Source organism: Carcharhinus amblyrhynchos, chromosome 15 (genome assembly GCF_965287045.1).
Source record: "Carcharhinus amblyrhynchos chromosome 15, sCarAmb.v2.hapA, whole genome shotgun sequence".
NCBI lineage: Eukaryota > Metazoa > Chordata > Chondrichthyes > Carcharhiniformes > Carcharhinidae > Carcharhinus > Carcharhinus amblyrhynchos.
In genome coordinates, this window is record NC_137338.1 from 30,696,339 (window position 1) to 30,984,696 (window position 288,358).

Below are 288,358 nucleotides of genomic sequence, written 5' to 3' on the forward strand. Positions count from 1 at the left end.
TCCCTGCCTTGTGGGGCAATGGACTCAATGGGCTGAAATTTACAGAGCCCTAAGTGACAGAAACAATGGGGCCACTCTCCCATCCAGACGCTCACGTTTTTTGCTGCTTCAGGATGGGAAAAATCACATGTCGGCCATTTTGCAGGATTTGTACACATGTTTCCAATGCATGCGCATCCAGACTGAGAACAGGCACAGTCAGGACCGTGCTGGGAACTGGCAGGGAGGTAAGTTACTTACATCTTTTTAAATGTCATTATCAGGTCCGGCACAGAATTCTCCAGGATCAACGGCATCTCCCACCCACCAAGAACATTTCTCTCCGGCAGGATTTAGAGTAGCTCCCTACTTGTGGGGAACTAGCAGCAGACCCCGCCGGAGTGAAGGGGGGGCCAAGGGGTTGGGTGGTGGAGGGGTGGTGCCCCCTGGACATGGGCACCCTGACACTGAACAAGGGGTAAATTGCCCATGCCCAGGGTTCACTTTGGCACTTCCCACTGGGCATCGGGCAGTACCAAGAGGGCAGGTTCAAGGAGCGGCACCTAGGGGACAAGGGGATGGGGATATGGGGACAAGGGCAGGGATAAGGGGGCAGGGCCTAAGGGGTGGGACCTGGAGAAGGGTGGGGTCAAGGGGTGGGACCTATTATGAGCAGGGTCATGGGTGGGTATGTTGTGGGCAGGACCATGGGGACCATTAGTGGGGGTGGGGGATCCTGCTGTCACTCTGCATTGGCATCGGTCTGAGCTGGAGGGAGGCTAGCGATCATAAGAACATAAGAACATAAGAAATAGGAGCAGGAGTAGGCCATCTAGCCCTTCGAGCCTGCCCCGCCATTCAATAAGATCATGGCTGATCTGTCATGGCTCAGTTCCACTTTCCCGCCCTCTCCCCATAACCCTTAATCCCCTCTCTTATCAAGAACCCATCAACCCGCGTCTTAAAAATATTTAGCGAGGCAGCCTCCACCACTTCAACGGGCAGAGAATTCCAGAGATTCACCACCCTTTGAGTGAAGAAGTTCCTCCTCAACTCCGTTCTAAACCGCCCCCCCTTTATCTTGAGGCTGTGCCCCCTAGTCCTACTGTCCTTTCTGAGCGGGAAGAGTCTCTCCACCTCTATCCTATCCATCCCATTCATCATCTTATATGTCTCAATGAGATCTCCCCTCATTCTTCTAAACTCTAACGAGTACAAGCCTAATCTATTCAGCCTCTCCTCATAGCTCAATCCCCTCAACTCCGGTATCAGCCTAGTAAACCTCCTCTGCACTCCCTCCAGGGCCAAAATATCCTTGCGCAGGTGCGGCGCCCAAAACTGCACACAGTACTCCAGCTGCGGCCTCACCAATGCCCTATACAGCTGCAGCAAGACCTCCCTACTTTTATATTCAATCCCCCTCGCTATGAAGGCCAGCATCCCATTCGCCTTCCTGACCACCTGCTGCACCTGCAAGCTGGGTTTTTGCGACTCATGCACAAGGACCCCGAGGTCCCTCTGCACCGTCGCCTGCTGCAGTTTTTCGCCACGTAAGTAATAGTCCTTCCTACCATTCTTCCTACCAAAGTGGACCACCTCACACTTGCCAACATTAAATTCCATTTGCCATTTCCTGGCCCATTCGCCCAGCCTATCTAGATCCTTCTGCAGACTCTCCACACCCTCCGCACAATTTGCCTTTCCCCCAATCTTGGTGTCATCAGCAAATTTCGACACCCTGCACTCGGTTCCCTCCTCCAGATCATCTATATAAATGGTAAACAGCTGAGGCCCCAGCACCGACCCCTGGGGCACCCCACTAGTCACCAACCGCCAATCCGAATAGCACCCATTGACCCCCACTCTCTGCCTCCTATTTGACAACCAATCCTCTATCCACGCTAACACCCTACCCCCAACTCCATGTCCCCTGACCTTCTGCAATAACCTCTTGTGAGGTACCTTGGCTGGGGGTGAGTGGTCTGCTGGGGGTGTCTGCCACCTGGGGAGCGTGGTCTACCGCGGCATCTGCCTCCCAGGGGAGCCAGCAGGGGGGTCTGCCAGAATGGGGTGTTGGGGATCACACTGCTGGAGGGTGTTGGAGATTGTGGCACTCTCGGGCGGGGGGGGAGGGGTCATGGTTGGCCCGGGAATGCATGTGGGTGCCGCGATTGGACCATTTGGGGGGCGCTGGAGAGGCCACAGCACCAGTGTCCTGGGCTGGTCAATGATTCAGCAGAGTTCCAGAACTGTGGGTGCAACTAGGCCCCACTCCCCCCGGGTTTTTCATGAGAGTCACGACTGGGAACTATGAGTTGCACAGAGTGTGGGGGGATTCAGGTCTGAAATTGAACTGAACAAACAGTCATGATTTACATCGGTTTTCTTGCCAATTCAGTACTTTCGGGAGAACCACCCCCAATGTTTCTGAGGGTGGGAATAGGTGTTGGGGGCAGAATGTTGGGGGGGTGCCAGTATTTCAGTCTTTTAGGTCACCTTTATAGTGGGACACACCATTTACCACACTGTTCTCCACTCATATCATCTGAGAACTTAAAAGGTAAACCTTTTATCAAAATTGTATTTTGAATAGCAGGGATAGAAGTCATCTGAATAAACAGAAAAAAGTACAGAACAGGAAAATGGGTAGCTGTGAGAATTATTTAAAATTATTCAATGTGAGAAGCTAGTTAATTAGTACAGTGAGTACAGGACACAGAGAGAAATTCTGTTGGAGTTGGTTGGTGAGAGTATGCTGGTGGTTACTGGGTTACTGTAGTTGCCAAGCTATCCATCAGATCATGAATTCAAACCTACACTGGCCAATAGTGAGTGAATTTGTGAGTTAGCAGCAGGCAACAACTTGACAGCTCGAGTTAGTTATAAATACCTAATTGGTTCACTAATGCCATTCAAGGAAACAACGCGTCATCGCTGGCCGACACGTAAGTCTTGTTCCACACTACGTGGATGACTTTTATTGCCTTCCAGGCACCTAAGAATAGCTTCACTGAGAATGAACATCTGCTGTGGGATATTTTATTTTGGCCCAAATAGACTGACAGTGTATTAATTAGCAACCCAAAGAATGGCCCTATGATAAAGACAAAATACTGCAGCTGTTGGAATCCAAAACAAAAACATAAAATGCTGGAGAAACTCGGCAGGTCTGACAACATCTGTGGAGGCAGAATAGAGCCATCATTTCGAGTCTGGATGACTCTTCCTTAGAGCTGAATCATAAAGTCCTACTGTGCAGGAAGGAGGCCATTCAGCCCATTGAGTCTGCACCGACCACAATCCCATCCAGGCCTATCCCCATAAGCCCATGCATTCACCCTTGCTAGTCCCCCCACATTAAGTGGCAATTTAGCATGGCCAATCTACCTAACCTGCACATCTTTGGACTGTGGATGGAAACCAGAGCACCTGGAGGAAACCCACGCAGACACAGGTCGAATGTGCAAACTCCACACAGACAGTGACCCAAACCAGGACTCAAACCCAGGTCCCTGATGCTGTGAGGCAGCAGTGCCAGCTACTGTGCCACTGTGCCATCCTACTGAGATGGCTTGCCTAACAGTACAGTAGCCCCCTACTCAGTACTGTTCAGCTGGGACCGGGGCAGAATCTTACCACTTTGGTCCCTGTTACATAGGTGGGATCATTTTAGGGTTTAGAAGCAGTTTGCCTGAACAACATTGTTCTTTCTCTGTGCAAACCGATTGCCATCTCTTCCAGAGTGTCTGACCAACTTGGGTGGGAGGACTGATGAGTCCAGCCAGTCAAAGAAAGGGGTTTAATTAAAAGGACAATTGAGCGCTCACTGACACTTAGCTCTTCAGGCAAGTACAGAAGTGGAGAGGAAGCTGGGAAGGCTACCACACTAACCCGAACCCCTCCCCAATTCCTCATTTTTACCATGAGGCCTGGCTGCAGTTGCGGAGGAACTACACTGAGTGGAGCTCTCTCAGGAACATGGGATTAAGAAACAGTTCAAGGTACCAGGTACTGAAAAAGCTATTGGCCCTGGCAGCATCTTGACAGCAGCACTGAAGACTTGAACTCTGGAACTTGCTTTGTCCCCAAGAAACTGTTTCCAATACAGCTACAACACTAGTATCTAACTGCCATGTAGAAAATTGACCAGGTATATCCTGTCTACAAAAAGTAGCATAAATCCAACCTGGCTAATTACTGCCCCATCAGTTTACTCTCAATCATCAGTAAAGCGACAGAAGATGTTGTTGACAGTGCTGTTGAGCAACACTCACACAGAAAAGCTCTTCTTACAGACCCTCAGTTAGGGTTTTGCCGGGGTCTGTAATGAGGTCCTGACCTTATTACAGCCTTGATTCAAACATGGACAAAAGAGCTGAACTGCAGAAGTGAGGTGAGAGCGACTGCCCTTGATATCAAGGCCACATTTGGCAGAATGTGGAGCCTTAACAAAACTTCAATCAATGTGATTCACAAAAACACAAGAAATAGAAGCAGGAGTGGGTCACCCGACCCTTCACGCCTGCCCTGCCGCTATCAGATAGGAGACAGAGGGTGGTGGTGGATGGTAAATATTCATCATGGAGTGCAGTTACGAGTGGTGTGCCTCAGGGATCTGTTTTGGGGCCACTGTTGTTTGTAATTTTTATTAATGATCTGGATGAGGGTATAGTTGGGTGGATTAGTAAATTTGCTGATGACACCAAAGTTGGAGGTGTGGTAGATTGTGAGGAAGGGTGTCATAGTCTGCAGGGAGACTTAGATAGGTTGCAGAGCTGGGCCGAGAGGTGGCGGATGGAATTTAATGCGGAGAAGTGTGAGGTAATTCACTTTGGTAGGAGCAACAGATGTGTCGAGTATAGGGCTAACGGGAGGACTTTGAATAGTGTGGATGAACAGAGGGATCTAGGTGTGTGTGTACATAGATCCCTGAAAGTTGGGAATCAAGTAGATAAGGTTGTCAAGAAGGCATACGGTGTCTTGGCGTTTATTGGTAGGGGGATTGAATTTAGGAGTCGCAGTGTAATGTTGCAACTGTACACTACTCTAGTGCGGCCGCACTTGGAGTACTGTGTGCAGTTCTGGTCCCCGCATTACAAGAAGGATGTGGAGGCGTTGGAGAGGGTGCAGAGGAGGTTTACTAGGATGTTGCCTGGTATGGTGGGGAGGTCCTATGAGGAGAGACTGAGGGATCTAGGGTTGTTTTCGTTGGAAAGAAGGCGGCTAAGAGGGGATCTTATTGAAACATATAAGATGATTAGAGGTTTAGATAGGGTGGATAGTGATAGCCTTTTTCCTCGGATGGAGAAAGCTAGCACGAGGGGGCATGGCTTTAAATTAAGGGGGGGTAGCTACAGGACGGATGTCAGGGGTAGGTTCTTTACCCAGCGGGTGGTGAGGGATTGGAATGCCCTGCCTGCTGCAGTTGTAAATGCGTCTAGTTTGGGGGCGTTTAAGAGATCTCTGGATAGGTTTATGGACGAAAAGGGATTGGTATAGGCTAGTGGGTCATTGTTTTTGTAACTGGTCGGCGCAACATCGTGGGCCGAAGGGCCTGTTCTGCGCTGTAATGTTCTATGTTCTATGTTCTATGTTCTATATGATTATGGCTGATCTATTCCGGCCTCAGTTTATTTTCTGTGCTGTTTTCCCATGACCCTCTAATCCCCGATCTACCAATTATTTATCCACCCCCATTTTAAAGACTTCTACTGATCCAGTCTCCATGACACTTTGGGGTAAAGAGTTCCAGAGATTCACCACCCTTTGTGAGAAGAAATTTCTATGCATCTCAGTTTTAAATGACTGGTCCTCAGGGGACTCGGGGGAAAACTCTCCACTGCTTAGAGTCACACTTAACAGAAAGGAAAATTATTTAATGTCAATCATCTTAGCTTCTGGGCATCACTGCAGGAGTTTCTCAAAATAGTGTCCAAGTCCCAGACATCGTCAGTTGTTGTATCAATGATCCCTCTATCATAAGGTCATAAGGGGGGATAGTCACTTTCGATTGCCTGGCGTTCAGTGCCATTTGCAACTCCTCTGATACTGAAACAATTCATGTTAATATGCAACAAGACCAGGACAATATTCAGGCTGGGCCTGATAAGTGGCAAGTAACAGTCACATCACACAGGTATCAAGCAAAGACCATCTCCAACAAAATGGAATCTAACCATCTCCCTTAACATGAGACAGCATTATCATTATTCCTTCCTCCATCAACATCCCAGGGGTTACCATTGACCAGAAACTTAATTGGAGCAATCATATAAAGGCTGTGGCTACAAGAGCAGGTCAGAGGCTGGGAACTCTGTGGTGAATCCTGACACCTCAAAGCCAGTCCACCATCAAAAGGCAAAAGTCAGCAGCGTGGTGTAATACTCTCCATTTGCCTGGATTTGACACTTAACAAATCAACAGTTGCACATAAGCTCCATTTTCTGCAAAGCATTGGCTCTGATTGGATAACTATTGTTCAATAAAAGATTAAAATCGATTGGTGCACTCAGATACGGTTGTTACGATCAAGCTGGCACTGTCTGGAAAGATGGTGGGCACAGTAAGAAGGTAGTGGAATTCTTACTGTGCCCACCACAGTCCTATGCCAGCATCTCCACCTCATAGAAAGATGATGGAACCAGATTGAATAATAGCTTTCAAGAAGGAATTATTTACATACTTGAAAATGAGAACTTTTAGCAGCAGGGATCCGGCACTAATCAGATCATTCCTTCACAGAGCCAGTGCCAACATGATGGGCCAAAAGGCCTCCTTCTGTGCTGTATGTTTCTATGGTGCATAGGTTGGCAAACTTGACTTTTATCTTCAATCAGAAACGTACAATGACCACCAACCAAGCATGGGATTGTTCTTGCAAACCCATTAAGAAATCCAGAGCAAAGGGAGGAAACCCTTCAATCAGAGTGAGGCCATTCAGAGGTGACATCAAGAAGGTAATGAATTTTGGGAACTCTCACCAACACCCTCCGACCACCCACCCAAAAAAGAGCTCTTGAGGTTGAATGTTGAGTTGAAATTTTCTAAACTGAGGCTGATAGGTTTTTTATTCATGTGGGCAGGTAGATGGAATTGAACTATAGCTCAATCATGATCTAATTGAAAGACAGATTAGACAGGAAGACTGGAATGGTCTACTCCCGTATATGAAACCTGTTTTGTTTAGTTACCCATTTTATGCGATGTGGGCATCTCTGGCGAGGCTAACATTTATTGCCCATCTCTAACTGATGTTGAGAAGGTGGTGGTGTGCAACCTTCTTGAGCCACTGAAGTGCACCCAGGTACACCCACAGTGCTGTTAGGGACTACAGTGCAGAAGGAGGCCATACAGCCCATTGGTTTTGACTCAGGGACAATGAAGGAATGGCAATATATTCCCAAGTCAAGGATGGTTGGGTGACTTTATGTGAACACTAGGCTACAGTTTTTTATTTATTTTGTTGGCCAGCATTTATTGCCCATTCCTAGTTGTCTGAGAGCAGTTAATAGTCAACAACATTGCTGTGACTCTGGAGTCACATGTAGGCTAGGCCAAGTTAGGATGGCAGATTTCCTTCCCTAAAGGACATTAGTGAACCAGTTGGGTTTTTCTGGCAATCAGCAATGGTTTCATGGTCACCAGTGGACTCTTAAATCCAGATCTTTAAAAAATTCAAATTCCACCATCTGTTATGTGGGATTTGAACCCAGGCCCTCAGAACATTAGTTGAGTTTCTGGATCAATAGCGATAATACTGCGAGGTCATTGCCTCCCTACTTATAGAATGTGCACGTTCCAGAATAGGCTAGCATTTACTGCCCATCCCAAGATACCCTTAAGAAAGTGATGATGAATTGTGCTTTTCTGCTCTTATTGAATTTAAATTCCACCACGCGCAGTGGTACACATCCTAGGGGATTTTCACACGGTAACTTCATTGCGGTGTTAATTTGTGTCACTAATAAATAAACTTTCAACTTTTAATACGATTGGGCCATCTCCTCCCCTCTCCTTTAAAAGTCATTCCCCTTCTGGAAATGTCAGCCAGCCTAATAAGATGTCTTTCCCCCTTTAAGAAAGCTGACATAACAACATTGAAACTCCATCTGCCGCTCTCTTTCAATGTGGGGGATCCGTTTCCCTGTCGCTCCAGCACAGGGCGCTGTGCTTCAGTCATTTGTGCGCAGGTTGCTTCGCTCGCTGGGATTCTGCCCAGATCCAACTCCCCAAGAATTCATTCCATCCGCGGCTCTGGCTGACGTTTCCTTTACGTGGACATTCTGGATGCGTTGCAGTTTTCCTTTTCCTCGCTGTTTGCTTTTCCGTTTGATGTTGGATCCCCCCACCACCCACTCTCCCCCCAACTCTCTCTCTCTCTCCTTGTGCAAATACATCGATTCCTTCCACCTCCCCCACCGCCCCCCCCCCCCCCCCCCCATTCCTCTTTCGTTCCAACTCTTGTGGCTGCCAATGATGTAAAGAAGTCCTCGGATCTGTCACTGAACAACCCTGGGCTGTGATGTGAATCTTCCCCCATCTCGGTGAGTCGTTAACGTTTCTCGAACTCCGACGTTGTGTGGGATTGGGTAAAACGCTCTCTGAGATTTCTATGTGTATTTTTTTTTTGCATTGCACTACAGATAGTTTACCTGCGGTGTCTTGGCAATGTTTTACCGTTGTGGGGGGCGGGGGGGTGGAATCTGGATGAACAAGGAACATAGAAGATCGATAAATTGTAAAATGTCAGGGAGTGGGAAAATAAGTTCCATAATTTGTAACGTGCACTATTTGGATGAGGAGGTCCCTGATAAATTAAAGTGTTGATTCCTGATAGAAGTTGGGGGAGAAGAGGGGGAAGGGGGAAACATTTCTGATGTGATATCAAAAGGCTGAGGCTATTCATTTTTTTTCTCCTATAAAATGTTAATTGGATTCTTGTCAGTTACCAATCTTAAGTACAGTCTGGAGTATCTAGGGTAAACCGAGGTTATAGATGGGGATAGTGGGGGGCTAGTTATTAATTATAATGTATGTACATTACCGTGTGGAGTTTAATGTATGCAGACAGAGCCCGATAGAAGTATTGTCAGATCATACAGCCCACTGGAGAGCTTCCCATTTCTGGTCAGACTGCCTAGTGTCTCCATGGCTACAGTGTCAGCATCAGCACCAAGGAGAGCGCCTTCTGATCAGCAATGAGCGGCTGGATGGCGAGGCGGGAGGTGGGGAGGTGGTGGTGAAACTGAACGGGTTGGTTTCTGTCCAGAGAGGGTGAAAATGAACTGGTCAATTTCTGTCTGGGGGGGAGGGGGTGATGAAACTTAACGGATCAGTTTCAATCTGGGGGGTGTGAAACAGAACGGATCAGTTTCAGTCGGGGGGGTGGGGGTGAAATTGAACGGGTCAGTTTCAGTCTGGGGGGGGTGAAGATGAATGGGTCAGTTTCAGTCTGGGGAGGGTGAAGATGAATGGGTCAGTTTCAGTCCGGGGGTGGGGGTGAAACAGAACGGGTCAGTTTCAGTCTGGAGGGGGTGAAGATGAATGGGTCAGTTTCAGTCTGGGGAGGGTGAAGATGAATGGGTCAGTTTCAGTCTGGGGGTGGGGGTGAAATTGAACGGGTCAGTTTCAGTCCGGGGGTGGGGGTGAAATTGAACGGGTCAGTTTCAGTCCGGGGGTGGGGGTGAAATTGAACGGGTCAGTTTCAGTCTGGGGGTGGGGGTGAAATTGAACGGGTCAGTTTCAGTCCGGGGGTGGGGGTGAAATTGAACGGGTCAGTTTCAGTCTGGGGGTGGCGTGAAGATGAACGGGTCAGTTTCAGACTGGAGGGGTGGGAGAGAGCTATACATTTCGGCTGGAGTGCTGCCAAGAATTCGATAAAGCAATTGTTACCCAAACATTGAAAGTTCCTCTGATCCCTTTCCCCGACGTCTTTAAATATGAACTTCATCGAAAATCCCAAAACTGCCACGAGCCGTGCTTTCAACATTAACCCCAAAACCCGAAAACACATCGCATACCCAAATAGATTGCCATTTTGCAAAGGAAGATGTGAGATTTGGATTAATTTTTTCACAATGGCTTTTCTGTTTTGCTGACAATTTCAAAGCTGTGTTACAGCAAGCGTGGCTCGCAATGACATTAGTTTTACAATTACAAAGTGTGTGTGTGTATGTCAGTCTATGTCAAATTGGTGGATAGCTGTTCCTTCGAGACGGTGCGTGGAAGTGGATGTAGGAAAAGCATGGATAATGCACAATATTTTTCAATAATTCATGCAACTTGCAATTGCTCCTTGCCTGAGAAAGAAAGGAACCCCGCGCAGAATGACTCGCCCCCGTCAATTTTCCAAAGGCTGACTGGTGATTCGTTCATGACGGATAGCCGAGTTAGTGTGTGACTGTTCCTGGAATGGACATGGCTCTGCTGTCTTCCCCAGAATAACCAAAGCGCGCTGTGACAGGTGAGTAAAGATGCAGAGAGTGGCGGGTGGAAGTAACTCAAGTCGATAGAAATCAAACCCCTGTGAGGAATTATATAACAAAAAGACGAGAAACATGGTGGTGTGTTTGGACAACGCCCACTCACTGTAGAAATTAAAGCGGTACTGCTCCTCCATCGCTAGCTTCGTTCCAAAGACTTCATTCGCCTGTCCCAATCTGCCTCACAGGCAGATTTTATTTTAAATCAAATCTAGGAGAAAATAACTTTTGGTCGATATTTGAATGGTTAGAAATGTTTCCAGTTACGTACTACAAGAAAGGGCATTATTTATTGACCGTAATTGATAGTTTTAGGGTTTGATTTAAGCCAGCATATAGCCTGCATGTAGACTGGTGACAGGGAATGTAGCTAAGAATGTAAAGAAGAATAAAATAGAATAATATGTAGAAAGAGTTCAGCAAGCTCAAACCGCTAATGAACCGGAGTTCGCTCCGCTATTTTGGCCCCCTTCCCGTGCTATTTTGATCCCTCAGGTGCCAGCCCATATCTTGTTCTCATGTTTTTGCGTTCAAACACCACTGACCCTTTTTCTGCTGTTGATACATTCTGCTATTTTGCTTGCAGACAGGGCTAACCTTTAATCCACTATTAACATGCATTTCAAGGAGTGGTGATGGCCAAGTGGTATTATCGCTAGTTTACTAATCCAGAAACTCAGTTAATGTTAGATCATAGAACCCTACAGTGCAGAAAGAGGCCCTTCGGCCCATCGAGTCTGCACCAAACACAATCCCACCCAGGCCCTACCCCCATATCCCTACATATTATACCTACTAATCCCTCTAACTTATGCATCCCTGAAAACTAAGGGGCAATTTCTTTACATGGCCAATCAGCCTAACCTGCACATCTTTAGACTGTGGGAGGAAACCAGAGCACCCGGAGGAAACCCACGCAGACACGAGGAGAATGTGCAAACTCCACACAGGCAGTGACCCGAGCTGGGAATCGAACCCAGGACCCTGGAGCTGTGAAGCAGCAGTGCTAACCACTGTGCTACCATTCTGGGGACCTAGGTTCAAATCGTACCATGGTAGGCAGTGGAATTTGAATTCAATTTTTAAAAATCTGGAATTAAGAATCTACTGATGATCAGGAACCACTGTCAGGAAAAACCCATCTGGTTCATGAATGTCTTTTAGGGAAGGAAATCTGCCACCCTTACCCAGCCTGGCCTACATGTGACTCCAGAGCCACAGCAATGTGGTTGACTCTCAACTGCCCTCTGAACAAGGTCAACTAGGGATGGGCAATAAATGCTAGCCGGTCAGTGACATCCATCTCCCATGAATGAATTTAAAAATCTTTAATGCTACCATTACCACTCCCTCTGTTTCGTTTTCCATGACATCTTTGTTATTTACCCTCTCCCCATCTCCAACCTTCCATTTTGCTTCCACCTGCCCCTCTCCCCCTTTTCATCAGCATAAAACCCAACACATTGCTACCTTTCCCCAGATCTGATGAAGGGTCAAACTGGGCTCAAAACATGAACTCTGTTTCTCATTCCACTGATGCTACCACACCGGCTGGGTTTTTCCAGTATTTTTTCTTTGTTTCTTTTTTAAATGAGAAAGGTTGGGAGGAAACTCTTGTGAAGCATAAACATTAGCATCTGTTCTGTAAAGTCAGTGTAATTTGATGATGAATTCATGCAGATGTTTTCACTGAGGAGGAGCTTCAATGAACTTAAAAGCACTCATTAAGCTTTTATTCAAAATCAATCAAGTAGACCTACACTATCAATCTGAAACTTGGAATGTCTGCTCAAAACCTGCAGATTTGAGTGTGTGAGAGCCCTTTACTCCCAAAAGCATCCCCAGCTCTACACTTCTTACTCAGTCATACAAAGGAAATTTAACTCAAATGTTGCACCAATTCTCTTTAAGGAAGGTTAGCAGTTTCAATTTGGATTTACATTTCTTGATTTCACCTTTGGAATTTTTGCAGTTCTGAAAACTCAAATTGTTTTTTTTATTGGTACAGTCTTTTCGGATAAATCTGGCTTCCAGCTCCTCATCAGCTTCCTCTTTGTCAAAGCCCCAATTGCATGACTGCCAGAACAATGCCACAAATATGTTCTCAGAAACATCTGCATCTTTTTGGATGAGTGCTCTTGTCTAAACTCCAAGTGGTATGGATCCAGAGCAGAGAAATGCTAATTAACTGGCCGTAATATGTCAATTTACTATTACAGCAGAGGGTGCTATTCTGGCAGTTGAGGACTAAGGCAATGTAAATGCAAATTACACTCCATCTGACTTCACATGGTCTGGGAGCAGCCAATGAATATAAAAAGTGAGCAGATCTTCCATCTCTCATCAAACCTAGCACACACAAATTCACCAAAAATAACTGTTGTATGTCGAAAATGTGAAAGAACCAGATCCGGTGAGGTAACCACTCCCATTTTCAAAGTCAACACCTGGAACAGTGGCACAATGGTTAATAGTGTGTCAAGGACTCGGGTTCGATTCCCAGCTTTGGTCACTATCTGTGTGGAGTTTGCACATTCTCCCACTGTCTGCATGGGTTTCCTCCAGGTGCTCTCGTTTCCTCCCATATTCCAAAGGTATGCGGGTTAGGTCGATTGGCCATGCTAAATTGACCTTAGTTTCAGGGGAATTAACAGGGTAAATATATGGGGGTTATGGAGATAGGGTGGGATTGTTGTCGTTGCAGTCTTGATGGGCCGAATCACACCTTCTATATTGTAGGGATTCTCTGATTCGATGACTGTCTAGATCCACATTGGGTATATAGACTAAATCCTGAAGAGCTGGTAGCACCAATGGAGCTTTACTCCAGCTGTAAAAAGCACCTTAGGACTGGAAATGAGGAAACAGGAGAGACAAGATCCAGAAATGGATCTGATATAGCAATTTAAAAAGCATACCTCCACTAGGTTCAAAGCTTTAATGCTTTAAACTTTGGATTCATAGCATTTTCCTTTGAGAAAGGGCATCAGGTATAATAGGATATCTGCCCTTTTAATTGTGGTAAATTCTGCTAGTTTAGAGAGGCCTGTCCATCATTGACTGGGACATTGAGGGGCTGCTGTTGAAGTGACATAGTGGACTCAAAAATGTTGTTTTTGGAAAAGTTGGCCTAATGCTATAATTTTGCTTCTTTTGCCTCTACTTAATGTCATCTTCACTCATCATTACATATAGAGATTTCCAGTATGGATTGGAACCTCAAGCATTCAGCAGAGCCAGATGTTTATATTGGGCAGTGTTCATACTGTACAACAATGTATTATAAAGAGCCACCGACTGAAGGATTCATCTCTGTTCAACAATATGGACAGACGACGGCAAAACATTTTTCAGCACAGCTGTTTTGTAAAAAGCTGTGTTGTCAAATGGAGTAATTCAACTAACTTTATTTCTGACATCTTACACAATCCCAAATTTTACAAGCTTCAGCTTACCTCGGAGGCAGTTCATTCATCTATGAGTCAGAGGGGCTGTGGGCTCAAGTCCCATTGCAGATCTTTGAGCAAATAACCTACGTTAACAGTCCAGTGCAGTACTGAGGGAGGGATGCACAGTTGAAGGAGCCATCCTTTTAAAATAAGATGACACTATGCCAGCATCTGCCCATGGGCAACATGCTGGTACAGTGGTTAGCACCACTGAGTCACAGCGCCAGATACCCGGCTTTGATTCCTGGCTTGGATTACTGTCTGAGCGGAATCTGCGCGTTCTCCCCCATCTATGTGTGTTTCCTCTCTGAGTGCTCTGATTTTCTCCCATGGTCTGAAAGATGTGCTGGTTCGGTGCATTAGCCATGCTAAATTCTTCCTCTGTGAAGCTGAGCAGGCACTCGAGTGTGGCGACTAGGGGATTTTCACAGTAGCTTCATTGCAGTGTTAATGTAAGCGTACCTATGACACTAATAAATAAACTTGAATCTTTCAGAGGGACATGAACGACTCCACAACGTTGTTTTGAGGAAGAGTAGGAGAGTTCTCCGGGTGTCCTGGCTAATATTTACCCTTCAACGAATATCATTACATTAGGTTACATGGTCATTGTCAAATTGCTGTTTGTGGGAGCTTGCTGTGCACAAAGCAATTATTGCATTTCCAAAAGCTTAACAGTGCCTACTTTTCAGAAAGCACATTATTAGGTCTGAACCAGAGGGCACAAATTCAGGCTAACGGGGTGATCCTTTAAAACAGAGATGAGGAGGAATTTCTTCAGCCAGAGAGTGGTGAATCTGTGGAACCCTTTATCACAGAAGGTTGTGGAGGCCATGTCAATGAGTGTCTTTAAGACAGAGATTGATAGGTTCTTGCTTAATAAGGGGATCAGGTGTTATGGGGAAAAGGCAGCAGAGCAGGGACGAGAAAAATATCAGCCATGCTTGAATGGTGGAACAGACAAAATGGGCCAAATAGCCTAATTCTGCTCCTATGTCCTATGGAAGCACACTGAGGTGTCTTGAGGTTACAAAAAGATGCCATATAAATGCAAGCCTTCATTTTTATTTATTCTTTCATGGGACGTGGACATCACTGGTTAGGCCAACATTTATTGACTATCTCTAACTGCCCTTGAAAACGTAACAATGAGCCACCTTATAGAACCACCACTGTCCATTTGTGTAAGTATAATCATAGTGCTGTTAGGAAGGGAATTGCAGGATCTTGACCCAAAGCTGGTGCTTCAGGTTTAAGTCTAACATTTGCTGTACTTTCAGTGGCACTGTTAAGCTGAGCTTTGCATCAGATCATTTTATGACCTTATTTGAAGAACAGGGAATTCTCTTGATCACCTGGCCAATGTTGCCCCAAATAACACCACCAAAATATATTAACAAGCCATTTGCTTCATTGTTATTTATGGAGTGTAGTGGGAATAGAATGGATGGCAGGTTTCACTACATAATAGTTACTGTGCTTAAAAAGTAATGTACAGTATGAACCACTGTAAATGTTTCCACGACAGAATAAGGCACTATTTAAATGCAAGGAATTTTGTTCTTGTTCTAGTTTTAAATCAATTTTTCACTAGATTGTCATTACATTTCATACTGCTCCTATTATTTAGTTTCTTGCTCTAAGATATGAATGGATAATATCAATGAACCTCATACCTGAGAATGCAGAGCACGATTTCTATCTAAACATTTTCTCAGTATTCAAAAGTATTGTCTAAATTTATTCTGTGAAATGACCATTGAAGTCGCCTACAAAGCATCAGTCACTTTTTCCAATGTAATTCATTGCATTTGAGGTGTTTTCAGAAATTTCCTTTCAGTGGAGTGCTAAATATAGCAAGTGGTCCTTTTGTTTTGTACTGTGTTGCTTTCTATCCCTTCTCTCAAAGTCTAACAATAGTGTTATTAGCCACCTAATGAAAACACTTCATAAGTGGTGCTGCTTTCATCTCGATTACAATTTTACCTCCACCACCATTTTCATGAAGAGTACAATACATGGAAAGAGCAATTCATACCTGTTTTATTTTAAACATTGGTCTGGTCAGTATTAGGCAAAAAGGCAATACAGGACAGTAACTGAATCGACAATTCTAATGAGCTTTGGGAAACACTCGTCTTTCAACCTTGAAGCTCACCAAAATCTGTCTGATAAATTACTCAGAATGAAACAGTCATTAATTTATTATTAATATTGCTATTAATTATTTATTAAAAATGTTGTTACGTAGCATTAAGATCATGTTTATGATGCTACCCAGAAATGCCATGGTGACAGGGTTATCTCGCAGCTCCCTCCCTTGACAACAAATAGTGTAGCTCGTGCCTCGTACTTCCAGTTTACAGAACAGAATGATTGATTTGTGTAATAAGTGAAGGTAAGTGCCTATATTGGAACAGTCATTGCTCAAGGAATTACCCATGAGCATGAAATAGAAAATATGTGCACACTTTCAGCGCTGCAATGTGATCATAAGGATGTGGTAGCACTAGAAGTAATCCACACAGAGGAAATTCACCAAGATGTTGCCTGACATGGAGCATTTGAGCTTTTAGGAGAGACTAGATAGGCTTGGATTGTTTTCTTTAGAGCAGAGAAGACTAAGGGGGGACATGATTGAAGTGCATACGATTATGAGGGGCATGAACAGGTTGAGTAGAGAGCGACCGTTCCCCTTGGTTGAGGGGTCAATCATGTTTTAGGGTAAGGGGCAGGAAATTCAGACCGGATTTGAGAGAAAAGAAATTCACTCAGAGGGTTGTAGGAATCTGGAATACGCTGCTTGGGAAGGTAGTGGAGACCGGGCATTTTACAACCTTTAAGAAATATTTGGATGAGCACTTGAAATATCATAATGCTCAAGTGTATGGGACAAGTGCATGAAAATGGGATTAGATAGTAGATATTGTCAGTACAGACTCGATGGGCCAAAGAGCCTTTTCTGCACTGTATGACTCTAAATTGAATGAGATTTAATAAACAGTTTAGATCTCATTCAATTCAGAAGGCTAAAATGGATATTTTGGAATTTTATAACTACAACATCAGTAACTTGCATCTGTAAAGCATCTTCAACATAGTAAAACATCCTAACACTCTTCACAGGAGCATTCATATACCAGCATTGGAGCTGGTGATTCACTGAGTTGATTCTGGAGTTGAGAGGGTTGGCTTATGAGGAGAGACTGAGTAGACTCTGGCTATACTCATTGGAATTCAGAAGAATGGGGGGGATGTTACAGAAACATAAAATTACGAAGGGAATAGATAAGATAGAAGCAGAGAAGTTGTTTCCACTGGTGGGTGACACCAGAACTAGGGGAAATAGCCTCAGAATGTAGGGGAGTAGATTTAGGACTGAGTTAAGGAGGAACTTCTTCACACAAAGAGTTGTGAAGCTGTTGAACTCTCTATCACTGAAGTAGTTGAGGCTCTCTCATTGAACGCTTTTAAGGCAAGAATAGATAATTTTTTTGAACAGTAAAAGAATTAAGGGTTATGGTGAGCGGGTGGGTAATATTATTGAATGGCAGAGCAGGTTCAAGGGGCCAAGCAGCCTAGTCCTGCATCTAGATCTTATGTTCATATGTTTTTATTATCAAAAATATTGAACACTGAGCCTCAAGAGGAGATATTAGAACAGTTTGGTCAAAGGTACTGGTTTTTAAAACATTTGACTGACCAACACTGAAGGAATGGGTATATTTCTAAGTCAGTGTGGTGTGCGGTTTAGAGAGGAACTTGCCGGTGTTCCCATCTGCTGCCCTTGTACTTGTAGGTGGTAGAGGTCATGGATTTATAAGGTGCCATCAAAGGAACCTTGGTAAGTTGCTGAGGTGCATCTTGGAGATTTATCTTCAAAACATCTTGAGCCTCTATAGTCAGAATTGAAGAGTCCATTTCCCTTCCCCAATCAGACCATTGCCCTTCCAATTCACCATTTCTCCAACCAATCGTAGTTCTTCCATAAACATCTGCCCAGAAGCAGGAACCAATCTAATCATTGAGCACAATCCCACTGACAAATGAGATCTAAAATTAAACTGTTTAGTAAATCTCATTCAATCAGTCACATAAGTCACCAATAATATTCAATGGAAAGAAGATTCTGTAGAGTACAGCCATTCTGACAGTTCCTCACCCACGTCACTGAATATATATAATAATAAACATCAGCACATAATGATCATATGAAGAATTGGATAATTCACAAAAAGAAAATGCCAGCTTTCTATCATACCAACATCACTATCCTACACAGAGTCAAGAATGTTGGCTTGTTCCAGCTCTTGTTTCAGGCAAGGCAACACACAATCCTTAGCTCAACCCAGAACAAAGATGCTAAGGACTGCTGGGATTAATCTCTGAGAAAAGTCATCTTTTTCCACATTTTGTTTCCTTTCTTTATTCATCCACAGGATGAAAGAGTGGTTAAGGAAGCTGCCATTTATTGACCACATTTAATTCTTGAGCTGCTTTTACTTCATTCATGGCATGTCACTGGTGAGGCAGGCATTTATTTTGCCCATACCTAATTGCCCTTGAGAAGGCGGTGGTGAGCCACCTCCTTGAACCACCACAGTCCATGTGGTGTCGGTATGCCCACTGTGCTGTTAGGGAGGGAGTTCCAGCACTTTGACCCAGTGACAGTGAAGAAACAATGAAAATATAATTCCAAGTCAGGATAGTGCGTGGCTTTGAAGAGAATTTGTTACTGGTGGTGGTCCCATGCATCTGCTGCCTTGACCTTTTAGGTGACAGAGACCATGAATCATAGAATCCCGAGAGTGCAGAAGAGGCTATTTGGCCCATTGAGTCTGCACCAACTCTCTGACCAAGTATCTCACCCAGGCCTCCACTCTATCCCTGTAACCCCACACATTTACCATGGCTAATTCATCTAATTTACATATCTTGGGACACTGAAGGGCAATGTAGCATGGCTACCCACCTAATCTGCACATCTTTGGAAGAGTCTGTCATCTGTGAGACAGCTCTCCCAATTTTGGCATAAATCCCCAGATGATAGTAATTAGAACTCTGCAGGGCCAACAGTGCTGGGTCTGCCTTTGGCATTTCTGATGCATGGGTCAATGTCAGGTGATTCGTCCAGTTTCATTCCTTTGAAACTTCCTTGGACTTTGATACAACTGTGTGACTTGCTCCACAGGCAAGCAGTGGAGGCTAGGTCATTGAATATATTCAAAGCTGAGTGATTGATTGACAAGGGAGTCAAAGATTATGGGGAGCAGACAGGAATTAATTCATTCCACTGAGTTAAGGCCATAATCAGATCAGCCATTATCTTACCAAACAGAAAAGTAGGCCCAAGGGGCTGAGTGACCTACTCCTGCTCCTATTTCAGATCTTGTTTACATGGCTCTTCACTCTAGGCTTGAATTCGACCAATATTATCAGGTCCAAGTGTTGTCCTCAGCTCACAATGCTCCACTCCTGGACCAGTGCTCTAGGATCTGAGGTAAAAAGGGGAAAACCCAGCCCAAGAAGGTCAAAATTCTAAAAAGGAGAGAATGAATGAAACTTCAGAAGTGTGAACAGATTCAAACTCACTGTTAAAAGCCTCGTAGTATCAGAGTTCAAGGGTTGCTAATTGGTCTTTTTATTTAACTTAATAGAGGTAAAGTTGGTTTCACCAATACTGAGGGCAGGATTTTCCAGTCCCAGGAGAGGAGAGAAGGAAAGAGAAGAAGAGTAAAAACAATAGAAGATAAAGAAATAGATGGAGAGAAAGGGAGATAGAATTAGGGAGAATGTTTCAAGAGAGGCAGGGAAATATTTTTTTGTCAGTTGGTGATACCATAGGAGATTATGTCACATGTTTTAAAATGTCAAAGCATGAAGAATAGAACCATAGAATCATACAGTGCAGAAGGAGGCCATTCGGCCCATCATGTACTGTGTCATGCTGTAGCTGCTGTAATCATGGGCAAGTTAATAGTTGCTAAACTGAAAGCTTCAGTGAATTATTTTTGTTATTTAATCGTTTACATTACTGAAGGCTGTTCTAGAATTTTCCAAACAAAATTTAACTTATTTGAAGCTTTGGGTTCCGATCTTGCATAATATTATCAGTGACGCCTCCTGCGCAGCTGATTTTCTTTTATTATTTTTCCAGGGAAGTGTGAATTGGAAGCTCAGGGCAGAGGAGGTATAAATCTTTCTTGCTGTGGCTGCAGAAGTGCTCCTGCTCTCTCCTGGCCCCATGTGGCATTACAGAGCAGAAAGAAGCTATTCGGCCCATCGAATCCATGAGGAAAATCAATAAAAGAAAGTGAGGATGATGTACTATAAATGGCACAAATTTGAAAAATGGGGATAAGCAGAGAAACCTTGCTGCCCATTTACACAAATCCTTAAAGGAGAGATAAGTGGATAAAGTAGTTATGAATCATCTGAATTACTTGAGTTTATAAATAGACAGTTAGAATATAAGCGCAACATTATAACTCACTGATTAGACATTAGCGAAATCCACACTCCAAGGAAAATGTGAAGATCTTAGAAAGAACACAGCATATTATTGGGAATGCAGTTATGGAGAGACGTTGGAAAAGTTAAGACTGTTCTCCTTGGAACAGGTCAGCTTAAGAAGTAACTTAGAAGAGATTTTCAAAATGAGAAGAGGTTTTGATAGAGCGGAAAACTATTCCCCCTGGTGACTGGGTCAAAAACCTGGAGGTCACAGATTTAAAAGTATTGACAATAGATGTAGAAGAGAGATGAGGAGAACCTTGTACACGCAGAGTGGATGGGATTTGTGATGGCCTATCTGAAGGGGTGATGGAAACTCATTCCATATATAATTTTAAAAGGGACCATGCAGAATTTCCAGGGTTCTGACAAAAAAAATTGGATTTGGGGAATGACTGCATTTTTGAAGAGCTGGAATTGATCTGATGAGCTGAATGGTTTTGTTCTGTGCTGTAAGTTCCTATGGTTCTGTGGATATTTTTTGGGCTTCTTCTGGCTTCAGCTTTTCCCATGAGGTTAACCTGACACAAAAGACCTGTCTTTCCCATTTAGGCTTCAGGTTAAGAAAGCATTTGGTCCCGATGACTCCGGCTGAGCTCGTCTGCATTGTGAAAGAAGGACCCCAGAGTTAGAGCTTAAAATCAGCGCCTGTGGAATCGGCATAGAGAGGGTGGGCACAAGGAGCAACTTTAATTTACCACTTGAATGGGGTTGGTTAAAATCGCCCCTCCTGTATTTACAGAAAGCGGCTGTAAAATAAAGCAAAGTTAGGATGAATTAATTCAACACAGATTTCCATACAGGCAATCATACACACACAGAAAAAGGTGCATGATTTTACACATACATAGCACATAAGAACCAGAAGCAGGAGTAAGCCATCTAGCCCCTCGAGCCTGCTCTGCCATTCAATAAGATCATGGCTGATCTTCTCGTGGACTCAGCTCCACTTACCCGCCTGCTCACCAAGCCTTTAATTCCTTTACTGTTCAAAAATTTGTCTATCCCTGCCTTAAAAACATTCAGTGAGGTAGCCTCAACAACTTCACTGGGTAAGGAATTCCACAGATGAAGAAGTTCCTCCTCAACACAGTTATAAATTTGCTCCCCCTTATTTTGAGTCTATGCCCCCTATTCTAGTTTCACCCACCAGTGGAAACAACTTCCCTGTTTCTATCTTTTCTATTCCCTTCATAATCTTATATGTTTCTATAAGATCTCCCTCTCATTCTTCCAAATTCCAATGAGTATAGCCCCAGTCTCCTCAGTCCGACCTCATAAGGCAACCCTCTCAACTCCGGAATCAACCTCAGAACAGTGAGGAAAATCTTTCTTGATTGTCTGGTTGACGGGCCTGCCTTCTGCTGCAGTCCTGCGTTCTTTCAGATAAATTTACATGGACCAGGAGCACAATGTACAAATCAATATTTATTCACATTGTTTGCTGTGTTTATATTCTCAGCATGTTTACCACAGCGTTTCCTATTTGTGCTTGAGTTTTGTTTGCAACCTACAATATCAAGTCTATATTACACCAGTTACATTTAATAATATTGCAAGAGCCAATTGCACTTTCTGGTCAACCCACTTTGGAATCTGATAATTTGTGATTACAGAATCCCTACAGTGCTGAAGAGGCTGTTCTGCCCATCAAGCCTGCACCAACTTTCTGACAGAGTATCTTACCCAGGCCCCTCTCTCCTGCCCTATTCCTGTAGCTCCACGCATTTATCATGGCTGATCCATCTAACCTACACATCTTGGGACATTAAGGAGCAATTTAGCATGACAAACAGACATGTTGGCTGGCATTTTATGGCCTCGCTCGAATGAGGCTTATAAAATCCGGCCCGAGGCCAATGGAGAATCCTGTTCTGTGAGCTGTGCCCATCCCGATTCCGATAAAATTCCAGCCGATGTGTTGAATGACCTCCTTCTGTTCACCATGATGTAATAGTTTTATGTGGCTTTGTATGTTAATGTCACTCATTTTCATCCATCACTAGTCATTTCCCTCAACCACACCCCTGATTTGTGCAAAAGCAGCAATGAGTCTACAAATCTCTGCCTCGGTGCTCACTATATTTGATCTCCCAGCATGTGGTAGCCAGAGCAGAAAGCATCTTTAAAATCTGAGTGAAAGAAAGCTTTTGGAAGCAGTGGCAGCACTCACGAGTGGTGCTCCCACTGTGCCTATGATCAGCCTCATTAAGGGTTCCACTGCAGAGGCCAGTGAAGTAGTCATCTATTCCATGGCTAACTGCAGTGCAGAAAATTGTTCACCCATGAGCATACAGACACTGGTCACAGGCTGCTTCATACATCTCACAAGCCCCTGCAGCATATCTCTCAGGAATGGAGTAGGGGCCAAGGTGGAGTGTTAAACTGAAATGCCAGTGTAACCTGCATTTAACAGAAGACGCAATTTTGTGACAAGAATTAAAACCTGCGCTAGGAGCGGTCACCCTGAGCATCATGATGTGGCTGATTGATATGAATTCCAAGTGCTACTTCAAGGGTTACTCAACACTTAAGGGGATATTGGATAAAAGCAAATTACTGCGGATTCTGGAATCTGAAACCAGAAGAGAAAACGTTGGAAAATCTCAGTAGGTCTGGTAGCATCTGTAAGGAGAGAAAAGAGCTGACGTTTCGAGTCCAGATGACCTTCGTCACAGCTTTGATAAAGGGTCACAGACACTGACAGCTCACCACCATTTTGAATAATTAATTGTAATCAAGCCAATTGACATATACATTATGATTCCCGTGCCCTAATATGGGTTGGCCTTGGCAGCTGGGCAGGAGTGGGCAAGTCTCTTTTTAATTCACATGTTTGGAAAGCAAGGGAAGGGAAGGGGGTATCCTTTGAGTGGGGGAAGGGTGGCGTGCCTGTTCTCTTTGTTTCTCCCCATCTCTTACGAACCCAGCTGATACTAATGCTGGACAAATCAGATCCCAAGGTGAAACCTGGCTTGATAGATCCTCGGAGCCACGGAGGAAAGTGACTGAACAAATTCGCTGGATCTACCGCTGAAATTTAAAATGGAGAGTAAAATATTTATTAAACAAGGAAAATATTACACCAAGTAAAAAGGTTGGAAAGAGCTCAATGCAAATATGAGAACATGATACAAACTGACACTATTCCGTTTACCCCAGCAATCCCCTTACAAAACCCCAATGAAGATTTACCCCTCTCTTTACATCAAGGCTTCTTGTTTGAGCTGATCCAGTTGCAAATGGGTTTCTGAGCATTCAGTAGATACTTTCTCCAGTTGGTATCCCTTCCCGAGATACTCAAAACCATGCTCCAATTTCACTATTAGTTCAACTACAGAGAAAACACATAATTCCCTAAACCCAGCCCACCAGAAACTTTGCAAAATCTCTAATCAGAGAGCTTAGAACTTCTGCCTTCTCTCTGACGTGCAGACTCTGAACTTTCTTTCTGTCTTTCCTTGGTATCTGTGTGTCCCTCGATCCCATCGCTAGGCAATAGCGCAGTTTTTTTTAACTTTGTATTTATTTTCCCCATACTACTAAACTCTTTGTAACCCATCTCCTCATTTCAAGGGTTGTAAACCTCATGAAAAATGCATATTATACAAACAAATCAATAAAACATGACCTTTTTACTTGGAGGCCTTACAGATATCTTGGTGACGGAGGTGATGGTCTAATGGAATTATCATTGGGCTTTTAAACCAGAAGTTCAGTTAATGTTCTGGGGGCTTGGGTTCAAATCCCACCATGGCAGATGGTGCAATTTGAATTCATTAAAAATATCTGGGATTAAGAATCTACTAGTGACCCTGTAGCCATTGTTTTTGATAAACAGTTATGGGGAGAAGGCAATAAAATGGGGATAGGGAACATATCAGCCATGATTGAATGGCAGAACAGTCTTGATGGGCCAAATGGCCTAATTCTATTCCTATATTTTGTAAGCTCACAAAAAAAATCCAGATAAAACTGTAACAATGGTCACAATTCTCCCAGAAGCGCTGAGTTGGTGGGAAAGCTATTCTAAATCCCAACTGTTTTGTCAGTTCAGCTTCTCACCTGAATCTCCGCATTCTGTGCACTGAAGAGGTCCCTGTCGTGAATATCATTAAAAACCCAAGGAGTGGTGTGGGGTCTGTTTGCGCCGGAGTTTGACAGATCTGGAATTCTGCACATGCGCAGTGGTCCCAATCTGTCACACTCCCAGTTTGCTGGCCAGCTCAATTGCTGACTAACTCAGGACCTCACAGTCCTGCCTCTCCAGCAACCAGCCCCCCCATGATCCATTTGCAGCCCCCACAGCTATTCTGGGGCCAGCCCTGACACCCCCCTGTCCCAGAATGCCCCAATGTCCAGCCCACAACCCCCAGCAGTGACATTTCTCCCACCCCACTGACCCCCTGGGGTCAGACCCCACCTGGGAGGCAGGCTCCCCCCTGTAAACTAACCCCCCACCCAAATCGCTGCCCTCCCTCCAGCCTAGACTGATCCCCATGCAGAGTGACAGCAGGACCCCCACCCCCAATGATTGCCCCTAAGCTCCTCCAACAACGGAGCTGCTTGGGTATGAGCTCGTCTGACATACGGATGACATGACCTGCCCACTGGATCTGTGCGCTCATCAGCAGTGTGTGGACTGATGGTAGACTTGTGCTAGAGACAACTTCAGTGTCTGGTACTTTGTCTTGCCATCTGATGCGTAATATTCTGCAAAGACAAGTCATGTAGAAATGATTGTGCTGTCTTGCATGCCTTCGATACACAGTCCACGTTTCACAGGCATACCGGAGGGTAATGAGTACCATGGTGCTGTAGACCTTCAGTATGCCCCATCTCCTTGGCACTGCCCAATGCCCAGTGTGCCTCTTGGGCAGTACCGGGGGCACAGGCTGGCATTGCCACTGTGCCCATGTTCAGGGGCAACACCATCACCTGACCCCCTGGGGAGCCCCCGATTGCCCCCTTCATTTTGGCGGGGTCTCCCGCTAGTTCCCTGAATGTGTCTGCTCTAAACCCCGCTAGAATGAAGTACTCCTGGCGGGGTAGGAGATTTGATCGAGACCTGAAAGGCCCCAATAATTAACTGCTAAACGCATTTAAACACATTAAAAAAGATTCAAATCACTTACTTGCCTTCCCGCCGGTTTCCAGCATGGTCTGACTGGTGCCTGCTTACTGGCTCTGGGAGATGCGCATGCATTCCCGCCACATGTGCAAATCCCAGTCTAAGGCTGCAACCCGCCAGCAAAGTTGCAGGATGGGAGAATGGCAGCCCATGTTCCACCTTTCTTAACACACAAATATAAATTAATCTTAAAATTATGCATTTTCCTAACACCGCCAATCTTCCAAAATTCCTCCCCCCCTCCCCCTGCCGCTAACAATCTCCCACCTCACCCATTCTCTTAAGTTGCCTGATCTCTTCCTGCCCTAAAAACCCAGGACTTAAGTCATTCTGGACACTGTTGCCCTTCTGCATGGCCAATCAGCAGTCTCCAACAGCACCCATTGGCACTGCTGGGGCTCCTGCCCAGTTAGATTGACTGGTGGCTCTTGTTGGCAGAATTTTCTCCCACTGGGGGGGGGGGGGGGGGGGTGTGAAGTGCCACTTGCTGCCAGTTTAGCCTGATGGCACTGTGTAACGGCTGTGGGATGGGAGGGGCAGGTGGGTGTTTTTAGGGGTGTTGGCTGACGGCAAACTCAAACATGGGGGAGTTGGGTGGTTGGGGTATTGAACAAAACACTACCCTATCAAATCCAGCTCAGTGGGTGTGAAGAGCCCACATGTCCTGCGCCATAACCCTGTGGGTGTCTTGCTAAGAGACTCCAGGAAAGTTTGAATAATGGTAATCTGTAATTGGGAGCAAAATGATGTGTTAACTTTAAGTTTTCCAACAGGCACATCCCAATGATGTGACGCTCACTCAGTGTCTCTTTTCATCCTTTGGCCAAAATAATCCCCAGTGGATCATGTCAGCAGTTGGATTCAAATCCACTAAGTAAAGAAGCCTTCGAAACCTGAGCTCATTGGTGCAACAGCAGAACTTTCATAGGAGCTAGGAGCAGGAGGAAGCCAGTTGGCCCTTCAAGCCTGCTCCACCATTCATCACGACTATGGTTGATTGGTTAATCCTGCTTTCTCCCCATTCACTCCAATGAGATCTGACCTTCAGCAGTCACCCACCACTTGTCGCTCTTCCCTCCAAGCCCTGTCACTCAGAGACAGCTACTTCCTCAAACATGATGTCTAAATTGTCCAGGTTTCTAGAAAGTAATCAAAAAGGTAATAGCTTGTAGAGCTATGAACGAAACACCCTCCCTTGATATACTGCCTTGGCAACCAGAAAACATTCCAAAGTGCCTAACTGCCCGTAAAGCACTTTTTGAAATAACCCTGGGAGTGAGATGACTTCAGTGTGGAGTTTGCACATTCTCCCCATTTATGCATAGGTTTTCTCTGGGTGCTCCAGCTTTCACCCGCACTCCAAAAATGTGCAGGTTAGTGGATTGGCCATGCTAAACTGCCCCTTAGTGTCAGAGGGATTAGCATGTGGGGGATAGGGGCAGGGTAGTTTGTTGAAGGTGCAGGCTCAATGGGCCGAATGGTCTCCTTCTATACCGTAGGGATTCTAGTTGCTGGTGTTTGATGTCGCCCAGTGTCAAGGACAATGACGGCGACAGCAGCCATCCACTTCAAGTGAAATCGAAGAGCGATAAATGTTAACACTTTACTTCAAACAATCACCTCCACTGATTATTCACGGTGAATGATACTCCCTGGGAGGTTATTGAAGTTGTGAGATGTGCCTGTGTGATAGTATCTCAGTGGGATATAACATTACAAGGATAACATGATCCAAACCATTTAGCCAGGAGAAGGCTCCAGTTTCACTGTCCCTGACTTGCTTGGCACTGTCTCAGTTTACATTTTCCAGCCTCTCTTTTCGAGAGCCCGGGGAGCGAGTCTGCATCCTTCGATCATCCACCACCTTGTCCTTCAGGCAGAAGGGTGTTGCAGAGCTAATGAAAAAATGCAGACAAGTGGGAGTGTAACACAGCTTCAGAGGCATCCCGAATGCTGGAATTAGAACTTTACAATGCACAGATTGAATTTTGCGGCTGTCTGCTCCCAGCTTGGAGCCTTGCTCAAATTAAGTGCAGATCAGAGAGTCAGGGACATAGGTTAATACAAGCAAATTGCTGTGGATTCTGGAAATCTGAAATAAAAATAGAAAATGCTGGATAAACTCAGCAGGTCTGTCAGCATCTGTGAAGAGAGAAACTGTTCCTCCCAACAATAAGGCAATTGAGGTTGGCCTGTCATAATTGCCCATCCAATCAGGGAGTGTCACCTGAATATAAAAACTTGGGGAGTGATGGCCTATGGTATTATCACTAAACTATTGATCCAGAAACTCAGTTAATTCCCCATCACACAAACCAGCCTCCCATTTATTAACTCTGTCTACACTTCCCGCTGCCTCGGAAAAGCAGCCAGCATAATCAAGGACGCCATGCACCCCGGACATTCTCTCTTCCACTTTCTTCCATCGGAAAAAGATAGAAAGGTCTGAGGTCACGTACCAACTCAAGAACAGCTTCTTCCTTGCTACCGTCAGACTTTTGAACGGACCGACCTCACATTAAGTTGATCTTACTCAACACTCTAGCTATGACTGTAACACTACATTCTGCATTACCTTGTTTCCTTCTCTATGAACGGTATGCTCTGTCTGTATAGTGTGCAAGAAACAATACTTTTCACTGTATGCTAATACATGTGACAATAATAAATCAAATCACATCAAATGCTCTGGGGACCTGGGTTCAAATCCTGCCACAGCAGATGGTGGAATTTGAATGCAATTAAAAAAAAACTATTTGGAATTATAAGAACATAAGAACATAAGAAATAGGAGCAGGAGTAGGCCATCTGGCCCTTCGAGCCTGCCCCGCCATTCAATAAGATCATGGCTGATCTGTCGTGGCTCAGTTCCACTTTCCCGCCCTCTCCCCATAACCCTTAATCCCCTCTCTTATCAAAAACCCATCAACCCACTTCTTAAAAATATTTAGCGAGGCAGCCTCCACCACTTCAACGGGCAGAGAATTCCAGAGATTCACCACCCTTTGAGTGAAGAAGTTCCTCCTCAACTCCGTTCTGAACTGCCCCCCCTTTATCTTGAGGCTGTGCCCCCTAGTCCTACTGTCTTTTTTGAGCGGGAAGAGTCTTTCCACCTCTATCCTATCCATCCCATTCATCATCTTATACGTCTCAATGAGATCTCCCCTCATTCTTCTAAACTCTAACGAGTACAAGCCTAGTTTATTCAGCCTCTCCTCATAGCTCAACCCCCTCAACTCCGGTATCAGCCTAGTAAACCTCCTCTGCACTCCCTCCAAGGCCAAAATATCCTTGCGCAGGTGCGGCGCCCAAAACTGCACACAGTACTCCAGCTGCGGCCTCACCAATGCCCTATACAGCTGCAGCAAGACCTCCCTACTTTTATATTCAATCCCCCTCGCTATGAAGGCCAGCATCCCATTCGCCTTCCTGACCACCTGCTGCACCTGCAGGCTGGGTTTTTGCGACTCATGCACAAGGACCCCGAGGTCCCTCTGCACCGTCGCCTGCTGCAGTTTTTCGCCACGTAAGTAATAGTCCTTCCTACCATTCTTCCTACCAAAGTGGACCACCTCACACTTGCCAACATTAAATTCCATTTGCCATTTCCTGGCCCATTCACCCAGCCTATCTAGATCCTTCTGCAGACTCTCCACACCCTCCGCACAATTTGCCTTTCCCCCAAGCTTGGTGTCATCAGCAAATTTCGACACCCTACACTCGGTTCCCTCCTCCAGATCATCTATATAAATGGTAAATAGCTGAGGCCCCAGCACCGACCCCTGGGGCACCCCACTAGTCACCAACCGCCAATCCGAATAGCACCCATTGACCCCCACTCTCTGCCTCCTATTTGACAACCAATCCTCTATCCACGCTAACACCCTACCCCCAACTCCATGTCCTCTGACCTTCTGCAGTAACCTCTTGTGAGGTACCTTATCAAACGCCTTCTGAAAATCCAGAAAGACCACATCCACCGGCTCTCCTCTATCCACCGCCCTAGACACATCCTCATAGAACTCCAGTAAATTTGTCAGACACGACTTCCCTTTAATGAAACCGTGCTGCGTCTGCCCTATCAAGCAATTCCCTTCAAGATGCCTCGCAATTTCCTCCTTAATGACGGATTCTAACATTTTACCTACCACAGACGTTAAACTAACCGGCCTGTAATTCCCCGCCTTTTGCCTGGCACCCTTCTTAAACAACGGCGTAACATTAGCCGTTTTCCAATCCTCCGGCACTTCCCCGGAATCCAGCGACGTCTGGAAAATAACCACCAAGGCATCCACTATCACCTCCGCCATTTCTTTCAGAACCCTCGGATGCATTCCATCCGGTCCTGGGGACTTGTCCACAATCAGCCCCTCCAGTCTGTCGCGCACCACCTCTCTAGTAACAGTAATGTCATTAAGACCCTCCAGTCCTACCACCTTTCCATCGCTAACACCCGGCAAATTATTCACGTCCTCGACAGTAGGAAGAGAGGTAATAAGCCGTGGATAACGAAGGAGGTGAAGGAAAGTGTTAAATTAAAAGCGGAGGAATTTAGAGTAGCTAAGAGCAGTGGGCGAGAAGAGGATTGGGAAAGGTTTAAATGTCAACAAAGATTGACAAAAAAGTTGAATTATGAATCTATTAATGACTAAGAAACCATTATCAATTGTCAGAAAAATCCATCTGATTCACTAATATCCTTTAGGGAAGGAAATCTGCCGATCTTACCTGGTCTGGCCTACATGTGACTCCAGAACCATGGCAATGTGGTTGACTCTCAACTGCCCTTGGGCAACTAGGGATGGGCAATAAATGCTGGCCAGCCAGTGATGCCCCTGTCCCATGATGAAATAATAAAAAATGGGAGTGTCAGGTCCACTGGCACTCTGGATTCTGACTGTGTAGCTGAAGCACTCCTAGGAGTGGACAAGAGTTTGGAAATTGAGGGAATCTGGTGAAAGGACACTGGCCTCTGAGAAGTTACTTCATCCACAGATGCTGCCAGGCCTGCTGTGTTTATCCAGCATTTTCTGATTTTCTCACAAGAGATTTTATCACAAGAGGTTAATAAAATTGATTCTTGGTGCTTCCAGATTTCCAAGCAATTAGAATTCCTTGGGGATAATCTTGATTTGTTGAGACTAGGCAGCATGTGTAATAATGAGTTGGCAGCTCTGTTTATATCATTCCCGATTGACGCTGTGAAGTGGGAAGCTGACTCACTTGCGCTATCTTACAAAGTCTAGATCGACCTCCTTGGCTGGCATCCCCTTTAAGGATTGCTGCTGCACGCATAAGCCGCAATAAGCACTTGCTGATTGTAAGTAGCTTGGGCCCAATGGGCTCACCAGGTCATATAGTAATTTACCCACCCCTTAGATAGTTTCTGTTTTGGCAAGTCTGAACCTGAATAGCATTCTGATACTGTTTTCTATGCTATGCCAGGTAATTGTGGAGAAGATAGCTGACAGGACCGTATGGCATGTCTACATGTGACCAATGCTTGCCCTGCAGGATGACATTGTTATATTATAACAATTTTCATTTATATAGCACACTTTAATGTCGCAAAACATGTGCGGTGATTGTCCCTTTAAGAGCAGCACAGCTGAGTAAGGGTCATCTGGGCTGGATGACCAATTGGGATTGGAATCACTGCAGGGGGAGGAGTTCTCTGAAACATCAGTATTTGAGAGCGAGCTGCAAACATGCTGCTGTTCTTAAAGATCACAAAATAAATCCCTTTTTTGTTCATTAATGAATTCTGTGAAAATGAATCATTAAAACATCCCAACATACTTCACAATAGTGTCATCAAATTTGACATCGAGCCACATTAAGAGATGTTAGTGTTGATGACCAAAAGCTTAGTCAAAGGGTAGGAGTGTCTTGAAGGAACAAAGTGAGATCAAGAGAAGTAGAGATAAAGAGACAGTAATTCACAGTTTAGGATCTAGGCAGCTGAAGGCATGGCCATCAGTTACAAACTTAAAGATACACAAAAGGTCAGAATCGGAGGAGCTCAGAGATCTGAGATATGAAGGGCTAGTTGAGGTTACACAGATCACTGTGTAACCTCAACCAGCCCGTAATTACATTCCTAGGGGGCATTGGTTTAAGTTGCAAGGGATAAGGTTTAAAGGAGATGTACGAGGCAAGCTTTCTACACAGAGGTTGGCAGGTGCGTGGAACTCGCTGCCAGGGGAGATAGTGGAAGCAGATATGATAGTGACTTTTAAGGGTTATCTGGACAAACACATGAATAGAATGGGCATTGAGGGAAATGGTCCCTGGAAGGGTAGGAGATTTTAGTTCAGATGGGCAGCATGGTCGGTGCAAGCTTTGAGAGCCAAAGAGCCTGTTCCAGTGCTGTAATTTTCTTTGTTCTTTGTTTTGAGATCCAGAAGGGCAAGGCCCTGGGAGGGATTTGAACACGGGGTGAGAATTTGAAACGTGAGGCATTGCCAGGCTGTGAGTTAATGCAGATCAGCTAGCACAGTGGCTTATGGATTGGTGAACAGGTTGTGGTGCAAGTTACCACATGAGCAGCATTGTCAGCTCACCAGAGTAGATTTTAAGTCTGAGATCTTCCTGAAAGTTGTCTATGACCTGAGGGTTCAGAGGGAGCTTTCTCTGCTATTTGTTTCCATGCTTGTTATACAAGATGCTGCTGCAGGCTGTGTCTACCTGTCCCATCGAACATCATTTGCCTCTTCTCCATTCCTTCAAGTCAGGCCTCATCTGCAAACTAGACTTTCTATGTCTGGATGGCTGCATTCTTCAACAAGATCACTATAGTAACAGCTGGTCTGATTTCCCCTGTACTATTTCAGCATTTTAACTGCCTCATCAGTGATCCACTGCATTGCTATTTCCCATAGAGTAGGCAATGAACTGTATTTGCTCGAATCAGTGTTAGGCACTTTTCATTGTAACCTTCAGAGTAACACTCAGTTAACCCTTGATTCGTGCACCAAAAGTTACTGATATTTCACCAATTGATATCAACAGTGGATAAATAGTTGGGGGAAACTTAAAACTTATCTGTCCTTTGAGAAAATGATAGGATTGGGTTAAATGCTGATTTTAAATCTCCTGAACTTATTCTTCATTATTATTTGTAGCAAATAATATTGAGTAGGGTGTACAAAAAGCATCCCACCTGATCCCCTTGGAATCCAGCCTGTGAGTTAGGTTAGAATTAGTCCTTTTTGTTGTATGGGCCTTAAGTATGGGCAGCATGGTAGTACAGTGGTCAGCACTGCTACTTCACAGCTCCAGGGACCTGGGTTCGATGCCTGTCTTGGGTCACTGTCTGTGTGGAGTTTGCACATTCTCCTCATGTCTGCGTAGGTTTCCTCCAGATACTCTGGTTTCCTCCCACAATCTAAAGATATGCGGGTTAGGTGGATTGACCATGCTAAAATTGCCCCTTAGCGTCCTACGATGCTTAGGTTAAAGGGATTAGTGGGTAAATATGTAGGGATATGGGGGTAGGGCCTGGGTGGGATTGTGGTTGGTGCAAACTCGATGGGCCAAATGGCCTCTTTCTGTACTGTAAGGTTCCTATGATTTCTATGAAGTTGGACAACAAGCAGGTGTACTGTGATTGGTTTCAGGACACAATCTAAGGAGTGACAAAATGAGCCAGACACTCCATTCCTGATCTGAATCCAAGGAATCCTTCAGGCAACTACACAGTGGGAAGGTCAGGATGGACTCTGGCCCCTCCAACAGTCAAAACAACCTGCCATTGCTTTTTCTTTCTGCTCACACACAAAAGAAATAAGTTTGCAGAGGCAGTAAACACTCTTTGTATGAAGGAACATGCAGATAGCTTTGTCCCAGAGAATGATTCAATGAAATTTCCACAATGCTGAACAAAATAGATTAAAAAGTGGCCTCCTTTTATATTCGTTCTGGAATGTGGGCATCGCTGACAAGGCTAGCATTTATTGCCCATCCCTAATTGCCCCTGAGGCTATCTATGAAATATAATTGGGTGGCTGCAATCCACAAATGAAGATAACAAACTTATTATTTCACACATGGCAGGATATTGTCATGAGACCTGAACAATAGGGTAGCACAGTGACACAGTGGTTAGTACTGCTGCCTCACAGTGCCAGAAATCTGGGTTCAATTCCCAGCTTGGGTCACCGTCTGTGTGGAGCTTACACATTCTCCTGGTGTCTGCATGGGTTTTCTCCAGGTGCTCCGGTTTCCTCCCACAGTCCAAAGACTTGTTGGTTAGGTGCATTGGCCATGTTAAACTCTCTCTCAGTGTATCTTAACAGATGCCGAAGGGTGACGACTAGGGGATTTTCACAGTAAGTTCCTTGCAGTGTTAATGTAAGCCTACTTGTGACTAATAAATAAACTTTTAACTTTAACTGTTTCTATGGTTCCACTGTAAGCAATAACTCCATAGCATAAATCTTCAGACTAAGTTAGCACAAAACAAACATTTAGGCTCACATGGTCACACCACCAACAACAGAGACTTTAGCTATGATGGACCCACAATCTGGAGATTTCTCCTTAAACCCCTCCATCTTTCTACACTCCTCCCTTCTTTAAAATCTTCTTCAAGTCCATCTTTTCAGCCAGATTTTCAGTCATTTCTTCCAAACCTACTTCTTAATTCTCAGGACTTCCTTCACCTCTATGAAGCAATTCTAGCCTTCAACACCAAGAGGCGGCTCAGTGGCACAGTGGTTAGCACTATTGTCTCACAAAAATGATTTACAAACAGAAGACATGTTAATACAACGCTGTTGTTTTGGACCCGTCTCCTTTACAATTTGTTGCCATTTTGCTAACTTTGTTAATTTAACCTCTTTGATTAGGGGCTATAGTCTATTTCTATGAGTAAGAAAATAAAGTAAAGTTTATTTATTAGTCACAAGAAAGGCTTACATTAACACCGCAATGAAATTACTGTGAAATTCTATGACTTTGATGAAAACGGGAGGTTTTCCCACCTGCTTTTTGGGGAAGCTGAGTTTCATGAACTTACAGCACTCTGTGTGATACAGAGACCATTGGGTGATTCATGCCAGTGGGAGGGAGTGGAGCCTGAACCCACAGCAGAGGCTGGCAGCAGAGCATTCAGGGGACCATCGGGTATGCACCGATTTCCCAGTGTGCTTACATTCTCCATACCTCCCCCCCTCACCACCACCGCCCACCCCCCAAATGCTGTCCTCCTGATTGCTGGCCTCAATCCTTCCCCTCGAGTTTCCCAATGTAAAAGTAATGTTTTTTAATCACAAGTAAGACTTACATTAACACTGCAATGAAGTTACTATGAAATTCCCCTAGTTGGCACAGTCTGATGCCTGTTCGGGTCAATGCACCTAACCAGCACATCTTTCAGAATGTGGGAGGAAACTGGAGCACCCAGAGAAAACCCACGCAGACATGGGGAGAATGTGCAAACTCCATACAGAGCCAGCCCAGATTCCCCTGCACCCCACCCCAACACAGCAGGGGAGTTGTTGCCATTAGCCTCAATGAAGTATTAGCATCATATGGGTACGCATTTGAAGAATGCCATTTGGCCAAGGAATGAGAAAGTAATTGGTGTTATATTCCAACATGAGACAATTACATCATGACAAGAAGGAAGAAACCTTAATGGGGAATTATTGAGGGATGCATGAAGCGGAAAAGAATAAAATACTGTGTGCTACCAGTCTCAAACTCAACCATAAAAGGCTTCAAACTCAACACAGCAAAGCTTGCTGTTGTGAGCTCAAAGAGTACAGTGCTGACCATATTCTGTCTTTATTAGAACTGAATGTAAACATGGCTGCTTTCAACCAGTGCCTTGTGGCATGATTAAGGCAAGCCAGCTCAGATTTTTAGTGCCTGATTGTGTTTCAATCCAAATATTTACTCATGACTAGACATGTTTACCAGGGTCACCAGTTTCAGTGCTGGAAATTATTTGCAGTCTATAATCTGCTGGGACACACAATCCATGTCCAGATGCAACAAAACCTGGACAATATCCAGGCTTGGGCTGACAAGTGGCAAGTAACATTCATGCCACCTGTGCCAGGCAATAACCATGCCCAACAAGAGAAAATCTTGCCATCGTCCCTTGACATTCAATAGCATTACCATCACTGAATCCCCTACTGTCACCACTGGCCAGAAACTAAACTGGATTATCTATATAAATACTGTGGCTACAAATACAGGTAAAAGGCTATGAATTCTGCAGCAAGTAACTCACCCCTTGACTCCCCACACCAGTTCCCAATCTGCAAGGTACAAGTCAGGAGTGTGATGGAATACTCCCAATTGTCTAGGTGATTGCAGCTCCAACAACACTCAAGAAAATTGACACCATTCAGGACAAAGTAACCCAATTGATTGGCACCACATCTACAAACATTCACACCCTTCGCCACCGATGCACATAGCAGTGGTGTGTACTATCTACATGATGCACTGCAGGAACTCACCAAGGGCTCCTTAGGCAGTACCTTCCAAACCCACAGACATCACCATCTGTAAAGACAAGGGCAGTAGACACATGGGAACATCACCACCTGGAAATTCCCCTCCAAGCCACACACCATCCAACCTGGAAATGTATCGCCGTTCTTCCACTGTCATTGATTCAAAATCCTGAAACTCCCTCTGTAATAGCACTGTGGTTGGATCTACATCACATTGACTACAGCAATTCAAGAAGGCAGCTTATCACTACTTTCTCAAGGGCAATTAGGGATGGGCAATGAATGCTGGTCTAGCCAGTGACACCAGCATCCCATGAATTAATAATTTAGTAACATCTTCATTGAAACTTAACATGAAATGGCTAGACTTTACCATTGCAGGACAGTAATGTTAGGGTGAGAAATGGACCCTAAACCCATACCTGTCGGCCATGGGACCGGCTCAGTGATGTTTCCAGGTCCTAATTAGCCTCCTGCTGACCAGCTACTCAATTAAGAATGGCACTGCTGATATTGTTGGCCCAATCAGAGGGCCAGCTACTCTGAAAAGACTGTGCTGCCACTGGGCAGTGTGGGCATTGCCAAGGAGGATAGGCCACTCAGGGTCACCCGTGGGCATGTGAATTTTAAAAAAATAAAACAAATTCAGTGAGTCAGTTGTTGGAGGGGAACCCTCCCCTCTGGCAGGGGTGAGCTTGGGGCCACAGGCTTGCCTTCCCTGTTCAATGACCCACTCTTCGGGCAAAATGCCGCAGGCTCCATAAAATAACCTTTAATAGAGCCTTTAATTATGCATATCTCCTTGGATTGGTCTCCATTTCCACCATCCAGAGTGGTAAAAATTGTGCCCAAAGAAAAATGGTGAAGACCATTGGGATAAGAAATTAAGCTTCACTCAAACGCATAACACTCAAAATTACACACTTAAGATATAATGTAGTGGCAAAACTAATTTATTTGGAAGCATGCTGTGCTATATTAAAGGCTGTTTTTACTAATATGCATAATTGTATTAATTACTCGCCTCCAACTCATTCATCAGATGTTTAATTCAATGGCATTTCAAATGTCAAAGGAAATGTGGTAAATACTGTTATAACTGTTTTCAAAATGATTAAAGTGAGAGTGTGACAGTCCATGGGAAGTGTGGGTGGACAGAACATTTCTACACTTTTCCTCTGTTCTGCCTGCGAGATGATAGGGATGGCATGGCGGCACAGTGGTTAGCATTGCTCCCTCACAGTGCCAGAGACTTGGGTTTAACTCTGGCCTTGGGTGTCTGTCTATGTGGTGTTTGCACGTTCTCCCCGTCTGTTTGGTCTTCCTCTGGGTGCTCTGGTTTTTTCCCTCGGTCCAAAGGTGTGCGGGTTAGGTGAATTGACCATACTAAATGGTCCCTTAGTGTCCAAAGATGTGTAGGTTAAGGGGATTACCCAGGGGCTGGTGGGCCAGGGTAAGATACTCTGTCAGAGAGTCGGTGTGGATTCAATGGGCCGAATGGTCTCCTTCTGCACTGTAGGGATTTTAGGATTCAATGATGAATGAATTCTTGGTGGAAAGGATTCTCTGATTTCTGTGAGAGTGGAGAATTTGGCACCAAAGCCAAAACTCTATTCACTTTCAGCGACACCAGAGAATCCTAGCCGTGGATGATGGAGGTATTTGGTGATATAGTAGGATCTGGAACAAACTGAAAGGTTGTTGCACTGTGGAAGTTGTTCTGTTTTACACTCCCCACAGAGGGGAATTTGTATTGCCTGAAGTTTCAAAGTGAAAGCCCAAGTCCATGTTAAAATTGTGTGTGAAACGGGAAGACATATTGCCGAGCACAAAAAAATCCCTCATGGGCAACAGCTATTAGCATATCTGTTGCATCAAAGTTACAAGAACATCTGAAGACTTAAGGAGGGGCAACAATAGCCCACTGTGATAAGCTGCACTGAAACAAAGTTCAAGAGGGGAAAGACAAACTAGTCCATCCCCTTCAACCTTGGCTAGAACATCCGTCATATAGGACCTAGATGAACACAATCAAGCGTATTCTTGTCTTAAAAGCTGCATTTTTTTCACAGGGAATGGAATAGCAATGTGTCTTTACAATGTTGAAGGAAGGGGGAAAGATCGGTGGTGGTAGTGGTGGTGGTGGTGGAGGGGTGCGGGGGGTGGGGGGGAGCGAGGGTGCCGGGGGAGGGGGAATGCTATGAGGAACATAGCATAACTCAGGAAAGAACACTCACAAGTCCAGGCAGTGTAAGGGTCAGGATATTGAGGTATAAATCCCTTTTAATTAAGAAAAACTCCAAGGTCCGAATTTTTTTTATCTTCTAACACTAGGGTCCTTAGTTGTGCTTGATCTAAGAGGTACAAACGACTAGTATTTATGAATTGAACAGAATTAATTAAGGAAAATGTAAATATACTTAACAAAAAGCAGTGAAGACAGCTTGAAGAATCTAACCTCAAGGGAACAGGATTCCTTGAATGCTATTCGCACAGCTGAAGTCTGCATTCTTCTGTCTCAGAAGTAATGATGAATTATGTCTCTGAAGAATTATAGCATTGAAGTGATGTTTAAACTGTAAGAACAAGAACACTAATACTCAAACTTTTATCCCCACAACTCACTTTAGATTGCTAAAGTCTAACAGTCCAAATTCACTCCTTCTATTGGACATAGGATGCAACTCAAATTGTATCACTCTTTCTTGGCAAACTTTGCTTTATGGATCATGGACAGTGAAGAAGGTTATCTAGGATTGCAGATGATCTTATCAATTGGGCCAGTGGGCTGATGAATGGCAGATGGAGTTTAATTTAGGTAAATGCGAGGTGATGCATTTTTGTAGATCAAACCAGGGCAGGACTTACTCAGTTAATGGTAGGGCACTGGGGAGAGTTATAGAACAAAGAGATTTAGAGAAACAGGTTCATAGGTCCCTGAAAGTGGAATCACAGGTGGACAGAGTTGTGAAGAAGGCATTCAGCATGCTTGGTTTCATTGGTCAGAACATTGAATACAGGAGTTGGGACATCTTGTTGAAGTTGTACAAGACATTGGTAAGGCCACATTTGGAATACTGTGTACAGTTCTGGTCACCCTATAGTAGAAAGGATATGATTAAACTAGAAAGAGTGCAGGAAAGACTTACTAGGATGCTATCGGGACTTGATGTTTTGAATTATAAGAAGAGGCTGAATAGATTGGGACTTTTTTCTACGGAGCGTAGCAGGCTTAGGGGTGATCTTATAGAGGTCTATAAAATAGTGAGGGGCGTAGATCAGCTAGATACTCAATATCTTTCCCAAAGGTAGGTGCACCTAAACCTAGTGGGGATAGGTTTGAGGTGAGAGGGAAGAGATGCAAAAGTGTCCAGAGGGGCAATTTTTTCACACAGAGGGTGGTGAGTGTCTGGAACAAGCTGCCAGAGGTAGTAGTAGAGGCGGGTACAATTTTGTCTTTTAAAAAGCATTTAGATAGTTACATGGGTAAGAAGTGTATAGAGGTATATGGGCCAAAAGTGGGCAATTGGGACTAGCTGAGGGGTTAAAAAAAGAGGTGGTATGGACAAGTTGGGCCGACGGACATGTTTCCATGCTGTAAACTTCTATGATTCTATAACTAAGACACAGCCCCATCAGTTACTTGCACAGGCCTCAGAAGATTTTTAATTCCATTACAAAGAAGTGACATGTTTCCTTTTGATACAGTCATAAATAAAAGCACATTCTCCTGTCAATATGAGCAGTATGGGTAGCACAGTGGTTAGCACTGCTGCCTCACAGTGCTAGGGACCCAGCTTCAATTCCCAGCTTGGGTCACTGTCTGTACAGAGTCTGTACCTTCTCCCTATATCTGCGTGGGTTTCCTCTGGTTTCCACCCACAGTCCGAAAGAAAGGTGCATTAACCATGATAAATTCTCCCTCAGTGTATCCAAACAGGCGCTGGAGTGTGGCAGCTGGGGGATTTTCACAGTAACTTGATTGCAGTGTTAATGTAATGGAATACTGCATTAAACAAAAACAAACGGTAAAGAAAAGTTTAATAAACAACAAATCGGAATATGATGGAAGGGTCAGTAAAACACCCCAATGCCTGCAGTGGCCATCAAGATTAGGAGGTCTCAATAGTCTGGGTAAACACCCCGCTCCAAGGACACCCAGCCATCAATATTGCCAAAGTACAGGGGTAGACAATCCGATTGTCTGCTGCCTGAAGCTGTTATGGACAAAGTTTGGCCAGGTCCAGGGGCAGCTTTGCACGGAGGTTCCTCTCTTTCCCCACCCTTCTCCACTCTGGGTATATTGGAGTGGCAGAGAGGTAAAATCCTTAATTGGGCATCAATTGCCCACTTAAGTGCCTTAATTAGAACACAGGCTGGTGGGCCACCAGCTACCTCCCCCACCCAGCTCATCAAATTGCAGAAAGAGCCAGGCAGGCTGGCAATTGGAACACTGTGATGGCATGGAGCCATCAGTTATACTTGCTCTGCTGCCCATGGGTGGCCCATTACCTCACCCCCACATTTTCCACTGACATGTATTCCTTGATTCATACATAGTATTTTCACATGTAAAATAACAATTACTGAATTAACTTTATTTACTGGACATTCATACATATTTCAAGTGTATTAGCTACTGATGTTAATAAATGATTTCTAAATCTATCTCCGCTCTTTAATTATATCTTCTCTTTAATTGTAATAATAGCTTATTCCCATACTTCTTTATTTCGTGTCTTTTATTAATTGCAATTATTTCTTTATTGCACAATTTTGTCATACCTCCACATTTCACCCAAAAGCTGCAAGCAAGTCCTGACCTGGTAATAGAAAAATTTGACATACAGTTTGCAAAAATCAACTATATTTCCCCTGTCTTTTCCATAGGCCCTCTTCATTTATATTGAGTGGTTTTGCTTCATAATCACGTGTTCGTTATTTGACATAACCATCCATTTTAATCGATACATTTTTCAACGCTGCTGTTTCCATGTAATGCACAAATTATTTATGTGAAACTTTTGCATATTCAGTCACATGTTTATTTTATTGCCATTAGTATATCCATATTATTCAGTGACATCACATTGCAGGCTATGAGTTTGAACTTCACTTCAGGATTCAAGCACTGGGCTGACCACAAAGTTCAGCATTGAGGGATTCCTGCAGTGTCGGAAGTGCCAGACAGTAGGAGCAGAATTCTCCAGCCACACTAGTTTAAAAGGCAGAAATTCCCACCCGACTATCAGTGAGGTTTCGTATTCTTCGCAACCCGCCCAGTAATGTTCCAGTTGCAGGCAGAATGGCAGAATTCCAGCCTAGATGTGGCATTAAACTGAAGTTGTGGCTCCCAGAGTGAGGAGATAGAATTAATGATCCATCTAAAGAAGAACTTGGGTTTCTTTTGGTGGCCTGTTTAAATTTTGATCACTGTAAAACACATTAATTGGACATTTGCTGTTGGTGCGCAAAATGACTGCTCCCGAACAACATTCGGCACATGCAGCAGAGGTCATTGGACAGAATTGTAATTGCAGGTTCAAGTACAAGTGGGGAGTTGACATGGTGGGGGGAGGGTGAAAGATTTGTAAAGTAGCATAGGATCAAAAACATTGCAGGATCTTACCCATTTCCAGAATTAGCAGGGATGTATTTAGAAGTAAGCAGGACTCCCCAGTGGAGCTGTCAGCTAAATAACTTCAGTGTTCAAATAGTCAATTAATTATGGACTTAAACCAGCAATCTCATTTTACACAACCAGCACATAGGTTCCCAAGGGCTGCAAAACTTGTCTGGGTCAACCAAGAGAAGAACACAAGAGTCATTGATCAATAAGTCTAGCAGATTTGAAAGGCTTTAAATCGTTAAGCTGTAAAGATGCTGGCCTGCCTGTTCTCACAGGACAAGTTCAAAGATCCTGGTCTTATTGTTTCACAGTTGATTTCCAACTTTTTGGAAGCCATTCCAGGGGAGGCGATGGCCTAGTGTTTTATGAATAGACTTTTAATTCAAAAGCTTAGCAAATGTTCTGGGGACGCAGGTTCAAATTCCACCATGGCAGATGGTGAAATTTGAATTCAATAAAAAATACCTGGAATTAAGAATCTATTGATGACCTTGAAAACATTGTCGATTGTCGTAAAAACCCATCTGGTTCACTAATATCCTTTCGGGAAGGAAATCTGCTGTCCGTACCCGGTCTGGCCCACATGTAATTCCAGAGTCACAGCAATGTAGTTGATTCTCAACTGCACTCCAAGGGCAACTAGTGATAAGTACTGGCCAGCCAGCGATGCTCATCTTCCGTGAATCAATTGAAAAAAACTTGAATAATCCTCATCGTGGTCAGATGTTGCCTGCTGTTAGCCTTCACTATGTGTTGGGAGCAGCCTCTGAAGCTCTTCCTTGGATCTCTGATGAGGAATAGGAGGAACAGCAACCGCCCCAGTAGCGTCAGGACCAAATCTAGCCTCAGCATCAGCTGTCCCCTCCACTGTTACCTGCCTCTACAAAGGACAGAGGCTGTTGGCAGAAAGAAGGTGAGACCTCCCCCACAAGGCATCTGTGGGTGGAGAGGATCAACCTTCTCAACATGTTTAAAGTCTAAAGTTTATTTATTAGTTACAAGCAGGCTTATATTAACACTGCAATGAAGCTACTGTGAAATTCCCCTGGTCACCACATTCCGGCACATGTTCGAGATCACGAAGGAAGAATTTAGCATACCCAATGCGCCTAACCAGCGCGTTTTTCAGACTGTGGGAGGAAACCAGAGCATCCGGAGAAAACCCACGCAGACATGGGGAGGAAGTGCAGACTCTGCACAGACAGTGATCCAAGCCAAGAATCAAACTCGGGTCCCTGGCGCTGTGAGGCAGCAGTGTTAACCGTTGTGCCCCTGCGCCACCTCATGTCTGAACACCAGGGGCTCAGGCAGTCATGATGGAGAACTGCTGACATTTTCAGCTTCCTGGAACAAGGCTTCCTTTCCACTGAAGCATGTGGGCACATAGTGCCAGTGGCTGTCAAAGTGGCGATCATTGGAGGGCCACCCTCTCGTTCTCTACCACACCCCAGAGCTCTGTGCTCTCTTCTGCAAGTTGAAAAAGTAAGAGTGTAAGGAATAGATTATGTGTGGAAGAAGGAATAAGGACATTAGTAGAGGGTAACTGTCAGGGATGGGTGGAGGGTATCAATACAATGAGAGTGAACGTAGGCTGTTCAGATAGGGATGTGAGGAGCTGTTTGGAGTTACAAGGTGTGTTCTGAGGAGTACTCTCCATGTGGATGGTTGGCAAGTTAGGGTGTGGCATTGACACCTGAAAGTGGGACACCACTTGCCATTCCTGCCCCCTTAAAGTCAGTGAACCTGTGGGCTATTGTATCAAGGCTCAAGGTACTTCATTCCGACTGCTCTGTTCCTCAGCTAGTCCCATTCATGCCTGCTTAGCTTGAGAGGCAGCATAAAGAAACATTCTTAACATTTCATCTTGCAATAGGCAGCATGGTGGCACTATGGTTAGCACAGCTGCCTCGCGGTGCCAGATACTTGGGGCAATTCCAGCTTCCATGGAGGGCAATGGAGAGTCAACAACATTGCTGTGGCTCTGAAGTCTAAAATAGGCCAGACCAGGTAAGGACAGCAGATTTCCTCCCCTAAAGGACATTAATGAGCCAAATGGCTTTTCCAACAATCGACAATGGTTTCATGGTCACCAGTAGATTCTTAATTCCAGATATTATTGATTGAATTTAAATTCCACTGTCTGTCATGACAGGATTTGAACCCAGGTCCCCAGAGCATTAGCAGAGATTCTGGATTAATACTCAAGCGATAATACCACTAGATCATCGCCCCCTAAGTTCAGTAGATTGGCCATGATCAATGGGCAGGGTTATGGAGGTAGGACAGGGGAGTGGGCCCAGGTAGAGTCCTCTTTCGGAGGGTTGGTGCAGACTCAATGGGCCAAATGGATTCCTTCTGCACTGTAGAGTTCCTATGGTTAAAATTATAAGATTAATTTAGAAAGATTTAAATATCCTTTAATCTACTTGTGATGTTCAAGAATAAAATTAAGACATGGGGTGTCACCTCACGAACAAGTAAAAAACAATTATACTGTAAAAATGTTGTTCTATGCAAGTATTTATAAAATATTTTATTTTAGATAGTGAGTGCTAATGACACAATCAGGAGTCCTGAATTGAAGGAGTGGAATTATTATTAGTAATGAAACAGTCATGAATCCAGGAATAATTCAGCCTGTTATGTTCCCTCTCCAATGCTATGAGGTTATTCCTTCCTAACATTATCACAAAATGACAGTATCAGCACAAGTCAGAGTGTGGCATTGACACCTGAAAGTGGGACACCACTTGCCATTCCTGCCCCCTTAAAGTCAGTGAACCTGTGGGCTCTTGTATCAAGGCTCAAGGTAGTTCATTCCTACTGCTCTGTTCCTCAGCCAGTCCCATTCATGCCTGCTTAGCTTGAGAGGCAGCATAAAGAAACATTCTTAACATTTCATCTTGCAATAGGCGGCATGGTGGCACAATGGTTAGCACTGCCGTGCAGTGCCAGAGACATGGTCAATTCCAGCTTTGGGTGACTGTCTGCGTAGAGTTTGCATGTTCTCCCTGTGTCTGTGTGGGTTGCCTCTGGGTGCTCTTCTTTCCTTCCACACTCCAAAGATGTGCTTTTTTTTGTAAAATCATACATGTGACATGGGCATCACTGGCTGGCCAGCATTTATTGCCCATCCCTATTGCCCATGGAGAGTCAATCGCATTGCTGTGGCTCTGGAGTCACATGCAGGCCAGACCAGGTGAGAATGGCAGATTTCTGTCCTGCAAGGACATTAGTGAACCAGATGAGTTTCTCCAACAATTGGCAATGGTTTCATGGTCACCAGTAGATTCTTAATTCCAGATTTTTGTTTATTGAATTCCAATTCCACCATCTGCCATGGCGGGATTTGAACCCAGGTCCCCAGACCATTAGCTGAGATTCTGGATTAATAGTCTAGCAATAATACCCCTAGGCCATTGCCTCCCCTAGGTTCAGTAGATTGGTCATGATCAATGTGCACGGTTATGGAGGTAGGACAGGGGAGTGGGTCTAGATAGAGTGCTCTTTTGGAGGGTCGGCGCAGACTTGATGGGCCAAATGGCCTCCTTCTATACTGTAAGATTTCTATGGTTAATATTATGAGATTAATTTAGTAGTGATTTTAATGTCTTTTAACTTGCTTGTGATGTTCAGGAATAAAATTAAGACGGCGTGGCATCTCACAAGGAAATAGAAAAAAATTATACTGTAAAAATGTTGTTCTACGCAAATATTTATAAAATATTTTACTTTAGACAGTGAGTGCTAATGACACAATCGGGAGTCCTGAATTGAAAGAGTGGAATTATTATTAGTAATGAAACAGTCATAAATCCAGAAATAATTCAGCCTATTATGTTCCCACTCCAATGCTACAAGGCTATTCCTTCCTACCTTCCAGTATAATTTGTTTTCTATTCATTCGTGAGATGTGGGCAACACTGACTAGGCCAGTATTTATTGCCCACCCTTAATTTAACAGTCAATCACATTGCTGTGGATCTTTGACCACAGGTAGGCCAGACCAGGTAAGTACGGTAGACGTCCTTCCTGCAAGGACATTAGTGAACCAGAGGGTCTTTATGACAGTTTTTTTATAGGATTCAGATTTCACCATCTGCCAGGGTGGGATTTGAACTTGAACATTTGGATTCAATTGGGAGCAGTGAGATTCAAACCTGAGCATGACCTTAGCTTTCTGGATTACTTGTCCAGTAAAAATATCACTATGCCTCTCTAACATACTTCATAATTCTTCGTAATTGTGTAATTTTGAAAAGGATACCTGACAGTGAGACTCACTCAGTAGTATTATAACACTATCACCAACATAATAGGGTGACAATTGCCTGATTTATCTTCCTAAAATTCTGGGCACATTCTGTTGGATGTTACACAGAAATAGAACTAAATAAAAGATAAAGTTGCCATAGTCTCAGATGACCATTGGCTGCTCTCTCCTTTCAGGGGCAGAGCTGACTGGTGGTGATTTAACCTGGCAATCACCAAACCTGAGGCAAGGGGCAAGATTGAGATCACGAATAACCTCAGCTGGTATGGGAGTTGAACCCTTGCTGTTGGCGTCATGCTGCATCACAAATCAGCAGCCCAACCAACTGAGTTAAACCAACCCCCATAGAACAGCAATCCACCTAATGTATCACCATAAGCCCTTCTTCAAATCATGATGGTTCAGGGAGTTTGTTATCATTTGAGAATGTCCTCCCCATCACCATGTCCTCCCACAGCCACAGCCATGCTATTGCATAAGCATGAGCTATGCTGAGGAGATTTAGACCCAATTTCAACACTACCCACATGATTGGAGCACGGGATGTTGACATGGCAACCACATACTGCTGCATTCAAGACTTGTTCACATCCTGATACCATTCTAACCGAGCGGTTGTCAGTTTGGTACAGGAAGGAGCCTCATGAATCTATTAAATTCAGGATTTAATAACTCAATGAGGACCTCTACACCATTTTAATCAACAACAGTGGAAGTGACTCCCAGTGCCTGGTCCCTTAGTGAAACCTGGCCAGGTTTGTGCCTCAGGACTATTGAAGTTATATTTAGAAGTGCTCTTTGGATCATAAATTATTGACAATTTACCAACAAAGTTCCAGCTTCAAGATCACTCCGCTTGTCACCTTTAGGAGGATTTCAGTAATAGGAGGTTTTATTCCTAGTTTCACTGGGATAGGGGTACGCATTGCTGAGTGAGGAGTAGCAAGAGCAACCTTATTTACCTGCAACTACAGTATCTTGTCCCTATCAGAAGCAACCAGAGAGTGAAGCTCGTGGACCCACACCCAATCCATACGATGTACAAACCAAGAGGCACTATCTTCCATCCATGAGACCATTAAATATTGGAGAAGAAATAGGCCATTCAGCCCAGCTCTGCCATTCATTGAGATCATGGCTGATCTGATATGGTAATCCTCTCAGCTCCACCTATTTTAAAGTTTATTTGTTAGTGTCACAGTAAGCTTACATTCACACTGCAATGAAGTCACTGTGAAAATCCCCTAGTCGCCACAGTTCAGCGCTGTTTGGGTACACTGATGGAGAGTTTAGCATGGCCAATGCCGGAGGAGACCGGAGCACCTGGAGAAAACCCACGCAGACATGGGAAGAACATGCAGACTCCACACAGACAATGACCTATGCTGGAAATCAAACTCAACAAGGCACTTTGATTTCGCGCCTTATCCCCAACCCTTGATTCCTTCACTGATTATAAGTTTGTCTACCTCACCCTTCAACTTACTTAACAACGCAGTCTCCAGAGCTCTCTGCGGTAAAGAATTCCACAGATTCACTACCCTCTGAGAGAAAAAAAATTCCTTCTCATCTCTGCCTTAAATAGACAAGCAATTATTCTGAGATTATACCCTCTGGTTCTAGATTCTTCGACAAGGGGAAAGAACCTCTCAGTGTCTTCCCTGTCAAACCCCCGAGAACCCTATGTGTCTCAGTAAGATCTCATCTCATTTTCATAAACTCCAATCTGTCTGAGGAGACAATTCAGGAGGAGGCTGACATTCCTCAGGCAAGCTGTCACCACCCTTTCAGATCCTTGGGACTGACTGTTTCCCAGGGTCAGCACTGACTGAACACATTGGTTTGAGGGAATATGTTGCTCTGGGCAGACTCCTGGAAGCTTGTCAATGAGCAGCAGAAGAAAGGATCAAGGAACAGAAAAAATGGAAGAGGACAAATTCACCTCATAAAATAAATTTAATTAAAAAAAAGGAACTGGTTTGAACCCATCGTTGCTACGATACCACTAGGATGTTGCTAAGCAACATAACTCACAGTAGTTGCTACTAAGACTGTGCATTCCATTTTTTTGAGAAATTGGTCAATGTAACATCATGATTTGTGAAGGATAATGGGGGGGATTTATTATTATTTTAAAAATGTGAAGTGTGAAAAAGAGGGCAGAGAATTGTAAAAGGACGGAGTTGGATTAATCAAGTGATGGAACAATTGCAAATGCAGTTTAATACATAAGGTGTTTTTTTTAGATATAAGAAACACACGAGAGGAAACCGTGCCACCCAGTGGTTAGCACTGCTGCTTCACAGTGCCAGGGAGCCAGGTTCAATTCCGGCCTCGAGTGTTCATCCAGCAGTAGGGATAAAGCATGCAATCAAAGAACTAATTTCAGAAAGTAAATCAGAGAAAAATGTTTAATAAAGAAACTTAATTACTCCTACACTTGAGGCCACACCCTGGGACATGCCAGCTCCCCATAATTCCCATCTGCTTTTCATTTATACCAGTCATCTGGTCAGCTGACCACCACACCATTTAAACATTGGTCACATTATACTGAATCCAATGTTATCATTTGTTACATTATAACACTGGGTGATTGGGAAGAGTCTGCATGTTCTCCCTGTGTCTGCGTGGGTTTCCTCCGAGTGCTCCGGTTTCCTCCCACAATCCGAAAAATCTGCTGGTTATGTGCATTGGCCATGCTAAGTTCTCCCTCAGTGTGCCAAAACAGGTGCCAGAGTGTGGCGATTAGGGATTTTCACAGTAACTTCATTGCAGTTTTAATGTAAACCTACTTGTGTCTAATAAATAAACTTTAATTTTAGATTGAGCTTTCCTTGTTATCCAGATCTCGCCTTCTGTCTTCTCTCCCCTATGATCTTCCTGAGGGCCTCACAGCCTGACTTCCCTCCTCTTCAAAAGCTATGCTTAGACCACCACCCTCCTCTCCCCTACCCACTAGTCAACTACCACCTTCCCTTCCACGGACAGCTATGCCACAACCTCGACCTTCCAGCACTGTCACAGTTCAGCCTTCCTTTCTGGTCCATCAACATTCCCCATAGAAGGAAAGCAGCTCAGGGTCATTCCAAATGAACAAGGAAGGCTATCTCGCCTGTTGCATGCCACCAGCTGTCAATCTGAAGGTATGCTTTTCTCGTTTCTTAAGCACAAACATACAATTTAATCCAGATACATGTGTTTTAGTGAATAAATTTGACATGCTAAGGTGTTAAAAACAGATTCCCACCACTTGCTGCCAGGCATCATGATTTCATCTTTAATCTGCTGTTAATTTACTCTGAAACTTTCATCCCGCCATCAGGAAGTAGTCATTTTACCTCTTGCACAATTAGGTTCCCCACGCACCTTGTTTCCTGCTCCCAGGAGCATCACTAGATTGTGCCTTTTGTCTTTGTCATTTTGAGCATTGCCCCACCATCCCTCTCCTCCTACCTCCACCTCCCCACCTTCCCCCCCGCCCCCGACTCCACCAAACCTGTAACCCTTCAGCCCACCATTAGCACCGATGCCTTTAATTGTGGTAGCTCCACAACTTGAACCTTACTGTCTGTAATGACTTCAATGAGGCTCAATGACGTGGGCCTCTTAGAGTATGAGTTCCCTGCTCAGTCAGGGAGCCTCACGTGTATATAAATACGAAAGTGTCAGGTCCATTATCACTCCAGATTCTTACTGTGTACCTGAAGCACTCTAGGAGTGGAATAGAGTTTGTAAATAAAAGGAATTTGATGAAGGGACACTGTCTTCTGAGGAGCTACTTCACCATCCAGTTCTGGCTACCACACATTACAAAAAAAAGTGAAGTTAGCACCAGCGACCCGGGTTCAATTCTGGCATCAGGTGACTGTGCGGAGTTTGCATGAAATTCCCATCTGGCCGCCAGGGTGGCACAGTGGTTAGCACTGATTGTCTCATAGCATTAGGGACCCTGGTTTGATTCCCAGCTTGGGTCACTGTGTAGAACCATAGAAACCCTACAGTGCAGAAAGAGGCCATTTGGCCCATCGAATCTTCACTGACCACAATCCCACCCAGGCCCTACCCCCATATCCCTAGATATTTACCCACTAATCCTTCTAACCTACGCATCTCGGGACACTAAGAGGCAATTTTAGCATGGCTCATCAACCTAACCTGCACATCTTTGGACTATGGGAGGAAACTGGAGCACCCGGAGGAAACCCACACAGACACGAAGAGAATGTGCAAACTCCACTAGACAGTGATCCAAGCTGGGAATCGAACCCAGATCCCTGGAGCTGTGAAGCAGCAGTGCTAACCACTATGCTCCGGTGCCACCCATAGTTTGCACATTCTCCACGCATCTGCGTGGGTTTCCTCCGGGTGGTCCAGTTTCTTCCCTCAGTCCAAAGATGTGTGGGATAGATGGATTGGCCATGCTAAATTGCCCCTTAGTGTCAGGGGAATTAGCTGGGGTAAATACAAGGGGTTATGGGGAAAGGGCCTGGGTGGAATTGTGGTCTGTGCTGATTTGATGGGCCAAATGGCCTCTTTCTGCACTGTAGGGAGTTTATGGTTCTATGAAATGAGCTGCAATCTTAGAGAAGCTGGGATTGTTCTCCTTGGAGCAAAGAAGCATGAGGGGAGATCTACTAGAATTCTACAAGATTATAACAGGTTCACAGAGGACAGACAGAGGAATGCTGTTCCCATAGCTGATGGTACAATGACTTAGTGATGCAGGTTTTGGCCAAGGGAGATGATGGTGCTGTGAGGAGGATCTTTTATGTGCAATAAGTGGCAATAACCTGGGATGTTGAGAGTGGAGGATGTGGAGATAATCAGTGATTTTGAAAGGAAATTAGATTGACACTTGAAGGAAATAGATTAGCAGTACGATGAGGACAGAGCAAGCAAATGGGAGTGGTTGGATTGTTGCACAGAGAGCTGGCCTGGTCTCAATAGACTGAATGGCCTCCTATTGTATTGTAATGACTCTGTAAGTCCATCTCCATCCAGATTCTCATTCCCTCATAATGTAAATAAGGCCTTATAGGATTAATTACCTAGTGCCAGGTAATTTATTTCAATAGCTATCCAGAGAACCCTTTCCATCCATGTGATATGTCTATGACTGTCTTTTTAAGTATACTCAGTACCATCCCCAACTGTGCCCTGGTGACATGCCATTTAATCTACCACTTGCAAAGTATCCTACATGACACACAAATCTAAGAGTGCTCCATGATTACACCAGTAGTTGCAGTGTCTGGTATCCTACATGGCTAAATACAAATGTATAACAGTTCTGTGACTCAGCAACTGTCACGCAAACAAGGAGGATTTAATCCCAGTTTCAGAATATATCTTATTATACGCACAACAGAATAATTCCACTGAAAGAGCCTTTTAGAGAAGTGTATGCATGCTGCAGATATCTATCTGAGGCAGTGCATGCTGCAATATATTCATCAAAGTACATACTGTACCACAAAAAAAGGAACGCCCACCAAAACAAAATACAATGAGTCACACTACTGACATATTGAAAAAACAGAGTTAATGATTTAATTCGCTCTTCCCATTTTCTTGTTATTTGTCGGGGCTAAGGGAGGGAGGGGAGTGAATTTTGAGATCTCTAAGGAGAGGGGGATAAACCAGGAATGGAATTCATTCAATTCCATGTGTACAGTTTAGCATCATTGTCTTGAAGGCCAAAGGTCATGCATCCAAGCTTCACTCCTAAGACTTTGGGCAAGATCGTCGCTCAGATATCCATAGAATCCCTACAATGCAGAAGGAGGCCGATCAGCCCATCGAGTCTGCATCAACTATATAATGCTATCCAGGCCCTGTTCCCACATATTTACCTTGTTAGTACCCCTGACACTAAAGGGCAATTTAGCATGGCCAATCCTCCCAACCTGCACATCTTTGGATTGTGGGAGGAAACCAGAGCAGCCGGAGGAAACCCACGCAGACACAGGAGTAATGTGCAAACTTCACACAGACAGTGAACCGAGGCCAGAATTGAATCCGGGTCCCTGGCTCTGTGAGGCAGCAATGCTAACCACTGTGCCACCATGCCACCCCAAAGGGGCAGAAGTAGGCGGGCGTGAAATATTGTGCCACCAGTCGGCATTCCAGCCTACTGGCATCAACATGCCTCTGAACCAATCTTGTGTTTGGACCGGTGTTGGAAAGCTGTCCATCCATAAACAGTGGTGAGCTTGCTAAGATCATTCAAAAGTCAATGAAGGCCTATCTGAGGACCGACTGTAGCATTGGACAGACAGTTACTGCCTAGAGATAATCTCCTAGTTGTAGATCTGATGATCAGTGTTCCAGGGCGGCATGGTGGCATAATTGTTCGCACTGCTGCCTCACAGTCCCAGGGACTCTGGTTCGATTCCTGGCTTGGGTCACTGATTGTGCACATTCTTCCCATGTCTGCATGAGTTTCCTCTGGGTGCTCCGGTTTCCTCCCACAATTCAAAAGATACGCTGGTTAGGTGCATTGGCCATGCTAAATTCCCACTCAATGTACCCGAACAGGCGCCGGAGTGTGACAGCTTGGGCGTTTACCACAGTAACTTCATTGTAGCGTTAATGTAAGCCTATTTGTGATACTAATAAAATAAATAATAAACCAGCTGGTCTTTAGGGCCATTCTGGCTACAGCTGTAGCCATTTTATACTTCAAAAGTTTTTTTTTTAAATGTTGAGGGACACCTCAGGATGGGACTGTCTTCTATCTCTCCCTGACCTGGGGCTGCAGCCGGAAGGCTTCCATTGGTTCTCCAACATGAGAGCCTGCTGCCATCTTTAATTGGTTGGTGAGCATGCCCTCTGGTCACTGCTTGACCAATCCAGGCCAAATCCCTATCGGCTCACTGCTCCCAACACAGTGCCTGGGCACTTCTCACATCTTACCCTGATTTCAAAGTCCCAAAACACGACATAAAATCCTTCCCTCAATTACAAAGTACAGAGGGAGTGCTGCAATGTCACCAATCTTGTTTTTTTTGGACGAGGTGTGGGCACCTCTCAGATGGCAGATCCCAAGACACTTTTCACAGAAGACTGGGGGTGAGTTACCTCAATATTGAGCCAATATCTATCTTTCAACCAGCTTTACTGAAAAAAAAGTTATTTAGTCACCATCGTATTGCTATTAACCCTATTGCCTGCATATTTCCCACAGTACAGAAGTAACCACACTTTAAAAAGTACTTAATTACTGCTGTAAAGCATGATAGAAAAAGTTAAAATTAAAGTTTATTTATCAGTCACAAATAAAGCTTACATTAACACTGCAATAAAGTTACTGTGAAACTCCCCTAGTTGCCACAGTCCAGGTCAATGCATCTAACCAGCATATCTTTCAGAATGTGGAAGGAAACCGGAGCACCCGGAGAAACCCATGCAGACACGGGGAGAACGTGCAAACTCCATACAGACGGTGACCCAAGCTGGGAATCAATCCCGGATCCCTGGCTCCATGAAGCAGCAGTGGTAACCACTGTGCCACTGTGCCGCAACATTCATGAAAGATACTTTATAAAAGAAAGTTTTGCTTCTTCTGTTGCCCTATCATTACAGCATGATTCAACACAGAGTAAACTTGCCCTAGCATTATGCTGTGACCTCACAGGAATACTCTCTGTGCATCAGGAGATACTCTTCTCAGTTCCTTATAATGTGGCCTGTGTGAGCCAGATTGACATCATAGTACATCAAGCTGTGAGCCAACACCCACTAGGAAAAGAATTGATGTTCAGAATCAAAGGCTATTGTTTATATGTTTATATTTTATCTCCAATGGAATTAAGTAGCGCAGTAATCATTGACTTCATATTATTAATTAATGTCACACAGACTACTCGGAAATCATGAAGAAAACAGAAGCTTGATTAGAATAGTATATCGCTTTTAACCCTTATGCACAGGGAGTGTTTGGCTTGTGAGCCAGTGTGAGGAGGGGGGGCTGGATGGACTTTGGGCAGAATTTTCCCGATTTCCTTGGCGGGTGGGACATGGGTCATACAAAGATCCATTGACCTCGGGTGGGATTTTCAGGTCCTGGGGTGATCTCGGCCGGAAAATCCCGCCCTTTATCCTTTTATTTTAATCGGAACAAAATCTTACAGCACCAAAGAGGGCTTTTCAACAGCCGCCTCCACACCTGGCAGCCCCTGTGGCTGCCTCTGCACCTCTTCCTGGAGAAAGCTTACATCTGCCCTCAGCAATGAAGGTCCCGTCTTTGAAGACACTTTCTCCTGAGGAGTGAGGGCTGAATTGGAAATTTTCCCATGTCCCCCCACCTGTCACAAGGATGAAAATTCAGGCCACTTTCACTGTGCCAAATGTTTTTGCTTAGAGGCAGACAACTTGGCCCATCAAGCCTACACTGAGAACAACCCCCCTATCCCTGTAAGCCCATGTTGGTCATTGCTATGACGCGAAGGGGCAATTTTAGCATGGCCAGTTCACCAAACTCACATATCTTTGGACTGTGGGAGGAACCAGAGCATCTAAAGGAAACCCATGCAGACATGGGGAGAATGTGCAAACTCCACACAGACACTGACCCAAGGCTAGAATTGGTCCCTGGCACTATAAGACTGTGTTAATTTCTGTGTCATCATTCAAGCCACTACTTATTCCATCAAAACATTTAATTATTTTATAGAGCTCTATCAGATTACACATCAATCTTTCCTCTTTAAGATAAAAAGAGGAAGCCAGGCTCTTCAGTCATTCTGAGTAGATAAAACCTTGCATCTCTGGTAGCATCCTTTTAAATACTGTTGTAACATCTCCTTGTTCTTTTTCATGTATTGTGTACACACACACATGTTGGTACACATCAGGTTTGATACACATTCAGCATAATTTCTCTATTTTTCAATTTGACCCTTCTCAAATTAACCTTAGTGTCTAGGTTGCTTTATTTTTATGACCTTAATAATCTGTTGACTTTTATTGATGAATGTATTCGTGTTCCACAATCCCTTTGCTCTGCCACCCCATTTGGATTCCCATTTTCCAAATAATATGTGACCCATACTCATTTGGTAGTGCAGAACTTGATACTCAAATATTGCTAAAAAAAGACACATGTTGAAGCTTTTCAACTTGCACTCATCAGGACACGCCGCCAGTGTGAGAAAACAACAATCTATCGTGTGCGAGAAGAGAATGCTGATTAATTGACGAGGTAAAGGCATTGCATGGACAATGCACCAATTGATGGTCTTGTTGAAATAAGGCGTATCAAAGGCATCCTGTGGTATAATGGCTGCCCTGATTAAATTTTAAAGGTTTTAAACTTATTTATTCATGTCACAAATAGGCTTACATTTTCATTGCAACAAAGTTACTGTGAAAATCCCCCAGCTGCCACACTCCGGCACCTGTTTGGGCACACTGAGGGGGAGTTTAGTATGGCCAATGCACCAAACCAGCATGTCTTTCTGTGGGAGGAATCCCGGAGCGCACAAAGGAAGCCCACACAGACACGAGGGGAATGTGCAGACTCTGCGCAGACATTCACCCAAGCCGGGAATGGAACCTGGGTTCCTGGCATTGTGAGGCAGCAGTGCTAATCACTGTGCCGCCCATGAAATAGCATTGGTTCCACCAAGGCTCGAATCCAGGAACTTCTGTGTCTAAAGCAGTTATGATAATCATCACACTGTGGAATCCAATGCTATAACTTCACGCTGGATATCATGCAACACATGAACAGGCCCAAGGCCATCACCTTTGACCCTCCACCATTGGGAATATGCTCCCTGCATCCACCCTATCTAGTTCTGTTAGAATTTTTTAAGTCTCTATGAGGTTCCCTGTCATTTGTCTGAACTCCAGTGAAAATAATCAATCTCTCCTCATACGTCAGTCCCACCATCTCCGGAATCAGCCTGGTAATCCTTCGCTGCACTCCCTTGGGAGCAAAAAAATCCTTCCTCAGAAAAGGAGGTCAAAACTGCACACACTCCAAGTGTGGCCTCATCAAGACCCTGTATAATTACAACAACACATCTCCGCTCCCATACTCAAAATCTCTCACAATGATCCAGGTCCAGGGTGTCTCTGAAAGAGCAGAAACATTCTGGGAGAGAGGGCGAACAGCTAGGGGTCACAGTAGATATTGGTACTAATGACATGGGTAGGAAGAATGATGAGATCGTGCAGCAGCAGTTTAGGGAGTTAGATAGAAAATTAAAAAGCAGGACCTCTAGGGTTATAATCTCAGGATTACTCCCTGTGCCACGTGCCAGCAAGGCTAGAAATAGGAAAATACAACCTAACATGTGGCTAAATAGCTGTTGTAGGAGGGAGGATTTCAGATATCTGGACCATTGGGATCTCTCCTGGGGCACGTGAGACCTGTACAACAAGGACGGTTGCATCTAAACATGAGAGATATGAGTATTCTGGCCAGGAGGTTTGCTGCTATCACACAGGAGGATTTAAACTAACTTGGCAGGGGGGGTGGGAATCAAAGCAAAGGTGAATTAACTGAAGGGGAACTAGAGAGTAGTCCAAATAAGTTTCAGAGGAAGAGCAGGCAGGGTATGTTTGCAAATCAAAGAGGGTCTGGTGGACTGAAGCGCATTTATTGCAATGCAAGAAGTGTAAGGCAGATGAACTTAGAACTTAGATTAGTACTTAGAACTATGACGTTATTGCCACTTCAGTGGGAATTTTAAGAGTTAACTAGATTGTTGTAAATCTGGAGCCACATGTAGGCCAGATCAGTCAAGGATGGCAGATTTCTTTTCCCTAAAGAATATGTAAATACTTTGCACCTGTTTCAGCTAAACAAAATAAATGGCTGTCATTTGCTGATCTATTCACCAGGGCAATGCTTTGAGCAATCAGGGGTGAGCTGCCTGGATTAAATTTGAAACAATGCTTGGCAGTTAACTACCAGTCACCATCAACTGGTGCATTCTCAATGGCAATGCTTCTGTGAATCAAAGTCCACTTGTCAACAAACCAGCATTCTCTTCTCATACAGTACTCATACTGCTACTCATGTGAAATGTTCTGATGAGTGTAAGACAGAAAGCTTCAATAAGTCTCTTTATTTCCGCTTTACTCAATATGTGACCTCTATTTCTCGTACCAATATGTAATGCTTCACACTTATCTGTGTTGAAATTTATTTGCCAATTATATGAAATTAGTGAAGTGAGTGTTGTTTATAGAGTGTTACTCTGCCTGTTCATCTGCTATCTGGTAAAATAAAGCTGCGTAATGACTTGTCTCATTAATGTGTTTTCAGAGTGCCTACTGACAGATGGCAGAGGTGCACATAAGGGACTTAACACCTGGTGGGGTTAAGGGACATTTTTCCCTCTGTACCTAATTTGGAAGTAAAATATTCACATTTGTGGTGGACCAATATGAGGACATAACCTCCACTGGAATTGCCAACTTGGAAGCTGCCTAGTTTCAAGGGCACTTGCCTGAATTAGGCATTTTTGAATTCAATCGAGGAACATGGGCACCGCTGGCTGGCCAGCATTTATTGCCCATCCTTAGCTGCCCTTGAGAAGGCGGGGTGAGCAGCCTTCTTGAATCACTGCAGTCCACATGCTGTGGGTTGACCCACAATGCCATAAGGGAGGGAATTCCAGGATTTTGACCCAACGATTGCAAATGAATGTTGATATATTTTCCAAGTCAGGATGGTGAGTGGCTTGGAGGAGAACTTGCAGGTGGTGGTGTTCCCAAGTATCTGTTGCCCTTGTCCTTCTAGAAGGAAGTGGTTGTGGGACCGCAATCCAATCCAATGTGAAGCCCCTCAAACTCGAGGAGGGAATGAATCCTGCAGAGCAGGAAGTGTTGGTTAAGAGAGTTCCTTGGGGAAGAGTCTTGTAGATGGTTAACCAGCACTTCCAGGCTGCTACCCATCATTGCTGCCTTTTCTTCCCTTCATAATATTGTCAATATAAAATACTGAGCAGGTATCAGAATCAATGAGTCAAATCCCTCAGAAAAGAAAATTATGATCCAGATTTTGTAGCAATAACAACAAGATTCCTTTGAAATTGGCATACCTTCTATGTTTGTACATGTGCAGTTAAATACTGAAATTCAGAAGTTGCTGACAAAATTTCAACGCTTCTGTCACATCTGACAGCTTTAAAGGAACTGGTTGCTTAGAGGTTCAAGGCAGTCTAATTATTATCGCCATGGGTTTTCTGCCACAATCAAGCACTAACTTTAGAGACCTGTTAGGTGTCAGCAAAATGAGGACACCGGCCTCTTCTTTCAGGTGCAGTCCCAGCAGTGACCACCACTCTCAGTGGTGCTGTAGGCTTGGCATCTGATTGGCAGGCCAACTCCAGGAGAGGGGGATGTGGTGCTTGGTGAGAGTGAGGACAGTCACCCTGGCCGCAACCACTTAATAGACTGTCGCTGGCAAGATGTAGCCTTGTGTCCCACAGATCGTAGAAGCAGGATAAGCCACACTCCACATTGCATTGCACTCCTCACCACCACTGCTTCCAAGCCCATTGGTGGGATCCCCATTATAATGTCTAGATCCTGGTCTTATATTTCTTGTTATCTTCAAAGCTGTTTTCAGCATACATCTACCTGAACTTTCAGAATCCACGTTCTAAAAATAGGCCATGTTCCTGGGTCATCTTGGTGGTCCCACACTGCCTCCAATTCAATACCTCATCACACACACACACACACACACACACACACACACACGTGCATGCATGCACACACACACACACCCCAAGAGCACGCCAAAGCAGAACAATCTCCTTTTAAATTATCGCTATGGGGAAAGATGCAATGCCAAGATGGACCAGTTAAAAATCAATAATCAGAAGGGTTGGCAGGGAGGCACTGACATATTGGTATTGTTATTGGACTAATAATCCAGAGATCCAGGTATTGCTTGAGGGACCCCAGTTTCAAATCCCACCAAGGCAGATGGTGAAATTTGAATTCAATAAAAAATTGAAATTAAATTAAAAGCCTAATGATTAACATGAAATGATTCTCAATTGTTGTAAAAGCCTATCTGGTTCACTAATGTCCTTTAGGGGAGGAAATCTGCCATCCTTACCTGGTCTGGCCAACATGCGACTTCAGATCCACATCAATACGGTTGACTCTCAACTGCCCTCTGAAATGGAGGGCAGTTAATGTTGGGCAATAAATGCTGGCCCAGCCAGTGACACCCACATCCTATAAAATGAACAAATAACTGTCAGGAATCGGCATGGCCAATGGCTGATAATATTGCTGAATAAAAAATCAGTCTGGTCTATGAATTAGAGAACATGAAAAGGGTCAAAGGAGCAACTGGGGATTTAATTTCCTCTGTCAGTGTATTCATAAGCGTGCTTGCTTGGAACCACCGCTATTTTGTCGCTAACCTGTTTATTTTACGTCAGTGAGCAGACTGCAAAACAAAACAAAAGATATTGATGCAAATGTATCAACCAAAGGAAATTAAACCTTTCTCCAGGTTTCTATGGAGAATATGAATTGAGATATATAGATAGATTGGACCAGCTGGCCTTTGATCACACCTCCTGTTAATCTCAAATGAACTGCACCAAGTCTCTGAATCAGAAAGGCAGTTTAAAATGTGTTCCTCTGACAGAATGTTGCATTAATGTATCCCAATGGAATCCTGTTGAATAAATTTACGATAACATTCATTAAGAAATCTTTGGCTCTAATACAAGAAAATAATTATTTTGTATAAGAATGCCATTAGCTAAATAAAATTATACTTTCAAATCAGAGTAAAAGATCATTTATCTCCTTGTAAAGCTGTTTAAGGGACATTGAATAAAGTGGAGAAAGAAATTCAGAGCCAATGTCATTTATTTCAGTAAATAAGATTTAGTTTCTGCTAATACCTTGGAATATTCCTGGTTTGACTGCAAGAACAGTAATAAAATTAGATTTTTTTTATTGAGATGTACAAATTTACAGACAATTATTTTCAATGTTTTGCACTCTGCACCATGAATCCAAAGTACACTAGAGTACAATGTAGTCAATTTAAAATTCCTTCTAGGTAAAATAATTTTCAGGTATAATATTGTGCATTCATACGCCATAATCTCACAGTGTAGGTACAAGACCAATATCTCAAGGACTTCCTGCACAGTATGTTATGAAGAGGTGGCAGGGTGGCACAGTGGTAAGCATTGCTGCCTCACAGCACTAGGGATTTAGGTTCGATTCCAGCCTTGGGTGACAGAGTTTATACACTCTACCCATGTCTGTGTGAGTTTCCTCTGGGGTGTGCTCTGGTTTTCTGCCACATCCCAAAATTGTGCAGATTGGGTGGATGTGGCATGGTAAATGCACAGGGTTACGGGGATGTGGCAGGAAGGTGTGGGACTAAGTAAGATGCTCCTTTGGAGAGCCAGTGAGCTGAATGGCCTCCTTCTACACTATAGAGATTCTATGGTTTATTTATGGCACTTCAGTGGGTGAGAAAGAAAAAAGAACAGTCCTACGTATTGCGCATTTCATAAGCCCAGGATTGAAAGGGTTAGTTATTGAGAAGGACATCATATTTGTGAAGGATAATGAGGGGGGAATCTCACAAAAGCTTATAAAATTTTAACAACATCATACAAGGTAGATGGCAAGAAGGATGTTTCTGATGGTGGGGGTGTCCACAACCAGGGGTCACAGTCTGAGAATACAGGGTAGACCATTAAGGACAGAAATAGGAGAAGTTTCTTCATCCAGAGAGTGATCAGTTGGTGAAATTCACTACCACAGAAAGTAGTTGAGGCCAAAACATTAAATGCACTTGACGCAAAGGGGATCAAAACATATGAGGGGAAGGTGGGATTAGGCTATTGAACTGGATAATCAGCCATGATCATAATGGATGCCTTGAAAGGCCAAAGGGCCTTCTCCTGCTCCTATTTTCTATGTTTCTATGAGGGGGATGTCAGAGCCAAGTCATTGCTCTCACAGCCCTCCCAGTAAACCATTACAAAACACAGGCAAATTGTCTACCGATCTCCAATCAGTTAATTCAACAAGGTATGGGGAAGCTAAAGTGAAGATTATGGGGTAAACATTAGTCAGGTGTGGTGGCACAAAACAAGTTATATTAACTTAGCTGCATGTTATATACAGTACCTGCTGCTCAGTTTAAATGCAGTCAGTGGAGCTTACTGAGCTGCTGATCCAATACCCTTGTTTTACCCTTCTGTTTTAAAATGTGAAACGTTATTACTTTCTGGTGTTTAAATTCAACACTATTTTTTGAAAATTTAATTAAAATCAAAATCCACTGTCATTTGAACTTTATCAGAATTGGCCACACTTACAAGTTTCATTCCTTTTAAAGAACTACCTTGATGTTTTAATTTTAAAACCTTACAGTAGACTTGACAAACGTCACTGTTGCTGAGTCAATGGGTGGGATTTTCCACCGCTGTCAATGGGTGGGATTTTCCACCACTGTCAATAGGTGGGATTTTCTACCATTGTCAATAGGTGGGATTTTCCACCATTGTCAATAGGTGGGACTTTCCACCACTGTCAATAGGTGGGATTTTCCACCACTGTCAATAGGTGGGACTTTCCACCATTGTCAATAGGTGGGATTTTCCACCACCGTCAATAGCTGGGATTTTCCGCCACTGTCAATAGGTGGGATTTTCCACCACTGTCAATGGGTGGGATTTTCTGCCATTGTCAATAGGTGGGATTTTCCACCACTGTCAATAGGTGGGATTTTCCACCACTGTCAATGGGTGGGATTTTCTACCATTGTCAATAGGTGGGATTTTCCACCATTGTCAATAGGTGGGATTTTCTACCATTGTCAATAGGTGGGATTTTCCACCACTGTCAATAGGTGGGATTTTCTACCATTGTCAATAGGTGGGATTTTCCACCACTGTCAATAGGTGGGATTTTCCACCACTGTCAATAGGTGGGATTTTCTACCACTGTCAATAGGTGGGACTTTCCACCACTGTCAATAGGTGGGATTTTCCACCATTGTCTATAGGTGGGATTTTCCACCACTGTCAATAGGTGGGACTTTCCACCATTGTCAATAGGTGGGATTTTCCACCACTGTCAATAAGTGGGATTTACCACCATTGTCAATAGGTGGGATTTTCTACCATTGTCAATAGGTGGGATTTTCTACATTGTCAATAGGTGGGATTTTCTACATTGTCAATAGGTGGGATTTTCTACATTGCCAATAGGTGGGATTTTCTACCATTGTCAATAGGTGGGATTTTCTACATTGTCAATAGGTGGGATTTTCCACCACTGTCAATAGGTGGTATTTTCTACCATTGTCAATGGGTGGGATTTTCCACGACTGTCAATGGGTGGGATTTTCCACCGCTGTCAATGGGTGGGATTTTCCACCACTGTCAATAGGTGGGATTTTCTACCATTGTCAATAGGTGGGATTTTCCACCATTGTCAATAGGTGGGACTTTCCACCACTGTCAATAGGTGGGATTTTCCACCACTGTCAATAGGTGGGACTTTCCACAATTGTCAATAGGTGGGATTTTCCACCACCGTCAATAGCTGGGATTTTCCGCCACTGTCAATAGGTGGGATTTTCCACCACTGTCAATGGGTGGGATTTTCTGCCATTGTCAATAGGTGGGATTTTCCACCACTGTCAATAGGTGGGATTTTCCACCACTGTCAATGGGTGGGATTTTCTACCATTGTCAATAGGTGGGATTTTCCACCATTGTCAATAGGTGGGATTTTCTACCATTGTCAATAGGTGGGATTTTCCACCACTGTCAATAGGTGGGATTTTCTACCATTGTCAATAGGTGGGATTTTCCACCACTGTCAATAGGTGGGATTTTCCACCACTGTCAATAGGTGGGATTTTCTACCACTGTCAATAGGTGGGACTTTCCACCACTGTCAATAGGTGGGATTTTCCACCATTGTCTATAGGTGGGATTTTCCACCACTGTCAATAGGTGGGACTTTCCACCATTGTCAATAGGTGGGATTTTCCACCACTGTCAATAAGTGGGATTTACCACCATTGTCAATAGGTGGGATTTTCTACCATTGTCAATAGGTGGGATTTTCTACATTGTCAATAGGTGGGATTTTCTACATTGTCAATAGGTGGGATTTTCTACATTGCCAATAGGTGGGATTTTCTACCATTGTCAATAGGTGGGATTTTCTACATTGTCAATAGGTGGGATTTTCCACCACTGTCAATAGGTGGTATTTTCTACCATTGTCAATGGGTGGGATTTTCCACGACTGTCAATGGGTGGGATTTTCCACCACTGTCAATAGGTGGGATTTTCCACCACTGTCAATAGGTGGGATTTTCTACCATTGTCAATAGGTGGGATTTTCTACCATTGTCAATAGGTGGGATTTTCCACCACTGTCAATAGGTGGGATTTTCCACCACTGTCAGTAGGTGGGATTTTCTACCATTGTCAATAGGTGGGATTTTCTACCATTGTCAATGGGTGGGGATTTTCCACCACTGTCAATAGGTGGGATTTTCTACCATTGTCAATAGGTGGGATTTTCCACCACTGTCAATAGGTGGGATTTTCCACCATTGTCAATAGGTGGGATTTTCCACCACTGTCAATAGGTGGGATTTTCTACATTGTCAATAGCTGGGATTTTCCGCCACTGTCAATAGGTGGGATTTTCCACCACTGTCAATGGGTGGGATTTTCCACCATTGTCAATAGGTGGGATTTTCCGCCACTGTCAATAGGTGGGATTTTCCACCACTGTCAATGGGTGGGATTTTCCACCATTGTCAATAGGTGGGATTTTCCGCCACTGTCAATGGGTGGGATTTTCCACCACTGTCAATGGGTGGGATTTTCCACCATTGTCAATAGGTGGGATTTTCCACCACTGTCAATGGGTGGGATTTTCCACCATTGTCAATAGGTGGGGTTTTCTACCATTGCCAATAGGTGGGATTTTCCACCACTGTCAATAGAACATAGAACATAGAACATAGAACATTACAGCGCAGAACAGGCCCTTCGGCCCACGATGTTGCGCCGACCAGTTACAAAACAATGACCCACTAACCTAAACCAATCCCTTCTCGTCCATAAACCTATCCACGGATCTCTTAAACGCCCCCAAACTAGGCGCATTTACAACTGCAGCAGGCAGGGCATTCCAATCCCTCACCACCCTCTGGGTAAAGAACCTACCCCTGACATCTATCCTACAACTACCACCCCTTAATTTAAAGCCATGCCCCCTCGTGCTAGATTTCTCCATCAGAGGAAAAAGGCTATTACTATCCACCCTATCGAAACCTCTAATCATCTTATATGTTTCAATAAGATCCCCTCTTAGCCTCCTTCTTTCCAGCGAAAACAACCCCAAATCCCTCAGCCTCTCCTCATAGGACCTCCCCTCCATACCAGGCAACATCCTGGTAAACCTCCTCTGCACCCTCTCCAAAGCCTCCACATCCTTCCTGTAATGTGGGGACCAGAACTGCACACAGTACTCCAAGTGCGGCCGCACCAGAGTTGTGTACAGTTGCAACATGACGCTGCGACTCCTAAATTCAATCCCCCTACCAATAAACGCCAAGACACCGTATGCCTTCTTAACAACCTTATCTACTTGACTCCCAACTTTCAGGGATCTATGTACACATACACCTAGATCCCTCTGCTCATCCACACTATTCAAAGTCCTCCCGTTAGCCCTATACTCGACACATCTGTTATTCCTACCAAAGTGAATTACCTCACACTTCTCCGCATTAAACTCCATCCGCCACCTCTCGGCCCAGCTCTGCAACCTGTCTAAGTCTTCCTGCAAACTATGACACCCTTCATCACTATCTACCACACCTCCGACTTTGGTGTCATCAGCAAACTTACTAATCCACCCAACTATACCCTCATCCAGATCATTAATAAAAATTACAAACAGCAGTGGCCCCAAAACAGATCCCTGAGGCACACCACTCGAAACCGAACTCCATGATGAATATTTACCATCAACCACCACCCTCTGTCTCCTATCCGCTAGCCAATTCCTGATCCAATTCCCTAGATCACCCCCAATCCCATACATCTGCATTTTCTGCAGAAGCCTACCATGGTGAACCTTATCAAACGCCTTACTAAAATCCATATACACCACGTCCACTGCCTTACCCCCATCCACCTCTTTGGTCACTTTCTCAAAAAACTCAATAGGTGGTATTTTCTACCATTGTCAATGGGTGGGATTTTCCACGACTGTCAATGGGTGGGATTTTCCGCCATTGTCAATGGGTGGGATTTTCTACCATTGTCAATAGGTGGGATTTTCCACCACTGTCAATAGGTGGGATTTTCTACCATTGTCAATAGGTGGGATTTTCCACCACTGTCAATAGGTGGGATTTTCTACCATTGTCAATAGGTGGGATTTTCCACCACTGTCAATAGGTGGGATTTCCACCACTGTCAATGGGCGGGATTTTCCGTCTGCGCCCCATCCCAATGCCAGAAAGTCCCGCCCAAGATCAATGGACCTTTGTATGGTTCTGTCCCCGGTTCCGCACACTACGATTCATGTGGGCGGACAGGATGAGAAAGTTCCACCAAATGGATTTTCCCATAGTGGGGGATGGGAGGGTGGGGCGTGGGGAAGGGGTTCACCATTATTGGTACCAGAAGATCAAGTGGAAAGCAGTGGCAACCACTGGAAAATTTCAGCCAATATCACAATTAGCCTGTGGCTAATGTAGAAAAGGGGCCATTTTCCAACCTTGTGCATGGAGTAGGTAGCTTCACACAGCAGCCAATCATTTTTTTTTATTCGTTAACTATCCCTGAAGACATTTAAGTCAACAACATTGCTGTAGATCTGGAGTTACATGTAGGCCAGACTAGGTAAGGACAGCAGATTTCCTTCCCTAAAGAACATTTGTGAGCCATATGGTTTTTACAACAGCGGATAATGGTTTCATGGTCACCATTAGATTTTTAATTCCATATTTTTATTGAACTCTAATTTCACCATTGTTTATATTTGCCTTATTAGCCATGGAAAGCCATGGGATAAGGTCAGATCATTTAATATGGTATGAGGCATCCAATGCTGTTTAAAGTGATATCTCAGAATGATTTTAAGGTGCAGAATCTCTGGATTAGTGATTTTTCAGGAGTAATTGTTAATTCAGGGCCTTGTAGCAATGGAGGCGCAGAGATTGGCTTGAGCCCCACTTGGGCAGCGTGGTGGCACAGTGGTTGGTACTGCTGCCTCACTGCAGTAAGGTCCCCATATTTAAGGAAGGGTGTGCTGGCCCTGGAGAGGGTCCAGAGGAGGTTCATGAAAATGGTCCCAGGAATTAAAAGCTTTGACATATAAGGAGTATTTGAGGATCCTGGGTCTGTACTCGATGGAGTTTAGAAGGATGATGGGGGATCTCATTGAAACTTACAGAATGCGGAAAGGCCTGGATAGAGTGGACGTGGGGAAGAAGTTTCCATTAGTAGGAGAAACTAGGATCCGAGGGCACAGTCTCAGAGTAAAGGGACGACTCTTTAGAAACGAGGAGGGATTTCTTCAGCCAGAGGATGTGAATCTGTGGAATTCGTTGCCACAGAAGGCTGTGGAGGTCAGATTATTGAGTTTATTTAAGACAGAGACAGACAGATTCTTGATTGGTAAGAGGATAAGAGATTATGGGGAGAAGGCAGGAGAATGGAGCTGAGAAACTTATAAGCCATGGTTGAATGGCGGAGCAGATTCGATGGGCCATTGGCCTAATTCTGCTCCTACGGCCGGAATTTTACCATCCCACCAGCCACGGGAATCGGAGTGGGCAAGGGGCAAACAATGGAAAGGTCCATTGACCTCGGGTGGGATTTTATGGTTTCGGGATGAGCTAGGCTGTAAAATTCCGCCCTATATCTTATGACAGCGCCAAGGACCCAGATTCAATTACAGCCATGGGCCTGGGTGGAATGTTCTTTTGAAAGTTGGCTGGAAAAGGGAAGAAGTCCATAACTCCCATCTCCAGGAACTTCTGCTGGAAAGTAAGCGTAACCGGATGTCAAATGTATACAGGATGCAGCCAGGTGCTGATGCACTCTGGGGATGCATAACACAAGCTCCAAACTCACTTTCCAAGCTCATACAGGAAGGCTTGGAGGGAGTATGTCACCTGGAAAACAAACATTTAAAATAAGATATACAGAAGCAAAGCACTGCTCCTAATTTCTTTGCTCCTCCATCCCTGAGACTGTAATGAGTGCCAAGTGGCCGCTGCAATTAAATAGCAGCTTCTGTAGCTAGATTATGCCTCTTGCTTTCATTTTTATTAAGGGCCTGACACATGTACCAGCTATTTACATCGAAAGCTGCCTGAATGAAAGAAGATGAAGAATAAAGATAGTAATTTTTGCCAAGGTGCAGTAATTATGCTGTGTCCGGAATCCTACTTGACATTTCTGCAGCATGTTGGGTGGTCCTGAAAAGCCCCTGTCGAAAGGCCGACTGCAGCTGCTAATGTTTAAACATCCAGTTTAGTACCTAACACAGGCTGGGTAATGAAGCCTCCAATTCTTCATGTCAACAGTTGGTGTATCATAGCATCTGGAGAATAAATGCAGAAATCATCCTGTGAGTATCTCGGTCTACAGAGAGAGGCCATTCGGCCCCGAAAGGAAACTGTAGCAGACAAACTGGATAGAGATAGAAGCAAAATAAACCCAATCATTCTCATGTCTATCCGAATCTGTAAGGTTTGACCTTAGTGTTTACTTGTGGCAGGATTACTTCCCACAAATACTTCCATTAAATTTTATTTAAAAATTCCACTACAGGCAGCATGGTGGCACAGTGGTTAGCACAGCTGCCTCACAGGGACCCGGGTTCGATTCCCAGCTTGGGTCACTGCCTGTGCGGAGTCTACACATTCTCCCTGTGTCTGTGTGGGATTCCTCTAATTGCTCCGGTTTCCTCCCACAGTCAGAAAAACAAGCTGGTTAGGTGCATTGGCCATCCTAAATTCTCCCTCAGTGTACCCAAACAGGCGCTGGAGTGTGGTGACAAGGGGATTTCCACAGCAACTTCATTGCAGTGTTAATGTGAGCCTATTTGTGATACAAATAAATAAACGTTAAACTAGATTGTTAACTTGCTATAATCAGCTGCTGTTTCACCATAACTAAACACCTTTTATTTCTATTGATAAAGACAGACAAACAAAAGGGGAGTCACAACACATTTGATTAACATTCTTCAAAATATAATTCTAGGTGGCTTGGAATAATGCAAACACATTTTACCAAGTACAATCAAATCTAAAGATTTTTTTGAGGCTATAAAATTGAGAAAGCCTTTAGTAGGCCATCAAATAACATTGACAAATCATCTGAAGAAGCATTACATTGAAGCTTGACAAAGGTGTTACTGAGCTAAATCGTCAATGATTATATAAAGAACAGCTGTAACTGATTATCTAACGAGGACCTCATTTACATCGTCTACCGAAGCAACGTAAGCAAGCTCATTGCAGCTGAAAACATTGAACATTCATTTAAAGCATCCATAACACTGGGGGGGAAATGGCCACGGCACTGCACAGGAGTGTGATTGAAGTAAAATGCACACTGGGGATGAGAATGATGCAGGTTTTGAAGAGTGTCTTAAAGGAGGAGGGGGAAAAAGAGGGAATATTTCCTCTTGGTAGGGAAAAACATAACTAGAGGTCATCAATATGAGACAGGGCATTGGGGAGAGTTACAGAACAAAAAGATTTAGGGGTACATATTCATAGCTTCTTAAAGGTGGAATCACAGATGGACAAAGTGGTGAAGAAGGCATTCAGTATGCTTGGTTTCATCAGTCAAAATATTGAATACGGGAGTTGGAACATCTTGTTGGAGTTGTACAAGACATTGCTAAGGCCACACTTGGAATACTATGTTCAGTTCTGGTCACCCTCTTATAGAAAGGATAGAACATAGAACAGTACAGCACAGTAAAGGGTCTTCGGCCTACGATGTTGTGCCGAGCTTTGTCCGAAACCAAGATCAAGCTATCCCACTCCCTATCATTCTGGAGTGCTCCATGTGCCTATCCAATAGCCGCTTGAATGTTCCTAAAGTGTCCAATTCCACTATCACAGTAGGCAGTCCATTCCACACCCCAACCGCTCTCTGTGTAAAGAACCTACCTCGGACATCCCTCCTATATCTCCCACCATGAACCTTACAGTTATGCCCCTTGGTGACAGCTACATCCACCCGAGGAAATAGTCTCTGAATGTTCACTCTATCTATCTCCCTCATCATCTTATAAACCTCTATTAAGTTGCCTCTCAACCTCCTCCGCTCTAAAGAGTAAAGCTCTAGCTCCCTCAACCTTTCCTCATAAGACCTACCCTCCAAGCCAGGCAGCATCCTGGTAAATCTCGTCTGCACTCTCTCCAATGCTTCCACATCCTTCTTATAGTGAGGTGACCAGAACTGCACACAATATTCCAAACGTGGGTCTCACCAAGGTCTGGTATTATTTCAGCATAACCCCACGACTCTTAAACTCAAACCCCTTGTTAATAAACACTAACATACTATAAGCCTTCTTCACGGCTCTATCCACTTGAGTGGCAACCTTCAGAGATCTGTGGATATGAACCCCGAGATCTCTCTGTTCCTCCAAATTCCTCAGAACCCTACCTTTGACCCTGTGATCTGCATTCAAATTTGTCCTACCAGGATGAATCACCTCGCAGATATTATTAAATATTATTATTAAACTAGAAAGAGTGCAGAAAAGACTTACTAGGATGCTACCCTGACTTGATGGCTTGAGTTATAAGGAAAGGCTGGATAGACTGGAACTTTTTTCTCTGGAGTGTAGAAGGCTGAGGGTGATCTTATAGAGGTCTATAAAATAATGAGGGGCACAGATCAGCATGATAATATCTTTTCCCAAAGGTAGGGGAGTCTAAAACTAGAGACCATAGGTTTAAGGTGAAAGGGGAGAGATGCAAAAGTGTCCAGAGGGACAATTTTTTCACACGGGATGTTCAGTGTCTGGAACAAGCTGCCAGAGGTGGTAGTAGAGGCAGGTACAATTTTGTCTTTTAAAAAGTGTTTAGATAGTTACATGGGTAAAATGGTTATAGAGGGCTATGGGCCAAATGTGGGCAATCGGGATTAGCTTAGGGGTTTAAAAAGAAACAGGTGGCATGGACAAGTTGGGCCGAAGGGCCTGTTTGCACGCTGTAAACTTCTACGAGTCTATGAGATAGTCATCAAGAAATCTAATCGGCGAATTCACAAGAAACTTCTTCACCCAGAGAGTGGTGAGAAAATGGAATTTGCTACCGCAAGGAGTGATTGAAGCACATCACATAAATATATTTAAGGCAAGGTTCAACAATCATTTGTGGAAGGCAGGAATAGAGAGCTGTGAGGAAAATGGAATAGAGGGTTATGAAGAAGATGGAATAGAGGGCTATGAGGGAGTTGGGAATAGAGGATTAGAAAGAGGACAGAAATAGAGGCTTATGAGAGAGACGGGAATAGAGGGTATTCGGGAGACGCGAACGGAAGGTTATGAGGGAGATGGAATAGAGGGTTATGGGGGAGTTGGGAATAGAGGATTATAAGGGAGTTGGAATAGAGGGTTATGAGGGAGATGGAATAGAGGGTTATGAGGGAGATATGGGAGAAAACCAAAGCACTTGGAAGAAACCCATGGGGAGAATGTACAGACTCCGCGCAGATAATGACCAAAGCCAGGAATTGAACCTAGGTCACTGGCACTGTGATGCAGCAGTGCCACGGTGCCAATCTAATTAGTGGCTTTGAATTATCTGTGCTCACAGAACCAGTTTCTCTTATTGCATGTATTATATTCAGGGCAACATATTCGCATCATCTCATGGTCATATTCTATTTTATTGCACAGATGATATTTTACTCCTATAACCTTTATATTAATATAATTGCATGAAGTAATTTATTAATTCTTTTTCTTAAAATAGCGGAAGAGGAATTATAAAATCAGATGTGTTGCTAGTTAATAAGGCACCAATAAACTAGCTCGAGGTAAAGAAACATTTGAAGTCCAGCGATCATTATGTTCTTAATGCAATCGTGAAGGGTTAGTATTCAGGTACAGCAAATAATTAAGAAAGCTAATAGAATGTTATGGTTTATTGCAAGGGGAATTGAATACAACAGTAAGGAGGGTATGCTTCAGTTATTCAGGCATTGGTGATTCCACATTTGTGTACAGTATTGGTCACGTTATTTAAGGAAGGATGTAAATGCATTGGAAGCAGTTCACAGAAGGTTTACCAGACTAATACCTGGAATGGGCAGGTTGTCTTATGAGGAAAAGTTGGACATTCTATCTGCCAGAGTTTAGAACCTTAACAGATGATTTGATTAAAACATATGAGATGCTGAGGGTAGTGACAGGATGCATGTGGATAGGATTTTCATATGAGAATCTAGAATTAGGTTTCAATTTAAAAATAAGGTGTTTGCCCATTTAAGACAGCAATGAGGAGATTTTTTTTCTCTGAGAGCCATGAGTCTTTCAAGTTCTCTTCCTCAAAAAGCAACGAATAGTCAAAAAAAAGGCAGTGGAAGCAAAGTATTTGAATATTTTTCAGGCAAAGATGGAAAGATTCTTAATAAGCAAGGGGGTGAAAGTTTGTAGGAAGTAGATGGGAATATGGAGTTGATGTTACAATCAGATCCGTTATAATTTCATTAAATGGCAGAGCAGGCTCGAGGGGCTGAATGGCCTACTCCTGCTCCTATGTTGGCATGAAATAAGGATAGAGTAGAACCACGTAAAATTGGATTTAAGGAGGGCAGACTTAAAGGGGATTCAAGCAAAGGAAGACCAAGAAATGAATAAGAAACACAAACAAAGAATGTAAATGGAACTGTAACAAAAGGCTAAGGGATTTTAACAAAGCAGCGACATGGTGACACAGTGGTTAGCACTGCTGCCTCACAGGGACCCGAGTTCAATCCTGGCTTGTGTGACTGTCTGTGTGGAGTTTGCACGTTCTCCCCATGTCTCTGGGTTTCCTCCAGATGCTCCCTCCCACATTCTGAAAGACATGCCAGTTAGGTGCATTGGCCCGAACAGGAGGCAGACTGTGGCAACTTGGGGAATTTCACAGTAACTCCATTGAGGTGTTAATGTAAGCCCGACTTGTGACTAATAAATAAATAAAATAAACATTCTGTAAGTCTATTAGGAGCAAGAATTGGAGATGGAGGGGAATTGTATTATTGTGGCAGAACAGGAAAGTGGCAGATTTATGAATTCACCACTTTGCAATTGTTTTAGGGAATGGGGTGAGTTAAGATGTCTGAAGTGAGGGTGAAGCGTGAGGCACAGAGTAGGCAAGGAAGGGGGAGTTTTCCCATCCCGCCTGCCACAGGAACCAAAGCAGACAGAGGGCAGACCATACAAAGACCCATTGGCCTCAGGTGGGGTTTTCCGGTTTTGGGGCGGGTACAGCCGGAAAATCCCACCCAAGTCATCAACAGTAGAATGTGGAAGGTAAGCAAGGCTCCAGATTCTGACAAGGTTCACTCAAAAGTAACTGGCTGAGGCGATTGCAAATCCCCTCTCTTCAAATGTCTTCAAAGTTGTGCAACATTTTGTGGGTTAGAATGCAGCAAATGTGATCCCTGTCTTTTTTATTTAGTAAAAAGTCTGACAACACCAGGTTTTAGTCCAACTGATTTATTTGATAATATACTCACAAGCTTTCGGGTTAGTCCCTTCGTCAGGTGAATGGAGAGTTCTGGCCTCAGACAGAGCATATAAAGCACAGACAGTTTAGAGATTACTGATTAGAATGCGAATCCTTACACCTAACCTGCTGTTCAAGACCTGAAGTGGCTGACAATGTGAGTGGAAGGAGCACTGATCACAGGTTACAGAGATGTGTATCAGTTGGACTAAAACCTGGTGTTGTCAGACTTTTTACTGTGTTTACGCCAGTCCAACGCCGGCATACCCACATCATGTTTTTTATTTAGAACAGACAAGGGGTGAATCTTCAGACTGAGAGTCTTAACTCAATTGTGCAGAAAATGTTTGACATCTGGAAGGAGAGATTCGAGATTTGTTGGAAATCTTTCAGAGATAGCATGGCACGGTGGCACAGTGGTTAGCACTGTGTTCAATTCTGGCCTCAGATGACTGTGGAGTTTGCACATTCTCCTCATGTCTGCATGGGTTTCCTCCAGATGTATTGGTTACCTTCCACACTCTAAGAATGTGTGGGTTAGGTTGATTGGCCATGCTAAATTGCCCCTTCAGGGAGATTAGCAGGATAAATGTGTGGGGATGCAAGGGTAGGGCTTGGAGGGGATTATTGTCAGTGCAGGCTCAATGTGCCAAATGGCCTCCTTCTGCACTGTAGGAATTCTATGATGATATATGATAGATAGGAGTGAGGCAATCTGTACTATCAATCTTGATTTCACAACGATATTTAACACTGTCCCAGATATCCAACTGATGCAAAAGGCGCATAACTATGGGAAAGGTAGCAAAGTATTCTGCTAGATAGTTGACTGATTGGAAGCTGGATAATAAAAGATGGTGGTGTGCAGGCAGGTGTCAATGGCTGAAGCACCTCTGTTGATACCATATTGAATGTAATGTTGAGTGATGCTAATGATTATGTGATAACCCAAAGGAATTTGGTCAGGCCAGGTGAGTAAGTAGAGAGGTGGCAGGTCGAGTTCATCATGGAAATGTGCAACATCACAAGGCTACCTAGAATTGGGAACCATTGATTATATTTTATGGGAAGTAACAAAATAAGAAAGAGATCAGGATAGTTTGATGATGGATCGTTAAATCCTAACGTTTCAGTGTTTCCAGGAAGTGAGGAAAATAGCGGATAAAATGTTTGTATGTATATTAAAAGTATGACTCAAGTCTAAGAGGGTGCAGTCCAATTTGTATCTGGCCTTGGTGAGACTTAAACTGGAGTATTGTGTTCAATCTCTTAATCAAAAGCCAATATGTAGATATATTAGAGAAGGTCATACTTAATTCATGAATATACAGAGCTGGAGAATGTAGGAAAATGAAAAGTTCAATCAGACCCTCAAGCCTCTTTCATCATTCGTCATGGGATTATGTCTGATCTTTACTTCAACCACATTTATCTGTCTTTGCTCCATATCCCTTCAGCCCCTTGGCAAAAATCTGCCCTCAGAACATTACTTTCTAAGAAAGAGTAAGAATAGGAGAAAATTGATGACAATGTCAAAGATCTTCCCAGGTAAATGGAAGCTTTCCTGTCAGGTACATCATTTAAGAACCACAGAATGCAGCTTTCTTAGATGGGCACGGTGGCACAGCGGTTAGCACTGCTGCCTCACAACGGCAGGACCCAGGTTCAATTCCCGGCTTGCATCGCTGTCTGTGCAGAGTCTGCACATTATCCCCATTTCTGCGTGGGTTTCCTCCGGGTGCTCCGGTTTCCCACCGCAGTCTGAAAGACGTGCTGGCTAGGTATATTAGCCATGCTAAATTCTTGGTGTACGTGAACAGGTGACAGAGTGTGGCAACTAGGGGATTTTCACAATAACTTCATTGCAGTGTTAATGTTAGCTTACTTGTGACCGTCATATAAACTTCAATTTAAAAGAAGACAGAAAATTTAGAAAATTTTTTTAACTGATGATACAATTGTGAGCTAGTCAGGGAAGATTCTGAAGAGAGACTTGATGAATTCCAATTAGGAAAGGGGATACTGAAATGCTGGTTTAAGAAGCATGGTAAGTAGACTGCTGACAGATTTATAAGGGCCGGTTGAATTGAGAAACTGTTCTCTCTTAATCAGAACATTACGATGCAAATTAGCATACTTCTAAATTGTTAAGAAAGCCTTATAAATTCTGAGCACATATCAGAAACTTGGCAAGGGTTGCTCTTATATTTGAGGATTTTTTTGATAACTTGAAGACGCACATCTAGCTAAAACTTTAACCTTAATTGGCATAAATTATATACAATCTGTAAAGAATGCAGAGAATATCAAGTGGGTGAACTGATTAGTTGCAGCAAATGGTGCTAGGGAACTGCACACTAATCTGCTTAACATGTTGAATCGTGTGAAGCAGCAGTCAACAAAGTTAGATAAATTAGAGACCTTTATGCTTGTATTGTGCACACTAGCCTGGTCAGACCATGCTATGATGGGATTGGATGCTGGAACCATGTTTCAAATTATATATTCCTACAGTATCATAGAATAAGGTTAGCAGGGTGGCACAGTGGTTAGCACTGCTGCCTCACAACGCCAGGGGCCAGCACTCGATTCCCAGCTTGGGATACTGTCTGTGTGGATTTTGCATGTTCTCCCCATGTCTGCATGGTTTTCCTCTGGATGTTCGGAGAGACATGCTGGTTAGATGGCATTGGCCATGCTAAATTCTCCCTCAGCGTACCTGAACAGGCACCAGAGTGTGGTAACCAGGGGATTTTCACAGTAACTTCATTGCAGTGTGAATGCAAGCCTACTTGTGACTAATAAATAAAATAGAATCAAACTGCACAGAAGGAAATCATTCCACCCATTATGCTCTTTGAAAAGTCTATCCAATTAGTCCTATTCTTTCCCCATTAGCTCTGCCAACTCTCCCAAATAATGTTCATTTTGTGACATTGTAATTGCAACATGATGTGAGTGCTCACTATGACAAAAAGTTGTATTTACATAGTGCCTTTAACATGGTTAAATGGCCCAAAGCATTTCACAAGGCCTTGACTTTGATCATGAGCACTCTTTAGCAAGCTCAAAAAGTTAGGTCAAAGAATCTTAAAAGAGGAAAGGGAGGAAGGGAGAGAGAGAGAGTTGGATTTCCAAAGCTTTGAGGCATCGGCAGCTGGAGGTGTTGCCATCAATAATGGAGTGATTAACATTGAGGTGCTCAAGAGGCCAAACTTGGAAGAGTGCAGGGATCTCGACGGGTTGGAAGGGTGGGAGCATTTGTAGAGAGAGGCCATGGAGTGGTTTGAAAACAATATTGAGAATTTTAAAATTAATGTGTGGCTGAACTGGGAGCTTGCATAGGTCAATGAGTACAGGGGTGATGTGGGAACAGTGACCATGGCATGTTAGGACATGGGCAGCAGAGAGATGCCCTGAATTTACAAACTACAGTGTGAAAGGCCAGTCAGGAGTGTGTTGGAATAGTCAAGTCTGCAGGTAGCAAAGGCATTGAAGAGTCTTAAAGTTTATAAAGTTTATTAGTATCACAAGTTGGCTTATGTTAACACTGCAATGAAGTCACTGTGAAAATCCCCTAGTTGCCACACACTGGTACCTGTTTGAATACACTGAAGGAGAATTTAGCATGGCCAATACACTAACTGAAACGTCTTTCAGGCTGTGGGAGGAAACTAGAGCACCGGGGGAAACCCATGCAGACACGAGGAGAACATGTAAACTCCACACAGACAGTGACCCAAGCCAAGAATCAAACCCAGGTCCCTGACGCTGTGAGGCAGCAGTGCTAACCACTATGCCACCAAGCCGCCCTGGTGACGGGGTTTCCAGCAGGAAGTGACATGTGCAGGGGCAAAGTTGGGGAACATTGCAGAGGTGAAACTAAGTGGCACTGAATCATAGTTGGAATTTTACCTTGGGTTCAAAAATTATCTCAAGCTTGTTAACAGTCTGGTTTAGCCTTGGACAGTGGCCAGGGAAGGGGTGGAGTTTGTGGTAGGAAGCAAAAATGTTGGGCAGTGGGATTTTACAGTCTTACTCATCCCAAAACGGTAAAACCCCACCCGAGCTCAACAGAACTTCCCTTGCTCTGCCTCGTGGCTGCTCCTATTCCCATGGTGGGCAGGCTGATAAAATTTCAGCCAATGGCTTTGGGATTCCCAATATTTCATTGAATGAAAGTTCTGTGCATTAAGTACTGAATGTTGGACAATCAATCTGGCAACTTAGAGAAAGTAGAGAAATCAGGATAGCTAGTGATTAGAAAGAGCTGAGTGTTGTCAGCATACGTGAAAACTGACACTGGCTTTTGATAATACCACCGAGGTATCCGCCCCAACCCCCCCTCCCACCTCCTCAACAAATGCCAGGGGCAAGGCCACCTCCCCTAGACTAGCCTTCACCACAGCCATTAAAATGCCAATGATCCTATAATTAGCTAGAGGTGGGACATCTGTCTCCCACCAAGAGGAGGCCCACCTCCAAGATCCAGCAGCCAGTCAGGGGGTTTGGAGCACTTACATCCCTGCAGAACCACTGACAGTAATGGCCAATACTACAACAGCAGTGAGGCCCAATGAAAGATATTCAGCATTGGAGCTCAGATGCAAATTGAATCTAGCCAATTAGCGGGACTAGGCTAGAAGGCCTTAGTGAGAGCAATGGGTTGCATGGTTAGAAAGGGCTGGGACTTGGAATGTAGGCAAGGAGGGTTCACATCTTTTGAAAAGGAGATGGCATGGGGATCCTTCAATACGTAGAAACATATGCATAAAATAGAAGTAGGAGTAGACCATTTGACCCTTCGAGCCTGCTTCACCATTCATTTTGATCATGGTGATCATCAAATTCAATATCCTGATTCCTCCCTTCCTCCCTGTATCCCTTGATCCCTTTACCCCCAAGAGCTATATCTAATTTCTTCTTGAAATCAAATAATCAACTATTTTCTGTGGTAAAGAATTCTACATTCACCAATCACTGGGTGAAGGAATTTCTCCTCACCTCAGTCCTAAAGGATTTACCCCTTATCCTCAAACCATGACCCTTAGTTTTGGATTCCCACACCATCGGGAATATTCTTTCTGTATCCACCTTGTCTAAACCTGTTAGAATTTATAAGACTTTATGAGATCCCCTCTCACTCTTCTAAACTCCAATGAATATAATCCTAACCAATTTAGTTTCTCCTCATATGACAGTCCTATTTTCCCAGGAATCAGGCTGGTAAACCTCTGCTGTATTTCCTCTATAGCAAGGACATCCTTCCTCAGATAAGGACACCAAAACTGCACACAGTACTCCAGATGTGGCCTCATCAACACTCTCTACAATTGCAGCAAAACATCCCTACCCCTAGACTCAATTCCTTTTGCTATGAAGACCAACATACCATTTGCCTTGTTTACTGCCTGTTGTACCTGTGCACTTACTTTCAGCAACTGATTTATGAGGTCTTGTTGAGTAACCAACTCTCTTTTGTGCTCACAGAATCGTCTAGCTATTCCCCTGACAATTGCATCCCCTATGATTCTTGCATTTTAAGGCCTTTTGCCCTCCCCTCTACCCCATGTGCAGCGGAGTTAACATTGATGCTATGAATTTAGCTGCTGCTGTAGCCTCTACAAGGCCATTCCCATCAACAGTATCCAAAATGGTATATCTGTTTTGCAGGGGAATAGCCATTGGAGATTCCTGCACTGCCTGTCTGGTCCTCTTGCTCTGCCTGGTGGCCATACATTCCCTTCCTGCCTGTGGAATCTGAGCTTGCGGTATGACCACCTCTCTAAACATACTATCCATGATATTCTCCATCTCACAGATGCTCCACAGTGTCCCCAGACACTGCTCCAGCTTCGAAACCCAGGCTTCCAGGAGCTGTGGCTGTAGACACTTCCTGCACATATGCTGGTCCTGGGAACTGGAAACATTCCTGGTCCCCCACATGGAGCAAGAAGAGCCCACCATGGCATGAAGCTTTCCTGCCATGTCTTCAAATTAAATTAATCTTCTTAATATCAAACACCATCAACTAGGGACCTTCTTCTCTGTTCTTGTTATTGTAAAATATATTTCTCACAAATAATGGGCATGAGGCACCCATCAAGCAGGCGCACACACCCATGCATCCCTGCCCATCACCAAAGCTCACCAGGTTTTACCAGGTCAAATACCTGCTGTGGTACTGATTGGGCATGAATAGTCACTTAAAGAGTTTCAATTGTCCCCTGGGTGGGCTGCCTGATGAAGTAAGTGATGGGGCTAGGTTAGGCCAGGTCAGTTTGCTGCTCATAAGGCAATGACAAATGCTTTGATGAAGCTTCAGAAGATAAAAGCTGCAACCTGAGGAAGACCAAGGGGTGCAAAAGGGTTCAGCAGGGGTGTGGAAAGACAGTGGTGAGAAACGAAAGGTGGTTGACCTCAGGAGAGACAGATCACAAAAGCATGCAATAATTAGTAGAAATGAATCTAATGACCTTGTATCTAGGGTGGCACCCAAAACTGGGAAAGTCCAACTTACAGTGGACCTATTAAGATAAATACAAACAGGTAGTAAGAAAGGAACAGAGGAGATAATTGGAGGGAGTCCAAGAAGTGATGCAATGGCAGAGTCAGCGCCATCTCTCAGACTCTCCGCCTCTTCCATGCAAACATGGGTGTGTTTTAACATTTACTCATCCCGAAACCATAAAATCCCACCCAAGATCAATGGACCTTTCTATGGTCCACCCATGCCTGCTCCAGTTCCTGTGATGGACAAGCCGGTAAACTTCCAGCCCTCAGCTTCTTCATATAAACAGTGACTGATCCTGGATGCTGGAATGTTGAAATGATTATCTGGCTGTTTGTGATGAGACTCTCTGTTTTTGCTCAACCCCAAGATCTGAGCATAAGCGAATGAGGCCAAGATGCAAGCATTTCATGAATTTGTTCACCTTTGTTGTGTCTTTGTAACAGCTCCTCATCAGATATGATGGATTCACCAGACACCCTGTGTTTGTGAAATGTTAATATATGTTTTTCACTGGGGGAACAGGCCCCAATGTACATTTCACCCCATCAAGTGTGAGAAGGTTCAAAACTCAGCCATGTACCAAAAGCCAGTAGTTGGAAAGTCACGTCCTGTCTAGGAAAGATCTTGTTAATACATGAGTAAGCAGGAAATTCAAACAGGAGAAATGTGGTCCAGTAATGGACTAGTAATCCAGAGACCTTTTCTAATGCTCTGGGGCTATGGGTTTGAATGTCAGCTGGTGGAATTTAAATTCAATTAACGAATCTGGAATATAAAGCAAGTCTCTGACAGTTGTCATGGCAACCATTACTTAGATTGTTGTAAAAACCCATTTGGTTCACTAATGCCCTTTTAAGGGAGGAAATCTGCCATCCTCACCTGGTCTGGTTCCATGTGACTCCAGACCACAGCAGTGCGGTTGACTCTTCACAGGATAGTAGGGATGGATGACAAATCCAAAGGTTAGGTGGATTGGCCATATCCGCGGGGTAAATACATGGGGTTACAGGGATTGACCATGCTGAATTGCCCCTTAGTGCCTCAAAATGTGTAGGTTAAGGGGATCAGCAGGGTAAATATATGAGGTTATGGGGATAGGGCCTGAGTAAGATGCTTTAATAGAGAGATGGTGCAGATTCAATGGGCTGAATGGCCTCCTTTTGCACTCCAGAGTTTCTATGATTCTATAAATGCTGACCTTGCCAGCGATACACAGAGCCCATGAAAGAATAAAGAAAGAAAATGCAAGAGCCCCAGCTCTGTATGGGAAAATTGACAAGTTGCCTTCCAACAATAATTTAGGACTAAATTAATAGTCATTTATGCAAATGTGGGCTAATTAAGAAGAGCCAGCCTGGATTTCTTTGGGAAAATTTGTATTTTGCTAACTTGCTGAAAAGGCAAAAGAGAAGGTTGATGAGGGCAACATTGCTGATGTGATATACATGGACTTCCAAAAGGCAATGCCACACACTAGACTTGTGGGCAAAGTTATCGTTTATGGACAGTTGCAACACAGATATGAAATTGGCTGAGTGACATGAAACACAGGGTAGCAATTAATGGATATTTTTCGGGCTGGAGGAAGATTTGTGTTGGAGTTCCCTGTGGGTCAGAGTTGGGACCTTTGCTTTTCCTAATATGTATTAATGACCTAGACCTTAGTGCACAGAGAATGATTTATTAACACAATTCCAAAGTGAATGGGTAGCAATTCAGGCAACAGATTCAGCTTCCAGTTTGCAGATACCCTTATTGGATCACTGTGAAATCATCAAGAAAGAAAGAGCTATATGAAAACCTTTGGTTATAAAAACAAGGGCAATAACTTGTATTTATGTAGCGCCTTCAACATGAAACTTCCCAAGGTACTTCACCAGAGCATCACAAAACAAAGTGTGACACCAAGGCATAGAAGGAGGCTTTAGATTCTTGATTAACAAGGGGATGAAAGATTATCAGGGGTAGGCAGTAATGTGGAATTGAGGTTACAGTCAGATTAGCCGTGCACACTCTCCTTTCCTCCATTAACAGAATGCTTTGTCTGTATAGCATGCAAGAAACAATATTTTTCACTGTACACTAATACATGTGACAATAATAAGTCAAATCAAATTAAATCAAAGATCTCATTGAATGGTAGAGCAAGCTTGAAGGCCTACCCCTGTTCCTCATGCATATGCTGGAATGTAGGTCAGGTGACCAAATGCAAGGTCAAAGATATTATGATGCATCTTAAAGGAAGAAACAGGGATAGGGAGAGAGTTCAAGAGCTTGGGACCTAGACAGCTGAAGGCACAGCCAACAATGACAGAGCAATTATGACTTGGAATACACAAAAGGCCAGAAGCGGAGGAGCACAAATGTCCCGAAGGTGTTTGAGGAGATTACAGAGATAGAGAAGGGCAAGACAAAGGTTAGATTTGAAAACAAAGATGAGAATTTTAAAATCAAGGTGTTGGTTGACCAGGAGCCAATACAGGTCAGCATGAACTGGAGTGATAGGAGAATGGGACCTTAAATTTACAGAGTGTGGAATCTGAGAGATCAGCCAGTACTGAGTGCATTGACATAACCAAGAAGTCTCAAGATAATGAAGGCAGGGATAAGGGTTTCAGCAGCTGATGAATTAAGACAGAAACAAAGTTAAATGATGTTCTGAAGCTAGAAATAGGCTTAGTAATAGTGCGATGTGAAGGGGAGGGTGCGGGAAACAGGTGGCCTTAAATTTAACTTTGAGATTGGGCCCCCTTTATATCAGGTGCCCCAATCTCAGATTCCAGTTTTGCTGGTGTGTTTAGGCCCCATCCCTCCAGCTGTGATCCTCGCCGGCACTTTGAAATTGCAGAGAGGAGAGAAAAGGCAGCCATGAAATCAATGAGTCTCACACAGCTTTCCTCACCTGATCCAACAACACCTTGTGGAATTTTGGGAAAACTGCACTCCCGATATTTGGAATAAAATTCCTGTTCAGTAAATGGGGAAAAAAATCCTTTACTGCATCTCCACAAAAGCCACCTGTCATCTTGCTCAAGTGCCTTTTTCTTCCTCATGTGTGAGCCTTACAGGGGACTGTGACCAATGTAAGGCATCAGAGCCAAACCAGACCCTGTCCTCAACTGATGTCCATATATGAACACTTTTCACCAGAAGCTACCTATTGGCAGAGAGAACTCGGAATCATGTCCGACATTTCCTGTTGTTGGCCAGGGGGTATTAACTCGAATTGTCGCAATTCCACTTTCAGCCCTTTTGAGATGAATTGAGCTAGCATTAAGCAGGATTGAATCTGGGACATGCTCAATTCCAGAATCAGACAGTGTACTTCATTGGAAAAGCCCACCACACAGCTACTTCGAAGGGATGAGTGGGGGGTGGCACTCTACCACGGAGAATAATCATGGATGTATAACCGTGATTTGCTTGCCCCATTGAAACAAATATTATCCTCAAAAATCCAACAGGTCTTTTGCAGCTATTAGTTTGGTTCTTGGGCTGTGCTAGTTCCTGGCCAGCTTTGTGTCCCAACTGAGAAACACAGTATGCGCGCACAGCCCTATTGAAATAAAAAATAAAGAATTTGCATTTACATTCTGTACTTTACGTCCTGCGGTTGTGCTTCACAGCCTAACTTTCTAATGTGTGATCACTTACTCTTGTAAGTTATAGCAGCCAATTTTAGATACAGCAAGATCCCATGAACAACAATGATGTAAGTGACCAGGTAATCTGTTTGAAGTGTTATTTGAGGAACAGATGTTGACGAGGAAACCCAGCAGAACCTTCCTGCTCCTTTTCAATTATGTCCATGGGCTCTTTTACATCTGGCTGACTTGATTAAATATCTCATCTGAATGGCAGGACCTCGAACAGTAAAGTACTCTCTCAGCACCAAAGTCTCAGCCTTGATTGTACGCTCAAGTGTCTGAAGTGGGATGTGACTCTATAACCTTCTGATTCACAGGCTAGGGAGTTGCCTCCGAGCTACTGCTGAGATGTCGACTGCAATGAGGTAATCCCAAAAATTTGCAGCAGTATTGTTTCTATTACTTAAGTGCCAAGTATAGAAAGTGGGCCTCTTTGACCACCCTACCACTCACTTTCATATAAAACATTCACACCAGTATCATATCGCACCAGTAACACATAATTATTGCACTGTAAATTTCCATTGTACGATGTAAACTAAACACACACTTTTCACTCAAACAAGTCTATTTTTGCCACTGCACTTTGTACCAAAGTGAATGCTGGCCTTGAAAATGACAGATATACCAGTAGCTTTGTGTTGTTATCCTATCAGATTATCAATACTTCTTGTATAAGATTCCATTCACTGGCAATGCAACTGATGCCCTAAGCACTCTGAATTTCTTATACCCTGCTAACCTCAGACTTCCCACATGCATATATATATATGAATATTCTCATCAGCTTGTCCCTCAAGTGGCATGGAGCCGCAGGCAATCACAATACCATTTTAACTATGATTTGATTTATTATTGTCCCATTTTTTGGGATACAATGAAAAGTATTGTTTCTTGTACTATACAGACAAAGCATACTGTTCATAGAGAAGAAAAGGAGAAGGTGCAAAATATACTGTTACAGTCTTAGCTAGGATGTAGAAAAAGATCAACTTGATATATGGCAGGCCCATTCAAAAGTTTGATGGTAGCAGCGAAGACAATGACTGAATTATCCTTCATATCCCCAAAATGGACTATTATTTAAATGGTAAAAAATTGCAGCATGCTGGGTGCAGAGGGACCTGGGTGCCCTTGTGCATGAATTGCAAAATGTTGGTTTGCAGGTGCAGCAGGTAATTAAGAAGGTAAATGGAATTTTGTCCTTCATTGCTAGAGAGATGGAGTTTAAAGACAGCGAGGTTATGTTGCAGTGTATAAGGTGCTGGTGAGGCCACACCTGGAATACTGTATACACTTTCGATCTTCTTTCTTGAGAAAGGATATACCGGCACCGGAGGGGGTGCAGAGGAGATTTATCATATTGATTCTGGATTTGAGAGGGTTGGCTTATGAGGGGCGGCTGAGTAAACTGGGGCTATACTCATTGGAATTTGGAATTTGAGAGGGGACATTATAGAAACGTATAAGATCATGAAGGGAATAGATAAGAAAGAAGTGGGGAGGTTGTTTCCACTGGCGGGTGAAATGAGAACTAGGCGGCATGGCCTCAAAATAAGGGGAAGCAGATTTAGGACTGAGTTACGGAGGAACTTCTTCACCCAAAGGCGAATCTGTGGAATTCTCTGCCTAGTGAAGCAGTTAAGGCTACCTCGTTGAATGTTTTTAAGGCAATGTTTGATAGATTTTTGAACAGTAAAGGAATTAAGAACTATGGTGAGCGGGCGGGTAAGTAGAGCTGAGTCCACAAAAAGCTCAGCCATGATCTTATTGAATGGCGGAGCAGGTTTGAGGGGCCAGATGGCCCATTCCTGCTCCTAGTTCTTACGTTTATATCTTCTATACAATAAGATGTGAGAATTAGGAATTCGCAAAATAGGCATTGCTGCATTTAGGAATAATACCAATTTGTATAGAACCTTGGTAGACCACACGTGGAGTATGTAAACAGTTCAAGTCTCCATATTATGAGAAGGACATAGGTACAATGTAGATGATTAACTATAATGATCCATGAACTGATATCAGTTTTACCCATCAGGGAAGAGTGAAAAATCTTGAGCTCTTTCCTCTAGAAGAAAAGAATAGGGGGTGAACTGATTGAGGTTGTTAAAAATTCTGAAAGGTTTTGAAATGGTGGGTGGACTGGATTTTTCCCTCTGGGGGAAGGAAACAGAAGTCAGAGCTGTTTGCATACCCTGTTTCCACCCACCAACCCCCAGGAGTGAAGCTGTAATTCTTTAGGATTTTCACAGAGGTATCACAGATCTCTGAAGGTAGCCACTCAAGTGGATAAAGCTGTGAAGCAGGATTATTGTGTGTTAGACAGGGGGTTAGAGTTTAAGAGCCGTGGGGTTATGCTGCAACTGTACAGGACTTTGGTGAGACCACATTTGGAATATTGTGTGCAGTTCTGGTCATCTCACTGTAAGAAGGACGTGGGAGCATTGGAGAGAGTGCAGAGGAGATTTATCGGGATGCTGCCTGGTTTGGAGGGTAGGTCTTATGAGGAAAGGTTGAGGGCGCTGGGGCTTTTCTCTTCAGAGCGGAGGAGGATGAGAGGTGACTTAATACAGGTTTATAAGATGATGAGGGGGATAGATAGAGTGGACGTTCAGAGGCTATTTCCTCAGGTGGATGTGACTGAAACTAAGGGGCATAACTATAAGGTTCATGGTGGAAGATATAGGAGGGATGTCCTAGGTATGTTCTTTACTCAGAGAGTGGTTGGGATGTGGAATGCACTGCCTGCTGTGATAGTGGAGTCGGACACTTTAGGAACTTTCAAGCGGTTATTGGATAGGCACATGGAACACACCAGAATGATAGGGAGTGGGATAGCTTGATCTTGGTTTGAGACATAGCTTGGGACAACATCGAGGACCAAAGGGCCCGTATTGTGCTGTACTGTTCTATGTACCAATTTATTTGACATGGGAGCAGATTCCCTGTCTAATAGAGGGCAGAGGGCAGAGGGCTGACTCTTGAGGGCTTCCAACTTGGGGAGGGGAAGGTAAGTAATTGAAAGAGAGCTTCAACATGGAGGCATCTGACCACCAGCATTTCCAAACCATGCAAATACAAGCCAGGAAAAGCAGCCAAGCTACCAAGATTATTGGGGACAGTTTGGGACGGAGTGAGGGTGGCTGCTGTGGGGCAGTGGGGAGTGGGGGAAGATGGTGAGAATTGTGGTTGTGAGGGACATTTAGCTACATTTGCAGCAGCTAAGTTAAACTGCCCCCTTTTGCTGTTTTTATTTGCTCTTAAAGCCTCGCAGCACCAGGCACCCAGGTTGATTCCTGGCTTGGGTCACCATCTGTACAGAGCCTGCACATTCTCCCCATGTCTGCGTGGGTTTCCTCCCACAGTCTGAAAGACATGCTGGTTAGGTGCATTGGCCGTGTTAAATTCCCCGTCAGTGTACCCAAACACCTTATCTTTTACTCTGATGTGCTGGGCTCCTCCATCATTGAGGATGGGGATATTTGTGGAGCCTCCTCCTCCAGTGAGTTGTTTTATTGTCCACCATCATTCTCAACTAGATGTGGAAGGACTGCAGAGCTTAGATCTGATCCATTGTTTGGGGATCGCTTAGCTCTGTATATCACTTGCATTCAAGTAGAAAGTTATGTTGATGAGCCCAGACCCCTGGCACTGCGAGGCAGCAGTGCTGACCACTGTGCCACCATGCCACCCAAAATGGCTTGCATCAGGAATGAGAATAGACCAATGCTTAATCTAAAATCAGAGGGGCATACGGTGCTTTCTGTATGTAATATTTTAAAGCTGGATGGGTGGGTAGCACAATGGTTAGCAGGGCTGCCTCACACACCAGAGATCCAGGTTCAATTCCAGCTTTGGGCCATTATCTGTGTGGAGTTTGCACATTTTCCCACTATCTACGTGGGCTTCCTCCGGGTGCTCTGATTTCCTCACACACTCCAAAGATGAGCAGGTTAGGTTGATTGGTCCTGATAAATTTTCTGTTAGTGTCAGGGGGATTAGAGGGTAAATGCATGGGATTCTGGGGATAGGGCCTGGGTGGGATTGTTGTCTGTGCAGGCTCAATGGTTCAAATGGCCTCCTTCTGCACTACAGGGATTCTATGATTCTATAAATTAACGGAACCCTGATAGATCATTTCACCACATTTGGGACTGCTTCAATACCGATACTGGAATGCAATGTTTTGTCATTTAATCCAATAACTGACAAGGTAACATTACAAAAACAAACTGCTTCAAGCCTTTTCTTTTCATTTCAGGTTTTAAATTGACAAGTGTGCTTTTTTTATGTTTAATCTACTCCTCTGCTGACCACCCAGCTGACTTTCCAGCACCCACAAAGAAAAAAGTTATGAGATACATTTTGTGGGGCTGTTTTGCAGTGCGTTTTGAGGTGTATCAGAGAAAATACATTGGCACATTGCCCATGATCTACCGGGCAAGTAAGTAATCAAGAATACCACAGCCAGGGTTCTCACCTGCCCTAAGGTGCTATCACCCCTGTGCCCCTGCCAGGCTCCATTGACTTCCCTCGTTCCAGGGAAACGACTTTAAGATACCCTTTTTATAAATCTGGAAAAGGTGAAACTGTGGTTGTCAGGGGACAAGACTAGCTCATTGCATTGGTGGGAGGGGGGGGTGGCGTGCTGACGGCTGCGATTGTGGTTTCCCCAGGCTAGGGTAGAGTAAATGATCAGGGTAGCCAATGAGGTTAAACCAAGGCCTTATCTGATGCAATTTGTCAAAGCCATCTCAGTCTTTTGGCTAAGATGAAGCAGGAGTGGGGTGAAAGGCCTCATCCTGTCAGCTTGGATCTGGTTTGATCGAGCCCAAGATGGAATGCAGTATCTTGACTAGTCAGCTTGGATCTGGTTTGTCCCTCATGTGGGGACCATGACTGGACTTAATTTGAATTGGCTTTTTCGATTAGAAATAAAGTGCCCAAAGGTATCAATAAATAATAGGTTTCCCCACCCAACTTCTGTTTTTCTTCAGCCCTAGATTCCTAACAAGCACCCTCTGGTCCTTCTGACCTACTTATCATTCCTGGTGCTCCCTACTTTACCATCAAGGGCGGCCACCCCTTTTGCTTGTCCTTACTCAGCACTTTGCCTCCCTATATAGACAGCTCCCCCTGTCCATTGGCCTGTGAGCTCCTCTGAGAATTCTATCTGAATATGATATAGGTGGCTCAGTGGTTAGCATTGCTGCCTCACAATTCCAGGGACCTGGGTTCAATTCTCAGCTTAGGTTACTGTCTGTGCAGAGTTTGCAAGTTTTCCCCATGTCTGCATGAGTTTCCTCCAGTTTCCTCCCACAGTTCAAAAGATGTTCCATGCAAAGGCCATGCTACATGCTTCCTCGGTGTACCCGAACAGGAGCTGGAGTGTGGCGACTGAGGAGTTTTCTTCATTGCAGTGTTAATATAAGCCTATTTGTAACACTAATACCAGTGTTACAATACCAGTGTTCCTTGTATTTTTGTGTAGAAACAGATTTTAGGGAATGAAAGTCATAATCTTGTTTCTTAATGGTTGCGATTGAAATTAAAAAAAATTCAGTTATTGGCATCACTAGCAAGGCCAACATTCATTGCCTGCAGAAAGTAGACGTGTACCTTCCTCTTGAACTGTTGCAGTCCACATGATGAGGGCACTCTCACAGTGCCCTTAAGTGAGAAGTTCCAGAAGTTGGGCCCAATGATGATTAAATAATGGGTGATATACATCCCAAGTTTGTTCGGTGTGTGACTTGGAAAAGAAGATGCTTTGGAAAGTGCTGCTGTGTATTTGGACTGTGGAAATAAAAGATTAATCTTTTTATTGCTCTAGGAGGAATCAAAAAGAACCTTAGGAAATTTGATCGTCAAAAATATTATCTTACTTATAAATTGTACGTTATAGAATGAATACAGAATAGAAGAAGACCCTTTGTGTCTGATTTGGCTCTTTGAAGGGTCAATTCGCCTGGAGCCACTCTGCTGCCTCCTCCCTATTCTTCCCATAACCCTGCACATCCTTCAAGTTCAGATAATAACCCAATTCCCTCACGAAGGCCTCAATTTAACCTGCCTCCACCGCACTCTCAGGCAGTTCTTTCCAGATCCTAACCTCTCGCCGTGTGAAAAAGCTTTTCCTCCAGTCTCCATTGCTTCTTCTGGCAATAACCTTAAACCTGTGCTGTCTCATTCTCAATCATTCCACCAATGGGAAGTTTCTCCCGATCGACACTGTCCAGACCCCACATGTTTTTGAATACCTCAATCAATTCTCCTTTCAACCTCCCCTTCTCCAAGGAAAAGAATCCTAATTTCTCCAATCTTTCTGCATAACTGAAGAGTAAGTGCAGTGACGTTTCGCCGGACTGATTTCTGTGATGGCAAGATTGTTGTCTGAGGAGAGATTGGGCGATTGGAGCCTGTATTCAGTGGAATTTAGAAGAATGAGAGGAGATCTAATTAAAACACATTAAATTCATTTTGGTAGGACAAATTTGAATGCGGATTACAGGGACAATGGCATGGTTTTGAGGAATGTGGAGGAACAGAGAGATCTTGGGTGTTCATATCCACAGATCTCTGAAGGTTGCCACTCAAGTGGATAGAACCATGAAGAAGGCTTATAGTGTGTTAGCGTTTATTAACAGGGGGTTAGAGTTTAAGAGCCGTGGAGTTATGCTGCAACTATATAGGACCTTGCTGAGATCACATTTGGAATATTGTGTGCAGTTCTGGTCACCTCATATAAGAAGGATGTGGGAGCATTGGAGAGAGTGCAAAGGAGATTTACCAGGATGCTGCCTAGTTTGGAAGGTAGGTCTTATGAGGAAAGGTTGAGGGAGCTAGGGCTTTTCTCTTTAGAGCGGAGAAGGATGAGAGGCAACTTAATGGAGGTTTATAAGATGATGAGAGGGATAGATAGAGTGGATGTGCAGAGACTATTTCCTCGGGTGGATGTAGCTGTTACTTAGAGGCATAACTATAAGATTCATGGTGGGAGATATAGGAGGGATGTCCGAGGTACGTTCTTTACTCAGTGGTTGGGGTGTGGATTGCACTGCCTGCTGTGATAGTGGAGTCGGACACTTTAGGAACTTTCAAGCAGTCATTGGATAGGCACATGGAGCACACCAGAATGATAGGGAGTGGGATAGCTTGATCTTGGTTTCAGACAAAGCTCGGCACAACATCATGGGCCGAAGGGCCTGTACTGTACAGTACTGTTCTATGCTCCATGTTCTATGTTCTAATTCTGACAGGCCTGCACAGACTGGATATGGGGATGTTGTTCCTGGATGACCTAGAACAAGAGGTCACAGACTCAGGATATGGGGTCAGCCGTTTAAGAGTGAGATGAAGAGAAACTTCTTCACTCAGAAGGTGGTGAGCCTGTGGAATACTCTGCCACAGAAGGTTGTGGAGGCCAAATCACTGAATATTTTTTAGAAGGTAATAGATACATTTCTGGACATCAAGGGGCATAGGAATACGGCGTTGAAATAAAGGATCGACCAATATTATATTGAATGACATAGTAGGCTTGAAGGGCTGAAGGACTACTGCTCTGATGTTTCCTCATTTATTTTTTATTCATTCATGGGACATGGGCATCGCTGGCTCACCAGCATTTATTGCCCATCCCTAGTTGCCCTTGGAAGGCAGTTGAGAGACAACCACATCGCTGTGGCTGTGGAGTTACATGTAGGCCAGACTAGGTAATGACAGCAGATTTCCCTCCCTAAAGAACATTAGTGAACCAGGTGGGTTTTTCCGACAATCAACAATAGTTTCATGGTCATCAGTGGATTCTTAATTCCAGATTTTTATTGAATTCAAATTCCACCATCTGCCCTGGCAGGATTTGAACCCTGGTCCCCAGAACATGAGCTGAGTTTCTGGATTAACAGTCTGGCAATAAAAACACTAGGCCAAAGCCTTCCCATTCCTGGAACAATTTTTGTGAATCTTTTCTGCACTCTCTCTAGTGTAGTCACATCCTTCCTAAAGTGTGGTGCCCAGAACTGACACAATACTCCAATTTATGACACACTTAATTAGCAACATTACTAATAAACTCTGGTATTATCCTCAACCTTTTATGAAGAAAGGAAGTTGAAAATGGAGAATACGGTAAATTTAATGTTCCTTCTTCTCCAATCTCTTCAAGGAAATAAATTGTCAACTCCCAGATCAGTCCCACTTCCTGTTGTCTTGCATTCCGTTCATTCATTTTGAATTTTTCTTTCTTCTTACAGTTCTCTTTCAACTTTGATTTTGCTTTATTCTGTTGCCCTGGTGAGAAGAGGACATTAAAAATAAATGCATTCATAACCATTGCACTAAATTAAATCAGAATAAACATGACTTTATATGCACCTTCATGTAGAAATCAACTGTTAACAATGTCAAAGCTCTCGAGAGCCCAATGCATTTGGAAAATTGTAGCATTGTCTGCAATTCTGTGAAGAAAGCTTATATTTAATCCAGGACTCAGTACACGCAGACTGGTGGATTTGATACAGCTGAGCTATTGGACTCCAAGGTCAATTCTCTGGATCACTGGAGAGATGTGGCAGGCAATCAGTCTTTCCAAGACGGAAAGCCACCTTTTCAGGAGTGTCTGCACTCAGACAGCTGTATATTGCTTCATTTACCTTATTTTGCGTGTCACTGCTGAACTCAGGAGTGCGACAGAGAACAATGCCATAAGGTCAATGCAACATCGGCTTTTTATTTTGGTAACCAGCACAGTTACATTCACATCAGCCCTTGCACCAATTGCCTTTGGCTGCAATATTTTGAAATGCTACCTAAGAGAGTCCCAGAAAAATAAAGCCAAAAGAATGGTATGCAGGAAAACATTACAAAAGCTCAACATCTAATGACAGTAATAAGCTGGTAGATGGGTTATAACACACTGAGGTCTATATTTATCACTTATCACTGTCTTGAGTCCAAAGCGTACCAGGTGGTAGGTGAAACTCAGAAGGAATGCACACTTCTTCCATTATTGTCGACTCAATTACTTAAAATACTGAGCCAGACAGTCAGTTATTGCTGGAGGAGCTTGTCAAAGGGGACAACATGCAAATGATCCGGTGACACATCAACACAATGTCCAGGAACAGCAGTGTCACAGAGCGCAAACCATCTGAAAGGCAATTAACACGAGTGCAGGTGGCCAGCCCAGAAAATTACAAGCTGAGAGCAGAGAATCACATTCAGCGAGGATAATAGTGACAACATTGTTTTGTTCTCACATTAGGGTTGATTTGTAGCACTGAGGCTTCCATTACCATCCGCTGCCGACAATAACCACCTCGCGGCTGGTAATTGACCAAAACACCCCCTCTAATAGGCTAATGACTGTAATATTAAGAGACAGAGCAGTTTGTCTCGGGTTGTTACAGATTTTTCCAGAATGATTTATGCATGATAGGAAAGAAATGTTCAATTTTGCCCTTTCGGTGAGACATTGAGACATGAATGAAATCAAGTGGGGGAACTCCCTCTCTCACTCAGCTGCCAAGTGAACCATACACAAGAACCAAGCTCTGATTTTTACAGTGTGTTTGAGATTAGGAACATTAGACTATATGAACAGGAACAGGCCATCAGGTCTTTTCAGCCGGTTGCTTCATTCAATGAGCCCATTGATGATCTAAAAGGAGGTCTTGTGGTGCAGTGGTAGTGTCCCTACCTCTGGACCAGAAGCTCTGGGTTCAAGTCCAACATCAGGACTTATTGGCCATGGAAAAAATGCTCATAACACGGTTCAATGCACTCAAGAATCTTTCCATCACTCCCCCCCACTATTCCCCAAAGGGAAAGTAGTCTCCTCATGACAGTAAGCTAAAATAAAGAATGATCTGCAATCCACCTTTGCCCCGTATCCCTTAATACTTTCAGTTAACAAAAATCTGTAGCTGGAATTCTGCCACCTTGCCCGCCACGGGAAGTGGATTGGGTGAGGGGCGGACAGTGGGCAGCTCCGTTTACCTCAGAAGGGATTTTGAAGTTTCGGGAAGAGCGAGGCCATAAAATTCCACCCAATTCCACACTCTTTCGTTTCGTTCTCTATCAATGGTATGCTCTGTATAACACGCAAGAAACAATACTTTTCACTGTATGTTAATACATGTGACAATAATAAATCAAATCAAAAATAAATCTCAGCTATAAAATTAACAATTAATCTCAGCCTCATTGCTATTTCTGGAAGAGAATTCTAAACTTCAAGTATCCCTTACATGTAAAAGCATTTCCTAATTTCACTCCTGAAGTGTCTGTCTCCATATTTTAAGCGATAAGTCCTGCTCCAGAGTCCCCCAACCAGCAGAATTAGTTTCTGTCTATCTACCTAATCCTTTGTCCTCAATATCTTCAAAGCTTCAAGCAAACGATCCCTTCTAAATTACAAAGAATATGTAAATTAGAGATGTATCACCCTTCATAGTTTAATCCTTGGAGTCAAGGGTAAATCCAGGCTAGGCGAGGAGTTGGTGAAAATGGTCACTGACTAGAAATCCAGAGAACCAGACTGTTGTTGTGGGGACATAGGTTCAAATTTTAAAAAATCGTTCGTGGGACGTGGGTGTTGCTGGCCAGGCCAGCATTTATTGTCTGTCTTTAATTGTCCTTGAACCGAATGATTTGCTAGGCAAATTCAGGAGGCATTTCAGAATCAACCACTTTGCTGTGGCTTTGGAGGCTAGGCCAAGTAAGGACAGCAGATTTCCTTCCCTGAACAATGTTAGTGGATAGATGTATTCTTGCAACAATTGACAATGGTTTCATGGTCACCCTTAGATTTTTAATTCCAGATTTTTTTTTTCATGAATTCAAATTCCACCACTTGCCATGGCAGGATTCGAACCCAGGTCCCCAGAACATTACACTGGGTCTCTGGATTACTTGCCCAGTGACAATGCCACTACACCACAGCTTCCCCCATGGTAGCTGGTAGAAATGAAATTCAATTAAATATTGAAAAAAAATCTGGAATTGGCTAATCTTAGAGGTGGCAATCACAAAATTATCATTGACTGTCGTAAAAGCCAATCTGATTCACTGAATCTCCTGGCCTATAGGTGACTCCAAAATCACGGCAATGTGGCTGACTTTTAACTGCCCTCAAAGGGAAATTAGGGATGGATAATAAATGGTGGTCTCGCATTCCACAAACAACTCTATCCAAGACCATAATGGCCTTTCTGAGGTGTAGGGTTGAATTTTACCACCTTAGCTTTCCATCAACGATCACTACCATTTCCAGCTCACAATCGCAGTCTAAGGTCTACCTGCATGTGCAATCTTCCCAGATGGCCAACTAAGAGGCCATCTTTAGGAGACTCATTCCGCTAAGGGGGGTGGGCAGCCTGCACAGATGGAAGGACCAATGAGAGCATCCAGAGCTGTAGACTAACTGCCAGGTCATCAGTGTTGAGCGGAAACTCCTACACAGGATGGCCGCAGCTGTGGCTTTGGAGTAAGTAATTAAAAGAGGCTTCACTTCCCAATGCTACCCCCTGCAAAGCTGATTGCATTGTGGCCTCAGGAAAGAAGTGGTGTTGGGTCTCTTGAAAAGCAGCACAGTGGGTAAGTCCCTAGGGCCCTGTAGAATGTACCGCAGGTTATTCAGAGAAGCAAGAGAGAAGATTGCTGGGGCCCTGATAAAGATCTTTGTGTCCTCACTAGCTACTGAAGAGGTCCCAGAGGTCTGGCAAGTAGCTAATGTTGTTCCTCTGTTCAGCATAATATCGAGGGCCAAAAGGCCTGTTCCTATGCTGTACTAATCTATGCTCTATGTTTTAACTCTACTTTCCTCTCTAACTTAACATTTTCCTGTCCCACAGGACACTGTGGGAGGCTAGGGAGGAAATTGCAGGTCCTCTGGCAAAGGTATTTGACTCATCAATAGTCACGGGTGAGGTGCCTGAAGATTGGAGGGTGTGCAAATACTGTGCTTTTGTTTAAAAAAGGCTGCAGGGAAAAGCCTGGGAACTACAAGCCAGTAAGCCTCATATCTGTGGTAAGTAAGCTATTGGAAGGTATTTTGAGAGACAGGATCTGCAGGCATTTAGAGATGCAAGGACTGATTAGGGACAGTCAGTATAGTTTTGTGAGTGGAAACTCATGTCTCACAAATTTAATTGAGTTTTTTGAAGGGGTAACCAAGAAGGTAAATGAGGGCAGTGCAGCTGATGTTGTCTACACGGACTTTAGCAAGGCCTTTGACAAGGTACCGCATTGTAGGTTGTTGCATAAGATTAAATCTCATGGGACCCAAGGTGAGGTGTCTAAATGGATACAAAATTTTCTTCTTGACATAAGTGGTTGTAGAGGATTGTTTTTCAAACCGGAGGCCTGTGTCCAGCGGTGTGCCTCAGGGATCAGTGCTGGGTCCACTGTTATTTGTCATTTATATTAATGATTTGGATAAGAATATAGGGGGCATGGTTAGTATGTTTGCAGATGACACCAAGAATGGTGGCGTAGTGGATAGTGAAGAAAGTTATCTCCAATTACAACAGAATCTTGATCAATTGGGCCAGTGGTCTGATGAATGACAGATGGAGTTTAATTTAGATAAATGCGAGGTGATACATTTTGGTAGATTGAACCAGGGCAGCACTTAATCAGTTAATGATAGGGCATTGGGGAGAGTTACAGAACAAAGAGATCTAGGGATACATGTTCATAGCTTCTTAAAAGTGGAGTCACAGGTAGACAGAGTGTTGAAGAAGGCATTCAGCATGCTTGGTTTCATTGGTCAGAACATTGAATACAGGAGCTAGGGCGTCTTGCTGAAGTTGTACAAGACATTGGTAAGGCCACACTTGAAATACTGTGTACAGTCCTGGTCACCCTATTATAGAAAGGATATTATTAAACTAGAAAGAGTGCAGAAAAGACTTACTTAAATGCTACCAGAACTTGATGGTTTGAGTTATAAGGAGAGGCTGATAGATTGGGACTTTTTTCTCTGGAGCGTAGAAGGCAGAGGGGTGATCTTATAGAAGTCTTTAAAATAATGAGGGGCATAGATCAGCTAGCTAGTCAATATCTTTTCTCAAAGATAGAGTCTAAACCTAGAGGGCATAGGTTTAAAGTGGGAGGGAAGAGATACATAAGTACCCAGAGGGGCAATTTTTTCACGCAGAGGTCAGTGAGTGCCTGGAACAAGCTGCCTGAGGTAGTAGTAGAGGCAGGTACAATTTTGTCTTTTAAAAAGTGTTTAGACAGTTACATGGGTAAGACAGGTATCGAAGGAACAAAGAACAAAGAACAACCCAGCACGGGAAACAGGCCCTTCGGCCCAACAAGCCCGCGCCGCCGCATCACCCTACACCTATTCTACCCTGCGTGTCTACGAATGGAACCCCTAACTTAGCCAGATTCAGGGGAGAATAGTGTCAATTTGGTAAAACCAATCAGCCTAAGAGCACATCTTTGGGGTGTGGGAGGAAACCGGAGCGCCCGGAGGAAACCCACGCAACGAAATTGGCTAAATGCGGGCAATTGAGATTAGCTCAGGGGTTTTAAAAAAAGGGCGGCATGGACATTTTGGACCAAAGGGTCTGTTTCCATGCTGTAAACCTCTATGACTCTATGTCTTTTAACCTACACTCCAACATTAATCTAAAATCTAACTCAGCCTTAGAAATATTCAATGAGCCTGCCTCTACTGCTCTCTGAGTTCCACAGGCCAATGGCCCTGTGAGAGAAAAATATTCTCCTCGCCTCCATCTTAAATGGGAGCAAAGCCTTGTATTTTTAAACTGTGCCTCCATCCGCTCCAAAACATCCATTCAGCATCCACCATGTCAAGTCCCCCTCGGATCTTGGAATGGGATTTTACAGGCTCGCTCATCCCAAAACCACCCCCCCAGGTCAACGGGCCTTCCCATGCTCCGCTCTCGCCCTCTCCGATTCCTGTGGCGGACAGCATGATAAAATTCCAGACCTTAAGTGTTTCAATAAGATCACCTCTCAATCTTCAGAATTCCAACTGTTACAGACACCTAACCCTTCTATGTAAGATAAATGCTTTCATCCTAGATATTAGTGGGATCAACCAGGATGTGTAAGATTCAAAATGGAGCTTCCTGTAAGCTGTTCCCAATATATCCCCTGATTCTATCTTTTACTCTCATTCTAAAAATTGTAATTTTACTGTCATTCTAAAACTGTACTCGAGCTCTCTTAAGCTCGCCAGCAATATTTTATTCTACCTTATATTAAGTTGATCTTTCCCTACACCCTAGCTATAACTGTAACAATACATCCTGCACCCTCTCCTTTCCTTCTTCCCTATGTACTGTATGTACAGTATGCTTTGTCTGTATAGTGTGCAAGAAACAATAATTTTCACTGTATTCCAAATCATGTGACAATAATAAATCAAATCAGATCAAATCTAACCCTGTGCCTGTGAGGCGACAACGGAAGGGGAAAAATAATTGGATGAAATGAATTGATTGGTGCTGAATATAGCGCAGTAAAGCTGAACTCTTGAATATTATAAAACCCACATGTCTGTAAATGCAAAGCTGGATTCAGCCAACTCCAGTTCTATATGGCAGAGGCTGAAGATGACATCGGTGTTCAGAGTTGATAAATATTTACTGTAAGCATAGAAATCTATTTCCACTGCTGGGCAAGTAATGGATCTCACTCACTATCACTGAGCAATAAATCCAGAGGTGTGTAAAGCAAGAAGATTTTAATCAGGGACTCTCGGAGGGTATAGATTTTCATTAACAATGGAATAACGTCATTAACCTTGTGTCACCATGGCAACCTCCAAGCTATCTTCACTTGATGCTATGTTAATCAGCTGTCAGCTCTTTGCCAATTCTGGAATCTGCTGTAAGTGTTAACCATGCATTGTCAGTTCCTCAGAGGTGGAGATGGAGTGCTGCACTGTCAGAGGTGCCCTCAGTTTGGAACAGATGATCTTGCAGTCAAAATATCTCAATGCTCTGTTTCAAAAAGCAGAGGAATTCTCCCTGGGAAATTCTCTCTGGAATCCTGGACAATATTTATCCCTTCGCCAAAACCTAAAAACATTTTTAGGGAGGAAATTCCAGGATTTTGACCCAGTGACTGCAAAGGAACGGCAATATATTTCCAAGTCAGGGCAGTGAGTGGCTTGGAGGGGAGTTTGCAGGTGGTGGTGTTCCCATGTATCTACTGTTCTTATCCTACTAGATGGAAGTGGTCATGGGTTTGGAAGGTATGTTGCAGCTATGGAGGTTGTGGTCAAAAGAGTCTTAGTGAGTTTGCTGCAGTGCATCTTATAGATTGTATACATTGCTGCAGTGCATCTTATAGATGGTATACACTGCTGCAGTACATCTTATAAATTGTATACGCTGCTGCAGTGCATCTTATAGATGGTACACACTGCTGCAGTGCATCTTATAGGCGGTATACACTGCTGCAGTGCATCTTATAAATTGTATACATTGATGCAGTGCATTTTATAGGTGGTACACACTGCTGCAGTGCATCTTATAGATGGTATACACTGCTGCAGTGCATCTTACAGATGGTGTACACTGCTGCAGTGCATCTTATAAATTGTATATGTTGATGCAGCACGTCTTATAAATTGTATACACTGCTGCAGTGCATCTTATAGATTGTATACACTGCTGCAGTGCATCTTACAGATGGTGTACACTGCTGCAGTGCATCTTATAGATTGTATACGTTGATGCAGCACGTCTTATAAATTGTATACACTGCTGCAGTGCATCTTATAGATTGCATACATTGCTGCAGTGCATCTTATAGATGGTATACACTGCTACAGTGCTGACACTGTGCTTTGGTATTGGTGAGTACATATAAAATACTCAGCTGGCATTTTATCGTTTTTATTTTCACATGTATTATGCTGTCTTATCTCATTTTGTACAGTTAAATAAGGGGAGTGTGGAGCAAGTTGAGAAGCAGGTAATCAGATTTAACCAAAGCCTCTCTGCAGTGGCGTCTGAGGAACTGGGAAATGGGAAACTAAGGTACTATAGCACCACCACTGGCAGGTTGGTGAAATTACATGGTCAATTTCCATTATTGATGTGGACGAAAGAATTTCCAACAGGGAAACATGGGGTATTTAATATGTAAGTTTTCACATGAAATTCCTCTGCCATTTTAAAATAAGTTTAATTTAATATGTACGGTTTCATGCATTAAAATAACAGGCAAAGACTCTTTCACAAGAATGTATTAATTCATATAGAACTCTACAGTGCAGAAAGAAACCCTTCGGCTCATTGAGTCTGCATCAAACACAATCCACCCAGGCCCTACCTCCATATCCCTACATATTATAGCCATTAATCCCTCTAACCTCCGCTACCCTGGACACTAAGGGGCAATTTCTTAGCATGGCCAATCAACCTAACCCGCGTATCTTTGGACTGTAGGAGGAAACCGGAGTACCCGGAGGAAACCCATGCAGACACGAGGAGAATGTGCAAACTCCACACAGACAATGACCCGAGCTGGGAATTGAAACCAGGAGACTGGAACTGTGAAGCAGCAGTGCTAACCACTGTGCTACCATGCTGCGCAATCATGTTATGACCCTCCCCGCCACACTTATACAAATAGCCACAGAACTTCATCTCAAAGTTCACAGTCTTGCTGTAATCGAGCAGTGTGTCAGACTTCCAAAGATGCCTTTCTGCTGCGTGGACAGGTCCGGTGCAGTACAGCCCCAGAGCCGTCTCTCACATTGCGGTTATCTGCTGCACCCTCCACGCCCTTGCTCTGTAACGGGGTGAGGAGCTGGAGCAGTGGTACGTGTCCTCTGACAAGGAGGAGGTGCAGGAGGGCACTGAGCAGGAGGCTGCTGAGGAGGCCGGGGATGGAGGTCAAGTGGAGCAAGGGCGCGCATGGGCAGAAGAGCTAGAGACCCCCTCCTTGCCTCACGATTCATGAAGAAGGACTGATTGGGTGGCCAAGTGGGTGCCTCCTCAGGAATGGGGGAGGGGGGTTGGGGGGGACCACTCACTGCTCAGGGAGAGGGGAATGGGGAGTCCATGAGTGCCTGCGGGGATGGGGGAGGGGGATGATGACTCGCAGTGAGGAATAGTCAGGGATTCTCCTCAAATACTAGCGTCTGACTCCTATCTGTCTGATGCCAACTCATGGCTCATATAAGATGAGAGCACACATTCTTCTGTCCCTATACTCTAAAGGGGTTTTGGGGTGAGGGTTTAGGACTTCCTGCATCATTATTGAGTCCTGTCACTGCGAACGAAACAGTCAGAATGAGAAGATCTCATCACTTGGAGGGCATGGAGGCCCTGTGAGACCAAATGTACCCCAATAGTGAGAAGCGCCATTCCATTAAAAAATAACTTATGCTTGTGAAGATTTAAAGTGGTGAGCATCAATAATATTATATACAGTCATGGGTCAAAATTAGACAAGTGAGTGTTCCAAAGCTTATAGTGCCTAATTTCACCTGCGCCAAAGCTGGGCACCTACACTTTCCTGACCTTACATACCCTCCCACTATGTCTAGGTGTATCTCGCAGGGTGCACATCAGAAGTGGAAGTCGCCTGCTGTCTACCATGCCCTGATGCCTGAGATGCCCTTTATGGGCATCCTCTGGAATGCTGGGATCTAGAAGGCCCCAGCCCACTTTTGGATGACACTGGTGTTGTAGTGGCACTACACCTGGGTTTGCCAATCTCTGGAAGTGGGGAATCTGGGCACTTCCAGGGTCTTCTGCGTGGAAGGCCCCAGCTGTGCACTTGCAGATCCGCCTCCCTCCAGATGCTCGAGGACTCCTGGGTCACTCCATAGGATAGAGGGCTAGTTGAGGTGAAATCCAGAAGCCCTGCCATCCTCTGGCACTGGCACACATGGATGCCCACCAGTGACTACACCGTGCAATTGATGCCCTCAGCCATGGAGCACACGGATTGAGCCATGGTTCAAACGTCTCCCACCATGGATCTGACCTTGAGCCCCCAGGCTCTCCACTGTGGCCGCCATCCTATTGTTGGCCTGAGTATTTTGCATTCACAGCACAATCTCCTGTGTGAGGAAGCTTTGGGACTCCCCCATTCAGTCATGCAGTTGCAGGAGTGTCCCTGGCATCCTGATATTCATGGCCCTGCCTTTTTGTCTCAAGCAGCTGAGAAACAAACGTGTCCAGAGACACAGCATCTGGCTGGGGCACAGCTGAGTTCTGGGATCCAGCAGACCGCCGAATGCCCAATCGCTGGGATTTTGCTGCATCAGCAGCAGTGTGGCACTCACCGGATATTGGCCCTAAAGCCTGCCTGCTAAGAATATTCACTGGTGTGTGTGTCCCTGCATTGGTGGAGGGTGTGGGTAATAGCTGTGACACATCTTCTGTGTCTTCCAGCAACCACTCCTCTGAACTGTGGAGAGTTGGTGCAAGAAACCTGCTGGTGGATGAGCCAAGCTGTTCAGACGATTTTCCTTTTGATTTGATTGATTTATTACTGGCACATATATTAGTATACAGTGAAAAGTATTGTTTTGTGCACTATACAGACAAAGTATACCATTCATAAGGGTGAAGGAAAGGAGAGAGAGCAGAATGTAGTGTTACAGTCATAGCTAGGGTGTAGCGAAAGATCAGCTTAATACAAGGTAGATCTATTCAAAAGTCTGATGGCAGCAGGGAAGAAGCTGTTTTTGAATCAGTTGGTACGTGACCTCAGACTTTTGTATCTCTTTCCCAACGGAAAAAGGTGGAAGAGAGAACATCTAGGGTGCATGGGGTCCTTGATTATGCTGACTGCTTTGCCGAGGCAGCGGGAAGTGTAGACAGAGTCAATGGATAGGAGGTTGGTTTGCGCGATGGATTGGGCTACATTCACAACCTTTTGTAGTTCTTTACAGCCTTGGTTAGAGCAGAAGCCATACCAAGCTGTGATACATCCAGAAAGAATGCTTTCTATGGTGCATCTGAAAAAGTTGATGAGAGTTGTAGCGGACATGCCAAATTTCCTTAGTCTTCTGAGAAACTAGAGACATTGGTGGGTTTTCTTAACTATAGTGTTGGTAATAAAACATGGTAAAGGTGAAGTTCTGGGGCACACCTATAAGTTTGGGCAGCAGGATGAAAATGCAGTGACTCCTCACATTTCTCTCCCAGGTCCAGCTCGGTGTCCACACAGATCCTGCAAGCTCTGTGGCTCTCTCCCAAACAGAATCAGGATCCTGAACTCTGCCATTACACCATCCCTCTTCACTCATGCAACAGTCATAAGTGAGCTTATCCTGCAGGGAGACAAATGAGGATGATATGAGCAGGCTGCCTGCTGGGTCAGATGGCAATGATACCACTACATGTGTGATACAGCATGTGAGCATGGATGACTTGTGAGGGAAGGGATAGCAGGGAAGATGAGGAAGCTTTAGAAGGTTGGATAGGGAGCCCTGCCTGGTGGCGCCATTTGGGGTCCACATGTCATGGGGAGAGATAACTGAAAGAGTGAGAGGTGACTGAAAAGGGGGAGAGGTGACTGAAAAGAGTGAGAGGTGACTGAAAAGGGGGAGAGGTGACTGAAAAGGGGGAGAGGTGACTGAAAAGGGGGAGAGGTGACTGAAAAGGGGGAGGGGTGACTGAAAGGAGGAGGGTGAGAGAAGGTGCTTCCCTTCAGAGGATGACATGGAAATGCTGGTGTTGGACTGGGGTAAACACAGTAAGAAGTCTCACAACACCAGGTTAAAGTCCAACCAGTTTATTTGTAGTAAACACACAAGCTTTCGGGGTTTGCCCTGAAAGTTTGTGGGTTTACTATCAAATAAACTGGTTGGACTTTAACCTGGTGTTGTGAGACCAGAGGATATCATTAATCTAAAGTAAAGTAAAGCTTATTTGTTAGTCACAAGTAAGGATTACATTAACGCTGCAATGAAGTTACTGTGAAATTCCCCTAGTTGCCACATTCCGGTGCCTATTCTGGTCAATGCACGTCTTTTCGAATGTGGGAGGAAACCGGAGCACCCAGAAGAAATCCATACAAACACAAGGAGAATATACAAACTCCACACAGGTGGTGACCCAAGCTGGGAATTGAAACCAGGTCCCTGGCACTGTGAGGCAGCTGTGCTAACCACTACGCCACCGTGCCATCCCAAAACCTTTTTGTGGCATTACACTCCCATCCTCTTATTTACTGAGCTAGCGCTCACCAGTGTGGCCACCGTCTCCCAGGCAGGGTTTGTGCCCTTGCTGGAGGGTCTCCTGCCAGTCAGCAGGTCAATTGTCAACTTTCCCTCCTCTGTGGCATCAGACAGATGGGTGAGGGCACCCTCTGTGAAGTGGGGAGCAGGTTTCTTCGCTGCCATCCCCCCGGCTTTATTGAAAGCAAGTGCCGTGTTGACATGCAGCAACCCTTGGTAGAACTGCTCAGGTGACCCCCCTGGGGCGGGCGAATCAGATGCTTCGCACCACAAGCACAGCGTTTTCTGTATGAGGAATGTTTTTAAAAATTTCCTAAAAACTGTGGTCTAGTAGTGCCGACAGGACCAATGGGAATCACATGAGTTTTTGCATCAATTATAACACTCAATCTAATTTTGGGAAAATTCTGCCCATGATTTCTCTTTTGTTGACATGTTCTAATCATACCATGATTTTCTAAGTGCATTTTTAAGGCTTCCTTAAAAATAGATTCTAGTATTTTTCTAATGATTGATATCTTATTGATTCTCCGGTTTCCCCCCACAATCCAAAAAACGTACATTGACCCAAACAGGCACCGGAATGTGACAACTAGGGAAATTTCACAGTAACTTCATTGCAGTGTTAATGTAACCCTTACTTGTCACTAATAAATAAGCTTTACTTTGCTTTAGATTAATGACATCCTCTGGCCTGCCAAGGGAATCACCTCCTCTCACCCTTCCCCTTTCAGTCACTCCTCCCTCTTTCAGTCACCTCTCCCCACTAGCTTGTGTTCCTGTCTTCTCTCTGCCTGCTTTCTTTAATAGCACTGTTACATTTGATAACTTTGAATCTACTGGAACCATTCTAGAGTCGAGGGAATTTTGAAAAGTCATAACCAATGCATAAGCTATCTTGGCAACTATCTCTTCTAGAACCCTAGGGAGTGGGTCATCATCTCAGGGATTGGTCAGATTTGAGTCCCTCAAGTTTCTCCAATATTTTCTCTATGCTAATATGAATTAGGTTCAGTTCCTCACTTTTTTTAAGCTGCCCTCTATTTCAGGTTCCATGGCATATTGTTCCAGGAAACTGTCACAAAACTTACTACAAACTCATTATTCGCCAGTTTGATTTGCCTAGTCTATATGAAGTTTAGGGTCCACCGCAGTAATGACATTGCCTTCGTTTTGTGCTTAATGCCCTTTCCAACAGTATAATGGTGGGGTGCGGGGGCTGCTATAGTCAACTCGCAACAACATTTTCTGATCTTTATTATTCCTAGTCTCTATCAGTGCTGATTCAACTTCCTGATCTTTTGAGCCAAAATCCTTTCTCACTAAAGTCCTAGTATCATCTCTAACCATCAGGCCTGCTTCTCCTACTTTTCTACTCTGTCTGTCTTTTCATAAAGGTTGTTTATGTCCCAACATTGGTCACATTTGTAACCACATCTCTGTAAGGACAATTACACCTAAACCATTTATCTGTGTTTGTGCCATTAGTCCATCTGTCTTCTTGAGAATGCTTTCAGATAAAGAGCCATAGAAAGCACAGAAGGAGGTTATTTGGTCCATCTTCTCCATGCCTGTCCAAGGTCACCCAGGTGCCCTTTCTAATCCTACCTTCCTGCACCCGGCCCATAGCCCTGTCGCTTATAGCACTTAAAGTGGAGATCCAGGTACTTTTAAAAGAGTTCACCAGCTATCCACCACCAACTTGGACAGCAAATTCCAGACAACCCCCCGCCCCCAATCCTTTGCTTAAAAAGTTCTTCCTCATGTCCCCTCTACATCTGTCACTTATTTTGAATCTATGTCCCCTGGCTCTACAATTCTCCACCAAGGGAAACAATTCTTTCCTCTCTGCTCTATCTCTTCCCATAGAACCATAGAATTCCACAGTGCAGAAGGAGGCCATTCAGCCCATTGAGTCTGCATTGACCACAATCTCATCCAGGTCCTATCCCTATAACCCCATTCATTTATCCTAGCTAATTCCCCCTGACACTAAGGGGCAATTTAGCATGGCCAATCCATGTAACCTGCACAGCTTTGGATTTTAGGAGGAAACCGGAGCACCCGGAGGAAACCCACACAGACACAGGAAGAACGTACAAGCTCCACACAGACAGTGATGCAAGCCGGAAATCGAACCCGGGTCCCTGCGCTGTGAGTCAGCAATGCTAACCATTGTGCCACCATGCCATGTGGGTCTCCTCATAACTTTGTACACCTCTATCAAGTCATCTCTCAGCCTTCTTTTTCCAAGGAAAGTAACCCCAGCCTTTGCCACTTCTCCTCATAGTTTATTTATTAGTCACATTAGGCTTACATTAGCATTGCAATGAAGTTGCTACATTTTTCTAGCTCTGGCAACTAACCTCTGTTAATTTAAATCCCTATCCACAGCCCTAATTATACAATTAGCCGCACCATTCATTTATCTCTGATTAAGTGGGGCACACTTTAACAAGGACAGCCCTCATTTTCCCAAGCACTGGTGCCAGTTCTCCATGGAAGTTGAAAGCCCTTCTTTGCACCACTCTCTGAGTCTATTATCACCAAGTCCCTGTTCATGCAAAGACCAATCAACTATTGGAATGGATTTCCAGAAACAGCAGGAGAGGAAAAATCCCTGGAATCTTTCAAAGATTGGCTGCATCTTATAATGAGACTGGAGGACATTTTGGAATACCTTAGCTAAGATGCCCCAAATGGACTTCCTGACCTATCTAATCCTGCAAAACACATCAGTCTCAAGTGATCAGGTCCCTGGGGCCTCATGTGAGATGACTCTGATTTTTAACAATATATTTTCTTATGTTGAACGTCAAATAACTTTCCTGAAATCTGTCTCTTTCTGACTAGACTGATTATCAACTTCCATGGAGGAGGACGTGGAGAGCTCTGCGGCCACGCGGCAGCCAAAGCTGCCAAAACAAGTGCGAGATTATGTCCCAAAACCAATAGCCACGGGCAATCACCCAGCCAAAAAGAGCATCCAGAGGTACGTGAGGAAGGACGGAAAGTGTAACGTCCACCATGGGAATGTGAGGGAGCGGTACCGTTACCTAACGGACATCTTCACTACATTAGTGGACTTAAAATGGAGGCTAAATCTACTCATTTTTGTCATGGTCTATACAACCACTTGGCTTTTCTTTGGAATGATCTGGTGGATTATTGCCTACATACGAGGGGACCTGAATCACATAGGGGACGCTTCATGGGTACCCTGTGTTAACAACCTCAATGGCTTTGTCTCAGCATTTCTCTTCTCTATAGAGACTGAAACCACTATTGGATATGGCTACAGATTCATCACAGACAAGTGTCCTGAAGGCATCATTTTACTCCTAGTGCAGTCTGTCCTGGGATCAATAGTCAATGCTTTCATGGTTGGTTGCATGTTTGTGAAAATATCACAGCCCAATAAGAGGGCTGAAACACTTGTCTTCTCCACGCATGCAGTGATCTCTGTACGTGATGGAAAGCTGTGCCTGATGTTCCGAGTTGGGGATCTGAGGAATTCCCACATTGTGGAGGCTTCGATTCGTGCCAAGCTCATCAAATCAAGGCAAACCAAGGAAGGAGAGTTCATCCCGCTCAATCAGACAGATATAAATGTTGGCTACGACACGGGGGATGATCGGCTCTTCTTAGTTTCACCGTTAATAATCAGCCATGAAATCAATCAGCAGAGTCCATTCTGGGAAACCTCCAAAGCCCAGCTGGCTAAGGAAGAAGTGGAGATTGTAGTAATCCTTGAAGGAATGGTGGAGGCAACAGGTAAGAAATTTATTTCAGTAATGGTATTTAATCCATTATTCTGCTCTCTCCTCGACAGAAAGCAATGGGAGTTGTGTCAATGATTGAATTCTGAAAACAGAAATAGGCAGTGAAAGACCGTCCTTGGGAGTTAGGTGACCTAATGACATCTGCTGATGACACCAAGATTGGGGGAAAGGCAAATTGTGCGGAGGGTGTGGAGAGTCTGCAGAAGGATCTAGATAGGCTGGGCGAATGGGCCAGGAAATGGCAAATGGAATTTAATGTTGGCAAGTGTGAGGTGGTCCACTTTGGTAGGAAGAATGGTAGGAAGGACTATTACTTACGTGGCGAAAAACTGCAGCAGGCGACGGTGCAGAGGGACCTCGGGGTCCTTGTGCATGAGTCGCAAAAACCCAGCTTGCAGGTGCAGCAGGTGGTCAGGAAGGCGAATGGGATGCTGGCCTTCATAGCGAGGGGGATTGAATATAAAAGTAGGGAGGTCTTGCTGCAGCTGTATAGGGCATTGGTGAGGCCGCAGCTGGAGTACTGTGTGCAGTTTTGGGCGCCGCACCTGCGCAAGGATATTTTGGCCCTGGAGGGAGTGCAGAGGAGGTTTACTAGGCTGATACCGGAGTTGAGGGGATTGAGCTATGAGGAGAGGCTGAATAAACTAGGCTTGTACTCGTTAGAGTTTAGAAGAATGAGGGGAGATCTCATTGAGACGTATAAGATGATGAATGGGATGGATAGGATAGAGGTGGAGAGACTCTTCCCGCTCAAAAAAGACAGTAGGACTAGGGGGCACAGCCTCAAGATAAAGGGGAGGCGGTTTAGAACGGAGTTGAGGAGGAACTTCTTCACTCAAAGGGTGGTGAATCTCTGGAATTCTCTGCCCGTTGAAGTGGTGGAGGCTGCCTCGCTAAATATTTTTAAGAAGCGGGTTGATGGGTTCTTGATAAGAGAGGGGATTAAGGGTTATGGGGAGAGGGCGGGAAAGTGGAACTGAGCCACAACAGATCAGCCATGATCTTATTGAATGGCGGGGCAGGCTCGAAGGGCTAGATGGCCTACTCCTGCTCCTATTTCTTATGTTCTTATGTTCTTATGTTTAACAACTGAAGAAAGATTTGGATCACCTCAGTTGGCGTTTTGCTCTTTCTTTCTCACTTTTTTTAAAAATTGTTCACAGGTTGTGGAAATTGCCAGCAAAGCCAACATTTATTGTCCAACCCTAATTGTCTTTAAGGAGAAGGCAAAGCCTCCTTCCTCACCCCTCCCACCCACCCCACCACACCCCCATTTGGCTATAACCATATTTTCCCCGTGTCTCTGTGTATTTTCTCCCACACTCCAAAAGATGTGGTGGTTAGGTACATTGGCCGTGCTAAATTTTCCCTCTGTGTGCCCAAACAGGTGCCAACATGTGGCAAGTAGGGGATTTTCCCAGTGTTATTGCAGTGTTAATGTAAGCCTACTGTGACACTAATACTTAAACTTAACCGAGTGGCTTGCTCGGCCATTTCAGAGGGCAGTCCTATTACAGTGGGACTGGAATCACAGTCTGCCATCCTTACCCGATTTGGCCTACATGTGACTCCAGAGCCACAGCAATGTGATTGACTCTCAACTACTCTCAGGTGACTAGGATGGACAGTAAATGCTGGCCAGCCAGCGACGCCCATCACACAAATGAATAATTTTTAAAAAATGAAGACTCTCTGCACAGATGCTGCCGTAACTGCTGCATTTTTCCAGCACTTTCTATTTTTATGTCTGAATTGCTGGACCAGTAACACAGCCATCATACTATTGTGCCCGTATGTTACCAGTTTCACTCCATTCACTCCCCTCCAGTTTTCATTCTAGTCTAGATGTTAAAGTACTTACCTCAATTCCAGAATTCCCATGTACATTTTGGTGCACATCAGTGCAGGAATGCTCGTGGTTACTCGACTTGCTGCTGTTTATGGGATCTTGCTGTGTGTGAAAATTGCTGTGCTGGCCACATAATAATGTTCTTCTGCTACAGCCATTTTGTTAGCTGTGCTTTATATCTTTGGATTTTTCTACTCACACTCAATTTGCATTTTGTTTTACTGTGGACCTGCTCTCAGGTAAAGTCTAGTAATTTTAAGTTTATTTATTAGTGTCACAAGTAAGGCTTACATTAGCACTACAATGAAGCCCATGTGAAAATCCCCTAGTCACCACACTCCAGCGCCTGTGCGGGTACACTGAGGGAAGATTTAGCATGGCCAATGCTCTTAACCAGCACATCTTTCCAACTGGGGGAGAAAACCAGAGCACCCAGAGGAAACGCACGCAGATGCAGGGAGAACATGCAGACTCCGCACAGACAGTGACCCAAGCCGGGAATCAAACCCGGGTCCCTGGCGCTGTGAGGCAGCAATGCTAACCACTGTGCCATCATGCCGCACACATTGGATTATTAGAATAAATCAAATTAACTAAAGGGCAAAAGGGGTAGATGGAAAAGGAAATCATACATATTGTAAAATCAGCAGCTGGTTCTCTATCTCCCTATTCACACTTCTATGACAGACCAAGTTTACCATCTTTGACACCACGAATCGTACCTCAAGCAGTTGGCAGGACTGGACTGCATGGACCGAATGGACAGTCGGTGTCCAAAACCTGCTCCTTTACAATCTATTGCTGTTTTACCACCACACAGCCAAAACTTAATTTAAAAAATCAAGATGTGTATTATTGGTGGTCAATAGGAAGAGGATATAAGAATGTTTAGCAAGAGCATTAACATTGAAAACATTATAGGAGGCCATTTGACCCACTATGCCAGGACTGACCCTTTCTTGGAACAATCCTTGTCTAATCCACTGCTCCAGTTGCTCACCAGTTGCCTGGTAACATCCTTTGTTCCATATGGTTAGAAATATAAGAAATACGCCCGAGTGAAATTCGCAAAGTAAAGATAGAGAAGTGAGGAATAGTGCTTAGAACAGGTTAAAATGCATCGCCAATTGCCTGGGAGACTTATTAGAGGTAGACATGGTGAACAAGGAGGGTTATTGAGCAATGGGAAAGAAAATAATTTGCAAAAATGCATGGGGTGAAATTTTCCCATCCTTCTCACCACAGAAATCGTAGCGCTGGGGGTGGAAGTGGGGGGCAGACCATGCCAGGACCTGTTGAACTCAGGTGAGATTTTCTGGTCTTAGGGCGAATGTGGCCTGAAAACTCTTGGGGCCCATGAATAAACCTGCTTGTGGGTGACGTACATCTCTCTCTTATCCAAATAAGCCTCTCACCTACGAGAAGTCACCAGCATTTTAAAATGTTCAGTTCTTGGGGACTAGTCAACTCTACTGCAACATATCATTAATCAGTCAGTTGAGTTGCAAGTGCTGTAACATACATCCATCATTTCAGAACCCTCTCATATCTTTTGTTCTTAACTGCAGTAGCACATTGCCAAGTTGGGCAAGAAGGCAAAAGGACAGCTTGAAGAGAGTATGTCCGGGGCCTTTGATTGTGCTGACTGCTTTACCGAGGTACCAGGAAGTATAGACAGAATCAAAGGATAGGAGGAAGGTTTGCGTGATGGACTGGACCATGTTCACAGTTCTATATAGCTTCTTGAACAGAGCAAGAGCCATACCAAGCTATGATAAATTTGGAAAGGGTGGTTTCAACAGTGCATCTGTAAAAATTGGTGAGAGTTGTAGTGGACATGCCAAATTTCCTTAACATCCTGAAAAAGTAGAGGTGTTGGTGTGTATCCTTAACTATAGTATCGGCATGGAGGTTGATGATCTGGACACTTAGAAACATAAAGCTCTCGACCATTTCCACTTCATTCCCACTGATGTAGATGGGGCATCTCCTGTAGTATGTTTCCTGAAATCGACGAGTATCTTTTTCATTCTACCAACATTAAGGAAGTGATTATTGTTGTTGCACCATTTCACCTGATTCTCTAACTCTTACACATGCTTGTAAAAACCAAGAAAACCCATTTATCACTGGGAGGGCAGAGTCCCAAATTCAACTGTGAGTTAAAGTTAGGATATTGAATACAAGGAAAATAGTTCAAATCTCTTTCTTCTGATAAACAACCCTTTATTTCCAGATAAAGAACCCTTATCATAGTTTTTACTAAGTACAGAGAGTTTCTGCATTTGATATGGAACCAAAGGCAACAAAAAGAAAGAGAAAACATCAATAATTAAAGATGAGGGATATAGCCAGAGCTGCTACTTGGAGGTCAGAGAGTTGCTTTATTTATCAGCCTTGTTAAAGCAATTCACCACTTGCTCAGTTGCACAACAGAACACTGCTTGGCTGCACAAAACCAGATGCATTTATTTGAAAGCTTTTTTTTATCCCCTTCCTCCCAAATTCTGTCTCTTTGGCAAATTGTGTTCATCACATACGAGATACTAGTTCTAACAATGTAACATTGGACAACTGGCTGCAGCAAACATCTTTTAATGTGCTGAAAATATAAATCGGAATGCATTCAGAAAATCAGTTAACATTTCCAGGAGATTGTCATGATAATGGCTGATCATGGTTGACTGAGAAAGAGTGACTGCAACAATGATTTTAATAACAATAATGGTAATATTGGCTTTTAAAAGTCTACTTTGGCTGAGAGTTAAGCATGCTGGGATTTTTGGTCAACTTATGATCAAAACCAAATGCAGGCCGTAAAGTTGTTCTGAATCAAAACCTGATTTGGGAACTGTGATTGGAAGCTTCCTGTATTGACCAAATGTGGGAAGTTGTTTACGTTGACTTAGATCTGAATTAGTGGTTTTTACATGCAACCTGAACTGAGCAGAATGGCATCATCTGCAAGTAATTTCATTGGCTGTTTGAGTTATGTAATTGGTTCCTCAATACCCAGTTGGCTAGATGCCAGAGAATCTTCTGGAAACTTGTGAGAGAATTTGTAGATAAAAGACATGTGCTGCTTTTGCCTCCAGTGATAGCTGCATGGAGACTCACCATTGTAAGAAGTGTGCCCCGAGGAACCTCTTCAGAGGAGACTGCGAGGATAAATTCTATATCGGGAATAGTCCTGGCCAGTTCTTTCCTAAAACCTGGTTGCATCTATTTTCAGTTAAATAATCAGAGTTAATGTTCAGAGTTAGTGTTCAGTAAAAGAGTTAGAAAAGTTGCAACTGTTTGAGTTGGTCCCTAAAGTGTTAAAGAAAGGGAGATTGTTAAGAGTCAGCCTCTGTTGTTCGTCTCATTAACCTGGATGACTTGGAGAATGTTTAGATTAATATCTGAGCAATGCCAGTATTAGGTATGTTTGGGTACACTGTGTTACATATGGGGGTCACCTGACCTGGGGGGGGTGGCGGTTGAAATCAGATAGCACATGATAGAGATGGGTGAGATAAGGCTCCAGATGCAATGCAGATGTGCGCTCATGTTAGGAAAATATGTCATCAATAAAGTTAGTTCAACAGCAGTGGTGTCAATCATTGTGCATCATAAAAACAAGATAGAGATAAAGATGGAATTAAGACATTTTTCAGGGGTCATGGAGATTCTGGACCTGGACCTGGGAGCTGGAGAATAGCAAACCATGGGTGAACTTGCCCACTCTGGCAGTGGAGAGCATTAGTCAGAAAGATAAAACATTCCAAGGCATTTCACAAGTCCACAGTTAGGACAAAAGGAGACATTCAAACAGAGGACACGTAGCTCAGTCAAAGAAGTAGACTTTAAGTGGCATTTTAAAGAAGAAAAATGGGCAGGTTTCCAGAACATAGGGCACGACCTTACCAGCTGTTCATGCCAAGCTCCCACTGCAGCAAAGTCAGAGAATTTGGTGCCTGGCCAAATCTCCATTCACTGCAGCAGGATGAGAACATTCTGGCCATAGGGTCTACTTCAGACAGATGAAGGTACAGTGATATAGTGAAAGAAATGACAGAGACCAGGGTTGGAGGGACACAGATTTTGCAGAAGGTTGGACAGATAGAGGAGATGGGGTGCGATGACGCCACAGAAGAATTTGAACATGAGGATTAGAACTTTACAATCTAAGTGTTGGGGAAAGATATTTCTCCTAAGTTGTCCAGTAGATTTATCGATGACTATTTTAGATTTCTGGCCCCTTGAAATACATTCACAGTTCATAAATCTGAGTCACTGGGCCTGATTGTAACATTAGGAAAGTGGAGAGGTGTTGAGTGAGTTCAAACCTTCCCACTATTGAATTTGAACACCCTCTTGCCTGTTAATATACACACAACAATATTTCAAAAAAATAGCTAGGAGTCACAAACATTGAACCTGATACAAAGCTGAATTATAAAATTACAAAGCTGAGTAGGGTTGGACACAGTTTTGAATATATTTGAAAACTGCAGGAAAATGTAAAGTGCTTCATAAGGGGACAAAAATTCCAGGAAATGACGAGAATTTAAATGGAAAGAAATCGATGTAGAGAAAATGAAAGAAATCTAGCGCTCCTGTTTCAATGGTAAATTGAAAATTGGTGACAGACTAAAGCAAGTCAAATATTGGGATTGTTAACATTAGTGTGAATATCAATCCCAAGTAGCAAGGTAATCTTTGGAATATTGGTGTAACCACAGTTAGAATACAGCTCTGGTTGCCATGGTGCAAAACTAGATATTGCAGCTATTGGAAAGGCTACAAAAGAAGGCAACTAGGATGATTGAGGCGATCGAAGGATTAAGTAATTCTGTAAAATTAAATATATTCACATTGGAAGAGAGAAGTTTTGAGTGCTAATATCATAGTTGTTTGGGATTCTAAAGAGACAAAATAATGCAGGCTATAATGAACTGTTTCACATTGTCCAGCACAGTAAAATTCAAGGAAATGACCAGTGCCAGAAGTGGAGCCAATTTAAACTGACCTACAGAAACACATTTACAGTGAGCAAGACTATGGAATATTCTCTCTAGGGAGATTGTAGAAGCGGTTTTCATTCATTCAAATGCAGATAAATTCAGAAAACAATATACAGTACATGTGGTTCATAAAGAACTTGGGAGAAACAGGTCATAGTTATGCAGCACTTTGGTCAATGATTCCCAATCCTCTACACTATAGAGGTTTTCCTCACCTCATGTCTGGATCTGTTGGAGACTAATTGATAAGCGATTGATTGTTCTGATTAGTCAACAACTCTTTTACTGTTGAATTATGTGACTCTCAGGGTCACAGAAGATAAAATAGATGGGCTTTGTCATTTTTGCATATCAATTGCTATCTCACCATTCCAACCTCAAACAAACGTTGTCTTGGTTTGCTCCTGAACAGAGGTTGTGACACAAACAAAGAAAATCTATTGTCATAATTAACCAATTACAATTAATTACCATTGTAACATAAATAATGGACTTGCCAAGATAGTTAGCTGAAGCCCATCATTAAATCTCATTTCTCTGGCTCTCTTAAATCATAGAAAATGTAATCCAAAATCCCCATAATTGCTCCCAGCTGTAGTGGAATTATTTGAGAAGGAACCAAGTTATTGGACAAATTATTCATACAGGCATTGTTACAAAGCCTTGCCTGAGAATGTCAGTCACGAGGGGGCATGATTTTAGGGTAAGGGGCAGGAGGTTCTCACTCAGAGAGTGGTGGAAATCTAGAATGCACTGTCTGGGAAGGTAGTGAAGGCCAGAACTTTAACAACCATTAAAAAGTATTTGGATGAGTACATGAAATACCATAATAGGATATAGGACAAGTGCTGGAAAATGGGATTTGTGCGACTTTAATGGTAGTTGAAGACTCAAAGGGCAAACAGCCTTTTCTGCACTGTATGACTCTATGAGCAGAATTTTACCAGCACGCCCGGAATCAGGGCTTGCAGAACGGCATTCTTCATTAGCCTCGGGTGGGATCTTACAAGCCTCAGGTGGGTGAGGCAGTAAAACTCTAATATGTGACTCTGGATGAGACCTGGTCTCTTTCACTGGTAAGGTAAGCTTTTTGTTAGCCAGTTCAAACTGTCTGATTTCTTTGCCTGTCTGAAACTCTCTGTCTGTTTCCTCCTCTCTCTCCACTCTTCACTACCTTCCCTCGCTGAAGTTACAACAAAGAACAGCCCAACTAAGGAACAGGCCCTTCGGTCCTCCAAGCCCGTGCTGATCATGATGCCCCAATTAAACTGAAAAAAACCTTCTGCCCTTACTCAGTTCATATCCCTCTATTCCTTCCCTATTCCTGTACCCATTCAGATGCTTCTTAAATGTTGCTAATGTGCCTACTTCAATCATCTCCTCTGGCGGTGAGTTCCAGGCACCCACCACTCTCTGCATGAAAAACTTCCCCTGCACATCTCTCTTAAGCTTTTCCCCTCTTGAGCCTGTGCCCCCTGCACCACCCCCCTGCTATAATTGACAACTTCCACCTGGGAAAAAAATCCTCTGACTATCCACCCTGTCTATGCCTCTCAATTTTGTAGACCTCTGCCAGGCCTCCCCTCAGCCTCTGTCTTTCTAATGAGAACAATCCTAGTTTATTCAACTTCTTCTCATAGTCAACACCTTCGAGACCAGGCAACATCCTAGTGAATCTTCTTTACACTCTCTCCAAAGCTTCCATGTCCTTCTGATAGTGTGGTGACCAGAACTGCATGTAATATTCCAAATGTCACCTAACCAAGGTTTTATATAGCTGCAACATGATTTTCCAACTCTTGTACTCAATGCTCTGAAGACAAGTATGCCAAATGCCTTCTTAATCACTTTGGCCACCGTGTTGGCACTTCTAATGAACTGTGGACCTGCATGCCCAGATCCTGCTGTATGTTAGTGGTCCTAAGGGTTCTGCCATTTGCAGTATAATTTGCACCTAAATATGATCCTCCAAAATGCATCACCTCACATTTGTCCAGATTAAACTCCATCTACCATTTGTCTGCCCAAGTCTCCAATCTATCTCTACCCTGTTGTATCCTCTGACAATCCCTGGCACTATCAGCAACTCCACAAATCTTTGTGTCGTCTCCAAACTTACTCATCAGGCCACCTACATTTTCCTCCAGATCATTTATATGAACTACAAACAACAGAGGTCCAAGAACTGATCCATGCAGAACACATTAGCTACAGATCTCCAGTCTGTAAAACACCCTTCCATTGCTACTCCATGCCTTCTGTATCCATCTAGCCAGCACCCTCCCAACCTCCACCCCTTGAATCATAAGAACATAAGAACATAAGAAATAGGAGCAGGAGTAGGCCATCTGGCCCTTCGAGCCTGCCCCGCCATTCAATAAGATCATGGCTGATCTGTCGTGGCTCAGTTCCACTTTCTCGCCCTCTCCCCATAACCCTTAATCCCCTCTCTTATCAAAAACCCATCAACCCGCTTCTTAAAAATATTTAGCGAGGCAGCCTCCACCACTTCAACGGGCAGAGAATTCCAGAGATTCACCACCCTTTGAGTGAAGAAGTTCCTCCTCAACTCCGTTCTAAACCGCCCCCCCCTTTATCTTGAGGCTGTGCCCCCTAGTCCTACTGTCTTTTTTGAGCAGGAAGAGCCTCTCCACCTCTATCCTATCCATCCCATTCATCATCTTATACGTCTCAATGAGATCTCCCCTCATTCTTCTAAACTCTAACGAGTACAAGCCTAGTTTATTCAGCCTCTCCTCATAGCTCAACCCCCTCAACTCCGGCATCAGCCTAGTAAACCTCCTCTGCACTCCCTCCAAGGCCAAAATATCCTTGCGCTGGTGCGGCGCCCAAAACTGCACACAGTACTCCAGCTGCGGCCTCACCAATGCCCTATACAGCTGCAGCAAGACCTCCCTACTTTTATATTCAATCCACCTCGCTATGAAGGCCAGCATCCCATTCGCCTTCCTGACCACCTGCTGCACCTGCAGGCTGGGTTTTTGCGACTCATGCACAAGGACCCTGAGGTCCCTCTGCACCGTCGCCTGCTGCAGTTTTTCGCCACGTAAGTAATAGTGCTTCCTACCATTCTTCCTACCAAAGTGGACCACCTCACACTTGCCAACATTAAATTCCATTTGCCATTTCCTGGCCCATTCGCCCAGCCTATCTAGATCCTTCTGCAGACTCTCCACACCCTCCGCACAATTTGCCTTTCCCCCAATCTTGGTGTCATCAGCAAATTTCGACACCCTACACTCGGTTCCCTCCTCCAGATCATCTATATAAATGGTAAATAGCTGAGGCCCCAGCACCGACCCCTGGGGCACCCCACTAGTCACCAACCGCCAATCCGAATAGCACCCATTGACCCCCACTCTCTGCCTCCTATTTGACAACCAATCCTCTATCCACGCTAACACCCTACCCCCAACTCCATGTCCTCTGACCTTCTGCAGTAACCTCTTGTGAGGTACCTTATCAAACGCCTTCTGAAAATCCAGAAAGACCACATCCACCGGCTCTCCTCTATCCACCGCCCTAGACACATCCTCATAGAACTCCAGTAATCCTACGTGATTTTAGTTTTTGTCCCACAGTCTGCCACATGGGACCTTGGCAAACGCCTGACTAAAGTCTATATAATCTACATCCACAACACTTCCTTTTCAAGTTCATAAGAACATAAGAACATAAGAAATAGGAGCAGGAGTAGGCCATCTGGCCCTTCGAGCCTGCCCCGCCATTCAATAAGATCATGGCTGATCTGTCGTGGCTCAGTTCCACTTTCCCGCCCTCTCCCCATAACCCTTAATCCCCTCTCTTATCAAAAACCCATCAACCCGCTTCTTAAAAATATTTAGCGAGGCAGCCTCCACCACTTCAACGGGCAGAGAATTCCAGAGATTCACCACCCTTTGAGTGAAGAAGTTCCTCCTCAACTCCGTTCTGAACCTCCCCCCCTTTATCTTGAGGCTGTGCCCCCTAGTCCTACTGTCTTTTTTGAGCGGGAAGAGTCTTTCCACCTCTATCCTATCCATCCCATTCATCATCTTATACGTCTCAATGAGATCTCCCCTCATTCTTCTAAACTCTAACGAGTACAAGCCTAGTTTATTCAGCCTCTCCTCATAGCTCAACCCCCTCAACTCCGGTATCAGCCTAGTAAACCTCCTCTGCACTCCCTCCAAGGCCAAAATATCCTTGCGCAGGTGCGGCGCCCAAAACTGCACACAGTACTACAGCTCAGCTGAAGCCTTCACATTTCTCTTTCTTTTCCAAAGTTTCAACTTTTGTTTTTCTCTATCTCTTTCTATTTCAAATTGCTTCATGTCTTTTTCACGTTCAAGCTGCTTATTCTGCAACTGAAGACTAGCCAACTCAAGCTGTGCTCGAACATAATATAAAAACAGAAAACACTGGAAAATCTCAGCAGGCCTGGCTGCATCTGTGGGGAGAGAAACTGTTAACGTTTTGAGTCCATATGGCTCTTCTTCAAGCTGTGATCTACCTGGGAGTTCTAATCCCAGTTGCAACACTGTTACCTCAATTATGTCTGCTTTCTTAGACCCTGCTTTTGACTCTAACTTCAACTTTTCTGCTAATGTTATCAGTTTAATCTTGATTAATTGTTGCTAATCATCCAGGGATAAACCTTCCCTCTCCAGAAAAGACATAACAACTGACAAGCTATCCCTAGTTGCCCTTGAACTGAGTGGCTTGCTAGGCCATTTCAGAAGGCAGTTAAGAGTCAACTACATTGCTGTGGCTGTGGAGTCACATGTAGGCCAGACCAGGTAAGGAAGGCAGATTTCCTTCCCTAAAGGGCATTAGTGAACCAAATGGGTTTTTACGATAATCAACAATGGTTTCATGGTCGTCATTAGATTCTTAATTCCAGATATTTTTTATTGAATCCAAATTCCACCATCGGCCGGGATTCAAACCCAGGTCCCCAGAACATTAGCTGAGTTTCTGGATTAATAGTCAAGCAAAAATACCATTAGACCATTACCTCCTCTGAGATCCGATGGCGAGACAAGCCTGACCTACCACAGACTACAACACTAACCTTGCGGATGCATAATTAATGAGGTCAGAAGATAGGATGTAGATTCCCATTGGTTAGAAGAAAGGGTGTGTGGGTTCCCATTGGTCAGAAGCTAGAAAGTAGATATCCATTGGTCTCCGCAGCAGGAAACACTCCCCACCCTCGCCATGTGACTTAGTCCCAGATGGAAGAATTCTGCCATTTCTTACTCAGCTTGGACAGGATGACTACAGCTTTTGTGATACATGTTTTGATTTCTGTATCAGGTGACAGATTGCTGGTGTTTGTACAACCTAGAAATGTAAAGCTATCAACAACCTGCAGTGTCACATTGTCAGTGCTGATATAGATGGTGCATCCTGGGCCACAACATTTGCCTTGCTGATGCTGATGGTCAAACCAAACTCTTTACAGGCATGAGAGAAAGAGTCTGTCCCTTTACTGCTGAAGTTTGTCCTTAGTATGGAATGCTAGTGCAGCAACTCTGTAATAGAGACTTTGCACACCTCTGTCTTGGATCTTGGGCAAACAAGGCTGAGCAACTTTCCAACAGTCCACCACAGAAAGCATCCTTTCCGGATGTATCACAGCCTGATATGGCTCCTACTCTGACCAAGACTGCAGAAAACTACGAAAGGTTGTGAACGTAGCCCAGACTATCACGTAAATCAGTCCCCCACCCATTGGTTCTGTCTACACTTCCCGCTGCCTCGGAAAAACAGCCAGCAAAATCAGGAACTCCATGCACCTCGGACATTCTCTCTTCCACCTTCTTCCATCAGGAAAAAGATACAAAGGTCTGAGGTCATGTACCAACTGACTCAAGAACAGTTTTTTCCCTACTGCCATCAGACTTTTGAATGGACCTACCTTATATTAAGCTAATCTTTCTCCAAACCCTAGCTGTGACTGTAACACCACATTCTTCACTCTCTCCTTTCCTTCTCCCCTATGTACTCTATGAGCAGTATGCTTTGTTAGTAGCATTCATGAAACAATATTTTTCACTGTATCCCAAAACATGTGACAATAGTAAATCAAATCAGATTCGTTCTATTATGCAAGTAGACAGTTTCTGTAGATGACCTGAAAGCAAATGACAGCAGCAAAGAAAATATGCCAGAGGGTGTCAGTGTCAGGTGCAGATCTCAGAGGGTTGCAATGTTGCCTCGTTATAGATGATCTAAGTTAAGTTTATTTATTAGTGCCACAAGTCAGCTTACATTAACACTGCAATGAAGTTACTGTGAAAATCCCTTAGTCGCCACATTCCGGTGCCTGCTCGGGTACACTGAGGGACAATTTAACATGGCCAACACAGCTAACCAGCACATCTTCAGGACTGTGGGAGGAAACTGGAGCATGGGGAGGGACTCGCACAGACACAGGAAGAACGTGCAAACTCCACACAGAGAGTGACCCGAGGCCAGAATTGAACCCAGGTCCCTGGCGCTGTGAGGCACCAGTGCTAACCACTGTGCTGCTCTCTTGAAGAGAGCTGCATGATCTCAAAAGGGCCAAATGCCCTCATTATGCACTGTAACCATTCAAAAACAAAGACTTTCAAGGGGGTCAATTAGCTCCGTTGGCTGGATGGCTGGTGCGTGATGCAGAATGGCACCAACAGCATGGGTTCAATTCGTATTCCAGCTGAGGTTATTCATGAAGACCCCACCTTCTTAATCTGAAGTGTGGTGACCGTCAAGTTAAATCACCCCACCTAGCAGCTCTCTCAAAAAGGTGGAGAGCAGCCTATAGTCCTCTGGCACTTTGGTGACTTTCATTTGGGGCAGCACGGTGGCATAATGGTTAACACTGCTGTCTCACAGCACCAGGAACCCAGATTCAAATCCGGCCTTGGATCATCGTCTGTGTGGAGTTTGCACATTCTCCCTGTGTCTGCGTGGGTTTTCTCCAGGTGCTCTGGTTTCCTCCCACAGTCCAAAGATGTGCAGGTTACGTGGGTTGGCCATGGTAAATTGACCCAGTGTCAGAGGATTAACAGGGTAAAGATGTCGGGTTATGGGAATAGGGCTTGGGTGGGATTGTGGTCGGTGCAAACTTGATGAGTCGAATGGCCTATTTCTGCACTGTAGTGGTTCCATGATTCTATTCTATGATGTGGAGATGCCGGCGTTGGCCTGAGGTAAACAATAAGAAATCTCACACCACCAGGTTAAAGTCCAACAAGTTTATTTGGTAGCACAAGCCACTAGCTTTCAGAGCACCGTCTTTCATCAGGTGAGTGGGATTTAAGAGACTGGTAGCCAAGTTCCACACACGAGGACGGCCTCAACCAGGATCTTGGGTTCATGTCACACCATCTGTAACCCCCACAACTTGCCTGGGCTTGCAAAATCTCACTAACTGTCCTGGCTGGAGACAATACACACCTCTTTAACCTGTGCTTAACCCTCTCTCCACTCACATTGTCTGTACCTTTAAGACTTGAATACCTGTGAAAACTTGCATTCCAACCATTATTCTGTAAACTGAGTTTGTGTCATTATATGCCCTGTTTGTGAACTGAAATCCCACTCACCTGAAGGAGCAGCGCTCTGAAAGCTAGTGGCTTTTGCTACCAATTAAACCTGACAGACTTTAATCTGGTGTTGTGAGACTTCTCACTCTATTCTATGAAACAGGCTAAAACTGGTGGAGACTGAAAATAAGAAGCATTTCAGTGTTACCACTGATCAAATCCCAATTTGTGTGGTCAGCATAAAACAGCTATCAACAGAATTACAGCCACCTCTGCACATGGCTCGTCCATTAATGCTAATATATTTTGCCCACGTTGGATCATTTGAAGGGGCAGTGCTATTACTGTGGAACAAGACTACAGCAAATCACTATAGATTTGTAACCTCACACCACTTAAGAGCAGATTAAGGGCTTTTAAAATTAATTACAACCTAAATGAGGTGCTATTTACTGGGTATAGTGTAAACTGTAACCTGACACTGGATGGAGAGGATTTTAACAAGGTACAAACTGTTGAGTAACAACTTTATTCTGCCCAAACTTTACAGAATGTTAAGCACACTGCAGGCAGCCACTTTCTATAATGGAAATGAAAGGAATGGTTATTGTTTATCTGGTTGATTTTAATGATTGTTTTAAACATGAATGCTGGGACAGTTCTAGAGGAACAAACACAGAAAATGTTGGAAAATCTCAGCAAGTCTGACAGCATCAATGGAGAGAAAATAAAGCCAACATTTCGAGTCTGGATGACTCTTTGTCAGAGCTGAGTTCCACAGGACATTGAGCAACATTGTTTAATGCCCTCTAATGTCCTCAACAATGTCAGTGATATATATATATATATGTTATATATATATAAATGACAGGTGAAAACCTAGATGGGTGGGTTAGTAAGTTTGCAGACCACATAAAGATAGGTGGAATTGTGGATAGTGTAGGAGGTTGTCAAAAGGTACACAGAATAATAGATCTGTTGCAGATATGGGCGAAGAAATGACAGATGGAGTTCAATCCAGGCAAATGTGAACCCACACATTCAGTTCTGGTCAGCACATTACAGGAAGGATGTGGAGGCTTTGGAGAGGATGCACAAGAGGTTTAGCAGGCTTCTGCCTGGATTAGAGGATATGAGCTATAAGAAGGGGCTGGACAAACTAGGGTTGTTTTCTCCAAAGTGTTGAGGCTGAGGGGAGATCTGAGAGCAGTCTATATAATAATGAGGGGCATAAATAAAGTTGACAGTCAGAATTTTTTTCCCCCTGCGTTGAAATGTCTAAAACTAGGGGGGCATGCATTTGAGGCGAAAGGGGAAATGTTCAAAAGAAACGAAAGGGGCAAGTTTTTTTACACAGTGTGATAAGTGTCAGGACCACATTGCCAGGGATGGTGGTGCAGGCAGATACAATGGGGGCTTTTAAGGTGCTTCTAGATAAGCACATGAATATGCAAGGAATGGAGGGATATGGACCAAAGGCAGGTAGAAGGGATTAATTTAATTTGACATCATGTTAGACATAACACCATGGGCCAAAGGGCCAGGTCCTGTGCTGCACTGTTCTATGTTCTATGTACAAATGAGAACATATTTCACAGACAAGTTACAGTTCACTTCTGGAATGTGGTAAGGAATTCTGATCACTTTATGTCAAGAGTATACAAATACATTCAAAGATTTCAGACTAAAAATGGCCAGCTTGTTTCCAGGGCACCAATATAAGAAAGACAAAATAGAATTTAGCTGCAACCTTGTAAACTGAATAGAAACATGTTACAGTGTTTGGAAATAGTCAAAGATATATCTCAAGCTGAAATAACTGAATTTGAATCATAGAATCCAATACGAGAGACTAGGATCCAAGGGCACGGCCTCAGAATAAAGGGACATCCCTTATGAACCAAGATGAGGAGGAATTTCTTCCTCTAAGGAATCTAAGGAATCCATTGCCACAGAAGGTTGTGGAAGCCAAGTCATTGAGTAGACATAGGACAGAGCTGGATAGGTTCTTGATTGGTAAGGGAATCAAAGGTTATGGGGAAAAGATGGGAGAATGAGATTGAGAAATTTATTAGCCATGATTGAATGGCAGAACAGACTTGATGAGCCAAATGGCCTAATTCCGTTCTTATATCTTATAGTTTTATGATCCCTACAGTGCAGAAAGAGGCCATTTGGCCCATTGAGTCCTGCAACTCTTTGAAAAAGCATCCTACCCAGCCCCTTCCTTCTTTCCTATCCTCATAACCCTGTGCACTTACCATGGCCAATCCACCTAACCTGCACATATTTGACTGTGGGAGGAAACCAAAGCACTCAGAGGAAACCCATGCAGACATGGGGAGACTGTGCAAACTCCACACAATCACCCAAAGCTAGAATCAAACCTGAGTTCCTAGCACTGTGAGGTATCGGTGCTAACCACTGTGCCAAAGTGCTGCCCATATTGGATGCAAGTGCAGAATGCATAAGCCTTGGTCAAGTTGAGGTTAAAATAAATCTTTCTCAAGGGAGAACAGATTCCGCTGCTGGTTAATTTAGTTTGGTTGACATCCATTAAGGGGATCTGGATTGTTAGCTATTGAGAAGAGTATTGAATTTTACTGTGATATTCTTGGAGCTGGAGGAAGACTCCTTGGGCTCCATAAACAGGAGGTTAACATTTAGTGAGGGAAGGGTTAAAATCCATATTAAAATAATCATACAGTGGATCTTAGCACAATAACCTTGGTGCATTGTGAACTTCTTTGCATTTTTTATCTGTTGTGAACAGAACCTTTCATCAAAGCTCCTTTATAGATCTGATTAAAATTTTCAAAAGAAAAGGTGCCGAGGATGTGTAGGTTAGGTGGATTGGTCATGCTAAATGTACGGGATTATGAGGATAGGCGGGAGATGGACCTGAGTAAGATGCTGTTTCAAAGAGTCAGTGCAGACTAGATGGGCTGAATGGCCTCCTTCTGCATTGTAGGGATTCTACGGTTCTAAAGTAAAAACTAGAAGGGTATAGCTGGGAAACAGAATGACCAGTTGGTTTGGAGTCTCCAGGAATTAAAAGATCAATCTCTGGGTAGGATGTTGCAGCATGGAGAAAAAGCAGCAGGACATTAATAAAGATTGTGTTTTTGTCATTTTCCTCAGACATTTTTCTTTAGCATATATAAAAATATTGAAAATGGAGGAAACAACTTTTTTTAGCTGACAATCAATTACACTATCAAGGGCAGAAGTCTGAGTAGTGTTGAAGAGCAGAAGGATCTTGGGGTCCGGGTCCACAGGACTCTTAAATCGGCCTCGCAGGTGGAGGAGGTGGTCAAGAAGGCGTATGGTGTACTGGCCTTCATTAATCGAGGGATTGAGTTTAGGAGTCGGGAGGTAATGCTGCAACTTTATAAGACCCTTGTCAGGCCTCATTTAGAGTATTGTGCGCAGTTCTGGTCGCCTCACTATAGGAAAGATGTAGAAGCTATTGAGAGGGTACAGAGGAGATTTACAAGGATGTTGCCTGGACTGGGAGGCATGCCTTATGAAGTTAGGTTGAGGGAGCTGGGACTCTTCTCCCTGGAGAGACAAAGGTTGAGAGGCGACCTGATAGAAGTTTACAAAATGTTGAGAGGAATAGATAGGGTGGACTCTCAGAGGCTATTTCCCCAGGTTGAAATGCTTGCTACGAGAGGACACAGATTTAAGGTGCGGGGAGGGAGGTTCAGAAGTGATGTTAGGGGTAAGTTTTTCACTCAGAGGGTGGTGAGTGAATGGAATCGGCTGCCGTCAGTGGTGGTGGAGGCGAACTCGCTGGGGTCTTTTAAAAGACTTCTGGATGAGTATATGGGGTTTAATGAGATTGAGGGTTATAGATAGGTCTGTAGGTTGGTAGGTGTTGATGTGATCGGCACAACTCGTGGGCCGAAGGGCCTGTTTGTGCTGTAGTGTTCTATGTTCTATGTTCTAATCAACCATCATCCTATTGTTTTCCAATTGGTATAGGAAGGCACAAGGTAGACGGGCGCCGCAACAGCTCGGTGACTAGCACTGCTAGCTGTGCAGATACATGGATTTGGGCCTGTGTCTGTGGGAGTTTGTGCATTCTCCCTGTGGATGCGTGGGTTTCCTCCGGGCGCTCCGGTTTCCTCCCACACCCCAAAGATGTGCTCTTAGGCTGATTGGTTTTACCAAATTGACACTATTCTCCCCTGAATCTGGCTAAGTCAGGGGTTCTATTTGTAGACACGCAGGGTAGAATAGGTGTAGGGTGATGCGGCGGTGCGGGCTTGTTGGGCCGAAGGGCCTGTTTCCCGTGCTGGGTTGTTCTTTGTTCTTTGTTCTTTGTTTGAATGTTTTGGACCCACTAATGGCTGGAGTGTGGGGGAAAGTTGTGTGATGAAATCTCCAGAAATACATTTACTCACAGTTGGCAAGTCTTACGCTCTCTCCCTCAAACACGTGCAAACGCCCAGCAAAAACCTGTGCAGACCATGCAAACTCCATACAGACAGACCCCAGGCTGGAATCTAACCCAGGTCCCTAGTGCTGTGAAGCAGCAGTGCTAACCACTGCACCACTGTGCCACTGCAAATCTCAATACCAGGCACATTTATCTTGCACCATCATTCCCTTGTTCCATTTAATACCTTGTGCCCTCCTTCCTATCATAGACCTTACTCTTTGTTCATTCCTCTGTCATCTTTTCCATGACTCTTCCTTTAAAAAAATTTAAGTCTCTAAATAAAAGCAAATTATTGTGGATGTTGGAATCTGAAACCTAAAGAGAAAATGCTGGAAAACCTCAGCAGGTCTGGTAGCATCTGTAAGGAGAGAAAAAAGCTGACGTTTCAAGTCCAGATGACACTTTGTCAAAGCTAAAAGGCACAGAAAGCGGGAGATGGATAAAATGGTAAAAAAGGGGAAGCAAAGGGGGAGAAAAGGTAAGGAAAGGAGGGATAATATGGGGGAAGAGTAAGGGGAAAGAAAAATAAAGACAATAAAGAAGTAAAAGGGCGACAACAGTTAAAAGTGAAATGAAAACAAAGGGGTTGAGGTGGGGTAGAGCTAATCACCTGACTGCGCACAGACAGGAGGTGCTCAGCAAAACAAGAGAATGCTGTGTCAGCATTCCGAAGAGACAGTTCCCTCCAGGATAAGCTAGTCCACTCCATCACTATACCCAACACCTCTTCCAAGGCACCTTCCACAATGCAATCATAGAAGATGTAACCTTACCTCTTCCATGCTTCCCATCCAAGGTCCAAACCACTCATTCCAAATTAAGCAGCATTTCGCTTGTGCCTCTGTCAATTTGTTGTATTGCATTTGCTGCTCCCAATGTGGTCTCCTCTATATCGGAGAGACCAAGTGTAAACTGGGTGATCGCTTTGCTGAGCTTCTTCAGTCTATAAGCAATCAGGACCCTGATCTTCCTTTTTGCTTGCCATTTTAATACACAATCCTGCTCCCAAGCCCACATGTCTGTCCTTGGCCTACTGCAATGTTCCAGTAAAGCTCAACACAAACTGGAGGAACAGCATCTCGTCTTCCAGCTAGGCACTTTACAGTCTCAACATCAAATTCAACAACTTCAATTGGATGATAGTTGACTGTCAGCTAAAAAAAATTGTTTCCTCCATTTTCAATATTTTTATATATGGTAAAGAAATATGCCTGAAGAAAATGACAAAAACACAATCTTTATTAATGTCCCAATGATTTTTCTCCATGCTGCAACAACTTCAGCTAATTAGTTTGACCCCTTTGTTTTTATTTCATTTAATTTTTAATTAGTCTCTACCTTTTATTTCTTTATTTTCTTACTTAATTTTTCTATCCCCCCACTCTTCCCCCTTATTTTATTCCCCTTTCATTACTTTTTCTCCCCCTTTGCTTCCCCTTTTTCTCCATTTTATCTCTCTTTCATCCACACCCCGCCCCAACATCTTCATTTGTCACAGCTTACCCTCTGCTTTCAGCATCTCTGTCATTCAGCCATTCTCTTTATGAACCGCCATTATTTTTCCCTTGCTTTTGTGGCTGTGGCTCATTCCCTCATCCTGCAGTATAAATACCTCCTACTTTCTGTGCCTTTTAGCTTTGACAAAGTGTGATCCGGACTCGAAACGTTGGCTCTTTTCTCTCTTTACAGATGCTGCCAGACCTGCTGAGATTTTCCAGCATTTTTTCTTTTGGATTAAATCTCTAACATCTTCCAGTTCTGATTATGGCTGTCAACCTGCTGAGCGCTTCTAGCATTTTCTGTTTCTAGTTCATGTATCCAGTATCGGCAGTATTTTGGTGTTATCCATTCACTGCCAAGCTGAGCTAAATTGGAGACAGTTTTGTAATGTGGCCCAGTGGGAACTGGGTTTAGAATAACCAATTTTCTTTCACCTAATGCCTTCAAGAGTTGACAGTGAAAGGAGACATTTATCTCATCTCCATTAGTTTGAACACGGCACCCAGGGATGAAAGGGGCAAAAGGGAATACCCTAGGTGTCATCCAATCTCTAGTTGCTTTTACTTCAAATCTCAAAACTATTTGCATTTACAAAATCAGAATGAACATAGCTGATAATAGTGTAAATGAAAAGTTGTCATCAAAGCCTCTTATGTTTATAATAAACTGCCATAGAGACAGTAGCAATGAAAAACATTCATAACACCGTGTAGCAAATAGTCTGTAGCTTGTTGTGGGTGCCAATAAATCACTCAGTGATAATAAACTTGTTCCAGCATAAATGAGCGGATATAAACCACTTAAACTCTGATAAGGTGGAGAACAGATTGATGAGTTGCCAATTGGCAGCAATAAGCCAGAGAAAACCACTGCCAATGTTTCATGCACCGTCACTCCCGCCTCTAGAACTGCAGCTTGAGATTGGACCTCACCACTCAGTGACGCCTGTGGCTGAAAATCAGACAGAAAAATACCTGGTTTTCCAATATTCCATGGCGAATCTTCAATAGTCGGCAATACTACAAAGACACAACAAAAACACTGGGTGAATATCAAAGCCATAGTTTAACTGTATGCTTCCTAGTAATCTTTCCTTAAACATACTGCAGTCTCCATGACATATAGTGGATGCATTTGCACTAATGCAATTTGTCTACTATGTGCAGTGGCTGGTAAATCCATCTAAATTAGTCAAGACATTGTAGAAGAAGGTACATAGAATTATATAGAATTCCCAAACCCATTCGGCCCAACTGGAGTCTACGTTCGACACAGACTTTCTCACGTTCATTTAACCCTATCTACATATCCTTCTAATGATCTAACTCTTTCTCCCTGTTGTGCTTATCTCATTTCCCCATAAATGTACTCATGGTAATTGCTTTAACTACTCCTTATCATAGCGAGCTCTCATTCTCACCATTGTTCGGTTATAGAAGATTCTCCTGAACTCCCCATTGAATTTATTATCTTAGATTTATGGCCCTAGCTTTGGTCACCACAACAAGTGGAAACATTTCTCCACACCTTTCCTACCGAACACTTTTATTATTTTAAAGACTTCGATCAGGAAACCTCTTCAGTCTCCACCTTCCCCAGGAAGAAAGAGCCCCAGACTGTTCAGCCCTTTTCAGATAGTTATAACTTCTCACTGCTAGCTTCCTGATATACCTGAACTCACATTAAATGTATCAACTGATTGCAACTGTCCAAGTCTCCAATGCCTCAGGACATTGATGACAGTTAACAGTGCAAACAGCTGCTGGGGTCTTCAAACAGCTTCAGCAAGTTGGACCCACTGTTAAAAGCTATGGGAAGTAATCAGAGCTCAGGCAGTTCCAATCATAGGAACATAGAAACTAAAAACAGGAGTAAGCCATTCAGCCATTCAAGCCTGCTCCGCCATTCATTTTGATCATGGCTGATCATCAAAATCTATATCTTGATCTCATCTTTCCCCCATATCCATTGATCTTGTTAGCCCCAAGAGCTATATCTAATTTCTTCTTGAAATCACACAAGCTTTGGCCTCAACTACTTTCTGTGGTAATGAATTCCACACATTCACCACCCTATGGGTGAGGAAATTTCTCCTCATCTCAGTCCTAAAAGATTCACCTGATGAAGGAGCAGCACTCCGAAAGCTTGTGATACCAAATAAACCTGTTGGACTTTAACCTGGTGTTGTGTGACTTTTTATTGTGCCCACTCCAGTCCAATATTGCGTCTCCACATTATGGCAGTTCTAAAAAGTTAACCCCTTGTCCTCAAACTATGACCCCTAGTTCTGGATTCCCCCATCATTGCGAACGTTCTTTCTGAATTTACCCTATCTGATCCTGTTAGAATTTCATAAGTTTTTATAAGAACCCCTCTCACTCTTCTAAACTCATAATTCTAAATGACTTTAGGATAATCCTAAATGACTTAGTCTCTCCTCATATGACAGACCTGCTATCCCAGGAATCAGTCTGGTAAACCTTCATTGCACTCTCTCTATAGCAAAGACATCCTTCCTCAGATAATGGTACCAAAACCACACCACACTCCAAAGTGAAAAGTTTATTTATTAGTGTAAGAAGGTGGCTTACATTAACACTGCAATGAAGTTACTGTGAAAATCACCTAGTCGCCACACTCCAGCACCTGTTCAGATACACTGAGGGAGAATTTAGCATGGTCAATGCACCTAACCAGCACCTCTTTCAGACTGTGGGAGGAAACCAAAGAAAACCCAGGCAGACATGGGAGCGGGTACAAACTCCACACAAACAATGACCCAAGCCGGGAATCAAACCTGGATCCCTGGCCCTGTGAGGTACTGTGCCACTGTGCCACCCATCCAGGTATGGCCTCAGCAATGGCCTGTACAATTGCAGTAAAACATCCTTATTCTTATAAACAAATCAATCAACTGTTATATTGAATGTAATATCAGATCAAATTCCACTCTAATATCCTATTTATGTCATTCATTGCTCTTTTTATGTTGCAAAGTGAAATGTTAATTGGCCATAAACAGCATACTTAATATAATACAAGCAACACCTGTACAATCAGTGCCTATGGTGACAACAAATAGCTAGCACCATTTGCCTGGTGCAGGATCAGTGACTGACGGGGATAAGCAAAGAAAATCTAGAATTGGGGGTGCTGGGGTATCTGTATAAACTTTGTAATCTGTAATTTATGGAGCATTTTGTTTATAATCTTGTTTCTTGCTACTGGTATCATTACAAGAGAAGATTAAAGGGTATGGCATGTGCTGGAAGAAATCTGGATCAATAATTGGTTAAAAGGGAGAAAACAATGAGAAGCTGTTAAGATTTTCAGAGAAATTGGAATTAGGTGCCATTACCCAACAAGATTTCGTTCTGGGGCCACTGTTAGAACAGTGGCAATAGCCTCGTGGTATTATCACTAGACTATTTATTCAGAAACTCAGCAAATATTCTGGGAAGGCTGGTTCAAATCACACCACAGCAGATGGTAGAATTTGAGTTCAATAAAATTATCTGGAATTAAAAATAATGGGTATGAAATCTGTGGGGGTGGATTCTGCTGCCCCTCTGCACTTGGCAGTGACAGGAGTTGGGGGAGATCAGGACTGCTGTGGGAATGAGGCAGGCAACACTTGGATTTTTTGTTTAGGCAAGTCCCACCCCTGGTTTACTAATGTTCTTTGGGGAAGGAAATCTGCCATCCTTACCTAGCCTGGCCAAATATGACTCCAGAGCCACATCAATAAAGAACAAACAGTACGGCACTGAACAGGCCCTTCAGCCCTCCAAGCTTGCACCAATTACATATATCTATCTAACCAACTGCTTATATCCCTCTATTCCCCATTCATTCCTATGCTTATCTTAAATGTGGTTAACGTCACTGCCTCAGTCACCTCACTTGGTACTGCATTCCAGGCCCCCACCACCCTCTGTGTAAAAAACCTTCCCTGCACATCTCCACTGAACCTTTCCTCCCTTATCATGAACTTGTGCCCCTTTGTCATTTCTGCCCTAGGAAAAAGCTTCCAACTATTCACCTTATTTATTCACCTCATAATTTTATAAACTTCAATCAGGTCACCTCTCAGCCTCAGTCTTTCCAGGGAGAACAATCCCAGTTTATAAATCTCTCCTCATAGCTAATACCAAGCAACATCCTGGTAAACCTTTTCTGCACTCTCTCCAAAGCCTCCACGTCCTTCTGGTAATGTGGTGACCAGAATTGGGCACCTTATTCCAATGTGGCCTAACCAACGTTTTATACAACTGTAACATAATTTGCCAACTTTCATACTCGATGCCCTGCCCAATGAAGGTAAGCATGCCATATGCTTTCTTCACCACCTTTTCCACCTGTGCTGCCACTTTTAAGCATCTGTTGGCCGTACTCCCAAGGTCTCTCTGTCTGTCTATGTTCCTGATGGTTCTGCCATTTGTTTTATAGCTCCCACCTGAATTGGATCTACCAAAATCACATCGCATTTGTCCAGATTAAATTCCATCTGCCATTTCTCCACCCAATTTTCCAATCTATCTACATCAATGTGGTTGACTATCAACTGCCCTCTAAAATGGCCCAGTAAGCCACTCAATTCAAGAGCAAATTGGGATGGGCAATTAACGCTGGCCAGCCAGCAACACCCATTTCCCAAGAATTAATTTTTTAAAAATGGCCAGATAGTGGGAGGATAGCACACTAGAGACCAGTCTTTGCACATTTTAAAGCTTTTACTTACGAAGACATACATTGTGATCAGATGCACAATGAAGTGAGTTAAAGTGTAGGAAACCTGATAGAGTTGTGTCTTCTTTTTCAAAAATATTGACTTTGTACAGGCTACTGTAGCCAACCAAATCATTTACAATTTAATAATTTACAGAAATAAACACACCTTGCATTATTAAGTATTATTCATTACAGTCTTTTACAAATAAAAGTCTTTCAACTACTTTTGGATCATAGCACAAAACACATGTTTGAAGAATGAATCATTTATATTGGGTTCTTCTGACCTTGAGGAGGTCAACTCGCTAACAACACAAGAGAAAATACAGTTTATTTGACCTTGGACCCAGTTATTGCAGTTAGATTTAATAGCTTTAAAGGGATATAGCTTAGGAACAGTATAATAGAATCCATTATATGATGCTTCTATTTTACAAAACAGCATATTCCACTACTTACCATGTCTAATGCCAGGGGGATTCTGCTAGTGACTGTACAGATCTCAGAACTGCCTATAAAGGTCTAACTCTTCCTTTCTTCTGAAAGAAAACAGCGCAAAATGCTTTAGACAAGCATCACTTCATTAATATTTTCCTTTGTGAGACTGTACATAATACAGGCTTCATGCGTCATGTTTCCGTTAAACCAGGGCTGCCACATTTTCAGGATACTTTTAAATTGCTTTTTTCAAAGAAATGGCAAAGTACCAATGTCAAGCAGTCATTTAAAGTTTATTTATTAGTGTCACAAATAGGCTTACATTAACACTGCAATGAAATTACTGTGAAAATCCTCGAGTTGCCGCATTCTGTACACTCCGGTACAGTTTAGCACGGTCAATGCATCTAACCAATATGTCATCAGGAGTGTGGGAGGAAACCCTGGAGGAAACGCCCACGGGAAGAGTGTGCAGATTTCGCACAGGCAGTGACCCAAGCTGGGAATCGAATCTGGGTCCATAGCCACTGTGAAGCAGCAGTGCTAACCATTGTGCCACCGTGCCACCCCTAGAAGTGTGGTAGCGTGGAACTTGAGTATTGCTGAAAAAAAGGAGACTGTTTTTTGTCAAAGCTTTGTACCTTTCACTCATCAGGACAGTTCGCAAGAATACCGAGGTCAGGGAAACAACAAATTTATACTGCATGAGAAGAGTTGCATTGCCATGGGAAATGCACCAGTCAACGATGACTTACAGTTAACTGCCAAGTATTGTTTTAAATTTAAACCAGGCAGCCTGACTCTGATTGGTCAAGGTATTGCACTGAGAACTGAACCAGCTGAAACAAGGGCAAGGTTCACATGTTCTTTCTGCTTGCAAAGAACAGGACCCCCATATATTTTTATATATAGCTTCCAGTACACGCAAATGTAGGTCCCACTGCCAGCCTGACTCTTAGCAGACCAAGAGTAATAACATAAAGAATAACAGCTTGCATAGTGTGCAAATGGCTCGAGCTCCACTCCCCCCGCCACTGCCACCCCACCCCCCACCCCTCCCTGCATACCAGAATGAATCATGTTGGAGACACTGTGCATCACAGAGTGCCAGAAATTCATGCAACCATGCTCGCCTAAAAAATGGGTATTTTCCCACCAATTAGGCACTTCTGTTTTGGGAGAATCGCCCCCTAAATCTTTCTGGGCCGCTGTCTTTGAGATCAGTGAGTTCACTATGTAACTGATCATATAACTGGGGCCAAATTGGCTGTAAAACTATATTCTGTTAATATACACATGCTTAACTCAATATTTACATGATACTTATTTTCATCGACAACTCTAAACAATTTGCATTTATGTATTACTTTTAACAGAGTCAGATATCACAAGGTACTTCAGAGGAGCATAGTCAGATAAAAAAAGTGTCGACACATCACAGAAGGATATATTAAAATAGGGATTAAAAGTTTGGTCAAAGAGCAGGAAGAGATTTATAATGAATTCACACAGGTGTAATGGTCAAAGTAGATACAGTCATTGGGTCATAGAGATTTACAGCATGGAAACAGGCTCTTTGGCCCAACTTGTCCATGCTGCCCAGTTGTTATCACTATGCTAGTCCCAACTGCCTGCATTTGGCCTCTATCCTTCTATACCCATCTTACCCATGTAACTATCTAAATGCTTTTAACATTATCTACATGCCTCATCATTTATAGACTTCTATAAGATCACCGTAAGCCTCCTACACTTCAGGGAACTTATAGAAACAATATTAGCTGTTTATGTAATATATGTACACAAAAGAATAAAAGTATTCATTCATCATGGATGCATTTCTTTTTACATAGGTATGACATGCCAAGCACGGAGTTCATATGTTACCAGTGAGATACTCTGGGGTTACCGCTTCATGCCTGTCCTGTCGTTGGAGGAGGGATTTTATGAAGTTGATTACAACAACTTTCACGAAACCTACGAGATAAAGACCCCGTCCTGTAGCGCCAAAGAAATGGCAGAGATGGTCAACAAGGTGCAGCTGCCCCTTACCTGGTCCATCTCCACCAAACTCAACGAGGAGGAAGAAGAAGAGGATGAAGAAGAGGTGCAGGCTGAGGACAAGAGCCACGAGGAGCAAACAGAGCAGAATGGAGAGGTTACAAACTTAGAGAGCGAATCCAAAGTGTGAGGTGGATAAAAATGTCTGTCTGCCTCAGGAGAAACAAAAAGATCACATTTTCTGTGTGTGCGTGGTAATGAAGGAAATCAGGGTGTGAAGTATCACCTGCCCAACACACTGGAGAATTAGACATTTGAACAAAAGGAAATGGGCGTGGAGGGGGTGGAAATGGTGAAAGAGGGAAAAGACCTGAATTAACATGGCAGGGTTTGGTTTACAGGGGGATTTTTACTTTTTAGACACAAAACTTGAGTTCAATATAGAGCTTGACTAAAAAGCCTATCGGTCACAATAAAGCATACAAGTGTTCAGAAGCTATTTAGAATTCATTGTTTAAAGTGCTGGAACAGCAAACTGTCAGCTTTTTTGAAGCATCCAGCCTTTTGAGTAGCTAGGATTATATTTCTGATGCTCTGCTGTAGAGTGAATGCAGCTAAATGATCCCTTTCTATGTTTCAAAACAATAATATATATATCTGTATGTATAACCAGACTGTTCAGGCAGTGATATAATTAGATTCAAACAAGATCTCAGGAAGGTTGCTGGGCAGGTGGAAGATGTGACGTATTTTAAGAGGCTTTTGTTATATTTTCACTGAAGATTTCGCAAGAACTATTTTTGGATGTCGTTTACAAATGGCTTTCTTTTTTAAACCTATCACCCTTTGTAATTTCCGATGTTACTTCCTTTGAAAAGAAAAGCCCAGCACCCATCCCAAGAAAACCCCGTTAATTAGCAATTCTTCAGCCTCGCACCCAACCTCCCAAACTACACGGGAGGCTCCGTTTTGGTCACATAACCTTTAATTTTGGCAAACTGAAGCCCAGCGTTTGCCACGTTTCAACACACATTGGCAATGTAGGTGTGGCCAAATTGGCCAAGAATGTGGCAACATGTCAACTGGATACTGGGAAATTGGAAAAGAAGTGCAGGATAAATCAGGAGACTCTTTATCAAAACAGGTCAATTGACCAAGGGGTTGCCTGCCAAAATTTTAGCCACCCTTTTCAGATGGAGAGGAACCCACGGTATATTTTCAACCTTTTTTTTGCTCCTTGTCTTAACTTCAAGAATTGAAAGGTGCCAAGTCAAAATGAGTTTGCCAAACCTACATCATATCCAGTGTGTTACTGTATAAACATACACAATACCTAAGCCAGCTGAGGGATTGTTCAACTTCTACGAGAATGGTGGTAATTTGTAAGGAATGGAGCACTTTAAATCTGAGTGCGGTTTGATAGGGTGTGGCCTAACACATCAGTGTGAAGGAGGGGACAAAATGCAGGATCCTGACATGTGGTCCAACCCTGCTGCCTGTTTTTATTCTGCCCTGTACATATCTTTTGAGTGGTTTGAGTGGTTCAATTTGAGTGAATTCGGGGCTACATTAGGTCTGAGACTTGGACCAGAGTCCAGTTTTAAAGTAAGCTCTCCCGAGCATTTGTTAAATATACACTCAGTCAAAAACTTTTCATTCAAGTAGAAATTCACATTCTCCTGCTTAATTCTCTAGCGATGTGATGGCACCAAATGATAATGCTTCAGGTAATTGAAGTAATTATGGTTCATTGGGACATTTAAAATGGTTGCTCTTTTTTCATTTCCGTTGAACATTTCTCTTTACTAGATATAAAAGTAGTAAAAATGAGGAAACTGTATGGCTGACACCAAGAATTTTCTAATTAAGTAATGAGTCTTCTGTTTTTCAGTTGGCATAGGAAGGTAGTATGTCACAGGATGGATGTGTTGGCTGACTAATGGCTGAAGTGTGGAGCAAGTCATGTGATGAAATCTCCAGGAAGACATTTCATTGCAGTTGGCAACCTTATCAGTATCCTGAATCAACCCCTCCCCCTCATTCCTCCCTCTGCGTCCCACCACCTCTCATTCACCAGCCTAGTTGTATGCTTGGCAAAAGATGGGTAGCTGTAATTAAGAAAACCAAGAGATATGCAGATAAGATGGGAAAGCTGAAACAAAAGGTCAATCACAATCTTATTTAATGGCGGAGCAGATTCAAGGAGCCTTATGGCTGCTCCTCTTCCTATGTCTTATGTTATTTTTATTCATTCGTGGGACATGGGTGTCACTGGCTGGCCAGCATTTATTGCCCTTCCCTAATTGCCCTTGAGAAGATGGTGGTGAGTTACTTTCTTGAAATGCTGCAGAAAATGTGCTGTGGGTTGACCCACAAAGCCACGAGGGAGGGAATTCCAGGATTTTGACCAAGCGACTGCAAAGGAATGGCGATATATTTTCCAAGTCAGGATGGTGAACATCTTGGAGGGAAACTTGCAGGTGATGGCGTTCCATTTATCTGCTGCCCTTATCCTTCTAAATAGAAGTGGTCATATGTTTGGAAGGTGCTGTCTAAGGCAAATTACTGCAGTGCATCTTGTAGATAATACACACTGCTGCTATTGAGCATTGGTGGTGGAGGGATTGAATGTTTATGGATGTGGTGCCACATGTGATGTTACATGATGTGCAGAGAGAAGCTGTATGCTGTGTGTGACTTTAGATCGTGCAAGTATTAATAGTTTTGAAGAATAGGATTTTGATACTGCCTGGAGTAAAAACAGATTTAACCAGTTATTGCCAAACTACTGCTTTTTACAACCTGGTAAGCTTACATTTTAATATTTGTAATCAGACAATTACAGCAGCAGTTTATAGACGAAGAGGATATTTTATACTTTCCTCAATTCTTTTACATTTTTGTTATCCAGTGATGCTCAGGACGTCCTGAAGTGCTTTACAGAAAATAAAGTACTTTTGAAGTGCTGTAGGAAGTGTGGCAGTATGGGCAAACTCCCACGACAGCAATATGATAATGACTATTGGTGATACTGGTTGAGAGATGAATAATGGCCAGGACACAAGTGAAAACTTCCCTGATCTTCTTCAAAATCATGCCATGGAGTCTTTTAAATTCACCTGAGCAGCTTTGGTTCAACATCTCACTAATAAGAAGATATCTCCAAACAGTGCAGCACTCCTTCAGTGCTTGACTAGAGTCAGCCTAGATTTTGTCCTCAAGTTCCTGGAGTGAGATTTGAACCGACAACCGTCTAACTCAGAGGTAAGAGTGTTACCAGCTGAGCCACAGGTTGACACAGAATCATCCTGTCTATCTGATCTCTATATAAACATGAACGAACATCTCTAGTTCACAACTAGGTTTGCCAACTCTGCCAAAGTTGGATGTAATCCTGGAGATTTCCTCATGAGACCTCAAGTCTCCTCCCACCCACTGGTCAGCATCAGGGCCATCTTAGAGATACATTGTCTTCCCAACCGAACCAGTAAGCAAACAAAACCTTCCTTAACAAACTGCATGAAACACAACTTCTGTCAAATAAATCTCTGATATTACTTTAGAACCAAGAAACAGAAGAGTTCCAATTTCTTTTGCCAAAAAACATCTGTTGATTTTTCTTCTCCACAATTGCTTATAGCAGTGCCCTGGGCTTCGATCTTCAGTGGAAAGCTTGGCAACACCAGTCACAGCCGAGCCACCGTTTTCTCAAAACGGTAGTTAGTTTGTTTTGAGGAAGCATTTCTCTTTTGCAAGACATGTTTGAAGATCAGTCGCAAGATAGCAGAAGGAACCTGCCTCTCTGCAAATATCCTCCCTCCTGCCTGGATGACTTTCCAGCAGCCACCCCACCTCAGAACATACATTTTGCACCTTTTGTGTGCTTTATAACCCCCCCACTCAGACCATCTTCAATCAGACTTTACATGTCTGATTGACATGTAAAGCTGCCAGAATTTGAATGGTGGTGGTGGCAGGGAATAATTCTGAAAATTGTGCCATATATCTAATACTGAACATCCACCATCATTGTCATCGGTCTTATAGTAACCCTTGGAGCACTAAACGTCTGAAGTGCTTTTTGATTCTGCATTACAGCTAGAATATGAATTTCTGTACATTTTTTATGCTGAATGTTTTCAAGTGAAATTAAAGAAATGCACGGCAGCACATCTGATGGGTCTTTATTTGTAACTTTTTACTATAAAGTGACAACCTTTAAACACTGATGCAGGGGAAACAATTATGCCAATCCTCAAAGGATTCAAAATACTCAACCATTGTAAAGCAAGAAGAATCAAACAACATAGCTCATGAAAAAAACACATTCCTTTAGCAATTTCACTTTGTATTTTTTAAGTTTTTTTTCATTAGTGTCATGAGTAGGCATACATAACACTTCAATGAAGTTACTGTAAAAAATCCCCTTTTTGCCGCATGCCGGTGCCTGTTTGGGTACACTGAGGGAGAATTTGGTGTGGTCAATGCACCTAATCAGCACATCTTTGAAGTGTGGGAGGAAACGAGTGCACTTGGAGGAAACTCACACAGACAGGGAGAAAGCATACCAGGTTCTACACAGACAGTGACCCAAGCTAGGATTCAAACCCATGTCCCTGGTTTCATGGGGCAGCAGTGCTAGCCACTGTGCCACCGTGTGCTGCTTAGCAGTTCTCTTGGTAGCATTTATTGGTCTTGATCTAAACATTGAAACTGCTAAATCTTGATAAAATGCTGGTGATCGCCCATTCATTGTATTACAATGTCAAAGAAAACCATTACCTTTTTCAAGAGGAATTCAAATTCCTGAGTTTTAATTGAAAGAATTGCACCAAGTATTTCATGTTTTTTGTAAAGAAATCTTCTCCTGTACAAGAATTAAACAGAGCAAGTTAAATAACAAGGGTTTACAAAGGGCAGAATTTTCCTGTCCCACCCGCCAGGGGAATCGTAGCGGGCGAGACAAAAGCTCAGCAGACCATGCAAATGTCAGTTGATCTCAGGCAGGATTTTCCGATCTTTGGGGGTGAGTGTGGCCAGAAAATCCCACCCATAATGTTAAGGCTCAAAAATCTCAGGAGCACACTCCCTGTTCTTCTTATTTCCAACAAGGGCTCCCTGAAACCTTACAGGATCATAAGGGTTCCTTCATTTCTCCCGAGTCCAAACCAAGGTCTCAAGATTTCACTTTGATCCCCTCAGTTTCCCAAGCTTCCAGAGCTCTTTCTCTGCCAATCTTTCCCACCAGCTTTGCCGAGCTGACAATTTTAACTCTTCATTTACCTGGAATTTTCAATCTGAGCATAGGCCCCACTGGCAATTCCTGCTTGATGATTCCAGATCAGGAATGCCACTGATTCCCAATGGCCTCCACGCCCCTTCCTTTGAATGTCGGTAGCTACACAATTGCCTTCGCACAGTCCAATTGTAGTATCCATGAGGAAGATGCACATAAAAGGGTAGCTCCCTGCAACTTATCCCCATGGCAACACTACGCCTGGGATGTCCCAAATAGGTTGTTATTTTAAAGGTAAAATATATTTTACCTTTCAAACAACCTTTTGATTCTGGAACTCACATGAATAAGTTATATCTCCAATGGAGGTAACAGCTCTCTTACAAGACTTATTGGCTCCATCAAGAAACTTACAGTTTTTAAGGTGCTTCTTTAATCAGAGGAAATCAGACAAATAGTTTATCTCCCTCATGAAGACAACCGCAGACAACTTGGGTGGAATTTTCCCATCCTGCCCACCATGGAAATCCTAGCGGGCGGGACAGGACCAAGAAAAGGTCTATTGATATGGGGCAGGATTTTCTGGCCTTCGGGCGAGTGTGGTTGGAAAATCCTGCCCCTTGTGTCAAAGAAGACACAGGAAGGGGTTACCCCTTGTTCTGTATTTTCACACTTCTAACATTGACATAAAGATAGGCTGTCTTTCAGCTTCAGTTACTGTATGCATTACTTACTAACTTCTCACCTAGGATTTCCCGTCCTTATCTTACATTTAAAAATTCCCTTCCCAAGTAAAAGTTCCCAAAACACATGAATCATGAAATCACATATCAAGAACGATCATTCCAACAGATAAGGACCATTAGCTGCTCACCAGTCATATCATAATTTATTCGGGTGCCAGACTGTGTAAATTAACAGTGCTGTAACAGTGGTGGATGATCACAAATTGATCACCACAACTGAAATGGGATTGATCATTACCATTGAGTGCAGTAATATTGGAGATAAATTCCAATGGGAATTTTCCTGCTTGCCCACCATAATGTTAAAGGAAGAACAGCAGATTCTAGGTTATGACAACATGAGAAAACCAGATTTGCATCCATTGCATTGCCTTCCACAACCATGGGATGTCCTAAAGTGCTTTGCGGTGAAGTACCTTAAGGCATAGTCCCTTTATTCAGAAAGATAGCAAACACTGGGGAACACTCTCCTGCTTTACTTCACAATAGTGGCATGGGGACTTGCACCTCTCCCTAACAGGATAGACTTGACCTCAGCTTAACATCTCATCTGAAAGGAGATAAACTCTTGCAGAGTTTTATCTTCACAGTTTTAATTTCAGGAAACAGATTTTAACTAACATAAGCAATTTATCTGTGCAATGAAAAAAAAATCAATTCTCACAGGATGTGACAAAAGTGATGGTGCAAGATTAGGAAATAACATTTGGAATATAATATAAGAACATAAGAACATAAGAAATAGGAGCAGGAGTAGGCCATCCAGCCCATTATATATCCCCCCATTATAACACACATTTATAGTCAGGAAACTGTACAGCTAAATAATTATGCTCATTTACCAAACACTATTGTTCAATTAAGAATGTGGACTGGGGGAGCGCGTTGGAGGGAGGGTCTGCTGAGGAGCAGTGGAGGATCTTTAAGGAGATCTTTCTTGGTGCTCAGCGGAAATTTATTCCGATGGTCAAAAAGGATAGTAGGAAGAGAGGTAATAAGCCGTGGATAACGAAGGAGGTGAAGGAAAGTGTTAAATTAAAAGCGGAGGAATTTAGAGTAGCTAAGAGTAGTGGGCGAGAAGAGGATTGGGAGAGGTTTAAATGTCAGCAAAGATTGACAAAGAAGTTGATAAAGAAGGGTAGGAGAAACTATGAAGCTGGGCTAGCGCTTAATATAAAAAAGGATAGCAAGAGTTTTTATAAATATATAAAAAGGAAGAGGCTGGTTATGGTGAATGTTGGTCCTTTAGAGGATGAGAAAGGGGACCTAGTGGTAGGGGATGGGGATATGGCTAAGGTATTGAATAACTTTTTTGTTTCTGTCTTCACGGAGGAGGACGTGAATAATTTGCCGGGTGTTAGCGATGGAAAGGTGGTAGGACTGGAGGGTCTTAATGACATTACTGTTACTAGAGAGGCGGTGCTCGACAGACTGGAGGGGCTGATTGTGGACAAGTCCCCAGGACCGGATGGAATGCATCCGAGGGTTCTGAAAGAAATGGCGGAGGTGATAGTGGATGCCTTGGTGGTTATTTTCCAGACGTCGCTGGATTCCGGGGAAGTGCCGGATGATTGGAAAACGGCTAATGTTACGCCGTTGTTTAAGAAGGGTGCCAGGCAAAAGGCGGGGAATTATAGGCCGGTTAGTTTAACGTCTGTGGTAGGTAAAATGTTAGAATCTGTCATTAAGGAGGAAATTGCGAGGCATCTTGAAGGGAATTGCTTGATAGAGCAGACGCAGCACAGTTTCATTAAAGGGAAGTCGTGTCTGACAAATTTACTGGAGTTCTATGAGGATGTGTCTAGGGCGGTGGATAGAGGAGAGCCGGTGGATGTGGTCTTCCTAGATTTCCAGAAGGCGTTTGACAAAGTACCTCACAAGAGGTTATTGCGGAAGGTCGAGGGACATGGAGTTGGGGGTAGGGTGTTAGCATGGATAGAGGATTGGTTGTCAAATAGGAGGCAGAGAGTGGGGGTCAATGGGTGCTATTCGGATTGGCGGATGGTGACTAGTGGAGTGCCCCAGGGGTCGGTGCTGGGGCCTCAGCTTTTTACCATTTATATAAATGATCTGGAGGAGGGAACCGAGTGTATGGTGTCGAAATTTGCTGATGACACCAAGATTGGGGGAACGGCAAATTGTGCGGAGGGTGTGGAGAGTCTGCAGAAGGATCTAGATAGGCTGGGCGAATGGGCCAGGAAATGGCAAATGGAATTTAATGTTGGCAAGTGTGAGGTGGTCCACTTCGGTAGGAAGAATGGTAGGAAGGATTATTACTTACGGGGCGAAAAACTGCAGCAGGCGACGGTGCAGAGGGACCTCGGGGTCCTTGTGCATGAGTCGCAAAAACCCAGCTTGCAGGTGCAGCAGGTGGTCAGGAAGGCGAATGGGATGCTGGCCTTCATAGCGAGGGGGATTGAATATAAAAGTAGGGAGGTCTTGCTGCAGCTGTATAGGGCATTGGTGAGGCCGCAGCTGGAGTACTGTGTGCTGTTTTGGGCACCGCACCTGCGCAAAGATATTTTGGCCTTGGAGGGAGTGCAGAGGAGGTTTACTAGGCTGATACCGGAGTTGAGGGGGTTGAGCTATGAGGAGAGGCTGAATAAACTGGGCTTGTACTCGTTAGAGTTTAGAAGAATGAGGGGAGATCTCATTGAGACGTATAAGATGATGAATGGGATGGATAGGATAGAGGTGGAGAGACTCTTCCCACTCAAAAAAGACAGTAGGACTAGGGGGCACAGCCTCAAGATAAAAGGGGGGTGGTTTAGAACAGAGTTGAGGAGGAACTTCTTCACTCAAAGGGTGGTGAATCTCTGGAATTCTCTGCCCGTTGAAGTGGTGGAGGCTGCCTCGCTAAATATTTTTAAGACGCGGGTTGATGGGTTTTTGATAAGAGAGGAGATTAAGGGTTATGGGGAGAGGGCGGGAATGTGGAACTGAGCAGCGAGAGATCAGCCATGATCTTATTGAATGGCGGGGCAGGCTCGAAGGGCGAGATGGCCTACTCCTGCTCCTATTTCTTATGTTCTTATGTTCTTATGTAATTATTGAGTTTAAACTTCACATCCTTATTTTCAAATTATACCATGGCCTTTGTTATGGTTCTGGTCAGAAACTCCAAAGTGCTTTATGGAGCCCACCTGAATCATAAATTTTGCACCTTGAATTTGGCTAGAATAAACATGATATAGTTTCACTTCAGATATGATTCAAATGATCCACTAGGGAGCTTTTATCAAACAAAGTTCATTTAAGAATATAGTTAACATGTATGGAAAGAAAATTAGCAATTAACATTTATCAATTAGAAACAAAAACGAAACAACTGCAATAATGTATAACCCTTAACAAATATATCTAAGATGTTCCAATCAAACAAAATCCGTACACAAAACCTTTCCACAGGTTTAACACAGCAAAGACTTTTGCTTGTGTGATACTGGAATTGTATCCTTTGGATGAAGAATTCAAAATCCTGACCTCAGCCTTATAACTGCCAGCAGTCCTCTGGATACACTCAGAACAGTTTGAAGTCCGAATAGCTTCCCTGAATACCAGGGAGACACCCTGGTCAAGCCACCAACAGCAGATTCTCTCCTCCAGGAAAGCAAGCAACCTTGCTTTCAGCTACCAGCAGAAGTTCCAAAATCAGGGAGAGAGGGAGAGAGACATTGCTTTCAGTCTGATGTCCCTTCTAAAACTAACTCTACAGCCAAACAGAAAATGAAACCTTAAATTCACTTGGAAGAAAAAAATGCCTGGAACACATGACCTTCCTTCTAACAATGCAGGGTCATGAAACAACCCAGAGTAAAAATAAACAAACTCCATTTAAACCACTTAAGGAGCAATAAAAAGGCTTCAATAGACAACTCAGCAACACAGAGCTGCAGAGAACATGATTTTTAAAAAATCTCTTAAAGGTACACTAATGTCACACCTTGCCTCTCCATGAGTCTGTAATCTCCTCTAGCTCGAAACCCCTCAAAAAATCAGTGCTTCTCTAATTCTGACCTCTTATGTGCTTCCAATTTTAATCATTGGAGGCCAGATCTTCTATTGCCTAGGCCTTAAATTCTTGAATGTCACCCTTACCCCTCTCTGTTTCACTTTCCTCCTTTGAGACTCTCCTTCGAAGCCACCTCTTTGACCAAGATTTCAGTCACTTGTCTTACTATCTCCTTATGCTGCTCAGGGTTATGTTTGCTGTCACACAGTGCCTTGATTACATTAAGGGCATTATACAAATATTTGTTGCTGTTCTGACCGCTACCAAATCATATTAATTCTGCAGTTTGTGGCTAAAATAGTTGAGCAACTTATGAGCTGTGCAAAGTATTTTGATCTCCCTTTCCCCACCTGGAAACAGGATACAGGGAACAACTTCCAGAGTGAATATTCAATAAATGAACTCCCAGGCCTTGTGTCCTTATCCTTTGTCCTCGGGGGAAGAGAGGCTCAGGCCTTGCTAATCAGACTTGTGTGAATTTGAACTCAGTGCAGTCACCTTGGACAGCATTGGCAACCATCATCACCACAGAAGTGGCCATTCCCTATCCTTTCCTTCCCTCCAACCAGCCCTGAGCACCATCGAAATCCCAGGCTTAGCCACCACTTCTTTCCCTGGCATGTGGGGGCCAGGTGGAATGGCTCCTTAACAAAAAAAACACAGAGATAGAGAGAAAATAAACGGCTGATGTGGATGCCACTGCCCCATAATCTTCTGGGTTATTTTAAGAGCTGTGCTATGTGTGCTGGACAGGTGTATTTTAGTTGGAAGTAAGCCCCTCAAGACATAATCTAAGAGTTAGCCGCTCAAACTGTTTCCTGAAAGATTGGTCTCAATAATTCAATTTTTGGAGATACCTATTGCGACAATCATGCCATCCAATTGCCAGGCAATGACAAGTTCCAACAAGAGAGCATCTATACATCTCTCCTTGACATTCAATGGCATTACCGTCACTGAAGCCTTCACTGTCAACATCCTGGAGGTTACCATTAACCAGAAATTCAACTGGGCCAACCATATAAACTCTGTGGCTGCAAGAGCAGTTCAGAGGCTAGGGACGGTGGTGGATAACTCACCTCCTGACTCTCCAAAGCCTGCCCACCATAGAAGTTACGAGCCTGGAGTGTGATGGAATACTCCCCACTTGCCTAAATGGGCCATCTCCAACCACACTCAAGAAGCTCAAACTATTAGAGGCAAAGTAGACTGTTTGATGGTCACCCCATGCACCACTTAAACATTCACTCACGCTATCGCCGCCACACAGGGTGTACCATACACAAAATGCAGTGCAACAACTTACCAAGTCTCTTTCAACCGCACCTTCCAAACCCATGACCTTAATAACCTACATGGACAAGGGCTTCAGATGTACGAGAATACAAGTGAAAAAACTTTCTTTTTCAATCATAGTCATTCTTCAATCTCCTGGCAGCTGCCCCATATCTAGGGAATATGATAACAAACCCTCCAACTCCACTTTCTTTAGCAATGTGGGATGCAGGCCATCCAAAGCAGGTGCCTTATCTACTTTGAGTGTAGCCAGATTTCACTGTACATCCAATCAATTTTCACCTCATGCATTACATCTACCATCTTCCCCTGTACAGTATTGTGTCAGCATTGTTTTACTTTGTAAAGACCAATACAAATAAATCCCCCACCATATCACCATCACCACACACTCCATGCCCATCTCTCCCTTTAATCTGTCTCATTTACCTAATCCTAGTCCAAATCACCAATATGCTAAATGGTTGTGACTAGAATACACTGGTCCTCTTCAGCACCCCCTTGACTTTTATGTGATCCTCAATGATATAATACACCACATTCCCCACCATCTCTCCTCTGTGGGCCACTTCCATAGGGGCATTCTCATTGCAACAGCCTTGCGTATCCCACAGAACGAGCAGCTCTGCTAAAATAGGTTCTCCTCTCATGCCTGAACATTCACCTCCAGCACCTCGCCCAAGGTTCCATCCTTGAACCCCTCAGATCCTAATATCTTCAAAATAAGAACAAAGAAAATTACAGCACAGGAACAGGCCCCTTGGCCCTCCAACCCTGCACTGACCATGCTGCCTGACTTAACTAAAATCCCCTACCCTTCCGGGGACCATATCCCTGTATTCCTATCCTATTCATGTACTTGTCAAGACGCCCCTTAAAAGTCACTACTTTATCCGCTTCCACTACCTCCCCTGGCAACGAGTTCCAGGCATCCGCTACACTCTGTGTAAAAAATCTGCCTTGTACGTCTCCTTTAAACCTTGCTCTTCACATCTTAAACCTATGCTCCCTACTAATTGACTCTTCCACCCTGGGAAAAAGCTTCTGACTAACCACTCTGTCCATGCCCCTCATAATCTTGTAGACTTCTATCAGGTCTCCCCTCAACCTCTGTCACTCCAGTGAGAACAAACCTAATTTCTCTGATCTCTCCTCATAGCTAGTGCCCTCCAAACCAGGCAACATCCTGGTAAATCTTTTCTGTACCCTCTCCAAAACCTCCACATCCTTCTGGTAGCAACCAGAATTGAACTCTATATTCCAAGTGCGGCCTAACTAAGGTTCTGTAAAGCTGCAACATGACTTGCCAATTTTTAAACTCAATATCCCAGCCGATGAAGGCAAGCATGCCATATGCGTTCTTGACTATCTTCTCCATTTGCATTGCCAGTTTCAGTGACCCAGATCCCTTTGCCTATCAATACTCTTAAGGGTTTTGCCATTTGCCGTATATTTCCTATCTGCATTACACCTTCCAACATGCATTACCTCACATTTGTCCAGATTAAACTCCACCTGCCATCTCTCCACCCAAGTCTCCAACTGATCTATATCCTGCTGTATGCTCTGGTGGTCCTTATCGCCGTCCACAAATCCACCAACTTTTGTGTCGTCTGTAAACTTACTAATCAATCCAGTTACACCTTCCTCCAAATCATTTATATATTACAAACAGCAAAGGTCCCAGCACTGATCCCTGAGAAACACCACATGTCACAGCTCTCCATTCAGAAACACGCCCTTCCACTGCTACCCTCTGTCATCTTTGACCAAACCAGTTTTGTGTCCACCTTGCTAGCTCACCTCTGTTCCCATGTGACTTCACCTTCTGCACCAGTCTGCCATGAGGGACCTTGTCAAAGACCTTATGGAAGTCCATGTAGACAACATCTACTGCCCCACCCTCATCAATCATCTTGTGGTTTCTGTATGATGTGGGAACTGGTGGACCCCAGGGTCCATCCCAGTGACCATGTCTGTAGTAAGTGCAAGTTGCTGGAGGAGCTCCAGCTCAAGGTAGATGAGCTGGCCTCTGAGCTACAGACACTGAGGCTCATCAAGGGGAGAGAGGGTGCCATTGTCAATGGGGTGCAAGTGACATCCACCCCCCCTAGACTGGCTCACTCTAAGGGTCAGGGACAAGAGGGGGCTGCTGGGAGGAGGAAGGGGGGTGAGGAGCGGAGGCCTCAGCCTCTTAATCTGCATAACAGGTTTGAGGTTCTTGCTTCCAGTCTGGACGAGAACGAGGCAGGTGAGGTTGGTGAGCAAACTGCACACGGTACAGTGATGCAGCAGGACATAGGCAAAGAGAAGGGGAAAAGGAACGTAGTAGTGATTGGGGATAGTGGGGTGAAGGGTATTGACACTGTCCTTTGTCACAATGACAAAGTGCACAGAAGGGTGTGTTGTCTGCCTGGTGCTCGGGTACGGGATGTCGCATCTGGGCTGCAGAGGAACCTGGAGTGGGAGGGTGAGAATCCGGTCGTTGTGGTACATGTGGGTGCCGGCGACGTAAGCAAAATGCGGACTGAGGATCTGGGGAGGGAGTATGAGAAGCTGGGAATGGAATTAAAAAGTAGAACCGACAAGGTGGTTATCTCTGGGCTACTGCCTGAACCGAGTGCAGACGGGCGTAGGGTTGACAGGATTAAGGAAGTGAATGGGTGGCTCAGGGATTGGTGTAGGAGGAATGGGTTTGAATTTATGGGGCATTGGCACCAGTATTGGGGTAGGTGGGACCTGTTCGGGCGGGATGGGGTTGGTCTGAACCATGCTGGGACCAGAGTCCTGGCGAATCGAGTAAAGAGGACTGTAGACAGGGCTTTAAACTAATTGAGGGGGGAGGGTGCGAGGGTAGGTGATGTTACGAGGTCTAAAGTTAAGGAGAGGGTACAGGTAAGGGAAGAGGCCAAGGATGTCCCAATAATAGAGGGAGTAGGGGGTGTGAGTATAATTGGTGGCGTTACGGCAAATAGGGTCCAGGTGAAGGCTGGGATGAAAGCGCTTTATCTGAATGCACAAAGCATTCGGAATAAAGTGGATGAGCTGGTGGCACAGATCGACACAAATGGATATGATCTGGTGGCCATTACAGAGACGTGGCTGCAGGGTGACAGGGACTGGGAGCTGAATGTACAGGGCTATCAAGTGATTAGGAAGGATAGGCAGGAGGGAAAAGGGGGGGGGGCGTAGCTCTGCTGATTAAGGATAGCATCACGGTGGTAGCAAGGGATGATATTGGAGCCAAGGAGCAGAAAGCGGAATCGTTGTGGGTAGAGATTAGGAACAGCAAAGGGAGGAAGACGCTGGTGGGTGTCGTCTATAGGCCCCCGAATACTGATCTGGAGGTGGGGCGGGCTGTTAACGCGCAAATAAGTGCAGCGTGCAGGAATGGGACGGCCGTAGTTATGGGGGATTTCAATCTGCATATTGATTGGTCGACCCATGTTGGACGCGGTGGGCTCAAGGAGGAGTTCTTGGAATGCTGCCGGGATAGTTTCCTGGAACAGTGTGTGTTGGAGCCGACGAGGGAGCGCGCTATCTTGGATCTGGTGCTATGTAATGAGGCGGGTAGAATTAGGGACCTTGTGGTGAAGGATCCTCTTGGAGAGAGTGATCATTGTATGGTGGAGTTTCTGGTGCAGATGGAGGAGGAGAAAGTGGGTTCCCGGACATGCGTACTTTGTTTGAATAGAGGGGAGTATGGTAGGATGAGAGAAGAATTGGCGAATGTGGACTGGCGGAGCGCGTTGGAGGGAGGGTCTGCTGAGGAGCAGTGGAGGATCTTTAAGGAGATCTTTCTTGGTGCTCAGCGGAAATTTATTCCGATGGTTAAAAAGGACAGTAGGAGGAGAGGTAATAAGCCGTGGATAATGAAGGAGGTGAAGGAAAGTGTTAAATTAAAAGCGGAGGAATTTAGAGTAGCTAAGAGTAGTGGGCGAGAAGAGGATTGGGAGAGGTTTAAATGTCAGCAAAGATTGACAAAGAAGTTGATAAAGAAGGGTAGGAGAAACTATGAAGCTGGGCTAGCGCTTAATATAAAAAAGGATAGCAAGAGTTTTTGTAAATATATAAAAAGGAAGAGGCTGGCTAGGGTGAACGTTGGTCCTTTAGAGGATGAGAAAGGGGACCTAGTGGTAGGGGATGGGGATATGGCTAAGGTATTGAATAACTTTTTTGTTTCTGTCTTCACGGAGGAGGACGTGAATAATTTGCCAGGTGTTAGCGACGGAAAGGTGGTAGGACTGGAGGGTCTTAATGACATTACTGTTACTAGAGAGGCGGTGCTCGACAGACTGGAGGGGCTGATTGTGGACAAGTCCCCAGGACCGGATAGAATGCATCCGAGGGTTCTGAAAGAAATGGCGGAGGTTATAGTGGATGCCTTGGTGGTTATTTTCCAGACGTCGCTGGATTCCGGGGAAGTGCCGGATGATTGGAAAACGGCTAATGTTACGCCGTTGTTTAAGAAGGGTGCCAGGCAAAAGGCGGGGAATTATAGGCCGGTTAGTTTAACGTCTGTGGTAGGTAAAATGTTATAATCTGTCATTAAGGAGGAAATTGCAAGGCATCTTGAAGGGAATTGCTTGATAGAGCAGATGCAGCACAGTTTCATTAAAGGGAAGTCGTGTCTGACAAATTTACTGGAGTTCTATGAGGATGTGTCTAGGGCGGTGGATAGATGAGAGCCGGTGGATGTGGTCTTCCTAGATTTTCAGAAGGCGTTTGACAAAGTACCTCACAAGAGGTTATTGCAGAAGGTCGAGGGACATGGAGTTGGGGGTAGGGTGTTAGCATGGATAGAGGATTGGTTGTCAAATAGGAGGCAGAGAGTGGGGGTCAATGGGTGCTATTCGGATTGGTGGATGGTGACTAGTGGAGTGCCCCAGGGGTCGGTGCTGGGGCCTCAGCTTTTTACCATTTATATAAATGATCTGGAGGAGGGAACCGAGTGTAGGGTGTCGAAATTTGCTGATGACACCAAGATTGGGGGAACGGCAAATTGTGCGGAGGGTGTGGAGAGTCTGCAGAAGGATCTAGATAGGCTGGGCGAATGGGCCAGGAAATGGCAAATGGAATTTAATGTTGGCAAGTGTGAGGTGGTCCACTTTGGTAGGAAGAATGGTAGGAAGGATTATTTCTTACGTGGCGAAAAACTGCAGCAGGCGACGGTGTAGAGGGACCTAGGGGTCCTTGTGCATGAGTCGCAAAAACCCAGCTTGCAGGTGCAGCAGGTGGTCAGGAAGGCGAATGGGATGCTGGCCTTCATAGTGAGGGGGATTGAATATAAAAGTAGGGAGGTCTTGCTGCAGCTGTATAGGGCATTGGTGAGGCTGCAGCTGGAGTACTGTGTGCAGTTTTGGGCACCGCACCTGCGCAAAGATATTTTGGCCTTGGAGGGAGTGCAGAGGAGGTTTACTAGACTGATACCGGAGTTGAGGGTGTTGAGCTATGAGGAGAGGCTGAATAAACTTGGCTTGTACTCGTTAGAGTTTAGAAGAATGAGGGGAGATCTCATTGAGACGTATAAGATGATGAATGGGATGGATAGGATAGAGGTGGAGGGACTCTTCCCGCTCAAAAAAGACAGTAGGACTAGGGGGCACAGCCTCAAGATAAAGGCGGGGTGGTTTAGAACGGAGTTGAGGAGGAACTTCTTCACTCAAAGGGTGGTGAATCTCTGGAATTCTCTGCCCGTTGAAGTGGTGGAGGCTGCCTCGCTAAATATTTTTAAGACGCGGGTTGATGGGTTTTTGATAAGAGAGGGGATTAAGGGTTATGGGGAGAGGGCGGGAAAGTGGAACTGAGCCGCGACAGATCAGCCATGATCTTATTGAATGGCGGGGCAGGCTCAAAGGGCTAGATGGCCTACTCCTGCTCCTATTTCTTATGTTCTTATTTTCTTATGTTCTTTGTCACTTCCTTGAAAAACTTGATCAAGATCGTGAGACATAACCTCCCCTTCACAAAAGCATATTGCCCCTCACTAATGTGTCTACTTATTTCCAAGTGGGAATAAATCACTATCACAATAATGTTATGGGTAAGCTTGGGTTTGAGTTTCATATGCAAACTGATGAGGCCCAGCTGTACCTCTCCATTACTATCCTGACATCAGGTTCTGAATGAGCCAATGTTTTTGCTGTTATTGGAACTAAACAGCTGAGGGCATTTGGACACTTTTGTTCAATGAATGACGCACACAGCAAAACAAAAATAAAATGTGGAAATCCAATTCCCACTGGCTATGAATTCACCAAATGATTAATTTTAATTTGCATAGACCATTTGATAAAACATTTTCCCCTTTTATACTTAAAAAAGTCATACATCAAACATATCTTTATGAAATCCAGAACATGTATTTAATTTATAACTGCAGAATTATACTGGCTTGATTTAATTTACATATAAATAGAACTCAAACTGGAGGTTTTATTTATGCAGCTATTAAAGACATAATAACGATTTGTGCTAATTAGCCCAATTTACATAATCATGTCTAAATACTTGGCATATGGGCAAACTCCCAAGGTGGAACAATGTCTTAGAGAATTTATCTTAAGGATGCTTACTAATAGTTGGACATGTGTCTGTCAGAAAAATCTGTTATGAGCTCACTAAATGGTAAATGTTATGAATGTTTATTCCCGATATGTAATCATTGGGCCACTATCCATCCCAGTAAAATGTGATGATTATTCAACATGAATATACCAGGACCAAGTATTCAGGAAATTTATTCTTATTACGGGGTCTCTTAAAACTGCTGTTTGGTATCTTGATAAAAACTTCTTTATATTTGAGATGAACCTTTGTATCCACAGATACAAAGCTCACAAAATTGAAGATTAAACACAGATCACTAGAGTCTCCACTATCCATGCCTCGAGTCACAGTTGGATCATCTGATTACCTTTACATTTACTGGGGGAGCAGCAGCACAGTAGAATTATCACTGGACTAGCAATCCAGATACCCAGGTTAATGCGCTGGGGACTTGGGTTCAAATCCCACCATGGCAGATGGTGAAATTTGAATTCAACAACGATCAGGAATTAAAAACGTAACGGTGATCATGAAACCATTATCAATTGTTGTAAAAAGCCATCGGGTTCATTAATGCCCTTTAGGGAAGGAAATCTGCCATCCTTACCTGATCTGGCCTACATGTGAGTCCAGACCCACAGCAATGTGGTTGATTCTCAACTGCCCTCTGACATGGAGGGCAATTAGGGAGGGTAAATAAATGCTGGCCCAGCCAAGCCAGTGATGCCCACAAATGTTTAAAAGAAAAACATTTCCTTCATTGGCTGTTAGTGGCACTAGGTCTCAACTTGTTTCATGTTATCAATGACAGTCCAGAAATACACCCGCTGGATCTGCAAAGATTGGTGGCTGGGAGAAGCTGGCAACATAATAAAGGCCGTCCCTGACTCTAGACCAGTAGGTTTACCTTGGAACTTGCTGCCATCTACTCTAGTGTTGATGTGATTACACAATGCCAATCATATATAAAAATAGCTTTATATGCCTAGGACTTAATATCAAATGCCTTACTGGCGCTTAAGTGTGCACAATCTACAGGATGCACTATAACAGTTAACAAATCTTATTCAACAAGTACTTTCCTGCCCTATGACCTCCAGCATCTAGAACAGGTGTAACAATATCAGGACGCCACTATCAATTTCTCCTCCAAGCAACACACCATTGTGACTTGATATCTGAATCCTTTATTCGAAAGTGAGCCAAAATCATGAAGTTCCCCACCAAACACAATCGTGGGAGTGACATTGATTGGACAATGGAAAAGGTCCACTCCCTTTTTCTAGGGAAACAAGTAGCGAGCAATAAAGGAAATAGTTTCCACTTCCCAAGGGCAAATAAAAAAATACCATTTGGTGACAAAAACAGAAAAAGCTGGAAGATCTCAGCATGTAGGACAACATCTGTAGAGAAAGAATAGAGTCAACGCTTCAAGTCAGAATGATTCCTCATCAGATTCCAGCATCCACAATGCTTTGCTTTGATCTAAATCTCATTTTGTGATTATGTTGTATGCATAACTGATCTCTACAGAATTCATTTGAGACACTAACTCAGCTTTGTAAACAAAAAAACAGCCAGTGCACCCAGAACCACTGCAAATGGTCAATTGCATTTGTTGTGCGGTTTAGGTTGATTTGCCATGCTAAATTGGCCCTAGTGTCAGGGGGGATTAGCAGGGTAAATGTATGGAGTTAAGGGAACAGGGCCTGGGTGGGATTGTGGTTGGTACGGACTCAATGGGCCAAATGGCCTCCTTCTGTATTGTAGGGATTCTATGATTCTATATTTAGTCTCCACTGACTATGGGATAATACAAAGAACAACAAATAGTATAGCACAGGAACAGGCCTTTCAGCCCTCCAAGCTGCGCAGATCACATTTACCTATGTAACCAATCGCTTATATTCCTCTATTCCCCCTTTATTCATATGCCTATCAAGGTAAGCCTTAAATGTGGCTACTTTAACTGCCTCAACCACCTCACTTGGCAGTGCATTTGAGGCCCCGAGTGCCCTCTGTGTAAAAAAGTTTCCTCCACACATCTCCACTGAACCTTTCCCCCCTTACCTTGAACTTGTGCCCCCTTCTAACTGTCATTTCTGCCCGAGGAAAAAGCTTCCATCTGTTCACTCTATCTATACCTCTCATAATTTTATAAACTTCAATCAGGTTGTCCTTCAGCCTTCGTCTTTCCAGGGAGAACGATCCCAGTTTACACAATCTCTCCTCATAGCTAATCCTGGTAAACATTTTCTGCACTTTCTCCAAAGCTTCCATGTCCTTCTGGCAGTGTGGTGACCAGAATTGGGCATGGTATTCCAAATGTGGTCTAACTAACTTTTTATACAACTAGAACATAGAACATAGAACATAACAGCACAGCACAGGTCCTTTGGCCCTCAATGTTGTGCCGAGCTATGTTCAATCCCAAGATCAAGCTATCCCACTCCCTATAATTCTGGTATGCTCCATGTGCCTAACTGTAACATAATTTGACAACTTTTGTTGCCATGTTGATGAAGGCAAACATGCCATATGCTTTCTTCACCACCTTTCCCACCTTTTAAGCATCTGTTGGCTGTACTCCCAAGATCTCTCTGTCTGTCTATGCTCCTGATAGTTCTGCCATTTATTTTATAGCTCCCACTTGAATTGGATCTACCAAAATGCATCACCTCGCATTTGTCCGGATTAAATTCTATCTGCCATTTCACTGCCCAAATTTCCAGCCTATGTATATCCTGCTTATTCTCTGACAATCTTCACCACTATCCGCAACTCTGCCAATCTTAGTATCATCTGCAAACTTGTTAATCAGACCAGCTACACTTCCTTCCAAGTTATTTATATACATTACAAACAGCTGAGGTCCCAACACTGATCGCTGTGGAACACCACTAGTTATAGACTTCCATTCAGAAAAACTGGATGTTTTAATTTTTTTGTTTATTTATTAGTGTCACAAGTTGGCTTACATTAACACTGCAATGAAGTTTACTGTGAAAATCCCCTAGTCACTACACTCTGGTGCCTGGTCAGGTACACTGAGGGAAAATTTAGCATGGCCAATGCCCCTAACGAGCACGTCTTTCAGACTGTGGGGGGAAGCAGAGCACCCAAAGGAAACGGGGAGAACGTGCAGACTCCGCAGTGACCCAAACCAGGAATCAAACCCTGGTCCCTGGCATTGATGGGCAGCAATGCTAACTACTGTGCCACCCAGCGATACTATTTCCAAAGGCAAGGCTGTAAAATAAATGAAAAGGGCAGCTAAAAGGAAAACTCTTGATAGGATCAGTTCTTATTGTTAGAATATAAACCTAACATGATGTCCATTGATGATAAGGCCACAGACGAACATGATTTCACTAGAGAGACAGTTACTGTAGTATTTACAGCATAGAAACAGGTCATTTAACCTAACTGCTCTGTGCCATGTTTTATGCCCCACGCAACCTTCTTCTTTCATTTCATCTTACCCTATCAGTACAGCCTGATTTTCTTTCTGCTTCACATTATATATCACTCTCCGGGCAAAGAGATTTTTCATCAATTCCTTACTGGACTTACGAGTGATTATCCCATTTATTTGATTCATTATCGGCAGATGAATTGGGATACATTGAAAAGCATTGTTTCTTGTGTGCTAGACAGACAAAACATACCATTCATAGAGTATGTAAGGAAGAAGGAAAGGAGGGGGTGCAGAATACAGTGTTAAAGCCATAGCTAGGGTGTGTAGAAAGATCAATTTAATATAAGGTAGGTCCATTTAAAAGTCTGATGGCAGCAGGACAGAAGCTGTTCTTGAGTCAGTTGGTACGTGACCTTAGACCTTTATATCTTTTTCCCAACAGAAGGTGGTGGAAGAGAGTACGTCCAGGATGGATGTGGTCCTTAATTATGCTTTTCCAAGGCAGCGGGAAGTGTAGACAGAGACAATGATTGGGAGGCTGGTTTGCATGATGGTCTGGGGTATCTTCACAACCCTTTGTTGTTTCTGTGGTCTTGGGCGGAGTTTAACACCCCTGGCTTTGAATTCTCCAAAAATCTTACTAAGCCTCCTTCATAATTTCAAATACTTCAATGAGACCGTCCCACGACCTTCCTCTGCAAAAACTGAAATTTTACCGTCTTTTCTGCAGGTATGCCAGGAGGAATCTTGCAAGGTTGAGCTCCAAACAGGTAGATAAGCCACTTTATTGCACAAAATAATCACTGCAAAAAGAAGGGACATTGATTCTCTCCTACATACTCATGTGGAAATAGCTCCTAATAGGTAAGTTAATTAAAGAATATTTGATAAATATAACTTATTTATATAAATAATCAAAGAAAATGAAGAAGTCAGGGGAATTTTGGTCTATATGAATATTGGATGGTGCGCAATTGATGAATTAACCAATAGCATTAAATAAGAGTACGATTGATTGTCCATCAACATGGAGCAGGTATGATCATATTGTATCCCTCTTTGTAAGTCAGAACAGTGCATTATACCTCCAGAAAAAATGCAAGTATCATTGGGGGCAACTCTCCAACCCCTCCCCCACAAGCACTAACCCCGTCATGGCCAGAGACTCTCAGGACAGGGAGTAGGGAGGGTGTGGCGGGGGAGGTCATAACATGATTGGGCGGCACGGTAGCACAGTGGTTAGCACTGCTGCTTCACAGCTCCCGAGTCCTGGGTTCGATTCCCGGCTTGGGTCACTGTCCGCGTGGAGTTTGCACATTCTCCTCGTGTCTGCATGGGTTTCCTCCGGGTACTCTGATTTCCTCCCACAGTCCAAAGACGTGTGGGTTAGGTTGATTGGCCATGCTAAGAAATTGCCCCTTAGTGTCCAGGGATGCGTAGATGGGTATAATATGTAGGGGTATGAAGATAGGGCCTGGGTGGGATTGTGTTCAGTGCAAACACAATTGGCCGAAGAGCCTCTTTCTCCACTGTAGGGTTCTATGATGATTTGCGCCAGGGAGAACTCATTTTGAGGTTCTCCCCGTCCCTGGTCAGTGACATAATTAAATCTTCATTGGAGCACCAGGTGATCAAGGTCATTGGCACCCTGGCAGTGCCAAACAGGTTGGCATGTCAAGTGGTGGGGCCTGAAGGGGGAGGGGAGGCGGGGCCTGAGAGGGGTCTTTGATGCTCACTCGAGGGGGAATTGCTACCGACAATTGGGAGTTGCCTGAAGCTGGTGATGGGGGCATATTTGCCAGCAAGTGGGAGGGGGATCTGTAGGGTCATTTGGAAACTGCACCCTTTTAAAAAGATGCCTTGCCAATGTCTTTAGATCCCACTTATCCACCAATCACCCCAACCTCCAACTAAATGTCTAAAGGTGGGTGGACTGTGGTTAAAATCACACCGGCCCACACTTAGAGAATTGCATCCATTTTCTTGGGTGAGAAGGTTTATATAACATACCCACTCCGAAGGTCACTTTTGAAACTGTTAACAGGATGTTGCTCCTTGTGCATTTATTCTTAAAGCAAGGTAACTGAAAGTTACTCAGTCCACAGCAGCGAGCTTCCTCACTGTATGAGTTCAGATTCTAACACCAAAGTTCCACATCTGAAATAAGCACTTTTTGATCAGCTTACCAAATACCCAAACACCCAGGATTCTGAAAAGTATCCTGAACACACTCCCAATGAACAGCATTGTGCGCTGTCCACCATTTTAACTTGCTGAATTCTTATGCATCAACTCAGGAAATTCACAACACAAAATCAATAACTTGATCAAAAACTCCCCAGAAAAGCTGACACCTCAAAAATGCCCCCATGACATTGAGAACAAGTAGCTACATGAGCTTTGTAACTTAAGTTGCAAATACTGCCAATATCCTTTCATTTGCATTGATGTGGGTGAGGTGATTGCAGTTATGTAAAACTCTGAAGAGGGAAACACAGAGACTGAAGCAATAACACTGGGGACACATTGGGTTTCAAGTGGAACCGCACTTCTGTTTATGTTTGGTGGACTTTTAATGTAAAAGAAATGAGGAGGAACAGCAAAATCCATCATTTCCATAAAAATTGCCTTAACAGCCTTTACCTAAATCCCAACCACCAACCCAAGTCCTTGCTGGACCAAGAGTTTATATCCAATCCAAATCCCTTTTATAGACACACTCATCTCCTCTATTCCCCCAATTCATACTAACATTTTTCACTTTATCCTCCCTCAACTCAACCCAACAGCCAGCAACCCCATTCAAACTGACACTCTCTTACCACATAGCCCAGTTCTTGCTGTCTCACCTCAAGTGGATACTCTACTCCCCGAGTGCATTTAATCACACTTTCCTTCCTCAGCCCAGCTTCTTTTTCCACCTCGGTGTCTTATGCCCTCTTTCACCCTCCTTTTTCCCCTTCACCACCATCCATTTCTCCCCTGCCCTTCCCTCCAGGCCTGGTTGAGTCTAGTTCTGAAGGTGAAGAATTCTAGTTTGTACATGCTGCAGGCAAGAGACCTTGTTCTTGCAGGAATCCCAGCTTGTAGTAGACAGAATCCTAGAATCCCTATAATGCAGAAAGAGGCCATTCAGCCCATTGACTCTGCACTGACACCACTTTCCACCTCAGCCTTATTCCGTAATCCAAAGTGTTCACCCTGCTAATCTCTCTGACATTATGGGGCAATTTAACATGGCCAATTCACCTAAACTGCACATCTTTAGAGTGTGGGAGGAAACCAGAGCACCTGGAGGAAACTCAGGCAGACACGAAGAGAATATGCATACTCCCCATTCAATCACCCAAGGCCGGAATCAGACTTGGGTCCCTGGAGCTGTGAATCACTTCCACGATACTCGTAAAATTACTTCTTAGCGGAGGGAGGAGAGAAACCCAAAAATGCTTTTATCAGCCAACTCCTGACCAGGTTCACAAAGTGATGACTAAGTGTATGAGCTATATCACAATATGTATACATTAATTAACAAGTGTTTACTCTGCACTAGTATTAAGTGTGAACTACAAATGGGAAACACCACTGTTGTGTGCATCACTTCAGAGCAATTAGATTTTCCACTGAGGATCGCTGTCTGTTGAGAATAAAGATCAAACACAATGACAAATCCATTTTCACAAGGCAGCTACTCATTCAGTATTTCTGTGCCAGGGCTATCGTGGAAGAATCACTTAACTTCATAACAAAATGCCACCTGCTACTTTTAAACCCCGTATCCTAACATACTAATGACTTATGAAGATACCAGAAAAGTCAGGCTAAGAATACCAGCTACTCTATCGAGTCTGTCCCAGTAAATTCTGATGCAATGAGGAAGTATGAGGATTCCAGGTATTCCCTACCCACCAACAGTCACGTAATAACCTCCTTGGAGAGGGATAACACGTTCAAAAGAAAAAAATTCTCTCAGCCAATATGAAAGTATTTTGGGAAATTTATTTCTGATTCTTCAAAGCAATTCAAATCAGATTCTAATTACCATGAGCCACATCACTCAATGTCCCAGCTATATTTTCTAGATAGTTATAGCAACCTTCAGCAACTTCCACCACTCTCCTAGACAGTGAGTTCTAGGTCATCACCACTCTCTGCATAAAAAAAAAGTATTGCATCATATCTGCCAATCCCCCTGGCCCTTCTTACAACTTTAAACCCATGTCCCCTTGTCTTTGTAACAGCAGCTATTCAGAACAATTTCACTTTGTCTACCTTGACTGTGGTATAATTCTGTACACCTCTACTAGATCTCTACTCAACTGCCTCTGCTTCAAGGAGAACAAATCCAGCTTTTCCAACCTAACCTTATGGATAAAATCCCTCATCCTTGGGCATTCCTGGAACCATCCTGGCACATTTTCTCTCTACTCTCTCAAGGACTTTCACATCCTTCCTAAAACGTGCTGACCAGAACTGGATGCATTATTTTAGAAGTAATTTATACTACAAGAGAAAAGGATGCTGACTGGCTGGCAAGTCAATTCTGATTGGTCAAAGTGTCGCCATGAGAAACCATAGTCTCCTTAAACCTCTGTGTAATTCAGAAAAGACCTGAACAAGTTCTTTTTGTGTGCAGAGTATGGGGCCTTGTGTATGAATATATGTCACTTTGAATAACTTTTAAATGAGTTGTTAGTGTAGCCAATAGTGCATTTTGGGCAGCACTTGCTGAACAAACCTATCATAGAATTACCTCTGACAATGGGCATTTTGTTTGAGGTTTTGCCAGTGGGAGAATGGTGTGTTATTATAGACAAAACAATTACTATTAGATGTGTTTCAGGAGGCCTTAGCTAATGACAGAGGGAAATGATGATGTCACGTGAGCCAGCCTGCATCACCATAACAACCAGTGGCTACAGCAGCATGGCAACAGGCGCCAACACCAGATATAACAACCCATAATATCACCTCATTATCACTTCTCATGCCTCATGCCTCTTGCAGAGCCTACAGACTGGTCTCTTCAGTCAGCCATCGGCAGAAGTAGGGCATAGGAAGCTTCCCCATCTCTAAAGGATTTGATAAGCTGCATGTCTACTATCTTAAGTAGAAAGAAGGATGCTGATGACAGCAATACTGGCTCTCCTTAGTTAACTCAAAGCTCTCCAAAACGCCAGTTATCCCTGACTACTGGAAATTCTTCCAAGTTGACTTTCAGCCCCTGATTACTGTTTTGAAAACCTTACCTGGCACTATGTTAAGATGTTTGTGTGGATGGAATTTACACATTCCTGCCCATCCTTACCCTTCCTCTAACATTAATCATCTAAATATCGATTGGGATAATGTCTCCAATTTGCTTCTGTATTTTGTTCTGTCTACTTGGAGATCGATACAATCACCTTTTTTCTGAGGCAGCCCCTCAGAATTGAGAATGATTTGTTTCCATCAGTTCAAAGAATTCCAAGTCAGCTGATCAAGATGCAGGGCTGGTGAACCTGGAAGAATTACAGAGATAGATTGGTTGGAAGTTTGTGTGCTCTCTCTGATGCCTTGGCTTTACCTCTGCATGTTCCCAACGAACATGTTCAGCGCCTTCCTGAATGAGCCTTCTCTATTTTGGTCAGTCACAAGCCAGGGATTTGATTTATTCTTGTTACGTGTATTAGCATACAATGAAAAGTCTTGTTTCTTGCATGGTATACAAAACATATCATTCTTAGAGAAGGAAAGGAGAATGCAGAATGCAGTGTTACAGTCATAAATAGGATGTAGAGAAAGATCAACTTAGTGAGCATCGTTAGAGAGTTTAAAAGAGTTAGAATGAAGTTTTAGAAACACAGATCAAGATTAAAAGATAAAATTAGAAAGTATGCTGGGCACAGCTTGCAAGAAGTCACCTCACTCTGGCACTATCCCAAGACTTTGATGAATTGATGTTTGATCTTTGAGGAGATGCTTAGGGCGTTACCAGTGTCCTCCTGGAAGTCGCCTGTCATGACCAAGTTCCAAGTGGAGCAGTTACTTCAAGAGTCTGGTGTCAGGCATACCAACAGCATTTCTCAAAACGGTTGTGATGGTCAGTGTCTTGATGTTCAGCACGTTAGTTTGGGAGAGTGCACTGCTTTTGGACTGCTTTTCTTGCCAATGGATTTAAAAGATCTTGTGAAGACGCCTGTAATGGTACTTCTCCAGTGCTTTGAGGTGCCTGTTGGTTGTCCAAGTCCCCAAAATAGATAGGAGCATGGGGATTACTGCTGCCTAATAAACCATGACCTAGATTTGAGATCCTGGTTCTCAAATACTCTTTTCCTCAGTCAATGATGAATTTAATTGCCTATGTCTGCCTTATTGAGAAGGAGTTCCACGTATACTCCCAGAGGTGCAAGTGTACCTTTTTTTGGTTAGACCTGTGAAGCAAAAGACTCTATCTTTCTCCCGTCAAGTAGATCCTCTCTTACCAATACAGCAATGATTTCTGTAATCAGTACTGCCACCCCACTTTCCTTTTCCTTCCCCATTTTTCTAAACACTTTGCATCCTTAAATATTAAGTGCCAAGTCAGCACCATTTATAAACCATGTTTTCATTATTACCATAGCATTAAATTCCCACATGGTTATTTGCGCTTATTCTAATCTCCTTATTTCCTTAGTAGCAAATTTTGTTCCATAATGTCACCGTAACACATTTTGGGATGTTTTATTAAAGGCGCTATATAAATGCGGGATGATGTGATTGTCCTGGCCAATATTTATCCTTCAATAACCATCATCAAAACAGATAATCTGGTTATTTTCACTTTGTGAGAGTTAACAGTGTGCAAGTTGACTGGTGTTTCCTACATAACAACAGTAACTACACTTCAAAAGTCATTAATAAACTGTAAATTGCTTTGGATGCCATGCGGCCATGGAAGGTGCTATATATGAGCGTCTTTCTGTCCTTTGAATATTTGCAGTAAATTTGCACCCTTGGGTCATACTACTTGATGATTGTTTGTTTTCCAATCACTTTCATGTTCTATAATTGTACAGCTGCAGGACACAGTTTCCAACATGCTGACAGCAAATGCAATTAAGAGTTTGAGGCATGCAAAAGATAACACTAAGATATGAAAATAAGCCTCAGCATCTGGACTTTGTTATCAAGGGAGCTGGTGAATAATAAGGAGCATAATGGAGAAGAAATACCCTGATGGAAGTTTGGAATAAAAAGACACACTTCATTTGAATTCCATCAATTGCCTTGTTTTCTGATCTGAAACAGGATAACAGTCAGATAGTGCTTACTAACTGCACTCTCAATTTTGGACTGTAATGGTCTTTGCTGGAAAGTGCAGTCTCTCAGACAAAAACAGAGCACAGGAACAGGCCCTTCGACCCAAGGCTGTGCTGACACGTGCTTCTCTAACATTTTCTTGCCCCTACATTGTCCATATCCCTCTATTCACTGCCTATTTGTGTATCTACTCTTATGAACGTTGTAATAGAATCTGCTTCCACTACCTCTTCTTGGGCAGCACGTTCCAGGCATTTACCATTTTCGGTGTAAAAATCCTACCCTTACATCTCTTTTAAACTTTCCCCCTCTCACTTTCACAAATAGGTGTATTGGGAAGGTAGGGTTGAGATTACAATCAGATCAGCCACTACTGAAGGACAGAGTAACCTTGAGGGACTAGGTGGTCTACTCCTGCTCATAATGTTTGCATGTATGAATATAATTCAGTATCAGCAATCAGAGGGGAACAAACTGGCCAACAATGAATCATAGAATCACAAACGCTACAGGGCAGGAAAAGGCCATTCTGCCCATCATGTCTGCACTAACTCTCCAAAACAGCATCTTATAGGCCTACCTCTCACCCCATACACCTGCTCATTTACCACCTCCCTACCTACATTTGAACACTAAAGGGCAGTTTAGCACAGGCAATCCACCAAACCCTCACACCTTTGGACCGTGGGAGGAAAACCACACAGGCACGAAGAAATGATGCAAATTCTACACGGTCACCTGAGCTGGAGTCAAACCTGGGTCTCTGGCACTGAGACAGTTGTGCTAATCACTGTGCCACCAGCCAAGAGAAGACAAAAATAAAATGCTATGAATGTTGGAGATTTGAAATTTAAAACAGAAAAGTGCTGGGAAAACTCAGCAAGTGTGGCATGAGGAACCAAGTTAACATTTTATAAAATTAATTCATAAGCGCTAGGCGTCACTGAGTAAACCAGCATTTATTGCTCATCCCTGATTGTTCTTGAAGTGATGGTGAGCTGCTTCTTGAATCACTGCTGTACATGTGGTGTAGGTACACCCTGGGAGGGAGTTCCAGAATTTTGACCCAGCAATCAATATAGTGAGTGACTTAGAGAGCAACATCAGGTGGTGGTGTTCCCTGGTGTCAGCTGCTCTAGTCCTTCTAGATGGTAGTGTCCCTGGTTTTGGAAGGTGCTAAGAAACTTTGGTGAGGTCCTGCAGTGCACTTTGTAGATGTTGCTAGAGTACATCAGTGGTGAAAGGACTGGATATTTGTGGATAGAGTGCCAATCAAGCAAGGCTTCTTTGTCTTGGATGGTGTTGAGCTTCTTGAGCATTGTTGGAGCTGCACCCATCCAGACAAGTGGAGAATATTTCATCACACTCCTGCCTTGTGCCTTGTAGACGATGGATAGTCTATGGGGAGCCAGGAGGTGAGTTACTCATTGCAAGAGCCCTAGCCTCTGACCTGCTTTTGTTACGCCAGAGCTATGTGACTAGTCAAGTTCAGTTTCTAGTCAATGGTTAAAGCTAAAGTTAATTTATTTGTCACAAGGTTTACATTAACACTGCAATGAAGCTACTGTGAAATTCCCCGAGTAAATTCTCCTAGTAATAATAGAAGTGCCCTGGTAAGCCCCAGAATTTTGACTGTGGGGGGTTTAGTGATGGTAATGTCTTTGAATGATATTGGGCTCAAAACATCGGAACAGAGATGAAGCCACGTATTACTTGATTTTTAAGAAAATAAATGAATAAAATTAGAAACAACTGCAGAATATTCACTCTTCAAGCAGACTAAAACTTTTAAACACGCTATTGGGAAACTCTAACCTCTGCTAACTCATGTTATAGATCAACAACAAAAAAAAATCACCTTGGACAATGTCACTCTCACCAAACACAAAAGTATTTTAATTTCCAGCATCACTTTCCTTAATGAGAACAAGGTCAGTGGCAAAAATACACAATGTAAAAAACCTGTAGGGACAGATTAAAATATACCTGGATTTTGGTAATATACAACACAGAAACAGGCCATTGAGAACTTTACTGGTCTTTGTAGTCTTTATTGACTCTCCTAAACTTTGTCTTATCTCAGCTATTCCATTTACATAAGAACATAAGAACATAAGAAATAGGAGCAGGAGTAGGCCATCTAGCCCTTCGAGCCTGCCCCGCCATTCAATAAGATCATGGCTGATCTGTCGTGGCTCAGTTCCACTTTCCCGCCCTCTCCCCATAACCCTTAATCCCCTCTCTTATCAAGAACCCATCAACCTGCTTCTTAAAAATATTTAGCGAGGCAGCCTCCACCACTTCAACGGGCAGAGAATTCCAGAGATTCACCACCCTTTGAGTGAAGAAGTTCCTCCTCAACTCCGTTCTAAACCGCCTCCCCTTTATCTTGAGGCTGTGCCCCCTAGTCCTACTGTCTTTTTTGAGCGGGAAGAGTCTCTCCACCTCTATCCTATCCATCCCATTCATCATCTTATACGTCTCAATGAGATCTCCCCTCGTTCTTCTAAACTCTAACGAGTACAAGCCTAGTTTATTCAGCCTCTCCTCATAGCTCAATCCCCTCAACTCCGGTATCAGCCTAGTAAACCTCCTCTGCACTCCCTCCAGGGCCAAAATATCCTTGCGCAGGTGCGGCGCCCAAAACTGCACACAGTACTCCAGCTGCGGCCTCACCAATGCCCTATACAGCTGCAGCAAGACCTCCCTACTTTTATATTCAATCCCCCTCGCTATGAAGGCCAGCATCCCATTCGCCTTCCTGACCACCTGCTGCACCTGCAAGCTGGGTTTTTGCGACTCATGCACAAGGACCCCGAGGTCCCTCTGCACCGTCGCCTGCTGCAGTTTATCTTTCTCTCATGTACTCATCTAATTTTCTTTTGAATATATTTAAGCTACTGGCCTGAACTAGAAACTGTGGTAGTAAATTTTACATTTTAACCATTCTGAGTAAAGAAATTTCTCCTCCCTTCCTATTTGAATGTGATAGTAACTATCTTTGAACAGAACGGTGACACAGTGGTTAGCCCTACCTCTCAATGCCTGAGACCCAGCTTCAATTTTAGCCTCGGCTCACTGCCTGTTTGGAGTTTGCACATTCTCCCCGTGTCTGCGTGGGTTTCCTCCCACAGTCCAAATATGTGTGGGTTCGGTTGATTGACTATGCTAAATTGACCCAAGTGTAAAGGGGATTAGCAGGTAAATATGTGGGGTTACAGGAATAGGGCCTGGGTGGGATTGCGGTCGGTGCAGACTTGATGTCCAAATGGCTTCCTTCTGCACTGTAGGGATTCTACGTTCTCCTTTCTATTGCCCCTAGCTTTGAATTTTTCAGTAAATGGAAATATTCTCTCCACATCTCCTTTGTTCAAGCCATTCAAAATTTCGAAGACCTCCATCACATCCATTCTCAATCTTATTGCTTCTAAAGAAAAAAAGCCCCATCTTTGCTGAAATCTGTCAGTTGAGTACCAATCTTCCAAACCTGTTTTGCACTTCATTCAGTGTTTCCATGTCTTCTTTATAGTCTTAAGAATGGTGCACACAACTTTGTGGCCTGGTCAAATCCTATGACTTTCATATCACTTTGCGAGTTTTGAATTCTATACCTTGAGAAATAAATCCAAGTATTCTGTCAGTATTTTTAATTACTTTTCTGCACTGTGATGTTAGTTTTTAATGATTTGTTCACCTGTATTTCAATATCCCTTTGCTCATCTACATACTCTATTCAATTATCCCCTAGCTGGGGAATGTTGTGAGCACTGCTGCTTCACAGTACCAGGGACCCAGGTTCAATTCCTGTTTGGGTGACTGTGTGGAATTTGTACATTCTCCCCATGTCTGCGAAGCTTGTTTGGATAAGAATGGATGAGCTGACTGATCGTGGCACTGTGGTACAGGATACCACTCAAGTTAAGGAAGCATAAAAGAATGTAGTGGTAGTAAGTAATAATGAGGGATTGACCCTATTCTGTGCACCAAGAGTGAGAATCCAGACAGCAATGTTACCTGCTAAAGTTCAGAACATCTGCTCAGGGCTGGAGAGGAACTGGTTATGGTTAGGGGAGGATCCAGTGGTTCTGGTCCACATCAGTACCAATACACAGGCAGGAACTAGGCACCAAATTAAGCAGTGCCTCAAAAGGTAATGATTTCTGGATTATTACCTGAGCCACATGCAAATTGACATGAGGCAAATAAAATTAGAGAAATGAATGCATGGTGCAAAGACCGATGTGGGAGGAGTTGGTTCTGGTTTGTGAAGCACTGGCACCAGTACTGGGGAAGTGCAACCTGTACCATTGAGCTGGTCTACACCTCAACTATGCTAATGTTCTAGCACAACTGGGGAAGTAGAGTTTTAAACAGAGTAGTGGGGGCAGGGGATCAAATTTGGAAAGATGTGGTAAACCAGAAAGTATAGACATGGCAAGAAAGATGGGAAATGATAAAGAGACCATGACAGGAAGGGACAGAGGGTACAAATCTAAGAGTAAATCAGCAGATAAGGCTAGATGCTACAAAAATATCAAAAAGGCCAAAACGTAAGGCTATTTATCTGAATGCACGTAGCATTCAAAACAAAACAGATAAACTGCTGGCGCAATGAGAACATTTTTAAAAAGTAAAGTTTACAAGTAGGCTTACATTAACACCACAATGAACTTACTGTGAAAATCCCCTAGTCATCACACTCTGACACCTATTTGGGTACACTAAGGGAGAATTTAAGCACGGCCAATGCACCTAACCAACACGTCTTTTGGACTGTGGGAGGAAACTGGAGCACTCGGAGGGAACCCATGCAGCCACACAGAGAACATGCAGACTCCGCACATAGAGACCCAAACGGGGATTGAACCTGGGTTCCTAGTGCTATCAGGCAGCAGTGCTAACCATTGTGCCACCGTGCTGCCCAAATGCAAGTACGGTCTGATATCTATTAAAGAGGCACGGCTACAGGATGGATGACATCTGCTTCAACATTCAGATCTCAATGTATGTTACATTTAGGGAGGATACAAAGTTAACAGGGGAAGGGGTGGTTCTGTTAATCATGGTGTCAGGACATGAGAGAAGGATCACCCAAGTTCAGGAAACCAGGATGTAGTAGTAGTTTGGGTTGAGATGAGAAATGATAAAGGCAAGAAAGTCACTGTGTGGGAATTGTATACATGCCCCCTAATCATAACTGCATGGTAGGACAGAGTACAAAAAACATAACAGGAGCTTGTCAGACAGCTTCTGCAATAATCATACGGAATTTTAATCTATGTGTTGATTGGAAGAATCAGATGGGCAAGCGTAACACAGGTGAATACAGCACACACTGGAACCAACCAGACAGCAAGCTATACTAGACATGGTATTGTGCAACAGGATGGGATTAATGATAACCCCATTGTGAATGATTTTTGCTACATTTATTAGCACACAATGAAAAGCAGTTTCTTGTGTGCTGTACACAGAGCATACCATTCATAGATAAGGAAACAAGGGAATGCAGAATGTAGTGTTACAGTCATAGCTAGGGTGTAGAGATCAACTTAATGCAAGGTAAGATAATTCAAAAGTCTGACAGCAGCAGGAAAGAAGCTGTTCTTGAGTCAGTCGACCCATGACCTCAGACTTCCGTATCTTTTGTACCCCTAGGTAGCAGCGATCATATGATTGAAATTTATGGTCAGTTTTCAGAGGGGGGTGGGGTAGTTAACCGAAGGCTTATACTTTAAACTTAAATAAGGGCTATTTTGAGGGCATGAAAGCAAGCTAGCTAAAGTGAACTGACAAAATTGCATAAGGGATAGATCAATAGATGGTCAGTGGCCGACATTTAAAAGGGTATTTTAGAAAATGCAGAATAGACACATTCCAATGAGAAAGAAAATTTCCAAGTGGATAGCCCATTGTCTATAGCTGATCAAAAAGTTAAAGATAGCATTAACCTTAAACAAAAAGCATATATTTGCACAATGATAAGTAGCAGATCAGGAGCTTGAAAATAAAGGACAAAGAATAACCAGATTGAGGAGGAGGAAACTAGTGTGTACAAGAGAAAGCTAGCCAGTAATATAAAGGTGGACAGATATTTAAATAAATGAGTTAGCAAAGTGAGCATTGGCCCTGTAGAAAATGTGCCTGGGGAATTAGTCATTGAAAGTAGGAATACGGCGGATGAAATAAACTGGTATTTTACACCCGTCTTTACATAGAAGACACAAATACCATCCCAAAAGCAACCATTAATAAGGACAAACTCAGGAAAATTATAACCGGCATGGTGGCATAATTGTTAGTATTTCTGCACCACAGCATCAGGGAGCTTGATTCATTTCTGGCCTTGGGTGACTGTGACAAGTTTGCATGTTCTCCCCATATCTGCATGGGTTTCCTCCAGGTGCTTCTGTTTGCCCCCTCAGTCCAAAGATGTGCAGATTAGGTTGATTGGCTATGCTAAATTGCCACTTTGTTGGGGGGTTTAGTAGGGTAAATACATGAGGTTACAGGGATCGTGCCTGGGTGGGAGTCAGTGCAGGCTTGATGGGCCAAACGGTCTCCTTCTGCACTGTAGAGATTCTATGAATAATCACCAGGGAAGTGGCATTGGGCAAATTGTTGGATCTGCAAGCTGACAAATCCCCTGATGCAGATGAACTTCACACAAAGGTCTTGAAAGAAGTGGCTAGGGTGATTGTTGATGCATTGATTCTAATTTCCAAACTTCCTAGATTCAGGGAAGGTTCCATTAGATTGGAAGGTGGCAAACGTAATTTCTTTATTCAAAAAGGGAGACAAAAAGCAGGAAACTATAGACCAGTCTTAACTTAGCTTAACGTGTCATAGGGAAAATGTTAGAAGCTATTAGAAAGTTGCAGCAGGACAACTGGAAAAATTCAAGGCAACCAGGCAGAGTCAATATGGTTTTGTGAAAAGAAAAGCATGTTTAACCATTTTATTGATTCTTTGAAGGAATCACATGCTGAGGATAAAGGGGAAACCAATGGATGTACTACACTTATATTTCCAGAAGGTTATTTAATAAATTGCCACAACAAAGGTTATTGCATAAAAGTTATGGTGCCGTTTTGAGACAGTGAAGATTGGCTAGCCAACAGGAAACAGAAATAGCATAAATGAGTATTTTTCTGATTGACAAGATGGGATGAGTGGTGTGCCACAGGGATCAGTATCTGGGCATCAACTTTTTACATTTCTTTTATAATAACGAACAACACGGATAAAGGGTAACTTGTAGATGTGGTGCACTTGGATTTCCTAAAGATATTTGACAAATTGCCGTATCAAAGTCTGCTTACAAAAGAAGAGCTCAGTGTGGGGGGGGGGGGGGGGGGGGGTAACGTGGAATGAGGATTTCTTAATCAATAGGAAACATAATATGCAGAAATGGGTCATTTGTGGGTTGGTCATGGACTTAAATTGGAGTAGGAGCTAGAAGTAGTCAGGGTGGTCCCTCCAGAGCATCTTTGTTGCTAATTAATTGTTCTCCCATCACATGCTGCGAGGAATGAAGTGCCATAGAGATCAGTGCTGAGACACCAACTATTTAAAATTTATATCAATGACTTGGATGAACTGACTAAAGTACGGTTGTTAAATTTGCTGACAACAAGCTTTTTATCCAAATGGAAAGAGCTTGCAGACTTCTGAAAGTCTTGGTCTCCTGATGCATAGATTACAAAAGACTCGTATGCCAATACAGCAAGTAATTAGGAAAGTTAATAGAATGTTTTCATTTATTATGAGGGGAATTGATGAAGGTGGTGTAGAGGTTATTCGTCAGTTGGATAGTATTGGTGGGACCAGACATGGAGCATTGTTACAGCATTAATCTCCTTATTTAAGATGTGAAATGTGTTAGAAACAGTTCAGGGACAGTTTAATGGACTCATAAGAACATAAGAAATAGGAGCAGGAGTAGGCCATCCAGCCCTTCGAGCCTGCCCCGCCATTCAATAAGATCATGGCTGATGTCGTGGCTCAGTTCCACATTCCCGCCCTCTCCCCATAACCCTTAATCCCCTCGCTTATCAAAAACCCATCAACCCGCGTCTTAAAAATATTTAGGGATGGGTGAGTTGTCTCATGAGGAAAGATTGGAAAGGTTAGCTTTGTGGTCACTAGTTCATAAAAGTAAAAGGAAAATTAATCAAAACCTTTAGGACCCAGAGGGGTATTGATGGTGAACGTGGGGAGAATCATAGAATGCAGAAAGTGCCTATTTTGCCCATCAATACTGCACCAACAATCCCACACAGGACACATGCCTGTAACCCCATGTATTCACACTGCTAATCTCCTTGACAATAAGGAGCAATTCAGCATTGCCAATCAACCTAACCCACACATCTTTGGACTGGAAGGAAACCAGAGCAGACACAGGTAGAATGGTGGAATTTGCAGTCACCTGAAACCAGGAATTGAACCTGGGTCCTGGTGCTTTGAGGCAGCAGTGCAAATCATGGTGCTACCCTAGAATGTTTCCTCCTGTTTGAGAATCTGGAACTAGGGATTGCTGCTTAAAAATAAGGGGTCGATAATTTAAGATGGAGTTGTGGAGAAACTTTTTCTGAGCGTCACAAGTCACTGGAACAGTCTTCCTCAAAAGATAGTGGCAGGAAAAGTTTTGAATACATTTAAGGCAGAGTTGATTAACAAGGGGCTGAAAGGTTTTTGAGGGTAGGCAGGAATATGGCGTTGAGGTTACAATCAGAGTGCTCCATATAAAATGCAACCCACCTGCCACTCAGTGGGTTACATACAACTACCTCAACAAATTATTACAAATCATTTCAGCCTGTACTGCAGGAAAGATTCAGAGATTGCCATGGCAACCTAAAGTGAAATCCTGAAATTTTTTTGTTTGAGAAAAGCAGACAGAAATCTCTCTCCCTTTATTCAATTGAGAATCAGAAACATCAATGGTAAACATGATACAAGTGCATTACTCCTATGTTGTTCAACTAATGAAGCTGACTACTTTTTGAATTCTGATACAAGCAGGCACAGGAGTCAAGTTACAGCTCTCCTGGACGTAACTGATGGCACTTTGCGATCTGGGCTGAAGCTCACTCACGTAGGCTTCTGAACAGTTAAGGTACTTCACAGAACATTCCCATGGTAATTGGGCAACTCATACACTAATGCACATCGTAAGTAAAATTCCAAAGTGAGGTCAGTAAATTAACAGAGGACTGTTCTAATCTTACTCTGCCTGTGATATATTTCCTTTTCTCAACCAAAGAGCTTCCTTAACAGCATGTTTATGCTGTTTCCTTAGATTTCCTTTTATTAAGCTTCACAGAAAAAATGTATGCAAATAGGAAGATCGGTATTAAAAATTTCCCTGGGATGATAAATGAAATGGTCTGTAAATTGATGACAATATACGTTTACCAGCGAGAACGCAAAAAGCACCATCTAGTTGTGTAGCCAATTTTGAGTCAGGTCACTGGTGAGAAAAGTTAGCTCCATCCTCAATTTACTAAGCAGCATTGGCAGAAGACTGCAGTAGGGCTCAGCAAGGGAATGGAGTACAGCACCATGAGTAGACACTTGTTTTGATAAATAACGGTTTAATTTTAAAATTAACTTTTTTTTGGTCAACCAGTAGCTACTATTAATTTATCGTAATTACACAAGCAAAAATATAAACTATTTCACTTTTTAATAATAAATAGCATTTGAAAAGGTCGTAAGATCCAAAAGGGTTATAAACTTGAGGCCTTAAATCAGGAATTGTGAACCTGTAAACATTGAAAAACCATATACAACTCTGCACGGAATATGCTTCAAAAAAGCTCAACTTCTGTGAAAATGCAAAATATGCTCAGTGTCACCAAGATAGAGTGTACGTGAAAGTCTTTCACTGTCATTTTTAATTTGCTGATAACCTCATTTCATCTCAAATGAATGAAAATCACCTTACTTCAAGTAACCATGAACTCAAACATCATTACTTATCAGTAAAAACCCTTGATATATTGGTATTTTTCACATAGTAACTGATTTATGCATTAAGACCACTGGCCAAGCAGCAACAAAATAGCAATAAGATGAAAGCTATGGCACAAGCACTAATACTGGATCTAAATCATAGGTTTCTGAGACATTTACTTGAGCTTTGAATGGATTAGCTAATATAAATAAAACGAGTGACTTGAGAACCAAATGAATACACTCCACGATGTACTGATCCTCAAGGAAAACCTTTGCAATGGTCATAAAACTTTTGAAGGAAGAATCAACCATACAAGAGTATTAACAACCAATCTCTTTGTGGTGGAACAGTGACAAATAAATTAAGAGTTGCACTATTTTTAAACAATAAGTAATCAAAACATTGTGAATAACATGCACTTTTGTTGTGATTTATGAAAGGGAATCTAGTAGCTTTTTCTTCTAGTGCTTACTCCAGTGTGAAATAAACACTTGCTTTGATTTATTACTGGGAAAACGGGTGACGTTTCAGTGACTAGTGAAAGTCACTAACTAAATCTGTACAATGTATTGTTACGATGTACCACTTTTACAAAAGGGAATGCAAAGCTGGATGCTTTACTATGCGTTCTCAGTAAGTTAAAATTTTGGACCATCTGGTAGAAATAATGGTAAACAGAAGACACAAAAGGATCTATCCATTCCAGCTTTAATAGCTATTTATAAGGTACCACTTGGGGCCAAGGGGAGAAAATGGCTGTTAAGGGAGGAAAATCAAGAAAAAAGGATTTCATATCAAGGATGAATCATTTGTGCATTCGCTTTCTGCTAATTTAACAATACACTGTCCTGATGTCAACTTTAATGGATCCTTACCATGTTTTGTTTGTTAAGTGTGTTTTTGGTATTGTTTTAATCAAAGAAATTAGGTTGAAACATTTGTTTTGTGAGCGCTCTAGACTTTTGAAATCTTAGAAATAAAACACACACAAAAAGGACAGTATGAGGACCAATTGTTCAATTATTTATCATACATAAGACTGCATGACTATAATACAAAGGGCTTGTCTTTTGTCATTTAACATATTACAATATACACAGCAAGTCTTGACTAGGTCTTACAATCTCTGGACACAGGTACTTAACCTTTTTCCATGCTGTTTATGGTTTACAATGCACAGTCAGAAGTCCTGTAACCAAACTGTGTAGTCAAGCAAACAAAACTGGACTGTAAATTGAGGCGAAACAGGGGAGAAAAGGAGAGACGCGAGCAAGAGCACATGCTGAGATGAGAGTGCCTAGAGCAAGGCAGTGCCAAGACACGAATGAAACATACGCAGACACAAGACAAGAGGCACACACACGAGGAAAAGAAGTGTGTATATTAAGTGACTGGTTGTAATACAGATGTTAACTGTTAAGATTCAGATACAAATCTGACTAGTTTTCATTTAGAAACAAATCTCACATAATAGCTATTTGTATTTGGCATTTATTAGATTAATAGCTGATGATACTGTGTTAAGCACTCCTCCTAACTTAGGTATAGAGTGTGTCAGTATTGATCATTGCTATTTAACATCCTGGATCCTAACTAAGATCCAACATTGCATCCATGACAATACTTCTCTGGCCTTGGTGTTCAAATATAGAGAGACTTTGGATCTCTGGGGTTTGTGCCAATGGAGATCCAAGCATCTTAACAGGCCAGCAGCAAGTATTTGCCATCAACACTCCCTCAAAAAGTTAAATAACAGCCCTGTTGAAGGCTGAATTCAACATCCCATCATTCTGGACTTCACTTCCCAACATTTAAGGACAGATCGACAGCCACAGCAGTGAGTGAATAAGAATTGTGCGGCACTTAGATTCTTACACCATGCTGCAGTTTTATAATATCTGGAATAAAATGCTGCGCCATTAAAGTTGATTTGAGTGAAATCATACCATATATAGATATCCAGAAAAATATCTACAGTCAATGATCAACTGACAATGAAGTCAAAGCCATTGACTGGGTTCCTCTGAACAACAATCACTGGGCACAGGCCAGCTATTAGTGCTTGGCAATTGGTGAAAATGGATTCAAATATCATAGCCTACCAACACTACTGCAGACTGAAAGTGGACTGCTTTTCCTCATCTGGTACTGATCCAGTTGATTCAGATTGTATGGCCATTGATCCATTTATTAATTACAGAAATCCATTTCAGATTACAGACCAACAGGAAAGTTTTCAGCTTGTAAGGACCAGTTGCAGAGACCAATAATCAATCTGTTAAATTCTGATGGCAGGTCTTATAATCACTGCTTATATACATTAAAACAAACCCCAAGTTAGGCTATCCTTATTAATTACATTGTGTCTTCAAGTTTTATTAAGAGGTTGCATTTATCACAGAGTTGCAATTGTTGTACTGCAATTTCTGTCCACAGATTTATGTGCCCTTTTAAATTAAAAAATGGCTTATTTTGGCTCAGGTGAGTTTGTACCATCTACACGTTTTTTTTTTACAGGTGAGTCTCTTATTTAGCATGCGCAATACACAGAATGGTCCATTAAAATATATAGGTATTAGCACAAAACTAGATTGATCGTTCTGCACCAACTGCATTGTGAATGGTTGGTCCTTCCCACCTATGTACGTGAAATAGACCTCATCTAATGAGCTGGTCTGCATCGATGGATACTTGAGGTCTCAAGACCTGCCAAACAAACATCTAATAACTGGACTTGCATAAAATCAGAAACTATTCCTCAGGTTTAAAAGAATCCCTTTTGGGGTAAAAAAGACAGTAAAATGAGATTACAACATATTTAGATTGTGAAAGTACTGCATAAAGCTATCAGTTCCAGTTTTGTTAAGCAATAGGTATAGCCATAATTATAATTAACATTTAAAAAGAAAAAATGATCTAAATATACCTTGTCAAAAGTGCAGAACTGCTACATTATTGGTTACAGACATCTATGTGCTATAAAAACAGCTTTGGTACAATAAATTATCAAAAAAGGAAAATAAATTCTTGTAAAATTCACAGCATAATCGTGAGGCGAGAGCAGTCACATAAAATTCTGCATTTTAAAAATGTTCACAATGAACAGGAGTTGTCTTTGCGCAGAAGTAGTTGTCGTGCTGAAGGAAAAGCAATTTTAGGGTGGGGTGGGTGAGGGAAAAAAAAAGTCCAAGAAAGGACAGTTAATAGTTATTCCAGCAAATTGAGATTGCTACTTCTGTGACCTATAACAGAGGAAGTAACCTTTATGACACACATGACCTCTTCAATCCCTGCAACTGGTGGAGTGGGGAAGGGAAGAGGAGCGAAGAGAGAAAAGATGGGACAGGGTCAGTTTTATTCTCCAACAAAGGCCTCATCAATTACCCATGCTTGCTTTTTCAAAAATTAAGGACTATCTGAAAGTTCAATGACCTCTTCACAATGGCATGTTAAATGATAAGCCTCTTTTAAAACGATTTTTCAGTCAATGTCCAAAATCGAAAGGCCAAGGATATCCGACGGCCGCTCAGAAAAATGTAAGCAGTAGGCCAAGAATGACCAGATGATTGCCACTTACTGCATCTCAATGACTGGACCAAAATGAACATTCAATCACTACTCAGAGCCTTTGAATGATTCAATTGATGAGGGCCAAAAAAAAACTCCAAAGTTCCTGTTTGATTAGAACAAGGTTGTTTTACTAACCACCACTCAGCATGCCAGATGTGCTTTTGAAATTTCATTTACAGTGTCCTCTCAGTTCATACTCTGCTCTGATGGCAGCAAGCTTCACTTCAAACTCTCCTGTTCTGCAGCACATCACAGGACTGTGTTAGGATGTTCCGGTGCTTGGGGACATTTTTTTTTTAAGAAAGCTGACACAAAATAGGTCAGGAAAGACTGAAGAGTGTTGATCATTCATAAAAACAATCTGCAGTTCCATTTCTTCTTTTTCCCAGGTGGCTTTAGAACTAATGCTGCTACTTCACCCATGCCAAGGTGTGCTAACACAGGTGGCAGGATGTTGTGAAAGAGAATTGGAGCATAAGGTGAGGCTACACTTCAGAGTGACCCATAACAAGAAGTGTAAGGTGGTTTCTGGGCATGAATCCAGTCTTAAGCACTTTCACTCCTCAGTCCATTAGCAAATTCCTTTTCAATTTAAAAATATAATTAGCTCTGCGCTTTTGACCTGTCCATCCTGTTTCCTTTGTTCCAAAGCAGCACTGTTCTCAATGCACTTTTTTTGTTAAAACCCCCACCTTGAAGACACACAAACAAAAACAAACCCCATCTCAATGTAGTCACGAGCTTGCGACGGGACTCTGCTGAACGCAAACACCTACCATCGGAGACTCCTCCCTATCCATTCCTTGTCGCGTTGACAAATGCCCTTCTGTCATGTAATGGGGAGGACCTGCTGTTGCTGAGAATTGGTACACTTGTGGGCCGGACACTCCCGTCTCTTGGCGGGGATTGGTGTACGTACCCAAATTAATGTCCACGGTGCCATTCTGAGCAAAGTCCAAAGTATTAGCAACAACAGGCCGGTTGTGATAAGCTTGAGAGCCAGAAACAGATGAAGAAGAGGTGGATGAAGAGGAGTTTGAGGAAGACAAGGACGTCATGGAGTGGTGGCTATGTCCCACTTCCATCGAGTCCTGGGCAGCAGAGCCATTTGTTGGGGAGTTATAAGCTCGTGGCCTGTTCCGGGTGCTCATGGTCTGTCCATGGTGATGGTGGTGATGATGATGGAGGTGGTGATGGGAGCTGTTAGAGTGGTGGTGATGTAATGCACTCTGCTGTTGGGGAACAATGTGGAACGTTGTTTCTTGAACTGGATGAGTTTCAACCGAGATCTGCGTTGTGGCATCACCAGGTGTCCATCCCAAGGCCACAGGATACTGTTGTCGAACCTATTTTAAAAATGCATAGGAAGTAGTTAATTATTTGACATTATATCAAAATTATATACAAACAATTACAACCAGTAGCTACCTCAAACATAAACAAGTTTTAAATAATGTTAGCATTTCATTCTGAAACTAATGCTACTGTTAGTACCCATGTGATAACAGTACAATACATAACTGTAAAACTATAAACCACAATATGGATTTGAAAGATCAGATTTTAAAAACAAAGTATTTACCAGCCACAGAAATACAAACAACATGGACAGGCTGCTGTTAATTGCAAAATTAAATAGTATTTTGTGTAATGGTGGATTGCAGAGTGGCTTAAGAAAATTTGGGCTAAGAATATATAACTGTAAAAAAAAACCATGCACAAATGGGTAAAATGTCTTTGAAACAGTAAGGAAAAAGCTAAAAGTTCAAAATCACATTCCTTTACTCAAGAATAAATGAGAGACTGCAAACAACTTCCCCCAAAGTGTTTCCACCCCTATACAATGCCACCATACTCCACCCACCTCACTTTAAAAGTCTGCTTGCTTCTACAAATACTTCTTTGGTTTAGAAGATGTGGCTACTTTTACTAATGTCACTGTGCAAATTGATGGAAGACACAATTACTCCGGATGAAGCAGACATTAATTTTATTTCTCATTGAAATATAGAATGTTACGGGTCTGGAAAATTCCCAAACAATATGTAAGGACTGATAATCCAATCATATATGTGGCTGACAGAATTAAGTGTCAGACATTGTTGAACTCAAAGCTGCAACCACAGAGATGTAAAGGGAGCACTGGAGACTTTTTCAAACACAGAGCTCACCTGTGGGCTGTGAGTCTCGCAGTCCATGGCCTGGACAGCTCCGCTGTAATGCCCACCACTATGCCGATGCTGATGCGTTGGGTCTGACCTTGCCCTTCCACTATTACTTGTCCCAGAAGAGCCACCTGTTAAATATGAGCATTAGTATGTGTTTCATAAAAAATAGAACACAAAAACAAAGTATCACTTGTGTGGTGTGTGGGATAGGGTTGAAGGGCAGGACTGGAGAAGAGAGTGGAGGAGGACAGGGAGCTAGCAGGAAATAAAAAGGGGAAATCATATCAGTGTATTGGAATGTCAAATCAACTGAAACTGTATATATCCTTGAAACATACAGCAACATTAGGCGAAACAATGCAAGCTTTCCATTAAAGTACTGTTAATATATTAGCTCTAGAGTTGCATCCAGAAGTGTCCAGTGCCAGACAAAATGCTGTCAGCAGAAGCATTTATTATTTTAGCATGCCACGTGTTCACAGGTTAAACACAGGACAATGCACAATTTGCAATGAGTAACAAAGCAGTAACACTGAAAGAGACATACTTTACATCATTAACCAAAAGAATGATGCTCAATTTGTTCATTCTCATCTCTACACCAAAATATATCACTGGTTTGGAATAGATTCAATAGAGTGCATGACCATGTTTAATATACAAACAAGTTTAAAGGCGAATGCAAGTCCCTGTGAAAGTTAGACTACTCCAAACATTCTCCCATATGGAGAACACTGAGACCAGGTTTATAAGATTTCCTGTAGATCAGAAAACTTGTGTTTAGAGATCAAAAACGAAAACTAAAAATTTATCCATGTACGTTTGATACAGCGTGAAGGAACATCAAACGAAGCAGCACTTGCGCTTTTCCAGATTTGCATTCTGAGGATTTCTTTCTGCCTCCTTCCAACTGGGTATGGTATGGTTTACTGACAGAGATGGATTAAAGTAGTAATACTGGAAATTTAAATTTAGTAATGATGGAGAATATTGTAGCTTATACTTCTTGAAATATTTCCATTAGAGCAGAGATCCTGTCATTTCTCAGTCTTGAAACATAGACGACTTCGAAATGCCACAAGCAAATTATATAACTGAACACATCTTTCTTTCATACCTTCCCTATTAATGTTTTAGCTCTTTGGAAAAATATTTCCTGATAAAATTCATACCATGATTTTGTCTGCATACATCTGAAAACTTTTCGTTTCATGTTGTGGTTTGGGCTATTTACCCATATTTGTTGAAATTTGGCATTGTATTTACCATGAACTGCGTGTGTGGAAAATGAAACTTCATACATGTACTGTAACATCTTACCAATTAGGCTGGAATTAGGTTTAATCTTGATTTCTCATCTGCGCAAGTTGCATGCATTTGTTCTCATCATCTTTTACAAAATATCAAATAACCATACAGAACCCATTTCTTGAATTAGAAAAACAACCCACGTTCATTTTGGAAACAGGGTACAATGTGACACAAACTTGAAACATTTCGTCTTTCCGCATTAGGATTAGCGGATCAAAGCTCAAAAGGTGGCTTGTGCAACCTGTACAAAAGGTCTCCATCTAACAAACTGACAAGTTCACTGAAAAGGTAGTCTGGGAATTGCACACAAGATTCAATCTAAAAAAAATTCCACACGGTTTAGGTAACGTTAAAATAAAATTGTTATATGGATAATTTTCTGAACCAAGCAATCTAAACTTTACATCAGACTGCTTCAACATTCAATAACATGACAAAAAAAATGAGGCGAAAGTATCCATTCTTCAGCATGAATGGTCCTCACCTTAAAAATTCACATATGATCTTTCTTTCAAGCAATTTAGATTGTCTGTAACGAAAACACTGAAGTATTTTGCAGTTTATACTATTTTTTGTAGACGTATACCTGAGCTCGAAGATGTGCTAGAAGAGGTGCCTGTAGACTGTGACTGTTCCATGGCAGGGCTCGTTGATACACTATTACTTGTGTTTGTCCCTTCATCTGCTGTCTTTTTGAAAAAGCTGTGCTGCAGTGCATAATAGGGAGCTATCCGTGTCTTAGGATCATAGTCCAGCATCCTCAGAATCAGATCCTTAAACTTCAAATAATCCGCTACAGTGTGGCCAGATTCTCCAGCTCGGCGTCCACCAGGACCACCGGTTTCTACTCCAAGGATGTTGTGAAGTTTCCGGCTTCCAGGAGGCTTATATTCCTATAAAAGGTATTGAGCGTGATAAATACTTCTTCACTAATTGAAACGTTGCATTCAGACAGATACTTTATCATTCACACCTACATAAATCAGTAGAAGCTGAACTCTCAAAGGTTTCAGCAAGTCATCAGCACTTCAATCAGGATTAAACTTAATTATGGACCACACAACAAACTTGGTGTTCCAAATTTGAACGATGAACTTATAACTATGCGTGTGACTAAGATTTGTACCATGTTTTTAGCAGGAAAGCAACAAACAAACATTAAAGAATTGTCAGAGGAAGGAGGATATTAAAAAAGACAATCTGCTTGTCAAGCTGAATCTCTTAGCTGACAAGACAGTCGTACTGGCAGAAGCCGAAAAGCAGATCACAATCAAGTTGGTGCACAGAGAGAAAAATCTGACCCAATTTATAAATCAAGATAACTTCAAAAAATCCTATTAAAGAAAGGTAATAAATTTTCACTGTCTCAGGGGAAATTAGAGATGGGCAATAAATACTGGCTAAGCCAGCTACTTCCATATCCCATTAACAAATTAAAAAAACATCAGCTGTAATAAATTTTCACTTTCCAATGTTTGTGTTTCTATAAATATCAGTTCTTTCTCAATACAATAAATAAAATAATTTTGAAAAAAAAACTTGGGTTTAAAACAATTTGAAGAGGAATCTCACTATGGAAGGAAAATAGACATATTTCTCTCCCCTATAAACTGCTCAACAAAAAGACCGCCAAGAAGTAATTTGAAACCAACTGAACTGCACTAACACATTGGTTTTTGCAGTGCTGATTTTTATCCTTATTTATGTGTTTACGGGATGAGAGAATCAGTTGGCTTGGCCAGCATTTATTGCCCATCCCCAAATGTCCTTGAGGTGGTGATGGTGAGTTGCCTTCTTGAACTAAAGCAGTCTATATTGTATAGGAACATCAAGAGCACTGTTAAGGAAGATGTTCCAGGGTTTTGACACAGTGACAGTCAATGAAAGGAAAAGTCGTTCCACATCACATGATGCATGGCTTTGAGAGCAACTTAAAGGTACTGACGTTCCCACGTGGTCATGGTGAAGGCTTTGAAAGATGCTGTTAAAGGAAGGTTGCTGAGTTACTGCAGTGCACCTCATAGATGGAACATACCCCTGCCACAGTGTGTTGATTGTGATGGGAGTGAATGTTGGAAATAGTGGAGGGGGTGCCAATCAAACAGGCTGCTTGGTCTGGATGGTGGAGCCTCTGGAGTACTTTTGGAGCTGCACTCAACCAGGCAAGTGGTGGGTATTCCATTATACTCTTGACTTGTGCCTTATGACAGTGGAAAAGCTTTGGACAATCAGGAGGCAAGTTACACTCTGCAGAATTCCCAGCCTCTGATCTGCTTTTATAGCCACAGTATTTATATGGTTGATCCAGATCAGTTTTTGATCACAATGGTAATCCCCAGGATGTTGGCTTTGGGGGGGTTAAATGGTAATGTAATTGAATGCCAAGCGGAGATGGTTAGATTCTCTCATGTTGGAGATAAATCATTCACACTGCACAGTGCCAGGCAATATTGCTTGCCACTTACAAGTCCAAGTCTGGATATTGTTCAGGTCTTGCTGAAAATGGACACGGCGATGCTACTAGAATACCTGCTAAGCCATGATACATACTATGAGAGTTATTCATTGTTAGGTTGTATAAGTAAACACAGCAACTTTGCTGATTGTAGCCAACCATCCAAAACTGATAACAAGGAGACCATATCTGAGAACTGAATGTCCAAGGATACTCAGTATTTCAGAAGGACAGACAGGAAAGAAGGTGGTGTAGCTTTGCTAGTAAAGAAAGGTACCAATGCTGACATGAGAAATGATGCAAGTACTGGAGATGAAGATGTGGAATCAGTCTGGTTAGAAACAAGAAATAGCAAAAAAAAAGTAGTCCCTGGTGGGAGCAGTGGGGCACAGTATAAACCAGGAAATACTGGGGGCTTGTAAGATGGGGACAGCAATAATAATGGGTGATTTTAATATGCACATAGACTGCATGAATCAAACTGGCAAGGGCAGCCTCAAGAGAGAATTCATTGAAGATTGTTTTTTGAAGCTATATGTTGTGGCAGCCAAGCTATTCTGGATTTAGTATTACGTAATGAGCAGGGGCTTATTAATAACCTCACAGTTAAGGATCCTTCAGTAGTATGACAGGATCCAAAATTCAGGTTGAAGGCAAGAAACTGGACTCACATTCTGGAGTTAAACAAAGGTAATTACGTTGGCATGAGGACAGACATGGCCACCGTGGATTGGGCAGGAAGACTAAAAGTAGGACAGTTGATAAGCTGTGATAGTTCTTTAAGGAGATATTCAATTCTTCACAACTAAAATATATTCCAGACAGGAAGAAAAATTGTAAGGAGGAAAAAGTATCTATGGCTAAGCAAGGAAGTTAAAGACAACATAAAGACAAAAACTAAGGCATACCATATTGCAAAGACCAGTGACAGGCTGCAAGATTGGGAAACTTTTAAAGGTAACAGGGTTACTAAAAACATAATAAAAAGAGCAACTGTAAATTATGAAAGAAAACTAACATAACATAGCAGCTTTTGCTATCTTTTTATAAGTACATACAGGGAAACGAGTAGCCAAAGTGAATGTTGGTCACTTGGAGGATGAGACTGTGGAATTACTTGTGGGAACACAGAAATGAGAGAGAGATGCTAAATCAATACTTTTCCTCAGTTTTCAGAGAGGAGGACACTAGTACCATCCCAATATTAACAGCTAATGCAGAAGTAATAGAAAGGGAGAAACTGAGAATATCATCATTAGGGAAATAGTACATAAACGACTGGGACTGACAATAAGACATACGAGTAGAACTAGGCCACTTGGCCCATCAAGTCTGCTCCACCATTTAATCATGGCTGATTTTTTTCTCATCCCCATTCTCCTGCCTTTTCCCCATAACCCCTGATCCCTTTATTAATCAAAAACTTATCTACCTCTGATTTAAAGACCTGGCCTCCACAGCCTTCTGTGGCAAAGAGTTCCAGATTCACCACTCTCTGCCTGAAGAAATTCCTCCTCATCTGTTTTAAAGAGTTGTCCCTTTAGCCTGAGGTAGTGCCCTCTGGTTCTAATTTTTCCTACTAGTGGAAACATCCTCTCCATGTCCATTCTCCCAGGCCTCAGTACCTTGTAAGTTTCAATAAGACCCCCACTCATCCTTCTAAACTCCAATGAATACAGACCCAGAGTCCTCAAGCATTGACAAGCTCTTCATTACAGGGGATCATTCTTGTGAACCTCCTCTGGACCCTTTCCAAGGCCTGCACATCCTTCCTTAGATACGGGGCCCAAAGCTGCTCACAATACTCCAAATGAAGTCTGACCAGAGCCTTACACAGCCTCAGAAGTACATCCCTGCTCTTGTATTCTAGCCCTCTCGACATGAAGCCTAACATTGCATTTGCCTTCCTAAATGCCGATTGAACCTGCATGTTAACCTTAAGGGAATCTTGAATAATGACTGCCAAAGTCCTTTGTGTTTCTGATTTCCTAAGCATTTTCCCTGGTTTCTCCTTTACCTAACTTCCTTGCTATCTCTTCAAAGCGCTCTAACACATTTGTCAGACATGATCTCCCCTTGACAAAACCATGCTGACTCAGTCCTACTTTATCATGCACTTACAAGTATTCTGCAATCTCATCTTTTAATAATGGACTCTAAAATCTCGTCAGCCCAAGTCAGCCCAACCAGCTTATAATTTACCATCTGCTGCCTCCCTTCCTTCTTAAACATTCACTACTTTCCAGTCCTCTGGTACCTCCCTGCCTCCAGTGATTCCTGGAAGATCACCACCAATGCCTCCACAATTTCCTCAGCTATCTCTTTTAGAACCCTAGGGTGTAGTCCATTCAGTCCAGGTGATTTATCCACCTTCAGACCTTTGTTTCCCCAGAACGTTCGCCTTAGTGATGGCCACTATACTCACCTGTGCCCCCAACTCTCCTGGAGCTCTGGCATTCCACTAGCGTCTTCCACCATGAAGACTGATGCAAAGTAACTATTTCGTTCCTCTACTATTGCTTTGTTTCCTATTAGTACTTCTCCAGCCTCATTTCCCAGTGATCCAATGGTTTTTTTTGCCTCTTTCTTACTTTTTATATATTGAAAACTCTTCCTATCTTCTTTTATATTACTAGCTAGCTTACACTCATAACTGAGCGTAAGGGCAGACAAGTCCCCAGAGCCTGATGGCCTACATCCGAGAGTATTAGAGGAAGTGACACCTTTATTCAAAAAGGCAAGGCAAAAAGTAGGGAACTACACACCAGTTAGTTTAACATCTATTGTTGGAAAATTGTTAAAATCCATTAAGGAAGTAATAGTAGGACATCTGGAAAATCAAGACGCAATCATTCAGGGGCAGCATGGTTTTATGAAGGGTAAATCATGTTTGATGAATTTGCTACACCTCTTTGAAGGTGTAACAAGCCAAGTAGAAATTGGGGATCCCGTGTATGTAGTATATCTGGACTTCAGGAAGTGTTTGAAGGTTAATACACAAGTTATGGGGTGATTTATTAGCTCGGATAGAAAACTGACTAACTGACAGAAGGCAGCACGTCAGGATAAATGGGTCTTTTTCTGGTTGGCAGTAGGTAACTAATGGGATGCCACAGGGTTCGGTCTTTGGACCCCAACTATTTACAATCTATATTAATGACTTGGAAACAGGAATATAAGGCACTACAGCCATATTTGCAGATGACACTAAAATAGGCAGGATACTAAGTTATGAGAAATAAGAAATTTACAAAAGGATATAGATAGGTTCGGTGAATGGGCTAAAAAGTGGCAGATGGAGTTTAACAGATAAAATGTGAAATTATCCATTTTGGTTGGAAAAGTGCAAAGGCAATTATCTAAATGGAGAGAAACTTCATAGTGCTTCAGTGCAGAGGGATTTGGTATGCAGGTACAGCAGGTAAAAAGGAAAGCAAATGGCATTTTGGCATTTGTGGCCAAAGGAATTTGAGTATAAAAGTAAGGAAGTGTTCCTACAACTATACAAGGCATTGGTGAGATGACACCTGGAGTACTGTGTACAGTTTTCATCCCCTATTTGAGGGGGAATGCAGAGCATTAGAGGCAGTTCAAAGGAGGTTCACTAGATCAATTCCAGAGATAAGGGGTTTGTTTTATGAAGAGAGATTGGAGTAGTGTAGGCCTCTGGAATTTAGAAGAATGAGAGGGGATCTAATTGACGTATATAAAATGGTGACAGATATTGACAAAGTTGTCGTAAGCAGATACTTCCTCTTGTGGGGAAATCAAGAATAAAAGGTCATAGTTTTAGGATAAAAAGGGTAGCAGATTTGAAATGGAGATTAGGAGAAACTACTTTTCTCAAAAGGGTCGTGAATCTGTGGAATTCACTACTCCAGAGTGCTAGGACATTGAATTACATTTCAGAAGATAGACAGATTGTTAATCAGTGATGGGTTGAAGGGTTGTGGAGAAGGGGATAGAAAGTGGAGTTGAGGCTGAAACTAGACCAGCCATGATCATATTGAATGGCAGAGAAGGGCTGAATTGCTTATTGCTGCCACTAGTTTTTATTTTAAAAGTGAGAAAAATTAGACATACAATTTGTAATAGATCTCTAAACTTTTGCAATAATAACATGCATTTTAATTTATTGCCAGAATAACACCTAATTCCATCAGGAATGTAATCTTTAGTATATAATTTAACATATAATATTAAAAAAAACTGGTTGTAGCTGAAGCTAGGGGTTAGTTAATTAGTGAAGTATTATATAAAATATATTTGCTGCTAATCAATTTCACCACATGTGCAAATTAGCAAACCTACCAGGAAACAAGAATGCTCATTTTACTGTAATACATTCAGAAACCACAAGTTAAATACTAACATTCACATAACTTGCGTGATAAATTTTTGAATCTTTTGTTAAGCCAGTTCTGGAAGTGTGAATGGTGAACAAGATAACAATTCAGATTACTATACTCTCCTTTTGAAAGTATACAGGCATCATATAGAAAAAAATAAAAATTCCAGTAATTACTGCATATGACTATAAATTGTATTCCAAAGAAGTTCAAGTCTCCTTACTGTGTTTCCAATTTTTTTTATGTTACTCTTGATATTCACCCTCTTGCCATCTTTGGTCTTCTTCACTGTCCACGAGGCATCAGGCAACTTCTCAAAGAATTTCCTTGCTTTAGGAGCCTGATCTAAAATGTGAGATGGGGGGATTCCCAGAACTTCTACAATTTTATTCATCTGGTCCACCTAAGGAATAAGTGTTTAAAATAAAGATGGCAAATCAAGAAAAACAAATCAAGTCAAATATGGATAAGCAACCAAGATCTTCTAATCACAAACTTAGCTTTTCTTTGGTGGATTTATTCAAGACAACGTGTCTTCACTTAACTCAGAAGTGAAATTATGATCCTCAGTGGAAAGTGCATAATGCTGTATGAACATGGCAGTGCTAATGCTAAATTAATCTCTGGGACCTTGTCTTCATTTCTAAATATTAAGCTGAAGTGGAATTACAAAAGTGTAATCCAGTCAACATTTTGCCAAAGCAAATTAAATATAAATTTATCATGTCCCCAACAGTGAGCATATATATTCACAACCTTTTCACTAGATATTGAGCTTTCTCTCAAAGGTTTATTTGTAAAGGAATGCCTGGGCAAACCTTTCAATGCATACTGAGGTAAAGTCATAAATGAAAAAACTAAAATCCTATAAAATGAGGATAAAAGGTCTATATATTGCCTATTTACAATAACACTCAGGTATGAAATTTCAACCCCACCCAATGTCCAATTCTCCAGCATTTTAACAACTATAGTGAACAAATATTTTAAGAGTCCCACTAAAAAATAAGGGTAATTTATTGCCAGTTCATAACATTTTTGTCCATATTTGCACAAAATTACTGTACATTCTTTGGGATTTTTGTCCTTCCAGTCACAATTACCAAATAACTCATTCATTATGAAAAGTCAGGTTTCCAAAACACATCGAGAGTGACAGTGATTACCTACTATTTCTACATTCCAAGTCAAGGGTTTTGACTTTCAAGTACTCTAAGTAAATCTTTTAGCAATTATTGTGGAGGTAGGGATGAATTATTTCAAAAGGAAATTGAATGGGCACTCAAGGGAAATAAACTTGCAGAGTTTCATGGATAGAGCAAGGGAACAGGATTGCTCTATAGAAAGCCTGCATGGACTCGATGAGTCAACACCCTTCTTTTATGCCGTTATGACTTTATGGGTCTTATCATCTCTACTGACCATGCCTCAGCAATCATGCAAGTTTCAGGTAGGCTATAAGATAATTATACAGCTCATTAGCAGAAAGGAAGCAAGTCTTTTGTGCAACTATCAAAGGATTAAACTTTTAAGTAAAATCCATTGAATTTTAGTTATCAATTTAAAAGCCAACAGTGAAAATGGATGTTCTGAACATTTCACACCACAGAACACAGTATCTGCATTTCCAGCAGGACTATTTGTTCCAAACAACAGTCCAAACTTGTTCTAAAACATTCACCTACCTCATTAGCTCCACTGAAGAGTGGCTCTCCAGTGTGCATCTCCACCAAAATGCAACCTAGTGACCACATGTCAATAGCCAAGTCATAGGGCATTCCCAGCAGCACCTCTGGTGAGCGATAAAAACGACTCTGAATGTACTGGTATATCTATAATATAAATGTACCAGTTAATACTGGAGCAACTGAAAGTCATTATAATTCATTACTTGTTACCTGTCAAAACTGTGCAGTTCAAAATCGAGCATCCTTTAAAATTAAGTTAGCTTTATTCACTGATCACAAAATGTTTGCTTTGTATCTATCCAAAAGGTGAGTGAGGGGGAAAACTGGCAGGAAAAAAAAAGGGTTTAATTTTGCAGAAGTTAACAACAAATTCATAATTTGCAGTGTTAACTTTTGTTAGTGATTTGCATTCAGAATTGAACCTAAAAGCAAAATGAGTTTCATTTTATGCAATAAACTTCAATGAATGTGAGGTTCTCAGCAGCATTTAAACTGACATTTCAATCTTCTCTGCTGTACAAAATCATTCCATGTCTCTCGACATGGACTGATGTATCAATAACATTTGCTCTGATATTTCTGAACATTTAAGACAACAATACAGCAGGGTGGTTAGGAAATAAATATTTCCTCAGACTAGAAGATTTTTATAGAGGAAATATCCCTTACTGACTAAAATACAAATACAGGACAGGTCTCTGTTTCAATTGTTTGTCATGACATAAAATTTATATTTGTAGTGAAGGATGTAGTTTATAGTCAATAATCAAAGCCACCCAGTAACAGCTACCATCCAATTGCACCCATATCCCCAGCTATATTAAACTAAATGCATCTCCCCACAGCATTACTCACTCCCATCTTCTAAGCTCACCAAGTTCTGCCACTCACAGAACACCACATATCTGATGTCAGGCTCTGACCAAGCGACCATGGCCATCTCCGACCTAGCATTTCTGACCTTCAGAGCTATTGCCATTAATCCGCTTGAAACCTATTTTAAACTCTTCTGATCATTGGTCCATAGCAAACATTTCCTTCTTCTCTAGTCAATTAACCCATTCCTTGTAATTAAGCCTATACCTCTTTCTCTGCTCCCGAGTCTTACCCTTTCAATTTGCCCGTTGTACCCATAGGATTATGACTGCTCTAGTAATAATCTTCTTGTGAGGGATCCTCTTGGGACGAGTGATCATAGTATGATTGAATTTCTGATGCAGATGGAGGATGAGAAAGTAGGGTCCCAAACCTGTGTCCTCTGTTTGAACAGAGGGGAGTATGATAGGATGCGAGCGGAATTGGCGAATGTAGATTGGGGGCGCAGATTGGTTGATAGGACGGCCGAGGAACAGTGGAGGATTTTTAAGGAGATCTTTTTCGGTACTCAGCAGAACTACGTTCCAATGGTAAAGGAGGACTGTAGGAGAAGGGATAACCAGCCATGGTTATCTAAGGAAATAAAGGAGAGTATTAAAGTAAGAGCTGATGCGCTCAGAGCAGCTAAAAATAATGGGCGATTGGAAGATTGGGAAAGATTTAAAAATCAACAAAGAATGACTAAGAAGGTGATAACGAAAGGAAAGATAGAGTATGAAGTTAAACTAGCTCTAAATATAAAAAATGACAGTAAAAGTTTTTACAAATATACAAAGAAGAAACTGGCTAGAGTGATTGTTGGACCCTTGGAGGATGAGAGGGGGGATTTAGCAGTGGGCGATCAGGAAATGGCTGAGGCTTTAAATAAGTTTTTTGCCTCGGTCCTCATGGAGGACGACACAAATAGTTTGCCGGATATTAAAGATAGAAGGATGGTAGGAGATGAGGGCCTTAATGCGATTACTGTCACGAGAGAGGTAGTGCTTGATAGACTAACGGAACTTAAGGTAGACAAGTCCCCGGGACCGGATGGAATGCATCTCAGGGTTCTGAAAGAAACGGCAGAGGTGATTGCGGATGCCTTAGTAATTATTTATCAAAATTCGCTGGACTCCGGGGAAGTGCCGGAAGATTGGAAAACGGCTAATGTTATGCCGCTGTTTTAAAAAGGTAGCAGACAAAAGACAGGGAATTATAGGCCGGTTAGTTTAACGCCTGTAGCTGGAAAAATGCTAGAATCCGTCATCAAAGAAAAAGTAGTGAGGCACCTAGAAAAGAGTGGTTTGAGCAAGCAGACGCAGCATGGGTTCATGAAGGGCAAGTCGTGTTTAACAAATTTATTGGATTTCGATAAGGATGTGACTAGTGCGGTAGACAGAGGGGAACCGATGGATGTGGTGTTTTTAGATTTCCAAAAGGTGTTTGATATGGTGCCTCACAAAAGGTTGCTGCAAAAGGTTAGGGTGCACAGAATTGGGAGTAAGGTGTTAGCATGGATAGAGGATTGGCTGTCTAATAGGAAGCAGAGAGTTGGAATCAATGGGTGCTATTTTGGTTAGCAGTTGGTAACTAGTGGAGTGCCGCAGGGATACATGCTGGGGCCTCAACTGTTTACCATTTACACAGACGATCTGGAGGAGGGGGCTGAGTGTAGGGTAACGAAATTTGCTGATGACACGAAGATGAGTGGAAAAGCAAATTGCGTGGAGGGTGTGGAAAGTCTGCAGAGATCTGGATAGGCTGAGCAACTGGGCGAGGACCTGGCAGATGGAGTATAATGTTAGCAAGTGTGAGGTTATCCACTTTGGGAAAAATAGTAGGAGGCGGGATTATTATTTAAAAGGCGAAAAACTGCAGCATGCTACGGTGCAGAGGGACCTGGGGGTCCTTGTGCACAAATCGCAAAAACCCAGTCTGCAGGTGATCAAGAAGGCTAATGGAATGCTGGCCTTTATAGCGAGGGGGATAGAATATAAAAGCAGGGAGTCTTGCTGCAACTGTACAGGGTACTGCTGAGGCCGCAGCTGGAGTACTGTGTGAAGTTTTGGTCGCCGCACTTGCAGAAGGATATATTGGCCTTGGAGGGAGTGCAGAGGTGGTTCACTAGGCTGATACCGGAGATGAGGGGGTTAGCCTATGAAGAGAGACTGAATAGACTAGGTCTGTACTTGGAGTTTAGAAGACTGAGGTGGGATCTTACAGAGACACATAAGATAATGAAGGGGATAGATAGCATAGAGGTAGAGAGATTCTTCCTGCTTGGAAAGGATAGCAGGACTAAAGGGCACAGCCTCAAAAGGTGGGGGGGGGGGGGGGGAGGCACTTTAGATCAGAGTTGAGGAGGAACTTCTTCACTCAAAGGGTGCTGAATCTCTGGAATTCTCTGCCCATTGAAGTGGTGGAGGCTACCTTGCTGAATATATTTAAGTCATGGGTAGATAGGTTTCTGATAGATAAGGGAATTAAGGGTTATGGGGAGAAAGCTGGAAAGTGGAACTGATCCACTTCAGATCAGCCATGATCTTATTGAATGGCAGGGCAGGCTCGAAGGGCTAGATGGCCGACTCCTGCTCCTATGTCTTATGTTCTTATGTTCTAATCTCAAACATCTCATGACTCAAACCATGACTTCCTGTTTCATTGATCCTCGTGGATCTCTAGTCACATTCGACAGCTGACCACCCTTACCCTCCTTCAATATTTATCTGCTAAAGCCAGTCCAGGGCATTGCTCATTTGTGGTTTCACTTACAATTGAATCAAAGCAAATAATATTTTGATGGCTTCTCTTTTGTTAATGCTGGAGACTACTGATCCATTGCTGGCTCCCATTCTTTTCACTGTCTATACGATTTTCCTACGACAATATTATCTGGAAATAACCAGTTCAAAAAATGTGAAACCATGTTCTATGGTCGAGAGATGCTGAGATACTGACATGAGCCATCAACCACTCCAGCTGCCATCTCAGTTAGGAAGCACAGTATCTTGACATCCTGCACAAAGTTCAGCTTCCTTCCCTACACTTGTACTACAAGAATTATTTTCATCCCCATAACCTCATTTCATTTCTGTTCCATCTCTCCTGCTTATCAAGGCTCAACTTCTACATCTTTCTACTTCCATAAGCTTTCACTGATCCAACAGACAAGCTAACACATTCATCCACCATAATTGCACTTCATTTCCATTCTAAGTTAGTAGACTCCCTTTCAGCAATGCACCTTACTTTTAAAACTACTCGCAGTCTTTCACCTTGCCTTTACAGACTTCTGCATGCTTCAATCCTCCATCAGATTAATTTCATTTCTTCAGCTCCATAAATGGCAGCCACCATATACCTGCCCTTTGCCCTCACTTTCAAAAACTTTCTCAACATTCTGCACTTTGACTGGTTCCCAGTTATAAGTTCTCTGCCCCGATGTTGGTGATAACAATCTCCTTTCCAGCAACTGTTAAGGGGCTCGAGACTTATATTCACAAAATCCCCACAGTGCAAAAGGAGGCTGTTCGGCCCATCAAATCTGCACTGATGACAATCCTACCCAGGTCCTATCCCTGTAAGCCCACATATTTACTCCCCTAATCCCTCTAACCTACGCAACCCAGGACACTAAGAGGCAATTTCACACAGCAAAATTACTTAACCCGGACATCTCTAGACTGTGGGCAGAAATTGGAGCATCTGGAGGAAACCCACACAGACACGGGACGAACGTGCCACACAGACACCAGGTCCTCAGAGGCAACAGTGCTAACCACTGTGCCACCATGCTACCCCCTCATTCATGATGCACATAAGCGTTTGACTTTGAAGGCTGTAAAAACATTATTTTTATATGCAGTGTTTCAAATAAAATGAAATCACATTCTTTGGCCCAAAGGAACACTAAACCTTACACAACTTATGTATTAGCAGAAAATAGTAATGGCAATTCACACAAATATACAATTACTTCCAAAAAAGCAAGTTATGTCTTAACATATTTTCCAAGCTTTTTTGGAAACAAAAGCAGCGTCACTTGAAAAGAGATCAAATCTCGATTAGGTCCAAATAAATCAGTTTGTTCAGAGTACTATGGTATTTATACATACTTTTCAAATTCTGACAATGCTCATTTCTATAAAATGCAAGTTTCCTAAAATTTAAAACTCCAAGGTAATACATACCCTCTGTCCAAGTTGGCAGGAACTGCCGAAGTCAACTATTTTGATAGCACTCCTTTTGGGATTACACAGCAATATATTTTCAGGTTTCAGGTCACAATGGATAATGCTGAGCTCTGGTGTAGCAAGGAAGAGCAGAGCAGTGCACATCTGCTGTGCAAATTTCCGCGTGAGGTTCAAGGACACGCCACGAAAGTTGGTGTTGCGCAGCAAGTCATACAGATTGTAGGACAGCATCTCAAAGACAAGGCAGAGGTGGTTTCGAAACATAAAGTGTCGTTTTAGATGAACTGTAGAGGAGAAAGTAAAGTGTCTATTTAAGTGTATTGCTGATGCAAACATTCCAAAACAATGGATTTGCCAATTATTGACCATCAGTAGTTATTACATGCATGTTTAATACACTTGTATAAATTCTCCCAAATGCACAATACTTTATTCAAGTCAACAAATGAACTATTTCTCCTAATGAAAGGTCATTGATCTGGAACGTGAACTGGCTCCATCTCAACAGATGCTGAGCACTTCTAATTTTTCTACTCTTAATCTCCAACTCACCCTGTTTCCAATGAAGTAATGCAATGAGTTACTGTGAAGTTCAAAAACTTTACATTTGATAACAGTGTTTAAAGCTTTATTTTCAATTTTGCCCCTAAATGCAGAAAAGTTAATTATCTAGACAAGTTACACGCAACAACAAAGTTAGAAAAAGCAGCCACAAAATATTTTCTAGAAGCAAACATACCAACTCAGACAGCTTTGAAAGGCATTAAAAAGTCACAAATGCAATGTGTGATTGAACATTTAATTACATTTCACTAAAATTAGAAAGAAACATTACCAAAATATCCAGGTTCAAAGCACGAGTCAGAACAATTGTGTGCAAGTTCAATGAAACCCAGCTTTGCCAACCTTCAAAAGGTACACTCTGCAGAGATCAGGTTTGAAAAGCAACTTCAAAAAAATTATTTCTATTACCCAGAGGGGAGGGTTTCTCCACACATTCAGATCAAAAAATGTTTTTGTGCAATATATTTTCATGGAGACAAGATTTGTTTTGAGGAAATATTTCCTAACATGCCTTTTTTCAACATGTCAGTCTAATGAAACAAGGTCACCAATTAAATTTGGTAGAAGTTAAGCTCTGACACCTTATTTCTAAAAAGTTAGGTTTGAGCAACTGTTTTCCTGGCAGCATGCCAAGGCTACACAAACAGATATCTCAATATAAATTCAGTTTTAATCCAACACAGTTGCAGGTCAACCATTAAAAAAGTTCTCACACTGCACCACTGAAGTAAATAATATTGTAATAAAATTACTGATATTTTGTACATATTGCCACAGACTTAAAATATTTCCCCTCTGCCCAATTATTCCTATAGCCCTAATTTTTTCTCAATTATTTTCTTCTTACTCAATTTAACCAAATCTACAAAATTCTGCCAAAATGGACACATTCGCTTATTTCCTCTAACTCCTGCCATAAATCTTAGGTGGAAGCAGCATCCAAAAATTTGCTTCCAAATGGCTAATGTCTTTGAAGCGGTTTTGAGTTTGTCAAATGCCAAAAGTGAAAAAAATTGTGACCATGTAAAGAATGGCCACAAAAGCAACTCAGAATGTAAAGGGATTGTTGTTTTAGAGGAACATCCAAAAGGGGAAGCTACTAACTTTGCATTTTTTAAATGGAGCAATTTGTTCAAATTTGTCTTTAGAATTTGTATTGGCCTTTGACTACTGGCAAAATTAGGAGTGAGAGAGGTTGGTCAGACAAACTTCCAGTAAGCTACATGATTGAAGTCTGAATCTGAAATTTGGAAAGATTAAGTTAGGGATTTATTGGAAACTAAAGCTTGAGCCATTTTAATCTGTATTCGATAAACCAGTCTTTATTATTCTCATTCTAGTAAGTGCAAGATTTCTTCACATTAATTAGAAAGTAAATCATGATGAGCCAAGTAAAAAGGCACTAACTCTAAAACAGATGATTAAATCCAGGCAGCACAGTGGTTAGCTCTGCTGCTTCACAGTGCCAGGCACCCGGGTTCAATTCCCGGCTTGGGTCACTGTGTGGAGTTTGCACATTCTCCCCACTTCTGTGTGGGTTTCCTCCCACAATCTGAAAGACGTGGTTAGTTGCATTAACCCGAACAAGTGCCGCGGTGTGGCAACTAGGGGAATTTCACAGTAACTTCATTGCAGTGTTAATGTAAACCAACTTGCGATTAATAAATGATTTACAAAACAGGCTATAGTAGCAAGGCAATTGAATCTAGGAATCATTTTAAAACTTAACTTTCAACTGACTCTGGGATTCATAATTGAACTCAGAGTTGCTGCAAACACTGCAGTGTAACACAAGCATAATGAATTAAAATTCTGAATTGCAGTTATCCATGCAGTATGCAATATAACAGAATAACTGCCAATAAATTTAAAGCAAAACAGTTAATACCTATATAGTACTTCATCTCAGTATCATGTTTGTTCATCAGCTCAAGTAGTCGAACCTCAATCTGTGCCTGATTTAGGAACGCCTTCTTGTTTTTAATTATCTTTATTGCTACCCACTCCTGTTCCACACGATCATATGCTTTGACAACCTATAAGCAAGAGAGAAGGTTAACAAACTTTCTAATGAAGTATGTTTGTAGACAATATTGGACTTCACATTAATGATCTGACTAAACACAAGACAATTCCAAATGAAACAAAACTCAATCTGTCTAATACCTGCCTCATTGACAAGACTCGGTTTTGCACATAACATTTAACTTCATCTTGCAGTGGATTATTTCTAAAATATGATTTCCTGCCTACAACTTTTGACCATAAAAGTAAAGAATAATCTTTTATTTTCCAAGCAGCAAAGGGGTTGTACCAATCCCAGATAAGCTGTATTCATTTTGGAAATTTGCAGATATCTATCAAATGACTACTATCTCAAGAATATTCAAATAGGTATTACTGACTTGCCACCTCAAACATAGTTGTTCAAATAAGAACCTGTAGTTTTGAAGTTATTGTAACACTGTAAAGTAGTGCAAAAGGGAGCCCCTCATAACTTGCCAAAATATGTAATCAAAATCTGATAGTCACAAAACAGTCAAATTTATAATTCAAAAGAGCTAACAGAATCTCATTCAGAAGCATAACATAGAATAAAGCTGATGATATGGTGAACTTGCAAAACCTACATTACTCAGCTATCAACAATTGTTTAAAGAAATTTGTCCTAATTCCTGCTCTATTATTTGCTAATTATTTCAAATGTATAATTGACCCAATTACCAGTGAAAACAGTTTCTCCCCATTTGCACTATTGAAATTCTGCATTATTTTGAATAGTTGAATTAATTTCCCTTAACTTACTCTGCTCCAAGAACATATCCAGTTTTTCGAATTTCATCATTTTCAAAATCCTGGGTATAAAACTGGTAAAATAAATTTTTTGTCCCCTCACCAGGGCCATGGCATTCTTTCTGAAACACTGTGCTCATAACTGTAGACAATACTTCAATTGAGGCCTATTCCGGGATGTGCAAATATTCAATATGATTTAAATTTTGTATCATTGCCCCAAACTCAAAGGCAAGGACCTCATGCTTTACCTGCACTATCAACTTACTACCTTCAAGAATTTATGCATACGCACCTTGTGAAGTGTGTTCATTCAAGTGACATCTTGATGTGAACAAATAACTAAATTTAACAAGGTGTGGTTGACAAGAAGTGTTCAACATCCAAGAAAATCTTGTTATGAGGGAAATCAGATCCAGGTAGGAAAGCCTCAACTTTCTTCCTCACGCCTGTGGGTGCATGCTGACGTTGAATTGGAAGTGAAAACAGGGTGGAAAAAGGCACCCATGTTCAGGTCAAGTTTTCCCCCTTTCCTTGTGGTTTGTGATCCACATTTGTGTAAAGCACACAGATCACCAAAGAGTAACTGAATCCACACTGATGATGAGTTTGAATTGTTAAACTTAATGGTATGAAAACATTTTATATTTACCAGACGAAAAGGGGAGAAAAGAATATCACAATCAATTTTAAACTGGGATCCAGACTTAAAGGACCACAGGCATAGGAAGCTTCCAGTAGAGGATTAAGATGATTTTTTTTCCCACCTTATTTCAGTTACTTAGTTTTCAATCTTCATTGCAGAGGGTGTTGCAACAGCCTGATGCAATAACATAGACATCGCACGTAGAAATTATGTACAAAGTTTGCAATCTGATTGGGTCATTACCATTACAACTAATATTCCTACATTTTCATTTCAGATGCCACATGAGCAACAAGGAACAATGGGAGTTCAGACGTAACCTAATCACCGTTGTGACTTAAATAGGAGACTGGTGAGGTGGAAAATTATTCCCACTAGTAATCTTGACAAAGATTAGCACAAAATATTGCAACCAACAGGAATAGGATAATTAACTGTGTGAAGAAGTTAACGTATGCCTCGTGGATCCAATTCATAATCTTCTGGTTAGTTGAACATGGCATCAAGGGTCTCGAGCAAAACTGAAATCAATAGGAATCGGAGGGAAAACTCTCCAATTGCTGGAGTCACAAAGCAAAGTCAGTTGTGGGTTGTTGAAGGTCCATCATCTGAGTCCCAATACAATGCTGCAGGAGTTCCACTCTAGGCCCAACCATCTTCAGCTATTTCATCAATGACCCTTCCTCATCATTAGGTTAGGGGTGGCAACGTTCGTAGATTATTGCACTATGTTCAACATCATTCACAACTCCTTGTATACTGAAGCAGTATGCAGCGAGACCTAGGCGATATTGAAGGTTGGGCTGAGAAGTGCCAAATAACATTGAAGCTATGCAAATAGCAGGCAATGCCCATCTCCAACAAGAGAGAACCCACCCACCAAAACCCCCATGATCAACACTGTGGGAGGGAAGTGGGTTTACCACTGGCCAGAAACTGAATTGGACCGGTCATATAAGAACTGGCTACAAGAGCAGGTCAGAGGCTGGGAATTCTGCAGAAAGTAATTCACCTCCAGACTCTCTAAAGTTTGTGCATCTACAAAGCATAAATCAGGAATATGGTGGAACATTCTCCACTTGCCTGGATGAGTGCAGCTCCAACAACAGCTGAGAAGCTCAACACAATCCAGGTGAAAGCAGCCTGCTTGACTGGCACCTCATCCTTCACCTTAAACATTTACTCCCTTTTCCACCAACACAGTGACAGCAGAATGTACCATTTACAAGTTGCACTGCAGCAATTCACCAAGGATCCTCAGATGGCACCTTCCAATCTGTGTCACTCAAAAGAATAAAGACAGTGACAGATGGGAATATCACCTGCAAGTTCCCATTCAAGACTCACACCATCCAAACTTGAAACTACACTGATATTCCTTCACTATCACTGGGTCAAAATCCTGGAATTCCCTCTGTAAGTCAACTAGGAATGGGCACTAAATTAAATGTTAATGATATTCAAATCCTATGACTGAATTTAAATAAAACATGTAAAATTATTTTCCTGCCATGGAAACTGAATAACTACCGAAAAAAAATACTCACCTGTCCAAAGGATCCTTTACCAATTAAAGAGTCAATTTCATAACGGTCCATCCACTTCTCTCCATTTTTCACAATGTAGTCATAGTTGTCATCATCATAACCATCATTATACACTTTTCTTTCCTTCTTATGACTTGAATCATCTCCTTGGCCTTGTTGGTGCCGTCTTTTCTTTTTTGCATAGTACACCTGAAATACACAAAATAAAGATTACTTGATAGATTGGCATTTAGAGCATTGGTATCCAAATCTGGCTAATTGGTTTAATGAACAGAAACATCCAACAATGACCAACAGCAAGCTGGGTAGATGTTGCTAACACATTTAATACACTGGTCAATTATTTTGAGACAAAACTGTCAGCAACATAATTTGTGTCAAGCCACTGAGCAAACAAATTGTGGGAGTAATTTCAAGAGAATATTCAATTCCAAGTGTTCAGGTGAAATTATAAACTGATGCCATCTGAACGATCAGATATTCATCATACAAAAGAAATGAGGATCTGTACCATTTCTAATTATAAAATATTTGTTATGCTTTTACAGTTAAAATTCAGAGGTAATCAGGGCTTTTTAAAATGTAAATTCTGTCTGGTATTTCTGTTTTTAGGTTCAAACCTCTGCGGAGATGTCACGTGTTGACAAGTTCAAGCTGGTGTCTGTCAACTGTTTTCTGAAGGGGTTTTATTGTCTTCTAGTTTTGTGTATGCATAGATAAATATACAGAGATTGTCAGAAGCATGGATCAAAGTTACAAAGGATGGATACACTCTACGATATCAAGGACCAAATACTGAAACATACATCAGGCTAAAATTAGCTTGATTCCTCAGACAGTGTGCGCAAGTTTGCATTATGAGATGAGAACAAGAAATATTCTGAAAGGCATCCCACTGTGGTATCACATTGTCTCAAATGAAACACCAAATATAAACAGTAGTTCCTTTGTGTATTTCTAGAAGATTCTGCCACTTAAAAGGTTACTGCACAAGCAAAGAGGTCATCATACTATGCGTACTGTATTAGGATTGGCTAACTAGCAGGAAAAAGAATTGGAATAAATGGGTCATTTTTTAGATTAGTAAATTGTCACTAGCAAGATGCCAAAGGGACTAATACTGGGGGCTCAACTACTTACAATCTACATCAATGACTTGGATAAAGGGACTGAGTATATTGGTTGCCAAATTTGCTGATGATACAAAGATGGGTAGAAAAACACAATGTGAGGAAGATACAAAGAGTCTGCAGATGTTAAGTGAATGGGCAGAAATTTGGTACTTGGATGGGGTATAATGTGAGAAAAGTGAACGTGCTCACTTTAACTGAAAGAACAGAAAAGCAGAATTAAGTGGAGAGAGACAACAGAAATCTGTGGTACAGAGGTATCTGGGTGTCCTCATGCATGAATCTTGAAATGTTAGCATGCAGACATAGCAAATAATTAGGAAAGCATGTGGAATATTGGCCTCTATTGTGAGGATGATGGAATATAAAAGTGAAGAAGTCTTGCTACAATTGTGCCAGCATTAGTGAGACCATACCTGCTGTGCTGTGTACAGTTTTGACCTCCATTACTTATGCCTAAGATTTTTTTCACACTCAAACATATATCTTTTTCCAGATTTTGCATTGTCCTCACAACTCGTTTCCCACCTATTTTTATATCAACAAAGTTGGCTATGGTACACAGCTATCTGCTCCTTCATCCAATTAAAAGGATTCTAAATAGCTGAAGCTCTGGTATTGATCTTTGTGATAGTCTACTAGCTAGTTTGCTAATGCTGTCATTTACGTAATCAACTTTATTTTTTTTTTTAAATGTGGTCTCTGAAATATTTTCAGAGCCAAAAACAAACTATTTCTCCTGGCTACTGAGGAATGATCAAAGCCACATAATGAACCTGTAACTGTGCAGCATTAAAGATCAAATATTAACAGCACAAAGGTTTACGACTGAAGCAAAATTTACTTTATTCTTATGATTGATCGAATGCAACACAGCACTGTGACCAGATTACAGGACATCGAAATTGACTTTTTTAAGTAAATCAAATCAGCATCATTTGAAAGAAAAGGTTCTGGGATGTTCAAATAACCAACTTAATGCTGAATTCACTGAAACAACAGTCATCCGTTCAGCCCCCTTCCAGCCTGTTCCGTCATTCAACTAGATCATGGCTAGATCAAAGAAAGTAGACAAAAGGCGGGTAACCACAGGCCGGTTAGTTTAACGTCCATAGTTGGAAAAACACTGGAATCTATCATTAAAGAAGAAATAGCAGGACACCTGGAAAGGAATGGTTCGATCAAGCAGACGCAGCATGAATTCATGAAGGGGGAGTCGCATTTGACAAATTTACTGGATTTTTATGAAGATGTGACTCGTGCGGTTGACAGAGGGGAGCCAGTGGATGTGGTATTTTTAGATTTCCAGAAGGCATTCAATAAGGTGCCTTACAGAAGGTTGCTGCAGAAGATCAGGGTACACGGAGTTGGGGGTAAAGTGTTAGCGCGGATTGAGGATTGACTATCTAACAGGAAGCAGAGAGTTGGAATAAATGGGTGCTTTTCTGGTTGGCAGTTGGTGACTAGTGGCAAGCCGCAGGGATCAGTGCTGGGGCCTCGTCTTTATAGACACAATCTGGAGGAGGGGACTGAGTGTAGGGTAACGAAGTTTGCTGATGTCACAAAGATGAGTGGGAAAGCGAGTTGCATGAAGGACGCAGAAAGTCTGCAGAAAGATCTGGATAGGCTGAGTGAGTGGGCGAGGATCTGGCAGATGGAATATAATGTTGGCAAATGCAAGGTTATCCACTTTGGAAGAAATAATAGTAAAATGGAATATTATTTAAATGGTGAAAAATTACAACATGCTACTGTGCAGAGGGACCTGGGGGTCCTTGTGCATGAATCGCAAAAACTCAGTCTGCAAGTGCAGCAGGTAATCAAGAAGGCAAATGGAATGTTGGCCTTTATCGCGAGGGGATAGAATATAAAAGCAGGGAGGTCTTGCTGCAACTGTACAAGGCACTGGTGAGGCCACACCTAGAGTAGTGTGTGCAATTTTGGTCCCCTTATTTGAGAAAGGATATATTGGCCTTGGAGGGAGTACAGAGAAGGTTCACCAGGTTGATACCGGAGATTGAGGGGGTTACCTTACGAGAAGAGATCGAGTAGATTAGGCCTGTATTCGGAGTTTAGAAGGCTGAGGAGTGATCTTATACAGACATACAAGATAATGAAGGGGCTAGATAGGATAGAGGTAGAGAGGTTCTTTCCACTTAGAAAGGAAACCAGAACTAGAGGGCACAGCCTCAAAATAAAGGGGGGGGGGGGGTGTCAGTTTAGAACAGAGTTGAGGAGGAACTTCTTCTCTCAGAGGGTAGTGAATCTCTGGAATTCTCTGCCCAGTGAAGTGGAGGCTACCGCGATGAACATGTTTAAGTCACGGGTAGATAGATTTCTTATCGATAAGGGAATTAAGGGTTATGGGGAGCAAGCAGATAAGTGGATTTGATCCACTTCAGATCAGCCATGATCTTATTGAATGGCAGGGCAGGCTCAAGGGGCTAGATGGCCTACTCCTGCTCTTACTTCTTATGTTCTTATGGCTGATTTTTGGCCTAACTCCAGGCACCTGGCTTTGCACCATATCGGTCATGATGTGGATATGCCGGCGTTGGACTGGGGTAAACACAGTAAGAAGTCTGACAACACCAGGTTTAAGTCCAACCGTGTTGTCAGACTTTTACTCTGCACCATATCCCCTAACATCTTTAATTTTAAAAACCTATCAATATCGGATGTAAAAATAACAATTGACTCAATTTCACAGAAGACAGAAACGCTCCAAAATTCTAACACCTCTTGCACGTTGAAGCATTTTCTAGCTTCACTCTTCAAAAGCCTGGCTGTAATTTCTTGGCTATGTCCTTGTTGTCCTAGATTCCCCAACCAGGATTTCTCCCTTCAGTATCTTGAAACTTCTTTCAAATCACCTCAATTTTCAAAATTACAGGGAATACACAACCAGTTTGTGTAGTCACTCCTCAATTGAACATTTAAGACTGTCAATTATCAATTGAGTAAATATAAGGTATATATAATTCCCAAGGTGTGGTGTGCAGAAGTAAGACAGCAGTCCAGGAATGATTTCATCAGGACTTTGTATAGCTGCAACATAACTTCTTCTAAGCCTTCATATTCAGGTCCTCTAGATATAAAGAGCAGTACAGTCCTTCATTGGCCTTTTTGATCATTTTCTGTATTTGTCCAGGACGATCTAATGATCTAAACGTATTCTCACTGCTTCGAGCTTTGCACTATTTATAGATGATTCTGATCTATCCTTTGTAACTTCAAAGTAATGACCTCTCATCCTCACCTCTCCCAGCGCCCACCACCACCCCTGCCCCTTGCCAAATTCAATGTCCAGGAAGAACTAGGCAAATTACAGATCATAATATTTCAATAAGATTGAGGATCGTTTCAATTTTGCTGAAGTATCAATCTTTGCAGTTTAGTGCAGAGATATGTTGCTCTTCAACCTCCACAAAGACTGCAATTCACCTCATTTGATCTTAACAGTGACATTACTTCTTTCAACCTCCATCTGTTTTCTTGCTCCTGGATTGACAATCTTCATTGCGCAAACAAAATCAGACAAAAACTGAAATCTGAATTGGAGCTACAAACACAGCAGGTGTAACCACCTTTAGCTAGTATCAAATGGTCAGGAATTGCCTGTGATGCTGTGCAGCAGTGAGAATTCAAAGAGTGAGGGGTGAAAGTAAATGCATCACTGGTCCAGTTAGACCAAAGGAGAAACAATAAACCACGTAACATATATTGGGATTAATGAGGGGGATAATGTGGAAAGAAATATACAGTGGGGCCCAGTAAAAACAGGCCGCAAGATGTTGAGCTCAAACTGCGAGATCTGCACACAGCAATCACCATCTTGCTCCCTTAGCTAGCAACGGATGAAAATAAACTTGTAAATCCCTTCAAAATTTGAAAATTGTTATTTATCGATAGCTTGAAATGACAGGAGAAAGTACCTCAAACAAATCACTGAGAATTGCAAAATCTTGTGGTAATTATAGAAAATTGAACAAATCATTCAAAAGTAGAACTTATTAAAATTACCTCATTAATGTGTTTGTATGTTTTGATCAAATCTACAGAGAGTTTCCTCAGCGGAGCAGTGACAGGATCGCGGAACGTTTGGGGCATTCGCCGCTGCAACATGACAACATCAGGCATTACCTGAAATAAAGAGGGCAGTTATATTATTTCAAGAAACATTTGTTCATAAGACACAAGACATTATGCATATTGACAAACCTGTTTGGAAAACCAATGCATCATAACCATGAAAAGATATTTACCACACTTGACATCCTAATAAATCAGCATTTCTGTAAGAGGAAGAGCGAGAGAGCGAGCGAGCGTGTCCCTTAGATGCATTTCACTGTTATACAGTTTGTGATGGGTCTCAGCTATATACACATTTGAACAATCTTGAAAGCTTAGATTAAAAATGCATCAATGGCAATGAGTAATCAATACTTATAGCCAGAGACAACTCCAAATATTCCTGGGTCATGAGAGATGACAAAGAGTGCAAAAATCGCATAAACTATCTGGCAGTCATCTTCATTCCTTTAATTGAAGCATATCTGAAATTGTGCAGGTCTAAACCTGATTATCATAGCTAAGACCAAGTTGGAAAACATTGGACACCTTGAGCCATGTCAGTCTAGCTTTTAAATAGCATAGCAAACATTAAGAATAGCCTCCACTGTTTGAAGTAGAAGAAAGATGGCCAGAAAATACAACATTCCAAGTCAAACTTCGAATGTAGACAATCTGCCGGGAAAATGAACATACTCAGCCGGTAATTTTTTTCTCTCATTCTATGCATCCTCCGCATACCACAGGTTCACTTGTTGGAAGTTGTAACTTAGCTCTAGACAGATCAATTACACTACAAATCACAAACTCTAAATTAGCTTCTCCACAAATGCACGAGACAAAACCATCTTCCCAGTTTCACCCAAACAGCAAAAGAACTAATGCAATAACCAGAATATAAAACAAAGAATGCATCCTAAAGCCCATTGAGTCATCATGGTATGACCTACTCCAAGTACCTAGGTCACAGTCTAAAAATAACTCTGATTCTTATAAAAGAATTTGAAGTGATATACATAGAAAATTAAACTAAAAGAGAAATTATGATTTCCTGTTTGAAATGGAACAGTGGTTCCATGAAAAATTAGTGCAAGGCAACTGAGGAACACATACAGAATGGCTTGACAGCCTGTGTCTGCAAATCACAAGTTGAAATACAAGAAAGGGCTGTGTCACGAATCTGAGGGAAATGGCTGGACTTAGAAACATTCTAAATTTAAGCAAAAGGATAATCTTGCAAAGTATGTTCAATAAGGTCATAAAAAGTTTTATTCAAAACCAGAATTTGATATTTCAAATATTTATGACAATCGAAAGATGAATAGCATCTTATATTAAAGTTTATTCATTTTTGTCACAAGGAGGCTTACATTAAATCTGCAATGAAATTGCTGTGAAAATCTCCTATCTTCATAACTAAATAACTTCTGTACACAGTGTAATCTTTAAGACTCCTAATTTCCTCCTTCCTGGCTGACTGTCTCTCCACCTCCTCACTGCTGAAGTGCTTCTTGCTCATTGAGGAGGTGTCTTTGCTCATTCAGCATTAGTATAAGTGTCTTCCCCTTTGCTCAATGATCAGCAACAATGAGAAAATAACCAGCCTCCCATCATACTTCAAACTGCTGCACAACACCACTCTTCAAAAATCACCTACACCATCTCATTCAAGTGAAAGATACAAATATAAAAGTCATAGTCATAGAAGTCATACAGAAGTCACAGTGGCTGAGTGGTACTCAAGCCACTGTGTATATCCCTTAAATTAAATTTTCTATTTTACAATGACAACAAAAGATAACCAACTCATCCTCTAATTAAATGACAGGCCTCCCTGGGAATTTATAATAAACTTCAAACAACCATTTTTGTTAAGGCAATCTGTATCAGCTTTACACAATAGTATTATTCACCAAATATTCAAAGCTGAAAATTTGAGATCAATTTTTAGACTTAACAAATATTTCTAAAAGGACAATGCCAACTCACTCAAACAATTAGAGTACCTGTAACCTTTAATAGTCTCTGAAAAGACAATGTCTAACTTTAACCCTCCATATGTTCTACTTTTTTCTGCCTGAATTTTAAAATAAACCTGAAAATTTTCATCCACTAGTAAATCTCAAGGATTGCAATTGTGCAATACTTCAAAAAAAATAGTATTGTCTACATCAACAGGGACGAAGTAGAAAGGGTCAAGAGCTTCAGGTTTTCAGATGTCCATATCACCAACAGCCTGTCCTGGTTCCCCCATGCCAAATCTATAGTTAAGAAAGCCCACCAATGGTTGCTTCTACTTTCTCAGAAGACTAAGGAAATTTGGTAGGTCAGCTACAATTGTCATCAACTTTTACAGATGCACCATAGCGATTCTGGCTTTATCGCAGCTTGGTCTGACTCCTGCTCTGCTCAAGACTACAATAAACTACAAAAGACCCATCATGCAAACCAGCTTCCCATCCACTGACTCTGCCTACACTTCCTGCTGCCTCGGTAAAGAAGCCAGCATAATTAAGGACCCCACGCAGCCCGGACATTCTCTCTTCTACCTTTTTCTGCCAGGAAAAGACAAGTCTGAGGTCAGGTACCAACCAACTCAAGAACAGCTTCTTCCCTGCTGCCATCAAACTTTTGAATGGACCAACCCTGCATTAAGTTGACCTTCCTCCGCACCCAAGCTATAACTGTAACACTACATTTGGCACTCTCTCGTTTCCTTCTCTATGAATGGTATGCTTTCTCTGTATAGCATGCAAGAAACAATACTTTTCACTGTATGCTAATAAATGTGACAATAGTAAGTCAAATCAAATAATCAGATCTGTTGCACATGATCTCAAACTGGGATCCATACCTGATTAGTTACAGTTGGCTGAAGCTGGTCAGTGTAGGATAATGCAGGTACCTGCTGGTCACTTATAGTTTGTTGATGACGGTCACTGTATTGCTGGTGAGAATGAGGCACCTGCGTAGCCATTTGAAGGCCAGCAGCATGAAATGAAAATGAAGGTGCAAGCCGAACGGTCGAAGGTTTGCATGCTGAGGTCTCTCCGCCTTAAGAAGGGAAAAAATGAAAAGCCATGACATTAATTAGAAAATCGTTCCGTTTCTCAGTCTCAGTTTCAATAGCTAAGTTTTCTTTCCTGTAGTTCATGTTGGCTCACCCCAAACTATTGTTGCACAGGAACCCCACAGTACCTCAGTCAGACTGTTCCCACCCCCCCACCCAGTCTCCAGTGTGGCAGCCAAAACAATGAAACCCAATACAATTCTCATCCAACCATCTGCACAAATTAACTTTCACAGGAATCACAACTCCTTGCCCTCTCCCTCATCCAGAAATGCCAAGGCTATTTATTGAGTTGCTGATCCTGAGATCAATCGACTAATACAGTAGATAACAGGAACCTTCAGACTCGTACAGCTATAGGGCAGTGCCTTTACTTACGAGGTAAACTGCAGAAAAACCAATGATCACATTTTCAAAAAGCTTCCCTGAAATAAAAGAAATGAAAACCTTGACATTAAAAAGTAATTTTCATGGAAGACTTTAAGACTTTAAGCTGTGGGTGGAAAATGTTGCTCTCAATTCATGATGTATGCTTTTGAGCTTTGCATGCAGATTGATTTCCCTGCAAGGGTTGTGGCATTCATGATTTTGGATTTTATGTGTAGTAATGCTCAGGGTTCAACGGGCTTTAGCTTGGACATCAATGAACTGATGTTGAATTCCACAGAATTCACAGGTTTTTGTGCTAGCTTTGGACACTGGTATCACTTCGATAAATATTGACACACATACAATAGAATTACAACAATTACCATCTTCTTTACTTGGACCCTGAAAACAAAATTAATAAGTAGTGGGAGATTTCATGAAGTCAGAGTTTTACAGCATGGAAAGAGGCCCATTGTGTCCACACAGGTCATCAAGTAGCTATCTAATCCCATTTTCCTGCATTTGGCCCATCATCTTCTATGCTATGGCATTTCAAGTGCTCATCTAAATAATTTTTAGTTGTTGTGAGGGTTCCCCCCAACCTTTCAAGCAGGGGTCAGGTTTCCAACAACCCTCTAGTGAAGGAGTTTTTCCTCACATCTGTAAACCTCCTGCCCCCTTATTTTAAGTTTATGCCCACTAGTTATTAACCCCTCTGCTGAGGGGAAGTTCCTTCCTATCCACTCAAATCTATGCCCCTCATGATTTTATTCACCTCAATCAGGTGTCCCCTCAGCCATTCCTGTTCCAAAGGAAAATAATCACGATCTGTTCAGTCTCTCTTGAAAGCTGAAGTGCTCCAGCCCAGGTAGCATCTGATGAATCTCCTCTACACCTTCACCAGTGCACTCACTCCCTTCCTATAGTGTGGTGATTATAATTGTACACAGTACTCTAGCTCTGGCCTAGCCAGCGTTTTATAACCGGTCATAACCTCCCTGCTTTTATGTTCAGTGCTTTGGTTAATAAGGGCAAGTATCCCACATGTCAACTTAATTACCTTATCTGCTTGTCCTGCTGTCTCCAAATATCCATAGACATGCACACCAAGGTTCCTCTGATCATGTATATTTTCTGGGGTACAACCATTCACTGTACATCACCTTGCCTTGTTAGTCCTCCCAAAATGCATCACCTCACACTTTTCAGGGTTGGATTCCATTTGCCACTGTTCTGTCCATCTACACCTATGTTGCCCTGTTATCCAGGACTTTGCTCCTCCTCACTGTTTGCCGTACCACCAATTTTAATTTGATGTATTATTGGCACATGTACTGGTATACAATAAAAGTATTGTTTCTTGCACACCATACAAAATATACTGTACATAGTGAAGAAAAGGAGAGTGCAGAATGGAGTGTTACAGTCATAGCTAGGGTATTAGAGAAAGATCAACTTTATGCGAAACAGGTCCACTCAAAAGTCTGATAGCAGCATGGAATCTGTTAGTACGTGTCCTTAGATGTTTGTATCTTTTTCCCAACAGAAGAAGCTGGAAGGGAGAATGTCCAGGGTCTTTAATTATACCAGCTACTGTGCCAAGGCAGCAGAAAGTGCTGAGAGAATCAACGGATGGGACCTTCTGTAGTTTCTTGCAGTGTTGGGCAAAGGAGAGCCATACTAAGCCATGATACAACCAGAAAGAATGCTTTCTATGATGCACTTGTAAAAGTTGGAGAGAGTTGTAGCAGACACGCCCAATTTTCTTCTGAGAAAGTAGAGGCGATGTTGGGCTTTCTTAACTGTAGTGCAGCATGGAGGGACCCCAAGTGCAAAGTACTCATTTAAAACCGCCCAAGTCTTTGGGCTCCACACACAAAAGTGCCACATTAGTCCCTAACGGACCTACTCTTTTCCTGGTCATCCTCCTGCTCCTGACATACTTAACTGCATTTTCCTTTATTTTACCCACTAGTGTTTTTTCCTGTCTCCTCTTTGCTTCCCTAATTTCTTCTTTAAGCCCCTGCACTTTCTATACAGATATAGAACTGAGAGATTTATTCTACTGAAACAAATACTCAAATGTCTGACTGCCAGATCAATTTGTCAACTGTTCTAAATGGCACTTCAGGCAAAGTTACCTGACCTAACTCGCTAATGCAATGCGGGTAGTAATTAGCAAGTAATTAACACATTGTTCCATGCATTTATTTTGGAGGAAACCTACTACAAAACTGACTAATTCAGTTTTACCTAAACTCAAAATGAGACACTGAATGTACCAGTATTGTTGTGGACTTGTTGAACACATTGAAGCTAATATATTGTATATTTAAAAAAATTAAGCCAGTGCGGTGCTGCCTGTGATACTCTTTGGTTAACCTCTCAAATCACTATCACTGTAGTTGATGCATCTTGACCAGGGGTCTCCAAACACAGGCCGCATCCGGATCGGAGTCTGGAGATCGCTGATCTTGACCATCACATTGAGCTCAAAATGTTCTGTTCAGGCTTTTTAACGTGTGGGAATAAAATCTCTATCTGTACAACTGGATTATCAAAGTTTAAATGAGCACTATAAAGAATTGTGCCAGTTTAAGAACATAAGAAGCAGCAGCAGGAGTAGGCCATCTAGCCCTTCGAGCCTGCCCCGCCATTCAATAAGATCATGGCTGATCTGTCGTGGCTCAGTTCCACTTTCCCGCCCTCTCCCCATAACCCTTAATCCCCTCTCTTATCAAAAACCCATCAACCCGCGTCTTAAAAATATTTAGCGAGGCAGCCTCCACCACCTCAACGGGCAGAGAATTCCAGAGATTCACCACCCTTTGAGTGAAGAAGTTCCTCCTCAACTGAGAGGCGACCTGATAGAGGTTTATAAAATGTTGAGAGGAATAGATAGGGTGGATTCTCAGAGGCTATTTCCCTGGGTTGAAATGGTCGCTACGAGAGGACACAGGTTTAAGGTGCGGGGAGGAAAGTGCAGAAGTGATGTTAGGGGTAAGTTTTTCACTCAGAGGGTGGTGAGTGAATGGAATCGGCTGCCGTCAGTGGTGGTGGAGGCGAACTCGCTGGGGTCTTTTAAAAGACTGCTGGATGAGTATATGGGGTTTTATGGGATTGGGGGTTATAGATAGGTGTTGATGTGATCGGCGCAACTCGTGGGCCGAAGGGCCTGTTTGTGCTGTAGTGTTCTATGTTCTATGTTCTAAACCACCCCCCCTTTATCCTGAGGCTGTGCCCTCTAGTCCTACTGTCCTTTCTGAGCGGGAAGAGTCTTTCCACCTCTATCCTATCCATCCCATTCATCATCTTATATGTCTCAATGAGATCTCCCCTCATTCTTCTAAACTCTAACGAGTACAAGCCTAGTTTATTCAGCCTCTCCTCATAGCTCAACCCCCTCAACTCCGGCATCAGCCTAGTAAACCTCCTCTGTACTCCCTCCAAGGCCAAAATATCCTTGCGTAAGTACGGCGAACAGAACTGCACACAGTACTCCAGCTGCGGCCTCACCAATGCCCTATACAGCCGCAGCAAGACCTCCCTACTTTTATATTCAATCCCCCTCGCTATGAAGGCCAGCATCCCATTCGCCTTCCTGACCACCTGCTGCACCTGCAGGCTGGGTTTTTGCGACTCATGCACAAAGACCCCAAGGTCCCTCTGCACCGTCGCCTGCTGCAGTTTTTCGCCATGTAAGTAATAGTCCTTCCTACCATTCTTCCTACCAAAGTGGACCACCTCGCACTTACCAACATTAAATTCCATTTGCCATTTCCTGGCCCATTCGCCCAGCCTATCTAGATCCTTCTGCAGACTCTCCACACCCTCCGCGCAATTTGCCGAAAAGTTTCCTATTACACTTCACCAGCATTCCAGTGACAATACTTCAAAAACAATTAATCTACACAAGATGGGTTGTATTTTACATTTCCATGCACTGCCTGATATAATGTTTCTTTGACATGCCTGACGAGATACACTGAGCCAGTGGTTCCCAAATACTGTTCTGCAGCACACTTGCACGTGTGCATCATGACCTGGAGCAGATGGTGCAACACAGGAGCCTGAGAAAGATCAAGAAAAAAAGCCCAGGACTGGGACCAATTTCCTTCACACAAACCAGCAAGACATGTTTGAAGTCATTTAAAAAAGGTATGGTTGAGAGACTGCTGACTTCACTCCTTGAGCAGGAGCTTAATAAAGAGCCTACAGCCAGGGTGGATTTCTGCCTGTGTCAGGGCTGCCTCCAGCATTTCTAAGGACGTGCTGCCAGATCCATAATCCCAGAATGCAGCAGCAAAAAAAAGGGTGGAAGATTATGAGCCACATCTTGACAAACCAGTTACAACAAGAATAAGATCTGTGGTACACCTGGAGGAGCCTGAGCAGCAATGAAATTGGGGTGAACTGATACATTGGGATTTTTGATATTGGTAGAAGTCCTGCTAGGCTGTTGGTCATGGAGAAGTTAAATTGTAAGCATTCTGAATTGAATTTGAGATAAATTCCTTGGATGTGCTGATCGTGCCAATTGCTACAAGAGGGAAACCATGTGAGAGGTTGATCATATGGATGAAGTAAGAGAACATGAACAGTCCTCACAGCTTACCCAGAGGTGAGGTTGGCCTAATGAACGTGAAGGGGAAGTCGTGTTTGATGAATTTATTGGAATTCTATGAGGATGTGACTAGTGCGGTAGACAGAGGGGAACCAGTGGATGTAGTGTTTCTTGATTTTCAAAAGGTGTTTGATGAGGTGCCGCACAAAAGGTTGCTTCAGAAGGTTAGGGGGCATGGAGTTGGGGGTAAGATGTTAGCGTGGATAGAGGACTGGTTGTCTAATAGGAGGCAAAGAGTAGGTATCAATGGGTGCTATTCTGATTGGCGGTTGGTGACTAGTGGAGTGCTGCAGGGATCGGTGCTGGGGCCTCAGCTATTTACCATTTATATAGATGATATGGAGGAGGGGGCTGAGTGTAGGGTGATGAAATTTGCTAATGACACAAAGATGAGTGGAAAGCAAATTGTGTGGAGGGTGTGGCAAGTCTGCAAAGGCATCTAGATAGGCTGACCAAGTGGGCGAGGACCTGGCAGATGGAGCACAATGTTAGCAAGTGTGAGGTTACCCACTTTGGCAGGAATAATAGTAGGGGGGATTACAATTTTCAGGGTGAAAAGCTGCAGCATGCTACAGTGCAGAGGGACCTGGGGGTCCTTGTGCATGAGTCACAAAAACCCAGTCTGCAGGTGCAGCAGGTGATCAGGAAGGCAAATGGGATGCTGGCCTTTATCGCGAGAGGGATAGAATATAGAAGCAGGGACGTCTTGCTGCAACTGTACAGGACATTGGTGAGGCCGCAGCTGGAGTACTGTGTGCAGTTTTGGCCGCTGCACTTGCGCAAGGGTATTTTGGCCTTGGAGGGAGTGCAGAGGAGGTTCACTAGGCTGATACCGGAGATGAGGGGGTTGGATTATGAAGAGAGGCTAAATAGACTGGGTCTGTGCTCGTTGGAGTTTAGAAGGATGGGGGGATCTTATAGAGACGTATAAGATAATGAAGGGGATGGATAGGGTAGAGGTAGAGAGATTCTTCCCGCTCAGAAAGGACAGCAGGACTAGAGGGCACAGCCTCAAGATAAGGAGGGGGTGGGGGGGTGCAGTTTAGAACGGAGTTGAGGAGGAACTTCTTCACTCAAAGGGTGGTGAATCTCTGGAATTCTCTGCCCGTTGAAGTGGTGGAGGCTACCTCGCTAAATATATTTAATACATGGGTGGATAGGTTTTTGGTGGGCAAGGGAAAGCAGGAAAGTGGAACTGAGCCACTTCAGATCAGCCATGATCTTATTGAATGGCGAGGCAGGCTCGAAGGGCTAGATGGCCTACTCCTGCTCCTACTTCTTATGTTCTTAACAGGAGATAATCTCTTTTAAAGTGGACTCCTGTTCACTGAAAAATGGTCATCTGACATACTCATTAGAAATTGTGCGGCACTGAACTTCACTTTCCTTACGTGACTTAAAATCATGCATTGATTGGTGATACTTTTATCAATCTCCTTGGGACCTAATTAAATTTAAGATGTTATATAAATTTAATACATTGCACTAGTCAATAGATCTGGGAATAAGTACTTACTCCTAAACTCCTTTCAACAGCAATACCCCTCTCACTGAAATCCTCCAATCCTGCATCCCTTCCTCATCTCACCCACTCCCCTTCCACAATCTCTCCCTCCACTCTCGCAAAACCCAACCAAAAATGTAGCAAGCTCCACTGTTCCAACTCCATGAAGATGGGACACTCGGTGGCCCCATCCCTTGTATGTGGTTGGCCAGTTTTGGTTCACTATTACAGACCACAATCAGCAAGGAGAGGGAGCAACACTATCTCCAGGATCATCTTCAACAGTAGTGTCACGCAAGGCTGAGTCCTCAGCTCCTTGGTATATGCCCTATACACCAAAAGATAACCGTGGGGCCAAATTCTGCTCCACCTCCATTTTCAAGTTTGCTGATGATACCACCATAGTGGGACAGGTCTCAAACAATGACAAGGTGGAATACGGGAAAATTCACGTTTCTAGGTGTCCAAATCACCAACCACCTGTCCTGGTCCTTTCATGCTGATGCTATAGTTAAGCAAGCCCACCAATGCCTCTACTTTTTCAGGAGGCTGAAGAAATTTGGCATGTCCACTACGGTTCTCACCAATTTTTTTTTAAGCACAGACACACCATAGAAGGCATCCTTTCTGGATGTATCACAGTTTGGTATGGCTCCTGCTCTGACCAAGACCGCAAGAAACTACAAAGGGTTGTGAATGGAGCTCTGTCCATCATGCAAACCAGCCTCCCAACCAGTGACTCCGTCTACACTTCCCACTGCCTCGGAAAAGCAGCCAACATAATTAAAGACTCCATACACCCAAACATACTCTCCTCCACCTGCTTCCATCCAGAAAAAGATACAAAAGTCTGAGAACCGGCTCAAGAACAGCTTCTTCCCTGCTGCCTTCAGACTTTTCAGTGGACCCACCATATATTGTTGATCTTTCTCTACTATTATCTGCAACTGAAACACGATATTCTGCACTCACTCTTGCTATTCCCCCATGTACTCTATGAACAGTATGTTTCAGCTGCATAGTGCACAAGAAACAACACACTTTACTGTATACCAATACACTTGACAATAAATCAAATCAAAACATTGTGGGGCATTTCAGCAGATGGTTCAGCTGGATAACAATGGGTGTGCTGTGGAATTTTTTGCCTAATTTGAAGCATGCCAGTTTACCGAAAAGGTTAGGAACCACTGCTCCAAGCAACTTAGTTATAGATCTCTAATGCCACTATATGAAAGTTAAAAATTCAGAAATCATCTTTATTGTCTGTTTTTTGTATTAGCGAACTTCGGCCACTCCGACAGCCTGCAGTTGTCCACCTCTGGCCACACTCAAAACCAATTATAACCATCTTTTCCTAAAGTTCCTTCCATAGGCAAGTGTCCATTCAATTGATTTTCCCTACTTGCATCTCAGTTTGTACTGCAAGGTGTTTTCCATATAAATCTACATAATTGCTGAGATACAATTTGAAAAAAAAACTGAAGCTCAACAAGAGGGAAAGCATAGCAAATATTAAAAGCTCACAAAGTTGGGCTTTCATTATAATATTCTCGAATATTAAAGCTGTGAGCAGTTTCATGCACAGAAGTTTTCTGTCCACAATGAAAGATGACGTTATATTGTCTATTCTTTTCCTCTGATCCGATTTTGTGTCATGTAGCAGTGTAAATCATTGCCACTGAAAGAGCAAGATCAAAAGAGCAACAGCATCTAGCACTTGAATTTTCACAACAAAGTACCAAAGTCAGCATTGAGGTATAGCGAAACTTGCAAATGATGATCAGCTTAGGGACTGAAAATTGACGATTTTTCTTTACAGCCGTCCTGATTTTAAATTGGCCACAGGATACTAGATAAAAATTTCCAACAAAATTCATAAACAATGAAATTATCAGCACAAGAATAGTTGCAAGATTGTAAAATAAACCCCATCACAGGTCTAAGTTAAATTCTGTTCACTTAATTTGTAGCCCACATCTCCATTTCATTTGAAACCATTTTCATTTTAATCAGAGTGGAACTTCAGTAATGAACTGATACAAGTTAGGGTCATCACAGAACAAAAGGCTGTGCCAGCACAATAATGCAACAGGGCAGCACAGTGGTTAGCACTGCTGCCTCACAGCGCCAGGGACCGAGGTTCAATTCCGGCATAGGGTCAGTGCCTGCATGGAGTTTGCACATTCTCCCCATGTCTGCATGGATTTCCTCCCGGTGCTCTGGTTTCTTCCCACAGTCCAAAGACATTCAGGCTAGGTTGACTGGCCATGCTAAACTAACCCTAGTGTCAAGGGAAAAGCAGGATAAATATGTGGGGTGACTGGATTAGGGCCTAGGTGGGATTGTGGTTAGTTAGCACACTCAAGGACTGAACAGCCTCCTTCTACAATGTAGGTATTCTATGATTCTAAGCATCCAAAGGCAAATTATTAAATAAACTGGAAACATTTGGGAGAGAAACAGTGTGTGCTGCATGTGCAGTGGTACTGCAATTTTCAGGTTGAGGCTACAGGAAGGCTTAGTTTAAAATTCTCACTCTTGTTTTCCAATCCCTCCGCAGCCTTGTCCCCCTCTTTGGCCTTACAAGCCTCCCAGATAATCAATACTGGTCCCAATTCTGACCCCTGACACAACCATAATTTTAATCACTCCATAATCAATAGTTTTGCCTTCAGCTATTAAGATCCTTCGGTCTGCAAGTTTTTTTCCAATAATTCATTTTCTTTCCATTTAAATCTAATTCAATAACTTGGATACAAGAATAGTTAACTACTACAGATTAACAGATTTGCAGATTAACTAAACTAGATGGGAAACTAAGCCACAATAACGGGAAAAGAAATGTACAAATCAATATGGACAGTTTAAGTGAATGGGCCAAAATTTGGCAGACGGAGTTTAATATGGATGTGGGAGAGGTTATCCATTTTTGGAGAAAAAATACAAAGGTAAATTATCTAAATGGAGAGAAACTTTGCAGTGCTTTAGTGCAGAGGGATTTGGGTATCCCTTGCATGAAAACGCAACATACAGGTATGCAGGTAAAAAGGAAATCAAATGGAACCTTGGCATTTATCATTAAAAGGAACCAAATATTAGTGAAGTGTTGCTGCTACTGTACAAAGCATTAATGAGATTGCACTTCAAATATTCAAACAGTTTTGGTCCTTTTACTTGAGGGATGTAGTTATATTGGAGGCGGTTCAGAGGAGGTTCATTAGATTAATTCCAGAAATGAGGGGTTTGTCTTATGAAAACAGATTAAGCATTTTAGGCCTATAGTCCATGGAGTTTAGAAGAATGAGAGGAGATCCAACTGAGGTGATGTGATTTGATTTGATTTTGTATTGGTATGCATTGAAAGGTATTGTTGCTTGTGCATAATATAGACAAAACACACTGTTTATAGAGTACATAAGGGAGAAGGAAAAGAGGAGGGTGCAGATGTTAAGGGGGATTGACAAAGTAGACAGAGAGAATGTCTCCTCTTGCAGGACAATCTAGGCAGGAGGTCATCGCTTTTGGATAAAGGGTGGTAGATTAAAACAGATGAGAAGAAATTATTTCTCTCAAAGGATAGTTGAATCTGTGGAATTCACTACCCCATAGTGTGATGGATGCAAGGACATTGAATAAATTTAAAGGAAGAGGTGGGCAGACTTTTAACAAGTAATAGTTTGAAAAATTATGGTGAACGGGCAGGAAAGTGGACTTGAGGCAGACAGGAGATCAGCCATGATCGTATTAAATGGCATAGCAGACTAAACTGCCTGCTTCTAGTGCTTACGTTTAAGCCAATCCTTAAAACCTCACCTGTGGCTAAGTTGCTAATAGTGTCAACCTCTGAGTCATGAGATTCCAAGTTCAAGTCCTATGCCAGGCGCAGGAGTACAAAACCAAGGTTGTCAGTGCAACATTCTTTTCAGGTGAGATGCTACACCGAGGCTCCATCTGTGTGATAACGTGAATGCAAGAGATCCTATGGGAATATCTTAAAGCAAAGCTGGGCATTATAGCCACTGTCGTGGTCAATATTTACCCTGCCAACAATACCCCCCCATCCAACACTAATTTTTTTTTAAACAAACGGCTTTTATCAAAGGCATTTTTTTAAGCAACATCCATCACGCTACAGAAATTGCTTTATCCCTCGGATATGGTCATGTATTCAAATTCAATTGTAGAGACAGAATGGTTTCTCTGTCATGATGAATGCTGGGTAAAGAACTTTCCATTCAATAAAAGCCATTACTTTCACGAAGTCAACATGAGACTGCTACTCATGCTGACTTTCAAAAATTGACCTCAACAAGATGACAGGTCAAAGGGAATTTGGGGATACAAAGAAAGGGAGCTGAAAGAGGAAGCACCACTGATCCCAACCCTCCCAGATACTGCAACAATGCAACCACCACTGTCCCTTCTTTTAAGGTATAAAATGGTTTGATTTGTTGAAGGACATCCTGACTTTAGAATCAACAAATCTGTGGATTCAGAGAACATCTTGGATATTTTAGCATGTAAATTCATTTGTTTAAATAGGATACACTGTAAAATTCTTAATTTTTAGCCTAACATTAGCTTGTCAAAAATAGTCTATGTACTCTATTATTCAAAAATACTATATACAAACATACAGATTAGGAGTCAGCCACTCAGCCCTTCAAGCCTGCTCTGCCATTTAGTAAGATCATGACTGATCTGATTATAACATTAGCTCCTCAGTTCTGTCAACCCCTGATAACCTTTGATCTCTTACTTATTAACTTTCTACCTCTGCCTTAAAAATATTCAAAGACTCTGCTTCAAGTTAAAGTTTATTTATTAGTCACAAGTAAGGCTTACATTACCACTGCAATGAAGTTACTGTGAAATTCCCCAAGTCTCCACAGTCTGGTGCCAGTTCGGGTCAATGCACCTAACTAGCACATCTTTCTGAATGAGGAGGGAAACCGGAGCACCCAGAGGAAACCCACACAAAGGGAGAACGTGCAACCTCCACACAGTGACCTAAGCCGAGAATTGAACCTGGGACCCTGGCACTGTGAAGCAGTAATGCTAACCACTGTGCTACTGTGTCATTCCACTTCGACTGCCTTTTGAGAAAGAGTTACAAATTCTCAGGGAAAAAAATCTCCTAATCTTGGTCTTAAATGGGCAACATCTAAAGTGACCCCTAGTACGAGATTCCCCCACAACAGGAAACATCCTTCCAAATCAACTGTCAAGATCCTTCAGGATCAATTCATCTTAGTTTGCTCAATTCCAGTGGATACAAACCTAATCTGCTCAATCATTCCTCATAAGACAACCCAACCAATTATCAGTCTGGTAAACCTTTTTTGAACTACTTCCAACACATTTACATTCTTTCTTAAATAAGGTGACCGATACTGTACACAGTACACCAGATGTGATCTCACCAATGTCCTGTACAACTGAAGGATAACTTCCTATTGTATTCAATATCTCTCTGGAATAAATGATGATATTCTGTTGGTGTTCCTAATTACTTGCTGCACCTGCTTACTAGCCTTTTGCAATTCATGCTCTAGGACGCCCTAAGCTCTTTAGCATCTCAATAGTGAGAGATCCTGTAATCTCTCACTATTGAAATAAAATACTTTTGAATTTTTTCCTGCCAAAGTGGATGATTCCCCACTTTGCGAGGTCGTTGCTCATTCAATTAACCCGCATTTCCCCATGAAACCTCCTTTTGTTTTCTTCACATCTTACTGTCCTCCCTAACCTTATCTCATTAGCAAATTTAGCAACCATACCGATGCAATAATTAAATGTTTCAACAATCACCCTTCTATTCATTTAATATGGAATTATAGATGGGTTTCACTATGTAAATAGTTAATTAAGTAAATCTGCTACGACAGCAGGTGATTTGAGTTTCATTGACCTTTTGTTGGAATAGAGGAAAGTGACAGCAAATGCTCGAATTAGAGAAACTGAGGCATTAAAAGTAAACTCAATGCATGTGCTGGCTTTGTTTCTTCAGATAGTAGCGCAAATCTTAAACAATTCATACTTCATCCAGGCAAATTGCTTTTTGTAACTAACATAGAATGATTACTTTTTCAAAGTACAATTACACCTGGAAACAGCTTTATTGCAACACAGTATGCCCCAATTGGTAGTTCATTGGCTCAATGCAAGTTTACAGTTCCAATTTTATCAATAAATATGTTAGTCTGGACAAAAGCATGATCAATTGCCAATTTCCTCCGGGTACTCTGGTTTCCTTCCACACTCCATAAAGATGAATTGGCCATGTTAAATTATCCCTTAGTGTCAGGGGCATTTGCTGGGGTTTATAGGGATAGGACTTGAGTGAGATTGTTATCAGTGCAGGGTCAATAGGATGAATGGCCCTCTTCGGCACTGAAGGATTCTGAGTCTTAAATGTATGAATAGGTTATAATCTGTGGTGTACAGATCATGGGACAAACTACTTTCTGCCACTGTACAGTGTTGAGATCAAGATGACTCAGTAGAACAATAATTTATATTTATATAGCCCCTTTAACTAAATGAAACATCAAGGCATTTCACAGAATTATGACACTGAGCCATTTAAGGAGATCGGTGAGATGTCTTAAAGGTTGGTCACAGTTTTTAAACAGTCTCTTAGAAGAGGAAAGCAAGATGCAGAAGTGGAGAGTTGTATGAATTCTATTAAGTAAAAAATACAAAAGACGTGGTTGAAATACCTGAAAAAAAATTATGCTTTTAGCACATTCTTCCACGCTGTCTGGGAATGCCAAGCCTAATGCAAGCAGAAATCTAGACAAAATTAGTTAGTATCTAGATTTCTGCTTGCATTAGTTAGTATCTACATTCATTTATTCATTTATATTAGAAATGTATCATTTACAAAATGCAGGTTCTATTACAAAGGTGATCTCAGTTTTGTTGGCAATGAAGTTTACATATTCATCTTTTTTGTTCGTCATAGAATCAGTCAAAGGTTTGCAGCATGGAAATAGGCCCTTTGGCCCAACTTGCCCATGCTGCCCCTTTTTATAACCCCCAAGCTAGTCCCAATTGCCCACATTTGGTCCATATCTCTCTATACCCATCTTATCAATGTAACTGTCTAAACGCTTTTTAGAAGACAGTCAACACAATTCAGTCATACAAACATAAGAAATATACAAAAATGGCTCTGCTATTCAGTGGGACCGTGGCCGATTTTCAGTCAATTTCACTTCCTTGCCAACTCCCATATCCTGCAATATTCTGACAGACCAAAATTTTGCCTGCCTCAACCTTAAATATACTTAACAATAAAGCATCCGCAACCCTCTGGCATAGAAAATGCCAAAGCTTCCTCTGAATGAAGGACTTTTTCCACATTGCAGACCTAAATGATCAACCCCTCTGTCCTGTGACAGTGCCCTCGTGTTCCATTTTCCCCAGCCAAAGGAAACATTGAAGATGTCCGACAGAATGGATACACAGAATCTTATATTTTGAACACTATCATCTCTCTCCCAAGCTTCAGAGTGTATAGTCATTTGATTTTTATCTCTAATGCTCTGAACCATAACATCAAAATGTGTCAAGGTATGATGTGAACAAATTCTTCCAGTGAACTTGGTTTGACATTTCTGATTCAAAAGTTATCAACCAAAAGGTTAACATTCTCACCAGATACTACCTGATCTGCTCACTGTTGAGCATTTTCTGTTCTTAGCTTTTTTCATTTACTACTTTCTCAATAATTTCATAGAACATAGAAAATCTACAGCACAAACAGGCCCCTTGGCCCACAAGTTGCGCCAATCATACTTCTACCTACTAGGCTTACCTATAACCCTCAATCCTATTAAGTCCCATGTACTCATCCAGAAGTCTCTTAAAAGACTCAAATATGCCTCCTCCACCACCAACGGCAGCCAATTCCACGCATCCACCACCCTCAGTGGAAAAACTTACCCCTGACATTCATTGCTAAGAGTTTCAATAAGACAAAACTGAGTCAAAAACAAAACTAATAAGTACTTTGGTTTAGGATCCACCAAGCTTTTAAAACTTCATCTGGCATCTTCCTTAAAAGAAATTGTCCAACACAATTCTACAGACACTTTCTTCATGAGTACTTCACAGCTTAGGGGTATGGAACAGAGAAGAGTTGCTAAGGCACTGCTTCATAAAGGAACTATGGACTGCCTTTATGAATTGTCCTCCAGAACAATTCAAGAATTGGATCAAGGAGAATGAGGCACAATTAAGCTTAATGTGATTGATACAAATATGGTGATACTGTTTGGTCAGTTGTATGCCATTTGCACTCAAGCTTGAAGTCCTCATACTGAAAGGGGAACAATAGGAGGGGAAGACCATTATTGTTTCAGTGGTAACAGAAACACAGAACAGAGGCAAAGCAATTAAAGGCCTGCAGCATTAAAAAAAACACAGGATGAGAATTAGAGAACAGTTGTGGCAAATGAAGCCCATTCTTTCTCCAAATGAGCAATCTGAATTGGTACCATTCTCCTGCCTTTTCTCCATACCCTTGCATAAAACATCTAATGCCTTCCCAAAGGCCTCCAATAAACCGGCCTCCACCTTGCTCCCAGGCAGTGTATTCCAGATTTGAACCACTGTGAAAAAATTCTCTCTCACATCAGGGGCAGCGTTGGTGTAATGGAAGTAGTCAACAAAGCAAGTGAGGGTTGGAGAACCCAAAGTTCAGAATGGTAACCAAGTTGCAGATATAACTGGATTGCATTAGGCTTTGTGACATCTCACGGTAAAGTGGCCTGAGATCACTAACTTTTGAAGGATAGCCACTTGGATACGTACTCCAGCAAGAATTAGCACATTCTGGAGAAGCAGCAAAAACTGAGAAATACTTCTTTGTGTGAGGAAAAAAATTGCAGCAAAATTTATTTTTTTTTTACATAAGATTTTATTTTGTTATGACAAATTGGGTTTTGAAAATTATGTAACAAAAATTTTAGTCAACAACGAATGTATTATATAAGCACCAGAGATGATTCAGCAAATTTCCTACTGCCAACATGGTGGTGGATAGTGTAAGTCAACAAAGGCATGAATTCAATCCCCAATTTGTGACATTATCTCATCTCAGACACTAAAATTGGCCTCGGCATAATTGGTATTTAGCCCAGGGGCAGAAGAGGGATTAGAAATCTCCACTTGTCGTTGGTAAATCAGGACTCTGGAATACTTTAGGTTTTCCTTGCTATTATATCATACCAGTGGTTGACATACTAGATGCAACAGTGGATATGGCATCTTGGATTCAACTTGCTAAGTGTTTATTTCTTCCCTATTAATAACTGCCAGATTATAATTGAGTGAGCCCTCCTAAAACATTTATATGGGATGCTTAGATTAGCATACAACAAAATGCAACAGAACAGCCTACTGGAACATAATTAGAAAACCTCTACATGATAAATGATTGCTTGGTGAATGAAGCTATTGGCACCCACGAGATTTAGCAAGAGAGATTCAGTCAGTCAGCAATTTGAGAAAAGATGAGGCGGGGAGGTGATTGGTAAAGCAAAAAAAATTCAACAATGCAGAAATTAGATCACTCAAATATGTAAACAGTGGATGGCTATACTTCTCAGCTTTTTTTATAATTATTTGCACATATAGTATATGGAACATGTTTCTGAAGATATACCTTTCAGCAGAAAGCAAATGTTTCATTTCAAAAACAAACCAAACAAAAAAGAAAAATACCCATTTTCCTGCTTTTAAGGTTGGAAGGCCTTTTTATTTCTTTTCTGTTGTACTTTGCACCTCAACTCTACCGTACTGTTTGACCATTTGGTCTTTATTACTTTCTTTTTGTTACTAGTTCATCATCTTGGCCAAATAGTCATTTATCCTTTCAATCCCTTATTTCATCATTTTTAGCATCTATTATTTTCCTTCTTGCATCTGAGATAGTTGCCACCATATGCGGGAAGAGGTAAGAAAACCTAGCTGACTTCAAATACTGTAATTAGAACTAGCAGGATTTATTAATTTAAAATCTAAACTAGTATACAACACCTGGTGAGCCAAAATGGCACAAGAGTTGTTGGGAGGCCAAGTAAAGGGGCTGCAAGTTTAGACACGTTTAGGTTTCACGTGCACGAGAAAAATACAGGATTAATACTGAAGATACTAAATAGATTACAATACATTGATAACAATATCTAAGTCACAATGAATTGTGAACACACAGTTGTCAAACTGTTATATTGTTGAGCATTTATTCAAATATATTTAGTATTTTCAGACAAAAATGACTATGCTCCATCTTCATATCATGAAACTTTCAGGCGTCAAAATTCACTCTGTTCTATTTTAAAGTTTTCATTCTGGATCATAATCATATACAAAGAGCAAACAACAAATCTTGCAAACAAGCATGCTTTTCCTAAAATTACTCTGCCAAGTGGTCAGATTAATTGTAGATGACAGAACCTGTTTGATTTTCCAAAATGTGCTGTTACAACAAGCAAGTCTTTAATTTTAAATAATACATGCAATTCAGAGTTTCATATAATTCTTAATTGCTAAGCAGTTGAAAACCACACAACATCTACATATTAGATTGCAGAGTACGTTAACAGTTGCTTGTTATTTCAGGATTTAAAAGAACATGAGGGACACTTGCACAGTGTGACATGACCCAATAATGTGAAAATGAAAAATTATACTGTCCTTTTAAAAATCAAAATAATTCAACATCGTGAATTTTTCTTCAAAACGTCAAGTCTTTCCAGAAAGACTATTGCTTGGTTGCAAGAACTTTGAAATCACTGACTTCACTGTGAATGATTTCAATAAAGATTTGACAATATTGATGAGATAGAAGTATTTATATTCAAACCTTTCCATGCAAAATCCAAAACATCTATTTGGTTAATTGGGCTACTGGTCAATAGTTATCTTTTTTCTTTAATGTAGTCAATATGACTGTTTATTGCAGTATTTTGGCGATTCTAGAAGAGCACTAAAGTAGACTTCCACTCAGGCATGGAGCTGTGCTATAAGCAAGTAACTCAACAACAGTTTCTTTTCAGAGGCATGTATGATTGATTCGGTCAATGTTGTCCACTTGTCTGCACTGTTACTGAACAGTTTAAATGAAGTATAAGGCTTGATTTCAGGAAGTGGTGCTGTGTTCATACTCTGAGCAAACTTGATTAACAGCAGTAGTATAAAATCAGAGACTATATTTAGGATGCATAAAAGTAATAGTAAAGTCTCGAGTAAATTAGAAGCAAGAAAGATGTAAAATTAAAAGTTAAAAAATTGTGTATTAAGAAGCATTTAAAATTGTACTTGGGGTCACTGAACTCAAAATATCCTTTATATTACATGGAGAGAACACATGCTAATAGCAAAATAAATAGTTTGCTTCTAATCGCATAACTTACAAGTGTGAAATGGCTATCTATCAACACTTTCTTTTGGAAAAGTCACCAGTCCTCTCCATATATTCTATGAATACAATGTGCTTAATAGAGTAGTTACACACTAATTTCAGACAGATTTATCATTGCAGTCAGCAAAAAAAACCCAAATGGGCCAAAATGAAGCAGAAAACCAATCCGATTTCTAATTAAGAACTCATCATTAAAACATTTAATTGCATGCATCAGCAGTGGACTGTATATGAAAATCATTTTTCAGCTATTCAAACCAAAGCTTGACTGAAACAAGAAAACACACTAATTTTACTTGCATTACATCACTCCATTTTCATTTTTGTGAAAGACAGCTGGCAACACACAAATATTGATGAACAAAATCATTCAAAATTCACCAACCCAGAACAAATTACTGACTTAGATTTGAATAGATGATAGATTAAAGCTGTACAAAACTCCCATGTTCTCAATTCCTAAAGCAGTTAACTTCTCTTCTAAACAAATAATTTCATCTGTTGTCTCAAATCATTAAAAGGTTTTTGCCTCCACTACATAAAATAGTGGCCCATTTCAAATATTTATCCCTGCTTGCATGCAAGATCTTCCTGATATTAATCTGGACTTTCCCTTTCACCACTTGGAACTTCTGGTCTGTCTTCTACTATCAACAGTTTATCTTGACATTGTGTGCTCATTTAATTTTCCTGTACTCAGTCAGGTCTTTTCAAGGCTTTAACTATACAAATTTGAGTATTGCCTCAAAATAGAATTTTCCAAAATCAGAAATTCAGCTTGCAGCTCTTTTCAGTCATGCCTCCAGAGTTAAATGTTTCCTATGTATTCATGGAAAAAAGGGACAAAACATTCAAGGTAAGGTTTCAAAACAGTACTGTTGAGTTTCTGCATAGAATAATACAATAGATCCAGCACGAGACAACTATTTGATCCATCGTTCCTATGCACTCTGAAGGAGCCACTTTTTCTCGTTAGATCCGCACAACCTCATTGTCACATAGCAAACCAATTCACGTTAAATGCCTCAATTGAACCTGTCTGCACTACACGCTCAAGGCAGTGCATTTCAAATTCTAACAACTCACAGTTGAAATGATTTTTTTCCTGTGGCGTCCATTGCTTCTTTCGCTCATTACTTTCAAGCTGTACCCTTGGCTTCCCAATCCTTCCATCATTAGGAATATATAACGTAAAATAATGTCAGTGTCCTCTAATATTTTGTGTATTCTCACTGCAATTCTCTGCATTATCTTGTTTATTGAGTAAAACAACACAGAAAAGTACTATAGAGTTAATCAGAATTACAGGTTACGGGGGAGAAGTTGCAAGCTCAATTAGGTGGAGCTGGCTGAAAGGTGGCATAAAGTGTTGGTGCACTGAAACGTAACAAGACTGATGGAGTGAAAGGTTCAAGAGTGAGAAGTCAACTGCTTCAGGAATTGAGCAAAAGGGAGTTTCATACATCCTTAATTGATCATCCAGATAAAAAGGTGTCTTGTTCAAATCTAGGGCTCTGCTTGGTTGAGACAATGGTTTTGAAACATGTGCTCAGACACAGGGCCCAGTTTGTTTATTGAAGTATTGAATGTTCAGAATCGGGGAACTGATTTGTTTTTCTTTCATATATTGCACAGATTCAGCAACAGAGTTGAGCATTCCACACACTTTATTAATCATTGCAAAGATTCCAACACCGCAGAGGACGTGATCTATTCTTTCTTCCGACATGTACTATCTTATACTCTTTCATATTCATCTACCACTAATCCATCGTTTAAGATCTTATCTGATTTAAAAGTACTATTTCCCCCATTCAAAGCCAGAAAGCGCTACCCTAAGTACCCATTCTGTGTCTTCAAGCAATTTCTAATATTTCGCTAAGTTTCATCATCACTCTACATGCACATAGAGCCATGCCTGTAAAACCTAAGAATTTTGGAATTTGGTGGCTTCTTATCAAACTGCTTCCCAAAGTTACTTGTCCCATTATATTTATCTAACACCTTCAACACCAGTACATGATAAAAATAAAAGCCCACAGGGTTCAGGGGTCCTGAATGCAAAACTGACTCAAAGGCAGGAAACAAATGGTTATTGTTGATGGGTACTTTTGCAACTGAAAGGTTAGTTCCAATGGGGCTCAGGGCCCTATTTTTTGTGGTACTTATTAACAATTTGGGCGGAAATGTAGAGCGCATGACCAAGAAGTTTGCAAATAACACAAAAATTGGCCGCATGTTTGATAGTGAGGAGGGACACAGGGAGGACGGATGGACTGAGAAGGGAGTCTGCAGAGTGCAGCAAGGTATCAGTGGACTGGTCAGGTGGGCAGAAAAGTGGCAAATAGAATTCAATCCAGAGAAGTGCATGGTCAAACAAGGCAAAGGACTACACAATAAGTAAGAGGAATTGGAATGGTGTCGAGGAAGTGAGGAACCATGAAGTAAAGACCCACAGATTCTTGATGGGGCAGAGCAGGTCAATAAGGTGGTTAGGGCAGCTTTAATGAGCCAAGGTACAGAATATAAAAGCAGGGAAGTTATGCTGGAGCTATCACCTTATAACAGAAAGCAATTAAAATGGAGGACGCTCATGATAGTTACAGGGTTTACAGCATGGAAACAGGCCCTTTGGCAATGCAGAGATCGGGAGGAACAAGGCCTTTGAGGGGTATGAACATGAGGATGCGAAGTGTAAAGCAGATGAGAACTAGGAAAAAACAAAGGCAGTTCTGCAATATTTGGAGAACACCAGGAGCAGGAAGAGAAGCATTTGTAATGATTTAATGGCTACGATTTAGTTAAGAATGGAATCAGGTGAAAGCAGTACTATACAGCTGAGAACTGTTAAGGGGCATTGGAGGCAGAAGATGCAGTCAGTTATGCCAATGTCTGCAGACAGGTCAAGAAAGGTAAGGGGGAGAGTATATCTTTGACACAAAATTTGCTGTTTGTGCTAGGCTTGATGCATCATATAGTCCTTTTAAGACTGATGTGGAGATGCCGGCATTGGACTGGGGTAAACACAGTAAGAAGTTTCACAATACCAGGCAAAAGTCCAGCAGGTTTATTTGGTAGCAAAAGCCACTAGCTTTCGGAGCACTGGATCTGCTCAGTTGAGGAGGATCGCAACAGACACCTCCAGACACTGAAAGATGCCCTCATAAGAACAGGATATGGCATTCGACTCACCGATCAACAGTTCCGGCACACCACAGCAAAAAACCGCATGACCTCCTCATAAGGCAAACATGGGACACAATGGACAGAGTACCCTTCGTCGTCCAGTACTTCCCCAGAGCGGAGAAGCTACGACATCTTCTCTGGAGCCTTCAGCATATCATTGAAGATGAACATCTCGCCAAGACCATCCCCATACCCCCACTTCTTGCCTTCAAACAACCACACAACCTCAAACAGACCACTGTCCACAGCAAGCTACCCAGCCTTCAGAACAGTGACCACAACACCACACAACCCTGCCACAGCAACCTCTGCAAGACATGCCGGATCATCGAAATGGATGCCATCATCTCACATGATAACACCATCCAACAGACACACGGTACATACTTTTGCAAACTCGGCCAACGTTGTCTACCCGATAAGCTGCAGGAAAGGATGTCCCTAAGCATGGTACATTGGGGAGACCGTACACACACTACAACAATGGATGAATGAACACCGCTCGACAATCACCAGGCAAGACTGTTCTCTTCCTGTTGGCAAACACTTCAGCATCACAGGCATTCAGCCTTTGATCTTCGGGTAAGCGTTCTCCAAGGCGGCCTCCACAACACACGACAGCACAGAGTCGCTGAGCAGAGACTGATAGCCAAGTTTCGCACACGAGGACGGCCGCAACTAGGATCTTGGGTTCATGTCACACTACCTGTAACCCCCACAACTTGCAAAATCTCTAACTGTCCTGTCTGGGGACAATTCACATCTCTTTAACCAATGCTTAATGCTATCTCCACTCACATCGTCTGTACCTTTAAGACTTGATTAGCTGTAAAGAATCGCATTCCAATCATTATTCTGTAAATTGAGTTTGTGTCTTAATATGCCTTGTTAGTGCTGAGAACTCCCACTCACCTGATGAAGGGGCAGCCAGCGCTCCAAAAGCTAGTGGCTTTTGCTACCACAAAAACCTATTGGGCTTTAACCTGGTGTCATGAGACTTCTTACCTTTTAAGACCAACATGCAACCGTCTACGCAGGTAATTTAAAAGGCAGCATTACTGGTGCCTGGCCCAACAGTGCACTTGCACAGCTCAGAGGGAGCATTGGTAATGACCACACCCAAAAAGAACTTCAATGGCTGTTGAAGTACTTGGAGTATCCTGAATTTGTGAAAGGTAATACCAAGCTCAAATATGTTTGAGGCACTGCATCTTGCAGCTCAGAATACAGTATTAATCAAAAAAAGGAAAAAGACCAAGGGGGAACAAAGTTTGCAGCATAAATTAAGAAATCCATGGCAGTAATTATTAACAAAAATCATGAACATATTTTCAATCAGAAAGCACTTTATGATCCTAAAAAGACTGTCACGGTTGGCTAAAATTTGCTAAAGTTAAATTTAGCTTTTGAAAAATAAACTTGAAATGTTTTCACTTTCCTCTCCTATGCAGAAATAAATGTTTGTTCAAACTTTCAATACAGTTATTTGGAAGCGTGGCCATGGTCTATAAACAGAGCTTCTAAAAACATTTGCCCTGCAGTTAGATCTTCACAATCCTACTTTTAAATCTCCGCCTGCTTGCAGAAAGCAGGAACGTTGCAGATTATTAACTACTCATTTATCAACGTCTGCCAGGCAGCACAATGCAGCAGAACTGCACAAAGTATCCACCCTGATCCCAGCAACAGCATCTAATTAGCATAGCCTACCACAGCAACAGCACCAGATGATTGGCTGCCTTTCAAACTTGTTGGTCAAATCACAGCGAGGTATGTTAATAACATACCTCTGTTGCTAGGGCACAACTACCTACTTGTGTCCAATAGGAAAACAAGAGGTAAACAAGTGAAAATTATGCTTTGTCATAATTCCAAACTGCTTTTAACCCGTGAGGTAACCAGCATGGAGCCAGCTAAAATAGAAAAAGGAGAATATCTACATTTTTTACTAGAATAAACTATACACACTGTACACATACATGGAATCCCAGTTACAGATTGCAAATGGCTAGTAAAATGTGAAACTCACTACAATATTATGCAAATCAAAATCAATGTTTGGAGTTATGATCCTCACACCTTTTTCAGCAAGCCGTATAAAAAGCTTGATAAGCATTTGTATACATTTTCCTGACTAGGGTTACACAATCACGTTAGATATTTCAAAATTTATTACTTTTGGAGCTTTGCTCCCTGCCCAAGGGAAAGCATGCCATAAATAAAATGTTTACTGATGGCATACAAACTGTATTTATGAATCCAGAAGTCTTAATTAAAAAATATCCAATACTGTAACTGCAATGATAGAAACTATTAGTATCAAAATGCCCGTACAAGTATAGAGACTGCAAAATGGTTTTGGAATAGCTGAACTACCACTGCAAGTTTACGATGGTAACACTATATTCCAAGGCAAATGAGTTTACATTTGGCATTAAATGATGCAGCATCTTTGAAAATCATTATAAACCTGGCAGAAGCAGTATGCCTTCACCTAATCTCTGGACAGTGTTACCTAGTACAGAATCTGCACACAAGCATAATATAATGTTTTAAGCACACCCCTGTAAGTTCCTATTTGTTGACAGATTGCAGGAATGCATTCCCACAGAATAGCAGAGTCTGCAAGTGTTAATGCCGCTCATTAAAAGAAAACAATACAATAAATATACTCAGTATTCTGCTGCAACTACCTTGTCAGTTATTCCAGCAAACCCAGAGACAGGCAGAATCAACTAAGTAAAGGGCTTACTTAACAAAATTGGAACCAAAATGAAAATGACAATACATCTATCACCGTTCTTCTCTTCTACTTCCGCCCCACTCTCCCCAGGTCACAAGATGTGACTTAACTTGCATTAATCAACAGTAACAAGCTGGTTAATGTCAAGACTTTGAGTCACTATTTAAAATGGCCAAAGCTTTTCGGAGGCATTGCTCAAAAAAATTGCTCAATAAATTGTTAGATCTTGCTAAACAACACCATGCAAAAACAGACTACTTGGTTACTCAATCCCTGCTTTGTTTTAAGATTCCATGTATAAATTGCTACATTTGCTTTTGTGACAATGAAAACAATTTGTTGCATGGCTTGGTCAAGGACATAGAGAATTTCCTGATCTTCAAATATTGCCAGAGGATCTTTTACTCCAACCTGAGAAGTCACCTCAGCTTAGCATCTGATCTGAAAGTTGGCACCTCCAACGATGCAGATTATTACTACTGCAATACACTACACCCCAGATTCTGTGCTCAAGTCTCTGAAGTCAGACTTGACCCACTTCCTTTTGATTAATAGGATGAGGTGACTACTGAACTAAGGCTAGCACCTAAATTTTTTCTTTTTATTTTTAATTCTTTGCAATACTGCTGAAATCCATGTCCCTGATAGCATAACAGTAATCTGGAGAGGCCATAGAAGAAAGGTAATCTCTGATCTGCACAGAACTTAGCAGAATTGAACACAGACAGTTGGCTTTAGAATTTCTGAACTAAGGAGCGGAGAAATAAATGGCTGGACTTACTTCTACTGATTGCTTTTAACGTGTATATAATCAACATCAGTTCTGCCTGTGATTTATGTTTTTCAAACAATAAAAATGCTAAAACATTTATTCACCTGTGCCCATTATTTTTAGTTAAAACATATCACCACTCTTGCAACCAATACTGCCTTCACCAGAAAAATCACGAAGGAAAATGTATAAAAGAAAAATACTTCAAATGTTCAATGAGTCACGGAAAATTTGTTCAGTAAGTGCATGGCATAAATTCAACATCAACTTCCAATCTGATTAATCAAAAGGTCGTGAACGTAGCCCAACACGACATGCAAACCAGCCTCCCATCCATTGACTGTCTACATTTCCTGCTGCCTTGACAAAGTAGCCAGCATAATTAAGGACCCCATGCACCCTGGACATTCTCTCTTCCACCTTCTACCATCAGGAAAAGATACAAAAGCCTGAAGTGATGTGACAACCAACACAAGAAAAGCTTCTTCCCTGAAGCCTTCAGACTTTTGAATGGACCTACCTTGCGTTAAGTTGATCTTTCGTTACATTCAAGCTATAACTGTAACACTACATTCTGCAGTCATTTCCTTCTCTATGAACAGTATGCTTTGTCTGTATAGTGTGCAAGAAACAATACTTTTCACTGTATGATAGTACATATGATAATAATAAATCAATTCAAAAAACAAGGGCAGTTCTTCACCTTCCAATCAGAAAAATCAATTCCTTGGATATCAGTGCAAACAATGAACTTAGAAAATAAATACACCTTTAGTGTGAGAAACCACAATTTCTCTGCCTTCTGTTGAAGCACACTTGTGCAGGCATTAGCATGTTCCATTGGGAATTCTTCATATATAAGCCATATACGTGTCTTTATGACAAACCTGCAATCTTACTTGGGATTTCATAATTTCCACTTGTACCATTATGAGAATAATGAATTTGAAGAAAGTATTTAAAAATTGATTCTTGATCTGGAAGATTACAGTGGTCAGCACTACTGTCTCTCAGTGCCAGGGACCTGGGTTTAATTCCCAGCTAGGGTCTCTATCTGTATGGAGTCTGCCCATTTTCCCATTTCTGTGTGGATTTCCTCCCACAATCCAAAAAGTAAAGTTTATTCGTTACAAGTAAGGCTTACATTAACACTGCAATGAAGTTACTGTGAAATTCCCCTAGTCGCCACAATCCAGTGCCTCTTAGAGTCAATGTATCTGGCTAGCATTTTTTCAGACTGTGGGAGGAAACTCACGCAGATACAGGGAGAACGTGCAAACTCCACACAGACAGTGACTCAAGCTGGGAACCAAACCCAGGTCCCTGGCGCCGTGAGGCGGCGGTGTTAATCACTGTGCCAGTGCGAAAGATGTGCTGGTTAGGTGCACTGACCATGCTGAACTCTCCCTCAGTGCACACAACAGGCACCAGAATGTGGCAATTCAGGGATTTTTCACAGTAACTTCATTTCAGTGTTAATGCAAGCCAACTTATGACAGTAATAAACAAACTTTTTAAAAAAACTTTAAAACATAACGGATTCTATTAATCTGAACTTTTTCATCAATGCTCACAAGTTCACCACATAATATTTTAACTTGTCAGACATTTATATTAAAGTACATGACAGGTATCCCACTGACTCATCCATAGATATTACCAGTGGTGAGTGATGCAGAGAGCAAGACCAACTCTTAACAGTTAATTGTAGAAAAGTGAGAAAGCAACAATCATATTCAGGGTTGCCAATATTTTAACACCAAAGAACATATATGCGTAGCATAAAAACACTCATTCCTCTTATTCCTCTACAGTTATTGTGCAGTCTTTATTGACGTAAAATCAAAGCCCACTGTTCAACTGGACATTCTATAAAGTGACGATGGGTGAGCTCAGCCACAGTGGAAGTAGACTGTTCAAATTGTTTTCAACAAACAATTACATAACTTTTGGCTGCATTGAGATTTTGTAACTTCCTGTCATAAAGGCCATAAATTTTACGTCACCAATAAATTTGCAGCTCAACCTGGAGCTCTATTTCCAATCACAACATCTCCAATAATGAAACAGTCGGTCAGCCTACAGCAGGAGCTGGATAATACACAGGCTATGACAGGTAACGTTTGTTCAACAGATAGGCTAGGTAACAATGATTTTAATTAGAAAGCACAACCATCTTCAAAACCTTCAACATTTTGATGGTCTCCAGTGCCCAAATGTTTAACGAGATCAGATGTACAAATTCTGACTGCAAAGTTAGAGGGGTTGAATCCATGACGTATGTTCTGACCTCACAAAGCCGACCTTCTTCAATCAAGATTCGGGTAGATGCTGGGTGTCACCACTCCCCTGGTTGCAGTTGCAACACTCAAGAACCTTGACACTATTATCGGGATCAATATCCATCGCCTCTGCTACTTGAGTACAATAGCTGCAGAATGCATGATATACTCGACGTAGTGCAGCAGATCGCCAATGTTATTCCAACAGCCATGACTTCTGATGCAGCCTCTACCATCACAAGTAGCAGTGTTGTGGTAACACCGTGATCTCATTCCAAGGCACACATCATCATCTTTTCTAGACATACATACATCACTGCTTCATAATCAATAGGGAATTCTAAAAGATTATGGAGTAACATTGTGTGATCCCTATCTCCAATGCCTTTGCAAACAGCAAACATCTGTGTCAACAAATGTAGTTAAGTCAGTGTCCTATGTCAAAAGAGAATTCTATAAGGCTCTGAAGGGGGAAAAAAATGCAGGACTAAGGGTGAAAAGGCAGGAGTGGAACTGGTTGAGTAGCTCTTGCGTAGACTCAGGATGGATAAGATGAGCTAAATGGTAACAGTATAGAACATAGAACATTACAGCGCAGAACAGGCCCTTCGGCCCACGATGTTGCGCCGACCAGTTACAAAAACAATGACCCACTAGCCTATACCAATCCCTTTTCGTCCATAAACCTATCCAGAGATCTCTTAAACGCCCCCAAACTAGACGCATTTACAACTGCAGCAGGCAGGGCATTCCAATCCCTCACCACCCGCTGGGTAAAGAACCTACCCCTGACATCCGTCCTGTAGCTACCCCCCCTTAATTTAAAGCCATGCCCCCTCGTGCTAGCTTTCTCCATCCGAGGAAAAAGGCTATCACTATCCACCCTATCTAAACCTCTAATCATCTTATATGTTTCAATAAGATCCCCTCTTAGCCGCCTTCTTTCCAACGAAAACAACCCTAGATCCCTCAGTCTCTCCTCATAGGACCTCCCCACCATACCAGGCAACATCCTAGTAAACCTCCTCTGCACCCTCTCCAACGCCTCCACATCCTTCTTGTAATGCGGGGACCAGAACTGCACACAGTACTCCAAGTGCGGCCGCACTAGAGTAGTGTACAGTTGCAACATTACACTGCGACTCCTAAATTCAATCCCCCTACCAATAAACGCCAAGACACCGTACGCCTTCTTGACAACCTTATCTACTTGATTCCCAACTTTCAGGGATCTATGTACACACACACCTAGATCCCTCTGTTCATCCACACTATTCAAAGTCCTCCCGTTAGCCCTATACTCGACACATCTGTTGCTCCTGCCAAAGTGAATTACCTCACACTTCTCCGCATTAAATTCCATCCGCCACCTCTCGGCCCAGCTCTGCAACCTATCTAAGTCTCCCTGCAGACTATGACACCCTTCCTCACAATCTACCACACCTCCAACTTTGGTGTCATCAGCAAATTTACTAATCCACCCAACTATACCCTCATCCAGATCATTAATAAAAATTACAAACAACAGTGGCCCCAAAACAGATCCCTGAGGCACACCACTCGTAACTGCACTCCATGATGAATATTTACCATCCACCACCACCCTCTGTCTCCTATCTGATAGCCAATTCCTGATCCAACTTCCTAGATTACCCACAATCCCATACATCTGCATGGGAAGCAATCATTCTTGATTCTGATCTTTAAGCTATTTTCACTGTAATTGAAAGTTTCAAGTTATATTTGAAGTAAAGAATCTCAAATTTCAGAAACATTCAAGGGACGTTTAATGGATATCAACACGGAGGAAATAAATATATCGTGTACACCATTTGAAAACTCACCACCTTTGGAAAGTTCTAGGCAAAACTCTTGAGACTACGAAGTAGCGTCCCAATAAGTGCCATGAACAAGATCGGTATTCAACTGTTGTTATGTTATGCAAACGTAGCAGAATATAAATTTGTTTAACAACAAAAAAAGCTTGGATATGGTTCTAAATTGTTTTGTACAGATGCATAATGATATGGTTGAGGAAAAGCAGATGGCACAATTTGTGGGTTTCTGCCATTTCACCACATTCTTATCACTCAAAATTAATGCATTTAAAGTATTCTGAAAAATAAGCAGCTGTTGTATTTGTTCTTATAAATTGATTTTTTGTTAAAGTATTTTTACTGCATGTTACATCTGCACATTGAACCCACAGTTCTCTACTCTAAAAAACAGCAATTGTGTTTCATTGCAGTTGAGACTATTTTTATTTGGATTTAAAAAAAAAGGTCAGGTAAGGTTTAACCATGAAACAAAACATTTAGATTCCTCTGCAGCAGGTAAAGTAAGCCCTGCATATTTAAGAGTGCTACTAATTGGCTTGGTTAATGTTCTTGAAGCTTGGGTTAGTGATATCAATAACCTCGTGAACATCTTCATCAGGATAATTTACAAATAAAGCAATCAAAAGGTGCAGTGTGGGAAACATTAGTAATGTACTGCACACTGCAAATCATTTTTTCTTCACCTCTTCAGGTCAGACCATTGTCCCTCCATCAAATAAAGTGGCCCATAGACAAAACATGCCTTAACCAGTTCAATGTCCAAAACAAAACAGATGTACAAACAAATTTCCAAAAATCAAAGCTGTGTTCTATGCAGCCAATCCTTTTTTCCAACATCTTCCACGCTTCAGGTACCTCCTGAATAGAACAATTTTGTGCAATTGCACTCACATTCTTCTCACAGCTGTGTGTTTCTTCAATCGAGGTCTCAGACAGCAATGGTTCCATTAGATTTCTGGCAGGGTCAGCAACCTGCATCAGACCCAACACCTCAAACTACCCAGTCGCTTTGTTCCCCAAATGAAGCTCATTTTATATCAATGTTCTAGCCCTGATTGCAACCAGTAGAGTGAATTCATATTACTTGACTGAGTTAAGCTCAGTTGCAGCTTTAAATTCATACAATACTGTAGCCCAATGTTTCAACTTATTTTTGCTTGAAGCCTTTTTAAAGGACTTAAAACTTGTTAAAAAAGAACTGATTCCCAATTGAGCTTTGGTTTGTTCCACAATTATTCTAATGTGGCACAGTACTATACAGTAAAAATGACAAGAAGCGATTGATTAAAACAGCCAATAACATTCTGAACTATGAATCAGAGCACAGAAGTAGCCATTAAGCTGCTTGTGCCTGTGCCAATTCTTTTGAAAGAGTTATCCAATAGTTACTCTCGCCTCCTCTTTCACCATTTGAAAGTTACTAATCGGCCTGCTTCTGTCACTCTTCCAGGTAATGCATTTCAGATCATAAATCGGTACAGAAATATCCTCATGTCTGGCTTTGACTATTTTATCAATCAACTTAAATACGTGTTCACTCGTTACCTATCTCCACCATCAGAAACATCTGTGCCTTATTTTCTCAAGTAAAATCATTGATATGTTGAACATCCGTTAAATTTCCCCTAAAGTTTCCCTCCTCTGAGAAGAGCAGATTGGCCACTCTCCCCACATAACCTAAGTCCAGGACATAATTTCAGTAAATCTCATATTAAGCCTCGCCAATGCCTTTCATCCGTTCAGTAAAATGAATCTACATTTTTCCATTAGTACAAAATTTAGTTGATATATGAACTCTGATTTGACTGAGCCTGTTAAAAATGAAATTTAGCGAATAGAGAAACGAGAGATGCCGCAGATTCAAGTTGCTTCCTGGTGCTTGCCTTAGCATCAAAATCCCAGAATAACTTAAAAATGAAAATACCTGTGTGCATTGTCTTCTTCTGTCGAGTCTCATATCATTCTTTGTGGAGTATCTAGCTGCAAAATCACAGCGCTCTACAAAAACAAAAAAAAAGCACATATTATTTTAAAATGTCAGAATATGAAAGATATTGATTAGCTGCTTCTTAGTTATTGCCACATCGGGTTGACATTAAAAGAGCAAGGTCACAGTGAACTACAATTTTGTCAAGTGTTTCATCAAGCTCTTAAGTTTGAAGGAGAAAAATGGATGTCCACAATTTTAAAACTTGGACCCATCAATATAGCACTGCTTGGAGCACACCTAAATGTTTTAAGCTACCAATCACCAGCAAAATTCAAAAATAAGGCTAATAAGCAGATTTGTTCTGATATAGCTTTGCGATTGAAACAAATCGGGAAAGTCTGCATATTTAAAATACAAATATAACTCAATTCGAAGACTGTTTCTACATTTATTCCCATGTGAATCTACTTTATTTTGTTATATTTTCCTAAGTTTAATAATTTCACATCTCTGCACTCAAACCGGTTAATGCAAACATTATGTTGTAATAAGTTTACCCCCACTCCTTGTTTTGAAATTATCAAAGGTTATTGGGGGTAGGTGAAACGTGGTGTTGAGGCTACCTACAATCAGATCAGCCGTGATCTTATTGAAAGACAGAGCAGGTTTAAGGGACTGAATGGGCCTCTCCAGCTCCAAATTCATATGCTCCTGTGTTCATACGACAGTCATGATGTGGAGATGCCAGCGCTGAACTGGGGTAAACACAGTAAGAAGTCTCACAAATTCAGGTTAAAGTCCAACAAGTTTATTTGATAGTGAACGCCACAAGCTTTTGAAATGTTCTTCCTTCGTCAGGTGAGTGGAAAGTTCTGATCAGAAACAGGATATATAAAAGGCACACACAGTTTACAGAATACTGCGAGTCTTTACAGCTAATCTGCTATTCAAGTCTTAAAGGTGCAGACAATGTGAGTGACAATAGCATTAAGCATAGGTTAAAAGAGATGTGTATTGTCTCCAGACAAGACAGTAAGTGAGATGTTGCAAGTCCAGGGGATTTACAGATAGTGTGACATGAACCCAAGATCCCAGTAGAGGCCATCCTCATGTGCACAGAACTTGGCTATCAGTTTCTGCTCAGCGACTCTGCGCTGTCGTATGTTGTGAAGGCCGCCTTGGAGAACATTTACCTGAAGATCAGAGGCCGAATGCCCTGACTGTTGAAATGTTCACCTGGTGATGTCTTGCCTGGTGATTGTCGAGCGGTGTTCATTCATCCACTGTCGTAGCGTCTGCATGGTCTCCCCAACGTACTATGTTTCAGGACATCCTTTCCTCCAGTGTATTAGGTAGACAACATTGGTCGAGTTGCAAGAGTATGTGCCGTGTACCCGGCGGATGGTGTTCTCGTGGGCGAGGATGGCATCCGTGTCAATGATCCGGCACGTCTTGCAGAGGTTGTTGTGGCAGGGTTGTGTGGTGTTGTGGTCACTGTTCTCCTGAAGGCTGGGTAGTTTGCTGCACACAATGGTCTGTTTGGGGATGTGAGAATGGCCCTGGCGAGATGTTCATCTTATCAATGACATGTTGAAGACTCCGGAGAAGATGTCGTAGCTTCTCCACTCTGGGGAACTACTGGACGACGAAGAGTAGTCTGTCCAGTATTTCCCTGTGTTTGTCTTCTGAGGAGGTCGGTGCGGTTTTTCGCTGTGGTGCACCAGAACTGTCAATCTATGAGTCGAGCGCCATATCCTGTTCTTATGAGGACACCTTTCAGCGTCTGAAGGGGTCTATCGCAATCCTCATCTGAGCGGATCCTGTGTATATGGAGGGCTTGTCCGTAGGGGATGGCTTCTTTAACACATTTAGAGTGGAAGCTGGAGAAGTGCAGCATCATGAGGTTATCTGTGGGCTTGTGGTACATTGAGGTGCTGAGGTGACCATCCTTGATGGAGATGCGCGCGTCCAAGAATGCAACCGATTCCAGAGAATCGGTGACCCTGATGGTCGGACAGAACTTGATGATGTCATATAGTTGTTTCAGTGATTGTTCACCAAGAGTCCAAAAGGAAGAAAATGTCACTGATGTATCTAGTGTATAGCATCAGTTGAAGGTCCTGTGCGGTGAAGTCTTGTTTGAGCCTGTGCATGAAGATGTTGGCATACTGAGGTGCAAATTTGGTCCCCATGGCTGTTCTGTGCCTGGATGAAGAACTGGATGTTGAAGGTGAAGACATTGTGGTCCAGGATGAAGCAGATGAGTTGTAAAATTGCATCTGAAAACTGGCAGTTGTCGACAATGAGCACTGAGGCAGCTGCAGCAATGCCATCGTCGTGGGGGGATGCTGGTGTAGAGCGCTGAGACATCCACTGTGACAAGGAGTGCCCCTAGTTCAACTGCTCCATGTGTGCTGAGTTTCTGTAGGAAGTCCGTAGTGTCACAACAAAAGCTGGGGGCTCTTTGTACAGTGGGTTTCAGGATGCCCTCGATGTAGCTGGAGAGGTTCTCGCACTGGGTCCCACTGCCTGATACGATGGGACAGCCAGGTGTGTTTGCCTTGTGTATCTTTGGGAGGCAGTAGAGATCGCCAACGCAGGGAGTGTGAGATGAGAGCATGAAGAGTGCTCTGAAGGTCCGGATCAAAGGTCTTGATCAGAGTGCTGAGTTAATGGGTGTGTTCTTTGGTCAGATCTGTGGGTAACTGTCTATAGTGTTCCTCATTGTTCAGTTGGTTGGTACACTTTGCAGTAATCCGTTCTGTTCAATATGACGATGGCCCCTCTTTTGTCTGCTGTTGCCTGAATTTGCAACATCTCACTTACTGTCCTGTCTGGAGACAACAGGCATCTCGTTTAACCTATGCTTAATGCTATCTCCACTCACATTGTCTGCACCTTTAAGACTTGAATAGCAGATTAGCTGTAAAGACTCACATTCCAATCAGCATTCTGTAAACTGTGTGCACCTTAACATGCCCTGTTTCTGATCAGAATTCTCCACTCACCTGATGAAGAAACAGTGTTCTGAAAGCTTGTGGCATTGCCTATCAAATAAACCTGTTGGATTTTAACCTGTTGTGAGACTTCTTACTTCATAAGATCGATCAGGGATCAATATATTCAATGTCAGAAATGAAACTTTTGAAAAAGAGCAACATAATGCCTGAAACACCGACTTGTACTATGTACTGAAATGTCCTATTACATTCTTTTCAACAACTGCCTTCATAACATGCATGCATTAGCCAATTTAAAACATAAGCCATAGGAGCAGGAGAAGATCATTCAGCCCATCATCTGCTCTGCCATTCCATTTACTAGCTGATCTGATACGAAAATTCTCAATTCCCTTTTCCTGCTTTTTCCCCATAGCCCTTGATTCCCTTACTGATTAAAATAGAGGATTGGTGCAATTTGCACACAAGTAATCTGAAGAACAAGTTGCCACGATCCTCAGTGTTAATCTGATTGCAGCAAATCTCAAAATTTGTTAATATACTTAAAACTGTGCTAGTACAACAGAGATCCACCAGAGGAAGCCACAACATAATTGGCACATGTGTGACTGCAAGTTACTCAGGGAATCACTACATAATTCAGTCCTGGTTTTACCTCCTTGTGCAACATCATGAATTAAAATAGAGCCTTTCTGGGAGTTCACAAATATTGAGGGACAGTTACCAATATTGCCAAAACTGAAAATTTCCCAAATTGAGTTATTCAATAAAAGCTGAAATACACATTTAAATGTTCCCCCAAAATTGACCCTAGGAAATAATTGGACCACCCTTGCGATATTTTTGAAATCTCAGAACATGAAATAAAAACTCGAAAACGCCTTTTAATTTTGAATCAAGTCTCTGGCACTGGCAAGTTGAATGGCCTTTAGTTCCTTGATCAATTTTCGCACAATTCCAGACATAGGTTTGGGCTCACAATTCCATCCTTCTCCCAGGCTAAGTCTGAGATTAAAACTGTGATCTCAAGCATGGTCATAGTTGATTGCAAGATGAGCTTCTGACCACATATTTACACCATCAGCCACATCACCTATTTAAACCTCCATAGTTTTACCTTGGCTTCACCTACCTCAGCCCATCTGTTGCAGAAACCCTCATCCATGCCTGTGCTATTCCTGGACTCAACTATTCCAACATATTGCTGGCTGGTCTTCCCCATTCTGCCTGCCAGATACTTGAGGCCACCCAAAACTCTGCTACCCAATTCTTAACTTCAACCAAATTGCATTCATCTATTCCTTGTGTTTAAGAACTTTCACTAGCTCCCAGTCAAGCAACAGCACCATTTTAAAATCTCAAATGCCTCCAAAGCCTTGTCCCTCCCTATCTCTAATTTCTTTCCAACGATTAATTTCCAGAATCACAATCCCTACAGTGCAGGAGGCCATTCGGCCTATTCAGTCTGCACGGACACTACAAAAGATCATCTTACCCAGGCCCAACCCTGCTCTATCCCCATAACCCCACACATTTATCCCACCAATTTGATTTATTATTCGCACACAGACAATCACCCAAGGGTGGAATCAAACCCTGGTCTCTGGCACTGTGAGACAGCATTGCTAATCACTGTGTCACCATGCCACCCAGGAAATCCACGCTGCTCTCATTCTGACCTTGAGTGCCCCCATTTTAAATTGCTCTATCACTGATGCCAAAGCATTAAGCTATCTAGGCCTTAAGCTCTGGAACACTCTCCCTACAACTCTTCAGCTTTCTACCTCATTTTCCACCTTTCAGTCACTTAGAAGTAACCTTGTGACCAACTTCTAGTCATTTGACTGGATATTTCCCTCTGTGGTTTGTTATTCAAAACCTATTAAAAAACAGTCTTGCAAATGTCAACTGACCCAGCAACCACAGCCTTATGGTGTGAAAGAATCTGAGACATTCACTAGTCTTTTCTGAAAAGGTGTTTGCACATTTCATTTCTGAATCACCTCGCTGTAATTTGAAGGCTGATGTTTCCATTTTAAACAGTTCAATTTGAATACTTCTCTCCTTCTAAATTACAAGCTGTTTTCAATCCTTTTATCCTTGGTATTATTTATTTTGTCAACCAATTCAGGTACCTCTTTTTAATTACTTTAATCAATATTCAAGTTCCGTAATGAAGCCCAATTAAAAGTATGGCAAATTCTGTGGAAGATTATATACGGCAGACATGCTTCAATGCAGATAAATATGAAGTAGCACATTTGCAAAATAATGAAAAGCAATGCAAGATTCTTAACAAAGAAACAAGAAAAATCAAAAGGGATAAATATATTGACTCTCAAAGAGAAAAATGTGTTCTATACAGAGGACTTCAATATAAAACACAGAAATAATATTGAATTTGCTCAAGATGGTCTGGTCACGATTTAAACAGCATAGTTCCTGAAACCAGCAAAGTAAGAGAAAGCATCATGATTCTCAAGAACAATATCAGAAAACAAAAGTTACAGGTGTGCAGAGGTTTGAAATACTGCCCCCATGCCAGTGGAGTAGATAAACAAAGAAAATAAACAAAAGATTGTCAGAATAAGCAGTGCAATCATTTCAACTGGGTGACAAATTGGTAACAAGGATGCAATTGACTTGAGATTTATCATAAAAAGATCAAAAATTAAAATAACCCCAGAGAACAAAAGGGAACTCTTCACCAGAAGTAAATTTTAATGAAGACTTTTTATGACCATTTCGTAACCACCAAATATTTTAACCTGATTCAATATTCCTCTACAACCCCCAGCTAATTTACCCTTTTACCTCACTTTCCATATACAGTCCATTACTCTATTATTCCATTTTGTTGCCTACTTAGCATGTGTGTTTTGTTGGAAATTGTCACAAAAATTCAAGATAAATACAAGTGACCACCATCCCCAGTGCCTTCACTACATAATTTGGATGGTCACTCACGTAAATGTCAAGGTAAATTACCCAGAGTAGGTATCATAACAACTTTGACAACATGTGCTGATACTGGTTCTTCCTCACTTTCATTTAGACACTGATTTAATTGGATTAATTGAAATTGCTCATTATTACTTATGTCTTGTCTGTACATATGCTTGTGAACTTACTCATAATGTGTGAAATGGTCTCTGCAGTATAATGGTATTTTAAGCTGCTAATCCACACTGCCCCATCTAAAGCCAAATGCCACATTTGGGAATCAGTATTTTTTCTTACCTTTTCCTAAAATAGCTGAACCCTCTTGTTAACCTTGCCTTATACTTGCTTGTTAATTTGAGACAAATTACTTTGTTTTTCATGTTATGTTGATTCAACGTAGTCTGCTTCAACTTTTGCTGACAATTGAAAGGTTACTACTTTCAACTCACCCAAGTTTTCCATCATTCTCCAAAGAAAGTGTATCCTTCAAAAGGCATTTCTTTAGCTTTTGGGGGAAACCAAGCATTTTGGATTCACGTCACAATTCCCACAGTGCAGTAAGGGAGGGAGTTCTAGGATATAGATCCAGCAACAGGCAAAGAACTGCAACATAGTACTAAATCAGGTACTTAGTGGGGAACTTTCAGATGGTGCTGTTCTCATGCAATTCCTGCCTTTGTTCTTCTTGGTAGTAGTGGCCATGGTTTTGCAAAGTCCTATCAAAGGAGGCTTAGCAAGTTGTTAAACTGCATTTTATACATGATACAAAAATCTGCACCTGTGCCATTAGTGGAGTAAGTTTACATTTAAGGTTTACACTGGGCAGCAAGCAAGCTTTCTACAGATAGTGTCAAACTTCTTCAGTGTTGTTGGAGCTGCACTCATCCAAGCAAGTGGTAACACCACAGTCCTAACTGGCTAGTCCAGTTCGATTTCAAGTCAACTATAATATCACACAACCTCACTGCTTACCAGATCAAGCTCAAATGTTGTCAAAATCTTGCTGCACATAGGTCAAATGGGATCAAGGAGTATAACATCAAGGGTAAGACTCTTAGCAGTGTAGAGGATCAGAAGGACCTTGGGGTCCGGGTCCATAGGACTCTTAAATCGGCCTCACAGGTATAGGATGTGGTCAAGAAGGCATATGGCGTACTGGCCTTCATCAATCGAGGGATTGAGTTTAGGAGTCGGGAGATAATGCTGCAGCTTTATAAGACCCTAGTCAGACCCCACTCGGAGTACTGTGTGCAGTTCTGGTCACCTCATTACAGGAAAGATGTGGAAGCTATTGAAAGGGTGCAGAGGAGATTTACAAGGATGTTGCCCAGATTGGGTGGCATGCCTTATGAGGATAGGTTGAGGGAACTCGGTCTTTTCTCCCTGGAGAGACGAAGGATGAGAGGTGACCTGATAGAAGTTTATAAGATGTTGAGAGGTATAGATCAGGTGGATTCTCAGAAGCTATTTCCCAGGGCTGAAATGGTCACTAGAAGAGGACACAGGTTTAAGGTACTGGGGAGTAGGTCCAGAGGGGATGTCAAGGGTAAGTTTTTCACTCAGAGGGTGGTGGGTGAGTGGAATCGGCTGCTGTCGGTGGTGGTGGAGGCGAATTCATTCGGGTCTTTTAAGAAACTTCTGGATGAGTACATGGGATTAAATAGGATTGAGAGTTGTAGGTAGGCCTAATAGGTAGGGATATGATCAGCGCAACTTGTGGGCCAAAGGGCCTGTTTGTGCAGTAGTTTTTCTATGTTCTATGGGCATGAATAGCTTCAGCTTCTGGGAAGTTGAGAATGGTGTTAAACACTGCACAATAATCCGTGAATATTTATAAATCTGGCCTTATGATGATGAGGTGGTTAGTGGTGAAGTAGCTGAAGCTGGTTGGACCATCTGCCTTTGTACAAGATGCGACTCAAATCAGTGGAGCACTTTTCTCCAACAGCCACTGATTCCAATTTTGCTCATGATCTTTGATGGTAAACCCAGCCAAATGCTGCTACATGCAAGATCAGACACGGTCAACTCACATCCCGAATTCAGCTTCATTATCCACATTTGGGCTAAGACTTTAATGAGCTCTGAAATGGAACAGCCTTGGCAATGTCACTTGATATACCTTTTGATGACATCTTCCGTCACTTTGCTGATAACTGAGTGTAGACTCGTGAACTGGCAGGGTTGGATTTGTCTACTTTAGTGGACAGGATACAGCTCAGTAATTTTCCAACATGTTAAGAAGATCCCAGTGTTGGAGGGGCAATAATTCAAGAATGCACTAAGACTAAGACAAACTACACACCAACTGAGCTTGGCAGTCTGTGGAATATAACTCCACTGCAGTGAAAAACCTGATTTAATAGTGATCAGGCTGCTCGTTGGACCTTCAAGGCAATTTATAAAGACACTGGACAGTATCAGACTTTTCCAAGTGCAGTCTACTAATATTAAAAGATAAATCTAAGCATTCACTTTGCTAGATGCTGGCTCTAAAGTTGCTATAAAAGGCAGCAATAGAGTGAAGTCATGACAGTACAGGTTTAACAATGAAGTCAGCTTATTTGATTTAATTTATCACATGTATTAGTATACAGTGTATTGTTTTCTGCGCTCTACAGACACAGAATACCAGATAGAAAGGAAAAGAGTGCAGTGACAACAGAACATCTTATAGATGCAGTAATAAGAGAACATCTTCACAGACAGTTACAGCCGCCAATATTAATCCTCTCAAATTTCAAGGAAAAACTTAATTTACCATAAAACTATAGATTATAGTTTATCAAAATCTATTTATATGGTTATTCTGACAGCTAAAACACTTACAGGAATTTAAGCTTTTGTAGAAACACATTTATCACTGCCAGCACAAAAAGTGTGCAACCTTTGAAAAAACATCTGTCATTCACGAAATTCCATGTTATTTTACTAAACAAAGTAAAAATCTAAAAAGGCGAAAGACACAGAACCATCAAATAAAAAAAATTATGATTCCCACATTTTGTTGCAAATTTCTGGCATTGTATTGCTTATTTCTTTTTCCAAATCAAAAGCTGTTCACCCGCATAACTTTTACCTACACATCTCCCTCCCAAAAGGCCATAAAACTTCATTCATTGAAGCTTCCAGATCACTTTGTCTGTTTTGATACTGTGATCAACTTTGAGGTTTTATGGACAAATAAACCAAGGTATTCAAACGGTCAGTCCAATAACTTTGAAATTCGCTTCAATGCTGTGAAAAGCATGGCCTCTCGCACTCAAAACTTCTGATAAAATACTGCAGATTACACTAGTACATGAGCAAATGTGAAACCAAAATATTATCTAGAGAAAGGGCAGGTATGCAAAACCAATTTAACCAGATGTCTACTGAAAAACTAGTGCCAAGATCAATTGATTTAAAAAATGTAATTACAGATAAGAAAAGCATTACAAGAGTGCAATTTCAGTTAGTTAGCCCCTTCAATCCAAACATTTTGCATAGTGAAAAATCAAGAACAACGGCTAAAGACAATTTATGTTAACATATAAGTTTTGTTGGCCGGTTTAAGTTTAAAAAACTAATAGCTGAAATTATAAGCCAGGAAACGTTCCTGCCTAATATGAAATTTGATTCAGCTACAGGAAAAGTTTATACTTCAATACTGAATATAAATTGCAATCTTTGAGAATTCAAAATTTATTAACATCTAAAAAGGGTCTCACATTTCAGCGCTTTGAAGTATTCACTAGATTAGTAGAAGTCACTCTATCACTTCTGCACCGGCGTCCACTCAAGACCCTGTGCACTGATGCAAAAGTTGTAATCTTACATCTGTCATGTAGCACCATGGTCTATCAAATGTCTTACACCAGTGTCTGCAAACAACAATATGCATGAATATCCTAAGTGGTTAACAAATTGGGGAAGAAAATCAGACACTAGGTTAGATAAAACCATTCAATGATAGAAGGGTGAGTCAAAAGCTTGGACAGGGAAGCGTTGCCGAAAGATGTAGAAAATAAAGGGCTGAGGGGGAGCTGGATAGTGGGGTGAAGGGGTGATGCAAATTAAAACCAGAGCTAGAAAATTTGAATATCTAAATTCATATAACAAAAAGTAAGATCGACATGCATACTAAAAGGGGAAAAAAGGCTTTGCTGACAAGGCGAGTTGAGGATAGACAAGAGGCAGCTCCACTGGAGCACCACCACTGGTATGAACTAGTTAGGTTGAATGGCCATTTCTATGCAATCCTACACAATATCTAAAAAACATTTAGGACAAAATATAGGATTGGCAGGGGTTGCAAAAATAGTTGGAGCAGACCATTTAGAACTATTCAAGGATGAATCGGATTTAATGCTTAATGGGAAGGGGAACTAGTGAGGTCAACAAGGGCAAGGGTGAAGGACAAGCTGTACTTTGTGCAGGATAAAAATACATACAACTGGGATTTATGGATGACTGAAAGTCAAGCAAGATCATTGAAGTAGTTGAGTCTGAAGGTGACAAAAGTATGCAATGTTTGTTTCAGTCGTGGAAGGTTCAGTTTAGAACAGTAGAAGGCAAAATTGAGTAGACACAGGCTTACATACTGCTGGAAATGACAGGACACTAGACATTCAGCCTACCAGCTTTTGGTTTCAACATAAGCATGCTCAAAGAGCAGAATGGCAGCAAAGTCAAAAGGGAAATGAGCTCTTCAATTCTGCATTTTTGTAGCTTCCAGGAAGAGAGGCAATAGCTACTTGTATACCCTGCTAACTCGTGTGCTAAGACTTCCAACTTCCATTACATGATTCTCACAGCTGTCAGCAACTCTAGAGCATATCTGTCAGATTCTCTTCGGGTTACTGCCAGAAAGGCCTGTAAAAACTCTGTCATTGTTGTTGGCTGAACAAAACCTGCGCATCAGAAGCCAACTGCTTAAGGACTCAAACAAATACAATGCAAAAATTAAACTGCATTTATCCAGGGAGTGTAAATGAATGTCAATTCCTCAAAGGTTTATTTATTCAAAGTTAGCTTCTGTGGCTGCCAGAGGCTGAATTAAAGCAAGTGTTTACAATCAGTTCAAGGAAAATACAAAACTACCAAAAATAATAGAAAAGGCAGAGCCAAACAGCATATTAAACTAAAACAAGCAAATTTATTTTTAAAAATAGCACCACAAAGCAAAAAAAACTTGTAGGTAAAAATTAACCAGCAGGGCCACAGTCAACAGTGCCACAAAGTGACTGAGCTAAGCAGGGTGCAATACATGCTCTTTGGGAACTCGAATGAGTGGCCCAGCAGAGGGTTAAAATTGATTGTCCTTTTGACAAAGACAGTACTTGTTTTGGTGTCAGCCATGGGAGTTGGGTCAGGGGAGGTTAGTGGTGGAGTGGAGCAGTGTCACTGCAGGAAAATACATTGCCTGTTTAAGATCTTACTCCTGGTGGCTCCCTCAGCATCTACAGTTTTCTGATACCTTTCCTACATTTTCTGGCCACTTACAAGTCAAGGATTACTAAATCACAGCAGGTTAACCAACCACTTGTGGGAATGGGGGTGGTGGTAATTTAATCAAAACCTGCTCCAACCCCCAATCTCCTCAATTAACACAAGCACATATTCACCAGGGATTACTGAACAGAAACCAGTAACAAAAATTTTTATTGTATTTCTCTCCTTCGTGCAAGTTTACATCGAAACATAGAAAGCAGAAACAGCGGACAGCAGAGAGAGAGGGAGCAGAGTGAAGGCTGAAGTGCTTTGGCTCAAAACGGGCAGAGGCAAGAATAGGTTATTTTCTTTTCGTAAAGTTTATCCTTGTTTTTCCCCCAGAGTAAAAAAACAAAAATACCAGGCAAGATGTTGGAATGCTCCTCTTGCAGGATGTGGGAGATCAGGGACACCTCAGTTATCCCTGACAACAACACCTGTAAAAGATGCATCCAGCTGCAGCTGCTAGGGAACCGGAGAAGGAGCTTGATGACCTCCGTCTAATTCGGGAGGATGAGAAGTATATAGACAGTAGCTTTAGGGAGGTAGTTACACCTAAGCAGCAGAGCATAGGAAATTGGGTTACTGTAAGGAGAGGAAATGGAAGTGTGAAAGGAAAAGCAGAGCAGGGTTCTCCTGTGGCCATTCCCCTCCACAACAGGTATACTGAATTGGATACTGTTGTGGGGGATACTTTACCCGAGACAAGCTGCGACAGCCAGAACTCTGATACTGAGTCTGGTTCTGCAGCGCAAAAGGGTGGGAGGAAGAAGAGCAGAGCGGTTGTGATAGGGGACTCAATGGTCAGAGGTACGGATAGGAGATTGTGGTCGGGACAGAGACTCCTGCATGGTTTGTTGCCTCCCGGGTGCTAAGGTCAGGGATGTCTCTGATCGCGTGCACAGTGTTCTAAAGTGGGAAGGTGATCAGCCAGATGTCATGGTATACATTGGTGCCAATGACGTAGGTAGGAAGAGTGAGGAGGTCCTGAAGAGAGAGTATAGAGAGCTTGGAAGGAAGTTAAAAAGCAGGACCCCGAGGGTAGTAATCTCAGGATTGCCATCTATACTACGTGCCAGTGAGGGTAAGAGTAGGATGCTTGGGCAGATGAACACGTGGCTGAGGAACTGGTGTGGGGGGCAGGGTTTCCGATTCTTGGATCATTGGGACCTCTTCTGAGGCAGGTGGGACCTATACAAGAGACGGGTTACACCTAAACTACAAAAGGGACCACTATACTTGCAGGGACGTTTGCTAGTGTTATTGGGGAGCATTTAAACTAGATTTGCAGGGGGATGGGAACCAGAGTGCCAGAGAAGATAGTGGAGCGGCGGTAAACAGACAGGTTAGTTCAAGCAAAATCACAAATGGAAGGGCTGAGTGTGTTGGAAATAATCTTTTGAGGTGTGTCTATTTCAATGCTAGGAATATTGTGGGGAAGGCAGATGAACTGAAGGCATGGAGTGACATATGGAAATATGACATTATACCATTAGCGAAACTTGGCTACAGGAGGGGCAGGACTGGCAGCTCAATGTTTCAGGGTTCCAATGTTTCAGGCATGATACAGGCAGAGGGATAAAAGATGGGGGGTGGCATTGTTGGTCAGGGAAAATGTTACAGCGATACTCAGGCAGGATAGGTTAGAGAGCTTATCAACAGAGGCCCAATTGGTGGAGCTGAGAAACAGGAAAGGCATGACCACATTAATGGAGTTATATGACAGACCACCCAATAGTCAGTGAGAATTGGAGGAGCAAATCAGCAGAGAGATAGCTGACAACTGCAAGAAACACAAAGTTGTGATAGTAGGGGATTTTAATTTTCCACATAATGATTGGGACTCGCATACTGTTAAAGGCTTAGATGGGATAGAGTTTGTTAAATGTGTTCAGGAGAATTTTCTACATCAGTATATAAAGGTGCCAACTAGAGAGGATGCGATATTGGATCTCCGATTGGGAAATGAATTAGGGCAGGTGATGGATGTGAGTGAGGGTGAACACTTTGGATCCAGTGATCATAATGCCATTAGTTTCAACCTGATCATGGATAAGGATAGAGCTGGTCCTTGGGTTGAAGGTCTGAACTGGAAAAAAGCCAAATTTGATGAAATGAGAAGGGATTTGGGAAGTGTGGATTGGCACAGGCTGTTCTCTGGTAAGGATGTAAGTGGGAAGTGGGAGGCCTTCAAAGGATAATTTCTGAGAGTGCAGAGTTTGTATGTGAAGTTGATAAAGAAGGGGAGGAGAAACTATGAAGCTGGGCTAGCACTTAATATAAAAAAGGATAGCAAGAGTTTTTATAAATATATAAAAAGGAAGAGGCTGGCTAGGGTGAACGTTGGACCCTTAGAGGATGAGAGGGGGGACTTAGTGGTAGGGGATGGGGAAATGGCTGAGGTCTTGAATAACTTTTTTGTTTCGGTCTTCACGGAGGAGGACGTGAATAATTTGTCGGGTGTAAGCGATGAAAAGGTGGTAGGACTGGAGGGCCCGAATGACATTATTGTTACTCGAGAGGCGGTGCTCGACAGACTGGAGGGACTCATTGTGGACAAGTCCCCAGGACCGGATGGAATGCATCCGAGGGTTCTGAAAGAAATGGCGGAGGTGATAGTGGATGCCTTGGTGGTTATTTTCCAAACGTCTCTGGATTCCGGGGAAGTGCCGGAAGATTGGAAAGCAGCTAATGTTATGCCATTGTTTAAGAAGGGTGGCAGGCAAAAGGCAGGGAATTATAGGCCGGTTAGTTTAACGTCTGTTGTAGGTAAAATGTTAGAATCCGTCATCAAGGAGGAAATAGCGAGGCATCTTGAGGGGAATTGCTTGATAGAGCAGACGCAGCACGGTTTCGTTAAGGGGAAGTCGTGTCTGACAAATTTATTGGAGTTCTATGAGGATGTGCCTAGGGCAGTGGATAGAGGAGAGCCGGTGGATGTGGTCTTTCTGGATTTTCAGAAGGCGTTTGACAAGGTACCTCACAAGAGGTTATTACAGAAGGTAAGGGGGCATGGAGTTGGGGGTAGGGTGTTAGCGTGCATAGAGGATTGGCTGTCAAATAGGAGGCAGAGAGTGGGGGTTAATGGGTACTATTCGGATTGGCGGTTGGTGACTAGTGGAGTGCCCCAGGGGTCGGTGCTGGGGCCTCAGCTATTTACCATTTATATAGATGATCTGGAGGAGGGAACCGAGCGTATGGTGTCGAAATTTGCTGATGACACCAAGATTGGTGGAACGGCAAATTGCGCAGAGGGTGTGGAGATCTGCAGAAGGATCTGGATAGGCTGGGCGAATGGGCCAGGAAATGGCAAATGGAATTTAATGTTGGCAAGTGCGAGGTGGTCCACTTTGGTAGGAATAATGGTAGGAAGGACTATTACTTACGTGGCGAAAAACTGCAGCAGGGCCTCGCGGTCCTTGTGCATGAGTCGCAAAAACCCAGCCTGCAGATGCAGCAGGTGGTCAGGAAGGCAAATGGGATGCTGGCCTTCATAGCGAGGGGGATTGAATATAAAAGTAGGGAGGTCTTGCTGCAGCTGTATAGGGCATTGGTGAGGCCGCAGCTGGAGTACTGTGTGCAGTTTTGGTCGCCGCACTTACGCAAGGATATTTTGGCCTTGGAGGGAGTGCAGAGGAGGTTTACTAGGCTGATGCCGGAGTTGAGGGGGTTGAGCTTTGAGGAGAGGCTGAATAAACTAGGCTTGTACTCGTTAGAGTTTAGAAGAATGAGGGGAGATCTCATTGAGACATATAAGATGATGAATGGGATGGATAGGATAGAGGTGGAGAGACTCTTCCTGCTCAGAAAGGACAGTAGGACTAGGGGGCACAGCCTCAAGATAAAGGGGGGGTGGTTTAGAATGGAGTTGAGGAGGAATTTCTTCACTCAAAGGGTGGTGAATCTCTGGAATTCTCTGCCCGTTGAAGTGGTGGAGGCTGCCTCGCTAAATATTTTTAAGTCGCGGGTTGATGGGTTTTTGATAAGCGAGGGGATTAAGGGTTATGGGGAGAGGGCGGGAATGTGGAACTGAGCCACGACAGATCAGCCATGATCTTATTGAATGGCGGGGCAGGCTCGAAGGGCTAGATGGCCTACTCCTGCTCCTATTTCTTATGTTCCTGTCTGGATTAAAGGCAAAGTAAATAGGAATAAGGAACCTTGGTTCTCAAGGGAGATTGTAACACTGATTAAGAGGAAGAGAGACTTGTATGAAACGTACAGGCAGCAAGGAACAGATCAGATGCTTGAGGAGTATAAAAAGTGCAAGACTCTACTTAAGAGGGAAATCAGGAGGGCTAAAAGAAGACATGACGTTGTTTTGGCAGACAGAGTGAAGGAAAATCCAAAGTGCTTCTATAGGTATGTAAGGATCAAAAGGATAGTGAGGGATAAAATTGGTCCTCTTGAAGACCAGAGTAGTAGACTGTGTATGAAACCAAAAGAGATGGGGGAGATACTAAATGGGTTTTTTGTATCCGTATTTATTGAGGAAACGGGCATGGAGTCTATGGAAATAGGGCAAACAGGTAGGGAGGTCATGGAACTTTTACAGATTAAAGGGGAGGAGGTAGTGACTGTCTTGAGGCAAATCGGAGTGGATAAATCCCCAGGGCCGGACAGGGTTTTCCCACAGACCTCAAGGGAGGCTAGCGTTGAACATGCAGGGGCCCTGGCGGACATATTTAAAATGTCAGTATTCACGGGAGAGGTGCCGGATGATTGAAGGGTGGCTCACATTGTTCGTAAAAGGTTCCAAAAGAAATCCGGGAAATTATACGCCAGTAAGTTTGACGTCAGTGGTGGGCAAGTTATTGGAAGGTGTGATAAGGGATAGGATCTACAAATATTTGGATAGACAGGGGCCTATTAGGGAGAGTCAACATGGCTTTGTGCGTGGTAGGTCATGTTTGACCAATCAATTAGAGTTTTTCAAGGAGGTCACCAGGAAAGTGGATGAAGGGAAAGCAGTGGATGTTGTCTACCTGGATTTCAGCAAGGCCTTTGACAAGGTCCCTCTTGGGGAGTTAGTTAGGAAGGTTCAGTCGCTAGTTATACATGGGGAGGTAGTAAATTTAGACACTGGCTCAGTGGAAGAAGCCAGAGCGTGGTTGTGGAGGATTGCTTCTCCAAGTGGAGGCCTGTGACTAGTGGTGTGCTGCAGGGATCAGTGTTGGGTCCATTGTTGTTTGTCATCTATATCAATGATCTGGATGATAGTGTGGTAAATTGGATCAGCAAATTTGCTGATGATACAAAGACTGGAGGTGTAGTGGACAGTGAAGAAGGTTTTCAAAGCAGACAGAGCGATTTGAGCCAACTAGAAAAATGGGCTGTGGAGTTTAACGCAGACAAGTGTGAAGTATTGCGCTTTGGAAGGACAAACCAAAGTAGAACGTACAGGCTAAATGGCAGGACTCTGAAGTGTGCAGTTGAACAGAGGGACCTGGGAATACAGGTACAGAATTCCCTAAAAGTGGCATCACAGGTGGACAGGGTCATAAAGAGTGCTTTTGGTACACTGGCCTTTATAAATCGGAGTATCGAGTATAAAAGGTGGAGTGTTATGATAAGGCATTGGTGAGGCCAAATTTAGAGTATTGTGTATATTAGTTTTGGTCACCTAGTTACAAGAAGGATGTAAATAAGGTTGAAAGAGTGCAGAGAAGGTTCACAAGGATGTTGCTGGGACTTGAGAAGCTGAGTTACAGAGAGAGATTGAATAGGTTAGGACTTTATTCCCTGGAGCGTAGAAGAATGAGGGGAGATTTGATAGAGGTGTATAAGATTTTGATGGGTATAGATAGAGTGAATGCAAGCAGGCTTTTTCCACTGAAGCTAGGGGAGAAAAAAAACCAGAGGGCATGGGTTAAGGGTGAAAGGAGAAAAGTTTAAAGGGAATATTAAGGTGGGCTTCTTCATGCAGAGAGTGGTGGGAGTGTGGAATGAGCTGCCGGATAAAGTGGTAAATGTGGGGTCACTTTTAACATTTAAGAAAAACTTGGACAGGTTCATGGATGAGAGGGGTGTGGAGGGATATGGTCCAAGTGCAGGTCAGTGGGACTAGGCAAAAAATGGTTTGGCACAGACAAGAAGGGCCAAAAGGCCTGTTTCTGAGCTGCAATTTTCTATGGTTCTATGAGTAAGCCATTTGATCACTTGAGACTCATCTGCCAGTAATTTTGATCATGGCTTATCAAATTCCATATCCTGATCCCCACTTCCCCCCATATCCCTTGATCCATTTAGTCTTAACAGCTAAATCTAATTTCTTCTTGAAATCATACATTTTGGCCTCAACTACTTTCTGTGGTAGTGCATGCCACACATTCACCACTCTGGGTAAAGAATTTCTCCTCATCTCAGTCCTAAAAGGTTTACTCCTTATCTTCGAACAATGGCCCCTAATTTTGGACTCCCCTTAATCAGGAACATACTTTCTGAACTGACCTTGTGCAGTTATATTAGAATTTTCTGCAAAATCCCCTTTCACTCTTCTGAATTCCAGTGAATATAATCCTAACTGACTTAGTCTCTCCTCATAGGACAGACCTGCCATCCCAGGAATCAGCCTGGTAACTTTCGCAATACTCCCTCTTACAAGGACACCAAAATTGCACACAGGACTCCAGGTGTGGCCTCACCAATACGCTGTACAATTGCAGTAAAACATCCCTATTCCTTTACTCAAATTCTCTCACTATGAAGGCCAGAGATCAAGCTAGAAACAGATGACCAGTAAGTCATCCAAAAAAGTGGGCCATAATATTTTATATTCACAACAAGGTAACATATTCATCCACTGAGAATATGGCACCATGCAGTCATAACTCTTAAAAGGTTTTTTTTGAGACAGTTTGTTCTTTTTTAATCTACAAAGCTCACACTCCTAAAATGGACAGTGAAAGCAAGCAGGTTTAGAATTTTGGGAAAAAAGGCTCCTAAAAATCCAATTTAAAAGTGAACTTCAAATTAAAACATAAACACAACTGGAAGAATGATAAATAATGGCGTGGACCCTGATTAGCCACTTCCGTGTTTGCAAAAATGAGAAACTAAGTCAAATTAACATTATTCCTAATCAATCTGAGATTCAGTATGGAAACTCAGTATCAGCAATAAGCATTATTTCATGTTAAAAACATAAGACACATCTGGATGTGTTTGATTCTTTATATATCAAAATGCTACTGACAATGCTCGAGACATCCAAGAACCTATGAAAGTACTGAAGCTAAACGAACTGTTGGCAAGCTCACTCAGTACCAGGCACTTCCTTCCTGCAACAAGGTTATCAGCACTCAAGTGAAAACAAATGCATAAAAGACAAATATTTTTAAGCTTTCAAACAAAAATCATACTGAAGATGGCACTCTTACAAGCAACATTTTTAAAAATGGATAACGCAATTGTCAGATGGCTTTAGATTTAAGAAGCAATAGCATTTTTCCTATTTTAAAAACTGATAGGTGCAATGAGATAACAAACCTCAAACCAAGGATTTGTTTAGGTCAAACAATCCAGGTCACAATAAACCAGACAGACAGTAATTTGCATATCATACGACAGCAAAATATTCTAATTCTCTAAAAATACTTGGTCTGGTATCCCAATGAAAGGGTTACTCCTAACCAAAACAAGTAGTCTTCAGCATACTTTTTTTTAAATGAAGCTAAGATACAGATCCTTTTTGTTAAAATAATTGATACATCACATAGCCTATTATGTCATATTTCAACTTTCAGAGTGAAGAATGCTGCTCAAGTGCCAAAGACATGGAGCACAGAACATCAGAAATCAAGATTTCTAATTAAAATATGCCATTGTGTTTAGGATTCTGAATTAAATATTTCAGAATAAAAAAATACAAATTTTAAAGCCAGATGTATTGAACACAACTTGAGATTTTAATGACCTGCAAATATGCAGATTCATCTCACATAGTGAAACAACTCTTGTTGGGTAGGTGCACTGAACATGCAAATAGCATGTTACTGTGACATTTAAAGCTTGGCTTCATTTCTGAAGCATTTTAGTATGGTTTGTCCAAGCTTGTGACTGCCTTGCTCAAAGAAGTATTATGTAGTGCCATGCTAAAATCCCTTGAATATTTTTCCTGAAAAAAAGATCTAATCAATCTTTGATTAGAGGCAGCGCGGTGGCACAGCGGTTAACACTGCTGCCTCAAAGCGCCAGGTACCTGGGTTCGATTCTCGACTCGGGTCACTGTCTGTGTGGATTTTGCACATTTTCTCTGTGTGGATTTCCTCCGGGCGCTCCAGTTTCCTCCCACATTCCAAAGATGTGCAGGTTAAGTTGATTGGCCATGCTAAATTATCCCTTAGTGTCAGGCGAACTAGCTAGTAGGGTAAATACATGGAGTTGCGGGGATAGGGACTGGGCGGGATTGTGGTCAGTGCAGGCTCGATGGGCCGAATGGCCTCCTTCTGCACTGTAGGATTCTCTGATTACTGAAATCAAACATCAAGCAATTCCCAATCATTCCAATTCTTTCCTCTCAACTCTGCAGAAAAGAAATGGTTTCACTAATTTGTGTGCCTTCACTCCAACTGGAAATCCTCCAGTTCAATGTAACACTTTGAAAATAGATATCAACTTGGCTGCTTGAGCAGTATAAGAAAATCATGTAATTGTGTATTATATCAAAATAGGGAATGTTTCAAGGATCAGTTACAAAATTCTAAAACTTTAAAATTATACAATACTTCAAATCGGCTTAGCACAGTTGGTAACACTCCTGCTTTCATTTTGGGGCAGCATGGTGGCATATTGATTAGCAGTGCTGCCTTACAGTGCCAGGGGCCTGGGTTCAAATACAGCCTAAGGCCATTGTTTATGTGGAGTCTGCACATTCTCCGTGTCTGTGTGGATTTCCTCCACGTCCTCTCAGTCCAAAGATGCACAGGTGAGGTTGAATGACCATGCTAAATTGCCCCTTAGTGTCACAGGGATTAGCAGGGTAAATTCATGGGGTTGCATGTTGAGGCCTGGGTGGAATTATTGTTGGTGCAGGCTCAATAGATCAAATGGCATCCTCCTGCACTGTCGGGATTCGATGGTAGTAGGGTCATAAATTCAAGTTCCTTTATGAACACTGCTAACATTCTCATTTAATTGGGAAAATAACCCTTAGCTTTGTTGAGACTTTTATTGCTCATTTTGTCAAGCCCCCCTCCCCACATCTTGGCTGAGATCGACATCCTGCTCCTTCAGCGCTACTCCCACTGAAATGTCAACTATCAACCAACTTCCAGGCTATTAATTGTATTTATTTTACTTCCTCAAGTAATGCTCCCCTCCAGCCTTAAAACCTGCTGTCATCACTTCTCTTCAGAGCATATCCCTTCATCCCTCTATGTGAGTAAATTGCTGCCCGATCTCCAACCACCTCTCTTCTCCCAAGTTGCTCAAATGGGTTGCTAAATCCCAAATTTGTACCCAACTTTGCTAGAATACCACACTTGAATCTCTCCAATTATATTTCCACCCTGATCCCCATACCAAAACTGCTATCAAAGTCACAAGTATCTTTCATGTCTGTAACAAAGGTAAACCATCTTTCCTCATCCTTCATGATCTTTCTGGAGCCTTTGACAAGGTTGACCTCCAATCTTCCCGCTGTTGTTCACCTGAGTAGACTCCATTCAGCTGATCCCATTTTATTTAACCTGCAATGGATTTTCTTTCCATGCCTATTTCTGGTCTCTTCCAAGGATCATTCCTATTTCTCAGCTACAGGCGACTCTTCAGCAATATTACCTGAAAACGCAGGATAGCTTTCACTATCACCCCAACATTCAGCTCCAATTTACTGCTTCTCATGACTACTGCACTGTCTCCAAATTGCCAGACTGTTATCCAAAACCCAGTACGAGATGAGCAGCAATTCGGTCTAATATTAGGAAGACTAAAGCCGCCATCATCTTTACCACAAAGTCCATTCCCTAGCTGACAACTCCATCATTCACCCTGGCAACAAATTGATGGTGACAGTTTGCAACTGGGGTGGCATATCTGGCCCAAAAATCAATTTTCCTCCATATATTCATGTGGTCACTAAAATTACCCATATCCACCTTCATGACCTTATTTCTGAAACTCTTATCCATGTCTTTGTTACCTCTAGACTTGAATACTCAAACGCAATCCAGGCCAGTTTCCCACATTATACTTGGTGGAAACTTGAGGCCATCAAATCTCTGATGCCTGTGTACTGTTTTATATTCAATGACACTTGCTCATCCATCAAACCTGTGTTCACTGACTCATACTGGCTCCCAATTAAGCAACATCTCCATTTTAAAATCCAGAATTTTCAAATGTATCCTAATCCGCTCAGCCCTCCAGGATATCAGCACTTCTCTAACTTGAGTGCACTCAGCATCTCAGATTTTAGATAATCCACTACTGACAGCTGCCAAAACTCTGGAATTGTTTCATTAAATCTCACCATCTCTTTCCTTCCTCAAGATACTGCTTAAAAACTCCCTCTTTAACCAAGTTCTTTTTTCCTTGGTTAGCTGCACAATTTTGTTTGATTACAATTCTATGAAACATCATTACAAGTAGGTGCTGTAATCCACTTCAAGAAATGCAGCATATCAAAGATATTATTTTTCAGAAAATATTCAAAGGAGGCATCATATGCCTACCTAGATAAATGTAAAAAAATCTTTGCACTACCTGAAGGGTGTCACAAGTCTCTAGATATTCCAGCCAACATTCCTCTCTTCATCAACAGCACCACTTAATGGGTCATTTAACTCATTTGTGGTTAGGCCCTTATGTGTTTGCATATATTACTACAAGCCAAATTTTGGACATTTTATAACAATTGTACAGACTAAAGCACTTGCTTACCCATTTACATTACTTAAATTTATAAAACCATTTGTCAAACCAAAGATTAATTCCTTTCACTTTGTAGGCTCCCTTACATTGCTACCCATTACTGATTTCAGTAGTCTCAAGCCAGGATCCAGCTATTTACAGCAGTGCAGACACGGAAGTATTTTCTGATCCACGTTGCTATCATACGAATATGAAGTTACTCCGCAAGCACTGAACTTCCACGCTGACGTACGGGATTCAAATTAAAGCTGATAGTCACAAAACATAAAAGAGCAATCATGGTCAAGTTTTTTTTACTTTGGATGGGGATGTCAACAGAAAGAACAAACCAACGCACACAGCCCAAGTATAGGTGATCCTTACTTTCAACTGATAGGCCAGAATTAAGCTTTAATTTTAACCTGGTTCCTACAGTCTTGCAAATCTTTAAAAATCAGGCAACGCACACCAGAGTTAGCAAGCACGTTAATTATGACAAGAATGAGGGAGAAAGGATGTGGGAAAGCTGAACAACATTAATCATTATTATATCTTACTGTTTGGGGTGTATTTATTCCCATCCTAATAGGTGCACCACATCAATTTGTGAATCTTATTTACAAAAGGGCTCCTCTTGAAGTTCACAGCTGTCACCAGCACCAATTAAAATAAATTAATAGTTACTAGAGCTTATGCACAAATGTGATGGTCAACCACACCATCACAATTAACAGAGGTAAGTAACACCATCATATAGATCTCATTTGGCCAGCAACTTTCTGCTGTTAGAAGAACTAAATAACTCATGTTTTATTGCTCAGTATTCGAATACAGGTCAAACAGAGCAATCAATGCTAAAATAAGGGTTAAAGAGAACGATTCAGATAACATAGGTCACACGGCTATAAACCTCTATGAATCTAATGATTCACTTCTCCTGGTTTCACAGGAATCCCTACCAAGTTTAAAAATAAGTCATGAACTTTTAATTTGGCAAAAGGTATTGCTGACACAAGTTCAAGTAATCATAGAATCATAGCTTCCCTACAATGCAGATTGCATCTGACTCCTAGCATTTTGGCTAATATCTGACTCTGTACCAAAAAGTTTCACACAAGTTGTTTCTGTTGCTACTTTCATGTAAAATACTTGCCCACAGTCAATTAAGGTGCTGTTTTTCAGTGACTCGTTTGTGTTACGCAGTCCAAGAGCAAGGAAGGCATATTTCCCATCAGATTTTCCTACATGTTACTGGTCTTGAAAGAGCTAATAAATAGAATGCAGGTTTCATTGATGGGCATGACAAAGTACATCTACAATCTGCACATAGGCATTAATTATGATATTAATTTTCTGCATGTGTACATTTGCCAAAACATCATGATACTCTAAGCCTTGGCCATCAATTGTGACAGTAAATTTAGTAGTGATATTCTTAATCTCTCAAGAACTGGAGAAGACACTTTGTCTCCATATCACGTAAACAAGTCGGTTGGAGGCGGTGGTGGCTTTTCTTGGTCTAGGAAAACCTAATTGGTGAAATAAATTATTTATTAGATTAAGATTCTATTAAATACAGCAGTCCAAAGAAACCTTTTCCATCAATTTCACACATTAAAAACTAATCCAAATACAGGAGCTGTATTTCAAGACAAACCCATTCGCAATGTTAAACCCATAATGGCTTCCTCAAATTCTAAGAGTCACAGAGGTATACAGCACAAAAAAAGTTCCTTAAACGCATCTCGTCTGCGTCAAAGACAAACCAGCTAACTATTTATCATGCATAACTAAATTACAATGACAATGTTTGGCACGGTGATTTTTCCTTTCTTCGTTTCGACAACTGGCAAGTGATAAATACTAGGATATGTTTGGGAGAAAAGTTAACCATACATTTTACTCAAAAACAAATACAAGTGCCCTTTAGTAACCATTAGATCGATCATCACATCATTAAGTCACACATTTCAATGTGAAATTTAATATCTTGTATAACATAGCTATGGGAAGGCACTGTCTACCACTAATACAGTCAACATTTCACAGCTGGTACAATGCTATAAAAGGGCTAAAACAAACAGACGGACATAAAGTCTCAAGCTAAAATTTCCAATTTCTGGCATCAAGCCATACAGACCAAAATGTCTAAAGTTTAATCCTTAAACTCGTGTGTGGACATGATAGATAAGGCAGGATCAGGCACGACGATGATGGCCCCAACAGTTGCTAATGTTTACAATAAGGAATAATTGAAAAATCCTGTCTTAAGTCATCTTATGTGCCGAAAGCCCAGCACCTCAAAATGAAGTAATCACTTTCAGGAGAAAAGCTGATAAAGGGACCAAAAAAAAAATTGGGTAAGGAAATAAATCCTCCTTTCGCATATATTTCGGTACTTGGAACATCTGTATTGATTCCTCATGCCCAAGAATAATTTGTACACACATTACTAGACCAAGTCAATACCAGCCACATTAAAATCTAATCACACAGACAAACACAATATCACTAATTGCTATGATAACTGCACTAGGAAACAATTAACTTTTTGTATCATTCACTGAATCACCAACTAAATTAAGTATGAAAAATTTTAGTATTAACTGTTCGTTTACATGTGTTCCCTAGTACTTAAGGCTGGATTATCAATTCATAAAGATACATCCACTGAAACCATTTGGCTTCTTCCTGCCACATTTCTTTCCTCTATAAGTCACCAACTAATGAAACACCATTCATGACATGAAAAAGGTTACTTTACATACAAAAAAAAGGCAAAGTGACAATTTTGAGTAACACACACCATTGCATAAAATCCCATGACAAATGTAATTAAACCTTATAACAATCAAAGCAGATTGGAAAATTTTCTGTGAAAATGTGGGATAGAGTGCACTTCGTAATGCCACTGCTGACCATGGCCAAGTAGATCCAAGTCAATGCAACAATATCACTTCTTTCCTACAACAGAAAATAAGAAAAAGACTTGCACACGTATAGCACATAGAGTGCCTTTCACGATCACAAGACACGCCAAAGCACTTTACAGCCAATGAAGTATTTAGTCACAGAACGTAGGAGACAGCTTAGAATACTCCAGAAGCTGACCGATAATTAGGCAGCAACCATGCTCCTGACAATTCAGTACAGCATCTTTATCTCTCAAGATTAACATTCAACTTTAAATGTTATTGACAAGGAATACAATACTGTACTTTCACATGATTGATTATTCTTCATAAAAGTCTGTACTTACCTCCAGAAAAGGCAGTAGACCACTAATGTCTCTCTATACAGCCATCATATGCCCAAGGGAAAGTTGAAATAGCACAAATCAAAGGCAAAGTTCAATGATGATCCAGGCACATGATTTAAAAAAAATTTCTAGATAAGACACTGATATATCAAATGAATAGCTGACAAGTACAAGCAATTCCAAGTAAAATTGTGTTCACAAATTTTCTACCAATAGCAATCTAAATACATTTCACTCCAAATCTAAAATCATGGAAAACTGAATGAATTACATGCAAATTAATGAAAGATACAACTATCTCCAAGTGATGACAAATTATGCCATTTGTATGAGAAAACTTGCCATTAAATTTCACAGAGAAGGCATTGACTCCACATGAAACTTGATTAAAAAGTACATAATTTCTACCAACTCTATTGACCTACTGGAAAAATTAGTTAAGTGCAGATTTTTGAGCTATTATTGGGTGCATTTACTTCTAAACACAGGAATATCCTCATTCTGAATTCAATGATATAGTGGCTGATATCAAATATTGCCAAGGTTAATTAGTGCACTGCAATTTGAAATCAACTTTAAGCAAGTGCCCTGATCATTAAATCAATATAGGCTGAGGAGGAACAACTGATGGCAAGATAAGAGTGAGTAAAGGCAAATGAAGGCAAGGATACAAGAGAAATTGAGATCTTAAGATGAACTTCATTTAAATATTATTATTGATCTAAATCAAAGATATGATTTTTCTTGTTTTAATGCATTGTCTAATATTCCATAACAAACATGCTGACTCAATTAAATTTTAACTAGATTACATTGACCAAGTATATCAGCTCAGTGCAACATAACGTAAGTTGGGTTGACATAATTAAAGCAACCTAAGCAAACTCATCTGACTGCCCTTTATTTTTCATGCCCACAACCACATTCTGATACAAAACCCTTTTTCTATGCCTAACATGCATCCTCTTTTGTTTTTATTTGATACACCCTCTGTTACACACAGCACCCCACAAGAATAAATTATATGGGAAACAGTATAACTTCTAATCTAGGCAGCTTTATTTAGTTCCGGCAAAAGTGAATGAAAACGTACTTGGAAAAAGCTGTTGGACTGTGTGCTCCACTGCCACGCAAAAAAAAACTTAATTCAAATGGTCATTAGTTTCCTCAAAATTTGAGTTAAGTTTCAGAACAATAGAATTCCTATCTGCCCAAATACAAAACTAGCCTATGCAAAACCAGCCTATGAAATATACACCTTTTATGAATGTCATAACAAAAATGTTATTGTCTTTTGAAGATTTGTTTTGCTTTTCTATTATGACATGCTTACCAATCACTACTTGCCAAGACCACCATCATCACATAGGCAACTAGAATTTGTGCATTTTGCAGGTTCGTTGATGTACAAGCATAAAGCTTGTAATAAAGCTTTATCATTTCACTACCAATACAAAGATATTGCTCTGCTTGAGGTAGAACTACAACAAGGCTTCATTACAGCATAGTTTAATATATTTTCAGACCCTATGAAGGTGTATGAACCCTTAATAAAATAATTGAGGAATGAAGTATACACCTCTTGAGAATGCTTTTTCAATCTTATGCTGATGACACCCAGCTCTACCTCACCACCATTTCTCTCAGTCCCTCCATTGTTGTTATTCTATCTGAGAGTGCTTATCCAATGTCCAGCCATGGAAGAGCACAGCTTTCCTCCAATTAAATACTGGAAAGGTTGAAGCCATCATTTTCATTCCCTGCTTCAAAGCTGACTGACTCCATTCCTTTCTGTGGCAGCAGGCCAAGATTAACCACGTCCGCTCAACACCATGGTGTCACATTTGATCGAAAGATGAGCTTCCAACTACACATTCCTGCCATTGCTAAGACAGCCTATTTTCACCTCAGTAAATTCAATCGAGCCTTACTTCATCTGCTGCTGAATCCCTCAATAACGTAACTGTTACCTTTAGACTTGACAATTCCCAAGAAATCTGATATTCTCCCTTCTGTAAACAGTAATTACACCAAAACCCTGCTACCAATGTATTAACTGGTATCAATTCCTGTTCACCTTCCACCCCACTGCTTGTTGAGCTATATCAATTTTAAAATTCTCATCCTGGTTTTCAAATCCCAATCTCTAATCTCCTCAGGTTACATAACCCTCAAATATCTGCAATCTTCTAAATCAGGACTCTTGACTTTTAAGTGCTCCATCACTGATGGCAACGCTCTTTGTTGCCAAGGCCCCAAAACATTTTCCTCTGATAGGCAGATGGTCTATCAGGAGAAAACAACAGCAGCGGCCAGTGCAGTGGCACCACGGTTGGTTCTGCGTCCAGGATGTCACTGAACGACTCAGGGCATCCTGAAGGTGAAGGGTGACAAGGCAGAGGTCATGGTACATATTGTTACTAAGAACATAGGAAGAAAGAGGGATGAGGTTTTGCATTAAGAATTCAGGGAATAGACTAAGAGTTGTACTCTCTGGATTATTCCCAGTGCCACGAGCTGAGTGCAGAACAAAGAAAATTACAGCACACGAACAGGCCCTTTGGCACTCCAAGCTTGCATCAACCATGCTGCCCTACTGAACTAAACCCCCCACCCTTTCGGGGACCATACCCCTCTATTCCCATCCGATTCATGTATTTGTCAAGACGCCCCTTAAAAGTCACTACCGTATCCGCTTCCACTACCTCCCCCAGCAACGAGTTCCAGGCACCAACCACTCCATGTAAAAAAAACCCACCTCATATCTCCTTCAGACCTTGCCCCTTAAACCTATGCTCCCTGGTAACTGATTCTTCCACCCTGGGAAAAAAACTTCTTACTATCCACTGTGTCCATGCTTCTCAATCTTGCAGACTTCTATCAGGTCACCCCTCAACCTCCGTCATTCCAGTGAGAACAAATCAAATTTCTCCAACCTCTCCTCATAGCTCATGTTCTCCATACCAGGCCACATCCTGGTATATCTTTTCTGTACCCTATCCAAGGCCTCCACATCCTTCTGGTAGTGTAGCGACCAGAATTAAACACTATATTCCAAGTACGCCCTAACTAAGGTTCTATAAAGCTGCAACACAACTTGCCAATTTTTAAACTCAATGCCCTGGCCGATGAAGGCAAGCATGTCATATGCCTTCTTGACCATCTTTTCCACCTGCACTGCCACTGTCCCTCTCCACCCAATACCTTTGCCTATCAGTAGTGTTAAGGGTTCTGCCATTTACTGTACATTTCCTACCTGCGTTACACCTTCCATAATGCACTCTCACACACTTATCTGGATTAAACTCCATCTACCATCTATCTGCCCAAGTCTCCAACTGATCTATATCCTGCTATACCCACTGATAGTCCCCATGGCTATCCGCAAACCTACCAACCTTTGTGTTGTCCGCAAACTTACCAATCAAACCATTGTATTTTCCTCCAAATCATTTATATATATATATATATATTACAAACAGCAAAGGTCCCAGCACTGATCCCTGAAGAATGCCCTCCTTTCAGAAACACATCCTTCCACTGTTACTCTGTCTTCTTTGACCAAGCCAGTTCTGTATCCACTTTACCGGCACACCTCTGATTCCATGCAACTTCATCTTCTGCACCAGTCTGCCATGAGGGACCTTGTAAAAGGCCTTACTGAAGTCCATATAGACAACATCCACTGCCCTACCCTCAATCATTTTTGTCACTTCCTCGAAAAACCCGACTAAGTTAGTGAGACACGACCTCCCCTTCACAAAAACATGTTGCCTCTCACTAATAGGCCCACATTTCCAAGTGGGAATAAATCCTGTCTCAAAGAATCCTCGCCAATAATTTTCCTACCACTGACGTAAGGCTCACTGGCCAGTAATTACCTGGATTACACTTGCTTCTCTTCTTAAATAAAGGGAGAGCATTAGCTATTCTCCATCCTCTGGGACCTCCCCTGCAGCCAGGTGTTGTCAGACTTCTTACTGTGACCTCCGTGACGACATCTTCTCCGGAGTCTTCAACATATCATTGATGAAGACGAACATCTCGCCAGGGCTATCCCCACACCCCCACTTCTTGCTTTCAGACAACCACACAACCTCAAACAGACCACTGTTCGCAGCAAACTACCCAGCCTTCAGGAGAACAGTGACCACAATACCACACAACCCTGCCACAGCAACCTCTGCAAGACATGCCGGATCATCGACATGGATACCATCATCACACGTGAGAATACCATCCACCAGGTACATGGTAAATACTCTTGCAACTCGGCCAACATTGTCTACCTGATACGTTGCAAGAAAGGATGTCCCGAAGCATGGTACATTGGGGAGACCATGCAGACGCTACGACAACGGATGAATGAACATCGCTCGACAGTCACCAGGCAAGACTGTTCCCTTCCTGTTGGCGAACACTTCAGTGGTCACGGGCATTCAGCCTCTGACCTTCGGGTAAGCATTCTCCAAGGCGGCCTTCACGACACACGACAGCGCAGAGTCGCTGAACAGAGACTGATAGCCAAGTTCCGCACACATGAGGACGGTCTCAACAGGGATCTTGGGTTCATGTCGCACTATCTGTAACCCCCGTGACTTGCCTGGGTTTGCAAAACCTCACTTACTGTACTGTCTGGAGACAATACACATCTCTTTAAACTGTGATCAGTGCTCCTTCCACTCACATTATCAGCCACTTCAGGTCTTGAACAGCAGGTTAGGTGTAAGGATTCGCATTCTAATCAGTAATCTCTAAACTGTCTGTGCTTTATATGCTCTGTCTGAGGCCAGAACTCTCCATTCACCTGACGAAGGGACTAACCCCGAAAGCTTGTGAGTATATTATCAAATAAATAGGTTGGACTAAAACCTGGTGTTGTCAGACTTTTTACCTCCCCCCATAGCCAGTGACGATACAAAGATTTCTCTCAAGGCCCCAGCAATTTCCTCCCTTGGCTCTCTGTATTCTGGGGTATATCCCATCAGGTCCTGGGGACTTGTCTACCTTAACGTTGCTCAAGAACCCCAATATCTCCTTTTTGATCGCAACATGACTCAAACTATTTACACACACTTTCTCAGATTCATCATCCACCAAGTCCTTCTCTTTGGTGAACACTGATGCAAAATACTCATTTAATATCTTGCCCATTTCCTCTGGCTCCACGCATCGATTCCCTCCCTTGTCCTTGAGTGGGCCAACCCTCTCCCTGGCTACTCTCTTGCTCGTTATATATGTATAAAAAGCCTCGGCATTTTTCTTAATCCTGCTGGCCAATGCTTTTTCATGACCTCTTTTAGCCCTCCTTTCTCCTTGTTCAAGTTTCTTTCTACTTTCTCTGTATTCCACACTTGCTTTGTGTATTCCCAGCCTCTTAGCTTTGACAAATGCTTCCTTTTACTCTGACTAGGTTCACAATATCTCCCATTATCCAAGCTTCCCAAAACTTGCCATACTTATTCTTCATCCTTACAGGAATGTGCCGGTCCTCAATCCCTATCAACTTGCACTTGAAACCTCTCACATGACAGACGTTGATTTGCCTTCAAAAATCTGTCCCAATCTACATTCTTCAAATCCTCTCTAATATTGTTATAATTGGTCTTCTCCCAGTTTAGCACCTTAACTTGAGGACCTTTATCCATTAATACCTTAAAGCTTACATTAACACTGATGTGGAGATGCCAGCATTTGACTGGGGTGGGCACTGCAAGAAATCTCACAACAACAGGTTAAAGTCCACAGGTTTATTTGGAATCACGAGCATGACTCACCTGATGGAGGAGGAGTGCTCCGAGAGCTCGTGATTCCAAATAAACCTGTTGGACTTTAACCTGGCGTTGTAAGACATGTTACTGTACATTAACACTGCAATGAAGTTACTGCAAAAATCCACCACTGAAACATCGACCACCTGGCCAGGCGCACTCCCCAATACCAGGTCCAGTATGGCCCCTTTCCGTGTTGGACTATGTACATATATACTGTTTCAAGAAGCCCTCTTTACAAACTTTCCATCCACGTCCTTAGCACTAAGTGGATTCCAGTCAATATAGGGGAAGTTAAAACCTCCCACCACAATAACTCTGTTACTTTTACACCTTGTCAAAATCTGCCTCCACATCTGCTTCTCTACCTCCCGCTGGCAGTTGGGTGGCCTACAGTAAACCCCCAACATTGTGACTACAGCCTTCCCGTTCCTGAGCTCCAGTCATATTGCCTCACTGTATGAGCCCCCGAGGGTCATCCCACAGTAGCTATGATATTCTCCTTAACTAGTAGTGCAACTCCCCCACCATTTTTACATCCCTCTCTATCCCGCCTGAAACATCAGTATCCTGGAAGGTTAAACTGCCAATCTTGTCCTTCCCTTAACTAAGTCTCTGTAATGGAAACATCATAGTTCCTAGTACTAATTCAAGCTCTAAGTTCATCTGCCTTACCTGTTGTGCTTCTCACATTGAAATAAATGTACTTCAGTCCACCAGACCCTCTGATTAGCAACCTTACCCTGCCTGCTGTTTCTCTGAGTCTTACTGGCCCTACTCTCTGGTTTCCCTTCAGCTAATTCACCTTTGCTTTCGTTCCTACCACCCCTGAAATAGGAGAATAGCACAGAAGAATATGTGGCTTAAGAGTTGGCGCTGAAGGGAGGGTTTTAGATTCCTGGACCACTCGGATCGTTTTTGGGGAAGGTGGGACCTATACAAACGGGATGGTCACATCTGAACCAGAGCAGGACTAACATCCTTGCTGGCGGGTTTGCTAATGCAGTTGGGAAGAGTTTAAACTAGTTTGGCAGGGGGAGGGGGACCAGACTGTTAGCAAAATAGGGACACAGTATCACACAGAAAAGTAATCAGGTCAGAGAGAATACGGCCGTAGTAGGTTTCAAGGCTGGAGGGTCTCTAATTTAATGCCAGAAGTATTAACGGTATGCGGATGAGTTAAGAGCAAGGATTGACGTGTGTAATTATGATATCATAGTCATCACAGAGATGTGGTTGAGTGAGGGACACGATTGGCAGCTCAACATTCCATGATATAGAATCTTCAGGCAAGATAGAAGGTGGGGGGGGGGGAAGAGAGAGAGAGAGAGAGAGAGAGCACTGCATTATTAGTTAAGGAGGCAGTTACTGCATTAAGGATAGATAATATCTTGGCAAGGGCATCAAATGAAGCTTTGTGGGCAGAGCTTAGGAATAAATAAGAGACAGCTATGAATATAGAGCCCCATCCAGCAGGAAATTGAAGAGCAAATATGTGCACAAATTGTGGTGGGATGTAAAAATAACGAGGTTAATTATATTAGGTGATTTAAAATTTCCCAACATTAACTGGGATAGCCATCATTTTAAGGATTTGGATGGAGCAGAGTTGTTAAAATGTAAACAGGAATTTTTTTTTAGGTCAATGTGTGCAGGATCCAAGAAAGGATAATGCAGTGCTGAACCTAATTCTGGGATATGAAGCAGGACAGGTGGTTGATGTGTTGGTGGGGGAACATTTTGGTGATAGTGTCCACAGCATTGTTCAATTCAAATGTGTTACAGTCAAAGAAATTGACAAGTTGCAGAAAAAGGTTTTGGATTGGGGGAAGAGTAGATTTAAAATAAATAAGGTAGGATCCTGCCAAAATAGACTGGAGCAAGTTACTTATGGGGAAAAATCTACAAAGGAGCAGTTACTGACTCAACATGTTCCCTCTAGGGTAACAGGAAAGTGTAAAAAAAACCCAGAGAACCACAGATGACCAAAAACATCAGGGTACAATGACAAGGAAAAGAGAGGATTTTAACAAGTGTAAGGGGAGTAAGTCTGCAGAGGCATTAGTGGAGGACAAAGTATATATTGGAACTTTAGAAATAAATTAGGAGAGCAGAGGAGATATGGGAAAGCTCTGGCTGGTAAAAGTAGGGAAAATCCTAAGATATTCTACAAGTCTATTAATGGGAAGAGGATAACCAAGGAAAGAGTAAGGCTTAAGGGGGAAATCCGTGGGTGGAGGCAGAGGACATCAGTAGGGTGTTAAATTAATATTTCATATCTGTCTTCACCCAAAACAATGAGGAGGCAGTTATCACAGGAATCCATACTGAGCCCCTATTATTCATCATTTATATAAATGACAGTTGACTATGTGGGGGCTAAGGTCACTAAGTTTGCCAACGAAGAAAGATTGGCCGAATTGTTACAGGAAAATATGGATGGGATAGTCAAATTGGGCAGATAAGTCGCAGATGGAATTTAACCCTGAAAAGTGTGAGGTAATGCACTTTGGAAGGAGTAATTTGACAAGGAAGTATACTATCAAAGGTTTGATACTGGGAAGTTCTGAAGAACAAACAAATGTTTTATATTTAACGGGATAGAGAGTTATAGATAGTTCTATGGTCTGGTAGGTATGGATATGATTGGCGCAACTTGTGGGCCGAAGGGCCTGTTTGTGTTCTAGTGTTCTATGTTCTAACAAAGGGACCTTGACATATTTGTCCATAGATCTCTGAAGGCAGAAAGGCAGGTAAATAGGGTGGTGAAAAAGGCATATAGCACACTCATCTTTATCAATTGAGATATAGATTACAAAAGCAGAGAGGCAATGATGGTGTTGCATAGAACTGTGATGAGGCCACAGCAATACTGTGTAGGAAGGAGGTGATGGTAGTGGAGGGGGAGAGGGAGGGGGGGGGGAAGAGAGAGAGAGAGAGAGAGAGAGAGAGAGAGAGAGAGAGCTGCCTGGGATGGAACATGCAAGTTGGTTGGATAGGTTTGGGTTGTTTTCTCTGGAGCAGAGAAGACTGAAGGGCGACCTGATTGAGGTGTTCAAGATTATGAGATGCATGAACAGGGTGGATAGGGAACAACTGTCCCCTTTAGTCGAAAGATCAGTTATTTGGATACACAAGTTAAAAATGAGGGTGGGAGGTTTATGGGGGATTTGAGGAAAAACTTTTTTAGCCAGGGAGTGGTGAAGATCTGGAATGCACTGCCTGGGAGGGTGGTAGTGGTGGGGGTGCCTCGCATCCTTTAACAAGTACTTGGATGAATACTTAGCACACCATAACATTCAAGGCTAGGGCCAAGTGCTAACACGTGGGATTTGGTCTTTCACGTGTCAGCCCAGACTCGATGGGTCAAAGGGCCTCTTATGCACTGTAGTTTTCTGTGATTCTGAAATAAATTAAGGCAAGAACATTTTAAAAAATAACCCACTACTGCCTATAAAACATAGCTAAATTAGTATCAAAGAAAACTTTTTTTAAACCAAATGTTGGAACAATTTGTCTCATTGTGGGATTGGGCACTACTTCAGAGAAGTAAATCCAAATTTTAAAAAGAGAACCAAAATTATACACAAACTTGTAACTGACTTTTCAATAGATGATTGGGAAAGGAAATTGCATTATTTGACAATTACACATAACTTGGAATTAATCTATTATTTGAGTTAAAGAGCAGTGAAAATATTAGATTGAGCACCTGACCATAAACCAGCAGATGCTCAAACGTTCTTAAAATAAAAGACAGCATCAATAAACTTGCAGATAGGTTCATAATTGTGAAATAAATTTCAATGTAGCCAAGTGAGAGGTAGCGCAGCCTTCAAAAATTGGGCAGAATGAGCAAAGGGACGAGGGTTCAGAAACAGATCAATGAAGTTTTGATGCAAGCAAATAAGGGAGCAATGAAAACAAATCACTGGGTCCACTTGTCGAAGGGTAGAGTTGAAACAAAACCTGAAATTTACAAAGAACTGACCAGAGTACTGAGCTACTTTGGTCTACATATTATAGAAATAGATATGGAGCCATTGGAGAAGGCACCAAAACAAACAGTTCTTGGATCATCCAAGAACAGATGATAATTTTCAAGGAAAATTGAAAGACACTTTTCTCAAAAACAAAATCTTAAGGAGTGATTGGAAAGAGATCCTTGAAGATTCTGAATGTGCTTAATAGGCAGACACAATGATGATATTTCCACTCGTGTGGCAGACTACCAAAGAGCCATAAAAATATATAACAGTCACTTCCCAACAGACTTCAAGAGAAAGATCTTTATCCAGAGAATGGTTAGACTGCAGAATTTGCTACATAAGGAACACTCAAGGTAAAAATGCCAGATGCATTTAAGAGTTAGCTAGATTAGGGCAGGGTAGACCATAACATTTGATGCAGAGGGTTGGAAGCAGGTTCTTTTGGAACAGCAAGTCCAGTGTCCCAGTGTTACAGGAACACAATATCAGCTTATTTATGGTTCACATTTTAGCAAAAAGTCAATAACCAAAAAAAAAAATTGCTTAATACTACCCACAACTACCTGTTTGATTTTGAAACAGTTACCAAACCAGTCTATTTGTGTGATGTTTGTGTGCATTTAATATTAAATGCACACAAACATCACAGAAATAATACTACCGTTCCTAAAATGGTAACAGCTGATGATACTGAGAAAATTAAATCACTGTGCTAATTTCAAATTTTTAAATGACTAAAAAAAAGGAATATTCTCTAAAAAAGTGGAAAGATACAAACAGTGGAGATAATAGATCATTAATACGTTATGGACAGGTACAAATTTTTTCTCACTCAAAGGGCCCATGAACAAATTTCAGCAAGCTAATGTTTGGCACATCATTAAACATGCATTTCAAAAACAAAACTAGGGTATGGAAAGAAGCAACCTGCTGATTTTAAACAAGTTAAAAATAGAAAAATTAGAGTATGATAGACCAAGAGTGTGCACTCTTCACCCTCAGAGTGTGGGTCAAAGTGCATGTTGGTGTGTGGGGTAAGGGTGGATGAGAACCCAAAGACTGGGAGTGAGCCAGATTCAAGCACTCTTCCCCTCATACACAACCCCCATTTGCTCGCCCCTCCCTCACTCTCTTCAACCCTCACATTCTCTCAGTCTCCACTCACTCAGACCCCACTTTCCTGAAGCTTACCAGTTCAGCAATTTGCAATATTTTTCAAATACAAGTCCAAAAAGTTTGGCGGACCAGACAAGCTTGATTTACCCAATTGAAACTGAGTCTCCCAAAGAAAATGACAAAGGCCAATTATGTACATTAGAGGAAAACCCCCTGGTATTTAGATGACAATAGCAGATTCAATTCAAGAAATTAAGGGAATAGATCAGACAGAAACTATTTATACTAACTGGCAAGACACTATCGGGGCAGTCTGTGATTCAAGGACAGAAAAAGTGAAGGACCAGACCTTTCAGGAGGTGAAATTAGGATACGATGAAATGGGTACAGTACAGGCAGCCATTTGGCCCTTTGTATACATGCCAGTTTTCTGCAAAAGCATCTCAGTTAGTCCACTCCCTGACATGTTCCTCGTAGCTTTGCTATTTTCTCTTCTGATAATTATCAGAGCCATGATTATATTTGACGTCCATCTTTCAGGGAGCACATTCCAGATTTTAATCACTCAACTTAAAAGATTTTCCTCATGCTGTCTTAGGTGTTTTTGCAATTCGCTTTAAGTCAGTGTCCTCTACTTTCTGACACTTCCACAGTGGGAACAGTTTCTCTCTAAATAGTCTTTCTGGATCATGATTTTGAGCATCTCTATCATTTCTCTCTCAATCATTTATTTTCTAAGGAGAACAGACCCAACTTCTTCAATCTATCTACATAACTGACGCTTCTCATCCTGAAACCATTCTCTTTAACCTTTTATGCATCTTCTCTAATGCCCTCAATTCCATCCAAAAGTGTGCTGTCCAGAACTAAACACAATACCGCAACTGAGGCCACACCAATGTTTTCTAAAGGTTCAATCTAACTTATTTTTGTACTCAATGCTTCTTAGGCCCAAGCACATGCTTCATTAACCACTCTCAAACTGCCCTGCCACATTCAATGTTTTGTACAGACATGCCCCCAGATTCTTGCACGTTTTTTATAATTCAATCCTTTATTTCAGAGTTTTTTGGGTTGCAACACTAAGGGGTTGGAAGGATCACACTTAGGGTTGCAAACTATCCCTCCTCCAAAGAAGCAATCATGACTGTGGAGAGAAGTCTGCCAGTTTGGAGGTTTAATAGGACAGCCTTGGACTCACTCAATCAATGCCGACAAGGAGCAAGTGGTGGATGGAGCACAAAGCACCCTTGAGTATCAGAGACTACGTTTAGCAATGGGTTCGGGCCCAAAGTACCCTTGAGTATTGGAGACCACATTTCGTGGCAAGGTCAGGTGGGCCTGGGATGTCCGTGTCACACCTTGGAACAAACAGGGGCCAGCAAGCGTACTTCAGTCACTGACTGAAAGAAAAACCAGGAGGTCATGCATTTTGAGCCTGAAACAATGGCGTTTCTGCTCCTTACCCAGGATAGTGATGCTTCACATACACCAGCAACTTGATCAAAAGGGTGGAAGGGAAGAGGGGCTGATAAGTGTGTGCACACGTGAAGAGGAGGGAGTTCAGGAAGAGGAACTCATGTGTGCGAACTGGGTGTTGGTACAATGGCATGGGGAGGGTCAGGGACTTGAGTATGTCAATGGAGAATTGGCTGAAATCTACATGAGGGCATAAAAATATTTTATGAGCTGCTTTTAAACCTCAGATTTTAATATTTAAATGTATTATAAATGTCAATCATACACAAACTTTAAGAATTTATATCCAATGATGCAAAACTGCTTTATTGTTGCTGCCTGAGGTGACATTAATTTGCAAGTGTTTAAATGGGATCACAATCAAAAATAATTTGGGAAGCAGTATTATTGTGTATTGTTTCTCATTCTAACCAAAGTAAATTCACCCATTTCACCAGCCTGTGAAGAAGTACATCAAAATCTTCCACTCAGTTCACGCTATTTCCAAGTTTGGTGCCATCAGCCAAGTTTGAAATTGTGCCCTGCACACAAATCTAGGTCATTACTAGGACTACTGCTTTATTTGATCTACACTATCGGCCTTTGAGAATTTTTTCTTGGAATGTGAGCATTGCAGACAAAGCCAGCATTTGTTGCCCACCTTCAACTGCGTTTGAGTGATGGGCAGCAAGTATGTCTTTTCCAGCAACACCCGCATCTCATGAAAGCTTAAAAAAGTGGAATCCTTCCTACCCTGTTCCAATTTGGAAAAAACAACTATTAGAATTCCCACAGTACAGGAGGCGGCCAATTGGCCCATCAAGTCGCACCAATCACAATCTCACCAGGCTCCATTCCTGCAACCCAATGCATTTTACCCTGCTAATCCCCCTGACACTAATGGATAATCAACCTAATCCACACATCTTTGGACTATGGGAGATCAGAGGACCCAAAAGGAAACCTACAGACATGGGGAGAATGGGCAAACTCCACACAGACAGTGACCCAAGGCTGGAAGTGAACCTGAGACCCTGGCACTGTGAGGCAGCAGTGCTTACCACTGTGCCACCATGCAGCCCCACTTTCAGTTCAGAATCACTCAGCCAACTTGAAATTTACGCTATCACAGTCCCTTTTTTCTCATCAGCTTTAACTTTGTTTCAAGTCTGTTACGTAGCACTTTATCAAACAAGTTTAAAAGTCCATGTATGCTCCTTCAACCGTATTCCCTCACCAGCACTCCATCACCTCATCAAAAAACTCAAAACAAATTAGCAAAAAACAAATTAATAAAACACAAATTGCTCTTAAATCCATGCTGGCTTTCATTAACTAATTGACGTTTGTCAAAGTGACTTAATTTTGTCCCAGTACTGTTTATAAAATCTTTCCCACTACTGAGGTTAAACTGGCTGGTCTGTAGTTCTGGGTTTATCATTACACCCTTTTTTGAAGGGGTATAACAGTTACAATTCTTTAGTCCTTTGCCAGCACCCTGTATCTAAGGGGTATAATATTATATTTCCAGCGCTTTCATTATTTCTACCCTTATTTCTGGTATCCTCAGATGCATCTCATCCAGGGTGTCTTTGCAACTTTCAAGTAGTCAGTCTAATACTTTCACTTCATCAACTTTTAGCCAATCCAATGTCTCAATACCTCCATTTTTACTGCGATTTGGACAGTATCTTCTTCCTTGGTAAAAACAGATGCACAGTATTCATTTAGCACCTCAATCATGCCATCTACCACCATGCACAAATCCCCTTTTTGCTCCCTACAACGGGAGTTGGAGTCAATTATTACCCTTTTGCTATTTGTATGTCTATACCAAGACTTTTGGATTCTTCTTTATGTTCACTGCTAATCGATCTTAGATCCTTATTTCTCTTCACAGTTCCCCCTGAACTCACGATTCAGCCTGGTTTTCACTTGTATAATTCCACTTGGCATCTCGTATGTCCCCCTTCTTTTGCTTCATGTTACTCTCCCACTGTTTCTGGCATCCAGAGCTCTCTAGCTTTGTCTGTCTTTCCTTTTCGCTCTCATGGAAATGTACCTTGACTATATCTGGACCTTATTCTCTTTAAGGGCATCCTTTTTTTTTGTCAATTATTATCCATCTTTCTTTTATTCCAATTCACTTGTACCAGCTCAGTTCATGTCTCTCAGAAATTAGCGCTCCATCAATTAGCTAATTTTTACTCTGGATTGCTCCAGTCTTTTTCCATAGCTAATCTAAACCTTATATTATCATATAACCTTATCACTACATCCCCAATTTAAACATAACATAAGAACATAAGAAATAGGAGCAGGAGTAGGCCATCTAGCCCTTCGAGCCTGCCCTGCCATTCAATAAGATCATGGCTGATCTGTCGTGGCTCAGTTCCACTTTCCCGCCCTCTCCCCATAACCCTCTCGCTTATCAAAAACCCATCAACCCGCGTCTTAAAAATATTTAGCGAGGCAGCCTCCACCACTTCAACAGGCAGAGAATTCCAGAGATTCACCACCCTTTGAGTGAAGAAGTTCCTGCTCAACTCCGTTCTAAACCGCGCCCCCCCCCTTTATGTTGAGGCTGTGCCCCCTAGTCCTACTGTCCTTTCTAAGCAGGAAGAGTCTTTCCACCTCTATCCTATCCATCCCATTCATCATCTTATATGTCTCAATGAGATCTCCCCTCATTCTTCTAAACTCTAACGAGTACAAGCCTAGTTTATTCAGCCTCTCCTCATAGCTCAACCCCCTCAACTCCGGCATCAGCCTAGTAAACTTCCTCTGCACTCCCTCCAAGGCCAAAATATCCTTGTGTAAGTGCGGCGACCAAAACGGCACACAGTACTCCAGCTGTGGCCTCACCAGTGCCCTATACAGCTGCAGCAAGACCTCCCTACTTTTATATTTAATCCCCCACGCTATGAAGGTCAGCATCCCATTAGCCTTCCTGACCACCTGCTGCACCTGCAGGCTGGGTTTTTGCGACTCATGCACAAGGACCCCGAGGTCCCTCTGCACCGTTGCCTGCTGCAGTTTTTCACCACACATTCCATTATTTTGATCACACATGATCCCTTATTATTCCTTACTCTCGTGCTATCCATCGTTCCCAATCCTTTGTACACGTTGTTCCTCTTTTGTAATGTTACATCCTGGTGTCCATTCCACTAAGTTTGTTTAGATTCAACTACACTTGCACGCAAACAGTGATACAGGTCTGAAACTCTCTTCTACAAATGGCAAATGCTAGATCTAGATAATCAGCCATGACCTCTCTGAATATGGGGCAAGCTTGAGGTTAAAAAAAGGCCTACTCCTATGTTCCTTAATTGAAAAGGTATAATGTATCAAAAAATAAATACTTACGTTTATGTTGCATGTTAAGATGAAAGTACATTCTCAAAAATGCATAGCGTTATTTTATTCATTTATACTACTGGTATAATTGCAGCTTTAAATCAACTTCATTCAAGTTTCAGTGATAATCTGGTGCCAAACATTTGTCAATATTAAACTACACCAATTTCTCCCTATTTTCCCCCCAAAGATTGATTCATGTGCTTTGTCAGGTTCTATCAGATGTAAAACAGCTCAAAACTATCAAATATCCCTTGTCAACCCTGCTCCTCGTACAAGTCCGAATGACTCGAGGATCAAACTGGTACTGTCACTATTAATATGTGCACAGCAAAATGCAAATTAATATTCTTGTTTATTCCAATAAGGCTAAATATTCTTTGCTTGAGGATATATATTGGCCTGCAAGCTTCAAACTAAGCTAAAAGGGCATTAAACGTAGCACGTCAGATTTAAATCTGGCATTGCAATTTCAATGATACAAATGCCACCTCACGAAATAATACTGGATTGTGAGCATTATAGCAAGACACCCCAAAAAAAATCAGGTGAAATGCTGGAAATGGAAATAACGCTGTGGAAGATTTTTGGGCATTAGAGTACAATGCAAACCGCAGGTATTTCATATTCTATACCAATACAAAGAATAAAATGGGACAATGAATGAACTTTTTCAAAGAAAGTCAAAACATAGCATTGTGAATGAAACCTTGAAAGTCTCCTGGCACCTTAAGGAAGATTTATATGGTGCCTATAACATAAAAATGTCCCGAAGGGCTTTGCAGGGACATTATAAAACAAAATATGGTGGGCAAGCAATAGAGTAGAAAGTTGCAATTTTCAGTCACCTATTCTCAAAATAACAAATACATCCCACCCAACCAACAACTGTTACGTACTCCTCCAGATGCAATCTCTTTATAACAATGGCAGAATACTATAATGTTACATAAACCTAACAAGAGCCAAAAATGGTTGAGTTAACACTGTGTATGATTTCTAAGTTAGAATAACAATTTTTAAGGTGTTAAGTTTTAGGAAACAGATCGTGCATCTTATACCACAATAGAGATACGAACTGATGACATATTTCTTTTCTCATTTACAGATGTGAATTTTAGCGTATTGTTGCGAATATAGTTGCTTGGCTGGTGAAACTCTTCCAACTCAGATGGTTGTGGATTCACACATCCCTCTCCCATCCCGCAGAGATTTGTGCAAAAAATTCAAACTGATATTGAAGCACTGCTGAGTTTGCTGCACTGTGGGAGGTGCTGCCTTTCAAATGAAACTTAAAACAGGTCCTGGCTACCCTCTCAGGTGGATATAAAATATTTCATTTCTTTAAACCTATATTAATCTGATTTGCTGTCTACATGGCTGTGTGCAAATTGGTCATTGCGTTTGTCGATGTAGCAGTATGCACTTCAAAAGTAATTCACTGATTGGGAATCACTGTGAAATCCTAAAGACATAAAAGGTGCCATGTAAACTTAATTTAATATACTTTTTTCAAGATCACTGTGGTATGTGTGTGCGCGTGTGGGGCAGCAGGGGGGAGCGGAATAAGAGAAACTAATGTAACAAGGCATTGCAGTTGTGCAATATACTTTATACAATAACTCTCACCACTGTTGACAAACCTATAATCAACATACTTAAACATGATCTTACACTGTTCAAAATGCTTTCTCTGGGTAAAAACTAAGTTTGGAATATCAAAATCCACCAGAAACTTTTCAGGTTTTCCACAAATAAAAATTGCCCATCATTAAGTTTCAGTGATGTCCTGCACTCAAACATCATTACATCACCAGATAAAGGTTAAAGATTAATAATTAATCTTGCAGCAACAAGCTATTTACTGGAATAACCCAAAAACCCAAAATGGCCTTATTGTTTTGTGCAGCAGCAAAATGCCTCACCTGCATTAATCTTCAATTATATTAAATTCTTAAAATCTAAGTCAAAGGGGCATCACCCCAGTTTTAGGCAATAACATTTGTAATAAACTGACTGTAAATAAACAACGCACAAATAGGTTTTGTTTTAGCCACAGATACTTTTGACATGGGAACAGGATTAAAAAGATAAATATGAAAAGAAATGATCTCGTACAAGTCCATAACTTCTCCAAACATTGAGGCAACTGGCTAATATTACAGATCAACATCAACTTTTAGTCAGCTGTCACTCAAAGCATGATGTAGTGAAATCTGACAGATAATCAGTATACCATAAATGGCTGGAAAAATAAACCACAAGATAGTCATATAACATGAGGATTAAGGATGGCATCTAATTCCCAGCAAAATTCTAAACACCAGTGAACTCAAGATTAGATTTCAGTTTTAAAGTCCTCTCTGAAATAGTCCGTACCTTTTTTTGGATGTATATGAGAGACCAGGTTACTGCACACAAATTTGATGTTTTTTTTCAACTTTACTATGCTTCTCTTGGTTGATCAAAAGCACTGGATTACTCAGCATGATTGGCACAACAGCATTTAACTTTCTTTGCAAGAGATTTTTTTTCCCACTTTTCAAGAACCTCACTATTTGGCAATAGCTTAAGAGCATATTGGTGGCATAAATATTAAGAGTAATCTGTGATGCAAGTGCAACTAGTTTTCAGTGAAATTAATATTTGTTCATTGAAAATTATACATGAAATATACATTTAAAGCAATTAGCCTGTTACAATCAGGAAAACAAGCAATGAAGTAAAACATACTTTTGTGGCAACTCCAGCAACTAATAGGTGAGGATATTTTGGTTAGTTTGTGCACTTTATCTACACATCATGTTCAAAGGATAAAAATCTCCAAATTGCTAATTTACAAATGCATTACAAAATGAATGATTTATATAAAATGAAGTTGCCCAAAGATGCAGCGGATGAGAAATAGCTGTTACTAAAAATTGAAATGCTATCAGTAGCCCCTTACTAATATTAGATGTTGAATCTGGGCATTTTGCTTACTAAATAAAGCACACAACCTTTTGCAATTCAAGTGAATGACAACCGTTAGGAAGTGGTATTTTCACTGTTTATACTTTAAATCAATTCCAAAGTTGTACATTGGCTTGTTTGCTTATGTTTGAAAAAAAGCATTAGCTCAACTGAACGTACATAAATTTGTTTCATGCTACATAATTTCATACAACATACAAGACCTGTAAAAACCTGGCAACCATAAGTCCAAAACTTTGTCATGATGTGGAGATGCCAGCGTTGGACTGGGGTAAACACAATAAGAAGTCTCACAACACCAGGTAAAAGTCCAGCAAGTTTATTTGATAGTAAACCCACAAGCTTTCCAAGTTTGCCCCTTCATCAGGTGAGTGGCTCACCTGACGAAGGGGCAAACCCCACAAGCTCGTGGGTTTACTATCAAATAAACTTGCTGGACTTTTACCTGGTGTTGTGAGGCTTCTTACTGCCAAAACTTGGTGCCAGTGCTCATCATTAAACTTACTGAAACAAAGTCAAAAGCCATTCACAACCTTTTGACTGAAAAAAAACTTGCAACTTCAAACCCAAATGGCTAATCCTTTCTTTGAGACTGTGATTCCGAGATCTAGATTCCCTAGCCAAAGGAAACATAATCAGGGCATCTATCCTGTCAAGTTCCTTGTTACTATTAAATTTTACACCTCATCCTTCTACTTTCCAGAGTACATAGATCCCATGTGCTGAATTTCTCCTTTCAGTCTCATGAACTTCCGTGCACTCTCTCCACATTAACTATATTCTTCCTTTCACATGGATGCCAGAACTGTCCACAATACTCAAGGTGTGGCCTCAGCAGGCCCTATAATCAATTGCAGCAAGACTTCTTCATTGCTCTGTGCCAATTTCTTGATATTAACTTTTTGTCTGCCTCTTGTTTTTCTAATTGCTGCTCTTTTGCATGCCAAACAAGTAAACGAACTCAACTTAACTTAGAGACAAATTAAAAGGGGCAGCCCCGCAAAAAGGGGGGGATGGCCCGAACAAAACCAAAGTCTAAAGGAAACACTGTACACATGCACATTAATTTTGAGATTCATGTACAAGGACACCCAGCTCAGTCTCATCCCATTTTAAAAAATGTTTTTTCATGTTTTCTACCAAAATAGGTAATTTCACATTTCCCATGCTTTATATCCATACATGTTCCGTGTCATAAAATTAAGATAGGAATAATTCCTTGTTAAAAAAAACGAAGCTGGGTTAAATCACCTTTGATGAAATAGGTAAGAAACTGATCTTCTAATTTGTAGCAATGTTGATGATGGAATAAAAATTAGCAATTTAACATTGCCACATTTCTAAACGGGGCCTCAGAAAAAGCAACAAGAAAATTAGAAAAGCAAAATATTTAAAGGGAGAAATATTTTCAGAGTTGGCAGGATCTAGAAAGCTCTACCCAAAAGGTTGGGGAAGCTGAGTCCATAAATAGTTTTAAAAGGGAGTTGGACAGATACTTGAGAATCAAGAGCTTACAGAGTTGCAGGCAAAAAAGGAGGGGTATGGAGCTCAACACAATTGCTCTTTTGAAGAGCCAATGTAGGCATGATGAGCCAAACGCCCTCCTTCTGAGCTAAAAGACTCAAAGCCGAAAAACAACAAAAAAAAAACTTAACCATGATCAGATCAAACGAAGTGCCTAAAGTTTATTCACATCAACATATCTCATTCATATCCCCCCCTCACGTCATATCTTTATGACGTAATCAGCTCTGCTGACTCACTTAAGGATGATAAGAACATGACAGTCCAGAATATCCGGGCATCAGCTTTTCTATGACAGATGACATTTTAGTACAATGATGTATGTGTACATCATTCTAACACTGCATCTTCGCACTTTATATAGCTTTATTGTATAAAACAAATTTTTGTACTGCACACAGACTTTACTCAGAGATTGAATCGCCCCAGATGAAAAGCAGTAATATTTTTATTGAAAACTGAGCACTGTACGTAACTGCTTTATAGATGTACCATCTTTTCAATGTGTCCAGAGACCACAAGAGGAATTTTACTCCTTGAAATTTTATGAACATTTTTACATTTCAAGTACTGAGTTCAGCTCAGATTTGAAATTTAATTTATTGCAATAGTTTTAACAGGAAAAAGTAACAGCAGCAAAACTGCATTTTCTTCTCAAGATCAGACTACTAAAAACTTATAGGAAATATGACTTACCCAGTACTTCTTTTTAAATATATATACAAATTGAACAAACTAATATGCTGACATTGTTCTGCAAACAGTATTACTGTCAATTTTGCTCTTAAAAGGACCATTTTTTGGAGGTCTGCCAAATAATAAGCATATTTCTCTTGTGAGAGATATATGCACAAGTACTTCTGCAATTTGGCAGCTACACAATTACTTTGAAAGTAGTATATTCTACACATGGAGATTCATTAACAAATCACAACAGTACCACTGTAAAAGAATAATTTACTTCTGATCACAGGCCATTGCAAGAATACCTTTTCAACTATTTTTGCTGATTCTGGGCTAAACTCCACCAATGGTCCATCATGCTGCAGGATTAGCACAACTGCATGTGAAAATAACAACAAGAAATGGGGGTGAAGATCAAAGAGATTTTGAGGGTGAAAGTAGGAAAGGATAGTGTTTCAGATCGCAGAGCCAAAATAACTAAGTATGGCATCAAACTTAAGAAATGGGGGAAGATACAAGGTCAGAACTGGATTTCGAATGCGAGAACTTAATGAGGTGGTTGGGTTGGTAAGGAGCATACTCGTGGTGGGATTTGACTCAAAGATTTTTGAAATGCGTGTGTAGATGAAAAGGGAGGCAATAAAGTTTGGCAAGAACATCAATATAGAAGGAGACCATAGAACGCAGGGGGATGTTAAAATTCCATTAACTGGATATATGCTGCAATCGCGTCTTCACACTCATCAACCCTTGAAGCCAGATAAATGTTACACGCAGTAGTTTATTCAGAACAAATCCAATTTAAAATTAGAATTTTTATCAGTCTATGTTTTAAGCACTTGAAAATCAAATTATATTGCAATCTCAATTAGCAGATCATACTTCAGTTTACAGGCTTAAAGACTTGTTGCAGCCAAGTTTATTGTGGTGCATTTTTATGGACACATCGGCATAACAAAGCTTAGAATGTATTAAGACAAACTTGGGCACAAAAACAACTAATTTAACACCTCTTTTCGGTCCTTCCACTAACTCAGCATGTTTTTGTTGAATTTACTGAATTGGAGTCTGTGCTGATGGGAAATGCAGTAGTCAATTTGCAGAATAAGATCCCACAATTGACAATTAAATAAACTAAACAATTAAACTTTGTGTAATATTGGTTGACAGATAAACACTGGTCAAGACACAGGGAAAATTCCCCTGCTCTTTTTTGAGTGGCGCCATAGGATCTTTTACATTCACTTGAGAGAATAAATGGGATCTTGATTTAACGTTTCATGCAAAAGGTAGCACCTTCAACATTACAATTGCATCGGACTGTCAGCTTATATATCTGCTTAAGTCTCTGGAATGGTGTTTTAACCTACAAACTTCTGATTTATGACAATGTGCTAACACTGACTAATGGCGAGCACAAATATAAAATTAAGAGTTCCTTTGTATCTGAACAGAGAGCTGAGAATGGACTGTTGCTTGACTTATTTTGAGGCTGGATGAAGATTGCAATTTTTTTTTAATAGTCCCTTTTTTGCTAACCAGATGTTGTCACAAAGACAACTTTTTCCTACTATTTCAACTCTACAAGCTTTAAAATCACGTGACTAACAATCCAATTTCAATCACAACAAACCGATACTTTCACTTCAGCACCATAAACTTCAGTTCTGTACAGTACACCTTTTCACCAAAAGTCAACATTTAGAAAACAACAATGTTAAGATATTTTTGGAAGACATTACTGAAACCAACTGAAATAAGTTTGAGTTTCTGGCCTGAACCTGCCTTTGGAGGCCAAACGTTAATCCCAAAAGGTAATTATGGGCAGTTTCCATTTGACTTATTGAAGATGACACTGGCAATACAATCAAAACAAACTTACACATTTCCTTGGTCAAATAAAAACTCAAGTTAACTTTGAGACATTTTTGAAAAACAACCACCCATTTAAAATAATTTTAATGAAATGTTTGCTTATGTTAATAGTTTGCTGTTTGCAGATGTACCAGATCTCCACTTGACAGTACATTAGTTTGTAACGCTGAACAATTTGCCATAGGACGTGGCATCAGTACACATCAGGTTAAGTTTAACACCTGCATACTCTTTGCATATTAAAAGACATTTTTAAAAAAACCTTTTTCTATATAAATGTTTCACTGCTGTGTGCATTACAGCCCAATATTTGAAGTCCATTTTTAGCAGGCATCACAACAAATCAGATTTTTAGAAAAGAACAATCTTCTTAAATGGATGTGACTATGGTAAAGGAAATATTTTTAAATTATAATACACAACTACATGCCGGGTGTCAATAATGACGAAGTGTACATCAACTGCACATACCGGCTAAATAATCCCTAACTCCACAAACGAAATATTTTTTGATTAAAATTTCTGCAGGTCACTGAAACAACACAACTGTCATATACATATGAAAATAAACGTGAATATTTCCAATTCCTGTTCGATTGCTGTTGCCCTGTAGCTAACATTGGGGTATACAACACACACTTCCAGTACAGTAACACTGTCAAAGAGTCCATCTTCTCACTCTCTCACTGAGCTAACGTATAAATAAAACATTGCTTTATATATATATATACACACACATACAAAACAGATGCCAATCCAGCCAAAGGAGAAATGTCTCAAACAACCGTCAGGCCGTAAAACGACAAGGCGGGGGGGAGAGAGAGAAGGAGGGATTAAAACACGGAATCCAAACAGGCCGAGGAATGAGAATGAAACAGACAAACCTCTCCCTGTTTTCTCTTCTCATCTCTTTCACCCTCCCTCTCTCTGTCTGCCGCCTGGGCCGCTCTGGTTGCTGAGAAGCCACCGCCTGGCTTTACAGTCCCCTCCTTCCTTAGAGGGGGTGGTAACTTGGGGGAGGGGGGGTGAAGGAAAATAATAAACAAATCTCCAATGCGGGAATTCAGGACCGTCTCCTTCCTTTCCCCCCTCCCCCGGTCTTAAACTGTCTTCCCCCACGTTGGTGGTTATTTGGGTTTAAATTTTACCTTACCCACCCCCCCTCTCTCTTTTATTTCACAAAATGGCGCGCACTACAAACCTGCGCAACAGCAAACACCTCCTCGGCGCCGCCTTTTTTCAAACCCGCTTTACACCTCCTGGCGCCGCTCGCCAACCCGACTTCTCCGGCCGCTCCGACCATTCAACTTTCTCTCTCTCTCCCCGCTCTCTGGCCTTGGTGTAGAAGAAAATAAAAAAAACGCAATTCTCAGAATGGAGGGGGGGAAAAGAAAGGTGGAGTTTTTTTCCCCCAAAAAAATTTTCTCTCTCCTCCCCTCTCCTCAATAATAAGAGAAAAAATATTCCGAGGCGGGAAAGCCCTGAAAAAAATTTTTCTCTCTCTCGCTTCTCTCTCCTCCTAACAACAAAATGGCGGCCAACGGAGCGCGTTGCTATGGGGACTGTCAATCACAGCGGATGCCCCGGATGAGGCGCTGACGTCAGCAAAGGTGGAGTGGCCCCCTTCCCCCTGCGCAGCCGCAGGAGGAGGATGCCTGTCAACCAGCTTCAGTGGCCCCGGATGCCGCACTGATTAAGAGGGCGGGGCCAGTTGCTCGGGGAAACCGTCAATTAAACCCCGCCCACAGAGGAGGAAAAAAGCTACAAAAGGCTTGTTGCAAAGGGAGTGGTGTGGCCAGTGGAACCTGCTGGGTGGTGTTTTCCATTGACCATGGTTGAATTGTAAAATGTCGGAAACGTTTCCTTTTACTGTATTGAAGCATCTCAGAACGTTACTTCCTGTAGGAAAAGAAACTATATTGTTGTTTCTTGTGATAGTTATTGGAGAATGTTTGTAAAGTTTTCACAGATTTATAAAGTATATTTTGGAAAAAAATTGTCAAGGTTACACAACTTCTGTGCACTTCTTTCTCTCTCTTACTGTTCTGAGTCATCTTCTTTGCCTTTTGCTGGGCAAAGATCGAAGCAAAACTTTTTTTTAGAAAAGACTTTTAGAGAAGTGTCTATTCTTTCAGCTCACCCACCACCCAAAAAATGAATCATTAACATTGCATCCGTGAACACTCACCCATGCGGGTGCATTTTC

General features: G+C 42.2%; 2 protein-coding genes across 4 annotated transcripts; one reads left to right on the forward strand and one right to left on the reverse strand.

Annotated features, from left to right (window-relative positions):
• The first annotated feature begins 8,449 nt into the window (after window positions 1–8,449).
• On the forward strand, window positions 8,450–134,642 carry kcnj6 (potassium inwardly rectifying channel subfamily J member 6). Its single transcript, XM_080203254.1, has 3 exons — window positions 8,450–8,522; window positions 105,888–106,808; window positions 134,176–134,642. Exons 2-3 carry the CDS (start codon window positions 105,905–105,907, stop codon window positions 134,511–134,513), a joined length of 1,242 nt encoding a protein of 413 aa, XP_080059380.1. The 5' UTR covers window positions 8,450–8,522; window positions 105,888–105,904; the 3' UTR covers window positions 134,514–134,642.
• Window positions 134,643–173,827: 39,185 nt separating this feature from the next.
• dyrk1aa (dual-specificity tyrosine-(Y)-phosphorylation regulated kinase 1A, a) lies at window positions 173,828–287,681 on the reverse strand. Of its 3 annotated transcripts, none has more exons than XM_080203727.1 (12): window positions 287,354–287,681; window positions 237,912–237,985; window positions 207,020–207,219; window positions 204,118–204,237; window positions 198,965–199,153; window positions 195,867–196,014; window positions 193,412–193,698; window positions 188,364–188,510; window positions 186,941–187,081; window positions 180,461–180,767; window positions 178,567–178,691; window positions 173,828–177,741 (listed from the first exon to the last, which is right to left on the reverse strand). In XM_080203727.1, exons 2-12 carry the CDS (start codon window positions 237,919–237,921, stop codon window positions 177,130–177,132), a joined length of 2,286 nt encoding a protein of 761 aa, XP_080059853.1. In that variant the 5' UTR covers window positions 237,922–237,985; window positions 287,354–287,681; the 3' UTR covers window positions 173,828–177,129. The 3 variants fall into 3 exon arrangements, with proteins under 3 accessions (XP_080059853.1, XP_080059850.1, XP_080059852.1); XM_080203724.1 differs by having other exon boundaries at window positions 186,902–187,081; XM_080203726.1 differs by lacking the exon at window positions 287,354–287,681 and adding an exon at window positions 287,037–287,291 and having other exon boundaries at window positions 186,902–187,081.
• Window positions 287,682–288,358: the final 677 nt, after the last annotated feature.

Excerpts from the sequence above, each read along its gene's own strand:
- dyrk1aa (XM_080203724.1), bottom strand. Across the intron at positions 204,238-207,019 it reads AGCCAACTGTAACTAATCAG|GTAATGCCTGATGTTGTCAT; the intron begins GTATGGATCCCA and ends TCTTTATTTCAG. Across the intron at positions 177,742-178,566 it reads GCGAGACTCACAGCCCACAG|GTTCGACAACAGTATCCTGT; the intron begins GTGAGCTCTGTG and ends TTTTTAAAATAG.
- kcnj6 (XM_080203254.1), top strand. The coding sequence starts at position 105,905 with ATGGAGGAGGACGTGGAGAGCTCTGCGGCCACGCGGCAGCCAAAGCTG. Across the intron at positions 106,809-134,175 it reads AGGAATGGTGGAGGCAACAG|GTATGACATGCCAAGCACGG; the intron begins GTAAGAAATTTA and ends CTTTTTACATAG.